The sequence below is a fragment of the Erinaceus europaeus genome, chromosome 3 (genome assembly GCF_950295315.1).
Source record: "Erinaceus europaeus chromosome 3, mEriEur2.1, whole genome shotgun sequence".
Classification (NCBI taxonomy): domain Eukaryota; kingdom Metazoa; phylum Chordata; class Mammalia; order Eulipotyphla; family Erinaceidae; genus Erinaceus; species Erinaceus europaeus.
In genome coordinates, this window is record NC_080164.1 from 155371571 (window position 1) to 155656328 (window position 284758).

A 284758-nucleotide genomic window follows, 5' to 3' on the forward strand; every position below is an offset into this window, starting at 1 on the left:
GTAGATGCTAGTAGAGCGGTGGTACCAGTGCTACAGGCAAGACAATCTCCTTTATATAAAAATAAAAACTGGGGGTCTGGCGGTAGCGCAGTAGGTTAAGCGCACGTGGCAAAGTGCAAGGACCAGCGTAAGGATCCCGGCTCAAGCCCCTGGCTTCCCACCTGAGGGGGGGTCACTTCACAAGCAGTGAAACAGGTCTGCAGGTGTGTATCTTTCTTTTCCCCTATCAATCTTCCCCTCCTCTCTCAATTTCTCTCTGTCCTATCCAACAACAACAATGACAACAACAACAACAATGATAACAAGGGCAACAAAAGGGAAAAAATAGCCTCCAGGAGCAGTGGATTCATAGGGCAGACACTGAGCCCCAGCGATAACCCTGGAGAAAAAAAAAACTAACCCCAAAATATTGGGATAGCTCCCCAATAGTCTTGATTAGTTTTGCGTTGAAAGAACAAATGACCTCACAAGGTTTTCAGAAAATCAGATCACCAAAAAATAGCCTTGTCCTGTTGGAACACTCTCAAGAATTTCTTGCAAACTTATTGTGGAGATCTGGTATATGGCTTGGCAGGTAGAGTACATGCCTTCCAGGCTCTGGGTTTAATCACCAGCAGCACAGGAGGGTATCAAGGACAATACAAGGGGAGCACCAGAGGTAGTAAATCAGAGCTTTGGTATTTCTCCTTCCTTTCTTTCACATAAAACCTTAAAAAAAAATGGGTTGACTCAATGACAGAGTGTGTGCACAAAGTCCTGTATTTGACTTCCAGCACTACATAAACAGGGTTAAAATGGGGAGTCAGGTGATAGCGGAGTGGGTTAAGCTCATGTGGTGCAAAGCGCAAGGACCGGCACAACCATCCTGGTTTGAGCCCCAGGCTCCCCACCTGCAGGGGAGTCGCTTCACAAGCAGTGAAGCAGGTCTGCAGGTGTCTATCTTTCTCTCCCCCTTTCTGTCTTCCTCTCCCCTCTCCATTTCTTTCTGTCCTATCCAACAACAATGACATCAATAATAACTACAACAATAAAACAAGGGCAACAAAAGGAAATAAATAAACATTTTAAAAAAAGAAAAATATTTTTTAAAAAAGGGTTGAAATGTCCATCTTGTGATGGACCCCACTGCTGAACTGGAATGTCAGTGATGTAACAGTTCTCTATGTTCATTTTGCTAAGCACAGCAGTTTTGCTAGTACTATCCTGTATATACTCATTGGATTAAAAAAAAATCCTAATATTCAGCATCCAGCAATTTCATCAAAACAAGTTATTCAAAAGAAGTTCGAGCCATTCAAAACATAAATTTGAAATCATACATCAATACACAAGGTGTTGATGTATTTTATCACTCTTAAGAGTGATAAAAATTTTATCACTCTTAAGAGTGATAAAATACTCCAGGTTGTATCTTCAAATTTGATGTATCACTTCCTGATTCACTGTCTAGCAGACAGGAACCACTTACCATTTAGTCTGGCTTCCATGTAAATGTTCTCAGAGAGCAAGTTCATATCTACTCGTCAAGGTTAAGCATTTGGATTTATCACTGTGCTGCTGATTTGTTTATAGAACATTCACTTAACAACAAGTACCAAATATTAGGAGGCGGTTTCTAGCATAGCAGGCCAGGAGCTGCTTGTTATGGGGGAGAGAAAAAGATTTATCAGATATGTGCAAATTGACAAGCTCTTATCAATCATTGTGTTTCCATTCCCTCTTCCATTTTGTTCTTCTTTTTGAAAGCACGCACACATCCCTCTGTATTCACACTTGCATTCTATATTCAGTGGCTATACTTAGCACAGAATTCTTGGGGAAAAATCCTAGCTGAATAGAGAGCAGCTGACGTGAGACAGAAAACCGTGAGTGAATAGAAGGTGGCACACACTGCACACACTGCAAGGCATTCAGTGTCAATGGTCTAAGCAAAACACAGAGGAGGAAAACAAGCATCCCACTGTCCTCTCTTCCATCCCCAAGAAAGATGATTACATGACTAGTGTGAAGAGGTAGAAACACACATTTGTGAGACTCTTTCTGATGTGAGAATATAACAAATGTTGACTCTCTAGGACATGAAGTAAAATCAATTGCTTGAGTCTGAAAGTATTAGGTCCTGTAAATCCAGTCTCAGATAAAAAATAACTAGTCACAACACAAGGACTCTTCTGGATCCATGGAATGCTATTTTTTATTTTATTAGGGGCTGAGGGGAGGAGAGAGAAAAGCATTCAAAATGTGACATTGAAATGCCCTCCCTCTTGTTGCAGCCTTTTAATTTTTAAAAAATATTTTATGTATTTATTAATGAAAGGGAGAGGAGAGAGAAAGAGAGAAAGAACCAGACATCACTCTGGTACATGTGCTGTGGGAGACTGAACTCAAGACCTCCTGCTTGAGAATCCAATGTTTTATCTTCTGCACCAACTCCCTGGCCACAAAAATCCTCCTCTTCCTCCTCCCCCTCCTCCCTCCCCATCCTCCCCTTCCCCACCTCCCCTTCACCTTCCTCTCCCCTTCCCTCTCCCCTCCCCCTCCCTTCCCTCCACTTTCCCCTCCCCCTCCCTTCCCTCTTTCTTCCCCTCTCCCACCTTCCCCTCCCTCCCCTCCCTGTCCCCCTCCTCCTTCTCCTCCTCTTCCCGGGCTATCTCTGGGGCTCAGTGCCAGCACTACAAATCCACTGCTCCTGGGGGCCATTTTTTTCTTTTTTCTTTTCTTTTTTTTTTTTTTTTTTTAACATTTGATTGGATAAAACAGAGAGAAATTGAGAGGGGAGGAGAAAATAAAGAAGGGGAGAGAAATAAGACACCTGGAGACCTGCTTCACTGCTTGCGAAGTGACCCCTCTGCAGGTGGGGAGCCAGGGAGCTCAAACTGGGATCCTTGCTGGGTCCTTGCACTTTGTATTATGAACGCTTAACCTGGTGCATTACTGCCCCAGACCCTCTCCTCCTTTTTTTTTTTTTTTTTTTTTTTTTTTACCAGAGCACTGCTCAGCTCTGGCTTATGTGGTGCCAACCTCGGACTTCAAAGCCTCAGGCATGAGTCTCTTTGCATAACCAGTATTCTATCTCTCTCACCCCCACAGCCTTTTTAAATGAGGCTAGTCCTAATAACTTTTTTTAAATTTATTTTTTATTTAAGAAAGGATAAATTAACAAAACCTTAGGGTAGGAGGGGTACAACTCCACACAATTCCCACCACCCAATCTCCATATCCCACCCCCTCCCCTGATAGCTTTCCCATTCTCTATCCCTCTGGGGGCATGGACCCAGGGTCATTGTGGGTTGCAGAAGGTGGAAGGTCTGGCTTCTGTAATTGCTTCCCGGCTGAACATGGGTGTTGACTGGTCAGTCCATACTCCCAGTCTGCCTCTCTCTTTCCCCAGTAGGGTGGGTCTCTGGGGAAGCAGAGCTCCAAGACACATCGGTGGGGTCCTCAGTCCAGGGAAGCCTGGCCGGCATCCTGATGGCATCTGGAACCTGGTGGCTGAAAAGAGAGTTAACATACAAAGCCAAACAAGTTGTTGAGCAATCATGGACCCAAAGGTTGGAATAGTGGAGAGGAAGTGTTGGGGGGTTACTCACTGCAAACTCTAGTGTACTTCTGCTTTCAGGTATATATTTTGCCCTAGTTTATGGATACGTGTGAACATATGCTCTCTCTCACAGAACCTGGACTATATGTAGGTTTTGGGACTTTGTTAGAAAGTGATCCACCTGGGATGGAATTAGAGAATACTATGAAAGAAAAGGTCTCACCCGAGTAATGAAGCTGAAGGGTTGTCATTCCACACCTGAAGTCTCTGGACACAGTCTGAGCTGAAGCATGTTGAGGTGGCAATCACTGCGTTGATTAGGTTGCGATCAGCAGATGCAATATTATTTGATATGGATTGGGAGAGGCATGCGGGAAAGTGGACCCTATCCTAAGGTTCCAGGACTGGGGGAAATATAGGCTCTATAGTGGAGATGTGAGGTTCCTGCTGTCTTAAGGTTCAAAAAGACAATGGATAGTTAATGTTATCATCACATTATTTGGTAAATGGGTTAACTTTCAAAAGTCCTTTTGTTAGGGTTTGCTGTACAGTACCCAGTATCTTGTATATAGCTGTGCTATTGGTTGCTTCTGATCTACTTGGTCTAGGCTTTTGAGAGAGTCCACATATCAAATACACAGCCTATATATTAAAAAGACTCAGTCTGTGTTTTAAAAACTTGGAGACATACAATTAATTTTCCCCCTCATATTAATTAACTAGTGATTTATATGACTACACTTTACTAGGAGTGTACATAAACACCATTTCTACCACCAAACGACTGTGTCCCAACCCAACCACCCACCCCCACCCCCACCGGCCTGGGAAGCTGCATGTCCACCCTCCCCCTCACCACAGGGTTTTTACTTTTGTGCCCTACTTTCAACTAATAACTTTTAAACTCTGAACAACATATTTAAATATATATATTTGGATAAAGACAGAGAGAAATTAGGGGGAAACAGAGAGAGGGAAAGAGACACCTGCAGCCCTGTTTCACCACTAGTGAAGCTTTACCCCTGCAAGTGGGGAACAGGGACTTGAACTCAGGTGCTTGCACATCGTAATGTGAGGTGTTTTTTGTTTGTTTATTTGTTTGTTTTTGGTTTCTTTGCCTCCAGAGTTAGTGCTGGGGCTCTGGGGCTGCACTATAAATCCACTGCTCCTGAGGCCACTTTTTTTTTTAATTTGTTGCCTTTGTTATTGTTACTGTTTTTTTTGTTATTGCTGTTGTTGTTATTGGACAGGACAGGGAGAAATTGAGAGAGGAGGGGAAGACAGAGAGGGGGAGAAAAAGATAGACACCTGAAGACTTGCTTCACCACTTGTGAAGCGACCCTCCCTTGCAGGTGGGGGTGGGTTGGAACCAGGATCCTTAATGTGAGCTCTTAGCCAGGTGTGCCACTGCCTGGCCCCTGAACATCCGATGTTACTCTAGTTTTTTTTTCCTTTCCCTAGCGTTATCACTGAGGCATGCTGCCAACATGCCAACTCTACTGCTTCTTTTTTCTTTTCTTTCATTTCTTATAGAGACAGAGAGAACTAGAAGGACAAAGAGGAAGAGAGGAGACACTTGCAGTACTGCTCCGTCTACTGAGAAGCTTCCATCAACTCTCACAGTTGGGGACTGAGAGCTTGAAACTTGGCCCTTGAGCATGCTAGTGTTTGCCCTCTGCCAAGATCACCACCACCACTACACCCTTCTACACTTTCTTTCCTCTATCCATCCATCCTTCCTTCCTTCCTCCCTTCCTCCCTTCCTTCCTTTCACAGAGAGGCAGAGAGAAAGAGAGAGTATAAAAGAGACCACATTATTAAAGCTTCCTTCAGTGTGGTTGGGGCTGGACTGGAACCTACAACATGTTCATGGCAAAGCAACATACCATCCAGTTGGTCTATTTTGCCATCCTCCCTTCATTTCTTTTTCTTTTAAGTTTTTATTATCTTTATTTATTTATTTATTGAATAGAGATCAAGAGGGGAAGGGGAGGGAGAGAGACAGAGAGAAACCTGCAACACTGCTTCATCACTGGTAAAGCTTTACCCCTGCAGGTAGGGATCAGGGTCTTGAACCCATGTCCCTGTGCATTGTAATATGTGCCCTCAACCAGTTGCACCACCACTTGCTCCCCTCCCTCCCTTTATTTCTTACTCAAAGACTGTTGGATAGTATGCCAGCTCCCCCTGGCTTCTGCTTAACAATATGCCTATATAGGGATAGATTTAATCCCATTCAAAGCTTTGGTCTATTTACATAAATCACTTTTACATTTACATAAAGCACTCCCTCCAGGGCATTGGTGGTTCAGTGACAGGATTCTCGCCTGCTCAGCCCCCTCCTTGTCACACTCTGATTTTCACCAGTCATTTTTCTCTCCACCCTCTCTATGTCACATCCTGTTTCCACCCTACTTGGCAAGTATATATAAAGACAGCATTGTGAGTTTTAGAGTACTTGAGTTTAGCTTAGCTCGTCTTAGATTGTGCTGCGTCCTGCATGAATAAAGAGATACTGCCTACAGCTCAACCATGAGTCCCTGGTTGTCTGTTACCCGCCCGTGAAGTCAGCTCGGCGAAAACAGCATAGCCCGCGCAAAACAACAAAAGACTGTTGTTTTTTTATAGCATCACACAGAACATTTCAGATATCTCTCTTTTTGATGTCTCTTTTACATACATATTTATCACAGCAGTGTATTTCAAAGTCCAGATAGTTGCCGAAAACATCATTTCCAGTGGCTAAAAATCTAACGGTGACTCCAGAAAACCATTCCAGGATGCCTTTTATCTTATTCTACTCTCTGTGATACTATTTGTGAGGCCAAGCCTACTCCCCACCCCAGTCCTGGCAAGGACCTGCAGAGGCTGGTCTTACAGCCTTTATCTGTAAAAACAAACTCCCCCCACTCCGTGATTGTATGAGCAGCCTCTCTGGAGATCTATATCACATAGTGGTGGCTGGTCAAATCAGGTCTTCCCCCAGGAGAAGTGGGTTGAGCAATGGTCCTCAGAAACTGGCTGTACTTTCCCAGGTAACTGCGCCCCCGCAGCAGCTAAAGGGGTGACCTGCTTTGTGTTCCCTCACTTTGGGCACTGCAACCATGTCACCATAGCAGCTCCGGGAGCAGACTCTCAGAGGAGTGTGGTTTGAAACTTTCTCTTCAAATGATTTCAAACTCTGACTCAGGTGCCCAGCTTCACAAACAACACCTCAGCTCCCTTCTCAGTACTGTACTTTCCATTTTCCATTTCCAAAATAGCAAAAAGCATGTGTGTGTAGAAATTTGCTTATTGGCATATGATTTCCCCCCACCAGGGCTTCCTGCCTGCGTGATTCTTCCAGTGGACTTTCCCCCACCCCCTCCCCCACTTTTCCATTCCAGGTAGAGGATGAGAGATAGAGATGAGAATTGCCACAGCACTGTTCTACCCCCTTGAGATTCCCCTTTGCATGATGCCTCTGTGTGGTGGCAGAAGGTTTGAACCTGGGTCCTTGAGCATGGTAAAGCGTGCATTCAACCAGGTCAGCTATTTCCCAGGCCTGTGACCTATATCTATAGATCTATAACTATATCTATCTGTTCTTTTCTGCCTAGGCCTCACACACTGCTCTTGGCAGATACATTTTACCCCCTCATTTTCAACTTCACTTCATTGAGGTGATTTTTTTTTAATGTTATTATTTTTTGTTTTTCATCAGAGCTCTGTTCAACTCTGGCTTACAGTGGTGTAAGAGATTGAATCTGGGACCTCTCAGGCATAAGAGTCTTTTTTTTTTTTTTTTAAAGGTTTTTGTGCAAAATCATTATGCCATTTCTTTTACCTACCCAACATTACTTCATTGAGAAAATGCTTTTACAAGATTTTGTTGTTGCAAAGATCCATTCCTACATTTTCCCAAGATAGATATCAGTACAGTTCACTCTCAACCAAATTATCATTTTAACATTTTTTTATATTTTATTTATTTTCCCTTTTTGTTGCCCTTGTTTTGTTGTAGTTACCGTTGTTGTTATTGATGTTGTTGTTATATAGAACAGAGAGGAATGGAGAGAGGAGGGGAAGACAGAGAGGGGGAGAGAAAGATAGACACCTGCAGACCTGCTTCACTGCTTGTGAAGCGACTCCCCTGTAGGTGGGAAGCCAGGGGCTCAAACTGGGATCCTTAAGCCAGTCCTTGCGCTTCGTGCCACGTGCGCGCTTAACCTGCTGTGCCACCACCCGACTCCCCCAAAGTATCATTTTAATCCACCATAGAGTCTTAGGTCCTCTACCTTTCCTGAGTAACCCTCTCCTGGCTCTACTGTGATAGACCTCAGATTCAATGTGTATGGCAACATTCTTCACCTCCTTTAACTTCTGGTGGAGGGAGAGAGACAGAGACATCGAAGCATTACTTCATTGCTCATGGAACGTCCCCTGATGCCATGTGTTGTGCTTTTAGATGGTGGTGTGACCTCAAACCCCAACCCCCATCATTATTAAGGACTCACTCTACTGGGGGAGCTATCTCCCAGCTTGAGATACAATTTACAGTAGTAATTTTTTTTTTTTTTTTGCCTCCAGGGTTACTGCTGGGGATCAGTGCCTGCACCACAAATCTACTGTTCCTGGAGACTATTTTTCCCCCTTTTGTTGCTCTAGTTGTTTTTTTATCATTGTTGTGGCTATTATTATTCTTGTCATTGTTGTTGGATAGGACAGAGAGAGAAATGGAGAGAGATGGGGAAGACAGAGAGGAGGAGAGAAAGATAGACACTTGCAGACCTGCTTCACAGCCTGTGAAGTGACCCCCCCCGTAGGTGGGGAGCTGGGGGCTCCAATCAGGATCCTTATGCTGGTCCTTGCACTTTGCGCCATGTGTGCTTAACCCGCTGCACTACCACCCAACCCCCCAGTAGTAAATTTGTATTAATAGAATCAAATAATAGAGCACTCACACTACCCTAATAATTCTCTCATGCTTCTTTAGAGTCACACCCCTCCCTCTCCCTCTAGGCCCTGTCAGTCACTGATCTGTTTTCTCTCTTGGCAGTTTCTTTCTCCTCCCCTCCCTTGCCCTCCCTTGCCCTCCCTTGCCCTCCCTTCCTTTCCTTTCTTTTCCTTTTATTGTCACTAGAATTATTGCTGGGCCCCTGTGCCTGTATGTCAAATCCACTGCTTCTGGTGGCCATTCTCCCCCTCCTCCTTCATTAGATAGGACAGAGAGAAATTGAGAGAGGAGGGAGAGACAGAAATTGAGAGAAAGAGAGACATTTGCAGCACCAATTACAGCTTGTAAAGCTTCCTTCCCGGGGTTCAGACCTGGGTCCTTTCACATGGTAATATGTATGCTCAACTGGGTACAGCATTCTGGGTCCCATAGTCCCTGAAGTTTTGCCTTACATCAGATATATATTCTCACACAAGGCCTTACTTGACATCCTTATCAAACTAACATGCACCCTGCCCAACTCTCTGTTAGCACACCCTACTTTGCCTTCTTGTTCTTGTTGTTTTCAGAGCGTTTAGTATTTTGTGAAAATAAACTAATGTTACTATTTGTCTCATCAGAATGCGCTGTCACACTAGAGAGTGAGTATGAGGACTACTTTGCCGCTTTCAAAACACTGCTTGCCACTATGAAGGTATACAGTAGATATTCAGCTAGAACCATAAAATAAATGAGGACATTGGAATATCCCCCAATATTCTCCATATTTAGACAGACTTAATTAATAGAATATTATCCCCTCTAGACTCTACACACACACACACACGCACACATACACACACACACACACACACACACACTTAAAATGTGTGTTAAGCCAAGCATGGCTATGCAGGCAAAGTGGATAAGTTATCTGCATGTAACACAATTAGAAGTAATCAAGCTGATCCATATTATGAATTATCTTTTAAATTCACCTTCAGTATGATCAGATTACCTAGAATAGAACTGATCTGGAGTGAGTAAAGTGGAAAAAAAAAAGACATTTAACCCTTTGATAGGATTGTTATGAGAATTAAATGATGTGATATAAATAAAGTATTTAGAGCATTGGTACTCAACTGGGAGTTATTTTCCAACTCTTCTCCCCTACTCCCCAGAGACATCCCATAATGTCTAGAGGAATTGTTGTTATTGTCAGAACTGGGATGGGGAGGGTTGCTACTAACATCTGCTTCTAAACGTCCTCCAGTGCTCAGACTGTAGTGCCATCAGTGAGGAGCCCTGGGTTCAATCTGTATTTGTGTTTATTATTTCGTTTTTATTAGTGATTTAAAAAATTACAAGACAGTAGGAGTACAGTTCCCCACCTTTTCCACCACCAGAGTTCCACATCCCTACACCCCCCCCCCCCATTGTAAACTGCAGTAGTTCTCCCAAGGTCATAGATATGGGTTGACTATTACTTTGATAAATATATATATTTACCCATTTTTCCTATGGTCCTGTCTTCTCTTCTTTTCTAAGTTACCTCTACACCTCTTACTACTTCTGAGTGTCCTTTTAAAAAATGTTCTTCTTTTTAAAAATATTTTTTAAATTATCTTTATTTATTTATTGGATACAGACAGCCAGAAATTGAGAGGGGTGGGAGAGATAGAGAAGGAGAGAAACAGAGACACCTGTAGCCCTGCTTCACCACTTGCAAAGCTTTCCTCCTGTAGGTGGGGACCAGGGACTCGAACCTGGGTCCTTATGCACTGTAACATGTGTGCTCAACTAGGTGCACCACCACTTGGTCCCAATTTTCTTCTGTTTTCAAAAATATTTTTATTTATTTAATATTGGATAGAGACAGAAATGAAGAAGAGAGGAGGTAATGAGGGAAAGAGACAGAGAGACACCTGCAGCCCTGCTTCACTACTCATGAAGCTTTCCCGCTGCAGGTGGGGACTAGGGGCTTGAACCTAGGTCCTTGTGCACTGTAATGTGTGTGCTTAATCAGATGCATCACCATCTGGCACTTGTCTTTCCTTTTTTTTTTTTTTCGCTTTCTATCTCTGGTGGAATTGGGGTTCAAAGACCTTTATTCATCTTTCCCTAACATTTCTTCCCCTCTGGGAATATGGACCAAAGATCTTAATAGGGTGCAGAAAGTAGGAGTACTAGCTTCTGTAATTACCCCATCCACTGGACCTGGGCATTGGCAGGTTGATCCATACCCCCAGCCTATTTCTATCTTTCCATAGTTAGGTAGGACTCTGGAGAGGTGAAGTTCAGGACACACTGGTGAGGCTGTCAGCCCAGGGAAGTCAGGATAGAATCATAGTATCATCTGCAATTTAGTGACTGTGGCTTAGGGAGTTTCTGAAGAAATCCTGGTCGTATTTTGTTGAGTATTGAGGTGATTTGTTGTTGTTGTTATTGTTTTTCTTTCTAGTTTATCAGGAGAGTGATCTGAAAAGGCTCTTACTCCATAGCCATGCCTCCAGATATCCCTTATTTCTTTTAATTACTTTATATGACCCTTCTTGAAAACCATTCTCGCCGAGTCTGAAGGTGGATGTACTGAACACTGAGGGAGAACATTAAATCAGCAAACTCTCTAAGTATAGCTTTAGGCTTTATTAGTAATGTGACCTTGAACATATTACCTGACTTTTCAATACTAATTGTGCTTTGCTTGTAAAATCAGATTAGCTTCCTTGAGAGTTGCTGGGGGACTGAATAAAAAGATCCATATAAAATGTTCAATCAAGTGCACTAGCACACAGTAAATCTTCAATAAATCTTCAATAAATAGTGTTATTTTTTCATTGACACCTCTCCACCCCCCTAAAAAAAAGCTCTTTACAGAATATTGTGAAGGAATTGGGAGTAGTTTCAATAAGGTTTAAAAAAAACGAAGAAAGAAAAAAAAAAAAGAGAAATCTGCTGTTTAGGTAAGTTATATAAAATAAGGGTTAATTTTACATAGTTATAGATGACTACATGGAAGTTGAATCCAAACCATCCAATTAAGGCTGTCTCTTACTGTTTTATCAAAAGGAAGGGTCGGGGAGATATCGCAATCAGTAGAACACAGGATGTGCACCCATTCCATTACTGGCATAAGATATGCCAGAGTTGAGTGCTTCTCATTAAAACACACACACACACACACACACACACACACACACACACCTGAGTCAGGCGGTGGTGCAGCAGGTTAAGTGCACGTGGTGCAAAGAGCAAGGACCAGCGTAAGTATCCCTGTTTGAGCCCCGGCTCGCCATCTACTGGGGAGTCGCTTCACAAGCGGTGAAGCTGATCTGCAGGTATCTATCTGTCTTTCTCTCCTCCTCTCTCCATTCCTCATTTGTCCTATCCAACAACAACGACATCAATAACCACAACAATGTTAAGCAACAAGGGCAACAAAATAAATATATACACACACACACACACACATACTGAATAAGTATATTGATTTTGCCTTCCTGGTAGAACAGATGATCGGTAGAGGGAATTCTCTAAATTTTTTCAAAGTTGTGTCTTGGCAGGACAGGTGGCTCAGCAGGTGAAGCACAGTTCTTCCATACATAGGGCCAGCACATATGACAGAGTGGTGATGTGTTCTCTTGCTCTCTGTCTATCACACACCACACACATACACACAAACACAGTAAATCAATAAATCTTTTAAAAAGTGTATTTAGAATACAGTGTACAATTATTTAAGATTTTCAACCCGAGTCTCAAGTATGAACTACAGCTTAGGAAAGTTTACACCAATTCAATAGCAACACTGTCTTGTGTGTTTGATTTACTGATTCTTATTCCTTCATTAAAGTAGGAGGGAAAGGCCTTCCATACCCACCACTCAAGTTCTGTGTCCCCACTTCCTCAATGACAATCCCCGTAGTTCTCATAAAGCCTTAGTCACAGTTTGCTACTTCTGAGTTGTTTTTTTCTTTTGCGAGTTCCTGTGCTTCAGTTCTCTAGATTCCACATGAGTGAAACCATTCATGAGTTGTCTTTCATCTTTCTACTTACTTTGCTAAACATAATAGACTCCAGTTGCATCCATTTCATGCCAAGGAATACAACATTGTCTTTTTTGATTGAAGAGTGGTATTGTATGGAGTATATGTCCCATAAATTCTTTTTCCAATCATCTTTTGGATAAATGCTTAAGAGTGGTATTGCTGGGTCATAAGGTAATTCCATTTTTATTTGTTTAAGAACTCCCTATACAGTTTTCCAATGAGGCTGCACTGTTTTCGCATTCCCACCAACAGTGTAGCAGAGTCCCCTTTTCTCCACATCCCTAACACTTGTCATTTCCTGTTTTGTTGATGTAGACCATTTTCAAAGCTGTTAGGTGGATTCTCAGGGTAGTTTTAATTTGTATTTCTCGAAGGGTAAATGAAGTGTGTGTCTATGGGCCACGTCTATCTTTTCCTCAGAAAACTGCCCATTTATTTCTTTTGTCCATGAGAGTGATATGTTTTCACTGTTAGTACTATGGCCAATGTTTATATGCTTGTTTCTCTGGTTGCTAAGTCAGCTATGATATACTGGTGTCCAGCAAGCAGATTATGAGCAGGTCAGAGTTACTGATTGCTCATAATCTCAGAGCAACTGGGCTATGGCCTGGATTTAGGGATTCTGGACTGGTGCAGACAAGGACTCTCACACATTCCTCTCTTCTTTAGAATGATCATAGATATTGTTCACAAAGCAAACCTTATGGTTGAAGTCTTACTGTCTCTTAACTCATTATTCCCACCTATTCATTAAATTAATGCACACAGTCTGAACAAAGACGCTTATCTGTACTCATAGTGACTATACATATATCACTTGTTCCCAGTCTCCTACTGCATACTAACAGTGCTCCAAAAAGTCCGAGGTTAGGTGAGTAAGAAGAGAGACTAGGAGGCTTGGAAATGGATAAGTGAGTGTGTATACAAAAGGAAGTGAGCACAGAGAAAAATATTTGGAGCTAATGTGTACTATTTTTTTTTCAAGAACAGAAAACAAGAACAACAAAATATTCATCATGCGTCTTCCTTACCCATCATTTATATTCTAAGACAATGTATTTTATTTCACCGGCATTATAATTATGAAAGATCTTTGTTTTGAAACAGAACTGAAAATGTGGCTCCTGTAGTAATAATTTCAGTGTGTGTAGGTGTTTAGGCATAACAATAATGAGCCCTATTTTACTTCTTTCTTCCTTCCTTTCCCTTTCTTCCTTCATTCTTTCCTTCCTTCCTTCCTTCCTTCCTTCTTTTCTTTCTTTCTTTCTCTCTTTCTTTTTTTATTTCTCTCTCTTTTTTTGCCTCCAGGGTTATCGCTGGGGTTCTGTGCCTGTACTGTAAATCCACTGCTCCTGCTCCTTGTGGCTATTTTTTTTCCTTTTTTTTTTTTTTAATGGATAGGACAGAGAGAAATTGAGAGAGGAGGAGGAGGTAGAGGAGAGAGAAAGATAGACACCTGCAGACTTGCTTCACCACTTGTGAAGTAACCCTCTTTCCCTTCCAGCAGGTGGGGAGCTGGGGGCTCGAACTGGGATCCTTGAGTGGGTACTTGTGCTTCTCACTATGTGCACTTAGCCCAGTGTGCCACCGCCCACCCCCTGTTTCTTTATAATGTAGTAAAACAGAACTCCAGATTTTCATGTGTATTTAGTTTATCCTTCTTTTTAAAATTTTATTTCAAATGTATAATTAATTTATTTTAATGAGAGAGATACAAAGAGAGCCAGAGAGTGAGAGACCAGAATACTGATCATCTCTAGCTTATGGTGATGCTAGGGACTGAACTTCAGACATGAAAGTCTTTTGTATAACCACTATGTTGTCTTCCCATCCCCAACCTTCATTATTATTATGAATACTATTATTATTACTATTATTTAAATGTAGTGTCAAGAATGAAACCAAAGTCTCATATTGCCTCCTCAGTTTGATTTTTTCTTCTTTATTTGAAAAAGAGTGAATTACCTCACAATGCATGTAGTTCCCTGGTTGCTGTCCATGTGGCTGGTGGGCTCTATCACACCCCAGGTCTCACACAGCAAGGTAAGTGATTTACCTGCTGAGTTATCTCCCAGGCCCCTGCCAGAAGCCATTTCTCTGCTTGATAGAAGCTAAGCCTTGAAACAACAGAAGCCCTCGAGATAAGTTTCTAATTCTCGTAGGAAAGATGTTTGCCAGAAACAAAGTGACATACCATATAGTTATAGTGACAAACGATATAGTTATAGTTTAACAGAAATAGTTGCAAGGGACCCTCCACCGCGATCTCTGCCTCCCCCTTCCCCCTATGCTCCCCCTTCCCCGAAGCCTTAAAATGCCTGTGAACACAATAAAATTTTGCAGCTTGATCAGAAACCTGTCTTGCTGTCATTCTTTCATTTCTCTTGTCCCTGTCATTCCAGGTCTTTAGGTTCCTAGCCCCTGTTCACCGCCCCGCTGGCCAGGGCAGGCCCCTATCCTTCCATTTTGTACACATGTCTTCTGAGCCTATTCTTGACTGAATACTTGAGTCCAATACAGGGCGTGACACTTAAAGGGGAGAAGCAAGAACAGAAATACTAAACACAAACAACTTGAGACTGGATTTGGTATAATTTGGTATATTGCACCAAGGCAAAGGACTCTGAGGAGGGGAGGGGAGGGAGAAGGCTGCTTGGGGGGTTGGGGTTCCTGGTGCATGGTGATGGAAGATGACCCAGGTTAGGGATGAAAGTGTTTTGCAGACATCTATCTTCAGATTAGATGAGAAATTTTACCCATGTGTCAGCAAATATACTATAGACCATTAAACCTCCAAGTAAAAAAAGTAAAAAAAGAGAAAGGAAAATGAGCATTTAGGAAAAAGGGGGGAGGGACAATAATCACTTGGTAAGTAAATAATGTCCTTACAACACGGACATCTTAAACTCCTTTGTTTTAGTTTTGCTGAGTATATTGTGAAAGAGTATTTATTCACACAGATTGGTAGACAGAAGGAAATAGTTTCAAACTTAGATAAGGATAGGAGCCCTTTTCTTGAGATAATTTCTTTATCTTTATTGTTTAGAAGATAGTTTAAGTCTGTTTATTAGGAGGTAGTTTTATTAATGGAAACTGATTTGAAATGAAGAGGCATCAGTTCATGGCCTTTTTTTTTTTTTTTTCAGTCTTACCCCAAAGGAAGTGAGTATGAGGTAGCTTGTATAAACTCACAGTGCCGTGCAGAGATGAAACTTGAACCAGGAAGAAGCATGCCACCAGTGTGCTGGCTGGGCACACATGGTGTCATGTGAAGAGACATGGCAAAAACTATCCTCCTGAAATTTCTTTTGGCAGTTGTGATCACATTCATTTTAATTTTGCCAGAATATTTCAAAGCACCAAATGGTGAGTATGCGATTTATTTTTCTAATAAAAAAATATCACTGTTTGGGCTACAGGGGAGGTCTACTTCTTGAAGACATGTTGCATGCACTGAAGTTGTAGGTCTGAAAAACTAGTAAAATGAGATTGCATTTTGTGCTGGTCATCACAGCACAGCACTTATTCATAATGCTTAGTTATTATAGCAAACAATGATGAAATGGAGAGCTAAAAAGAAATATTTACATTCTATAGTATAGGTTTCAAACATTGAGTTTGCAGCAACTTAAAAAATGATCTTGCTTTTTGAAACAGTTCTGTTCAAAGCAGTTTTAAGTATACTTTTATTTTCTAATTTATAAAGAAGGCATTTTCTCTACCCTATTTCTACACAAAAAAAAACTTACTATCACTTGCTTAGAAAAAACAAAATGTGTAGATTTGTTATTCAAAAATAAAATAAGTGCAAAGTTCAGTAGCTATTTATATGTGTTTATTTGTAATTAGAGAGAATAATGGAGCAACACTAACTGATTTTTTTCTGAGACTTGTGATATGATTGATGAATCTAGAATGTTAGTAAAAGATTCAGATATTTACTAATGTGACTGGATGATACTGTGTTCTTTAGCACTTAGTAAGGACAAGTTAGAGGAAAATGCTGTGTTCCATGATCAAAATTCTACCATATAAATTTGATTAAAGTCAGAGAAAAACTTCAATTTGATAACTTGCTGCTATGATTATTGTTACCTAAACATAATAAGTGGCCAAAAATTTTTGCTAGTTATATTTGATGACTTATTGCAATGATTATTTTTATTGCATGTATGATTATTTCTTACTGCATATAAGTAGATAAAATATATTATTTTTGCTAAATAAACCTTTTGTACTTTTCTGATCCATTGGGAATTTCAAGTTTCTTTTAGTTTTCATGCATTTTGCTGTTTAAATTAGACAATAATAGCAAGCATTTTTAATTCTTTATTTCTCTGAGTGAAAACATAGAGAAAATAGAACTGGGACAGAGATAAGCTATTGGGGCTGAAAGCAAAGTCATTTGGGAGTTACCTAAGGCAGGCAGGCTGTATACCTGGTAACCCCCCAAAATCAGGGCATCTAATGAAACTGGGTAACCAGTCTAAAAATGAAGATTTACTAAGCAATTTGTTAATTATTACTTAGTGTTTATGAGAACTGGACTGGCTACAGAAGAAGGGCAAACGCTAGAAGAAGAAGAATTAAAAAAATTGGGGGGCGCAGATGACTTGACAATAATCAATAACTGACAGTGAGTTTTTGCTGTTACTTTCATAGTCAACTACATCAGTTCCCCAAATTATCATCTTGCCTTCCCAAATTTGTGAAATGAAGTTGACCAGTGCTTTCCATAAAATCAAATATCTAGTAAAACTAGGTGAAACTATCTGAAAAGTTCTAAAGTGAACTTTGATGTTTTTTGTGCAGTCTTATCCTCCTCATTTGCTTGTAACTTTTTCATTTTTCTGATGTTCTATTCACTTTAAATTCTAAGAAAAATATTATAAAATTATTTTTACATAAAATAACTCACTGATACCTTATCTTTAACATGTCAAATGAAATTCAAAAAAATCTTAATGAGCAATAATGTATTCACAAAATTTAATAGATTTGATTTCAAAATAATAAGCCCTCTGATGACCTATGTTAAAAATAGAGCACTGTTTGATCATTTTTCATCAAGAATGTATTTGTGTCTCTGTATAATCATAACTCAGAATATTTAATTATCATAATTACACAGTATAAGCTATTTAGTCTTAACTTTTTCCCAAGAAGAACTTCAATGATGTTTGTGATTTTAATGAGTTCATATTAGACTTGCATTGTCAAGTTAGTTTATTCCAACTTTCAGTTTATTTAAAAGGAGCTTATGCTAAGATATAGTGATTAATATAATGATTTTGAACATTATTGTCTCTAATACAATTATTATTGTATGTAGCTATGTTAGTTGGAGGTAGAGGAGCTATGAAAAGAAATCGATATATTCTGATTCAGAGCTTCCTGCAAGTAAGGGAACTGGGTTGTTCTCAAACAAGAGACTTCCATCAGTTTTCTCTTGAGCTTGCAGTGTTTAAGGCAGAGACATCTGGGCCTAGGCTGTGGCACCCTTGGTAGAGTGAACATGCACAAGGACCTGTGTTTAAGCCCCCAGGCCCTACCTGCAGCGGAAAGCTTCATAAGCTGCAGGTACCTCTCTTTTTCTCTTCCTCTTCCTCTCTCTCTTCTCTATTGAGTTCTCTCTGTCTCTGTCCCATAAATAAAATTATATATTTCAGACTCACTGGCAAATTATCAAACATAATACTGTAATTACTAAAGACAGCAATGTAGAAAAGGTAGGGTGAGAATGTAAAAGTCTTTTCTAGGCCTGTCTGGGTTAGATGTTCCTTTCATTTTCATTTACAAAGAAAAATAGTGCATGTCAGTGTTCAAATGATTGTGCTGATATCTATTTGCAGAGGCACTTTCTAGAGAAGCAGTTATTATGGTTATCAAATCAAATGTCTTCACATTAATAGCTCAAAATTCTAGAAATTGTAGTGAGTTACACAAATGTACTCATGATGTTTCATGACACAAATGTACTCATGATGTTTCATGACCTTGCGGGACAAGAATAGCACAGATGAAAACACCTCAAACTTAATTTTATATAGCTGGTTTTTTTTTTCCATCTAGCTGTTCTGACTTCCTCACTTGCTTTTAAGAGCCAACTGACATAAACTATGTTTACTAGCTTTGATTCCATACTTTTTGATAGAGATGGTATACTATAAGCAGTGAAATTAAAGAAAGCAAAGAATAAAGGAATTTTAAACACACGCTATAAGATAAACTCTGAAGTAAAGAGCATATGCACACATTGGTTATGACTATTATAAAAAACATAATTATCAAAGGTAACTGCAGCTAATTTACCTGAAAGTATTGTCTTAGTTCTTAAAAGTGGCTACTTAATTTCCTCCTTTTATTCAAACATTTAGTACCTATACAATTTACATATTTATTGTATATATTTTTGTTGTCTGATTTTTAAAAAATATTTATTTTCCCTTTTTGTTGCCCTTGTTTTTTTTTTAATTGTTGTTGTAGTTATTGTTGTTATTGATGTCTTCATTGTTAGATAGGACAGAGAGAAATGGAGAGAGGAGGGGAAGAAAGAGAGGGGGAAAGATAGACACCCGCAGACCTGCTTATAGCCTGTGAAGCGACACCCCTGCAGGTGGGGAGCCAGGGGCTCGAACCAGGATCCTTACACCAGTCCTTGTGCTTTGTGCCACGTGTGCTTAACTCACTGCACCACCGCCCGACTCCCTGATTTTTAAAAAATATTTTATTGATTGTATAGAGACAGAGAGAAATTGAGAAAGGAGAGATAGAGAGGACCAGAGAGAGAGACACCTGCAGTACTACTCACTGCTTATGAAACTTTCCCTCTACACTTAGGAACCGTGGGGCTTGAATCTGAGTCCTTGCACATGGTTGATAACATGTACACTCAACCAGGTATGCCACTGCCAGGCCTTGTATGATTTCTCCAAATAGAATGTAAGTTCTAAGAAAATGAAGTTTTTGTGTTTTGTTCTAATTTCCAGCACTCAGGACATACCTGTCATCTTAGGAAGCATTCAATGAGTTATCTGTTGACTGCTTCTTCTGAGTCATTTTAATGACTATGTAGAGGAAATACTATTGAAGGAAGCATTTTTCATTGACTCCTGACTATAGTCTTTTGATTTAGATAAGTCAGAGGCTATTATTGTCTTCATTTTACATCTTTGAAACTTGAAATTTTATCATACATCTAGAACTTTTAGCTTTTGGAATGGTATGGTAGCAGCATGTGAATGGCAGGTGAGGTCCTAAGAGAGATCTGATGGCTTTACACAACAAGGGCTACAAATGCATACTCTAATTCTCACAATTGAACCAAAAAAAGAAAATATCTTGGAGCAAATCTAACAAAAGAGGTAAAAGACTTTTGCAATGAAAACTCCAGGACACTGTTAAAAGAAATATAGCAATACACAAAGAAATGGAAGGATATCCCATTGCTATATTTTCATAGCTAAAAATCAAACATGAATTATTACATAAGCAAAATTTGAATGTAGAGAAATGGTAATACATCAGCACCCACAGAGAGAGAAGGAAAAGGAGAGTGGGACATATTGAGGTAGTTATGATGTCAGGAGTGGCTTGGAGGGGAAGAGAGGAGTGAATCAGAAAAAAGGGGGCAATTATGTATAGATGTGGACAGATAGTTGTAGAGAAGATGGTTGGCCCATGTCTACAACCTTAGGGAGCTGTGGTGGATTGCAGTGGGGAGAGTGAAGATTCAGAACTCTGGTGGTGGGAATGGTGTGGATTCAAACTCCTGTCAACATGTAATTCTGTAATTAAAAAAACACACAAAGAAGTGGTAAATATGTTTTTAATTTATTAAAAATAAATTAAAAATAATAAAAATGCAGTAGCTATTGGTAATGTTACAGGAGTACTATTAAACAATCTACAGAATTAATGTTTTTTTTTTTTTTTTTTTTTTGCCTCCAGGGTTATTGTTGAGGCTTGGTGGCTGCACTACGAATCCACTGCTCCTGGTAGCTATTTTTCCCATTTTTTTTAGTGGATAGGACAGAGAAATTGAGAGAGGAGGGGGAGGCCATTTCCCCCGTTTTGTTGCCGTATTGTTGCCATTGCTGTTGTTGTTGAATAGGGCAGAGAGAAATCTAGAGAGGGCAGGAAGACAGAGAGAAAGATAGATACCTGCAGACCTGCTTCACTGTCTGTGAAGCGACCCTTGAAGGTGGGGAGCCGGGACCGCAAGCGGGGACCCTTATGCCGGTCCTTGTGCTTTGCTCCTTGTACGCTTAACTCACTGCGCTACTGCCCCACCCCAAATTAATGCTTTTATATCAATTGATAGCTTGATTTTTCTTTTAAGTTTAAACTAAAAAGTGATTAGGAATAATAATTTCTAAATAGTAAGATTTTTTTTTCATTGAGTTACAAATTAATTAGAAATTTAGGGGGGCGGACCGTGGTGCACCCCAGTGAAACGCACATAGTACTATACACAAGGACTCCATCAAGGACCCAGGTTGGAGTCCCATTCCCTACCTGCAGTGGGGACTCTTCATAAACAGCTAAGCAGGTCTGTAGGGATCTGTTTTTCTCTCTCCCTCTCTGTCTTCCCCTCCTCTCTTAATTTCTCTTTGTCCTATTGAATAACATAAAAAAAAATAAGAAAGAAAGAAAAGAGGCTGCCAGGAGCAATGGATTTGTAGTGCCAGCACCGAGCTCCAATGATAACTCTGGAGACTATATATATAGAGAGAGAGAGTCGGGTGTAGTGCAGCGGGTTAAGCACATGTGGCCCGAAGCACAAGGACAGGCATTAGGATCCTAGTTGGAGCTCCCGGCTCACTTCACAGGCGGTGAAGCAGGTCTACAGGTGTCTATCTTTCTCTCCCCTTCTCTGTTTGCCCCTCCTCTCTCCATTTCTCTCTGCCCTATCCGACAACAATAATAACTACAACAGTAAAACAAGGGCAACAAAAGGGGAAATAAATATAAAAATGAAAAAAGAAATCTAAATACTATATTTCCTTTTTTTTTTTTAGTAACATAGGAGACAGTAAAGAAGATCATACAGAATTGAGCATGTCAGCTGTTTTTCTTACTAACCAGTAACTGTCAAACTACCAGAAAAGGAGGTTACTTATTTCCATAGTTAATTATTATTATAAATAGTGCTTTCCAGATTTTATAGGGTGAAATTTAATTACTTGTAGAATAAAATAGTAATTGATCCTGTCTAAAATGAAAGATGAATTTTAACTTTCACTTTGGAATATGGATTTTCACTTTAAATAATATGTATTTGTACATATTTCAGTATTTTCACACATGTACTATTCCATGTGATATGACTATAAACTCATGGAATCTGAACTTATTATCTCTCTTTTGTTCACAAAGAAATAAGGCTCTGGAGACTAAATAAATTCTCTCTCCCTTCCTTCCTTCTTTCCTTTCTTTTTTCTTTCTTTCTTTCTTTCTTTCTTTTTTTTTTTTTTTTTTTTGCCTCCAGGGTTATTGCTGTACTTGCAGTACAAATCCACTGCTGCTGGAGACCATTTTTTTCCCATTGTTGTTGCCTTTGTTGTTATTATTGCCATTGATATTGTTGTTGGATAGGACAGAGAGAAATGGAGAGAGGAGAGGAAGACAGAGAGGGGGAGAGAAAGACAGTCACCTGCAGACCTGCTTCACCGCTTGTGAGGGGGACATCCCTGCAGGTGGGGAGCCGAGGGCTCTAACCCTGATCCTTGTATGGGTCCTTGTGCTTTGTGCCACGTGCACTTAACCTGCTGCGCTACCGTCCGACCCCTTCTCTCTCCCTTTTAATCTCTCTTTCCCCTCTCAATTTCTCTCTGTCCCATCAAATAGATAAATAAATAAAATAAAATAAAACTTATAATGGGGCTGGGTAGTGGTGCACCTGGTTGAGTGCACGCATTACAATGCACAAGGACCTGAGTTCAAGCCCCTAGTCCCTACCTGCTAAGGAGAAGCTTTGCAAGTTGTGAAAGAGGGTGGCAGGTGTCACTCTTTCACTCTCCCTTTCTATCTCCCCTTCCCCTCTCAATTTCTCTTTGCCCTATCAAATAAAAAGATTAAAAGAAAATTAATGACATACATAGCACTGGAGTTTCTGCTGTTTTGGATTATTTTATTATACCATCATTATCACAACTAGTATTTGCCTACAAATAAAAAGTAAAAATTTGGGAGTTGGGCGGTAGCGCAGCAGGTTAAGTGCAGGTGGCACTAAGCGTAAGGACTGGCATAAGGATCTTGGTTCAATCCCCCAGCTCCCCACCTGCAGGGGAGTTGCTTTGCAAGCAGTGAAGCAGGTCTGCAGGTGTCTATCTTTCTCTCCTCTCTCTGTCTTCCCCTCCTCTCTCCATTTCTCTCTGTCCTATCCAACAACAACGACATCAATAGCAACAATAGTAACTATAATAAAACAAGGGAAAAAAGGGAATAAATAAATATTAAAATTAAAAAATTATGATGTCACCAGTTATATTTCATCTTTGAAGACTCAGGAAGACTGAATAATGTCCACCCAAAGATATCAAGTGCTTAACCTTGAAATCTGTAAATGCTACCTTATAAGACAGAAGGGTCTTTACACATGTGATTATTTTAAGGATCTTGAGATGGGGAAATTATCTGGTATTATTCAGATAGACTCTCAGTATAATCACACGTCTTTATGAAAGAGGCAGAATGAAATATGACATAGCAAGAAGATACAAGGACCTGTGCGACCGGCGCAAGGATCCCGGTTCGAGCCCCCAGCTCCCCACCTGCAGGGGAGTCGATTCAAAAGTGGTGAACCAGGTCTGCAGGTGTCTTTCTCTCCCCTTCTCTGTCTTTACCTCTTCTCTCTATTTCTTTCTGTTTTATCCAATAACAGCGACATCAATAACTACAACAATATAACAACAAGGGCAACAAAAGAGAATAAGTAAATAAATAAATATTTTTTAAAAAAAGAAGAGTAGAAGACAGAGACAGAGGAGAAGGCAGTGTGACTGTGAGGGAAGACTGAAGCCATGTGGTTTGAAAGTCAAGGATTGCCAGCAGTCACAGAAACTGGAAGGAGAAAGAAACTTAGTTTGCTCTGGGGTCTTCAGAGGGAGTGTTTCAGATCAGTAAAACTGAAGCTGAACTTCTGACCTCTAGAAGTACGAAAGAGAATTTCTCCTGTTTTAAGCCATCCATAGGGTGTGATGATTTGTTACAACAGCTCAAGAGAGCTCTTCAGTGTCTATTCCTTGTTCAACTCCATGCAATTGACAAGCTTCTATTTTGTATGCAAATATTATGTTGATGGTTCAAAGTAACTTTTTTTTTTCTGAAAAGAGCATTATTATTATTATTATTATTTTGCCTCCAGGGTTATCGCTGGGGCTCAGTGCCTGCACTACAAATTCATTGCCCCTGGAGGCCATTTTTTTCCCCATTTTTATTGGGTAGGACAGAGAGGAGGGGTAGAGAGGGAGAGAGAAAATTAGACACATGTAGACCAGTTTCATTGCTTGTGAAGTGACCCCACTGCAGGTGGGGAGTTGGCGTTCCAAGTGGGTGGGAGCTTTGTGCGGGTCCTTACTCTCGGTGCTATATGGGCTTTAACCCAGCAAACTACTGCCCAGACCCCAAGAGCACGTTTTATCAAAGTGACTTTTAAGGTTTGTCTATTTAAGCTTTCACAGAAGAGAGGAGCTAAAATGTCCAGGTTTTCAAGCACCTCTCTATATGGACTTCTGTTTTCTGAGTGTTATAGAGAATGCTAATAAATTTTAGAAGATAAATATTTAAGTGGAGCATATATTAATTTATGTAAAAAGCAAAGTTTTGTCACTAACAAATTAAATTATACTGAATTCATCTAAGAATAACTAGGTCAAACTAGGAAGATGCTAATTGTATATTTACTTGAATGCCCCAAACTCAAAATTTAACAGTAAAGGAAGTTTTTCTTTACCTTTACAGGAAACACATTGGAGTTATCGTGTCTGGAAGTGTGTTTACAGTCTAATTTCACCTCTTCACTCCCCTTAAATATTTCTTTTGTGGCTTTTCTGCCATCAGCAAGGGAAACTCAGACGGTTCTGAGACTCTTTCTAAATCACTCCAACTTTCAGAACTTCACCAGGATTTGCCAAGACATCAGCAGAGAATTTAAAATGTGCTCCTCTTGCTTAGTTTGTGAATCCCAAGGAAACACAGATTTTATTTCTAAGGAGAAAACATCAAAAGGTAAATGCAAAGGGGAAGTGAGAATACAATCAAAGAACATTGTAGGATGTTGAACTCATTCTTGATATATTGAAAACTAAATGTCTGTTCTGAAAATACATTAGAATGCTACCAAAGTTCGTGCACATTTTAAAAAGACTATTTAGCATGCTCTTTTCAAAAGTGGTGGATTTAAAAAAATTCCAAGTACATCTGTATTTTCTCATAGCAAAATCATACTTTGATCCCCAAAGGAGTTGTTGGATCCTTAATGCATTTGTACTCCTGCCTAACATTTACTTAGTACATGTGTGTGCTCAACTAGGTACGCCACCACCCAGCCCCTACTTAGTATATATGTGAGTTGTGCTTTTATTTGTCTAAATAGCCAATAGCCATGTATTTCATCTATAGCAACTTTGTCTTTCTTCTTTACTATATTTCTAAATCTTAGCATAATTTCTGACATTAGGTCTGTGATAAATATATGTACAATGAATGAATGAACATTAAAAAACCCTAGATTATCTGTCATGCCAAATGGAATCTTTTATATTACTAGATTAATTTGTTGAACTAAATTAGATCAGGGGGAGGGGGTTGGTAGATAGCATAATGGTTATGCAAAGAGATACTCATGCCTGAGGCTTCAAAGTCTCAGGTTCAATCTCCGGCACCACTACAAGCTAGAGCTGAGTATTGCTCTGGAAAATAATAATAATAATTTAACTTGATTGACTTATTTAGGACCAGTGAAATAGCTTACCTGAGTAGTGCACTGCTTTGCCGTGTGCAAGACGTAGGCTCAAACCTGGCCCTTACTACATTGAAGGTAGCTTTAGTGCTGTGGTTTCCTGTACTTTCTCTCTCTCTGTCTCTTTGCCTTTATCTTTATCTTAAAATATATATATATACTTCAGTGACTGGGTGGTAGCATATTTAATTGAGCTTGCATGTTACTGTGCCCAAAGACCCAGGTTCAGAGCCCCTCCTCTCTTCCTTCAAGGGGGGCATCACACAAACAGCGAAGTGATAACCCTGGTGGCAATATATATTTTTTTGAGAAAATAAAGAATTGTGTTCCAGTAGGTGAGCACAGATTCCAGAAAGTGGACATTAGATTCTCAAGCATAAGGCCCTGAGTTCAATCTCCAGTATTTCATGTACCAGAGTGATACCTGGTTCTTTCTCCCTCTCCTTCTATCTTTCTCATTCATAAATAAATAAAATATTTAAAAAAGAGATAAAATAAAGAGTTGATTTACTGCCATAAATTACACTGGTGACCTCAAGTCCAAACATCACATTTGTTTGTATCTATTCGGTAAGACAACTTTCCATATGGGCATTTCCCCCCCTATTCTTTCAGAATGACTGCAAGATTCCTTGGTATTGATTTTGGTCAAAATACAGTAGCTAGGCCTTTTTCTTGGTTCTTAGTCAAGTAGTGCAGTAACTAGTGCAGGAATCTGGGTCAGATTCACCAGAAAGCAAATTGGGAAAATAGCTTTATGAAAATAGAACTGGAGAGTGTTTTAAGGGTTGGCAGCTCACATGCACTACTTCTCTGTGTGCTCGAGAAGCTGAAACTGTGGAATGATAAGTTACTCCAGCTGATATGGTAGTGTAACTAATCACAGCAAAACCTAATGAATAAAATAGCAATCACCTTCCTTCTTTCCTCCTGCCTTTATCGTTTCTCTTTCTCCTCTCTCTCCCTTTGTCTTCTCTTCCTTCTCTGAAATTTAGAATGGGCATTTTCCATGTGGAGTTTTTTTATACAGTTGGTGTTTGATGGTGACTTTAATTAAAACAGAGCAATACTAGAACAGCTAAAGACAGGTGGACATTATTTTCTCGTTATGTAGCAGGAGTTTTTCAATGTGTTTTTGCCATTGAGGCTACTTTGGATTTCCACAAAGCATGTCGGCCTTTAGTTGTTGAACTATTATTGGGTTATTGGAAAAGTTATGACACAAAGTTGATTCCACTTCAACAGTTTCCAAAAGGAAATACCCTGGCCAACATCTTCATTTCAAAATTCTAGCCTCTAGAACAGTTTCCTCTGTTTAAGACATCCGGTTTGTTATGACAGCCCTAGTAAGCTAATACAACTGTTTTGGAAAATACAAGCTGTGCCACAAATCATCAAGAAAACACATTATTTTTTTCTTTTTCTTTTTGTCTCTGGGGTTATTTCTTGGTGCTTGCACTATGAATCCACTGCTCCTTGTGGCTATTATTATTGTTATTTTGGATAGGACAGAGAGAAATTGAGAGGAGAGGGGACAATAGAGAGGGAGAGAGAAAGACACCTACAGACTTGCTTCATTGTTTGTGGGGATCTGCAGGTGGGGATCTGGGGGATTAAACAAGGATTCTTGAGCTGGTCCTTGTGCTTTGTTGCCGGGCTAACTTCGCAGGCCAGAAGACAGATGACCAGGGACTCCTGGCTGAGCTGGGAAGCAGTGCAATGTTTATTGAGAAAAGAATCTGCATTTATAGTTTCCAGGAGGGAAGTGGTAGGCTGGAAAACAGGATGTGACTAGGAGAGGGGGTGGAGCTAAAAGAGAGTGTGAACCAGTGGGGATTAAATCAGTGCCCTACAGACAGGGCGGGTCTCAAACAAAACAATGATTATGTAAATAGACCAACACTTCATAGTATGTGTACTTAACCCCGTGTGCCACCATGGAGCCCCAGGAAAGCATATTTTCTTTGGAATGTTCCAATGCTATTTCCACCTTACTGTTACTTGATTTCCACTCTTCAATTATTATTTCAAGTTCAGATGAGTTCTTGTTTGTACTTTTTTTTTTTTTTTTTTTTTGTCAATAACATTTCCTTAATCTCTTTGCAGTTCTGGTCATGAAAGGATTAATGGAAGAGAAGGCAAATGATTTTTATTCACCTTGTCAACATTTTAATTTCACAGTACCTCCTCTAGTTGACAGCTTAGAGGAATATAACTTTAGCTGTAATGCAAAAAATCACACTAGGCCAGAAATTATGGAGGAAGATTCAAGCAAAGAAAAGTCAACAAACACCTGTAGAATTACTGAACACCTGAATAATTGTGTACACATCTCTTTGTACCTAGAAATGAGTGTAAGAAGTAAGTCTTATTACTTTTAATAAGCTCTTGTTGATGTGACATTGCATTATACTAGAGTATTTTTCATGTGTATGCTATGAGAAGTCAACATCTGTATATACTACATAAATTCAAACTAATACTTCAGTTTCTCCTTCACCATAAAATTGGATCCCTTTTTATCCAGTTTACCCACTTCCCTCCCAACTTTGCTTCTGCTGTGCACTAATTTGGGCTTATTGTCTAAAAGTTCATTTCATTTAAGTTCATTTATTTGTCTGGTTTCTCTGTCTTCCATATGTGAGTATTTATCTTCCTCTGACTTAATTCACTAAGTATTATACTCCTTACTTCCATCCATATTGTTGAAAATGGCAGGCAGGATTTCATTATAAAAAAAAAAAAAAGCAAGTTTTAACAGAAATTGGTAGGGAAAGAGAATTGGATATAAACACAAACTTAAACAAGGCTATCCCATTGAATTTCTGAAAGTCAAATAGATGAGGGATTTTACTGAAGAGAAAATCTGACTGGAAAGAATGTTAGTTCTTGTGACTGGGGAGATAGCTAGATTGATAGAGCTAGACTTTAATGCAGGAGGTTCTGGGTTCAATTCCCTGCACCACATCTACTGGAGTATAATCTTTCTGTCTCTTTTTCTCTCTCTCCTTCCTGCTTCATCTAAAACTCTCTCATATGTAATACATAAAACAAATCTTAAAAGCAAGAATTATTTTTATTTATTTATTTTAAAAATTATTTATTTATTTATTTTCCCTTTGTTTTTGCCCTTGTTGTTTTATTGTTGTAGTCATTATTGTTGTTGTTGTTGATGCTTTGTTGTTGGGTAGGACAGAGAGAAATGGAGAGAGGAGGGGGAGACAGGGAGAGAGAAAGACAGACACCTGTAGACCTGCTTCACCACTTGTGAAACGACTCCCCTGCAGGTGGGGAGCCGGGGGCTTGAACCGGTATCCTTACACCGGTCCTTGTGCTTTGCGCCACCTGCGCTTAACCGCTGCGCTACCGCCCGACTCCCGCAAGAATTATTTTTTTAAGAAGTAAGAAAAAATGTCAGTCCTTTCATCTGTCTAAATATTTTTCCAAATGTGCTTTCTGTGGGTCCTTGTTGTGCTCAGAGGCAGAGGAAGAGTCTGGATTGTGATTTGAAGTCAGTAGAAAGATCCTGCCCCAGAGTGACTTCTAGACATGTCTTCTAGCTGTGCTTGAAACAGTACCACCTTATGTATGTACTAAAGGCTGAGATTTACTTTTTAAAAATAATTTTATTTGTTAATATTATCATTATCTGTATTTATTTATTTTATGAGAACACCACTCAGCTCTGGCTTATGGTGGTTCTAGGGACTGAACCTGGGACCTTGAAGCCTCTGGCAAGGAAGTCTTTTTGTATAACCATTATGCTATCTCCCTAGCCCTGAGATTTGCTTTTTGTTCCTCCCCATTTTTTATTTGTGATTTTTAATAGTGGGTTACAAGATTGTAAGATTACAGTGTAAAGTTCCTCACCACTCCCACCACCTTTAAATGTAAAAATCCATCTTCATTTTGATGTGCTGTTAATCATTCATTGAATTAATTCACGATGTCTTCTGTTAGAGCTGAGAACCTGGCCTGGATTAAATGAAATGCTTGGTGTAGTTCCATTAAAATAGATGAGGGTGAAGTTTGGGTTTTGTAGGTTACTGTCTGACGTTAAGGGAAAGACGAAAACTACACGTTTCTTAGCTCTGTTTGATCAGTTACCTTCCTAGTCACTCTATCCTACATGACCATGACTAATCTTTCCTGCTAAGCAGTGTGCACCCACTTCTAAAAATCTACCCTTGAAGGGACTTGTATGAGATACCATTTTTTTTTAAAATATTTATTATTTATTTATTTATTCCCTTTTGTTGCCCTTGTTGTTTTATTGTTGTAGTTATTAATGTTGTTGTCGTTGTTGGATAGGACAGAGAGAAATGGAGAGAGGAGGGGAAGACAGAGAGGAGGAGAGAAAGATAGACACCTGCAGACCTGCTTCACCGCCTGTGAAGCGACTCCCCTGCAGGTGAGGAGCCGGGGTTCGAACCGGGATCCTTATGCCGGTCCTTGTGCTTTGCGCCACCTGCGCTTAACCCGCTGCGCTACAGCCCGACTCCCTGAGATACCATTTAATGAGTGTTTGTTGCATGATACATGTGCCATGTACTGGGGACATAGATGATTGGAAACAATCAAGCAAATGCATTCAGAGGGGCTGGTGCTCTATAGCAGAATACTATACTGTAGTTTTTGGCTTTCCAGACAAGAGATTGCCTAGAATATTTTCCTGAGTCTTGATGATTTTAGTGGTATTTTCAGTATACTGGGTTGTCTGAAAAACCATGATTTATTTTTGCTTGGAAAAATATGTCACAACTTTTCCAACAACCCAATATTTATTTTATAGCAAATACAAATTTATAATATGCATACTTTAAAAGTTTTTGGGTGTGGAACCAGGCAGTGGTGCACCTGCTTAAGTGTATGTGTTATCATGTGCCGGGCTAGCCTGAGGGTGTTTCTTCCCGGGCACGTGCTCTCTGGGTTGGAGAGAACTCTGCGGGAGCCAGCCTAGGCTGCTGCTTACTCAGCGATGTGGGAGAGGAACCAGTTACTCTCCTGGATGAGCAGAACACAATGGAATGCTTTATTGATCAGAAGAGAATCTGCCTTTATACCTTCTGAGACAGAAGTGGCAGGTGGGGGGGGGGATAACTAGGAGAGGGGGTGGGGCAGAAAAAGAGCAGGAAGGTAGCAACCAGTGGGGATTAAATCAATGCCCTGCAGGCAGGGTGGGTCTCAGACAAAACAATGATTATGTAAATAGACCACAACTAAGCAATGCAGGGGTCCTGGCGTAATAACCAACAATCATGCTTAAGGACCCAGGTTCGAGCCCCCACTTCCCATCTGCAGGGAGGATGTTTCACAAGCAATGAAACAGTGCTGTAAGTCTTTCTCTCTCTCTCTGTCTCTATCTCCCTTCCCCTCTCAATTTCTCTTTGTTCTATCAAATAAAACAGAAAAAAAAAGGAATTAATGGCCTCTGGGAATAGTGCATTAGTTGTGCAGGCACTGAGCCCCAGTGATAACCCTGGAGGAAATAAAAAATAATCTTTTGGGGGTGGAAGGATGCAATTGGAGCCTCACATATACATGATTTCACTGCTCCAGCCTGCTTTTCTTTTTTCCATATAGAGAGACAGAGATAAAGAGATGGAGACACCATAGCACTGGAACTTCCCCTAGAGCCATAGCACCTTCAATGTGGTGCTTGAGCCTGGGTCATCTATGGTAACAGATGCATCCTACCCAATGAACTACTTCTCTGATCCCCAATATGTATACATTTTAAAAGTAAAACATAATGCTTCAAAGGGATTTCTCTGGTGAGTTAGTTTGCCCAGGACCCTACATTCTCTGCAATGCAGGTGCTTTATTTCAGGGTGTGTATGTGTATGGGGTTGGGGAAAGGGTCTGAGAAGATCTGAACAGAGGATTTTTCCCTTTGGCTCAGAAATTAGGCTGACAGGCATGTTCTGGGAAGTTTGCATAGAGATGAGGACAATTAGGTAGTCTGAAAACTGAAGACATTCAGATTATAGACATTTAAGCACACTTATTTCAGTGTACATTTAGGTATCCATTTAATTGATTTTTACATTTTCTGAGATCTCAAGGAAAGTAAGCTTTTCCATAATTACAATTTAAGAGGATTTATTTTTGTGTTAATGGAAAAACCCATCAATTCTAGCCCAATTGAAATGACAGTTAATTGGACCTATAATTCAGAATGATAACAGTGATGTACAAACATGTAGTCGTTTATTCTAGAGAAAAAAAGCATATCCATTTTGCTTTATGTAAAACATTAGACATGAATTCATATTCTACTCGGCAAAGAATTCATATTCTACTCGGCAATCTCCCTCCAAACCCCTATCCACCAAGGGCTGAAACTAAATTTAGTTCAGTTTGGAAATTTACTCTGAAATAGCAATTTAAGCTGTCAGATTCCCCTTGCTCCTCCCCACAATGGATACAGGGGTGGGTGGGGTGGGGGTAGGTGGGCAGCATGGGCTATGGCAGATACCCTCTTGAGTATTCCTGCTGGTGCACTGGTGGGTGCATGGACTGACTTCAACTGTGCACATGTTGATCTCTTACTATAGAGTTGGCGAATCAGCACCGAATAACATTTTGGCCACTGAGTGCACCTTATCTCTTGTTGACCCTGCAGAGCTTGGATACTAGTTAACTACATGCTTTTGGACTAATATAAGCTAGACTGACTGCTGCCCTCCTAGTCAACCTATACTTTTCTTCCTTCAGCCTCTTTTTGTAAATCAATGTTGAACACCTATGTAATAGACTCGTGCTGGTGGAGGGGTACCCGTGAAAGGTACACACACACATTACAAACCCTGCATGGGCAGTATCTAAGGGCATAAGCAAGTTGTGTATCCTGCTAAGTTGCATAAGCACTAACTGTATTTTGTGCCCTAAGAGAGTTCAGCACTTGTGTGTTGGACATGATGAGGTACTTCAACTAACCCAATTAACCTCAATTAACTGGTTTCTGGGTCTGCTGACCAGTGTGTCTTTATGGTATCACAGGAGATCAAGCTAAGCTGTTGTTGGTGACACTCCAGCTCATGTTGCCTCACTGTCATTTGGATACAGGTTTTACCTTTTTGCTTATTAAATCTAGAATGGGGCAACTGTGTGTTGAATTGACACGTGATGTGCTCACTGGCAGAGAAGAAAAGGAGGTTTGAGGAATCATTTGCTGTGTCCTCTTAATGCAGCTCAGTCCTGCCCACTCTTTTATCTGTCTTTCCTTTTCTTTGCCGTTACTGAATCCTTGTCAATCTGAGGATTTTTTTTTTTCTTGATTGTGTGGTCCATGCCAAATTATGACTCATGAATGGTTTCCAGAAAAGGCTTTTATGTGGTAGCAGGGTCATATCCGGTGCCTCAAGAAAGAAGGCATGCATTCTACACACTGGACCACTTTCCCAGTCCTTATGATCTTTTTTCTTTTCTTTTTCTTTCTTTCTTTTTTTTTTTTTTTAATAAATAGTGATTTATGAGACTACAAGTTTATGGGAGTGTACACCAACACCCTTCCCACCACCAAAGGACTGTCTTATGGTCTTTTTTCTTTCTTCTTAAATTTTTTATATTTATTTATTTTCCCTTTTGTTGCCCTTGTTTTTTTTATTGTTGTTGCAGTTATTATTGTTGTTATTTATGTTGTTGTTAGATAGGACAGAGAGAAATGGAGAGAGGAGGGGAAGACAGAGAGGGGGAGAGAAAGACAGACACCTGCAGACCTGCTTCACTGCCTGTGAAGCGACTCCCCTGCAGGTGGGGAGCCGGGGGCTCAAACCGGGATCCTTGAACCAGTCCTTGCACTTTGCACCATGTGCCCTTAACCCGCTGCGCTACCGCCCGACTCCCAATGGCCTTTTTTCTAATGTGATCCTAGAGAATGAACCCAGGTTTCAGTGTATACAACACCACTACTGAACTATTTTATGGGCCAAGTTTTCTCTCTATTTTTTTTTCTCTATTTAAAGAAAAGGTGAAAATCAAGGGAAACACACACACACACACACACACACACACACATCATTGTATTTTCCCACCATTCATGGAGCTATCTGGTGGTGTCCACAGTACTGGGGCTTGAACCCAGGGTCTCATGCATGAAAGGCAGGTATTTTACTAGGTAAACTATCCATTGGTGTCCTTATTCTACTATTATATTCAATAGTACATATTTTTTAATCTTTACAGCTATCACTTGTTCTATGAAGATCACTTGGTATGTTTTAGTTCTATTAGTTTTTGTAGCTTTGCTCATCCTCATTGTCCACAAAGTACTTGAAGACCTCAGAAGAACACAGAAGTGGCAGAGTAAGTATGGAGACATAAATTTACTTTCTTCTTAAGGTGCAATTTACCATTCACTGAGTACATACTGTGTGTAAATGGTGACTCTACATAATCCAATGAACAGAAGCATAAATAAGACACAGTGCCTGCATCTGGTAGTTTCACACATCTTTCTCCTACTCAGACAAATGAATAGGTTGAGGAGAGAGACTGAAGGAATTGAAAGACTGAATTGGAAGATTGGGGCCAGGGAGGTGCTGTGGTGCAAAGACTTGCATACTCTGGGTTACCTCCCAGAGTCAGGACTGTCCCAGAAGAGTCAAAATGTATCATTCTGAGGATCAGAGGTCCCAAGTTCAATCTCCAGTACCTCCATAAGCTAGAGGTGAGCTGTGCTCTGGTTAAAAAAAGAAAAAGAAAGAAAGAAAAAGGAAACTATCATTATGAGGATAAATTTTGGGGACAGATGAATTTAGAATCTAAGTATTACCCCTTATAAGTTACATGATTTTGAACGAGTCATTATGTCTGAATGTCCCATTTCTCTTTGTTGATACAACACTAACCACCACTCCTACCCTGAGTAGCCAGCACATAGGAGTTCGCAATGAAGGATGACAGCATTGTGGTGATTATACTATCAGTATTTCCAAAGGCTCGCTGTTCTTTACAAAGCAAATCTACATTGAGGTCGTTTCAGTAGGTAAATAACTGCTTCTGAGTTTGAGTGAAGTTGCCATATTTTTCAAGTATTTGTTGCAGTTTGTTTGTTTATTAATCTAGCTATTGTGTTGGTGGTCTCACACATATGAGACTTTACCGCTCCTAGGCTGGCCTACCTTTTCATTCTTTTAATTTCAGAGAGAGTGAGAGATAGAGAAAGGGAGAGACAGCACAGAACTAGAGCTTTCTTCAGTGTCATGGTGCCTCCTTGTGGTGGTGGGGCTGGAACCCATGCACACCTTGCCACACACATGGCAAGGTGTGCATGCTTCTAGACAAGCTATCTCCCAGTCTCTTCTTCTCCTTCTCCTTCTCCTTCTCCTTCTCCTTCTTCATTTTATTTTATTTTATTTTTTACCAGAGCACTGCTCAGCTCTAGCTTATGGTGGTGCAGGGGATTGATCCTGGGACTTTGGAGCCTCAGGCATGAGAGTCTGTTTGCATAACCATTATGCTATCTATCCCTGCCCTTCCAATCCCTTCTTGTAGCTCTTTCTGACAACAGTTTTATTTTAAGTCCTGTCACTGATACCTTTGTATATCACAACCTTAAGATATTGGCTAATAGCATATCACCATTGCATATTTGCAGAGCAATCTTTAGAGAACTTTCAGAAAGATTTTTACTACATTTTTAGACTATGTGAACAGGGTATGTGTTGTAATTTTCCTTTTATAAATGAAAAGAGCCTCTGAGCCCCAGAGATGCTAAATGCTTTGAGTATAGTTATGCAGCAATGAGATGTCAGAATCAAGACTTAGGGTTTTTCTAGTTTTGAAGATTAAATGATTTAAATTAAGTGTGTGCTATTTTCAAATAGTGCATAATTTTGAGTTTCTAGATTCATTATTTTAAATGTGATACCCAGAAATGAACTGAGTTCTCACAGATGCACAGTCATGGAGTGTCAACCTGGGCCCAGCTTTTAAATTTGACATCCTTAGAGAGGTAGAGCAGAAGAGAGAAAGGCAGAGGTAGAGACACCAAGTCACCACACCCACCCACGGAGTTTTGTTGGTAATGTCTAGGGTGCTCCCATGTGCTGCTAGGGATCAAACTCAGGGCCTCATGCATGGTAAAACTCTACTAGATGAACTCTCTCTGATCCTCTTAACTTCTTTCTTTCTTTCTTTCTTTCTTTCTTTCTTTCTTTCTTTCTTTCTTTCTTTCTTTTGCCTCCAGGGTTATTGCTGGGGCTCGGTGCCTGCACCACAAATCCACTGCTCCTGGAAACCATTTTTCCCTGTTTTGTTGCCCTTGTTGTTTTATCATTGTTGTGTTATTATTATTGTTGTTGTTGCTGTCATTGGATAGGACAGAGAGAAATGGAGAGAGGAGGGGCAGACAGAGAGGGGGAGAGAAAGATAGACAACTGCAGACCTGTTTCACCTCTTGTGAAGTGACTCCCCTACAGATGGGGAGCTGGGTGCTTGAACCGGGATTCGTAAGCCAGTCCTTGCGCTTTGAACCACGTGCACTTAACTTGTTGCCCTACCACCTGACTCCCCTCTTGATTTATTTCTATGTCTTGGGAAAAAGAGATTAAAGTCAATTGAAATCATTTTTAAAAATTTATCTTTAAAAAGATCAATTTGGGAAACAACTTTAAGCTCTTGTGAACATTACCCAAATGATGGGTTTATGGCTTTTAATGGTTTGTGCCACAAATCTAACCATGTACCATAAAGTAAATTATCCAGCCATTTAGGACATCGAATACTTAATAAGCATTAAATATGCTGATATTATGTATATCTAATAACATATAGAGTATACTATTGTATATGTAGGAGTTGGTGCTGTTTATGGAAGGAAGTGACATAATAGCATTAACGGTAGTAGAGAAGTCACTGGTTTTTAGAAAGAACATGAGTTTCTTAATGGAAAATAACTTAATATGCAAAAACTCTTAATGCCAGGCCCTGGAATTGTGACTGTCCCATTTTCCTTAATAATCCTTTGAACCAACCTGGGGAATGTACATTAAAAATGTGTTTGTTCATCATATAAATATTTGATTTCTTTTTCTTGGAATAGGTCATAAATACAAGTCTACATCTGTCTTCTTAAGAGAAAGTGATTCTGAGAAACTTAGAACATTGAATGTGCGGGTTATTTCAGGTGAGTTGTGTATTGCGCAAACAGAACACCACATAGGAAATTCCAACGTTTAACTTTTTTTTTTTTGCCTCCAGGGTTATGGCTGGGGCTTGGTGTAGGAACTATGAATCTGCTCCTCCGGGCGGGCACTTTTTCCTTTTTTTTTTTTTTTTTTTAGTGAGAGGACAGAGAAATTGAAAGAGGAGGTAGAGAGGGAGAGAGAAAGCTAGACACCTGCAGACCTGCTTCACCACTTGTGAAGCCACAGCCCCCCTACATGTGGGGAACCGGGGCTTGAACTTACCCTTGTGCTAGTCTGTGCTTTGTACTATGTACACTTAACATGGTGTATCACTGCCTGGCCCCCATGCTTACCTTCTCTATAGTGTAAACTTAAGAATAAGAGATCCGAGTCATTTAAATTAACCTTGTATCTGCAAGAAAGGCGCTGTTGGCAAATGAAATCTAGTTAAATATCTCTTATTATCAGGGGATAGTTATGATCAAAACTACCTCCTTAAATAGTGGAAAGTTTGCTTAGTTGGCAAGAAGAAATTGATGTGAGTAGGCAGAGGAGAGGAGGCAATAAGGAATAAGCCTCAGACTTATTTTTAAATAAGACAAGATACCATTATTTCTCAGAATTGCAAGAAGTAATTGCAGAGTGGGCATGACTTTTGCTGGAGCCTTCACTTAGCAGAAGGTGTCATTGTGTAAAAAGAACTTCTAATAGCCCCAATTAAAAACTCCCCTGTCCTCTCCCGAGAAATAGAAATGGAATCAGGGAATCCTAATTAGAGCAGCGAAGGGGGCTGTTAGTATAGATGCTGTACTTCGATCGATCAGCTTCTTCTAATTAGTTGTGAAGCCTCCTGAATTCACGCTGTCAAGTCAAATTAAAAAGAAAGAGGGACAGTGTGACATTGGCTAAGTTTTATTTTTCTTAAAAAAGAAATGATATCTTTGACTCTTTGAAATCCACAGAATTAGCGTCCAGGTGGTGGTGTACATACTACAGTGCACAAGGAAAAAAGTTCAAGCCCCCAGTCGCCACCTGCAGGAGTAGGGGGGGCTTCATGAGCGATGGCGATTAAACAGTACTCTCTCTCTCTCTCTCTCTCTCTCTCGCTCTCTCTCTTCTATCTTCCCCTTCCCTTTCAATTTATCTTTCTCTAACCAATAAGTAAAATTAAAGAAAAAAAAACCCCACAGAATTGTGAGCAATATTACAGCTCTTTGTACAGAACTGTGTGTGACCAGGCTACTTGGTGTTTTGTGAGAAGCTAGAAAAGCAAGATCCATATCTGCTTGTAAACAGTCTTTAAAATTGAAAGGAGGGGCCTGGAGATGGCTCACTTGGTAGAGTGCATACTTTGCTGGGTTCATGGCGCCTCATGGGAGTATCATGAATGATGGAGTGGTGCTGTGGTGACTTTTTCTCTAAAATTAAAAGGGGAGAAGAGTAAAAGGAAACTGAGGAGCCTGCATTTGGAGTTACTTAGAACATTATCCAAAATTTCACTGGGAACTATGCTTCTGTGCCTTTTCCTTGCTATTGAATCAGCAGTACATCTAGCTTACTGGAAATATGGACTGCTTGTACTTCTTCTTCTAGCGTTTGCCACTGCTTGTACTGAAAGAGCTCAATTAAAAAATGTAAGCTGGGAGTCGGGCGGTAGTGCAGCGGGTTAAGCACACGTGGTGCAAAGCTCAAGGACTGGTGTAAGGATCTAGGTTCTGAGCCCCTGGCTCCCCACCTGTAGGGGAGTCGCCTCACAGGCGGTGAAGCAGGTCTGCAGGTGTCTATCTTTCTCTCTCCCTCTCTGTCTTCCCCTCCTCTCTCCATTTCTGTCTGTCCTATCTAACAATGAGGACATCAATAACAACAACAATAATAACTACAACAACAATGAAAAACAACAAGGGCAACAAAAGGGAAAATAAATAAATATAAAAAATAAAAACAAGTAAGCTTTCTTCTTTTTGAGTTCACATGATTAATATTATCATTTACCTTGGACTAATAATAAACATGGACTAAATAACCACTGGATATCAGCTAAAGGTCGAGAAAGTTGAAGAAAAGTCTGAGCAGCCAATGACAACTTGGGCTGATGACATGCAAATAGTAGGGTTGTTTCAAATGGCATAATAATGATAGCTATTATTATTATTACTGTTACTATTATTTACCAGAGAACAGCTTAGCTCTGGCTTATAGTGGTGGTGGTGGTGGGGTTGAACCTGAGGCCTTTTGTACTTCAGGCATGAAAGGTTTTTTGCATAGCCATTATACTATCCCCCACCCTTGGAATTAATTCTTTAAGGGAGAAAATGGTACTACCCCTATTTTGTTGGAAGCTGAAACTCATAGACTAAGAATGTTTTCACCTAGTCTGTTGGGTAGTATGCCAGCTCCCCCTGGCTTCTGCTTAACCATATGCCTATATAGGGATAGATTTAATCCCATTCAAAGCTTTGGTCTATTTACATAAATCACTTTTACATTTACATGAAGCACCACACTCCCTCCAGGGCATTGGTGGTTTAGTGGTAGAATTCTCACCTGCTCCATTCCCTCTCCTTGTCACACCCTGATCCTCTCCTTGTCACACCCTGATCTTCCACCAGTCACTTTTCGCTCCACCCTCTCTATGTCACATCCTGTTTCCACCCTACTTGGAGAGTATAAAAACAGCTGCTCTTCTGATTAAAGACACTTGGAAATTGCTTTCCGGCTCTGAGAGTTCCAGAGTGTATCTCCTGCGAAGTTAGTGCGGCACGAGTTCCTGATCCCTCTCCCACACAGCAGCCTAGATCAGCTCCAGTTGAGTTCTCTCCAACCCAGAGAGCACTAGCTCGGGAAGAAGCACCCTCAGGCTATCCCGGCACTAGTCCTTTCTCATCTTGTCATAATTTTGAGCACTGCAGCCTTGTCTGAGAAAATTCAACCATTCCCTTGTCAACTCATCCAGTCAGGGGATTAAAGATTGACAGCTCTGGTCAGCCACAGAACTAACCTCACAGGTTGTATCTATGAGCCTGTGTTTCCCACTCACCAGTGAAGCCTGTTTCAGCTACCCTTGCTTGTAATAGCTCTCACTGAAAACCTCTGGCTTTATTACCAGGTCTATAAATATTAATGTTCAAGGAAGTGATAACCTTTTTTTTAAAACAAACAAACAAACAAACAGAAAACCAAGAGATGTAGAAGTCTTAAGAGGAGAAGGAAGCAGATCCTTTTTTGTACTTATATTCCAGTAACCTAAATGCAACTCTCATTCACCACCCCCAGTATAAGTTGCTCTTTTGGGAAGAGAAATGGAAAGGAAATAATATCTCCTTTGAGCACTGTTTTTAAGGCCTCTCTTTGTAATGATGGATTACAAGCAGCAGTGAGGCTGCAAGGGGGCGGGGGAGATGCAGCAGCATGGTTCTCTGTCAGAGCAGAAACACAAGTGAAAAAATGTAGCTCAAAGTCAGTAGTGACTGCAGTCACATTTAGCAGAGCAGCTTGCTGTTAACTCTGGCTGTACAGCCTGCAACGTCTCTCTGGTTGGTCATGTCTTACAAAGTAAGCATTGCCACATATGCAGGAACACAGAGAAGTTCACACTTTCAAAAAGACAAGAGAGAAATAAAAGCTATCACCAAGTTCTGGCACTGCATGGGGCCTCACATGTACCAGGGACATCCTGGATGCTTATTTGTCCCCACTGTTTTCTTTTTTTAATATTTATTTTATTTTCCCTTTTGTTGCTCTTGTTTTTTTATTGTTGCTGTAGTTATTATTGTTGTTGTTATTGATGTCATTGTTAGACAAGACAGGGAGAAACAGAGAGGTGGGGAAGGCAGAGAGGGGAGAGAGAAAGATAGACACCTGCAGACTTGCTTCACCGCCTGTGAAGCGACTCCCCTGCAGATTGGGAGCCGGGGGCTTAAACCGGGATCCTTATGCAGTTCCTTGCGCTTTGCGCCACGTGCACTTAACCTGCTGCTCTACTGCTTGACTACCCCCACTGTTTTCTTCCTTGCTTTGAGCAGTGTAAAGGCTTATGTTGCCTTTCATTTTATTTATTTGACTATTATCTGCATGCAAGTAATCACTTTTTTTTTTTTTTGGTCTATCATTGGATACTTGTCCCTAGTACAATACCTGCTATGTTGCTCGTGTACCATAAAAACTTATGGGATTGCACACACCCTAAGGGAAATGGTATAGTGTGTAAAAAATAAAGTTGATAAGAAAGAAATGGCTTCTGGTGGTTGAGAAAGGTATAAGCAAATGAAGAGACAGAGAGTGTTAAGAGAACATCATTCCACTTCACAGAGCTGATGTCACAGTGAAGGAGAGCTGCTGGTTGCCACAACAAAAGGGAGATACAGGTGTAATATCTTGCTAGGCATCTTCCATACGCACAGTTCTTTCAGACACACCTTGCCATTTAATTTCCTCAGAACCTCACCCCTCTTCTTCCCCCCAGAAGAGAAAACTGAACCTAAGAGTCTTTCACTGATCCATAGCCAGTTCCCAACAGAGTCAGAGTTCAAACTCAGTTCTGTCCCACAGATACACTTTCTAATATGTCACTCATGCATGGTGTTGTCACAGTGCCCCAAATTATGACTGGAGAGGAGGAAGGACCCATAGATCCAGGTTAGAACATTCTTGATAGATGAGTATCAGGCAACAGTGAGCTGGAGAGCTCATTTCTGCCAGCTGAAGTTACAGATCAAAACTCTTTTTCCTTCTTTTACTAACACTGGAAACTGAGATGAAACATTTTCACTGTCTGAGGCTATGTGTGAGTCATCCTCAAAGCACCATTTCAGCCAGTGCTGCTATTAATGTGGGTGGTTTCTTAGGGAGTATGAAATGGATAAAAAAGAATTTTATTATAAAAGAATATTACTGAATGTCAAAATTAAGTGGACAACTCAATAATTTATATTGCTCCCAAATAAAGCTAATGACAATGTAATTATAATTTACCATATGCTGTGGCCATATAATAAAGAGTAAGCAGGTCTCCCTCTCTCCCTCTCTCTCTCCCTTTCTACTTCTCTCCCTCTCTCTCTCCCTCTCTCTCTCTCTGGAAGTAAGGATAAATTACTGGTGCCAGATGCCCAGCAACCAAGAAAGATAACATGAAATTTAATTTCTACTTGCTTAACTATAACATTTATGACTCTTAAAGTACAGATAGGAGTTCATAAAATAATAAAGGTTATAGCTATCTCCTTGGTTACAGACAGATCAACAAGCAGAGGGGGTCTCCAAGCAGGAAGAAATTCCTAAGCACGAAAAATCTATAGGCAGAACAGGATGATTCATTTTATTCATTTACTGATGCCTTTATGTGACAGCTGCTAATGCCAGGTCTGGATGGATTGATGACCAGACTTATACAGAGAAACCTCTTCTCCATCTTTACACAGGGTCTCCCTGCCAGAACCATCTTGCCTCCTCTGCCTCTCCCTGCAAACCTCTCTTTTTCCTACTGTGCCTTTGTCTTGCTAACTTCAAAGCAACTTCTGAACTTGTATCAGCTAACTAGTTAGTAGTCAAGCTAGTTAACTTCTGTTTACTAGTGATTTAATAGTGATTACAAGATTATAGACTAAAATGGGTATAATTTCACACCACGCCCACTACCAAAGTTCTGTCCCCCTCCTTTCCACAGTGGTAACCACCATAGTTCTCTCATGATCATAGCTGTGGGTTGACTATACTTTTTTCCTTTTTGTCAAGTTCGTGGGTTTCAATTTTCTATATTCCACTTGTAAGTGAAATTATCCTATTGTCCTTTTTTTTGTCTTCCCTTTCAGATAAGTGAAACAATGCCTGACTTGCTCAGGTATTCTCCAGATTTTTTTTTTTTCCTTTTCAGTGATAGTACAAAAACAAAGTTCCCTTGAAACAAAAGTTCTGAGTCCCAGTGGAATTGGGCCTTAGAGCCCTCTGGTTATCTCCCCCTAAGTCCCCCCCCCCCCCGTGAATATGGACCAAAATCTTTTTGGGGCACTAAAGAAAGGATTTCTGGATTCTGTAATTGCTTCTCTGCTGAACACAAATGTTGGCAGATGGATCCATACCCCCAGCCTATCTCTATCTTTCCCTAGTTGGGTAGGGCTCTGGAGAAGTGAGGTTCTGTGACTCATTAGTGAGGTCATCTGCCTAGGGAGGTCAGGATGGGATCATAATAACATCTGGAATTTGGTGGCTGAAAGTAAGATATAAAGCAGGACCAAATGTTTAATAAACAGGGACCAAAAAGTAGGAATAGAGTAGATAAGAATAGTGACCCTGGGGGCCGGGTGGTGATGGGTTAAGCGCACATAGTATGAAACTTAAGGAACTAAGCTAGGATCCCAGTTTGAGCCCCCCAGCTCCCCACTTGTAGCGGGGTTGCTTCACAAGCAGTGAAGCAGGTCTGCAGATCTCTATCTTTCTCTCCCTCTCTATATCCCCCCCCTCAGCTTCTCTCTGTTCTATCCAACAGCAACAACAAAGTGGAAAAATGGCCACCAGGAGCAGTGGATTCATAGTGCAGGTACTGAGCCCAGTGAGAACCCTGGAGGCAAAAAACAAAACAAACAAACAACAACAACAACAAAACCCCAACAATTTGAAAGAATTGGGATCCTAGGGTGGAAAGATAGTAGGCTATCTAATTTGGGGTATGTTTCTAGGAGCCTGGGGCTTCAGTAATTTTTGCTTGAGCTTGATAGCTAACATGAAGGTTGGCTAGAAACATTGTCTGGAAGCATGGTGCCAAAGTGTAGACTAGACCTTGAAATCTGTGTTAGGGCAGAGAGTAGCTTTCCAATTTGAAAAGATGTGTAAGTACAATTAACTACTGACCACGTCTATCTATCCCCGGGCCCTTGTATAGCCATATTTAGCACAGGAACTTGTATGATCGATCGCTGGGTCCCTGTCAGTCTGATGCTAGCTAACTTCTTCAAGCTAGTTGTCTGTCTCACACCTCCTAGGTGAGATCAACTTCCCTCATTATACATCCTCTGACCATTCCAGATCTCACTCTGGCAATGACCACTGCTGCTATTTTATATTTTTCATGTTAACATTTGATTGATGGTTGTCTCTTGAACTAGTTAACTCCAAAGGTCAGGGACTTCATCTGACAATACTCATTTCTGCATCCACTGCTCATAGCACAGTGCATATAAGGGCATACAGAGGGGATGACACAAATATTTGACTAATAATAACTGCATTTACTATGTTGAGAAAAAAGGCTTTGTCATTGTCTCAAAAAGACTTCTTTTTAAAAATTTTTATGGGAGTCAGGCGGTAGCACAGCCGGTTAAGCGCATGTGGCAGAAAGCGCAAGGACTGGCTTAAGGATCCCAGTTCAAGCCCCTGGCTCCTCACCTGCAGGGGAGTCGCTTCACAGGTGGTGAAGCAGGTCTGTAGGTGTCTATCTTTCTCTCCCCCTCTCTGTCTGCCCCTCCTCTCTCCATTTCTCTCTGTCCTATCTAACGATGACGATATCAATTACTACAACAATAATAACTACAACAACAATAAAAAACAACAAGGGCAACAAAAGGGAAAAATAAATAAAAAGAAATTTATTTATTTTAATGAGAGAGATACAGAAAAGAAAGGGAGAGAAAGAGATGGAGAGAGAGAGAAAGAGAGACAGACCAGAGCATTGCTCAGCTCTAGCTTATGATGGTGCTGGAGACTGATCCTGGGACCTTAGAGCCTCAGGCATGTAAGTTTTTGTATAATCATTATGCTGTCTCCCCAGCCACAAAAGACCTTTCAGAAAACTCCCCTTCTCACTGCCAGGGATATTATTGGGGCTTCTGTTCCTGTATAATTCCACTTCTTCTAGCGTTTGCCCTTCTTCCGTAGCCAGTCAACAGCGTCAGGTTGCTGCTTGTTGCTGGCTTTGAAAGTGACTGGGATCCATGTCGATTCAGTCGGCTTGGAAGGATCGTCAGTTTCCCCAATGAATGGGTACTCACGGGATGCACTCACGGGAAGGTTGATCCAATGCATCCCAACTTCTACTGGTTAACTTTTTTTTTTTTTTTTTAAGATAGAGGATGAGAGACTGAGAGATAAAGAGAGAGAGGGACAAAGAGTTCGGGTCCTGAAACAGGATGACAGAGGACCTAGTGAGGATTGTATTGTTATGTGGAAAACTGATTAATGTTATGCATGTACAAACTACTGTATTTACTGTCGACTATAAAACATTAATCCCCCAATAAAAATAATAAAGTAAATAAATAAAAGAGAGAAAGGGAGAAATACTACAGGACTGCTGTACCACTGATGAAAGACCCTCCCATACATATATTTCTTTCTTTCTTTTTTTTAACCAGAATACTACTCAGCTCTGGTTTATGGTGGTGTGGGGGATTGAACCTGGGACCTTGGAACCTCAGGCAAGACAGTCTCTTTGCATAACCACTATGTTATCAGCTCCTGCCCTCATGCATATATTTCCACTGGTATTCAGGTCCTTGAACCTGGCTCCTTGTGTATGGCAAAGTGTGTGCTGTACTAGGTGAGCTGAATTGTCTCCCAGTCCTCTATAAGTTTTCGTAAATGTCTATCCAAAATAATGAAAGGGGAATGGACAAACACTTCATCAGCTTCATTTCGTAGGCTGCTAACGATAGCTGCCATGTGAATAAATGGGGAGCTGAACAATGGCTCAGAATATTGGCAGCTGGCTGTTTAAGGAGTACTTCCCTACCCCACAACTCTGCTTCAGCCCCCTTGACTGTCAATCCTACATAGTTTTGAAGTCATTTATTGTCTCATGCTCGTTTCACTTTTTATATTTATTTATTTTCCCTTTTGTTGCTCTTGTTGTTTTTTATTGTTGTTGTTATTGATGTCGTCGTTAGATAGGATAGAGAGAAATGGAGAGAGGAGAGGAAGGCAGAATGAGGAGAGAAAGATAGATACTTGCAGACCTACTTCACTGCCTGTGAAGCAACTCTCCTGCAGGTGGGGAGCCGGGGGCTCGAACCGGGATCCTTATACCCGTTCTTGCGCTTTGCGCCACGTGCGCTTAGCCCACTGCACTACCGCCCGGCTCCCCTCATTTGATTTTTACATTGCCCAGATTTGGAGCAGATGAATAGTTATAGGATCACTTAATAATAGCAGATGAGGTTTTGAACATAGTGGGGAGTTGGCACCTTGAATAATGGAAATCTATTTTAAGCTGCTGTAATTGGGTCTATTAGCCCTAAAAGACTAGTAGCTGTCTTGGACTTGCACAAAAGTGCGAGTGCTTTTGTGTTTTACGAAGAAGGTCGGAATAGAACCTAGCAATATTGAATTTCTGCATTCCTCTGACAATAAGAACAAAACACTGAAACATTTTTTTAAAGTCTGATTAGAGCAGTGGGTAAAAATCACTGAAACATCTGAAAATGTCCACACTTGTTTTGACTGAAGTCATCTGTGAAGATTACACTTACGTTCTTTCATTTTTGCAGTGACTCTTGTGAGGAAATCAGTTATTTTGTGGGTGTGAGTAAGTTTAGCCATTTTTACACACACACATGCACATGCACACACACACCATGATGCCTGACTTTAAGTCCTGAGAATACAAATGAGGGTCATCATTCCCGAGATTATCTGCTCATACCCCTGCCCCACCCCTCACCCCCAGCAGAAGACATGCAGATCCTACTAAATTCTGAGCAGATCCCTCAAGTAAGTTTAAAAAGATGTTGGTATGGGTTAGGGACATAGCATAATGGTTATGCAGAAAGACCTTCATTCTTGAGGAATCAAAAGTCCCAGTACCACCATAAGCCAGAGCTGAGAAGTGGTCTGGTGGAAAAAAAAAAAAAAACAACTGGTAAAAAATAGATTTCTTTTTGTGCTTGGTGGTTCTATTTTTCTTTCTTTTTTAAATTTGTTTTTCTGATAGAGACAGAGAGAAATAGAGAGGGAGGGAGGGAGAAAGAGATACCTGCAGCACTGTCCCATTGCTCCTGAAACCCCCCACCCCTGAAGGTGGGGACTGGTCCTTGCGTATGGGAATGTGTGTACTCACCAGGTGTGCCGTTGCCCTCCTCTCTACTTTTCAAGAGTGCGGCAACACAAGTTTATCGGTCCATTGCCAATTCTTTTCCCTTTTTTAGTCACATTAACTTTTTTTTTAAATATATTTTTTAAATTTTTTTTAAAGAATTTTTTTTGTAATTTTATCTATTTATCTTCCCTTTTGTTGCCCTTGTTGTCTTTTTTTTTTTTTTTTTATTGTTGTTGCAGTTGATGTCGTTGTTGTTGGATAGGACAGAGAGAAATGGAGAGAGGAGGGGAAGACAGAGAGGAGGAGAGAAAGACACCTGCAGATCTACTTCACCGCCTGTGAAGCGACTCCCCTGCAGGTGGGGAGCTGGGGTTCGAACCGGGATCCTCATGCCAGTCCTTGCGCTTAGCGCCACCTGCGCTTAACCCGCTGCGCTACCGCCCGGCTCCCCAGTCGCATTAACTTTATCAAAGTTACAGGAAATAGTCTTTGCAGTTCATGCGTCTGTACTCAATGTCCAGACTTTGAACCAAGTGCTGTCTCCTCCCACAAGGCCACACGGAGGCCTCATGCAGGTGACCTCACCTGGTCAACTGCCTTCCTCCAGGCCTGCAGTCTGCTGCATGGCAATGCACGTAGAAAAGCCCATTGTGTGATCCAGCTAATGGCAACAGCTTATAAAACCTGACAGTGCTTTTATTAAGAAAAATGAAGCATCATATTTTTGACTCAAATTCAGGACTGGGTTATAAAACAGTAAAGGTTTCAGCCATCTGCTTGGTCACAGGAACAGATCAAAATGCAGAAAAGTGACTCTGTTACAGGAGGAAATCCAGAGCTGTGAAGAAGCTGTAGGCAGAATAAGAGTCTACTATTCACGCATTGAGTACTTTTCTGTCATGGCTGCTAATGGCAGATGTGGAGGAACTTCTGACCTTCTTTCAGTCATTCAACACATACTTATTGAGTATCTATTATGTGTCATGCTTCAAGGTGGGCTCTAGGGATTATAACAGTGCTTGAAATGTACTCTTTGTACAAAAGGAGACAGACAAACATGCAACAAAATTGGACAGATTCACTACTGGGAGGAGAGGTCACAGAGGGTCAGACTACTCCTACATCCTTTTTACGCTTTGTTTTGAGTTGGTTTGGGCTTTCCAATTTAATAGTTGAGAAAAGACCGAACAGAGAAGAATATCAAAAACGGATGGGGCAAATTCCCTTAGCCTTAGTGGTGGAGAGAATCTGACTAGGCTAGAGGTTTTAGATGTGCTTTCACTGCGGGAGCTGTACCTTATCTTTGACACAGAATTCACCAGGAACAAAGTGAAGAGAACACCTTGTGAGTTTCTGTTACCTCGGTAGGAATAAAAAACTACTTTGGAAGGATGAATTGAGGTGAGAAATCAGATGTCAAGATATAAAGCATGTTTGAAAAGTGGTAGAAATCTGGAACAAAGAAAAAGGGAAGTTAGAGGAAAGCCTGGATTTTTGTCTTGGATAGTGTGGCAGGGGCTTTATTTGAAAACACAGGGCACAGAGCTTTGTTTTTAATCAGAGTTTTCATTGCTGGAAATCATTTTGCTCACTGGATTCAGCCAGGGCAAAGCTCATTCCAGGGTTCTTCTGAGTCTTTTAGGTGCTTTTGAGGCTCTTGAAAAAAAAAGTCAAAGAAATGTTTGCTTCAGGAATTGGAGAAATTCATGAAAAGACTTCAGTAAAGTCTTAAAAATATTTCTGACTGCTTCTGCTGCTTCAGCTAGTACCAGTGAATTAATATTAGTTGAGAGAAATTCAATTTCCCAGTGTAGAACTGGAAAATTTTTTACCCATTTTTAGCTATTCTGAAGGTGTTAAAATGATAGATAACTTATTATTTTATCAACTTTTCAGAAGTTTTGTTACAAGCATAAGTTATAGGACTTTGGATACTAAGAAAAACAGGAGATAATGCACTATCACACCAAAGAGTTACTTTGGGTACTTGTCCTTTAAAAAAAAAATGTGTGAAGCCCTGGTTTTTTTTTTCCCCCGGCACCACTTTAAAAATATTAAAAAGGGAGTCGGGTGGTAGTGCAGCAGGTTAAGTGCAGGTGGCGCACAGTGCAAGGACTCGGCGTAAGGATCCTGGTTTGAGCCCCTGGCTCTCCATCTGCAGGGGAGTCATTTCATAGGCAGTGAAGCAGGTCTGCAGGTGTCTATCTTTCTCTTCCCCTCTCTAATTTCCCCTCCTCTCTCCATCTCTCTCTGTCCTATCCAACAACGTCAATAACATAATAATTACAATGATAAAACAACAAAGGCAACAAAAGGGAATAAATAAATAAATATTTTTTAAAATTTAAAAAATAAAATAAAAATATTTTAAAAATGGATCAGGCAGTGGCGCATCTGCTAGAATTCACACATTGCAGTGTTGAAGGATTCAAGTTCAAGCCCTTGATCCCTACTCACAGTAGAGAAACTTCATGAACATATTTCTCTCTCCCTCTCCCTTTCTCTATCCCCTCCCCTCTTTTTTAAAAAAATTTCCTTTTGTTGCCCTTGATTTTTTTTTTATTGTTGTAGCTATTATTGTTGCTGTTATTGATCTTGTTGTTGCTGGATAGGACAGAGAGAAATGGAGAGAGGAGGGGAAGACAGAGAGAGAGAAAGATAGACACCTGCAGACCTGCTTCACCACCTGTGAAGCGACTCCCCTACAGGTAGGGAGCCATCCCTCTCTTCATATTTTTAAAGTTTTAAAAAATTTTTTGTTTATTTGCTAGAGACAGGCAGAAATGGAGAGGAAGGGGGATATAGAGAGGGAGAGGGACACCTGCAGCATTGCTTCACCACTCAGGAAGCTTCCCCCTGCAGGTGGGGACCAGAGGCTTGAACCCCAGTCCTTGCACATTGTATCATGTGCTCTCAACCAGGTGCAGTACCACCCGGCTTCCTTCCCTCTCTTTTTAAAAAGCATTTGTTGGATAGAGACAGAGAGGGGAGGAAGGGACGGAGAGGGTAATTGAATGAGAGACAACTGCGGCACTACTTCCCTGCAGGTGAGGTCTTGAACCTGGGTCCTTGAGCATTGTAACATGTGCTCTTAAATAGGTACAAGACTGCTCAGCTCTTCCCTTCCCTCTGAATTTATCTCTGTCTCTATGCCAGATAAATAAGTACATAAAATATTTAAAATTATTAAATGGAAAATGGGACACTACTCTAGTAATATGGAAGGAGGAGTTAAAAAGATCGTGTTCTGGGGGCCAGGTGGTAACACAGTGGGTTAAGTACACATGGCGCAAAGCGCAAGGACCAGTGGAAGGATTCCGGTTCGAGCCCTGGCTCCTCACCTGCAGGGGTGTCGCTTCACAAGTGGTGAAGCAGGTCTGCAGGTGTTTATCTTTCTTTTCCCCTCTCTGTCTTCCTTTCCTCTCTTGATTTCTCCCTGTCCTATCCAACAACAATGACAGCAATAACAACAATATTAACAACAACAATAAGAATGATAAACAACAAGGGCAACAAAATGGAAAAAATGGCCTCCAGGAGCCATGAATTTGTAGTGTAGGCACTGAGCCCCAATGATAACCCTGGAGGCAAAAGAAAATTGTTTGATTTCATTTGGAATAAACACTTTGAGTGTGTGTGGTTGGTGTCTACCAAGGAAAGGACAGGGGTGGAGAGCATCATAATTATACAGAGACTCAAGTCTGAGGCTCCAAAGTCCTAGGTTCAGTCCCCTGCACCACCATCAACCAGAGCTGGCTAAAAAAGAAAAGAAGAAAAGAAAAAAAATAGAAAGAAAAGAAAATTGTGTTGAGAGAAATGAATTAAAGGTACCCAGAACTTTTGTGGTGGAAACTGCCAAAATCTAAACAGACTGTGGCTCTCTTACTACATTAGAAAATACTGTGCTTTTGCATTGCTATTGACTCGATATACATTGGAACACTTCTCCTTTTTACGTTACAGACACTGCCCGGAGACTGCCCTTAATCCAAGTTAAGGGAGTACTCCCTCAGATCCCAGAACTGGAAGTTACTTCTGTGGAGCTTTAGCAAGGTCAGCATACCTGGTGAGTGATGACTCAGCTTCCTTGACCACTTATCCTTATTTATCATAAATGTGAATGGATCCAAACAAGTCAACATTTCTCTGAACTGCTTTTCTACCTGACAGGTAGAACGATGAACTTGCAAACTCAGCTCATATCTGTTGAATGGCATGAAATGAAATCAATATTTTTCCCAAGGGCTAAAAAGTGCTGGTAAATGAATGTCTCAGGCTGTCGAGGCGCATTAATCCTGAGACATGTGCTCTACTTTTGACACCGTTCCTATAGTTGAGCCATAATTTTTTTTTTTTTGCCTCCAGGGTTATTGCTGGGGCTCAGTGCCTGCACCATGAATCCACTGCTCCTGGAGGCTATTTTTTCCTCCTTTTTTTTTTTTTGCCCTTGTTGTGGTTATTATTATTGTTGTTATTGATGTCATTGTTGTTGAGCTATAATTCTAGCAGGCCAACTGTTGTTTTAGTCACCATATGAAAAAAGAGAGGACAGAAATTTATTTTATATTGTTATTTTTTATTAGTGATTTAATAATGATTCCAAGATAATAGGAGTATAGGTCTACACTACTCCCAGCCCCTAAGATCTGTGGCCTCACCAGCGATAATTACCATAGTTCTTCCAAGGTCTTAGATTTGGGTTGACTGACTGTCTCTCTCTCTCGTCCTCTCTCTCTCTCTCTCACTCTCTCTCTCTCTCTCTCTCTCCCTCTCTCTTCCTCTCTCTTTTTACCTTTTTTAGGGTTATCAATGGGCTTTGTGCCTGCACTACAAATCCACTGCTCCTGGAGTCCATCTTCCCCATGTTTGTTGCCCTTGTTGTTGTTGTTATTGTTGCTGCTGGATAGGACAGAGAGAAATCGAGTGAGGATGGGAAGACAGAGAGGGCGAGAGAAAGATGCCTGCAGAACTGCTTCACCACTTGTGAAGCGACCCCCCCTGCAGGTGGGAAGCTGGGGACTTGAACTGGGATCCTTACACAGGCCCTTGTACTTGGCACTACATGCGTTTAACCCACTGCACTACTGTCTGGCCCTCCTCAATTCTCTTTTTTAAAGTATTTATTTTATTTATTTATTAGATAGAGACAAAGAGAAAATTTTAGAGGGGAGGGAGAGATGGAGAGGGAAAAGACAAGAGAAAGACACCTGTAGCCCTGCTTCACCACTTGTAAAGTTTTCCTCTTGCAGGTGGGGACCAGGAACTTGAACCTGGGTCCTTATGCATTGTAATGTGTGCACTTAATCAAGTGTGCCAAGCCTGGCCCCTGTTTTGATTCTCTATATTCCACATATGAATGAATATGGTAGCTGTCCTTCAATTCCTTCCTTACTTCATTAAGCCTAATCACCTCTAGTTCCATCCATTTTGTCCCGAAGTACACACTACAGTCTTTTTAAATTGCTGAGTAGTACTCCATTAAGTATACGTCCCATGATTACATGATTATTTCTCCTCCTCTTCCTTCTGTATTCATATGACTCACATGAGTAATTTTTATTTCACTGTCAAAGGCTCCTCCCCCTTACTCTTCCAAAGTATTTCTCATAGGCTTTTTTTCCCCCAGATATTTTAAATTTTAATCAGAACTATGAAAAAGCATATGCTAAAGAAGCATGTGGGCCATTCTGGAAAAGATGGCTAATGCACATTTTTATTCATTTTTAACTCTCTGCCTTCACTTTCTTTCTAAGCCACTCATACACCTAGTACAACTTCGGAATGTCCTTCCTTTTTCCTTCTCTGGTAAAAGAAACAGGGCCTGACTTGAGAGGATGTAAATTTGTTTGTTTGTTTATTTTTGTCTCAGGGTTATCGCTGGGGCTTGGTGGCTGCACTACAAATCCACTACTCCTGGTGGCCATTTTTTCCATTTTATTGACTAGGACAGAAAGAAATTGAGAGAGGAGGGAGAGATAGAGAGGGAGAGAGAGAGATTGTGTCCTTTGGGATAAAATGGACGGGATTAGAGAAGATTATGCTCAGTGAAGGAAGTAAGGAGGTGAAGAACAACTACAGAATGATTTCACTCATGTGGAATATAGACAATTGAGCATACAAATGTGATACAACAACAACAAACCGGGAGTGTGAGAGAGCCATAGTGGGTATCTGTGGGGATGGGGAGAGGGACAGAGAACTTTGGTGATGGGAGCAGTGAAAAAAATGTAAAGAGAGAGAGAGAGAGAGAGAGGGAGACAGACTCCTGCAGACTTGCTTCTCTGCTTGTGAAGCATTTTCCTTACAGGTGGGGAGTGGGTCCTTGCATTATGTGCGCTTAACCTGCTGTGCCAACTCCCCTCAGAGGATGTACTTTTTTGCCTCTAGGGTTATTGCTGGGGCTCAGTGCCTCCACTACGAATCCACTGCTCCTGCAGCTTTTTTTTTTTTTTTTTTTTCTGATTTTTGGATAGGACAGAGAGAAATTGAGAGGGGTGGTGGTGGTGCAGCTGGTTAAGCACACATGTTACAATGCACAAGAACCCAGATTTGAGCCCCTACTCCCCACCTGTGGGGGGAAAGCTTTGTGGGTAAAGCAGCACTGTAGGTGTCTCTCTGTTTCTCTACCTCTCTATCACCCATATCCCTCTCAATTTCCGGCTGCCTCTATCCAATAAATAAAGATAAATTAAAAAAATAAAGAGAGAGAGAGAAAGAGAGAGGAAAGGGAAAAGAAAATTAGACACCTGTAGACTTGCTTCATTGCTTGTGAAGCTACGCCCCTGGAGGTGGAGAGCCAGCGACTCCAATCAGATCCTTACACTTTGTACTATGTGCACTTAATCCAATGCATCACCACCTGGCCCAACAGAGGATGCACATTTATAAAATAGAACTATCCTCTGACCCTCAGTTGCTGAAAAAAGAATTCTCTAAATTTATTGCCTGGTAATTTGGATTAACACACATTGATTTCCATTTATTTGAATCCAACAAAGGTTGGATTCTAAAAATTCTAAAATAAGCATTTTAGAATTTTTTTCATCACTCATCAGATATTTATTAAGTACCTGTTATGTTAAAGACACTAGGGATAGCTGTTGTAGGGGAGTATAACAGGGAAGAGAAGAGAAACTTGTATTTATTAGTATCTTTTATTGCGCTTGGTGATGATAGGCTAAGTCATTTACTTTTCATAATACTTGGTAGCCGTTAATCCAGATGTTCACAGAAAACTAGTGGCATACACAAATTGAATAACATGATACTGTACAATCAATGTCTGTATATTCAACATTAAGTTCCTGTAACAGTTCATTAAATACCTCCATCTTACAATTGACCCCTTTACCTGATTCACCTACTCCATTTCTCCTTTCTCTTAAGTATTAATTTGGAAGACAAAATTTTATTATTTTTAAATTTTTTTATATTTATTTATTTTCCCTTTTGTTGCCCTTGTTGTTTTGGAAGACACAATTTTAACATGTGACTTTAAACTTGTTGCACACCAGTTTTATTTGGGTGATATATTTTTTTGAGTGAATAGTATTTGTTTTATGCTTAGTCTTTAAGTCATCCTTTTAACTATCTCTGGAAAATTAGGCCCTTTTCAAGAGTATTTCTAATTTTATTTGGGGCTAAATTGGCCACTTTTTTTCCCCCACTAAGGATCCCCCCCACACACACACACACTGGTGCTTTGTACCTGCATGGTTCCACCAATTTCAGTGAATTTTTTTTTCTTTTTTAAATAGAGAGTGAGGGAGAAACAGAGAAAATGAGAGACACCATTCCACTGCTATTTCTTTTGCATTATGCTCCTTTGTGGTGGCTGGGGGCTTAACCACAAGCCCTTGCTCAAGATTAAGTGTGTGATCTGCTTGAGGAGCTGTCTCCTGACCCCTACATTGCTAAAAGTTTGAGTTGAGCTGAGTATACACAATAACAAACCGTAGGAATGATGATTGGTTGATGAAAACTCATTCAACAGCACTCATTTGTCCCAATGAGAGTACAGGAATGAGTTGGTTATTTCTGTTGTTGTTTCCACAGGAAGCCATTATGAGTCATGGAATACAAACTGATGAAATCTATGGAAACAGCAAAAGACTATCTATTTTCGGCATGTGCCAATCACAGCACAGCTTGCAGTGGTCCCAAGATAGAGGAACCAAACAGTAGAGCCCGGGAAGAAAATACTTTCTTTCATTGACTCACATACAGCTTCAGACATGATGTGCTTTCCAATACAGATAGATTGTTTCTATTTGACAAATTACCTGAGAGAGTGTAGGTTGTTTGTTTATACATTTGTTTACATTTACAAATTTTGCCTTCTTTTGGAACTGGGGTGATTCAAATCAATCTGCAAAGAAAATAAAATGGATTTACATGAAACACTTGAATATTCAAATCTAACAGAAAAAGTTTGCTTTAGTTCTTTTAACCTTCCTATTTTTTTATAGCTATCATTGATCAAGAATAATTCTAGTTATTACTTAGAATAAAAACATGTTAGACAAGAGGGCAGCTTTTAACATTAAACTTATAGGAATTCTTTCCCAGATTTAAAGTAGAACTTAACCTCTTAGCATTATAGTTATATGGTTTAAAAGTGCTTATGTCTAAGTAGACTTTCAGAGTTTAATTGCAGAGTCAGAGTTAATATTAAGCAATCTACCAAGAATAAATATCTCAATACACAAAGGTTTTTTCCATGTAGATTGGGGCAGGGAGGGGGTGCTAGATCTGAAACTGAGTTTCTAATTGCAAAATTTAGAGATTGAAGACTTGACAAATGAAATTTTACCAGTCTCACTTGTTTTGATCTATGTTTCTTGGAGTCATGTTCAGGTCTGGAATTGTTTAGCAGGGGTCTAGGGGTCTAGGGGTGTCATACTCTTAAAGGTCTGGATAATATACAGTTTCGGAGGAGCTAAACCACTGTTCCATTGTACATCACAAATTATGTTCAGATACATGACTTGGAAATCAATGGGAACGTGGCCTAACAAACAGCATAAATTAAACTTCAAGACCTGTCAAGTTGTGGCAACTTTCTGGAAACTAATTGCACTTATTAAAGAATAGAAATTAACAGATAATGTGAAGCATTCAGAGATGTAGGTCTGCTGCCAGCCCGCAGCAAGTTTCCAGACTGATAGAGGAGACAGGACTTGCTTACCATGAAATATAACACTAGACATAATAGAACAAAATAAATATTAGTTATGCCTTCATACTTCTGCTGAGAATTCACAGGCCCATAAGATCATTTCTCTTTGAGGGTAATAGCGTATGTTTTTATTTTTTATTTTTTTATTTATTCCCTTTTGTTGCCCTTGTTTTATTGTTGTAGTTATTATTGATGTCGTTGTTGTTGGATAGGACAGAGAGAAATGGAGAGAGGAGGGGAAGACAGAGAGGGGGAGAGAAAGACAGACACCTACAGATCTGCTTTGCCGCCTGTGAAGGGACCTGCCTGCAGGTGGGGAGCTGGGGGGCTCGAACCGGTATCCTGATGCCGGTCCTTGAGCTTAGCGCCACCTGCCCTTAACCCGCTGCGCTACAGCCCGACTCCCTAGCATATGTTTTTTAAGAAGCTATCTTTGAGCAGGAGCTGGAGGGTGTCTTTTCCTGGTCTCTTTAGATAGATCATATTTCTCAAGTATCCACTTTCTCAATCTTCATAACTATTTTTATATGTTATTTACCATAATTTATGTGACTATTAATATCTGTTTCTTATAGAGGCATTCTGCTTTAGTAGCTAGGATGATGTTAACACACACACAGTCAACTCTTAATAAATCTTTGTTGGAGAGAGAACTACTTATTGAGCCTTTACTATACACCAGGCATGTGCAATGTAAAGTTTTACTTACTCTTCACAACAGGAAGACAGATTCACCTAGGGGCCAGAAGGTAGTGTACCCAGTTGGGTGCACACATTACAATGTCTAAGGACCCAGGTTCAAATCCCTGGTCCCCATCTGCAAGTAGAAAAGCTTTTTTAGCAGTAAAGCAATGTTGCAGTTCTCTCTCCCCTTCTCTATCTCCTTCACAATTTCTCTCTGTTCTATCAAGTAAACAAAAATAAATAAATAAAAAAAAAGACTCACCAAGAGACATGACCACTGAAAGATATATCTTAAAGATATATCACCCTTTGTAGGGAGATGGGCGGTAGCTCAGCGGGTTAAGCACACATGGCACAAAGCGCAAGGACCAGCATAAGGATCCTGGTTCGAGCCCCTGGCTCCTCACTTGCAAGGGAGTTGCTTCACAGGCGGTGAAGCAGGTCTGCAGGTGTCTGTCTTTCTCTCTCCCTCTGTCTTCCCCTCCTCTCTCAATTTTTCTCTGTCCTATCCAACAACAATGACATCATCAACAACAACAACAATAACTACAACAATAAAACAATAAGGGCAACAAAAGGGAATAAATAAATAAATAAAAATCCTCTTTCTCCTTTAGTACAAAGTGGTTTAGAACTTTCTGCAATCTGAAGGACAAGAAGATGACAACTAAAAAAAGAAGACACAAAAAGAGAAGAAGGAAAGAAAATACCTCTTGCTTATTGAATGATGTAATTTTTCACTAAATGAAAATGTTTTTCATGTTGATTTGTCTGGAATGTATCTTGTTTCATGTGGACAGAGAGCATCACATGAGAGAGAGAACAAAATGGATGTCAGAGCACCAAGGGTTGATCTGGGAGCCTCAGGCATGCATACCTTGGCTCTACCAGCAGCCTCACTTCCCTGGGCCTGTAGATGACATTTCAGTGGGACTAGAAATCAAGGTTCTTAGTCACAAGGGGTGATATATGATCTGAGCTAGACCAATTTGACTTATCTCAGGATTTTGATATATAGGCACAATGACTTGAGGTGGGAGAAATGAGTAGTGCTTATTTATCCCAGCAACTGAATTAAAAAAAAAATATTTATTTTCCCTTTTGTTGCCCTTCTTTTTTTAATTGTTGTAGTTATTATTGTTGTTACTGATGTTGTCATTGTTAGATAGGACAGAGAGAAATAGAGAGAGGAGGGGAAGACAGAGAGGGGGAGAAAAAGATAGACATTTGTAGACCTGCTTTACCACCTGTGAAGCAACTCCCCTGCAGGTGGGGAGCTGGTGGCTCGAACAGAGATTCTTAAGCGTCTTTGCACTTCACGCCACCTGCGCTTAACCTCCTGCGCTACTGCCCAACTCCACCAGCAACTGAATTTAGTTATTCTTGCTTCTAGACTCCCTAGTACTCTCCCTTCTGCCTACCACATTGCCCAAGTGCCGAGCCTGCTTCTCCAGACTTTTGTTTGCTTCTGTGAGCTGTGAGTATATATACGTAGTCTGCTTAAGCTTTCAGCTTTGGCTACTGCTGCCTGCTGGGTATAATGCCTGATATCTATTTTCTCTCATAAGGTCATAGTATGTCTAAACTGTGAGAAATTTTAGAGATCATTTGGCTGAGCTTCCTCATTTTACAGTTGAGGAAACTGAAGCCCCTAGAGTTTGAAGATTTCACTCAAGGTCTTATCACAGAGCTCATCAGTGGCAGAATGGGGATAAGAAAAGGTCAACTTTGCCCAGGGGAGTGAGCTGGCTTTTTTGTTTCTTCTCATTTTAATCCCCATTTGGTGTAAATCACTGCTCTTCCTTCTCTGCAATGCTTATTAGAAGATAGTGACCTAGATTTTTTTTTTCCCCCAAACTGACAATTTGCTTTGTGTATTTAAAAAACTTGTCTCATAAACAGTCTTTTCAGGGATTTGGCATCTGGTAAAGGCAAGCATCAGTTTATAACCTTTTATGGAGCCTTGATTCTTCCCAGTTATCTTAAAATGTTTATTTCTCCCTTTACATGAAACTCATGTTTGGAAAGGAAGTGGTTTGCTCTAGGGAAACATATGGGTTGGGGTGGTTATTTACCATTCCTAAGCCTAGTTTTTAGCTGTGTGCATTTAAGGAGAAACTTCTTTTGTCTTAGACAAGATATATCTGATAATATTTCAGGTGCTTTAGGGCAGTTATGGCTCCTATAACCACCACCAAAATAGCTCAAGTTTGGGGTAGGAGTTGGGAAGGAGTTAATAAGAATAGTGTTGCAACAGCCACTGTTTCAAGCATTTAGCAATTACTAGCTAATTCATTCATCTCACAAGCTTAGGAGGTAAGTATTGTCATAATCACATATATTTATAGATGATTAAGGCAAAGACAGGTTAAGCAAATTGTTCAAGGTCACATGGCATTCCTTTTATGCAATAAAAAAATACATGTTTATTTTATGAAAGAGAGAAAGAGAGGGGGGATATCAGAGTACTGCTCTACTCAAGCATATGAAATCCTAGGGATCAAACCTGGGGCCTCAAGTAGGCAAGTCCTGTGCTCTGTCTCTGGGATGCCTTCCCCAGAGCTCTCACAATGTTTTTTTTTCTGCCTCCAGGGTTATCCCTGGGGGCTGGTGCCTACACTATAAATCCACTGCTCCTGGAGGCCACTTTTCCCATAGTTGTTGCTGTTATTGTTGCTGGATAGGATAGAGAGAAGTTGAGGGGGAGGGGAAGGCAGACACCTGCAGACCTGCTTCACCATTTGCGAAGCGACCCACCTGCAGGTGGGGCGCCAGGGCTCAAACTGGGATCCTTGCTCCAGTCCCAGCGTTTCACAGCATGTACTCTTAACCCTGGTTACCTAAATAGTCGATTAATACTAGAAGTTCTCCACTATTCAGAAATTGTTGCTCCCCCCCCCCCCAGAATAACTAGATTAATGTGAGCAAAAAGGACCTCTTTTAAAGGCCATGTTTTAGTGCCAGAAATTTCAATAGAGGATGGGGGAGACAGTGTAATGGTCATATAAAGGACTTTCATGCCTGAGACTCTGAAGTCCCAGGTTTATCCCCCAAATCATCATGAGCCAGAATTGTGCAATGCTCTGGTAAAATAAATAAATAAATAAATAAATAAATAAATGTAAAAACAAAAATAAAACCAATAGATAAAACAAAATGAAACAAATAGAAACCATGCAAGCTATATGCTGTAGAACCTACTGATTGGATAGGTTCACATGGTGGGGCAGGGTGGGGGGTGTGACTCAGGTGCATGAAGACAGTAAGGGAAGGAGACAAGAGATTCTCTTGTCTTTTGGGGATCTAGTTGTCTGAGCTGTGAGCTCTCCATTCCTTGATGAGCCAGGCTGGCTCACCTGTGCCCGAACCATGAGCAATACAAACAGTATTTTGAGCACCACAGTAGTTGAGCAATAGAAACATCCCCCAGTACCTCAGAACCCTTGAATTAGTTTAATAGCTGCTTTAAAAAAATTTATTTATAAAAAGGAAATACTGATAAAACCATAAGAGGGGTACATCTCCACACAATTTCCACCATCAGAACTCTGTATCCTATTTCCTCCCCTGATAGCTTTCCTATTCTTTCTTTAACCCTCTGGGAGTATGGACCCAGGGTCATTATGGGGTGCAGAAAGTGGAAGGTCTGGCTTCTGTAATTGCTTCCCCGCTGAACACAGGCATTGGCAGGTCAATCCATACTCCCAGCCTGCCTCTCTCTCTCCCTTGTGGAGCAGGGCTCTGGAGAAGCAGGGCTCCAGGACACATTGGTGGGGTCGTTTGCCCAGGGAAATCTGGTTGGCATCTTGCTAGCATCTGGAATCTGGTGGCTGAAAAAAGAATTAACATCCAGCGCCAAAGTAATTGTTGACTAATCATAAACCTAAAGGGTGGAAGATTGTAGATGAAGATTTGGGGTCTCTGTTTTGAAGATAGCTAGTAGGTCTATTCTAGTTATATTCCAAAGGGCCCATGACTATACTAGTTTTTTTCTGAGCCTGACCTCTGATATGCAGGTGGACCCAAGTTATTGTCTGGGGAGATGATGTCATGGTTGGAAAAATGGCTAGAAAGCTGATTAGGGAAGAAAGTAGCTTTCAAATATGGGAAAGGTATGTAAATATTGTTGACTGTAAACCCCATCGATTTGATCTGATCTGGGGCCCATATTCAGCTTAGGAGCCTATGTAACCTCTGCATACCTGTAGGTCTGAGCTCACATTCTGTGGTCATGAGTAGGAACATTCCAAGCTGCCCCAACTTCAGGACCCATCTTCCTTAGGTAGTAGATAGAGTGAGTATGTTATCCAGCCTCCCTTTGGAGGATGGAACATTCTCTACCATTATTGATCCACATTGAGGGAAAGGTCCTATGGGGGCCCACAAAGGGGTCTATTGTGTTGTTCCTGATGGAGATGACCAGTGACAATGGAGAGAGGGATCTACTCGAGGTCTAGGCCCATCATGTCTCTGTAGGAATCTCAGGACTCCCTGACTAGGGCCCTGGCTGATGGGGTGGCCTGATAGTGACTAAAGAGTCATCATTAAAGTATGCCAGTCTCTTGCCCTTATTCTATTAGCTGCTTTTTTCAGTGAACCTTAACTGGAATTCACTATATAGTAAAACTTAGATAGGACTCCCTTTAGATTATTAGCATACTGTTGGAGGTCTTTTATTTGTTCATGTTTGTTAATATGGCTTTTCTACCCATGCCAGGCATTCTGTCAATGATACTAATGACTCAAACAGCTGGAAAAGGACTGGTTTTATCTATCTCTGAATTCCTAGTATCAAGCCAGCTGCCTGATACAGAAGTGACTTAGTAAGTGTTCTGGACATACTGAATTAAGTTCTTAATCAGTGAAAGCACAGATGGGCTTCAGATATGTAAGAAGCAGCAGAAGTATGCTTTCTTTGCAAATAGTAATAACTATGCTATTCTTTATTTCAAAGGCACTACTGTGATTAATATGAATGCGAATGTGTGTGAGTGTGTGTGTAGGTTTTGTTAGGCTTGAAAATGTCAAAGTTCTGCAGGGGGAAAATTGATAATATTATGAGCTATTGTGGTACTTTTCACACTATACAATTTGAGCTTACAACTGCTTAACTAATTAAAGATTAAGCAGGAGGGCTTCAAATGCTAGTGCACAACTGAAAGAATGATTTATTATACCAAAGGTTATTGGGACAGAGGGAAACCAGATTGTATTCAGAGGAAAGCTATTGTAGAAAATCTGTGCTACAGAGCCAGGTTTCTCTGTTCAACCTGGAGAAAACCAGCACTTTTTTTTTAATTTATTTTTTATTTAAGAAAGGATAAATTAACAAAACCATAGGATAGGAGGGGTACAACTCCACACAATTCCCACCACCCAATCTCCATATCCCACCCCCTCCCCTGATAGCTTTCCCATTCTCTAGCCCTCTGGGAGCATGGACCCAGGGTCCTTGTGGGTTGCAGAAGGTAGAAGGTCTGGCTTCTGTAATTGCTTCCCCGCTGAACATGGGCGTTGACTGGTCAGTCCATACTCTCAGTCTGCCTCTCTCTTTCCCTAGTAGGGTGGGTCTCTGGGGAAGCTGAGCTCCAGGACACATTGGTGGGGTCTTCAGTCCAGGGAAGCCTGGCCGGCATCCTGATGACATCTGGAACCTGGTGGCTGAAAAGAGAGTTAACATACAAAGCCAAACAAATTGTTGAGCAATCATGGACCCAAAGCCTGGAATAGTGGAGAGGAAGTGTTGGGGGCTACTCACTGCAAACTCTAGTGTACTTCTGCTTTCAGGCATATATTTTGCACTAGTTTATGGATACGTGTGAACATATGTTCTCTCTCACAGAACCTGGTCTATATGTAGGTTTTGGGACTTTGTTAGAAAGTGAACCACCTGGGATTGAATTAGAGAATACTATGAAAGGAAAGGTCTCACCCGAGTGATGAAGCTGAAGGGTTGTCATTCCACACGTGAAGTCTCTGGTCACAGTCTGAGCTGAAGCATGCTGAGGTGCTTTCATTTCCTTTTTTGGGGAGGTCCAATAGGCAGTAACAACTTGAAGAGTTTGGGAAGTTCCTATAGTTGTTTTTTTTTTAAGTTTTATTAGTGGTAAAGGAATACACTTTGCAGGAATTTTTTTTCTTTTCTTTTTTCTTTCTTTCTTTTTAAATTTATTTTAATTAATTTATTTTTTGCCTCCAGGGTTATCACTGGTACTCAGTGCCTGCACTATGAAGCCACTGCTCCTGTGGCCATTTTGTTGATTTTTTGGATAGGACAGAGAGAAATTGAGAGGGAAAGGGAAGATGGAGAGGGGAAAGATAGACACCTGCATATTCACCGTTTCTGTGGTCTTTTTGTCGATTATTTGGACAGGACAGAGAGAAATTGAGAGGGGAGGGCAAGATAGAGAGGGAGACAGAAAGACACCTGCAAATCTGCTTCACAGCATGTGAGGTGACAACCCTGGAGATGGGGAGCCCAGGGCTCAAACTGGGATCCGTGTGTGGGTCCTTGCACTTTGTACTATGTGCACCCAGTGCACCACCGCCTGCCCCCCTTTCTAATTATTCCTAAATAGTTCTTCTTTTGTATTCTCTCTCTCTTTCTCTCTCTCCTTCTCTCTCTCTACAGCACCAGAGCTTCCTTCTATGTAGTGGGGGCTGTGCTCGATCAAGCCTGGATAGATGAATTAATAAAGAATATGGGTTATAGGGCAGAGGTAAATACCATAATGGTTATGCAAAAAGACTCTCATTCTTGAGGCTCTAAAGTCCCAGGTTCAATACCCCTCACTACCATTAGCCAGAGCTGAGCAATGCTCTGGTAAATATATATATATATATACCTATTTTTTTCATTACTTATTTCAGTTTTAGCTGTGGACGGAAAAACAAGCAAACAAACACATGGCTGTCTCAGAGAAGCAAAGACAGCACTTGGATGCCATACATGGAGGACTTTATGCCTGCTTTTAAAAATCAATGAGCCTTGCATTTTCTAAGCCAACTCATTTCAGGCCATTTGATGTTTATTATTCCCATTCCCTGTTGATGCCTTTGCAGTGACTCACCAACTGCTGCTCTGACAGCAAATCCAGGTGGAGATGACCAGCCGAGTGACAGGCTGAGCTCTGTTCAGCAGGCAAACACATTATTTCACACATGACTTCCCTAGAGCAAATGTGAGTCCTTACTGCATATACCTTGCCAGAAACCAAGAGGTTTTAAAAGAAAGAGTGATGTGGACTACCAGGCATTGACTAGGAACATGCATATCTCATATAAAGGGTCATACTAGGCCCTGGAGCTGTAGAACAGACCACAACTCCTTAATTATCAATCACACCATCACCACGGCAATGCCCAGTCCAGGTTGGAAACAAGTCTTCCATTACTGTGGTTGGATCAGTTTTACCGTGCAGGCAGTTAGTTCATGTCCTTCACGAATCAATGATGAAATACTTAAAATGCTCTGTTGTGGCCCAAAATAACCCAAATATTTTCACACCCCATTACGAACACCAAACGGTTTGGACAATGCCAAGTAAATTGCAAATCCAGCTTGTAGTTTGGGGAGGTCATTAATTTCATTATATGCTGAGACTTTTCTTTCTTCCCAGTTATTACTCTCCTCTGAGTGAAATGGAGCTGTAAGAACAGAGTAAAGACCTCAGCTCATTCAACACTGACATACCATTCACATCTACAATTTTGCTATAAATTTGGAGAGGGAGAGACAGAAATTGAAAATGCAAGGATTTAAATCCCTTTGTACTACATTTGTCAAGATAAGCAGATTGTAAACTGTCTTTTGTAAATATGATCTGCATTTGGGCATGAAACTAATAACCCGGAACTACAGACTTGTTCATTTTGTGTGGTGTTTCTCAACAGAAGTCTCTGAAATTGCCTCAGTAGCCATTATGTTTGCCGGAGCTGTGCTGGTTTACTCAGAAGATTAAAGACTATTTGGCTGAGAAAGTTGGAGTCCTTTTTCAATGAGATGAAAATGCCAAATTTTGCTGCTTACATCATCGAAGTTTGTATAAACTATACATTTGCAATGGATTGGGGTTTTCTGAGGAAAGCATGGAGAGATTTATTTAGTTACCAAAATTATCTCAGAACTTTATAGGAAACATGATCACAAAGAAATCCAAATCATGCAGATGGTCTCAGAATTCAATTTTCTTGAAAACCGAACTATGTGTTTTATTTATTTGTTTGCTTATGTATTTATTTTGCTTTATTGTGCATGATCCAACTGTTTCTAGGCTGATTTTTAAATTGTATATATATATAGAGAGTGGGGGAAAGGAGAAAAATGAAGGGAGAGGCATTACAGCACTGCTCCTGGCCCATCATCTGTGGCATTTCCCCTGGATGGCATGATGCTCCCATCTGGTTGGGGCTTGAACCCAGGGCTTTGACCAGGTGATTCTCCTCTGGGCTTCAATCTATATATTTTGCACTTTAAATATCTGGTAAGGCTTATTCTCTTACCTTCATGATCTAAGCAATTTCTATTATTATTATTATTTTTATCTTTATATATTTTTGGGGATAGAAACAGCCAGAAATCGAGAAGGAAGGGGGAGGGAGAGGGGGAGAGACAGAGAGACACCTGCAGCACTGCTCCACCACTTATGAAGCTTTCCTCCTGCAGGTGGGGACAGAGGGCTTGAACCTGGGTTCTTTTTTTTTTCTTCAAAACATTTATTTATTTCCTTTTTTTTGCCTTTGTCGTTTTCATTGTTGTAGGTTATTATTGTTATTGATGTCATTGTTGCTGGATAGAACAGAGAGAAATGAAGAGAGGAGAGGAAGACAGAGAGGGGGAGAGAAAGATAGACACCTGCAGACCTGCTTCACCGCCTGTGAAGCGACTCCCCTGCAGGTGGGGAGCCGGGGGCTCAAACCAGGATCCTTCCACTGGTCCTTGCACTTTGCGCCATATATGCTGAACTCGCTGCGTTACTGCCCGACTCCCTGAACCCGGGTTCTTGCACACTGTAACATGTGCACTCAACCAAGTGCGCCATCACCCGGCTGTGATCTAAGCAATATCTTTTGCTTCTTCTTTTGCTTTTTAAAAATTATGGTACCTGGGTCATGCAAAGATAGATTTTCATTATAAAACATTGAGATATTACAAATTAACACTGGAGTCCCCTTTGACTAATGCTACATTCTGACATTCTTCCTCATTCTTTCACATACCCTTCTACCCCTCACCACAAGCACTGATATTAATAGTTTGTGATTATTCTTCCAGGTCTTCTTGTAGGGAGTGTGGCTATGTGAATGTAAAGGATGTGTGCTCATGTGTGGTATTTCTTGGGTCTATGTGTTACTTTAGGGAAACTTACTACAAGTATACTATTGTAACATTTTCTTTTTACTTGGAGACTTAATAGTACAGAGATCTACCCCATTCTGCTATGAACTGAATATTTTATCCCTTTCTCCCTCCACACATACCCTCCAATTCATATGGTGAAGCCTAATTCCTACTGTCAGGATATTTGGTTTTTTAATTAAAAAATTTTTTTATTTATAAAAAGGAAATATTGACTAAACCATAGGATAAGAGGGGAACAACTCCATACAATTCCCACCACCAGAACTCTATCCCCTCCCCTCCCCTGATAACTTTCTTATTCTTTAACGCTCTGGGAGTATGGACCCAAGGTCATTGTGGGATGCAGAAGGTGGAAAGTCTGGCTTCTGTAATTGCTTCCCTGCTGAACACGGGCATTGGCAGGTCGATCCATACTCCCAGCCTCTCTCTCTCTCTCTTGTTTAATATTTATTTATTTCCTTTTTGTTGCCCTTTTTTATTGTTGTTGTAGTTATTATTGTTGTTGATGTCATTGTTGTTGGCTAGGACAGAGAGAAATGGAGAGAGGAGAGGAAGACAGAGATGGGGAGAGAAAGATAGTCACTTATGTTGGGCAGTATGCCAGCTCCCCCCTGCTTAACGCTGTGGTCTATTTGCAGGATCACTGTTTTTCCTGAGATCTGCCCTGCCTGCAGGGCACTGGTTTAATCCCACTGGTTTGAACTCTCTTTTCGCTCCGCCCCCTCTCCTAGTCACACCCTGTTTTAACACCCTACCACTTCCTTCCTGGAGAGTATAAATGCAGATGAATAAAGCCAGCATGGCATTGCATTCCGGCTCAGCCATGAGAGTTCCTGGTTCCTCTCCTGCGTCGCTGAGTAGGCAGCATTCTAGGCTGGCTCCGGCAGAGTTCTCTCCAACCCAGAGAGCATGTTCCCGGGAAGAAACACTCCCAGGCTAGCTTGGCACACCTGCAGACCTGCTTCACCGCCTGTGCAGGTGGGGAGCCAGGGGCTTGAACCAGGATCCTTATGCGGATCCTTGTGTTTTGCGCCACGTGTGCTTAACCCGCTGTGCTACCATCCGACTCCCACCTGTCTCTCTCTTTCCCTAGTGGGGAAGGGCTCTGGGGAAGCGGAGCTACAGGACACATTGGTGGGGTTATCTGTCCAGGGAAGTCTGGTCGGCATCATGCTAACATCTGGAACCTGGTGGTTGAAAAGAGAGTTAACATACAAAGCCAAACAAATTGTTGACTAGTCATGAACCTAAAGGCTGGAATAGTGCAGATGAAGAGTTGGGGGGGGTCCTCCATTTTGTAGATAGCTAGTAGGCATATTTTAGTTATATTTCAAAGGGCCTGTGGCTATACTAGTTTTTTTTCTTTTTCTTTTTCTTTTTTCCCCTGAACCTGAAGTCTGATATGCAGGTGGATCCAAGTTATTGTCTGGGGAGATGATGTCATGACTGGAAAAAGGACCAGAAAGCTGGATCAGGGAAGAGAGTAGCTTCCAAATATGGGAGAGGTGTATAAATATTGTTGACTGTAAACCTCATTGATTTGATGTGATCTGGGGCCCATATTCTGCTTAGGAGCCTATGTGACCTCTGCATCCCTGTAGATCTGAGCTCACATTCTGTGGTCATGAGTAGGAACATTCCAAGCTGCCCCAATATCGACCCATCTTCCTCAGGTGTAGCATAGGGTATGTTGTCCGTCCTCCCTTCGGAGGATAGAACATTCTCTTCCATTGTTGATCCAGGTCGAGGGCAAGGTCCTATAGGGGCCCACAAAGGGGTCTATTGTGTTGTTCCTGATAGAGATGACCAGTAACAATGAAGAGAGGGATTTATTTGAGGTCTAGGCCCATCATGTCTGTTTGGGAATCTCAGGACTCCCCGAATAGGGCCCCAGATGCTGGGGTTAACTGATAGTGACTAAAAAGTCATCATTAAAGTATGCCAGTCTCTTGCCCTTATTCAGCTTTTTCAGTCCTTGCTTTGCTAAGGTTAGCTTTGGAGTGAGTGAGAGAACTGTAATAGGAAGTAGTAGTAGACAAGTCTAAGTAGACACTATTTCATTATGAACTTGATACTGACTCACTACAGACTATTGTGTATTTTTGCTTTCAGGTATATATTTTGCCCTAATTTATGGATACATGTGAACATATGCTCTATCTCATGGTGATTTCATATTAATTTACAAAATCACATGTCAGTAGGGGTACAATCCCACACTGTTACCACCACCAGAGTTCGGAATCCCTGATCCCATTGCAAGCCACCACGGTTCTCCTAAGGTTGCAGACTGTGGGGAGCCACATGTGCCCTCAAGGTTGCTGTTGGCATGGCCATAGAGTCTTTGTTCACAGAAGACCTTGCTGAAAAGATAAGTTTCTGTTAGAGTCCCTGTTCACAGTCAGCCTTGCTCAAAAGAGAAGTTTCTGTCTCCCAACTCCACTTCCCCATGAATCACCCAGGACCTTCCAGATAAAGGCTGATCACCATGGCAACACACCACTTCAATCAACAGTCCCCAACTGCTAACTCCCCCCTTGCCCTGGCCTTAAAAACAGCACCTTTGGTGCTAATAAACAGACTTGATCAGAATCTTGACTTGTCTCATTTCTCTCGTGTGTCTTGTCCTTTGTCCTCTCCCTCTTGTCCTTGTCCTCACTCCCTCTTCTAGGTTAACCCATGTTGAAGATCCCGCGGGATGGGACAGCAGACCTGGGTTAACTGTCATTTCTACAACTAACTGTCTACATTAGTACATAATTGCCCTCTTTTCCTTCCAGGTCCAGTCCTCTCTATCCCTCCAAGCCACGCATAACCCCATTACTTCATCCAAATATCTCTCCTCCTTTTGTCCTCTCTCTCTGGGAACTGATGGAACTCAAGTTCAGAGGCCTCTTATCTTCTTCCTCCTATCACTTCTCCCCCACTGGAAGTATGAATCAGAGTTAATTTTGGGGTGCAGAAGGTAGGAGTTATGGCTTATGTAATTGCTTCTCTGCTAGACTTGGGCATTGGCAGATTGATCCATACCCCCAGCCTGTCTGTCTTTCCCTACTGGGGTAGAGCTCTGGAGAGGTGAGGTTCCAGGACATATAGGTTGAAAATGTCTGCCCAGAGAAGTTAGGATGGAATCATGGTAGCTAAAGTGAGACAAAATTAATGAATAGGAACCAAAAAGTAGGAATAGAGTAGATGAGATCAGGAATCCCAGGTAGAAGAAAGCTAGGAAGTCCACTCTAGGCATGTTTTCAGGGACCCACATCTTTTATTCCCTGTCCGAGTTTGATAGCTGGCATGAAATTGGATAAAAACATTGTCTGAGAAAATGGTGTCAGAGTAGAGAAAAGCACTACAAAGTTGGATTAGGGCAGAGAGTATCTCCCATTCTTGAAAATATTCTGTGGACAGAATTAACTATTTACCTCCATCCACCTGACCCAGGGCCCATATACGTATTTATAGTTAGCACCAGAGCCTGTGTAGCCTCTGAGTCCCTTTTGGTCTGAGCTTGGAGCTCATGGTCACAGCTGGGAACAGTGCAGGCTGCACTCATTTTAGGACTAATCGTCCTTGAGTGGCAGGGCAGGATACCCCAGCCTCCCTTCAGAGACTGGCAGTCCCTACAATAGCTGCACTATGGTGAAGGCAAAGTCCTGGGAGGGCCCACACAGGGATTGTGATGACATTCCTGATGGAAGTGACCAGTGATGGTGCAGAGAGGGATCCATTAGACCTGTCATATTTGTGTGGGAATCCAAGGATTCCCTAACTAGGGTCCCATACTGTCATGACATTTGGAAATGAGATCTTTGGGGGTGTGAGGGTGAATGGGATAAGTACTCATCATCATCATCATTATTACCAGCATGGTTATCACAGGGGCTCCATGCCAGTACTATGAATCCATTTCTCCTAGAAGCCATTTCCCTTCTCTTCTATTTTATTTGATAAAATAAAGGGAAATTGAGAGGGGAGGAGGAGAGAGAAAGATAGCTATCTGTAGACCTGCTTCAGTGCTTGTGAAGCTTCTCTCCTGAAGGTGGGGATCAAGAGATCAAACCCCAGTCCTTATGCATGATAACGTGTCCACTCAACCACGTGCACCACCGCCTGGCTAGGATAAGTACTCTTATAAGAAGAGACAAAGGGGGCTGGGCAGTAGCACAGCCGGTTAAACACACATGGTGCAAATCACAAGGACCAGCGTAAGGATCCTGGTTCTAGCTCCTGGCTCCCCACCTGCAGGGGGAGTCGCTTCACAAGCGGTGAAGCAGGTCTGCAGGTGTCTAACTTTCTCTCCTCCTCTCTGTCTTCCCCTCCTCTTTCAATTTCTCTCTGTCCTATCCAACAACACCACCACCAACAGCAATAACAACAATAACAATAACAACAAGGGCAACAAAAATGGGAAAAATAGCCTCCAGGAGCAGTGGATTCGTAGTACTGGCACTGAGCCCAGTGATAACCTTGGAGGCAACAACAAAAAAAAGAAGAAGAGGAAGAGGAAGAGGAAGAGGAAGAGGAAGAAGAAGAAGAAGAAGAAGAAGAAGAAGAAGAAGAAGAAGAAGAAGAAGAAGAAGAAGAAGAAGAAGAGGCAGACTGGGAGTATGGATCGACCAATCAACACCCATGTTCAGCGGGGAAGCAATTACAGAAGCCAGACCTTCCACCTTCTGCAACCCACAACGACCCTGGGTCCATACTCCCAGAGGGATAGAGAATGGGAAAGCTATCAGGGGAGGGGATGGGATATGGAGACTGGGTGGTGGGAATTGTGTGGAGTTGTACCCCTCCTATCCTACGGTTTTGTTAATGTCTCCTTTCTTAAATAAATCAATGATAAAAAAAAGAGACACAAGGAATGGAATGGTGGTGCACCATTCACACCATTCTCCCCCTCACACAGTGGACACACACATTATCATACACAAGGACCCAAGTTTAAGCCCCCACCCCAGTCCCTACTTGCAAGGAGGAAGCTTCAGAAGCAGTGAAAAAACTCTCTCAGTGAATCTCTCTCTCTCTCTCTCTCCTCTTTTCCTCTCAATTTCTTTCTGTTCTATCAAATAAATAGGTATAAAGATAGACAGAACTAAAAATAGAAGAGACACAAGAAAGAAAACATCCTATTTCCTACTCTGCTTTCTACAATGTGAGGACGCAATGAGAAACAGTCATCTACAAACCACGAAGTGGCTTCTCCCAGACAGTGGATCTGCCGGCAGCTTGGCCTTAAACTTGCTGGTCTTCAGAAATGAAGAAATAAAAGTTTATTGTTAAATTTTTTTTTAACCAGAGCACTGCTCAGCTCTAGTTTATGATGGTGTGAGGGACTGAACCTGGGATTTTGGAGCCTTAGGCACGAGAGTCTCTTTGCATAACCATTATGCTATCTACCCCTGCCCATACTGTTAAATATTTTTATAGCAATCCGAATACCCCAGTCATATGCCTTTTAACTGTTATTTAATGGCTCATAGTTTTGTATGCTACTTTTACATATATAGGTGATATGTATTATGTATGTATCTATCTACTCTAGTTTATCTCTGCCTAATGAAAAGTTTTCAGAAAGAAAGAAAACCTGGGAGGAAAGAGGGGGTTGAGAGGTTATTGGGGACCCAGTACATGAAGGTGGACGAGGATTTAAGTTGGTGGTGGGGGTGGTGTGTGGACACCAATCACAGGGAGATAAAAAACTGAACTCATGTGACAACTGTCTTGCCAATCATTATTTCCCTAATAAAACAGTAAAACCCCTCTTGAGGTGAATTTGTCCAAGTAAAATTCTGCTTATTTTAATGGAATATTCTAATGTTTGTGAATTCTAATGTTTAAGCATTTCTACCCCCAGTCATAACCATCTATTCTGCACCACCAAAGTAACACAAAAAAGACATAACTACTTCAATAGTTACCATTTTATAATATGACTCCAACTTGACATTTTCTAGCACTAATTATCTGATAACTCTACTCATATCTTTTCAGTGTCTATAAATGGTATACTTAAGGCTTTGATGGACTTTTCATTCAACAAATAAGTATTCATTTATGTCAAACACTGCTTTGGGTGTTGAGAGTTTGATAACTGGTGGGCAGACCACCTCCCAGCCCCCAGGTGTTTAGGCCTGCTCTCCTCAAGAAGTTACTTTGGCATCAGATCATTTGCAGCTGAGGTCAGCTGTGACCCTGAAGGCTCATGAGAAAATTTAATCACGTCAATAACTCCCCAGAAGAGTGAAAATTAGGGGGTTTATCCCCCAAATTAGGGTTCTTCCCAGAAAGAATCTTTTATTATAGAAATCTTTACGGCAGGGAAAACATACAATTACAGAACATCTGGTCTTTGTCACATGTATCACTCTCTCCTTGTCATGTGAATCCCTCTTTTCCTTGAAGGGTGAATTCAGCTAGAAGAGACCCTGTTTTTCCTCACTGACTTTGGAATCTACTTGTCTGTATGGATTTCCCATTCACGCATAATTAAAATCGATGTTTTTCTTTGACTAATCTGTCTGATGTTGGTTTGATAGATAGAACAGGCTGAGAAGAATCTAGAGGGTTAGGGGGAATCTTCCTCCTTTCTGACACAATCAACCATAGATTCAAATGTCCCTGGCTCATGGACTCTCCATCCTAATGCAACAAATAGGCAATAGATGGGTAAGGAAGCCACAAAGCATGTTAAATAGGGACACATCCTTAGGAATGAAAAAAAGCAGAAAAGGGAAACATAAAATGGTGGAAAGTTTCTGTTTGACTGGATAGACCTCACTGAGAGGATGACTTTGAATCATAGCTTAAAGAAAGTGAAGGGTGATGCCAAGAGGCATTCAAGAGGAAAACTACCCCATGCTTCCCTTTCTAGTAGACTCATTTTTTTCCTTCTAATTTCAGGTAGACCAACTATTCTGAGAGACAAAGAAAGGAGAGATATCACGGCACCACTCCACCTTTCATGACATTTCCACGTCATGTATATGTGTCTGGTATTCCCATGTGATGATTGTGGGGTTCACCCCTAGGCCCTTGTGTGTGGTGAAGTGTGAGCTCTACCAAGTGATCTTTTTCTCAGACCTGGACCATCTGATTCTGACAGAACTGGTCAGAATCTTTCTGTCCAGAATCTTTCTGCTCATCATTTGCTTTGTCCTCTGTCACACCTCTCACAGTGGGAATTTTCCCAAGGTTAACAAGACTAGATCTTTCTTTTGTCAAAAGGCAATCATAGTTTCCTGTGAGAAACAGGTCATTCAACATACTTGCAACAGGAAAGAGAACAGGACATCTAAACTATCCAGTTTCTCTTGGAATTACAGGCATTGGCAGGAAAAGTATGGCTAACCCACTGACAGGAAGATTTGTGCCTGACGTCATAGAAAAGAGGTGGGGGGGGGTAGCGCAGGTGTTAGCTGGAAGAGCTCTTAACCCAAAGGAAAACCAGCAACTTTCCCTTTTTTATTACCATATTATCTTCTTGTTTGTTACTTCTGTTTAGCATCTCCTACCCAGATAGAAGTCTTTGCTTTTCCAGTTACTAGTTGGCTAACTTCCGACAGACTATTTCATTGGGCTTTGTTTTTATGTGTAAAATGGTATGATAATAATGTCCGCTTTCTCGTAAGGTTGATGTTGGGGATTAAAGGCAATAATTCAGGCATAGTGTCTGGAGTAAAGTAAATAATTGTGTCACTATGTCATCATCTTTATCATTACCTCCACCACCATTTCTTTTTATTTACTTATTTATTTATTTTACCAGAGCACTGCTTAGCTCTGGTTTATAGTGGTGCAGGGGATTGAACCTGGAACTTTGGAGTCAAAGGCATGAGAGTCTCTTTGCATAACCATTATACTATCTAACCCTGGCCCCACCATCATTTCTTGGGCTTGACTGAGAACAGCATCAAGCTCAGGGACAAGAACAAATTATTAGTACAGCTTTAAAACTCTTATCAGTGCCTCATAGCACTCGGCACTAAAGATTCAGCTGAAATGCTGCCTAGACAATTCATTAATCTCACAGGCAAAGAAAGGGTTAAAAAAGCCCAAACTCTGGGCAGGCAGCAGAGGGTTAAGGATCTTTTGGAAGGATGGTGATTTACAAATGGACTGCCTGGCAGGAGAAGATGGGGTGGGAGGAACTGGAGGCATTTTAGAAATAGCAAAGATACCTGTGAGACAGGCTGTTGTGTAGAGGATGATCAGGAAGCTGTTTGCTGCAGAAGTCTGTGAAGTGGTGAAGTGAGGAGCTGGCAGAGGTGACAATCCAGGGGCTCAATAACCTCACATGGCTTCGTTTTGGCTCTTTAGGCCCATTTTGCTGTCAGCAGCATGGAAACAACCAGAGCCAATGACTAAATATTTCAGGTACAAATACACCTCACAGGTTAAAGACAACAGGAAACATATGTCCAGAGCCTCTAAAAAAACACATTATGCCTTGAAAAATTCATGTTAAGTGAAAGAAGCCAGAAACAGAAGGATGAATATGGGATGATCTCACTCTCAGGCAGAAGTTGAAAATAAAGATCAGAAAAGAAAACACAAGTAGAACCTGAACTGGTCTTTTACTGCACCAAAGTAAAAGACTCTGGGGTGGGTGAGTGGGAGAATACAGGTCCAAAAAGGATGACAGAGGACCTAGTGGGGGTTGTATAGTCATATGAGAAACTGGGAAATGTTCTGCATGTTCAAATTATTGTATTTACTGTCGAATGTAAAACATTAATTCACCAATAAAGAAATTAAAAAATTAAAAATTAATAAAAAACATTGTTTCTCTTTTATTGGAATGCTCCACAGAATACTTCCAATACTCCACAGAATACTTTCCATTGCCAGCCAGTCAGTTCAAACATACCTGGGCTTGAATTTCAATTCAGTTTGACTAGCTAGGTAGCATTGCTTGAGTTGTATAGCTCCTCTGAGCCTCAGTCTTCTCATCTATGTAATTTAGGGCAGATGTAATGTAGGGCAAATACTGAGATTAAATTCCATAATGCAGATACTGAGGAGAGTGCCCTGAAAATGGTATGTACACATCTCAGTTGTACACATACCGGTTGTTGATATTTTTTATTTTTTTACAGACACAAAGAGCAACTGAGAAGCAAAGAGGAGAGAGAGAGGGAGAATGAGAAATATCTGCAGCACTGCTTCACCATTTGTGAAACTCTTCCCTTGCAGGTGGAGACTGGGGGGTTTGAATCCAGGTCCTTGCACAAGGTAACGTGTATTCAACTAGATGCACTACTGCAAGCTGAGATCTTGTTGATATCTTTTGGATGGAGTAGTTTTTGGTGAGATAAATAAGGGAAATGATAAATGGAGGCTGGGAGTAAGAGGAGGAAGAAAGAGGAGGGGTATGGGGAGGGGAAAGAGGAGGAGACAACAACAGAAGAGGAAAGACAAGAAAAAGAAAGACAGGATGTTAGAAACTGATTCTGGAAGAGAAGCACTGAATGATTGTCCAAAAAGTCAAGAGAGAAAAAGAATAAATATGTCAGGGATTCAAAGGTAGAAGAGGTCTGACTGATTTTGCCGGCATTTCACCCACCTGGCTTTGGTTCCTATGCTGGGCTTTCCCTCCAACTGGCAGCTCTAGGAAACATAGTGGTGACAAGCAGGGCAAGAAGGCAGTCTATATCGAGCTTGCCTTAAACTTCTGTACTCAGTGCAGGCCTGTGGAAAAAGTACACATTCTTCTTCTTCTGTTGTATAGAACTCCTCTGAGACTAACAGAAGAGATGGGCTTGACAAGTGAGTCAGCAGTGACCACAGGCAGATATAATCCTATTGCTTTCTGCCTGACAGCTCATGCAGAGAAAAGTACTCTCTGATCCAGACAAAGGTAAATGTAGCTTAAATCCCAACATGAAATTTCAGCCCTTCATAATAAGCTGCTATTCCCAGTCTCTGATGATGCTAGACTTTAGAAATGCCAGAAACACCACCAGTACTTGTCATACTGTCGAGTTGGAGTGATTTAGCTGTTGCTATAGATAGGATGATGAGAGGAGAGTAACTCATTATGTTGGAGGTGTAGAGGAGACAAAACAAAATGTAACAGAATGATGTCTTTCCTCAGAATTGTTTAGAGTAGACTTTGTCATGGAGCATCTATTATAGGTGAACAGGCAGAAAATGAAATTAAATTTAAGTAAAATAAGATTACCTAGCAAAATAAACTCATTAACCACAGGTTGTATTTTTCGCTTTTGCGAAGAACTGGTTTAAATCTACTCCTAGGGCATTTTGATGTTGGGTCAACTGTAAAACAAGGCCAGAGATGCAGTTCCAAGACGGGAGTTTCAGTATGGTCTCCTTTATGATGTGCCTTTCTAACACAATAATTTCAGATACCAACTTGAAGCTTAAGACCTGAAAATTAGAATGTAGGGCAATGTTTAAGAAGAAAATAAAAGGGAAATTTTTTACATTACAAAAAATTATTTTCATACTGAACAAGTGGCATATTCATCAAGTTAAATATGGTTTGAAGTCATGCATTACGATCTGGCCCCTTGTAGAGTGTACTGCATTGTATGTATAGAGCAGTGAATGCTCATAGTACTTAGAATTACATATATTGCCTATATTGTTCCCATGTGGTGTTGGGCTTGAACCTGGGGACTTGTACTTTGTAAGGTTTACACTCCACCTGGTGAGCAGTCTCCTGGTGTCACCAGGTCCTTGGTGACTGAACGACTCAATTGCTCCTAGTGAATTCTGCACCTAGTGAATTCTGTACCCTCCCTCCACCCCCTTCACTTTCAGTTAGAAAAAGGCAGGGAAGTAGAGACACCGTAGTCCTGTTCCACTTTTCATGGATTGTCTGTAGTGTGTTGCATGGTTCTCCCATGTGTCTTTGGGGGGATTTAAATTTTGCTCATGTCAAAATATGCACTCTGCCAGGTGAGCTACCTCTTGTCCTCGTCCCTTTGCCCTCCCTCCAGCATATACTTTTAAAGAAGAGAAATGTACTTCTTACACATTATTGCTAAACTACTCCTCTGAGATTTAAAAAAAAAATACATATTTTTATTGGCACCAGGGTTCTTTTTTTTTAAATTTATTTTATTTATTTATTCCCTTTTGTTGCCCTTGTTGTTTTATTGTTGTAGTTATTATTGTTGTTGTCGTTGTTGGATAGGACAGAGAGAAATGGAGAGAGGAGGGGAAGACAGAGAAGAGGAGAGAAAGATAGACACCTGCAGACCTGCTTCACCGCCTGTGAAGCGACTCCCCTGCAGGTGGGGAGCCGGGGCTCGAACCGGGATCCTTATGCCGGTCCTTGTGCTTTGCGCCACCTGCGCTTAACCCACTGCGCTACAGCCCGACTCCCTGCACCAGGGTTCTTATTGGGGCTCAGTGATGGGACTATGAATCCAATGCTCTCAGCGGCCTTTTTTTATTTTATTTTATTGCAAAGAACATAGAGAAATTGAGAGGGGTGTGGGAGATAGGGAGAAAGACACCTACAGATCTGCTTCATTGCTCATGAAGTGCCTCCTCTGTAGGCAGAGAGCAGGGGCTTGACCTGAGTTGCTGTATATGGTAACATGTGTGTTCAACCAAGTGCACCACCACCCAGCTTCCTCCGCTGAGATTTTTTATAAAAAGATTTATTTATTAATGAGATAGGTAGATAGATAGAAAGAAAGGAAAAAAGGAAGGAAGGAAAAAAAAGAAAGAGAAAGAAAATGAACCAGAGCTTCAATCACCCTGACATATGTGATGCTGGAGATCAAACGAGGGACCTCGTGCTTCGGGGTCCAGTGCTTTTCTTTAGCCACTGTGCCACCTCCAGGGCCACATCCCCTGAGAGACTATGTCCTGGACCTCTGAGGTAAAAGGTGGTTTTATGGAAAGTCAGGAGCATCTTGATCTCCTGAGGGCAGCTGGCTTCCACAAAATGGAGGAAGCTGACTTCTGGGATCAAACTTCTACCCTAGAGTCAGTCCCTTAATTAGCCCCCAGGCTGTGCGTCTTTCATGCCCTTGGCACTGCGCAGCCAAGGGCCACAGTTCCTGAGCTGTTGCCAGGGCTCCTGTACACTGCTGTGGATGTCTCAGCAAGTCACACAGCTCATTTAACCATAAGCTCCATGTGCAGCACAGTGTGAGACCCAAAGAAAAGAGATATTTGTTCTCTGCAAAACAGAATATTGAAGCTTAGCCTCTGCTCTAAGCTTTGGGACTCAATTTTGCCCTTATGAGCGGTATATTATCAATACTTGGAAGCAGTTTTTCTTGGTCACCTTTTGCTTTGAATTAGAAATAGGCTTTTGTTGCTTTTTACTTAATAAGGCACAGGACTACATTCATTATTTAGACTAGAACTTATTTTGCACTTGATGCAAGAAAAAAAAAAACAACCTGGCACACTTGTTCAGGATAATTTTATAGAGTGAAATGAACCCAATTTATGTTAAAGGATTACTGAAAGAATATAAGGCTTCCAAAGCAATCCTACTAAATCATTCATTTGGGGACTGACTGACATTTGCTCAGATCTCAGTCCTGTGTTTTGCCTGGTTTTAAAGCAAAGCAAAGAAGCAATTATTCAAACATAATGGTGGAAAATAGTATTGAAAGACAGTAATCCTGGAGGGTGGGTATATTTCAAATGGTCATTCTCTCTTAAATAATGTAATTCACAGACCTTGAAGCGAGGTCCAGGAAATCTCTCAGCCTAACTTTGCACCTGGTAACCTTTGATTAAATTATACATCCATGCAACGTAAATGACATCAACTGCTTTTGGAAAAATATTTAGCTCTTATTTTAGTAAACAGATTTCTACTTTCTTATAGGATTGAAACATTCTGCAATGTACTAAATAGATGTGGTTAGGGCTAATGTTTAAATCTGGAACGAGTGCCTCTGGAAATATTTGTTTCTCTTTTACGGTAACTTAACCTCTATAAATCCATTTGACATTAACTATCTGATGTGAAGAAACTGTAAGTCTGAATTCTTTCCTCTGCTCTCTCTATAGTCTAGTCTAAAATTTATGAAGAATGAATGCATCATTTCCATCAGTTAATTGTTCTCTCGACTTAATAACAAACATTCCAGGCAATCAAAAGCAAGTAGGAAAGAGCATCTTTAATTGACTCCTCAGAGAAAATCCTTTTTTCCAGACTGTAAATAAATTGGGCTTATGCTTTCCATTTAGCTGTTTTAGGAGGCACACCAATGAAATGTAGGACACAGGTGAGTGAAATGCTAATAAGTGGAATGACATTAAAAATCTCTCTCAGTCACCTGCACGAACAAAGGCAGTCTACTCTATCAGGGGAGGAAAAGCAAATTGGAAAGAGATTTCCACCCTTGAAAAACTACAGGCTTCATTTGCGAGAGAGAGAGAGAGGGAGAGAGAGAGAGAGACAAGACATTGGGCAAGTCTGTGACAGTGCCTGCAGGGATGCTGATGTGGCACAGAAAGAGGAGCATTGGGGAGTCGGGTGGTAGCGCAGTGGGTTAAGCGCATGTGGCGCAAAGCGCAAGGACCTGCATAGGGATCACAGTTCGAGCCCCTGACTCCCCACCTGCAGGGGAGTCGCTTCACAGGCAGTGAAGCAGTTCTGCAGGTGTCTATCTTTCTCTCCCCATCTCTGTCATCCCCTCCTCTCTCCATTTCTCTCTGTCCTATCCCAACAACAAATGACAGCAACAACAACAACACTAACCACAACAAGGCTACTACAACAACAAGGGCAACAAAAGGGGCAAAAGTGGCTTCCAGGAGCAGTGGATTCAATGGTGCAGGCACTGAGCCCCAGCAATAATCCTGGAGGCAAAAAAAAAAAAAAAAAGAAAGAAAGAAAAGAGGAGCATTAAACAGAATCCTCATCTGGAATGAATATATGGAGCTCTGAAATGCCCCGACTATACCTCTCATGGCTGCATGGTCCTCTGCACAGTCTTGCAAGGATCAGTGTCCCAGCTAGTCAACCCATCACCAGTGTTTTCTCTCCTCTAGAAGAAATGACAGCACTTAACACCAGCAAATGTGATCTGTGTATTTATGGCACAGCTTAACTCAGTTGTAGTAGTTTCTTTCTTTTCTTTTCTTTTCTTTTCTTTTCTTTTCTTTTTTTCCCTCCCAGAACAATGTTCAGTTCTGGCCTATGGTGGTGCCGGGACTGAAGCTGGGACTTTATTATAGAGTCTCAGGTATGAACCTATTTGCAAAACCATTATGCTACCTCCCCAGCTGTAGATTTTAAAAGCAGTCCTAGGGACCTGCTGTGGTAAAATCCCTTTATATTTCTATTTAAATACTTTTACGCTTTGTCATTATGCTACCATGAAACTAGGGCCATAGGAAGTTAATTTTAAACTAACTACATATTAAGGCCTCTTTTCATATACATTTTTGCTGCATATATAAAGTTTGGGATGTAAAGTTTAAGAAGTGTGGAAAAAGACAACAAATTGAAAGGTAGAACACTTTTAAAAGTCACCAGTCTACCTTACTGTTCACATTTTGCTTAAGATATAAGAAATTTACTAATATTCTTAAAGATATTAAGAAATAGAATAAACTCTTTCTAAATATCAGTCTCTCTTGGGGGGGGGGGACCATGTTTCTCTATTGTGAGCACATAATAGGTGCCCAGTAAGGGCTTATTTTGAGAATGGATGACCACAAAGAGAAGCTTATGTTCCTCTTTAACCATAAAAGTACAATCTATAGGTAGGGTTATCTTTGTCTTTGACATCTATGGAACAATACAAGGCCCACTATAAGAACTGATTTAAAGTAACACTTTAAGATTTAGAAAATTAAAGGGTGAAAATTGGGAAAAAACAAACAAAAAAACTCTAGTGTCTGCACAAGAATTTTCCCAATATAGTATGTCTGAACAAGAACACTGAACATGAACATGGAAATTGCTATTTGTGAATCACTATTGGATTATAGGAGATGCTTAATGCAAAGTAGTGTGAATTTTAATTAGCAGAAAGAAAACATGATGATGTTCAAAAGCAGCATCACACTGAGAAGTGCTACTCTTTTCACAGAGCTTCTCCAATACTGTCTGTGCAAAATTGCTTCTAGTGTCTTCAGACGGCATCTAGTGTCTTCAGATTGTAGAAGGAGCCCCTTAGACGATACATGGCAAACTAGCACGGCCCACGGTTCTTTCAACCAGATGGAGTCTCGCTAGGTTATGGCTGTGCTTTGGCACTACTGATCCGAATGTGGGAAACCTGCAGGATGGGCAGCAGCAGCTGGAGGGCATCCTGGATGTAGGTTGTGCTATTGCAGCCCTGGGAAAGGAAGGAAATGTGGTTGACAGGTTATCTTCAGAGCTCAATCTGGACAATTCTTCTAGCTTGTTAATATTCCCCTATTCCTCTGCCCTACACAATGTTTTATTATATTTTCTTGTAATGTTGGTGCTTAAGACAAGATTAACTATGCCTCTGGGTAGAATATATCCTGTGTTTAATTATCTATACTCACTGGGAGATGAATTCACTCAGAATGGGAAAGTCACTTCTATAGACTTTTAGGATGTATGACTGTGTATTTCTTCATAACCCAATATGTTCAGTTTTTATCTATTCTCTCTTTCTCTGTCACTCTCTTTCATTGCCACCAGGGTTATTGCTTGGGCTCCTGGTGGCCATTTTCTTTTTCTATTTCGAGAGTACAGGGAGAAATTGAGGGGGCGGGTGATAGAGTGGGAGAGAGAAAGACAGACACCTACAAACCTGTTTCATTACCTGTGAAGCGTCCCCCCCTGCAGGTGGGAAGCAGGGGCTTGAACCCGGTCCTTTCACATGGTAATGTGTATACTAAGCCAGGTGTGCCACTGCTGGGCCCCCATCAACTCTTTCCAGATCAACTCCAGTGTTACTGAAATAACACCTAAGCATAGTATGAAGATGCCCTAGATTGTCCTACTCTATAGATGAGTAAGAAGTATTTGCATCAAGATAACTAGGGATAGAATTTTGCAATAGTTCATAGCAAATCTTCAACACTGTCATCTTCACATGTTCGTAGGTACTTTCTACTCACTATTAACATTGTCATTCAGGTTCTATGGTGTGCTAACATATAGAATTAGAGAAACCATTTAAATTTTAGGGTAACTAATATGAGAACGCTTCCACTGGGTAAGCAAACATTTGACCTCATTTCAACATAACTGACAGAGTGAATTAATATGCTAATGCCTTCTGGGTAGCCAGAGGTGAGAAGTACTAACCCCATATTCTCTTTCTTTTTTTTTTCATTTTTTTTTAATTGGGGAAGTAATGTTTTACATTCAACAGTAAGTACGATAGTTTGTACATGCATAACATTCCCCAGTTTTCCATATAACTATACAACCCCCACTAGGTCCTCTGAATCCTTCTTGGACCTGTATTCTCCCCACCCAGCCACCCACCCACTCACCTACCCCAGAGTCTTTTACTTTGGTGCGATACCATATTCTCTTTCTGACTACCTGGTTTTCCTCTTAGCTGTATCTACCCCTTTTGAAGCCTGGTTCTATAGTCTCCTGTCTCTTCTGGTCAACCCCACCCCACCGTGTGGCTGTGTCTTAAACTGGATGCTTCTATTCTGTCACTTGTGTACCTTGGTACTAACAGTAAGGCACAATTCCTAGACCTTGACTGGACTTAAAGTTTTGTACTGGGGCCGGACGGTGGCACACCTGGTTAAGTGCATGTATTGCCATGCACAAGGACTCAGGTTCAAGCCCTCGATCCCCCCCTGTAGGAGGGAAACTTCACGAGTGGTGAAGCAGGTCTCCAGGTATTTCTATCTCCTTCCCTCTCTATCTCCTCCTTTCATCTTCTCTCTGTTCTATCAAATAAAATAAATGAAGTTTGAAATAAAATTCATTAAAAAAGGTTTTGTACTACCCAGACTTTGCAACTGATAGCTACTTTTATAGCAACAAAACAAAACAAAAACCTAGCCTCTTGGGCTTCTTTTTCTTACATCACTGTTTCTGGCAAAGCCACAGTGGAATCAGAGCAGCTGTGTATCATGCTGAAAAGTCTTGGTGAGTGGGAAGGTCTCAAGTGAGCAGTGAAAGAGAACAGTTTCCCTGGCCATGGGAAACACTGAGGTGAAACAGTCTACCTGTCATTTTTTTATGCTAGGGTTGAGTTTAGACAAAGGCTACTGTAAATAGAGGGATATGTCCACTTTTACAAAAATCTCCAGTGAACAAGAATCCCTCATATCCAATAATCACAGCGTTAAATTAAGCAGCAGAAATCTGCTTCTTCCAGAGAAAATAGTGACAGAAATAATGTGCAAACATAGCATTTCTCTTTATAATCAGGAATTCTAAAAAATTAGTTATTGTTGCTTTACCCAAGGGTTTGTAGCTGGCTGAGCTACACAAATGTACTAAGAAAAAAAAAAAAAAAAAAAGGCCATTAAGGTAAGATTTAGAACTGCAGTAACACTTGTCACTTCAGAGAAAAACAAAAAATACATAGCTCTAACATTTGCTTTGCTTCGTTCAGAAACATGTTCTCTCTGGAGACCACTTACCTCTAACAATACACTGTTGATCATAGGGTTAAGGACCTCAGCTTTCTTGTTGCTCTGTGGAATCAAAAGAATGAACCAGATTAGGTGCACATATTAAGAGGCCTGCCACGTAACATGTAATGCGCTGACTTTGTTTCAGGATGGGGTGGGGGTGGGGAGTGTAACCGGTGTGTTCAGTTAAATTATGCAGTTGTGACCTGCTGGATGAGGAGGTAATGAGGCAAACAAAGGTGAACTTCTTAAGAGAAAAGCAAGGGTTAAATTCTGAGCTGAAGAAAACTGCAGTTGGCCACTCTCTTCTCTCTCAGAACAAATAGGGGTTTCTACAGCTGTAATCAAAGTGGCCTTAGGATCCACTATTTCTGGGGCTGGGTGGAGGCATACCTGGTTAATCTCCCATATTACAATACACAAGGATCAGGGTTCAATCCCACAATCCCCACCTGCAGGGAGAAAGCTTCATGAGTGGTGAAGCGGGTGTCCGTCTCTCTTCCTCTCTAAATTTCTCTGGTCTATCAAATAAAGAAAGTTAAAAAGGAAAATAATCTGCTATTTCTGCTGAAGTCTGCTAATAACCCAAAGAAGTTGTACTCTCTGTATGCCAAAAAGAGAAAAAGAACCTGTTAAGCTTGTTACAATGAGTAACTATGGGAAAGTTGATAATTGTACAAAAAAAAGGGCAAGCACCATGGTGCTCGGGGCTCAGTCTTTTGTGGATGAGAGGCCAGCTGGGTCTCCTGGCATAATAAATACTGCTTCCTACAGTAAAGCCTTGGTGTGTCCCATCTCTCTGCCTAAGGATCCGCTAACAGTAAAAGCCACGAGCATGGGGTCAGTGGTTAGCAGCACCCTCGGCATCTGAGCACCCACTCTGTGAAAGTGCTACCCCCAGGGCTATTTTGGTTGAGTGCACAGTCTCAATATACTCCAACAAAGGGAGTATACTCACACAACATTTACTAGTTACAGACCCCAGAACTGGGAGGAGGTGAGATGAGTCCGAGAAAAAGCCTCTTTCTCAGGTCACCAGTGAGCCGGAGAGTGAGAGCACAGCAGTGAGTACCTAGTATTACTTATTAAGGAGGGTGGGATAGAAGTTATCAGCTTTTTATGGACTCAACTCTCAGGGGTTATTTTGTTTATTTACTATTATTTTTTTTATATTTTTATTTATAAAAAGGAAACACTGACAAAACCATAGGATAAGAGGGGTACAACTCCACATAATTCCCACCACCAGAACTATGTATCCCATCCCTTTAAAAGGTGCCCTGGGAAAAGCAAAGCAGGCACTTGTGAAGGAAATCCTAGACTCAAGTCCTTTCTGTGGAAACAGGACTGAATAGGACTGCCATACTCTAAAATGCCTAAGTCAGCAACTCAATATAGCTTTTTTCTCATCACAGGGAAAGTGGAATGTTTACTAGATGTTGTATTTGGTGTTTCTCCTATATGTCCCACCCAACTGCACAGAAATCCTTGCAGATGGGGCCGGATGGTAGCACAGTGGGTTAAGCACACATGGTGTGAAGCACAAGGACCTGCGTTAAGGATCCCGGCTCCCCAACTGCAGAGGGGTCGCTTCATAAGTGGTCTTCAGGTGTCTGTCTTTCTCTCCCCCTCTCTGTCTTCCCCATCTCTCTCCATTTCTCTCTGTCCTATCCAACAACAATAGCAATAACAACAACAGCAATAACAAACAAGGGCAACAAAAGGGAAAAAAATAGTCTCTAGAAGCAGTGGATTTATAGTGCAGGCCCTGAGCCTCAGCAATAACCCTGGAGGCAAAAAAAAAAAAAAAGAAAGAAAAAGAAAGGAAAGAAAGAAAGGAAGAAAGAAAGGAAGAAAGAAAGATCCAGAAATCCTTGCAGATAGGAAGGTGCTGTGATAACCCTAGTTTAAAGATGAGGAAGTCGAGTTTTCACCCTGGGGGTACTAAGACGTCGATAGCGTTCAACCTGTACAGCACACATCTTCCAAGCATGACACACTGGGGTCCAGCACTGGCAACGGGAGCACTGTGGATGGCTGTATACAGAGGAGCTGTACAGATGGCACAGAGCTGCTGTGATGCCTTTCTCCTCTGTCTCCCTGTCTCTCAGCAGTATGGCTCAAATAAAAAAAGGAAGAAAATTCTGACTGATAACACAGATGAAAAATTTGAGGACATGATGCTAAGTGAAATAAGCCTGTCACAAAATAACAAATAGTGTATTGTTTCAGTAATATGAAGTAGCCTCTGGTCAAAATTAATGTGGCAAAAAAATAAAAGGATGGTTGCTAAAGGGCTGGGAGAGGGAGAATAAAGAATTGTAGTTAAGGGATAATTTCTGTTTTAGAAGATGGGAACTGCTGCTCAATGTTGTGAATTTAACAACACTAACTTACATGCTTTCAAATATTAAAATGGTCAATTTTATGTGATGTAAACTTTACCATAATAGAATTGAAGTTAAAATTGCATAGCTAGCTATATACTATATATGCAGGATATAGAACATGAAAGAGGAAAACAATCTAGCTAGATGACTTAAGTTGTTTGTCTTTTATTTTTCTTGGTGGGGGAGGTACTTAAATTTTGCACGTGGGTTAAGAATGTACCCTACCCTGGGTTTTTTTGTTTTGTTGTTGTTGTTCTTTTAAAAGCAAACATGGGTACTTACTTGGTTGTACGTTTCCAGATTAGCAGAAAAAAACATGTCTACATAAACATTGCAAATAGATCTGTGGAATCTAGTTTGCAAATCAAGAGTTAGTATAAAGCACAGGTGTTTTATGTGAAGTAGTCTGATATAAAATAGGTATTCGCTCAGCAAACTTAGCACCAAAAAAGCAAATGACCCCATCCAAAAATGGGCAGAGGATATGAACAAAACATTCACCTCAGAGGAGATCCAAAAGGCTAACAAACATATGAAAAACTGCTCTAGGTCACTGATTGTCAGAGAAATGCAAATTAAGACAACACTAAGATACCACCTCACTCCTGTAAGAATGGCATACATCAAAAAGGAGAGCAGCAACAAATGCTGGAGAGGATGTGGGGACAGAGGAACCCTTTTACATTGCTGGTGGGAATGTAAATTGGTCCAGCCTCTGTGGAGAGCAGCCTGGAAAACTCTCAGAAGGCTAGACATGGACCTTCCATATGATCCAGTAATTCCTCTCCTGGGGTTATACCCCAAGGACTCCATAACACCCAACCAAAAAGAGGTGTGTACTCCTATGTTCATAGCAGCACAATTCATAATAGCTAAAACCTGGAAGCAACCCAGGTGCCCAACAACAGATGAGTGGTTGAGAAAGCTGTGGTATATATACACAATGGAATACTATGCAGCTATCAAGAACAATGAACCCACCTTCTCTGACCCATCTTGGACAGAGCTAGAAGGAATTATGTTAAGTGAACTAAGTCAGAAAGATAAAGATGAGTATGGGATGATCCCACTCATCAACAGAAGTTGATTAAGAAGATCTGAAAGGGAAACTAAAAGCAGGACCTGATCAAATTGTAAGTAGGGCACCAAAGTAAAAACCCAGTGGTGAGGGGTAGACATGCAGCTTCCTGGGCCAGTGGGGGGTGGGAGTGGGCGGGAGGGATGGGTCACAGTCCTTTGGTGGTGGGAATGGTGTTTATGTACACTCCTAGCAAAATGTAGACATATAAATCAGTAGTTAATTAATATGAGAGGGGGAAAATCAATTGTATGTCTCAAAGTTTCTCAAAACACAAACTGAATCCTTTTAATATACAGGCTGTGTATTTGATATGCGGACTCTCTCAAAAGCCTAGACCAAGTAGATTAGAAGCATCCAATAGCACAGCTATATACAAGATACTGGATACTGTACAGCAAACCATAACAAAAGGACTTTTCAAAGTTAACCCAATTAACAAATAATGTGATGATAACATTAACTATCGATTATCTTTTTGAACCCTAACACAGCAGGAACCTCACATCTCCACTATAGAGCCCCTACTTCCCCCAGTCCTGGAACCCTTGGATAGGGCCCACTTTCCCGTATGCATCTCCCAATCCAAACCAAATAATATTGCATCCGCCGATCACAACCTAACCAATGCAGTGATTGCCACCTCAACATGCTTCACCTCAGACTGTGTCCAGAGACTTCACGTGTGGAAATGACAACCCTTCAGCTTCATTACTCGGGTGAGACCTTTCCTTTTATAGTACACTCTAATTTCATCTCAGGTGGTTCACTTTCTAACAAAGTCCCATAACCTAGATATACACCAGTTTCTGTGAGAGAGAGCTTATGGGCACACGTATCCATAAACTGCTGCAAAATATATACCTGAAAGCAGTAGTACACTAGAGTTTGCAGTGAGTACCTCCTTAACACTTCCTCTCCAGTATTCCAAGCAATCCATGATTGCTCAACAAATTGTTTGGCTTCGTATGTTAACTCTCTTTTCAATCACCAGGTTCCAGATGCCACCAGGATGCTGGCTAGGCTTCCCATGATTGAAGACCCCACCAATGTGTCCTGGAGCTCTGCTTCCCCAGAGACACACCTTACTGGGGAAGGAGAGAGGCAGACTGGGAGTATGGACCGACCAGTCAACGCCCATGTTCAGCGGGGAAGCAATTACAGAAGCCAGACCTTCTACCTTCTGCAACCCTCAATGACCCTGGGTCCATGTTCCCAGAGGGATAGAGAATGGGAAAGCTATCATGGGAGGGGGTGGGATATGGAGATTGGGTGGTGGGAATTGTGTGGAGTTGTACCCCTCCTACCTTATGTTTTTGTTCATTAGTCCTTTCTTAAATAAAAAATTTAAAATAAATAAATAAAAAAATAAAAATAAAATAAAATAGGTATTCAATGAAGTGAAAGTTAGTTTCATCATTATGATTATTTCCACAATTTATTTATCAATCAACAATCTTTTCTACCTAAAATACTCAATTTCCTCACAGACAATCAATAGTTAAGGTACCTGAAAAGACAGAGGGCAATCTGATGTCCCTCATTATCTCCAGATGAGTTACGGTAAACGAAAGCAGATAAAGGAAATATATCTTCCCAGAGCAGCATACTTTCCTTGACGGTGCTCTGATGAGACCAAATAAATGTCTTACTGGGGAAACCATAATGGAGTCTTTAAAAAAGAAAACCACTTTAAAGACCCGGTCATTTTACTAAGTAACCAGAAAAATCCATTGTGGTATTTGCTTTCATGTTTGATTATCAATAAACCCTTAAAATATAATTAAAATGAGTGCAATAAAGTAACAATGGTTTTCAGAATCAATAAGATGTGCAAGCAATTGAAATAGAGTCTGGAGAGCAATATGCAGTCATTAACTTCAAGTTATGAATGATGACTGTTTCAGAGATCAGAAACAGTGACTTGAGGTAAATGATTCATCACAGCACAAAATCAATATTTAGACTTACCTTTTTTTTCTAAAATGTTAACTTACATCTTGATTTTGTCCATGCAAACATTTGTATGTGTATATGCACAACATATATGCAAGTACATAAATGTATAAACACATTTAAGTTCAAGTAAACACCTATCTGCCAGAACTGCGCTACTCAAACTGTGGACTATAGACCAGGGACACTGTTTTGTTGAGATTCTGCAACAGATACACTGAATCTTAGTCCTCTGTGCACACTGAATCTTAGTCCTCAGCACAGAACAAATGAATGAGAATCTGCATCTCTGGGAAATTTCATTTATTCAATTTTTAAATTATCTCTATTTATTGGATAGAGAAAGCCAGAAATCAAGAGGGAAGAGGTGATAGAGAGGGGGAGAGACAGACACCTGCAGCCCTACTTCACCACTCGTGAAGCTTTTCTCCCTGAAGGTGGGGACTGGGACCTTGAGCCTGGGTCTGCACATTATATATAGCATGTGTGCTCAAGGGGCCAGGCGGTGGTGCACCTGGTTAAGAGCACACATTGCATGTGTGCTCAACCACATGCACCACCACCCAAATTTCACTTATTTTATTTTATTACTTGCCTCTAGGGTTATCACTGGGGCTTGGTGCCTGCACTATAAATCCACTGCTCCTGGTGGCCTTTTTTTTTTTTTTTTTCCTCTCTCTTTTTCTATTTTATTGGATAGGACAGAGAGAAATTGAGAGGGGAGGGGAAGATAGAGAAGAGGAGAGAAACATTTGCAGACCTGCTTCACCTCTTGTATAATGACCCTTCTGCAGGTGGGGAGCTGGGGTCTCAAACCGGAATCTTTGCGCTGGTCCTTGAGCTTTGGTATTATGTGTGTTTAACCCAGTGTGCCACCACCTGATCCCCAAATTTCATTTATTTTTTTTTTACTGCCATTAGGGGTTATAGTTGGGACTTAGTGCTGGTACTATGAATCCACTGCTGTAGGTGGCCATTTTCCCCCCTTCTTTCCTTCCTTTCTCCTTTCCTTTCTTTCTTTATCTCATTCTTATTAAATAGGACAGATAGAAATTGAGAGGGGAGGGGGAGGTAGAGAGAAAAAATGAGAGACACCTGCAGGCCTGCTTCGCCACTTGTGAGCTGTCCCCTGCAAGTGGGGATCCGGCTCCTTGTGCATGGCAACATGTAAGCTTAATCGGCTATGCCTGTACCTGGCCCCGAGAATCTGCATTTTAACAAGTCTTCCAAGTGATTTACTTATACATAATGGTTTGAGAAGCACCGCACTAGGGTACATGTTAAAAAAAATGAGAAACACACAAGCATTGATAAAGTTCCAGCAGTGAGAAAAACTAATTAAAAATAAATAAATAAAATTAAACTATTACAATAAAGAAACTTTTTACCTTGTGTGATTTATAAAATAGGCCACAAAGGCAACAGTAAATTTCCAATATTAATTATTTTAACAGACATTCTTGAATTACATGCCACAGTTATATAAGTAGTAATGGAGTCTTCATTTTTTATTATATTTATTGGATAGAGACAATGAGAAATCAAGAGGGAAGGGTGTGACAGAGAGGGAGAGAGACACCTGCAACACTGCTTCACCACTCACAAAACTTTCCCCTTACAGGTGGGGACCAGAGGCTCGAACCCATTTCCTTGCACATTGTAACATGTGTGCTCAGCCAGGTGTACCACCACCCAGCCCCCAGGAATCTTACTTTTGTTCTGAAGATATATTTTACTTATCTCTTAACACAGTGTGAGAGAGAGAGCCCAGAACACAACAAGGTACTACATCCTCCAACTTTACTACAAAAGTGCTTCACAGACCTGCCTTCTTAGAAAAGTGATAAAAGAAATCAATATTATAATCTTACCCCAACAGAGGTTAACAGATTTGTAAACTTCTTGGATAAGGAGGCTACTTCATTGCACATTGCAGTAGTTAATCTGAAACAAAAAAGAAAACAGTTTGGAAATTTTTCAATGAAGTGAAATAATATAACTGTCAATATAATTCCTTTTTCATTTATTTTTTAATTTGTTTATTTAAAAAAATTATTATCTTTATTAATTGGATAGAGGCAGCCGGAAATCAAGGGGATAGGAGGAGGTAGAAAAGGAGAGAGACAGAGAGACACCTGCAGCCCTGCTTCACCCCTTCAAAGCTTTTCCCCTGCAGGCAGGGACCAGGGACTGAAACCTGGGTCTTTTCACGCTGTAACGTGTGCTTAACCAGGTGTGCCATCACGTGGCCCCAATACAATTCCTGATATCCCATGTAAAAGAAGACACGTTTGAAGATGGTCTATAGAAATGCTTTCCTCAGTAACTTTCCATGGTTCATAATCACAGTTGAACCTAATCTTGATTTTCTCTAAATATATAATAAAGAATATTCATTGAACTCAATCTCCCTCTTTTTGCCATCAAAAGACTGTACAGGGACCTGCTAGACTTGAGTTTCACTTGTTCATGGAAACATGACTTATCAAGTGGGTTTTCTCCACTTACTAACCTCCAGCCTATATTAACAGAATACTTCAACATTCTGTTTAGTATTGGTAACAGATGTACTGATTACATCCACAACAGCCAATCTCCCAGTCTGTCTGTATGCATAGTCATATTTAATCATCATAGCAACTTTATAAAAATATTATTCCCATTTTTAGATAAAATAACCCCAATATTTAGGCATTTTTATTATTTTTATTGGATGCCTCAACACAAAAATTCTGTAGAATATGTGTTTAAGGTGGTTGGGCAGTAGCACAGCGGGTTAAGCTCACATGGCACAAAACGCAAGGATCGGCATAAGGATCCCAGCTGGAGCTACTGGCTTCCCACCTGCAGGGGGGGTCGCTTCAGAAGCGGCGACGCAGGTCTGCAGGTGTCTATCTTTCTCTCCTCTTCTCTGTCTCTCCTTCCTCTTTCCATTTCTCTCTGTCCTATCCAAAAACAACAACATCAATAACAACAATAACCACAACAATGATAAAACAGTAAGGGCAACAAAAGGTAAAAAAATAGCCTCCAGGAGCAGTGGATTCGTGGTGTGGGCACTGAGCCCCAGCAATAACCCTGGAGGCAATATATATGTGTCTGTGTGTGTGTGTGTGTGTGTGTGTGTGTGTGTGTTTAAGAATATTCAACTCCTAAGTTCATTCCACCTGTCATCTCACTTCTAGGACTCTACCCAAAGAAAAGTTAATTTTTTTTTTTTTTTGCCTCCAGGGTTGTCGCTGGGGCTCGGTGCCTGCACTGCTCCTGGTGGCCATCTTTTTTTCATTCTTGTTGTTGGACAGGGCAGAGAGAAATTGAGAGAGGAGGGGAAGACAGAGAGGGAAAGAGAAAGATACCTTGAGCTTCATACTGCGTGTGCTCAACCCCGGTGTGCCACCACCTGGCCTCCAGTTAAATGATTTTTATGAAGAGATTAAAATGCCACTTGAAACACAGTTAAGAATCTTGCATATTACAAGATTAAGGGAAGTCACTAGAGATGCTTTGCTTTGACAAATAAGGGTTCTATCTAAGCTATGTGGTCAGGCTTGTTAAACTGTATCTACTTACCCCTATCTTCATCCATCCATTCACTCACCTATCTGTTTACCCATATGGTTATCCACCCATGCAAAAGTCCTTTGGAGAAAAACTAGGACTAAGGCTAGGAGGGTCATTCTATATTCTTGGACAGGGGGTTGAAAGGCAGACAAATGTAAGGTATTATTATTGTCCTCTGTTTGGTGCAGTTGAATGAGCCTTGGTAAACTAGAGCTAGGAATCAGTAATATACTGTAAGGTCTTAATATCTTTGTCTGAAGACTTCTGAATTTAATTTATCCCCTTTCAAATTAGTGCCACAATATAAAATAGAAACCAGGAAAGGTAGGGTTATATGTTTCCTGTATTATCTTAGATTTTTATAGGTCTAGCTATAAAAACATAGGCAGACTAATACTGAAAATGTAATTGGTCAGTTCAATTGAAAAAGGTCTTTCCACTCAAAACTGCTTTGCTCCCACCCGCATAACCTACAATGCCAAACGTAGTGATAAGCAAGGAATAAGCTGCTTAACAAAATGAGTTATATATGCTCAGATATATGCTAGGAGGTTCTTATTTGGACTTTCATAATCACTAGAGGGTATTTGAATCTGTGCTATTTTCCTAAAGCATAACACAGAGTGAGATGCATGAAAACTGGTGGCTTGGGAGGGTAGGGTATAGAACTTTGGTGGTGTGGTCTAGGAGGTGGCACAGTGAATAAAGCATCGAACTCTCAAGCAAGAGGTCCTAAGTTCAATCCCCAGCAGCACATATGCCACAGTGATGTCTGGTTCATTCTCTTTCTTCTCCTATCTTTCTCATGAATAAATAAAATCTTAAAAAAAAAAAAAAGAACTTTGGTGGTGGGTGTGCACTGTAATTTTATAGTCTTATAAATCACTATTAAATCACTAATAAGCTTAAAAAAAAGAAAGTGGCTTACTGTTTTCAACTTCATATAAACTATTTTCAATAACCATCCCACACCAGTAGTAGCTAGTTATTAAAGAACAAATAACAGTACATGTGCAATCCCAGTGAAATGGCTTATACCAGCCAACTCAACATTTAGAGTATGCAGAGCTGGTATAAGTTCCCAGGAATGGTGGGGGTATATTTGCATATTTCCATGAAGCTAGCTGAGACATATTAAGATGGTCTTTCTTTAGTCGTGTGATGTACTGGAAATATAATTATTCTCAACAGTCCTACTTCTTTTCTTTTAAATATTTTTTAAATATTTTTATTTATTTATTCCCTTTTGTTGCCCTTGTTGTTTCATTGTTGTAGTTATTATTGTTGTTGTCGTTGTTGGATAGGACAGAGAGAAATGGAGAGAGGAGGGGAAGACAGAGAGGAGGAGAGAAAGATAGACACCTGCAGACCTGCTTCACCGCCTGTGAAGCGACTCCCCTGCAGGTGGGGAGCCAGGGTTCGAACCGGGATCCTTATGCCGGTCCTTGTGCTTTGCGCCACCTGCACTTAACCCGCTGCGCTACAGCCCGACTCCCAACAGTCTTACTTCTAAGACTTGATCTATTAAAATAAATATTCAGTTAGCTTTAAATGATTTAGTGTTTCTTCCCTTAAATCTCTTCATACATAATTTTTGGAGTGTCTCACTAATTAATAATACTCTCACTAACATGGTTGACTTCTATTTTTATAAGAAATCATATTTATTCATTTATTTATTATTTTATTTGATAGGACAGAGAAAAATTGGGAGGGAAGGGAGAGAAAGAGAGAGACAGACAGACCTGTAGCACTGCTTCACTTCTCATGAAGCTTTCCCCCTGTAAATGAGGAGCAGGGGCTTGAACGTGGGTTCTTGTGCATTGTAACATGTGCACTTAATCAGATGCACCACCTATCCCCAAGAGTATTTCTTAAGAATATCACAAATATTACTATGGGCATACATAAACAATGGAATTAGTTGATCTGAAGCCTAAATTTCTAGTAACCTAGGATGTGTGTTATTTATGTAGTGCATACACACACATACACACATGTATATATGCAATTCAAAAAAATAAGAATAAAGTAACTTTACTTCATGAGGACTTTTGCTTGGTCCTGAGCTGGTTTTTCTTCTTCTTGTCCATGAAGAATTAATTCTGCTACTTTATGAAGTTGCTCAATACATCGAGCTGTTACTTCTGCTAGACTTTCAATGGACAGCTTACAGACTTCCTGAAATAAGTAAATATAAGACATTTATTCACAAAAACGTATGACTGACACACATAAAGCTGTACATCCTTACTGTATACAACTTGTAATACTATTGCCATATTAAGATCATAAAGTTACCTATCATCTCCCCAAGTTTTAGCAGATGCTGTTTATTCTTACATGTACATATATTTATATATTTAGATGATGGGGGGGAGAGACTGGAGCACTGTACTGTCATTTATGATTCTATTGTCTTTATTGTTGCTATGCTCTGCTGGGGACAGAACTCAGGGCCTCACATGTGCCAGGCATGAGCTCTGCTATTATTACACCATCTGTCTGGTCCCAATTGATGCTTAAAAACAAAACAAACAAAACAAAACAAAACACCGAGACAAACACACACACACACACACACAAAGATGCAAAATTTATCTGGGGCAAACATGACCCAAATAAGCTTACCTACAGGTTAGTGGGCATATATAAAAATTCTATTTATTTCCACCATGGCTCTTGCTGGGGCTTATACCTGAACTCGGGTCCATTTGTACAGGTAGTGTGTGTGCTCTCCTGGGGGGTGCCACTGCCATGCCCCCTAAAAGTCTCTAAGTGGAAGTGTTATCGTCTAATGGAAGCACCACCAGTGAGCCTTACTCATAGCTGTGCCCCACGTCTTGGAACAATGCCAGGCATAAAATGCTCAAGATTGTACACAGGAGAAGGGCTGCATGGCTAGACTTCAATGGGTATTTTTCTTTAGAGTTATCTAATTGTGAATGTTACTTTAAAATTAAAATTACATGTAAGATGAAATTGTTGCAAACTCACTTCTGAACATAGGCATGATATAAATCATAAATATATAGATGTATTAAACTAGAGTGAGAACTGTGGCAATTAATTTTTTCCACATAAAGCTTCAATTACCTCATTAGTTATAAGGCATAATGACTTTTTACGGTTACAGATCTGCATAAAAGACATAATTTTACCCTAAAGTTAAATAAATTATGGTCTTAATTAATTGTCTTCTTCAAAATTATAACTGTAAAGCTATGACAAAAAGCTACATCAGTGTTGAGTTGTGAAATGTCTTGGTATAGGGACATTTTATTTTTAGTAATTACGTTACTACCCATATTTGTGCAATATGGAACAGGATACCATGAAAACAAAATGCTACCAGATGAGCACACAAGGTACAATGCTCAAGGACGTGGGTTCAAGCCACGAGTCTCCATCTGCTGGAAGAAAGGTTTGCAAGTGGTGAAGCAGTGCTGGAGGTGTTTCTCTTCCTCCCTATCACCTCCTTCCTCTTTCAGTCTATCTAATAAATAAGTAAATAAATAATAGTGTCTTTTTAAAAAACAAATGACCTCTCCTCCCTAAAAAGTAGGTTGCTAGCAAAAGTTGCACAATATTACTGCTCTCCAAGTAGACAACCTATGATAAAGTTACCTCAACTGTTCTTTCCTCCTTTTTGTCTTCTTTGGCGAGTTCAGGGTTCTCTTCCTTTACTTCCTTCTTGGTTTTCTCCTCTGACTCTTCTGCCGCATCTACTGACACAATGGACTGGTCTTTTTCCACCCAGTCATGAGCTTTTTTCATGGCCTGCAGAGGTGCCCAGTCGAAGCCATAGTTAATATACAACCATGAAGACAATCCCAGCCCCAAACTAGGGTCGAGTTGCCCTATCCCTCAAGAGTCCTCTGTATGTTGCAAAAGTGGTGGGTGGGTTCCTCAACATCCTAAAAAGCATTTTTTGCTCCTGCTTTCTGATAAATACAAAGTCAGAAAAAGGGGGGTGGACTAGAAAGCCAACTGTGAGGAGAACAGGGCATGGCTGGAGGGATTTTAAAAGCATTATCACGTGCCATTCAGATATGAATAAAAATAAGTCACCTTGAAAGACTGATGGCATATTTTTGACTTTTATGACCGACTATAATGAATAATGGTTATATACATATACACAGACAGACAAATATGATAGCAATAATGTATATAGGTTAGAAACTTAGCAGGGGTCATCGCTAAAGCAAATCTCATCTGATATACCTCGTGAAGCTCTTAATGTTTCATGAACCTAGTAATGTGTTAATTGGGAGATGAAGAAAGGCCATGCTCTCCTGTTAGGCCAAGTCTCCCCACCTGGAAGAGAGGAGAGAGGCACTGCTGGGAAGACTCCATGACTAGTTTAATTCACATGTGAGCAGCCTGAGCAATCTCTCACCTAAAAAATATATGGCTGCATCAAAGAAGCAGAAGTCACTGTCCCTATTTGCTATTCCCTGAATGTGGATGAGGAGCAGGGGCTGGGGTCCAAAATCTCATGCTTACAAGGCCAATTTCCTGAGTTTTGAGAAGGCAGACTCACTAACTTTTGTTGTTCTAGTTTATGCTGTTCGCCTAAGTGGCAGTTGTTTCTGAATGTAGCTCTTGTTGTAAACCTTACATATCAAGTAGTGGGAATTGTATCCCTCTTATCCTATGGTCTTATCAGTGTTTCCATTTTATAAATAAATAAACAAAATAAAATTAAAAAATGGACACATCAGGGTGTTGGTGACAAGTTAATGGCAAGAAGGTTTGGGGAGACAAAACTATCATTGGTACATTCTCTTTCAGGGACAAAAGTTTATTATTATTATTTTTACATTTATTTTATTTATTCCCTTTTGTTGCTCTTGTTGTTTTTTTATTACTGTTGTAGTAATTATTGTTGTTAATGATGTTGTTGTTGTTGGATAGGACAGAGAGAAATGGAGAGAGGAGGGGAAGACAGAGAGGGGGAGAGAAAGATAGACAACCTGCAGACCTGCTTCACTGCCTGTGAAGCGACTCCCCTGCAGGTGGGAAAACAACGTGGGCTCCAACTGGGATCCTTACGCTGGTCATTGTGCTTTGTACATGGACAAAAGTTTACCTGAATACATTAAGTAAGCCAGAGGGGCCTCCGAAACCTCCCCGCATTGTTGGCAGGTGCTGCTTGGAGATGAATGAGGCAATTTCCCACCTTGTTCAAGTCACTGACCTGCCAGAATCAGTGACCTCTATCAGAAATAAAGAAATTACTCATCTCTCCACCTCACTGCCTATGCTGCCCTTTCCTCACCGAGGTGAGGAACTGAGTCAACTACTGCTTACTAAAAAGCAGACAGGTAAAACAACGAGAATAGGGACAATAATTTGGTTTTAATTAATGATCAGTGTTGTCATTAAGAAACTTCTCAGCAAGACCTTGAAGACCTATGCCTTCCCTTGCAAGGTGTACTGTACTGTGTTTGCTAAAACTGGAATGTTCTTACAAGGGAGCACTAATATTCCAGGTATATATGTGTGTGAATGTGTGTGGGGGGGTAGTTGCTGATGTGCTTTTCTTGTCTAATTCTCACATTTCATTATAATGGGGAGGGGGGACTAGAATATGAAAAAAAAATCTCTTGGTAATTCTGTACCCCAAATCCTTCTCGTACACTGAAGAAAACCACTGCTCGAACATAAAATCACTCAAGGTCACAAAGTAATTACAAGTGAGGCTACAACTAAAATGCTGGTCACCTGGCGCAATCTTGAATGTTTTCTCCTATCACAATTCATTATGTTGCCTTCCTAAATCTTAATTTAATTACTGGCCTGAGACTTTACCCCTTCTTCATGTTCTATGTAGAGCTTGGGGTCTTTCCACTGGTAATGAACTTTTGGGTGTTTTTTGCCTCCAGGGTTATTGCTGGTGCTCAGTGCCTGCCCCATGAATCCACTGCTCCTGGAGGCCTTTTTTTTTTTTTTCCCCTTTTTCTGCCCTTGTTGTTGTAGTCTTGTTGTGGTTATTATTGTTGTTGTTGGATAGGACAGAGAGAAATGGAGAGAGGAGGGGAAGACAGAGGGGGAGAGAAAGATAGACACCTGTAGACCTGCCTCACCACCTGTGAAGAGACTCCCCTGCAGGTGGGGAGCCGGGGGCTCGAACCGGGATCCTTACGCTGGTCCTTGCGCTTTGCGCCATGTGCACTTAACCCGATGCGCTACCGCCCGACCCCCCATTTTTTTAAACTGACACTTTTATGATGATTATTGTTTACTTAAATGAAAACTCAGAAAGTGCTGACCTTATTGAGTTTGTCAGGTGTGGCCGCAACATGTAATTCAAAGAGAAGCTCTGTGAGCATGCTAGCAAATTCTTCTCCCTTTTCTTCTAAGCCTAGAAATAGAAAATGACAGAAGTAAGAAGCATGATTTAGTTTTTGCCCTTCAAAATATGGCAGGCAGCTCCCTCGACCTTACAGCCCACAGTCAGTAGGGACTCTTGCAGGTTATCCTCCAGCTGCTGGGGGGAGGAGAAAATGGGGTTCCCCCATGTCTGAGCACAGAAGGCAGCTGGCTGCCTCTGCATGAGGGGTTGGTGGGTCCCTGCTGCTTGCAGCATTGTTTGGGGGTGTCCCCAGGTGGCCTGAAAGCCACATGAGGGTAGGGAGGAATTTACTCATTTTGCTCACAGCTAGGAGTGATCAGTGGCTATATGTTGAAAGAATGACTCAATGAACAAATGCTTGATCTTTCCCAAACCTGGGGCAATAGTGTATTTATGACTAAAGAGTGCTGACAGCACAGCCCTAATGATACCTGAGGCACCTTTTTATGTCCAACCAAGCCTCAGTGCTGAACAAGCAGAATTAGTCTCAATGGACTGTGGAACACTGATGCAACAACATTCGCTCCCTGGAGAAATTTCCCAGGATTTCTGAGGACACCAGTTTGGTCCTAACAATATTGCATAATGATATGGCTTCCCTCGAGATTGGAAGCTGGCCAGGGACAGAGATGCTACTTGTTTTGCTTGTTCCTGAATGCAGGAACGTGATAGGTGCTCACATTTCATTAATACAGTTTCCATTTAGTAATGCAGTCCTTAACAAGGCTTTTAAAAAACTGTGTATCAATTAGATATCATATTCTTGTCTACATACTATGTCACAAAAATAAAAATAAATTAACATCACTAGTGGTTAATAAGAGAAGATATCTTTAAAGGTTACACTTATTTTTTCTGCCACCAGAGCTGTTGCTGGGGTTCAGCGCCTGCATGAGTCTATCGTGCAGCTGAAGGGCACTGTGCATGGGTGAGGCCTTGGGTTCATTTTCTGGCACCACATCAAAAAAAGAAGAGGGTTCCCTGGAGGAGAGGATGCCTAAACAGAGCGTTTATGAATGAGAAAGATACTGTCTCACAAAGGGAAAGATAGGCCACAGGAAGAGAGAGAGTTTCTCCATCAAAAGCTGAGATTCCAGATATAAGATGTTCTCATTTATGAGTGGGGTACATAAATGGAAACAAAGCAAGAAAAGGAAGTCAAATGCAAACAAACCCTTAGACCCTAACCTTGGATCTGAGGCCCTCAGTGAGGTGAGTGTGTGTGGTGGTGGTCGGTGGGGGGGGGGGGGGGGGGGTTTGAGTCTACGAAGGTTTACCAAAGCTTCACAAATGGTAAAGTGCTACAGATGTTTCTCTCTCTACCCCTCCCTCTCTTCCTCTAGTCTATTTCTCTCTGTCTCTACCAAAGCAAAGCAAAGCAAACCACAGGGGCCAGACAATGATGCACCTGGTTAAGTGCACACATTACAAGGTACAAGGACCCAGGTTCAAGCCCCTGGTCCCCACCTGTGGGGGGTGGGGGTGGGGAGCTTCACAAATGGTGAAGCAGGGCTGCTGGTGTCTCTCTCTCTCCCACTCTCTTTGTGTCCCTCTTCCCTCTCAATTTCTGTCTCTGTCCAATAATATGATAAAAAACGAAAACAAATGAAAAACAGCCTGGTGACCTTTCAAGCATGAGGTTCTGTTTTCTCACAACTAAGTACAGAAAATGTGCAACCCTGTAAACCAATAATAACTCAATAAAAATGACTCCCAATACACACACACACACACACACACACACACACACACACACACCCCAAAAGGGAGCCATCTGGGCAACACTGTCAAGGTCTCCTTCTCAAACTGCCTGGCCTTCCTTGCTGTGCATGGTAAGGAAGAGGTGGAAAGAGCCCTACTCTGAGACTGGGAAGATGTAGGTTCCAACCTAGTTCCGGCATTAAGTGACTAGGACTTGGTGCCAGTCACAAGGCACCAAGTTTTTAGTTTCCATTCCTTCTCTGTAAGTTCAGGGTAAGAACATCTAGTCATTTTCTCTTTAGCACTGTTGTAAGGACCAGGTAATACAGCCATTGTGAAAGTATTCTGAAAATACCAAAGCTTTATGGAACAATATTGTTATAGGCTGCAAAGATATAAATACAGGGAGATTAAAATATTTTGGAATAATCAGCACTAAATTAGATATAAGCCCTTTGGGCAGCTGTAGCTTTTAAATGTGTATTCATATTGTAGAACAGGAAAACACACTATTAATTTCTGGCAAGTATTTTAGGGACAAAAAGTCACAGAGAACAATGGAATCAGACAGAAGCAGATGACAAAGAATGTTCCAACCCATATTCCCAGAGGGGCAAATGTTGGGGGAAGATGACCAGAGGGCTCTGAACTCCAATTCCATCAAGAACCAGAGAGAAGAGGAAAAAAAAAAATATTTATATATATATATAAAATATATATATTTATATATATATTATATATATTATATATATTATATATATAGGACACTCAGAAGTATTACACATGACTTAGAAAGAAAGAGAAGAAGGCAGGACCAAGGGGGAAAAGAGAGTGTATATATACATATATATATATATATATATATATATATATATATTTTTTTTTTTTTTTTTTTTACAGAAATAATAGTCAATCTATATCTGTGACCTTGGGAGAACTACTGAAGTTTCCAATGGAGGAAACTTTCCAATGAGGACACAGAACTCTGGTGGTGGGAAAAGTGTGAAATTATACCCCTTGTTATTTTATAATTTTGTAAAGCAGTATTAAATCACTAAAAAAAAATAAGATAAAGAACATTGCAATAAAGAATATCTATCACTACAACTTCTGATCTGTTCAGACGCCTGTTCAAGATCCTTACCAAGGCAATAAAAGTAGAGAGCTGCCTCTTAAAACCTCTTCACAATAGTGGGAAACCAAATTAGAGCCCTACAGGAGTGTGATAAAATTACATTCTGCTGGAAAGTTGAGCACACGGAGCACTGGCTAACACTATTAAATGCAGAAATGCCTGATATTAAGTGCATCTGAAAATAACCGTTTATCACATTTTCTAAGATAATCGAATTATTTAGGTCTTAGGGGGCTTTTCGGAATGTAAGTGCTTGTAAGGAAAGAAAGACAGTTGATGAAAAGGCTCTGGTTCCACCCAGAGTTTTATGCCTGGACTATCTGCTCCTCCCCACTGATGAAATTCCTCTCTACAGCTTTTTTTTTTTTTTTTTTGCCTCCAGGGTTATCACTGGGGCTTGGTGCCTGCACTACGATTCCATTGCTCCTGGAGGCCATCTTTTCCCTTTTGTTGCCTTTGTTGTTTATCCTTGTTGTTATTACTATTATTATTGTTGTTAATGCTGTCGTTGTTGGATAGGATAGAGAGAAGTTGAGAGAGGAAGGGAAAACAGAGAAGGGGAGAGAAAGACAGACACCTGCAGACCTGCTTCACCGCTCGTTAGGTGACTCCCCCCCCCTGCAGGTGGGGAGCCGGGGGCTCATACTGGGATTCTTGCATCAGTCCCTGTGCCATGTGCACTTAAACCCACTTAACCACCTGCCCTCCCCCACCCCAGCTTTGAGGTAACCTCCCTACCCTTGTGGAGTTGTAACAGTCCATCATGATGGGATTGATTTAGCAAAAACCTGCTACTCTTTTCTCCCAGCTCTTCTTGAAGTGTTTGGATGACATTTCTTTATTAAAACAAGTAAAGAAACAACAACAAAACAGTGTTTTGCTGCCCTTTGGGGAAAATGGATATATCAGGGGAGAGAAGAGGATCCTATCACGGAAAGACAGGATGCTTATTAAACATATCAATTTTAAAGCATACAATCCAGGGCTCCAGGTTTTCTTTAATCATATTCAAATATCTCAACTTGCTGAGATTATGCAGTTGAGACTGGAACATGTCACGTGTAGTCACATTTTCTATTTAAGAGTACCGAGTCAGGTTTCCTATCTGAGAAGGAGCACCAGCTGGGGATATGATACATGGTAACTTGCCTAGCAGTGGCATCCTGTAGGGGAGATTTAGGATGCTTTTTAGTCCTTTATGACTGACAACCCTCACTGGACAAGGCCTACTTCAGGTATCATGAAATCAACAAGAAATAGCCTGAATGTTTTTGATGATCATTAGTCTGAAAAGAGGCATCTCTGTTACTTCATCTTGAATCATAGTACTAGCTCTATGACCTTTGACAGCTACTGTTTTAATTTCTTCATTATTGGAGAAATGACAAAACTGTTATTCCCTGTGATTTGTAGAAAGATATACATGCTCAAAAACATTTTTCCCCAACTGCCTCTTGGCTAGTGGCTTCTTTATATGCCTTAGTATAATTGAATCTTCTACTTTGATGCAGAGAGCATAAATCTCATTAAACCACAGGCAGAAAAGGTCAGGGTGTGTGTGTGTGTGTGGGGTAAATAGGACAATGGTATTTAAATGACAGTTTGCAAAGGCTTAGAGTGATTTTTCACTGAGCATCAAAGCTGAAGGATTTGAGCTCTTTCATTTCCGCTTTGATTAAAGGTGTGCAGGATACCTGGGCTCAAAACGCTTCTAGCAACTCGATGGTCTGACTGCATATTATCACTAGTCTGTGCTGGGTAACAAGTGCTATCATACACAAAAACTACAATTTATTGCACTTTCACTATTTTCCTGGCATTCTGTTAGTACTTCAAATAATAATAGCAGCTAACATTCTCTAGCAATTCTGTGCGCCAGGCAGCAATATATACGTATATGAAAAATAATCCATTAAAGGATCTGTTTATGATCAATACCAACCACATGCAACAGCTTCCACAAGCAGATCAACAACAACAACAAACAGATGTTGAAGCGTAAGGTCTCCTCATTCCGGCCTCCCAACAGTGCATTGCAATTTGTGCTTCTTCAGTTGTAGGCATTCATTGTGTGCCAGGATTATGCTGGACACCAGAGACATAAAGATGCCTCAGCCAGGAGTTCCCACCAAGCAAAAGAGAGGATTATAAATCAATGTGACCAGCTTTTCCTACAAAAGCAGCTGCAAGAGTGTTATGGAGGAAGGGAAGCACTTGACGTAAATAATCTCACCTGCTTGAAGGGCTATGCTTAATAGCAGTAGTTGCATAAAAATTAGGCCAACGGTTTATCTAGTTATTTAAGATACTATTTTTCTTTACCTTGTTCTTCTTGATTTTCTTCATTCTCTAACTCTTTGGCTGCAAAGATGTCTTTGATAGAAATGAGGTCATTTTTTAAGAGTTCCAGCTTCTCTCCATCGAGCGATGCTAAAAATGACTGTACCTGGAAAAACAAAAAAAGGAGAAGAAAAGAAAGGAAAAGAAAATAGGTCAGCATAACTGTCATCTTTCCTTCTCATTAGTAACTTCACCCACTCAAGTAGGAAGGCCTGGAAGCTTCTTCATAGTCTGAGTGCCGGTAGCCAACCCTCTCCGTCTCCCATCCTCCCGTATCTCCAAACTCAGTGGCCAGTCACCTAACTCAAGTTGGACGTGCTAAGATCGACCCAGCCCGGAAAAGAGAAATTTCCCATGAGTGGTCATCCCACTTCCGTTTATCTTGTCCATCTCCAAAAATCTCTCCCTTTACACTGTCTGAACTGGAAGACGCTTTGAAGAGGGTTAAACCGGGAACGGCTGCTGGCTATGATAACATCACCCCAGAACTCATTCTTAACTTGGGCCCCGCGGCAAAGAAGTGGCTCACTACATTCCTGTCTCACACCTTGGAATCCAAATCTATGCCCAAAATTTGGTGTCCTGCGAAGATAATAGCAGTTTTGAAACCAAAGGAAGACCCAACACTGGCCGCCAGCTATAGACCAATTTCTCTCCTCTCCGTGTGTTACAAACTCCTTGAGAGGCTGCTTCTGTCACGTATTTCTCCTCTTACAGAGAAATTCCTACCACCCGCCCAAGCTGGTTTCCGCCCAGGAAGATCTATCTGCGAACAAGCCCTGGCCCTCTCAACTTACATTGAAAATGGATTCCAGAAGAATTTAAAGACGGGTGCTGTCTTTGTTGATCTCACAGCAGCCTATGACACGGTCTGGCACCGTGGTCTCCTGGTCAAGATCTCAAGATGCCTGCCTCCATGGGTGGCCAACACTATATCGTTTCTTCTCCAAAACAGAAGATTCCGGGTGCATCTGGGTGACAAGTCTAGCAGATGGAGACTTGTCTCAAGTGGCCTCCCCCAGGGCTCTGTTCTGGCTCCTACACTATTTAATATTTACATCAATGACCTTCCAGAAACTTCTTCAAGGAAGTTCATCTATGCCGATGACATCTGCTGTGCAACTCAGGCATCCAAGTTCGACATCCTCGAGGAAACACTCACGAAAGACATGTCTCTGATATCTGATTACTGTAAAAAATGGCGACTAATCCCTAGCACTGCAAAAACAGTATCATCTGTTTTCCATCTACACCATGCCTCGGCCTCTGTGTGAGCTTAATGTGCAGCTTGGCGATACGAGAATCCGGCATGAAGCCCAGCCAGTCTATCTTGGTATTACTCTCGATCGCACCCTGTCATTTCATGAACATCTCATAAAAACTGCAGCAAAGGTGGGCGCGAGGAATAACATCATTGCAAGACTGGCCAGCTCCTCATGGGGCGCGAGCGCTTCCACACTACGATCATCCTCTCTGGCATTATGCTATTCCACTGCAGAATACTGTGCCCCAGTATGGTTCCGTAGCCCCCATGTCCACTTGGGTGATTCCAAATTATATTCCTCCATGAGGATAATTTCTGGAACTATCCGTTCCACCCCGGTTCCATGGCTGCCAGTTCTTAGCAACATCGCCCCGCCAGATATTCGTCGGGATGCGGCATCATCTAAGTTCATTTCCCACGTCTACGCTCGACCGGACCTGCCAATATACTCGGATATCTTCGCCCACCCTGTCCAACGCTTGACGTCTCGTCACCCAATCTGGTCCCCTACGCCTACACTGAACTTCTCTGTTCCAGTCTCTTGGAAACAGAGTTGGCAGTCAGCTGAGGTCAAGAACAAACACCTCATCACAGAACCCTGCAGGCGTCAACCCGGCTTTGACCTAGCACGTTATGATTGGGCCCTCCTCAATCGCTATCTAACAGGCCATGGCCGGTGCGCCGCTATGTTCCATCGCTGGGGAGCCAGAGACGACCCGAACTGCCCCTGCGGCTACAGACAGACTATGACCCACATAGTCAACGACTGCCACCTCTCCAGATTCAAAGGAGGTCTCGAAACTTTACATCAGGCTCAACCTGATGCTGTTGACTGGCTACGGAAGAAGGGCAAACGCTAGAAGAAGTAACGCTTACATTCAGCTAACTCCAGTTTTCCCAGGGCTGAGTGATTTGTGATATAGGCAATTAACACTGGATGGAATGTTGGATTTACTGTTAATAACGCTGGATGGAATGTTGGATTTACTGTCTATTTGCTGTCTATTATCTATTATGCAGCTTTGTGTAAATACAGACGCTCCATGGGACTCAGATTTAAAGATCCACACTTCGTTGTGATTCTCTGTGGGCAAATGAAATGCTGAAAATGAAGCACACTTCACACTGCCCCACAGTAGGTAGCAAAAACAGTGGCAGTAGTTCTTGTATTGTAGTGGTGAAAAGATACTTCAGTGTTAGCCCTGAAGTAATTAATTATTATTTTTTTTGCTCAGTTCTGGCTTACGGTGGTGTGAGGGACTGAACCTGAGATCTCGCAGAGCCTCAGGCATGAGTGTCTTTTGCATAACTATTATGCTATCTACCCCACCCTCAACCCTGAATTTCAATATCCCTTCCTCACCTACTACGTATGTGACCTTGGTTAATTTATTTAACTTTTCAATGCTTTAGCTTCCTTATCTGCATCATGGAGACTAGTAGCAGCTATCTTATCAGGTTATGTTGATAGTATTATGAAATAATGTACTTGAAAGTACTTAAGAGGGGTTTATATTGATAGTTATAATATTCATGTATGCATGCACATAGAAACGTACACAGATAAATGTATGTTTTACCTGCAGTTCCCCCTAATCTGTGATATGTTCTAAGATGCATTGGATCGACCTTCCCGTGGTGCATCTCGTGAGTACCCAATCATTGGGGAAACTGACGATCCTTCCTAGCCGATCCTTCCTAGCCGACTGAATCCTCATGGATCCCAGTCACTTTCAAAGCCAGCAACAAGCAGCTCCTGACAGCTTTCAAGCTGTTGGTCCTGCTCTTCGAGTCCTCCAACTTAATATTGAGGGGCTGTCCTTTGCGTTCTTATTGGTCAATTGGCGATACAGCATCAGGCAGATGTTATCTGCCTACAAGAAACACATATAGCAGTCGATGAAGCTGCTCGATTCACCATCAGTGGATTCGATTTAATATGCTATAATCTCCATCCTAAACACGGCCGAGCCATCTACGCCAAATCGTGTCTTGCGGACATTTACCATATGGCCTCTTCGACCTTCTACGACTCCATTACTATTGGAACTATTCAGCTCGTCAACGTATATAAGCCTCCCAGTGCCTCATGGAATAATGAGGTCCTGCCTAGCCTGAATCACCCAGCTGTTTACGTTGGAGACTTTAATAGTTATCACCAAGACTGGGGATATTCCTCCACTCGTGCTGACGGCTCTATCTTAGCCGACTGGGCTTCAGCGAATGACCTCTCCCTATTATACGATCCCAAACAGCCAGGCTCTTTTCACAGTGCTAGATGGAATAAAGACTCGTCGCCCGACCTGTGCTGGATTAGCACAGTCAACAGCCAAGCCTTTCCCGCTATGAGACAAGTTCTCAAGATCTTCCCGCACAGTCATCACCGCCCAGCTATCATCCACATTGGTCTCCAGCCCCCACTGATTCTGTGCTTGGAGAAACTAAGATGGAACTTTCGGAAAGCAAACTGGCGTCTGTTCAGTGATCTTACCAACAAATCTATTCCTGCAATTCCAATTAACTCTATCCCCTCTGAAGATTCCTACAGGCTCTTCTGCCAAGCCATCTTCAAAGCAGCTTCCCAAGCCATTCCTCGTGGGAGACGTGCTAACTATATGCCTTGTCTTGATGCTGAATGCGAGCAACTACTAAAGCAGTATGATGAGTCGGGCGACCCAGATGTGGCTGACCATCTCATTGCCTCCCTGGATGCAGCACGCCAAACCCGCTGGCAACAACTCACGGAAAGTCTGAACTTCACCCACTCAAGTAGGAAGGCCTGGAAGCTTCTTCACAGACTGGGTGCCGGTAGCCAACCCCCTCCCGTCTCCCATCCTCCCGTATCTCCAAACTCAGTGGCCAGTCACCTAACTCAAGTTGGACGTGCTAAGACCGACCCAGCCTGGAAAAGAGAAATTTCCCATGAGTGGTCATCCCACTTCCGTTTATCTTGTCCATCTCCAAAAATCTCTCCCTTTACACTGTCTGAACTGGAAGACGCTTTGAAGAGGGTTAAACTGGGAATGGCTGCTGCCTATGATAACATCACCCCAGAACTCATTCTTAACCTGGGTCCCGCGGCAAAGACGTGGCTCGCTTCATTCCTGTCCCACATCTTGGAATCTGAGTCTATGCCCAAAGTTTGACGTCGTGCGAAGATTACAGCGGTTTTGAAACCAAAGAAAGACCCAACACTGGCCGCCAGCTATAGACCAATTTCTCTCCTCTCCGTGTGTTACAAACTCCTTGAGAGGCTGCTTCTGTCACGTATTTCTCCTCTTACAGAGAAATTCCTACCACCCGCCCAAGCTGGTTTCCGCCCAGGAAGATCTACCTGCGAACAAGCCCTGGCCCTCTCAACTTACATTGAAAATGGATTCCAGAAGAATTTAAAGACGGGTGCTGTCTTTGTTGATCTCACAGCAGCCTATGACACGGTCTGGCACCGTGGTCTCCTAGTCAAGATCTCAAGATGCCTGCCTCCATGGGTGGCCAACACTATATCGTTTCTTCTCCAAAACAGAAGATTCCGGGTGCATCTGGGTGACAAGTCTAGCAGATGGAGACTTGTCTCAAGTGGCCTCCCCCAGGGCTCTGTTCTGGCTCCTACACTATTTAATATTTACATCAATGACCTTCCAGAAACTTCTTCAAGGAAGTTCATCTACGCCGATGACATCTGCTGTGCAACTCAGGCATCCAAGTTCGACATCCTCGAGGAAACACTCACGAAAGACATGTCTCTGATATCTGATTACTGTAAAAAATGGCGACTAATCCCTAGCACTGCAAAAACAGTATCATCTGTTTTCCATCTACACCATGCCTCGGCCTCTGTGTGAGCTTAATGTGCAGCTTGGCGATACGAGAATCCGGCATGAAGCCCAGTCAGTCTATCTTGGCGTTACTCTCGATTGCACTCTGTCATTTCACGAACATCTCATAAAAACCGCAGCAAAGGTGGGCGCGAGGAATAACATCATTGCAAGACTGGCCAGCTCCTCATGGGGCACGAGTACTTCCACACTGCGATCATCATCTCTGGCATTATGCTATTCCACTGCAGAATACTGTGCCCCAGTATGGTTCCGTAGCCCCCATGTCCACTTGGGTGATTCCAAATTATATTCCTCCATGAGGATCATTTCTGGAACCATCTGTTCCACCCCGGTTCCATGGCTGCCAGTTCTTAGCAACATCGCCCCGCCAGATATTCGTCGGGATGCGGCATCATCTAAGTTCATTTCCCACGTCTACGCTCGACCGGACCTGCCAATATACTCGGATATCTTCGCCCACCCTGTCCAACGCTTGACGTCTCGTCATCCAATCTGGTCCCCTATGCCTACACTGAACTTCTCTGTTCCAGTCTCTTGGAAACAGAGCTGGCAGTCAGCTGAGGTAAAGAACAAACACCTCATCACAGACCCCTGCAAGCGTCAACCCGGTTTTGACCTAGCACGTTATGATTGGGCCCTCCTCAATCGCTATTGAACAGGCCATGGCTGGTGCGCCGCTATGTTCCATCGCTGGGGAGCCAGAGACGACCCGAACTGCCCCTGCGGCTACAGACAGACTATGACCCACATAGTCAACGACTGCCACCTCTCCAGATTTAAAGGAGGTCTCGAAACTTTATATCAGGCTCAACCTGATGCTGTTGACTGGCTATGGAAGACGGGCAAACGCTAGAAGAAGAAGAAGATGACCTCATCCATTGATGACTGTTTCAAAGTTTTCATACACTTTATTTTTCTATACAAACCTGTGATAGCTTAATTTATAATTTCTCAAGAGAAACAGTAAAAAATTAATAGGTGCTCGGTGGTGGTGCACCTGGTAGAGTTCACACATTATGTCATAATAACATAGGACCTGGGGCCAAGACCCTGATTCCCACGTGTAGCAGGGAATAGTGAAGTAATGCTGCAGGTATCTCTCTAATTCCCTATTTTCCCCTTCTCTATCAATTTCTCTCTTTCTCTGTCCAAAATAAATAAACTGAAAAAATGTTAAGCAAAGAAATAACAACAGTAGCTACTAATAAAATATCCACAATAGCTATGACAGGTGTGAGTGGAGTGACATGGGGGGTACCCAGGATGTGGCTGTCAAGCTCTTTGGGGGAATTTGAGGGGAGTAGGGTGCACAGGGTGACTATGCAGATGATGCTTGAACTAAAGACCTCTCTGCTCACTGTCTCAGAACCCTTCTTCAGAAACCATCCTTTGTAAACACTTGGAAATTATCTGCACAGATGGCCAGTATCCTCTGTGAATATCAAGACTGATCTGAATTTCTAAAATAGTCAAAGTGTATGGAGAACCATATAAAAAGCGAGGGATGATGATAAAGCAGTAAGCTTTATATTTATTCATTTTGCAGGTCAAATGCTTCTGCTGGAGGGAGAGCCTTAGAGGAGCCACTATTTTCTGAAGTATTTTAATATTCATTATGGTAGTGGTGTCCCACATCTGGATAAGTGGGAGACTTAGGGCATCTGGGTGGCCCGGACACCATTTTTATTTTTTAATACAAAGAAAAAAATATTTTAAAATATTTATTTATTTCCTGTGTTGCCCTTGTTGTTTTATTGTTGTAGTTATTATTGTAGTTGTTGTTACTGATGTCCTTATTGTTGGATAAGACAGAGAGAAATGGAGATAGGAGGGGAAGACACAGAGGGAGAGAGAAAGATAGACACCTGCAGACCTGCTTAACCACTTGTGAAGCGACTCCCCTGCAGATGGGGATTCGGGGGCTCGAACCGGGATTTTTACACCGGTCCTTGTGCTTTGCACCACCTGCGCTTAACCGCTGTGCTACAGCCCGACTCCCACAAAGAAAATATTTTTACTTGTATAACAAAGAGTAAGAAATTACATAATGAAGCTAATAGTTAATAAGACACCATTTTTTCTTTTTTAGGACACCATTTTCTCTAAAAGTTGATCACACACCTCATGATAACGCATATGGTGACAAAGCTCATCTACACAAAACCTATTAGCCACTGAGTTCAGCAGGAAGAAGTAAACATGCTTTGCATAATGGTTGCCACCACTCCTTTAGGATCTGACTTTTTTTTTTTTTGCCTCCATGGTTATTGCTGGGGCTCAGTGCCTGCACTATGAATCCACTGCTCCTGGAGGCCATTTCCCCCCATTTTATTGAATAGGACAGAGAGAAATTGAGAAGGGAGGGGAATATAAAGAGGGAAAGAGAAAGAGACACCTGCAGGCCTGCTTCCCACCTTGTGAAGCGACCCCCCCCCCTGCAGGTAGGAAGCCAGGGGCTCCAAGTGGGATCCTTGCACAGGTGCCTGCACTTTGTACTGTGTGTGTTTACCCCAGTGTGCCACTGCCTGACTCCGGCTCTGACCTTTTCAGTCTTCATTTCAGCTCATTCAATAGGTCAGTTCAGTTCCCCCTCTGACAAATGATTAAAACTCAGGCTGGGGATGTGGCTCAGTGGTGGCACACATATTTTGCATGTACAAAGTCACATCCTTTCAAAATGTGAATATATTCCTACTCTTTGGGTATATTTTCTCTTTTCTTCCACCCAAATCATTTAATTTATTTATTATGTAGAGACAGAGAGAAATTCGGAGGGAAGGGAAGATAGAGAAGGAGAGAGACAGAGACACACCTGTAGCACTTCTTCACCTCTTGTGAAGCGTTCCCCCTGCAGGTGGAGGCCAGGGGTTTGAACCCTGATCCTTGTGTATTGTGATATGTGTGCTCAACCAGGGGAGTTTTCTGAGCAGCTGTTTTCTAAGAGTCAAAAGAGAAAGGTAGTGAATAACAGAGTGAGAATGGATGGATAGAACATTTTGGTTTCTCCATGTCTTCTGGACAGTGGCTAACCTCTGAGAATGAGAGTGGCAGGGTTATATGCTTTCAGTAAAGGACTCCTGTCTCAGCAACTTTGCACTACTGGATCTCTTTTGTTTCCTTCTAGAAACTCAAACGATGACTGGTAGTGTGCTAAGTGGTGTTCATGAAACAAGGGTAGACAGCTGACCTCATAAAATTTCTCTCTGAAATGGGGTGTGGGGTGCCATTTTGAAGATTCTTATTTACTATTATTTGTTAACTACTGAGTATAATGGCAATACAAATGATTTGTGTTCTCTTAAGATTCAAAGAACATGATGTTGTCATGCCTGATACCAGATTAGAATCAGCCTAGGGGGTAGGGGTATAGCATAATGGTTATGCAAAGAGACTTTCATGCCTGAGGCTCTCAAGTCCCAGGTTCAATCCCCCACACCACCATAAGCCAGAGCTAAGCAGTGCTCTGGTAAAAAAAAAAAAAGAAAAGAAACAAACAAAAAAGAATCAGTCTAGTAAAACCATAATGATAACTCCTTATATAACATATGGAGGTATAAGTAACTACATTTTAGTCAGAGGTGACATGTCATTTCTGGGTGGAGACTTAAAAAAAAGAGAGAGAGAATTTCTCTATCCTCTTTTTCTTTAGGCTGGTGGACTTGGAGAATGGTGAAATCCAGTACTTTAGATCTGAGCACAGGGGAATCCAGAGGACTAAATGGACATACATGCCAACCCAGGGTTCACGTTCCTCACTCTAGACCATTCTCCACAACCTGCTGGACCTCTCTTTCCAGCTGTGCTCTTTCTGGTGGAATCATTCCTTAGAGTCTGTACCCTAGGCCCCAAGGAATGTCCAAGGGTGACTGTAGGGAATTTGGATAAAGTTGGAACAACGGCATCCTCACAAAACCCCGTGAGGGTCTGGAGATGAGAGGCAGTTGGAGGTAAAAGGAAGAGAGCTGGGAGGACGGTCATATGGAAATCTGAGGAGTCTGAGAATTCTAAATGGGAACCTGACCTTCAAAAATATATTTTCAGGGTATGAAGATGAGAATATATATTTTTGAACATTTTCCCCCAAAAGTTCTTTTGTCTCTTAAATATTACTATATGTAGGGGATGTCAGAAAAAATATGACTAGTTAAATTGGAATTCCAGATAAACAAAATTGTTTCCTGTTTGGACTGCTTACAACACATTAGTAACTGTCATTACTAAGCCAAGAAAAATATTCTGCATGTGGTACTTACTATCAATACTACAGAAATATCCAAGTTGGGGAAAAAATCTCCTGGGAATAGTGTGGAAAGAGAAGGAAATGTATTCCCCCAGGGATCAAACCTCTGTCCCAGCTACTTTGGTCCTTAGGGCCCTTTTTCTAGAGGCCTGAGCCCAGTTCAGAACTGAGACCAGTGATGAAAATGGTTGGAGGGAAATTTCTATCACTATAATAGTTTCTAACAGTCATGTTCTCCTATAATGTTTATGATAATAGCAATGATTATGTAGATAGTAACAATGCACATAAAATGTCAGCTGCACTGTAAGCACATATACATATACGTGAATACAGTGTGAGTATTAACACTGAGTGCTTCTTATGTATTAGGCATGTTGCAGCTAGCTCTATATTTGTGATCCCATTTATTTCTTTTAATAATCCAATAAAGTAAGCTTTGTTATTTCCAGTTCACAAACAAGGAAACTGCGGCAACATAAGTTCAAAGTCACACAGTTATTGATTGAGTGGAACTTGACTACTTGCTGTCTCATTCCAAACCCATCTTTTATAGAGAGATTTTTATACCTTATAGAGAAAGCGTACCAGATGAAGCATTGGGAGCATTATATAAACCGTAGCTAGCTGAAAACAGTGCAGAGTTAAGTTTTTTTCTAGATATGTGGAAGGATTCTGACCACTGAAGAGACAACGTCCCCTTCCCCTCCTGTGGAAAAACCATGCTTGTGGGGGCCAGGTGGTGGTGCACTTGGTTAAGCGCACACATTGCAGTGTGCAAGGTTGCAGGTTCAAGCCCCTGGTCCCCACCTGCAGGGGGGGAGAGCTTCATGAGCGGTGGAACAGGGCTGCAGGTGTCTCTCTTCCTCTCTGTTTCCCCCTCCCCTCTCAATTCCTGTCTTCTATCCAATAATGAAAGATGATAATAAAGAACATGCTTGCATTAAAAAAGACTTTAAAAAAAGAAAAAGAACCAAAAGTGTGTTAAAAAAAAAAAAAGAAAGAAAAGCCATAGTTACGTCCATCTGCACGTTCATTCCACAAATGCTTTACTCCCAACATGCAAATCTATGCTTCTTTGATTTTCCCTTGAGTAGGTAGACTTTGTATCTTTCTGGTTTATTTAATTACTGAACTTGCAAATAAATTCTTTAATTTGTATTCATCTCCTATCTCCTATGAGTCATGATTTTAAATTTTTAAAAATATAATCTAGAAACCAAAACCAAAGATCATCAACTCACCCAGTTGAGTGCACACAATACCATGCGGAAGGACCTGGGTTCAAGCTCCCGCTCCCCACTCGCAGGGCAGACATTCTACAAGTAGCGAAGCAGGTCTGAAGATATCTATCTTTATATCTCCCTACTTCCCCTTCCTCTCTCAATTTTTCTCTGTCCTATCAAATAAATGAATGAAATTTAAAAAAGAAAAAGGAAAAAGTGTCTGGTGGTGGATTTGTAGTGCTGGCACTAAACCCCAATAATAAACCTGGTGGCAAAAAAAAAAAAGATTATCTAACAGTTTGACTACATGAATGTTATTGGTTAACTACCAATGGGCATGGTTAACCAAAAGAAGGAAATAAACAAACGGTAACACATTTGGGGTATTTCCATCTTGCTAGAGTCTCCATTGCCTATTACAGGGCAGAGATTATCTCTGTATGTTTAAGGGAGCAGCAACATTTCAACCTCTACAAAGTTCAGTTAATATCATACAAAACCTAGAAAGAGTAGAAAAAAATCACTTCTCCACTCTAAGGTTCACTTCCTGTTTGAAGAGTTGTCTGTCCCCAGCGGATGTCACACACATGGCCCACAGCCCCTCCCAGGAAATCCAAAGGTTATGTAGCTTCTACTGGAAAAACACCGCAGAGTTCAGTCAGTCGGATATTCACCCCCAAAAGCTGAATACACAATGAAATGGACTTAATACTTTTATTTTTTTTTGCCACCAGAGTTTTCTGCTGAGGCTTTGTGCCTGTATGATTCCACCACTCCCAGCAGACTCTTTTTTCCGAAAGTGAGTGAGAGAGGCAGGCAGGCAGACAGACAGAGAAATACCACAGCACTAATACACTGCTCATGAAGCTTTTCCTTTTTCATGGTGCTTCCATGTGGTTGTTAGAGATTCAAACTGAGGTCTTTGTACGTGGTGAAGAGTGTCCTCTACCAATGAACTATTTCCTGGTCCTCATGACTTAGTAAGTTTAAACCTTGATAACTAAACCTTGATAAGTGCCATGTAAAGTGTGTGCGAAATAAAGGGATATGCACATATAAATGCAGCCCATCTAGATTCCTTTAAAATATCACCAAGGCTGGAGAGATAACATAATAGTTATGCAAAAACTTTTATGCCTGAGTCATTATGCCCCAGGTTCAATCCTCAGCACCAGCACCATAAGCCAGAGCTGAGTAGTGCTCTGGTCTCTGTCTCTGTACATTGCCCTCTGTACTCCTCCCACCATTAAATTAAAATAAATATTTTTCTCCAGCTCTGGTTTATGGTGGTGTGGGGGATTAAACCTGAGGCTTTGGAGCCAGCCTCAGGTATGAGAGTTGCTTTGCATAACCATTATGCTATCTACCTCCCCCAATAAAATATTTAAAAAATCAGGACTTGATCAGGACTTACTACACAACTATTGAGAATAAAGAACCTACCTTCTCTGACCCATCTTGGATGGAGCTAGAAGGAATTATGTTAAGTGAGGTAAGTCAGAAAGAGAAAGGTGAGTATGGGATGACCCCACTCACAAACAGAAGTTGAGAAAGAAGAACAGAAAGGGAAACACAAAGTAGAATTTGACTGAGTTTGGAGTATGGCACCAACGTAAAAAACTCTGGGTGGAAGGTGAGGGTAGATTTTCAGCTTTACTATAGGGGGGTGCGGGGTGGGGACACAGACCTTTGGTGGTAGGAATGGTGTTAATTTATACTCTTATTAATTTAAATTAAAAAAAAGGACTTGAAGGCATCATGTTGGGTGAGACAAGAAAGGAAAAGAAAGACCAATTTCAGATGATCTCACTTATAGGTGGAACTTAAGAAAACAGAACAGAAAAGGGAAACTTAAGGTGAAACTTGGACTTGGTGTGACACACATTGCACCAAAGCAAAGGACACTGGGGAAGGTGGGAGAGGGACAGGATGACACCACTCAAAAGGAGATGAGTTTTGTTTGTTTTGTTTTGTTTTCCCAGAGTACTGCTCAGTTTTGGCTTATGGTGGTGCTGGTGAATGAACCTAAGACCTTGAAACCTCAGGCATGAAGGTCATTTGCATAACCATTATGCTATCTCCCCAGCTTTATCTATGCCTATGTGTTAAAGACTGTAGGGTAAGCCATTAACCATTAAAAGATTGTAATCATAATCATATAGGAGAAGCAAACAAACTAAATAAAACTGTAAACAACAACAACAACATCAACAAATCACCAAAACATGGTGACATGTACTGTTCAAGTTTGAACATTCTTGGGAACACAGTGAGATAATGTGGAAGTGCAGGGCTTCTCAGTCATTGCCCAGGTTCCTATCCAGGACCATTCCTTCCCAAATAGAACTTTATCTTCCAGTAACCTAATCCTGTCTTTGCCAGGCAGGCATTCTAATAAGTGGGTGAATAAATGACTTTCTAGCTCATAAACTAGACATATTAAAACCCTGCAGTTTGGAGGAAACACGAGTTGCTTTGCTTTCATTTGGCAGGAATTAAGACAGGGTCTGACAGGGTGCTCTGATCTGGGTACTAAATCACCAGGAGGAGGCATGGAGGAGTCTGGCAGCCCAGATTTAGAGATGCCTTTTGCACTGGGAATTGGGGGCAGGAATGATTCTGGTTGTTCTGACCCTCTTCAGACTGGGATGAGTTAATAGTTGGGCACAGGACAGGATGGAAATAATATGAAGCAAGAGGGGACACTATTTAATATTTGTGACTTTTGCATAATAATATATTATATAATAATGGAAGTCTAAAAATTAGGTATTTTCATGGCAGATTTCCCAGTTTCTTTCATGCTTAAGAAAACACAATTCTGAGCATGTTATTTCAAATGACTGGTGCAGGCATACCTTGCTTTCACTTTCATTGGACAGAATTTCCAGGGCTTCTAGGTGTGACAGGCCTTGATACTCATCAAACAGCAGGCCATAATGTACAGTCCTCTCATCTGGGAGCTGCTGAGCCAGTCTCTGCTTCTCTTTTTCCTTAGCTTCCCGTAACATCTACAGAAATACACAAATTTGCATACTTTAAATGACCCATTTCCTGGACACAGCATGATGGTGGTGGGGATGAAGACTGACTTTGAATTTGAGAAAGGTATGGGTTAGGCACTATGGAAATTCTAAAGGATGACTTTTTTTTAAATTGATTCAACTGGTGATTTTTATACAGTATTTCACTTTAAATTTTATATATTTAATTTGTATATGACATTCTGTGCGAGCAAAAATTCTATACCTAGGAATAGGTTTGGGAAGAATACAAAAAGCTTAACAGTGGTTTCCATTGATATGTTTTCCATGATTATTCTTACTTCCTAAAATAAGTAGATAAAAAAAAAATTAGCAGATTTTTTTTTTAAGTGCACAATTTTTCTGTATACTGGGCAAGTTTAATCTTGGGTCAGGATTAATTAAAAGTTTCTGTATGTGGGCAAATGTCAAAGCAGAATTAAGTTGTTCTGATTTTTATCCAAGTCACACTATTACATTATTTTAAAAAATCTGTGATGAAAAAAACGAACAAAATATGAGTTCACAATATATTTCCCACCAGATACTTAACATAAATATGTTAACATCTCAGTTCTCAGACTGATTTCCAGAAATACAATGGTGAACTGAGTTTCTCTCCATACTGCATGCTGATCATTTTATCCAGTTTTGCTGTTGTTACTGTTTTTGTCACTGCCAGGGCTTCACTATTCTTGGTCAACTTTGTCTGATACAAAGAGAGAGACAGAGGCAGAGAGGTAGAGGCAGGGAAGGAGAGACACCAAAACACTGAAGTTTCCTCTGTGGTGGGGGCCAGGCTTGAACCTGGGTTGTCTATGACAATGCAGGCACACTATCTATGTGACCTATCTTGCTAGCCTTCCAGTTATTACTTATTGTTGTTGATTAAATGAAAAGACAACAGAATGAACACAATTTTCTCAGTCATTCCTTATTGCTATATTGCTTTCTTTGATTCTAAAAGCACCTTTTATTTGACACCGCATCAAGTTTACTGAGGCATTCAGTTCATAGGGTTCTGTAATGTCTGTGAAGAACTGGTCACCAGGGGAAGATCACAAGAACAGATTTTGATTATGTGTCATTGAAACAGTCATTCTCCTTTTGGGTCCTTGAGGAGGCTGTTACCCAGAAATTCACTGGACTACAGATAGAAATCTCCCACCTAGTATGGATCGACCAGTCAATGCCCATGTTCAGCGGGGAAACAATTACAGAAGCCAGACCTTCCACCTTCTGCATCCCACAATGACCCTGAGTCCATACTCCCTGAGGGATAAAGAATAGGAAAGCTATCAGGGGAGGGGAGGGGATACGGAGATCTGGTGGTGGGAACTATGTAGAGTTGTACCTCTCTTGTCCTATGGTTTTGTTAATGTCTCCTTTTTAAAATAAATGAATAAATAAATAAATAGGAATCTCCGACCTGTCTGGTGGTTTTTTTTTTTTTGTTGTTGTTCGTTTGTTTTTTTAACCAGAACATTACTCTACTCTGGCTCATGTTGATGCTGGAGATTGAATCTGAGACCTTGGAGCCTCAGGCATGAAAGTCTTTTGCATAACCATAGTGCTGTCTTCCTGGCCTCTTAGTTTAAGTCTATAAGCTCTGAATTTTAGAGTAATAAATGCAGCTCATGTTTCACTTGTATGAGCCCTTGGGTTTTATCCCTGCTGTAAACACACACACACACACACACACACACACTATCAAAACAGTACTATCAAAATCATCACTGGGGATTTTTGATATAATAAAGCCCAAGTATTGTTGTTGAGATTGCTGACTTACTTGGTGGTGGCAAAATAACAAAATGATAGGGAAATGGCTTATTTCCATTTCTAAATTTCTACTATGGAAATTTATACTATGACCTATTTAGTCTGAATTGCTACAATATTTAGTTTAACCTCCTTCCATTTCTCATTCTTTCTACAGGCGGTTCTTCCCACCACATAGGTGAGTAAACTGAGGCACAGAAGAGTTAAACTTGCACAAACTTATGCAGCTAGCAAATGAATTCGAGCAGGATGGGATAAATACAATGAGCTATGGAATGAATGCTTGCGTGATTCACCCACCTTTTCAAAATTCTTAGGCTGAAGCCTAACCCAGCTGTGATGGTATTTGATGGTACAACCCTTGGGGGTGATTAAATCGTTAAGGGGGCAGGAGCCTCAGGAATGCCATTAGTGCCTTTGTACAAGAGACCCAGAGAATCTCGTCTCCTCTCTGCCATGAGGAGTCACAGCAAGACTGCAGTCTATGACAGGAAGTAGGTCCTTGTCAGATGCAGATCTCGTACCTTCCAGTTTCCACACTGCAGATAAGTATGTGCTGCTTTAGTTACCAGGCCTATAGTACTCTGTTATCACAGCCTGAGCAGATAGACAAATGGCACATGTGGAATACTCTTTGAGAAATTACTCAGCAAGTGATACAAGAGACAATCATGTAGTTAGTATGATAGCACTAGGCTGGCTAAGTATACAGTATGTACATACATACATGTATCTCTACACCTCTCTCTGTGTTTCCATGATATTACTGGCAGTGTTCATAGAAAGCTATTGACAAATATACATATACATATACACACACACACACACACACACACACATATATATACCTCTATCTTCCTCTACATTTGTGTGGTATCTCTGACAGTATCCATATGAAGGTTACAAACTGTTGACAAACAGTGCTTGTCTTCTTTTTTAAAATTAACTATTATTATTATTTGTCTCCAGGGTTATTGCTGGGGCTCGGTGCCTACACTACAAATCCACTACTCCTGGAGGCTATTTTTTCCTTTTTGTTGCCATTGTTGTTTATCGTTGTTGTAGTTATTATTATTGCTATTATTGAGGTCATTGTTGTTGGATAAGACAGAGAGAAATCAAGAGAGAAGGGGAAGACAGATCGGGGAGAGAAAGACACCTGCAGACCTGCTTTACCAGCTGTGAAGCAGCCCCCCCCTGCAGGTGGGGATCTGGGGGCTGGAACTGGGATTCTTACACTGGTCCTTGCACTTCGGGCCATGTGTGCTTAACCCACTGTGCTACCACCTGGCCCACAACAGTCATTGTCTTCTATAAAGAACTAAGTAGTCAGTGAAAGGATTGTATTAGAATCTTTTTTAATCTAGTAAATTTTATTTATTTTTTTCTTTTTATTGGAGGCACTAATAAGTACAATTGTTGATACATGGGTAACACTTCTCAATTTTCCGCAAAACACTTTTACCCTCAGCATAGGTTCTCTTCCATCATCATGCACCACGAGCTGAAGGCTGCCCCTCAACTTCCCCAGAGTCTTTTCCTTTGGTGCAACATAATTTTATTTATTTATTTATTTTTATTGCCACTAGAGTTCTCACTGGGGCTTGATGTCTGCATAAGGAATCCACCATTTCTGGCAGACATCTTGCACAGGCTCTGGTGTGCTTTCTTCTCCCCCTTTTTAAAAATACAGACAGATATTGAGAGGGGAGGCAAGGTTAATAGGGAGAGAAAGGAAGAGAGTCACCTGCTTTACCATTACATGAAGCTCTCCTCCCCCGCCTCCAAGTGGGAACCAAGGGCTTGAACCTGGATCCATACACATGATAACATTTGTGCTCTACTGCCTGGCTCCCTGCATTAGAATCTCAATTTTAACTGTACTGTTTTGCATCTTTTAGATTTGAATGGTGAGTTTCAGAAAAGTCACTGAGAAATAAATAAAATTGCACTGATTTGTTCACTGAAAGAAAACATTGTAAAAGTCTATAGAATCCAACCTGAGATAAAGAAACGGTTCTTTCCATGAGCGTCTTAGTGCGCTTAAAGCCTGGGTCACTTTCTGCAAGGACGTTCATGGTTTTCTTGCCGATGAATTCCAAAGCATCGAGACCACCTGTTAGGACGCTTTTCCCCTGCAGGTGAGATAATTGCATGAAATTACATGTTTACATTTGGCTGTTTCTCAGCAGTCAGCAGTCCTATGTGACACCACCTTCAAATATAAAACTCAATATAAAGTCTTTTTTTTTTTTTTTAGTCACTACTTTTGTTTTTCTCTCATCAGGAGATTTGTCATCCATTTAATCTGATTTTCTTTGTCATAGAAGAGAATACACCATATAATTTGTAGATCACAGAACCTTATAAAAATTATACTTAGGCAGAGACCCACCGTAATAGGGAAAGAGAGAGGCAGACTGGGAGTATGGACCGACCAGTCAACGCCCATGTTCAGCGAGGAAGCAATTACAGAAGCCAGACCTTCTACCTTCTGCATCCCACAATGACCCTGGGTCCATGCTCCCAGAGGGATAGAGAATGGGAAAGATATCAGGGGAGGGGGTGGGATATGGAGATTGGGTGGTGGGAATTGTGTGGAGTTGTACCCCTCCTACCCTATGGTTTTGTTAATTTATCCTTTCTTAAATAAAAAAAAATTATACTTAGGGAAAAAACACAAAGCATATTTTAGGTTAATTTTACTGACTATAAACTAATATATACCTCAGAGAAAATTAATAGGGGAATCAGTTTCTGCTTTTGTTTGAAAAAAAACTTTTTTAAAAAATATTTATTTATTCATTTATTCCCTCTTGTTGCCCTTGTTGTTTTATTGTTGTAGGTATTATTATTATTGTCACTGTTCGAGTCCCCAGTGCCCAGTTGCAGGGGGGAAGCTTCACAAGTGGTGAAGCACTGCTGCAGGTGTCTCTCTTTTTCCTTCTCTCTCTCCCTTCTGTTTTGATTTCTGTTTCTATCCAGTAAATAAGTAACTTATTTGTTTGATTAAAAGCGCACGAGAGAGAAGGAGAGGCATTAACACACTGCTCTACCATTTATGATGATCTATCTTGTTTTTGTCCTTACTATTATTTGGTGCCAGAGACAGAACTCAGGGCATCAGGCATACAAGTTATGTGCCCTACTGCTCAACACCTCCCTGATTCCTGACCATCTAAAAAAAAAAAAAGTGCATGCGGGGAGTCAGGCATAGCACAGAGGGTAAAGCGCAGGTGGCACAAATACTGGCGAAAGGATCCCAGTTTGAGCCCCCAGCTCCCCACCCCATAAGCTGTGAAGCAGGTCTGCAGATGTCTATCTTTCTCTCCCCTCTCTGTCTTCCCCTCTTCTCTCCATTTCTCTCTGCCCTATCCAACAACAACAACAATAGTAACTACAACAATAAAACAACAAGGGCAACAATAGGGGATAAATAAATAAATATTTTTAAAAATCTTTTTAAAAAGTGCATGCATCCCTAGTAACATACCTAAAATAGACGTCCTAGCTTCTATCCACCAGAAATCCCTATTATCATCTGCTCTATTCTTACTTTTTTGGTTCCTGTTTATTTATTTTTTAAAATATTTATTTTCCCTTTTGTTGCCCTTGTTATTTTATTGTTGTTGTTATTGATGTCATCGTTTTTGCATGGGACAGAGAGACATGGAGAGAGGAGGGGAAGGCAGAGAGGGGAGAGAAAGATAGACACCTGCAGACCTACTTCACTGCTTGTGAAGTGACTTCTCTGCAGGTGGGGAGCCTCAAAATTTTAACAACAAATGGCGCCCACATGGACCTGACCTGCGCATCTCTCAGATAAGTAAAGACAATTTCTCTTCTGCTTGTGAAGAGATCTCCAAAGGCCTCTGCTCTTTCTTCACGAGACTGTTTTGCTGTTTCTGGAACATTTATCTCTGGACCACTCTGTGGTTTCCACTCACTCGGGGGGAACTCAGAACAGCCAGCGGGAAGAGCCAGCGGGCAGGAGGCGAGGCACGGAGCTGCTGTTTCCACCTGGTTAAACAGCCAGCCAGCCAGCTGGGCCCAGACAACCCCGCGCACGGTGCCCGCAGGCCCACAGCCCCGCAGCCCACAGGAGGCCGACGCCAGCACACAAGAGCCCCTGGAGCCCGAGGCCAACACGCAAGAGCCTGAGGCCAGCCCACAGGAGCCGGCTCTCCACCGCGTGGCGCATGGCACTGGATGCGTGATCCCTCCACGCTGCTCGGCTTTGCGAACAGGGCAGCAGACATGGCAGGGCCATGGGGCAGGGCCACGGCGGCCTATCATGGCCGCCACCCCTGGGCACCTAGGCCCATGCCATCTACAAAACTGGCCTGCCTGCCCTCTTGCTATAAATTCTGGAACCATCCCGGGCCTCCCGGACGCCCGGGCTCCCTGCCAAAACTGGGCACACGAGATCTCCAGCTGCTGGTCCGGTCTGAAGGCAGACAAGCTGGAGTATGCAGAGATTTGTGCAGAGATCGCAACCTGCAATTCCTAAAAGTGAAGCTGTGCGGGAAGCCACCTCCGGATGGTGAACCCCCCCCCCCCCCAACAACTAAGACAGTACAGATTTAAATTCGTGTTTAAAATGACATGTCTTCGTAACAAAGGTTTCTCTCCTTGTGTATTAATGACCATGTTTATGTGTGTGTTTAAAGTTTGGTAAACAGTAACTTTAAGGATAAATTCTTACTAGACAAAGTTAAATGAAAAAGGTTTTCAATATAATTCTCATAAAGATAAAATTAACTTACATTTAAAGTCTGAGGTAAAATTTAGTTAACAATCAATATATTTTAACTAAGTTGGTCTAAACAAAAGGTTAAATAGACTTGTTGATATGTAAAACTCTCCACTACCTTCTCTATTAGAAATGGTAGATCGCACAATGGCTATGCTAATTATTCTCATGCCTGAGGTTTCCTCTCCGGCCCACACCTAGGGTGTGTCTCCATCTTGAATGGGTGTAACAAAAGGTTAAAAGACGTTGTTAATATGTAAAAGTCTCAAATTCCTTCTCTACTAAAAACGTTGGATCGTGCAGTAGATATGCTAATAACAAGTTTTGTTTCATAGTAAGTAAGTTGCAGCCAGCTGCCTTTGGGACTCTAGGCCGTTCCCCGCCCCCATGCAAATGCCCGTCAAGGCAAGTAGCCCCCCAGAGGCAAGAAATGTTTTTTTTTAAGCTGATAAAGTTTAGCCCACAGAGGCAGATATGGCCCCCTCAGGCCTTCCCTTAGCAGTACACTGGTTCTTGTTACTTACATGTTTCTCCATGTTTGTGCCAGTTTCTTTTTTTAAAAAAAAAATGCCTGTATGATATATGTTTCTGTTCACCCCACACCCTTGATACTATAGTCATTTAGTTAAAGAGAAAAGGGGGAATTGTCGTATGCTTTACATTGGTTTGTTCTAGCCCTCCCCCGCCAAGAGAATTAGATCAATTCAGTTAATTTCGAGGGCCCGCTTGGCCCCGCCCCAAGGAACCCCGAGAGAGGGTTCCTGAGTTCGAGAGTTTCAGAGTTACAGAGTAAGAGAGAGTTCCACAGTGGAAGAGTTTCAGAGTTCGAGAGTTCCAAAGTAAGAGAGAGTGCTTGTGCCGCCACAAAGAGACAGCAGAGTTCTGTTTGGTGATTAGTTTGTCTTAGTTTATGAATCGTTGTTCCTGAATAAAGAAATACAGCTTCCCTGCCCAGCCGTGTGTCTGGTCGTCTCTGTTACCTGCCCGTGAAGCTACTCGGCCAGCAAGAGCTTACGAATTTTAACAACAGGAGATATCACAACAGACACCACAGAAATTCAACATATCATTCGAGGATTCTATGAACAACTATATGCCTCCAAGCTAGAGAACCTGGAAGAAATGGACAAGTTCCTAGATATGCATAAACTTCCAAAACTAAGTAAAGAGGAAGTAGATAACATGAACAGGCCCATCACAGCTAATGAAATTGAAACAGTTATCAAAAACCTTCCCAAAAATTAAAGTACTGGATCAGATGGGTTTACAAATGAATTATACAAAACCTTAAAGAGAGAGTTAAGACCTCTACTTTTAAAAGTCTTCCAGAAGATTGAAGACACAGGAATACTACCTTCCTGCTTCTATGAAGTCAACATCACTCTGATATCAAAAGCAGACAGGGACACAACCAAAAAAGAAAACTACAGACCAATATCTCTGATGAACATAGATGCTAAAATACTGAACAAAATTCTAGCCAACCAGATACAGCAGTATATTAAAAAGATTGTTCATCATGACCAAGTGGGGTCATCCCAGGCATGCAAGGTTGGTTTAATATACGTAAATCAATCAACGTGATCCACCACATCAATAAAAGCAAGACCAAAAACCACATGGTCATATCAATAGATTCAGAGAAAGCCTTTGACAAAATACAACATCCCTTTATAATCAAAACACTACAAAAAATGGGAATAGATGGAAAATTCCTGAAGATAGTGGAGTCTATATATAGCAAACCTACAGCCAACATCATACTCAATGGTGAAAAACTGGAAGCATTTCCCCTCAGATCAGGTACTAGACAGGGCTACCCCCCACTATCACCATTACTATTCAACATAGTGTTGGAAGTTATTGCCATAGCAATCAGGCAGGAGCAAAGAATTAAAGGGATACAGATTGGAAGAGAAGAAGTCAAACTCTCCCTATTTGCAGATGACATGATAGTATACATGGAAAAACATAAGGAATCCAGCAAGAAGCTTTTGGAAATCATCAGGCAATACAGTAAGGTGTCAGGCTACAAAATTAACATTCAAAAGTCAGTGGCATTCCTCTATGCAAACACTAAATAAGAAGAAATTGAAATCCAGAAATCAGTTCCTTTTACTATAGCAACAAAAACAATAAAATATCTAGGAGTAAATCTAACCAAAGAAGTGAACGACGTATATACTGAAAATTATGAGTCACTACTCAAGGAAATTGAAAATGACACAAAGAAGTGAAAATATATTCCATGTTCATGAGCTGGAAGAATTAACATCATCAAAATGATTATACTACCCAGAGCCATATATAAATTTAATGCTATCCCCATCAAGATCCCAACCACATTTTTAGGAGAATAGAACAAACGCTACAAATGTTTATCTGGAACCAGAAAAGACCTATAATTGCCAAAACAATCTTGAGAAGAAAGAACAGAACTGGAGGCATCATACTCCCAGATCTCAAATTGTATTATAGGGCCATTGTCATCAAAACTGCTTTGTACTGGAACATGAATAGACATACTGACCGGTGGAATAGAATTGAGAGCCTGGAAGTAAGCCCCGACACCTATGGACATCTAATCTTTGACAAATTAAATGACTATTAAATGGGGAAAGCAGAGTCTCTTCAACAAATGGTGTTGGAAAAAATGGGTTGAAACATGCAGAAGAATGAAACTGAACCACTGTATTTCACCAAATACAAAAGTAAATTCCAAGTGGATCAAGGACTTGGATGCTAGACTAGAAACTATCAGATACTTAGAGGAAAATATTGACAGAACTCTTTTCTGCATAAATTTTAAAAACATCTTCAATGAAACAAATCCAATTACAAAGAAGACTAAGGCAAGCATAAACCTATGGGACTACATCAAATTAAAAAGCTTCTGCACAGCAAAAGAAACCACTACCCAAACCAAGAGATCCCTCACAGAATGGGAGAAGATCGGGAGTCGGGCAGTAGCACAGCGGGTTAAGCACACATGGCGCAAAGCACAAGGACTGGTGTAAGGATTCCAGTTCAAGCCCCCAGCTCCACACCTGCAGGGGAGTCACTTCACAAGTGGCGAAGCAGTTCTGCAGGTGTCTATTTTTCTCTCCCCTTCTCTGTCTTCCCCTCCTCTCTCCATTTCTCTCTGTCCTAACAATGATGACGTTAATAACAATAAGTACAACAGTAAAACAACAAGGGCAACAAAAGAGAATAAATAAATAAATTAAAAAAAAAAAAAAGAATGGGAGAAGATCTTTACATGCCATACATCAGACAAGAGGCTAATAACCAGAATATATAAAGAGCTTGCCAAACTCAACAACAAGAAAACAAATCACCCCATCCAAAAATGGGGGGAGGACATGGACAGAATATTCACCACAGAGGAGATCCAAAAGGCTGAGAAACACATGAAAAAATGCTCCAAGTCTTTGACTGTCAGAGAAATGCAAATAAAGACAACAATGAGATACCACTTCACTCCTGTGAGAATGTCATACATCAGAAAAGGTAACCGTAGCAAATGCTGGAGAGGTTATGGGGTCAAAGAAACCCTCCTGCACTGCTGGTGGGAATGTAAATTGGTCCAATCTCTGTGGAGAATAGTCTGGAGAACTCTCAGAAGGCTAGAAATAGACCTACCCTTGATCCTGCAATTCCTCTCCTGGGAATATATTCTAAGGAACTCAACACATCCATCCAAAAAGACCTGTGTACACATATGTTCTTAGCAGCACAATCTGTAATAGCCAAAACCTGGATGCAACCCAGATGTCCAACAACAGATGAGTGGCTGAACAAGCTGTGGTATATATACACAATGGAATACTACTCAGCTGTAAAAAATGGTGACTTCACCATTTTCAGCCATCTTGGATGGACCTTGAAAAATTCATGTTAAGTGAAATAAGTCAGAAACAGAAGGATGAATATGGGATGATCTCACTCTCTGGCAGAAGTTGAAAAACAAGATCAGAAGAGAAAACACAAGTAGAACCTAAATGGGAATTGGTGTATTCCATCAAAGTAAAAGGCTCTGGGGTAGGTTTGTGTGGGGGTGGGGTGGGAGGGTGGGGGGAGAGTACAGGTCCAAGAAGGATGACAAGAGGACCTAGTGGGGGTTATACTGTTATATGGAAAACTGAGAAATGTTATGCATGTACAAACTATTTTATTTACTGTCAAATGTAAAACATTAATTCCCCAATAAAGAAATTGAAAAAAATAGGCAAATACATATCAATATATGTAGTTGTAGAAATAATAGCCCATATTTGTGACCTTGGGACAACTACAGCAGTTTCCAGTGGAGGGAATGAGGACACAGAGCTCTGGTGGTGGGAAAGGTGGGGAATTATTGCCCTATTAATTTTGTAAAGCAATATTAAATCACTAGTAAAATTTTTTTAAATGCATACAGTACATGACTAAGCCTAAGATGAACCATAGTTCTAGGCAACCTTGCTAGTTGGTTTTGCATAGCAGAAAATAAACAGATGCATTGCCTCATCTTTGTTGGGGTACTGCTCCCCTTTTTCTGGGTTTACTCTTCACTGACATTTTACTGCCACTAAGAAGCTTCTTTAAAAGGAAGGTAAAAACCGGCTGGGGATGGTATAGGGTGGCTAGTGATAAACTCAGTTATTGGTGGAAGGGGGAAGAGTAAGAACTGGGAGCTAGGGTCAGGGAAGGAATGTTGTTCTCAGGTGAAACATCTCTAGGATGTTGATCTTGACTTCTTACTGGCCTACATATCTTTTAATTGAATGGATTTATAATTCTTCAAAATGAAGGCGAAGAGGCACAAAGCCTCCAGGGAAAACCAGCTGCTGCAGTTCTAAAAGCCTACTCTCCCTCCCGCCAAGGGCTGTCCTGGTAGCAGTCAGGAAGAACGCTGCTACATCAAACCGAAGGGGGAAAAAAAAAAAGCTCCTTCTAAAGCAGCTCCTTTCTTTTAAACATCAAACAGATTTAATTTTGCCCTTATTATTTTGGCTCCAAGGTTACTCCTGCTCTGTAAGAGGATGCATAACAAAACCACAATCTAAAGTTATGAACAGTAAGACCGTCTTTTCTCTGATGTATCTAGGTCACTGGTAAACAGAAATATCAAAAGAAGGTGCTGGGAGACACTAGGGCAAACCGAGGGAGCAGCTAATAATGACTTACTGTGTTCTGAACCGCATTGGTGATGGCTGACAGCATGCCCCGGGACCCCGAGGAGGGAGAAATGGGTGGGCTTTCTGTGGGGCTCTGATCTGTGGCTGCATCTGCCACTAAAGAGAGAAACGTCCTTTTAGAGTTCCTTTCACTCATCTGAACTTGAAAATTTATCCAAGTACATAGTATAGTAAAACCTAAGCCCAAGACCCCCATCTTCCCCTCCAAATACACCACTCACGTGGAGGGACGCTGTTTTCGGCATCAGATTGGGTCCCTTCAGAAGAGCCAGGGTTGGCACTATGAATCCGCAGAGTGGCTCCTGCTTTTTCCTTGACTGCGGTCAACCCATGACCTGTCAGGAAATATGAATGTAATTCGTGAATACAATAGAAACTCAGGTCTGCTGATTCTACAGCTCATCTTCCAGAGAGCTATTGTCAGCTGTAGGTGTAGATCCTCGGTGGAACAAAGCATAGAGGTCAATAGCACAGGCTTTGCAATCCCTCAGATGTGGATTCCAATCCAAGCTCAATCTCACTGCCATCTGGCTAGGTGACTTTGAAGAAGTTTCCTAACCTCCGAGGAACTCAGTTTCTCCACTCTGTGGCTGAGATGAGAAAACAAGGTAAGAGGAGATAAAGTTCTCTGAGATGCTCGATTACTCCCTTTCACTTCTCACTGTCTTAATACCTAGGATTCCCAACCCCAGGGATTTTCTGTGAATAGTAGCCCTGTCATATTCTCTTTACTCTTTTTAAAAAATTATTTTTGTTTATTTACTGGGTAGAGACAGCCAGAAATTGAGTGGGTAGGGGGTGATAAGATAGAGAAGGAGAGAGACAGAGATACCTGCAGTACTGCTTCACCACTTGCAAAGCTTGAACCTGGGTCCTTGCACAGTATAACATGTGTGCTCAACTATGTGCACTACTATTGGATAGGACAGAGAGAAGTTAAGAGGGGAGGGGAAGACAGAGAGGGAGAGAGGAAGAGAGACGTCTGGAGGCCTGCTTCACTGCTTGGGGAGCTGGGGGGCTTGAACTGGGATTCTTGGGCGGGTCGGTCCTTGCACTACATATGCTTAACCCAGGCACCATGGCCTGACCCCCTCTTTACTCTTTTTTAACTCCTCAAAGCAGCTATAGTCATGTGTTTTTTGATTCCTTGAAGGTCTAGTCCTTGCAGGGACTTAATTCATATTGCGTTGACACCAACTGAACCATAACATGGTCTTTCAAAGTTATCACTCCTTTAGTAAGGGTACTGCAGGGTCCAGACCTGATATTTCAAAATCCAAAGGCAAGTCAGTGGAAACCAAGGAAGGGCACCAACAGGTCTGAGATCTGTCCGAGGAGTAAACAGTAGAAGTGTAAGCCCAACAGCAGTCAGCAGGGGTGAGACACTGGTTGGGATCCTCCTGAGCAGGGAGCTACACTGGGTACTGTATTTGACAAATACAGTGCTGACCTGAACTCCTCTGCTCTTCATTCCTAACAGCCTTCACTTGACAGAGAAATAGTCTTACCTATACTTTATTCTGGAATAATTTTTCTTTCTCCTTAGAGAATAGTACCCTGAATAGTATCTGTTGGACAATTCCTAATAGGTGTGTGGGCAGGCTTCCCCACATTGACAGGAATTTCTTGAACAGCAGCAGGGCACCTGAGAACTCATCTCAAACTGACACTACCATCCTGGAGATAGTGTCAGGTTCCACAAGTCATGGGCTCATCTTCACTTCAAACACTGGCCCCATGCCCAGGCCACCTGGACTTCCAACCAACTGGCTACAGGCAGGAGGTTTCTTCTATTTAAAAATTTTTTTTATTATCTTTATGTATTGGATTGAAACATCCAGAAATTGAGGGGGAAGGAGGAGACAGAGACACACCTGCAGCTCTGCTTCACCACTCACAAAGCTTTCCCCCTGCAGGTGGGGGTCAGGGGCTTGAACATGGGTCCTTGCGCACTGTAACATGTCGCTCAACCAGGTGCGCCACCACCCGGCCCCTTGGCAGGAGGTTTCCACAACCCCCTCCTTAGACTTCAGGTGCTTGTCTCAAGCACTAATTGTTACTATTAGCAGTAATATTTGCTGTCGTTTTATTTTAGCTGCTAGGGCTTCACATCCTCATGATTACACTGCTTTTGGTGGCTTTCATTCTCTTCCTTTCTCCCTCCCTCCCTCCCTCCTTCCCTCCCTCCCTTCCTTCCTTCCTTCATTTCTTTCTTTCTTAGAGGATGAGTGAGCAACAGAGAAGAAGAGAGAGACCAAGAGGGAGAGACACCACAGCACCACTCCACCACTCCTGATGTCAAGCCCCGATTACTAACCTTGCTTCTCACCGTCTATAAATAGAGGTTCTTAGAACACCCTCTTCAGATTTGATTAATTTGCTAAAGAGGCACACAGAACTCAGGAAACCTATTTACTCAGTAGATGACCAGTGTATTACAAAGGATACTAAGGGAAATGAATCAATGGAAAATCAATCCACATGGACGAGATGAGCAGGGCGAGGTGTGGGGTTTCCCTGTCCTCTCGAGGAACAACTTTCTTAAGTCTTCAAATGCCCACCAATATAGAAACAACCCTCCCCACTAACCACGAATATTTTTAAGATATCAGTATCTGGTCAAGACTGGTGAACTCTTTGGCCTTGGACCATTAAACTCAACCTCCAGTTCCTTCTCCTTCCCTGGAGGATCTCTGTATCGGTGGAACTGGAAGTTTCAATACTCCAATAACAAGCAGGTTAGTTCTGGCAACTCACCTCCATGCTTAGGTATTTCTCCAAATGCTACCTTTATTGACAAGAGAGCTCTTTTTTTGTATTATCTTTATTTATTTATTGGACAGAGACAGCCAGAAATCAAGAGGGAAAAGGGAGACAGGGAAGGAGAGAGACAGAGATACCTACAGCCCTGCTTCACCACTCACAAAGTTTTCCCCATGTAGATGGGGACTCGAACTTGGGTCCTTGTGCATTTGGAACATGTGCGCTCAACCAGGTGCACCACCACCTGGCCTCCAAAAGAGCTCTTTATTGATCTCAACATTAGGGGGACTATAAGGTTTTTATAAGTCAAGAGCCAGAAATCCTGGATGAAAACTAAGTATGTTTGAGAAATATATTTTAAGCATCTGAATGACCTCTTAAAGAAAAAAAGGCTTATTTACTAGTGAGAGAGAAAGAGAGAGAGAGAATGAATCAGAGAGAAAACCAGAATACCACCCCAACATATACACTGCTAGGAAAGGGCTTGGGCCTTCTCATATGCAAATCCTGGACTCTACCCACTGAGGCACTTCCCAGGCTACATTTATAAGTTGCAACATCTCAGTCCCCGTCCCTGTAAGTTATTGCTTTCCTTGCAATTCCCAAGCTAAACTAGAAAGTTAATAGTTTACTGATGATTTTAAGTGACTGAGTTTTTGAAGGAGAAACATGGCTGCCATCGTCAAAGTGCTTGGTCGTCTCTTGGCACTCTGGGAGAAAATGAAAGATTTCGCTTGGGACCTGAGTTACTTCAGGCTAATAAGACCCAAGCAACAGAATATTAATACCTGGAGAAAAAAGTTCCCAGTCATAGCTGGATTTGAGAGTCAAAGAGAACTACCTCGCCATAGAAGACACTGTTAAAATTAGCAGCTGGGCTGGCGATATAGCACACCAGGTAGGGGCATGGATTGCTATGTATGTGGCTCATGTTTGAGTCCTGTAGCGTTGGAGAAAGCCCAGGTGCTATGGTGTCTCTCTCTCTCTCCCTATGTCTCTGTAAATCTGAAAGAAAGTGTGCATCTGCAAGGCCCCGGCCCTGCATAAATAAATAAAATTGCTAATTGTCCTGAAAAATAGGACAATAGATAAATTGCAAACCCACACAGAAGTATTTTATTTATTAACTTAACTTTATCTATTAGAGTGATCTTAACATAATCAGGTCACTGATGTTTACCAGATAGATACTGGACTCGTTATGTCCAGGGAAATCAGCTTCATTATGTACTATTTAGAAAGCCCTGAAGCTTTGAAACATTATTTACAATGTTTACAATATTTCTATATAAAACATATGTCTATATGCACCTGCAGATCATTGGACACCATTCAAATTCACTAGTGAGTTATTTTGTAGAAAAAAAGATGTACTACAACCTATTAAAATCTGGGACTTGAATAAATTTTGTTTCTAATGAATTCCAAACATTCAGTGAAAACTTACTGGAATTTCTGCAACAAAGTTAAGTCATTGGCTATAATTAATTTATTTATATATGGAGTCTATGTTCCTTATCATTCTTTAAAAATACACATTTTGTCAAAAAGATTGTACATTCCAGTACCAACCAATGGTTCTCATATAGATTTCTGATAACTAAAAATCAAGAAACAGATTAGGTGGAGCAGGCTGGGAGGCACCATCTGCTCCAGTTTCTTTGATTTAAATCACACAAGATGATCCCACATCCTTCCGGAGACCATTCAGGGTTTAATGAATCTCATCTCCTCTTTCACCTTCTCTGTTCTTGGCAGATGACGGCCATGCTTGGTTCTGTTCCCAGGGAAGAACAGCTTTTCACTATCACTGAACACAAATGATCACAGGTACATATGCATAAGCTGTCTCTAGACAGAGCACTTTGTTTCAGAAAGGAAACCTCTTTTCTGTGGCTATAAATAGCATGTGTTTACTTAACAGAAATAATAGGCTGCTATTTCAAATACACACACACCCCGCATCTTTACTTATACTTAATTGATATTAAAATTATCCATATTTAAAGTTCCTTTATTTATATTTTCAAATTAATAATTCTTTTTTTTCTGAATTACTTTTCAGTGAGAACCCACCTCTACTGCATTCTCCTAGAACTAAGTAGCTATGGTTTAGATACCATGCCACACCCTACTTTGAAGAAAGCATTACAAAACTTTTATTAGTGTGACATCTAGTGCCCAGAACAAGAAAGTAATAAAGCGGGATAACTGTCACCTTCTTACCGGGACTGACTCACTCCTAGAGATATTGCTGATTGGGTTCTGCCAACAGAGAGAAACAGCAAATACCAAATAAGAGTACAGAGTAAAGCTCATGGGTTAGCTTCTTCATAGGTTATCACAAAACTGAGGGCTCCTTAAAGAAATTAAAGTTCTCTAAATTTTACGGTTCTAAAATGGAATAGCTTCCATTCTTTGACTTAATGCTGCAAAGTGAAGGTGAGAATTGCAAAGATAGTAAGGATAGTAAATAGTGTCACACGGTGTCATTTCAAAGCAAATAAATGTTAAATGATTAACTGGCCTTTTATCATATCCTCTAGTGAAAAACATCCTCAACTAAGATGTCAGAAAGGATTTTAGTTCCATCATTAACTGATAAATTTTTCCTTTTTCTCCCACAGGAAATTCATAACATCCATCTCCCATAAGTGTCCAAGGTCACTGAGGAGAAATATGTCAAATCTTTGATGTGTTCAACATTTGTTGAACATTTACTGTGTCCCAGATACTGGACTATATATCTTAGTATAATGAATTATCTTAGTATATTGCACAGGAACAAAAAAGTCTGAGCTTAATTTTTCTTCTGAAGCTTTGTGCTTCACTTACCTGTCATGTGTTTGACAAAGATCCAAACCTTCTGGAAAGAGGCTACCTTTCTTTCTGGAGCATTGTGGGAAAGGACCCACTGTCCGGGAAGTCCAAGCCAGTATTTCCATGAGAGTCTGAGTGGGTTGACGCTGAGCCCCCTCCCTGAGGAGTGATAGGCCAGTCCCTCCTGACTTCGTGAACTTATGATGGATGCAGACTGGGAACTTTCCTGTACATGCTTCCTTATTCTCTTTGAACAAAGGCCATGAATTACTGTGTATGGCCAACCTGAGACCCACCACAAATATCCTGGCTTTGCTCAACCACTTCGCTCCCTCCCCCCCAACCCGCACCCTGAGGTGCTTGTAATTTACTACCTGTGCATTGTGAGCTTATGACCAGACCTTATATAGTAAGACTGTGAACAAATACTTGATAGGTCAAGATGTAACTATTTATCGTGTGTGGATTAATGATTACCTCAACCTTCTTTCTGAACCTTGGGTATATCTACTTGCTTGTGTCCCTTAATAAACGAGTTGTCCATGAGGCTTCTCCCGGAGCAGGCCATGTGTTACCTTCCTTTCCGCGCACTCTTCCTCATAGCCAGAGCCCCCGGGGGCCGCCTCGGTCTCCGCTGCCAGTGGCTAGGGAGGTAGAAAGTCCTAGGATGACCCGCAACTGGCATCCAAACAGGGACATAATTTAGTGAGAGGCCCTCTCTGACTAAATGACACAACTCATGAGAGGAACAGCAAGCACCTCACCTGACTGAATGATTCCAGAAGCACCTTCCATGGGTTCCACACAAGAAAGACTCCTAAGTAGGACACCAGTTAACTCATTAAGAGGCAGGCCCCCTTTTTTGACTGTTTTATTATTATTTTTCCTGTGGTTCCAGAGCCTCTCATTGTTGCTAGGCCAGTTTTTCTACATAGAGAGAAAAAGACAAAGGGAATATCTCCCCACCCCACCCCACATCAAACTGCACAACAATGACTGGTCTCTAGGGGCTTGAGAGGTGACAAAGAGGCCTGACCCTATGCATTAAGGGAGGCATTTTTTTTTCATTTCAAAGCACAAGCCATTATTAGAGATGTATTAACAATTTGAGCCCACTGCTAAAATTCAATCTGATTACCCATTTGAAGTCTAACGTGCTTAGACTGACGGCATATATACTCAGAGCTATCTATGGTCTATGCATCAAAAAGTTTGAGACATTCAAATCATTTTTCTCCTCTCATATTAATTAAATAGTGATTTGTGAGACTAAGAATAGGAGTGTACATTAACACCATTCCCACCACCAAAGGTCTGTGTTCCTCCCCACACAGTGAAGCTGAACATCTACCCTCACCCACCCCCCAGAGATTTTTACTTTGATGCCATACTCCAAACTCAGTAAGATTTTGCTTTGAGTTTCCCTTTCTGTTCTTCTTTCTCAACTGCTATTTTTGAGTGGGATCATCCCATACTCCTCTTTGTCTTTCTGACTAATCTCACTTAACATAATTCCTTCTAGCTCCATCCAAGATGGGTCAGAGAAGGTGGGTTCATTATTCTTAATAGCTGCGTAGTATTTCATTGTGTAAATATACCTCAGCTTTCTCAGCCACTCATCTTGTTGTTGGGCACCTGGGTTGCTTCCAGGTTTTAGCTATTATTAATTGTGCTGCTATGAACATAGGTGTACACACTATCTTTTTGGCTGGGTGTTATGGAGCCCCTAGGATATATCCCTAGAAGAGAAATTATTGGGTAATATGGGAGGTCTATTTCTAGCCTTGTGAGGGTTCTCCAGACTGCTCTCCACAGAGGCTGGACCAACTTACATTCCCAGCAGCAGTACAGAAGGGTTCTTTGTCCAATGGGGGCATATCTGAAGAGTCATCCCAACCCCCAAGTTACCAGAGGACAGGTTGAGGTTGCCAGATGATGCAACCTCTCCTTCAGCTCAGCCCTACTCCTCAATCCTCCACTCTTTTGCAATGCCTGCTCCTGAGAGCACTTCATGAGAAAACCCCAGCACATGGATCTCTGTCTCAGTCTCTCTCCTAGGCATTCAACCTAGAATACCGATTTAGCTCATTCTTTCTAAGGGTTGCATAGAATCATTCCAGTCAATGGAAAGATAGTATTTTAACATTTTCTGTTGATGGATACTTTGGTTGTTTCAAATTGTTTGTACGTGCCTGGTAAATTCCTTCATCTTCTTTGCATCTTTGCTTACATCTCTCCCCACCACCTCCCTTTCTCCTGTTTTGTTTTGCAACTAGAACTTAACTGGGGCTTCACACTTGTGTGATTCCATTGCTCCTGGTGGATTTTATTATTATTTTTAATGATAGAGGACAAGAAATACATAGAGGATGGTAGAGTAATTCTAGAGCTAACCATTTATAGCCATCATGATGTTTTCCATTTTCATGTTGCTGCCATGTCTTGGTCATGGGCTAAAACCCAGGTCGCTGTGTTTGGAAAAGTGTGCACTCTACTAGCTGAGCTATCTTTTCCCCCACCCTAAAACATTAACTTAATTTCATTATGATGGCAAGATAAAATCTGGAGCAGAGATATAAACCATAAGTAAAGAATAAATAAAGAAAAACATCATTGAAACTTATACAAATGACAGAAACACACACACACACACACACACACACCCACCACACACACACACACACACACAGCAAGGGAGATAAAAATAAAACTACCAGGAAATTAAAGATAAAATGGTAGTATTGAGTTCTCATATATCATAAATATGAGTGAAATGAACTACCAACCAAAAGTTACAGCATGGCTAGATAGAAAAAAATCCATTTATACACGGCCTAGAACAGACTCACTTATGCTGTCAAGATAACAAACAGTCTCACAGTGAAGAGGTAGAAAACAGTGCTGCATACTTTAACGATGACTCTTTAGTCACTATCAGGCCACCCCATCAGCTGGGGTCCTATTTGGGGAGTCCTGAGGCTCCCAAACAGACATGATGGGCTTAGACCTTGAATAAATCCCTCTCTCCATTGTTACAGGTCATCTCTATCAGGGACAACAAAATAGACCCCGTTGTGGGTCCCCATAGGACCCTCAACTTGGATCAACAGTGGTAGAGAAGGTTCCATCCTCTGAAGGGAGGCTGGACAACATACTCTATGCTACACCTGAGGAAGATGGGTCCTGATATTGGGGCAGCTTGGAATGTTCCTACTCATGACCACAGAATGTGAGCTCAGATCTACAGGGATGCAGAGGTCACATAGGCTCCTAAGCTGAATTTGGGCCCCAGATCACATCAAATCGATGGGGTTTACAGTCAACAATATTTATACCCCTTTCCCATATTAGGGAGCTACTCTCTTCCCTAATCCAGCTTTCTGGTCCTTTTTCCAGTCATGCCATCATCTCCCCAGACAATAACTTGTATCCACCTGCATATCAGATTTCAGGCTCAGGGGAAAAAAGAAAAAGAAAAAAAAACTAGTATAGCCACAGGCCCTTTGGAATATAACTAAGATATGCCTACTAGCTATCTACAAAACAGACACCCCCCCCCCTCCCCCGCTCTTTATCTGCACTATTCCAGCCTTTCGGTTCATGATTAGTCAACAACTTGTTTGGCTTTGTATGTTAACTCTCTTTTCAGCCACCAGGTTCTAGATGCTAGCATGATGCCAACCAGACTTCCCTGGAGAAACAACCCCACCAATGTGTCCTGTAGCTCTGCTTCCCAGAGCCCTTCCCCACTAGGGAAAGAGAGAGACAGGCTGGGAGTATGGATCAACCTGTCAATGCCCATGTTCAGTGGGGAAGCAATTATAGAAGCCAGACCTTCCACCTTCTGCATCACACAATGACCTTGGGTCCATACTCCCAGAGGGTTAATGAATAGGAAAGTTATCACGGGATGGAATACGGAGTTCTGGTGGTGGGAAATGTGTGGAGTTGTACCCCTCTTATCATATGGTTTTGTCAGTGTTTCCTTTTTATAAATAAAATTAAAAAAAGAAAAGAAAATAGTGCTGCAAAGCTATGGGAAATGAAACACCTTAACCTGCACTCTTGAACCCTCTTACCCTGCCCTACTTTCTTTTTTTTTTTTTTTTAATTTTTTTTTTTTATTAAAGAAAGGATTAATTAAGAAAACCATAGGGTAGGAGGGGTAAAACTCCACACAATTCCCACCGCCCAATCTCCATATCCCACCCCCTCCCCCGATAGCTTTCCCATTCTCTATCCCTCTGGGAGCATGGACCCAGGGTCATTGAGGGTTGCAGAAGGTAGAAGGTCTGGCTTCTGTAATTGCTTCCTCGCTGAACATGGGCGTTGACTGGTCGGTCCATACTCCCAGTCTGCCTCTCTCTTTCCTTAGTAGGATGGGTCTCTGGGGAAGCTGAGCTCCAGGACACATTGGTGGTGTCTTCAATCCAGGGAAGTCTGGCCGGCATCCTGATGACACCTGGAACCTGGTGACTGAAAAGAGAGTTAACATACAAAGCCAAACAAATTGTTGAGCAATCATGGACCCAAAGCTTGGAAAAGTCCTGCCCTACTTTCTACTTTTCCATCTACTTGCCACTTCCTAGCTCTTGCTATAATTTCTTGTCCATTCTGTGGACTGCTGACTGTCTATCTCCTTCCATGAGCACACAGTCTCAAGCAGGGTAGGTCTTTGTCCCCGTTGTTCACTGCTACATCACAAGTGTCTTGAATCATCACTATCACAGTACAGTAAACATTTACTGAGTGAATTCTACATCTATGCACATGTGTATTAATGAATGTCCATTAAGACCAGCAGAATTGGTAGGTGAGATGGTATGTGAATTTATATTTTTACATCAAAACTCATTGTTTGTCTGAAAGTTCTACCAGTTCTTAGGGAACTGTCAAAAGGTAGAATGATTTAAAATTATTGACTATATTTCAGACTCTTCTAATAGGTAAATTTAAGATATGAAATGCTGTGAAGAACTGTTGTTTAGAAAACATATAGATCATGTTGCTGCTCTCCATTGCAGCAAAAAGAGGAGAAAATCCACCTTCCTTTCGTAAAAAAAAAAAACTTCTCTCAAACACAAGTAGAACCTGACCTGGAATGGCAGTTGCACCAAAGTAAAAGATGTGGGGTAGGTGGGTGGGTGGGGGGAGAATACAGATCCAAAAAGGATGACAGAGGACCTAGTGGGGGTTGTATTGTTATATGGAAAACTGGGAAATGTTATGCATGTACAAACTACTGTCTAGTGTAAAACATTAATTCCACAATAAAGAAATTAGAAAAAAAACAAACTTCTCTCTCCATAATAATGGATGATGTCCACGTTATAATTCAGTATTCTGGGGAGTAGGGTGGTAGCACAGTGGGTTAAGCACACGTAGTGTGAAGCGCAAGGACTGGCATAAGGATCCTGGTTCAAGCCCCCGGCTCCCCACCTCCAGGGGATTTGCTTCATAGGTGGTGTAGCAGGTCTGTAGGTGTCTATCTCTCTCCCTCTCTGTCTTCCCTTCTTTTTTCCATTTCTCTCTGTTCTGACAACGACATCAATAATAACAATAACTACAATAACAATAAAAACAAGGGCAATAAAAGGGAAAATATAGAAAAAAAATAATAATTCAGTATTCTGTACTCTCTAATTTTATTTATCTATTGGGTAGAGACTGAGAGAAGCTGAAATGGAAGGGTGGCACAGAAAGGGAGGGAGAAAGAAAGACACCTGCAGCATTGCTTCACTGCTCCTGAAGCTTCTTCCCCCCTGCTGGTGGGGACTGAAAGACCATGGACAAACTCCCAGCATTAACCCTGTTATTTCTGCATCATTTTCTGAGAATTTTTACACTGTCAGCAGTGTCACCCTCAGAAATGAATTCTTATGATAGTGATAGTAATTTACACAGCTAAGAATTTTCATTTCAGTGTCAGGGGTGGGACGGCACAAACTTTGGTGGGAGGTGTGGTATGCAACTTTATCCCTAAAATCTTAATCCATTACGAAATCACTCGTAAAATAATTTTAAATTAAAAATAATTCTTATTGTGGTGTCATTTTGACAAGCTTACTAATCTCCACGGTAAACCCTGTCATTATTTCTGACAGTACTGGGAGAAGGGTTTCACTAAAATGTGTAGGAGAAAAAAACCTTGTGTGACCTGAGAAGGGACAGGAAAGGGGAAACAAAGTTAATTGTAAATGGCAAATGAAAGTAAACACACAAATCAGATACCCCCTACCCTACCTCCTCAGGAACTCTTGTGTAAGATTTTGGGCTTATAAACTTGCCAGAACTTGGGTTTTAATGAAACATTGAGGACTTCTGTAGTATCTAAGAATTATCTGCTTTACCTTGCAATGGTAAACTTTCACTCTGTGCTTCAGCATTTTCAGTTTTCATTTTGACTACTGTCTATCACTTTTGGCTTGGCAATATATTCTAGGACTAAGTCAGTACTTTAAAAATGTTGTGAGAAATTATATCTGGTCTTCACATTACTCTGAAATTGTCATCAAAATCATTTTTTATACCTCTTCCTTCCTATTCTGTTCTTCAAAACACCTTAAAGAATAACCATTTAAAGAAAAAAAGAATAACCATTTTTATTGCATTTTATGAATTTGTCCAAAGGCTGAGGTGGCAGGAGACCAAACCATCTTTGTGATAGTGCAGCAGTGGATGAAACCGATGTGACAGCTGTGGTCTGTCTGGCCCCAAATAATCACTTACTGAGCAATGTATGAGTTCATATAAGCATTGACAAAGCCACTTACTTATTCCCTCCTCAGCCTTACTTTCTGATAAATGTAGTGAGGTAAAACCCAAACAAAACAAACCAGAACCCCAAGACGTTAAAAAGTACAGAGTAGGAAAATGTCAAAAAGGCTTCGGTGCTTTCCCACTTAACATAATGGTTACAAATATTTTTCTCCTCCTATATGTAGCCACAGATTATGGAAACTTCCTACTCTAAGAAGTTGGAAAGAACTTTAGAATTTCTCAAGTTCCACCACCCACACTTTTTCAACAAAGAAACTAAGTCTTTTGAGGTACAGAGTATTGCCAAATAGTGACAGTCCTTTGTGACCACAAGTGAGTAGGAGCTATGATCAGGTCTCTTGCTGACTCCTAGTGCAGTGCTCTTTCCAAGAGGGAATCACTTTCTACAGCTTTCCATTCTCCAATCTCTCCTGTCAACTGGGAGCAGCTTTAACTACTGTGACTATAGTTTCAACAACTGTAAGAGGTTCTATTTCCAGTGCTCAGCTGACAGCTCTCTGTTATGCCATAAATGGTGTCTTTTGCACTCCTGTCTGTAACTGCAGCTACCCCCAGGGTCACACGAGGCTTTGGAGTGGCTATGGATTGCCAAGGGAAATGTGGTTGTTTTCAATCTTCACTTTTTTTTGTCTACAGCTAAGAGATATATATTTTCTTGCTTTGCTTTATATTAATACACTGTTAGTAAATAGGTAGATATTATGCCTGTGTATAACACAAAGTGTGTCTAGCTAAGACCTTGGGCTTCTCCAGTCCAACGACTTAGCTCAACAGAGACTACTATCTAGGTTCTATGGAGCTCCTTCCCTCCTTCTTCTGTCTGGCCATCCGTCATTCCTTTTGTTTTCATCAAGACTTCATTGCTCTAGGTTGACTTTTTTTTTCCAGACAGAAGGACAGAAACAGAGAAAGAGAGACAAAGATAAAAAGGTAAAGACACTTCCCCTTATGGGGTTGGGCTTGAAATTGACTCATATGGTGTGCGCGCGCACACACACACACACACACACACACACACACACACACACACACCCAGGGGAGCATGTTCTGGGGCCAGGTGGTGGCGTACCTGGTTTAGCACACACATTACCATGCACAAGGACTTGGGTGCAAGCCTCTGCTCCCCACCTTCATCACGAGTGGTAAAGCAAATCTGTAGCTGTCTCTTTCTCTCTGCCTCTCTATCTCTTCCCTCTCAATTTCTCTCTGTCCTTGCAAATAAAATAGAAAAAAGAAAAAAAAATGGGTTGCTGGGAGTGGTAGTTTTGTAGTGCTGGCACTGAGCCCTAGCAATAATCTTGGTAGGGAAAAAAAAAAAAAAAAGGAAAGGAAAGAAAAGAAAAGGTGGCTGAGAGCCTTAAGGTCTGAAGGTCACAATTCACCATTTGTGGGCTGGCAGTGACTCCTCTGATCATTTGGGAGTCAAACTGCAACCACCACTGCCTGTTTCCGGTTTTGGATCTCATGACTAGAGCCTCTCCTTCGCTACAAATTTTAGTCCCAACAAGGTTAACAGAGACACTTCATCTAGTTTCAAAGCATATATTGCTATTATTTTATTTGGTATCACTAGGGAAAGTCACAGCATGTGTTTTGACTTGAAATCTCCAAAATATAACATAGGAGCCACTTGGAGTTGTTATTCAGTTATTGCTATTGCCTTTACTGGGGTTAACAAGTGGTGACGGATAACAAGTGGTGAAGAATAAATTTAGTCTCTTCTTTTTGATTATTTATTCATTCATTTATTTATACAAGAGAGAACCAGATGCCTAGGATCAAACAGGGAATATCACACTTTTACATCCAAAGCTCTAGCCACTGCACTACCTCCTGGTCCACTTCTACATTTTCAAAGACAGTTTGGTCTAAAAGGGTTCTTAGGATGAGCACCAACATTTTGAAATTTCTTTGATCTCCCTTGTGTGCCCTCTGGCCATTGTGGGTGTAGACAAGAGAAAAATGCCAAGATTCAAACACTTTTAGAAATCCTATCATGTAGCCAGAGAAATCTGCTATGTCTCTGGAATTGGCAGTGGGACACTTAAGGATTTATTATTATTATTATTGCCTCCAAGATTATTTCTGGGGCTTAGCGCTTATACTATGAATCCACTGCTCCTGGTGGCCATTTTTTATTTTAAAATTTATATTTATTTTCATTATTAGGATAGAGAGAAATTGAGAAGGGTGGGAGAGATAGATGACACCTGCAGACCTGCTTTATCGCTTATGAAGCTTCCCCCCTGCAGGTGGGAACAGTGGCTTGAACCTGGGTCCTTGCACATGGTAATGTATGTGCCCAACCATATGCGACACTGCACGTCTATCTGAATGAAAAAGCAGCCTGAAGCAGTGATGTCACATATGCATGAAGCCCCCAGTTCTGCAAAAAACCAAAACCATACAAGCCCAAGAAACTTGATGCCAGGCAGGGTAGAAAGAATAATGTTTATGCAAAGAGACTCTCATGCCTGAGGCCCTAAAGTCACAGATTCAATCCCCTGTACCACCAAAAGCCAAAGCTGAGCAGTGCTCTGGTTAAAAAAAAAAAAAAAAATTAATGCCAAGAAAATAAAAATTTATCAAGATACACTAAGTTGTGATTTATTTTTCAGTGAAAATAGATAATCTACTAGAAGTTAAGAGGCTCAGAGTAAAGTTAATGCTTCATTGCAAAATGACATTATCCTTGGGACATATATAGTATATATTATTTACCTGAATTTTTTTTTATATTTCTACCTCAGTGCCTTCCTGCTAAAATGGCTCTGACAGATAATGCAAATATTTTTTATATTCTATACATCACATTCCCAATATAAATTGTATTTTTAGGAGCAACATAGTATGATCAAATGCCAATCCAGCTACTTCTCACATTGTTAACAAGATCTTAAGCCCTCTGTGATTTAACTTCCCTACCTCTAACTGGAAACAAAAAACAAGAGTCTTTCTTTGATGGGTGATTTTGAGGAATAAATGCATTACTATATAAAATGAAACACCAAACAGTAAGCAGTAAAGATGATGTGCTCTTATTTATCTCATGGATTGACAGTCTACTCTTAACAGTGCACGGCATGGTCAAATGCCATATACTATTAGGCTTCTGAAGTTTAGTCATTATTCAGATGCAACATGCAATGCTTACCTACTGTGGCAGATGCTGACGAGAGCAGAGATTTGCCCCAGGAGCCCCAGCCTGTCCATCCCCCACCACTTGGAGGGGAATCTATGGTCTGTAGAAAAATAAATTAGTCAAAGGTCAACAACTCTGTTTATTCCTAAACTGACAACCAACTTTAACTAGGTGATTTTTGCAATGTGCTCCCTAAACCCAATGAGGTGGCCATTTTCCCCCACTGTTGTTGTTGTTGAATAGGACAGAGAGAAACTGAGAGATGAGGGGAAGATAGAGAGAGGGAGAGAAAGATAGACACCTGCAGACCTGCTTCACCATTTGCGAAGCGACTCCCCCCAGGTAGGGGGAGGGGCTCGAACAGGAATCCTTGAACTTTGTACTGTGTGTTTATTAACCCAGTGGCTATTGCCTGACCCCTCCACTAAAACCCTTTCTAAAGTCTATCAGGTAGAGAGTAAAAATGAAAGACTATTTTACTTGAAACATTCAGAGACAAGTATGAAAATAAATTTCAAAGTACTTGAGTGTGTTGTTTAAGTTATGAAAACATACTGCACAACCTTTAGAATCACTGATGTCATCAAGGGACACCGGATGTGATGACCGTAGGAGGGACTAGCCTCTTGGTCTTGCCGAGTTTAGAACTAGCTTTCTCTGGGTCTTTCATCCCATAGCGTTCTCTCATTTGGGAGAGAAGGGGACGGACGAGAAGAAGCCTTCATCATCAGAGTTAGGGCAGCAGCTCAGTGGCAGGTTGTTGGGTTGGGAATCATGAGGTCTCAGGTTTGGATCCCATTCTCCCCATGTGTCTGAAGTGCTCCTGAAGCAGACTGCTGAAGAAATGTTTGTTTATCCTGAGCTCCTGTAGGTTTATTTGTACTTTTTGATACTTCGGCTCTCCTATCTGCTTTTTAAATTTGCCTCATTTGACTTCAGTAATGCTTTTTGGGCTGTCTTAAGGTCTCCTCATACTAGAAAGATTTGTGACTTCTTTAATGATTTGAGGGTAGAGGGTAGAGCATTATTTGGGAACATCTGAAAAGCTGGTGTTAGAAATCATGGATAAAGAATAGGGAAGCTTCCAGTGGAGGGAATGGGATGTGGAACTCTGGTGGTAGGAACTGTACACTCTTATCCCACAATCGTATTGATCATTACTAAATCACTAATAGAAAAAAAAAATTATGGATGTAAGCATACTACGAAACACCTTTTAGGGGGTTCCAGGTAGTGACTGAGCAAACACATTACCACGTTCAAGTACAGGAGTTCAAGGCCCCAGTTCCCATCTGTATGGCAGAAGCTTCACAAGCAATGAAGCTGTGCTGCAAATGTCTGTCCTCTCTCTCCTCATCCCCTCTCAATTTCTCTCTGTCTCTAGAAAAAAAAATAGCCTAATTAAAAAAACAACTTCTAAGTCAACCTCTTTCTATGTAAAATGAGTCATTTTATTTTAATGATTTTTGCAATGTGCCCCACTCTTCACTCTGCCCGCTGGACTTTGTTTTTAAAACAATTATTTTTCTTTCCATTTTATTTTTTGACAGGACAGAGAGAAATTGAGAGAGGAGGGGAGATAGAGAAGGACAGAAAAAGAGACAACTGTAGACCTGCTTCACCACTCGTGAAGCCTCCTCCCCTGCAGTCTTGAACCTGAGCCCTTGCTCATAGTGATATGTGTGCCACCACCTGGACCCTTACACGTTCTTAAAAGGTGTAGATGTGAGTCTCTCTCTCCCCCTCTCTCTTTTCACAAAGCTGCAACCTGTGAGCAACAATGACCAAAGGCAGATAGATTCTCCATATTTGGTGCTGAAACAATCAAGCACTTTCTAACATCCACTGGGTTGAGAGAAGATGTGAAGGACTACTTTCCTAGTAAAACTCCAAATACACTTATACTTAATTGGAAATATCCTCCAGAAGTCTTTGACTTTGCTTTGCAATGCATCAAAGAAGACTGGTCAGAGTTTAGCATCAGTGTGTAACCACTGTGTTATCGATTTGAGAGTTTCGGGCACATTGCCTCGACAAGAACTTAGATCTGGCTAACACAGAGGGGGTGGGGAGAAGGAGAGGAAGGGTAGAAGAGAGAGAGAGAGAGAGATGGGGGGGGAAGGTGCTGATTTTACCTATGAACATCCAAATACATTCCTAACAAATTCACCTAGTAAATGTCAAGTGCTATGCATCAGTGTACACAGCTGGTGAAATGAAATGATTATCGAGTTAAATTACTTAGGTTTGACTCTAGGCTCTAGCAACAAGTTATTCAAGTCTTTTAAGCCATCATTCATTCATTATAAAATGACAGTGATGGTGGTATAAGACTGAGTAAATAAATTTACTGTTCAAACAATTCTTATGAAACTGAGCACAGTGACTGTTTCATAATCATTATACCATAAATGTTAGTTAGTAATAATGTCAATAATACAGAACCATATTTTTAGTGCCAAGAAGCAAAAAGCTGATATATTTTTTTCCTTTTTGGAAATAGTGAGAAGCTTATTACCATGAATGAAAATACTGATGATTCATGACTGTCTACTCTCATTTTGGGTGTCAATATTGATTTCCTTCATTTCAGCTATGGAAGTCAGTGACAATTTTAAACCATCATGACGACAGATGTAAGCTTATGATTAACATTTTTTTTCTCGTGGAACATATCACTACCTATATGATTAGCGAGATTTAGCATACTTAGCGGTGACAGCTTCTGGCTCAAATTTACAATAATAATATGCTCTGACAGCTGGTAATTGACTAGCAAATGGAAATAAATGTTAAATGAGTCTAGAACCTTTTGCAATATAACAAGTGACAACTTTAATTGCTTTACTAATAAAATTCCTTTGACATTGAGCTGTGACCTCTCGCTATGCTACAAATAGTACTTGCTATCAGTGACAAATACTCAAATGGCTAAAAGTGCACATTTAATAGGAAAATCCCCTTCTAATTAAATGCTCAAAATTAATTGTGAATGTATCTTCTCACGAGTCTCCACTTTAAATGGCTTTAATGTCACACACTATAAGACTATGAAGTAGGCATGCTGGATCTACTCAGATCTCCCATCAGCAAATATTTTAAAGCTTATTTCTTCTCACCCCCTCTCCATGTAAGCCCCACCTGCTTCAATAGGCAGCTTCACATTCAACTTTCAGATGAGAGCTCTCTCAACTTTCTGGTGTCCGCATCCCCCAAACTCTCAAAAGCATGACCTCATCTTGTAAACTGCAAGTTAGACTTGACTTGATCAAGAGGGACATCTTGGGGTTGGACCTAGCTCAACCAGTAGAGTGTACACTTTACCATGTATAAAGAGCTGGGTTCAAGCCCCTGGCACTGCATGAGAGGACCAGCAGCAAAGGAAGTTTCGTGCATGGTGGAGTGGTGCTGTGGTGTCTCCTCTCTCTCTCTCTCACTCTCTCAGGCTCTCCCTCTTTGCCTCTTTCTCTCCCTCTCCATCCTTATCTAAAAAGAGGGGAAGAGGAAGCAGTGGAATCATATGAGTGTGAAAGTCTGCTACAGACAGAGAGAGACATCTAAAACTTAACTGGAGGTCACTGAAGCATCTATTATATAACTGTCATGTGTCCTAAGAACATGAAAGTGCACGTTTGCATCGTGTTCAAAATTCTCTAAATAGAATATATACATGCGCATATATAGTATTCCATTTAAAATATGAACTATAAAATGCATTTCTGATTTTATGCTACCAAGTTCAAAGATATTATTAGAAGAAAGTACACATTTTAGAATTCCACCAAACTCAAAGGTCTTTAACATTTAGATAGAAAATATAGGCACCAGTGTTAAAGGTAAATCTGGTTGTTCTATCTCCTTGAGTAGATTAGGAATCAGGTCGCGTGTATGGCTTGCACCAAGGGATGCTGTGAGACCAAACCCTTTTGAAGTTTTGTAACTCATTACATAGTTACTCTTAAAAGGGCCTCAGTGTGACATTCAAGAGGCTGCAAATTGCTCTGCATGCCTGCAGCTCTGTTAAAATATCTGTGTGGAAAAAGACATCCATTATTTCTAGGTAATTTTCTTGCTTAGTGAATGTGTATCACACAACTCAGGGAAGATTTACTAAATATGGGAAAGTTGAGAGCATTCAAAATATCTTACTAAAGTTTTTGTGCATAGTTGGTATTTTCTGTACTAATATTTAAGGGTTTGACTCACCAGAGAGACAATTTTTGAAAACCAATTTAAAATGAGCAACTTGAGTTATTACTTTTGATTTTAAATTCAAATTGTCCTAGAATTATGCATAGTACTATACTATCTAAGATGCCTTTAGGTCCACTCTATAAATGTAATTGATTTATAAAAATTCTTAAGGACTCAGCAAGGTTTAAATAGATAAATGAGGTACTTCAAAAAGAAATAGAATGTTAAATTTATAGATGCTGCTTAAACATTTTTTTAAAATTTTTTTTTATATTTTATTTTATTTATTTATTCCCTTTTGTTGCCCTTGTTGTTTTATTGTTGTAGTTATTATTGTTGTTGTCGTCGTTGTTGGATAGGACAGAGAGAAACGGAGAGAGGAGGGGAAGACAGAGAGGGGGAGAGAAAGATAGACACCTGCAGACCTGCTTCACCGCCTGTGAAGCGACTCCCCTGCAGGTGGGGAGCCGGGGTTCGAGCCGGGATCCTTATGTCGGTCCTTGTGCTTTGCGCCACCTGCGCTTAACCCGCTGCGCTACAGCCCGACTCCCTGCTTAACCATTTTTAAAGCATGTTTAAGTTGGTGAAAAGGGCCAAGCATTAACTGAAATCCCCCTGAAAGTGACTGTTCTGGGGCCAGGCGGTAGCATAGCGGGTTAAGAGCACATGGCATGAAGTGCAAGGATCAGCAAAAGGAGTTCCTGGCTCCCCACCTGCAGGGGGAGTTGCTTCAAGGTGAAGCAGGTCTGCAGGTGTCTATCCTTCTATCCCCCTCTTTATCTTCTCCTCCTCTCTCGACTTCTCTCTGTCCTACCCAACAACAACAGTGGCAATGGCAATAAGATAACAACAAGGGCAACAAAATGGGGAAAATGGCCTCCAGGAGCAGTGGATTCATAGTGCAGGCAGAGCCCCAGGGATAAACCTGGAGGCAAAAAATAAATAAGTAGACTGTTTAACTTTGCTAGACTTTTATTTTTTTTAATTTTTTATACTTATTTATTTATTCCCTTTTGTTGCCCTGGCTGTTTTACTGTTGTAGTTATTATTGTTATTGTTATTGATGTTGTTGTTGGATAGGACAGAGAGAAGTCGAGAGAGGAGGGGAATACAGAGATGGGGAGGGAAAGGCAGACACCTGCAGACCTGCTTCACCGCTTGTGAAGCGACTCCCCTGCAGTTGGGGAGCTGGGGCTCGAACTTGGATCCTTATGCCGGTCCTTGTGCATTGTGCCACATGTGCTTAACCCGCTGTGCTACCACCCAACTCCCCTTTGCTTGGTTTTTAAAGAGTGACATCTGTGAAATGACTGTAAAGCTTGAGAATCTGTAACCTTAATAAACTGACCACTAATTGTTTAAGGAAACAAGGTCTGAGTAGTTCCTTCTTCTGCATACAACATATTCCAACTCGTAGCAAAACCCATTGACCATAAATCTAACTATACTATACCCCACTCACAATTACTCCCTTCCATTCTCTTATATCGGTATGTCTTCTTCTTGCTGCAATAATTATAAAATATCACCTCTACCTGAACGTCTCTGGGCATGGGTAGGTTGGGTTTGCCTTCTCTCCTGGTCTTCCAATCTGTCTTTATTGGCTACTTATACATTTAAACACTCACACAATTCCTGTCTTAAAATCAACTAACAGGGGGCCGGGCAGTGGTGCACCGGGTTAAGTGCACATAGTACAAAGCTTAAGGACCCCAGCAAGGATCCCAGTTTGAGACCCTGGCTTCCCACATGCAGGCGGGTCACTTCACAAGTGGTGAAGCAGGTCTGCAGGTGTCTTCCTTGCTCCCTCTTTATCTTCCCCTCCCCTCTCAATTTCTGTCCTATCAAAAAGAATAATAACAAAATAAATCAACAAATAAAACCACCAAGACACAAATGCTTCTCTCAAATATTCTGGTTTCTGCTCTACTTCTTTTTCCTTACATCTCTGAAAACAGGCATCTTCTGTGTCCAGCCTCTATCACAACTGGGATATCCCCTCTAACTCTTTCACACTGCCACATTCACTCTCATGGCCAATGGTTTCCTTGTAAGCTATATGTGGACACACAGGGATGATTTTACTTCTTTATCTCTCAGTAGTATCTGAAGTTTAATCACTTATGCATTCTTGAAATAAAAAAAAAAGCTTTATTTCACGAGCGAGCAAGACTGCTGTACCTCAGAAGCCTAATTTGGGGGGCCTCACACATACAAGTCCTACATCCACCACTCAGTCATCTCCCTGACTCAACCACTTTTACATTCTTGTAATACTTTAGTTTCCTTCCAGCTTGTCTCACTTAGCAGGATTCCTTCAAGTTTCACCTAAGACATGACAAAAGAGAGGAAAGAAAGGGAAAATACAGAGTGAACCTTAAGACTAGTTATGGTCTCCTACAACAGTTCAGGGACTCTGTTCAGGGGGAGGGGGTTGAGAGCAAATTGGGAACCTAGCGCAAAATAATGGATGGAAACTCCCGTTGGTGGGGAGTGTGCTTGAAGACACCCACCCCTAAGGAGATAAGAAACTTGTATTTGGGAGTCGCTGGTAGCACAGCGGATTAAGCGCATGTGGTGCAAAGCGCAAGGTACCGCATCAGGATCCCGTTTGGAGCCTCTGGTTCCCCACCTGCAGGAGAGCCGCTTCACAGGCGGTGAAGCAGGTCTGCAGGTGTCTTTTACTCCCCCTCTCTGTCTTCCCCTCCTCTTTCCATTTCTCTCTGTCCTACCTAACAATGATGACATCAACTACAATAATAAATACAACAATAGAAAACAAGGGCAACAAAAAGGGAAAAATAAATATACATAAATATTTTTTAAAAAGAAAGAAACTTGTATTCATGTGACAACAACTGTTCTGTAAGCCACAGTTTCACCCAATAAAGTGATTTGTGGTGGTGGGGGGGAATCCACCAGTCTCATGGTTCCCATGTCCTAGCTTTTGACTCTCATTTTCCCCTACTCTTCCTTTTTTTAATTTTCATTAGAAGTAACTTTTCTTTCTTAAATTTTATTTATTTAACCAGAACACTGTGCAGCTCTGGCTTATGGTGGTGTAAGGAAAAGAACCTGGGGCTTCAGAGCCTCAGGCACGAACGTCTCTTTGCATAACCGTTATGCTCTCTACCTCTGGCCCCCATCCTTTAGTGTTATGATTTTCATTTATGTTAGCATATTTTTACATACACATGGCGATACAATGAGGGATCCTAGATTAAGTTAAGATGCAAAATGCTACCAGCATCCCAATAAAATATGTAGTCTAGGGTGATCAGCTGGTACCTTAATTGGAAAAGCCTGCTCCAGAGGCAGCTATAATGAACACTTCTATTATCTGTACCTCTATTAACACCTATTGCTTTGCTCATTATGGCTCACAATTGCAGAAATGGGTTCTAACAGGTAAACATAGTGAACTTGCTATTATTTGTAATATTTGAACAGGGTTCTAGATGGGATCAAATAAGTTTTGGAATTCTGCTGTTTTATTAAAGAATTTGTCATTCTTTGGGGGAACCTATGTTTAAGATCCAGAATGCCTGGGAGTCGGGCGGTAGCGCAGTGGGTTAAGTGTAGATGGTGCAAAGTGCAAGGACCAGCATAAGGAGCCTGGTTCGAGCCTCTGGCTCCCCACCTGCAGTGGAGTCACTTCACAAGTGGTGAAGCAGGTCTGCAGGTGTCTATCTTTCTCTCGCCCCTCTGTCTTCCCCTCCTCTCTCCATTTCTCTCTGTCCTATCCAACAACAACATCATCAGTAACAAGAGCAGTAATAACTACAACAATAAAAAAACAACAAAGGCAACAAAAGGGAATAAATATTTTTAAAAAAGATCCAGAATGCCAACTTATAAATTAACATTGTAATCAAGATATTTTGCAGAATTCTCATCTAGATCAACAGAAAAATAGTTGTTTCCATCATTGCAAAAGAACTTTTACTAGGGGAGTCAGGTGGTAGTAGCACAGCGGGTTAAGCTCATATAGCGCAAGGACCGGAGTAAGGATCCTGGTTCAAGCCTCAGGCTCCCCAGCTGCAGGGGCATGGAGGGGGTTGCTTCACAAGCGGTGAAGCAGGTCTGCAAGTATCTATCTTTCTCTTCCCCTCCTCTCTCCATTTCTCTCTGTCCTGTCTAACAACAACGACATCAATAACAGCAACAATAAAAACCACAACAACGATAAAACCACCAGGGCAACAAAAGGGAAGAAAATAGCCTCCAGGAGCAGTGTATTTGTAGTGTAGGCACCAGGCCCCCAGCAGTAACCCTGGAGGCAAAAATAAAATAAAATAAAATAAAAATAACTTTTACTGGGCCCAACAAAGAGTAAGTAAAGTGACCTGGGAGATGGCACAGTGGATAAAGTGTTGGACTCTCAAGTATGAGGCCCTAAATTCAATCCCCAGCATTGCATATGCCAGAGTGATGCTCTAGTTCTAATTCTTCTCTCCCTCCTTCACTCTCCAAATCTTTAAAAATGGTAATTAAAGTAAATAAACAATGCTTGAGGACAAGGCAGAAAACTGACTTTTAACATTAACTTAAGTAAAAAGGGTAGGTTACCAAGGTAGTAGAATCCTATTTCTGGTCATCTTTAAAAAAACACTAGACTACCACACTGTTTTAGAAGGGCTTAAACATGATACAGATATTCTCTCTTCTCAAGACCCTTCCAGCCAGGGATATCAGTTTTTGGTCCTTGGAACAAACATACTCATGGGCTCCTTTCACACCTTAGCTCTGTCTGAATTGCTGGTATAATGCCAGGCACACACATGCAGAGATGGGATCCCCACTTTGTGCCCAGTACCTGTCCCTCCATCCAGTCACTCGAGTAATGCAACAGTTTAAGGGAATGCTCCTGTATTCAAAGACCTTGAGATGCTTCCATTGCTATGCTATGCTAACCAGCTTTATTCCTGCAGTACGATGGAGGTTTGCAAAGTGTTTTCCAAGGGTAGAGAGATAACTCTCTAGGTAGGATGTGGATCTGGACATGCAAAATGTTTTCCAAAGTGGGGTCGTTTGCTTTGCTCGGGAAAATTAAGAAGTCAGATGGGATAGGAGCATACTGGCTGTGTTAATAGTCTGGCTGTCATGAAAAGTCTGAAATTAGAATGTATAATCTATCCATCAGAAGCAATACACACTTTAAAGTAGTGGCATTAGTATAGTTTTTAGAAGTTATTTCAGGTCCGAATGTATCGTGAAGCTATATATATATATATTTCTTTTCCTTTTACCACAAGGGTTTTGCTAGGGTTTGGTGCCTGTATGATGAATCTACTGCTCTTGATGGCCATTTCTCTTTCTTTTTTTGACAGAGACATAGAGAAACAGTGGTGGGTGCCAAGGGAGAGAGAAACAGAGACACCTGCAGCACAGCTTGAGAGCTCATGAAGCTTCCTCCCTGCAGGTAAGGACTGAGGATTGCCAGGTTCTCATGTAAGGTATCCTGTATGCTCTACCAGGTGTGCCACCACCTGGCCCCACTACATTTTTCTTAATGTTCAAATATATTTATTAGCAGTAGCATTTATTTTTTAATATTTATTTATTTATTCCTTTTTGTTGCCCTTATTGTAATTATTATTGTTATTGTTGATGTCACTGTTGTTGGATAGGACAGAGAGAAAATCGAGAGAGGAGGGGAAGACAGAGAGGGGGAAAGACAGACACCTGCAGACCTGCTTCACCGCTTGTGTAGCGACTCCCCTGCAGGTGGGGAGCCAGGGGCTCGAACCAGGATCTTTACGACAGTCCTTGTGCTTTGTGCCATGTGCGCTTAACCCGCTGCGCTACTGCCCAATTCCCAGCAGTAGCATTTATAATAAACACTGGAGAATCAGTGCTACCACAACAGAAAGACAATATGGAAGGGTAACAAGTTCGAGTGAGAAGATTAGATTCAAATTCTTGTTGTGCCACTTTCCTCTTACAGAAGGACCATTAGGACATAATCTCTTGGTCCCTCTCTCTGCTAAGAGCATAGAAATCTTCAATTCTGAAGCTTGATAATGGCCCATTTTTTCCCCTTCTGGGTGTTTTGTGACTATTGCTGCCACTTTTTGTTTGTTAAATATTTATTTATTTTGGATAGAGACAGAGAAATTGAGAGGGGAGGGGGAGGTAGAGAGGGAGGGAGGGAAGAAGGGAAGGGGAGAGAGAAAGTAGTTTTGCAGCACTACTTTATCGTTGGTGAAGCTTCACCCCTGCAGGTGGGGACTGAGGGCTTGAAGCGGGATCCTTGCACAGTGCAACATGAGCACTCTATTGGGTGCACCACTGCCCAGCCACTCACTCCCTTCCATCCCTCTTTTTAAAGATTTATGTATGTGAAACTATCCTACTGGTCAAAAGAATGAGAAGACATTTCTGAAATGGTTCTCAAATATTACTTTAGCATTATCTAATTTTAGAGCCAGAAAGCTACTAAAAGATCACTTAGTCCAAGAATCTTAGAAGGACCTGAGCAATTCTTCTCAACCATGACTAGATATTGGAACCACCTGGGAAGCTCTTAAAAAATACTCACACCTGTGGCCCAGGAGGGTGTATAATGTGTGTGTGTGTGGGGGGGGGGGGGCACTGAACTTGCATGTGTTAGATTCCAAGTTCAGTCACCAGCACCGTATAAGTCAAACAGATGCTGTAGTTCACTCTCTCTTTGATATTAATAAATAATATTTTGAAATGTTGATTCCAAAGCTGAGTGCCTAAAATACATGATCCTTCTGACTAAGATCTTAGTAGGGCTAGTTTTTTTAAAAACTGATTTGAAATATCTTACTACATTTCAAAATTTTAAGGGTATCGTTTCACACTTATGTTTTTTAATGCTTAAGACTCACCACACTGTGATAGTCAATTTTTTTAGGTCAACTTGGCAGGTTCCAACATTATGGAGGGGTAGGCTATCAAATTGGCTGTCCATTGACACCTATGAGTGTTTGAGAAGTTACAGATCTCTGCAGGCCACACAAAATAATTGGGCCATGGGTAAGTCTGTGGCATGTGCTGCCTGGCATACTTAGATATTTTCCTGGCCTATTTCCTGTTTTTGTCTATAGCTTTTTTTCCCCCTTTACAATATCCTTCTGTGTCCTTAAATCTCTGAGCCTGACTGCCTTATCTAGAAATTGGGGATTATAATATCTATCTTAGACCCTCAAAGAACCATTGTATGGGATGAATTCCACGGCACATGAAGCACTAGCAGAGTGAGTGCCTGGCACTTTGAATGTGTTCAGTAATGGCTGGCTGTTGCTTCTAACAAGGCAGTTATCAAAATTCATATAGTTTCATGACCAGTTATTCTCATCACACATTTTTTGATGACGGAGTTTATGGTATAGTAGATTCTGAAGCCCCCCCACCCATGCAGTTAGCACAAAGTTGTGTGCATGTCGGGTATCCATAAAAGCATAGGGTGAACAGAATCAAATGAATGACTCTTACCAGATTATTCTGTTCTTTCAGGGGTATTTCGGATCCAGATTCTGCCTCAAGGCTGATGGAGTCAATGCATTCAACAAGAACATCCTCAGTCATTTCTCCATTGTGAGGGGATTCTGTGGCACTGGAGTCTCTGAGTTGCTCTGTGTTCCCTGTTCCAGCAGCTTTATCATCCAGAACAACTTCATTTTCATGCACATCTTCGGGGTCAGGTGGCACTGGTTCACTTGAGATAACAGCTGAACTGCAGTGCACTTCTGCATCTTCAGGTGAAGAAGCACTACTGGGCACCTCAGTAGTTTCTTGTGGATCTCCAGTGGCTACGGTGTCACTGGCATCATCAGACATTTTAGTATCTGCATTAATTCCCAAATAAAGAAATTAAAAAAAATTTACATGATCTTAGGACACGTTGAATAATGGCCCCCAATGATATCCACATTTTAATCCCTGGAGTCTATGAATGTCACCTTCTATAGCAAAAGGGACTTGGCAAATGTGGTTAGGCTAAAGATCTTGAGATTAAAAGATTATCTTGGATTGTCTTATTGGGCCCTTAATAAACTGCCAATTGTCTTCATTAGACAGCAACTCAGGGAGATGAATTGACTACAAAGAGAAAAAAGTGATATGATACAGAAGGCATGCCTGAAGTGATGCACTTTGAATATGAAAGAAGGCACCACAAGCCAAGGAATGAAAGTAACCATTGGGTGCTGAAAAGGTCAAGGAAATCATGCTCTCCTCAGAGACTCTAAAAGAGCCAACCCTGCCAACACCTTGACTTTAACCCAATGAAAACCAATTTAAAACCTCTGACCTCCCCCCCCCAAACTACAAGAGAACAAATTTGAAAATCACTAAGCTTGTACTTTGTTACAGAAGCAATAAAAAACTAATACAAACCTACTGTGCTATCTTAAACCTTCATGAATCAAATTATTTATATAGCATGGAATAGCTATATTTGTGGAAATACTGAAAGTATGCATAGAATAATATATATATATATCTCCCTGACATTTAGCTTTGCAATGTTGTCAGAGATTTCCATTAAGAGGCATACATACACATAACTATGCTTTGCTGTGAAGGCCATGGTTCTGGTTAGTCATTTAGACAAGGAAAAACAAAGGTGAAGCAGAAAGGGAAAGGAAGCATTAATAACTGAAATGAAGTTGTTCCTCCAAAAAGGAGGATAGTCTTTGTGAAACTGTGAGTCAGTATCATTAACATCATTTTCTGTGCCAATAAAAATATTCTTTCTCTACACTGTCCAAAGTGGTAACACTTTGAAATGTGTTTAATGCAATTAAGAATCTGAATTTTAAATTGTATTTAGTTTTCAATAATTTCAAGTTTTGTAAGCATGTGTGGCTGACAACCAGATCTAGAAGGTTAGTTCAAGAGTGTTCCCAGCACACAAAAAGTCAAGTCAGTGGTAAATGAGTGGGTATATTTGTTGACCTCAACATATACAAACTGGTCAAATTTCAGGGTGTTGTTAAAACCACAGCAAGTGAGAAGGTACTTAGCATATTGTCCGCATGGTGATAAAGGGTTAGACCTCACATGCATATGCCAGCACTTTTGTCCCCTCAAACAGCCAATCCTCAAGGTTGTATTTCTTTGGTTTTTCCCATGGTGAATCACATTCCTTTTCCACAGTCTTGACACTACTTCTACACTGTGATGCTCAGGTATCTGTTTCCAGTCCATAGAAACAACAGTGTAAAAATCAGTGGCTTCTCGAGGGTGAAGGGGGAGTATGTGACTGCTAACGAAGATAAAATTCATTTGCAGGTGATTGAAATGTTCTAAAAGTGGCAGTATCTGTACAATTCTGTGGCCATACTAAAAACCACTGTGCTGCAGAATTTAAAAGAGTAAGTTTTGTCAAATGTGACCTTTGTGGTACTTGATTATCATTATCATCATCATTATTATTATTATTATTATTTACCTCCAGGGTTGTGTGCTTACACAAAAAATCCACTGCTTCTGGAGGCCATTTTCCCATTTTTGTTGCCCTTGTTATTATTGTTATTGCTATTATTGTTGTTGGATAGGACAGAGAGAAATCAAGGAGAGGAAGACAGAGAGGGGGAGAGAAAGATACCTGCAGACCTGCTTCATTGCTTGTGAAGTGACCCCCCCCCCACAGGTTGGGGAGCCAGGGGCTCAAACCAGTATCTTTATGCCAATCCTTCTGCTTCGCACCACATATGCTTAAACCACTGAGCTACCACCCAGCCCCCTGAATTATGTTTTAATATACTTAGGATACATATAATCATATGTATATAATCATGTCATTTTAATGCTTATACTGAAAGACTCTACCTGTGTATAAGTAGCTCTTTTTAAAAAACTGGGATTAATGGTTTACAGTAAATAACAGTTCTTGATACATGTGTAATATTTCTGTTTTCTGCAAAACACTCTCAACCCTAGCATAGCTCCTCCTCCACCATCATGCACCAGGACCTGAAAGCCCCCCCCCCCCCAGTCTTTTACTTTGGTGCAATATACTAAATCCAGTCCAAGTTCTGCTTTGTGTGTCTCCTTTCTGTTCTTATTTCTCAGCTTCTGTCCATGAGTGAGATCATTCATATTCATTCTATTCTTTCTGGCTTATCTCAACATGATTCCTTCAAACTATTCAAGATGAGGTGAGAAAGTGAATTCATCATTAATAGCTGAGTCTGTCTAAGTAGTTTTAATGGATGTCTGGACATCTCTTCCTGCCTGTTGTCTTCATTTTTGACTTTTGTGTTTCTTTTAGTGCTACCCAGATTTTCCCAACTCAAGCTTAAAATCTCACTGCTGTCATTGACTAAATAGTCACTTAAAAAAATTTTTTTTTATTTATAAAAAGGAAACACTGACAAAACCATCGGATAAGAGGGGTACAACTCCATACAATTTCCACCACCAGAACTCCATATCCCATCCCATCCCCTCCCCTGACAGCTTTCCTATTCTTTAACCCTGTCCTGGAGCTCCACTTTCCCAGTGCCCTACCGCACTAGGGAAGAGAGAGGCAGACTGGGAGTATGGATCGACCTGTCAATATTCACTATTTTATGGAATATGTAGTATCAATAGTTATCAATTGCTGAGTAGGCTAATAAATGTAGACTCTTTAAAACTATCACCTGTGGACCGGAGATTATGAGCTCCATTTTTTTTAACATTTACTTATTTATTCCCTTTTGTTGCTCTTGTTATTTTATTATTGTAGTTATTATTGATGTCATTGTTGGATAGGACAGAGAGAAATGGAGAGAGGAGGGGAAGACAGAGAGGGGGAGAGAAAGAAAGACACCTGCAGATGTGCTTCACCGCTTGTGAAGCGACTCCCCTGCAGGTGGGGAGCTGGGGACTCGAACCAGGATCCTGATCCCGGTCCTTGTGCTTTGTGCCACGTGCGCTTAACCCGCTGTGCTACCGCCCGACTCCCTATGAGCTCCTTTTTACAGGTGAGGCAATAGAGGCTCAGAGGTCACACTATTGGTGGCAGTTTTGAGATTTGAACTCACGTCTGACTTTGAGATTAAACCTCACCTATCCGCACTATCTCTTCCTCTTCTCTTACATTCAACCAGTGTCTAGACCTCAGAATCCACACCCAGTCGTTAACTTCCATTCACACTGCCACCACTGTCGATCAGTGTGTTATACCTACTGGTGGTGACTTCAGTACCAAGACCACCAATCTCCTGGGGCCCTCCTTTACACTTCACCATCCCACCTTCCTCTTTTCTCTACCACAGTTACATTCTCAAATTCCTTCATGACTTCCCATTTATTGTGAGGTGAAGCCATATCCTTCAGATGACATCCAAACATCTCACTGTTTAGATGTCATGAGTTTATCTCCCACTGTCCCCTTCCAAAATCTTAAATGAGATGTGTCTCCACAAGGCCTGACATTTAAGAAAAGGCCCTCAGGTGGCTGCTGGTTCAACACGATGCTTTTTACACCTTCAAGGCCCAGTTAAAATAATCTCCTCCATTGTTCTCTCCAAGTAGATATGATTCTTTTCTTAATTTTTTTTATGCCCAAAGTGCTTTGTGTCTGTCTCACCCAGGCAGTTATAATCTTCATTGCTCAGTGTTGAGTGTTTCCCCATTATATTGCCATTTATTTATTTATGCCAACTGGGTGATCGCTGGGACTCATTGTCAGCACTACAAATCCACTGCACCCTGCTGCCATTCTTTTTCTCCTCTTCCTATTTTATTTGCTAGGACAAAGAGAAATTGAGAGGGGAATATATATATATATATATATATATATATATATATATATAGAGAGAGAGAGAGAGAGAGAGAGATGGAGAGAGATGGAGAGATAGAAGGATAGATACGATACCTGCAGACCTGCTTCACCCTGTAGGTGCAGAGCTGGGGCTCAAACCCTAGTATGGTGATATGTGTACTCAGCTGGGTGTGCCACCTTCTTGACCTCTCAGCAAATACATTCTAGTACTTCCAAATGACTCATACTGTCAATCTTTGGTCCTTTCATTTCTCAGGTAACTGAGTTAGAATATCTCTTTTTAAAACAAAAATACTTAAATTCAGAGTCACATTCCTGAAGGAAAACAAAAGAAGGAATGGCACAACACTTCATAGTTCCCTTTAGCTGGTGCGTCATGTCAGGATATCCAGGGGTGGAGATGGTCTGTTGCTAATGTCTAGCTGGAAAAGTAGAGACCTATACAAAGCACTGTATAGAAAACGCGCAGACTCATGGGAGAAGGCCAGAATGTGGAAGGGTCCTTGAAAAACTATTATCAGTTGGTGGCTTAGAAACTCTGTGAAAACTTCCTTCTGAGTCAGGAGACTGGCATAGGACATGGAGCTAATGAACTTCAGCCTGCAGGCCAGATGTCCTGTTTTGACAAAGAATTTTATTGGAACACAGACATGCTCATCTGTTTATGTTGTCTATGGTCCTCCTATCATGACAACAGCAGAGCAGAGTAGTTGAGACAGAGACCATATGGCCTGCAATGCTGCGATGTCTAAAATATTTACTATCTGATTCTTTACAAGAAAAAAAAAATGCTGACCAGGACATTGCTTGTCATGGCTTAAAGAGTTCTCTATCCTGACTTATTCCACCATTATTGTATCCATGGGACATAAACATCCATGAATAAATGATATTTTGACATAATTCTTATTCCTGTTTTTTGTTCAATAACAAAAAATTAAGGCAATGTCTGGAATTTTCATTTCTTTGTATGGCAACTTAGAATATCATGATTTAATCTGGTTTGTTTAAAAAAAGCTCCAAAAAACAATGTCACTTTTATATAAGTAGGAACATGAGAATAAACATAGCAATGATAAACAACTTGTGGATTATCTTGAGAAGTGGCACAGCAAGAAAAGTGTTGGACTTCCAAATATAAGGCTCTGAGTTCGATCCCTAGGAGTACATGTACTACAGTGAGTGATGTCGGGCTGTCTTTCTCTCCTCCTCTCTCTCATTAATAAATGAATAAATAATTTAAAAGAATAAAACTTGTAGGCAAGTAGAAAGCACCATAGACACATACTTTGCACTAATGTGCTATAGTACATGCCACAATGTTAAAAACTTCAGCACACACCACATGTCATAGATGCAATCAGTTGTCATTTATGTTCTGGGGTGGTTGGTTAGCATCTGAAGTGCTCTATTTCAAGAATATTCTCTCAAGAAGTCTTTAGTTAGCATATTTTGAACTCTGTAATTAGGACTCCATCTCTTGAGAGACTCTACTATCATTCTAACTGGCACTCTGGGATGTGCAATTAGCATAAAAAGACAATAGAATTCTTTTTTAATGGTGGAAATGGAAGGTGCTAAGAATGTGTAAGTTGATAAGTTAGGTAGAGATGTCACCTGTGCTTCTGATACCAGGCATATGAATGTGTATACATACATACATATTATCACTTATTGCCCATTGGCATACTATTTTCCTAGTTCTTCTTAGTGATTGCAGAACTCTAAAACCTCATTTGGCAGTTTGGTTCCTAACTCCAGAGCAGTTCTCAACAAAGGCCAAAAACAGTCAGAGAGCCGAAGCCAGACCTTCCACCTTCTGCAACCCACAATGACCTTGGGTTAATACTCCCAAAGGGATAGAGAATAAGAAAGCTGTCAGGGGTGAGGATGGAATATAGAGATCTGGTGGTGGGAACTGTGTGGAGCTGTGCCCCTCCTATCCTACGGTTTTGTTAATGTCTCCTTTTTTAAATAAATAAATAAATAAATAAATAAATAAATAAATAGACAGAGAGCCAGGGCTTCCTTGAGCTTCCAAGAACAATCTGTATATGTGATCCCGGGTGCTAATATACATGAAAGTGTGGCAGAACTCCATCTGACAGTTTGGGTTAATGACCAAAATGCTTTAGCTCAGTTCACCTTGTAAAAAAACTGCTATAACAAAAACTTCTCTTCTGCTGTGGCTGCTGTATATTCACCAGAAGTTATGGTCATTCCTTTGAAATACTATTGAACTGATAAAATTAAAAAACACTGAAGCCAGAGATAGTACAGTGGCAGCACACCATACGTTCATGTCTGAGGCACCATAGGCTCCAGGTTCAATCCCCAGCAACACCATATGTTAGAGCTGAGTAGTGCTCTGATCTCACTCTCTCTCATGAAAATAAACTATTTTTTTAAAAGTTCTTTAAAAACATTATTAAAAATTTTGTATGGGGCCGGGGTGGATAACATAATGGTTATGCAAAGAGACTCTCATGCCTGAGGCTTCAAAATACCAGGTTCAATCCCCCACACGACCATAAGCCTAACTGAGCAGTACTCTGGTTTAAAAAAAAAAAAAAAGATGGGGCTGGAGGTAGATAGCATAATGGTTATGCAGAGACTCTCATGCCTGAGGTTGCAATGTCCCAGGTTCAGTCCCCTGAATTACCATATGCCAGAGCTGAGCAGTGCTCTGGTAAAAAAACAACAACAAACCCCCCCCCAAACTGTATGTGTAACATGTACATTTTAGAAGACTATATTCTTCTATTGAAATAATGAAAAATGATTACAATATTCTCTTATTTTTACTCCCCAGTTGTATCTATGATTAATTTATATTTACTTCTAACTGCTTCAAGTTTACATGTCCCCTAAATGAAAACAAAAGGTTTGCTTTAACAGACCTTTACTTACTCTGGTTGTTATCATGAGTAGGGAAATATGATAGTTTTTTTTTTTTTTTTTAGACTGAAACCTTTTGTCTGGGATCATCAGAAATTGTGTGTTCTAAATACACAACTGATTTTGAGCAGCAGCAACTGTTGGCTTCCACTAGGGCTGCAGCTGGGTTTCTTTCTTTCTTTTTTTAATTTTTATTTATAAAATGGAAATGTTGACAAGACTATAGGATCACAGGGGAACATTTTTACACAATGCCCACCCCCAGAGCTCCATATCCAATCCCCTTCCTTGATAGCTTCCTTATTCTTTATCCCTCTGGGAATATGGACCCAGGATCACTATGGGGTGCAGAAAGTGGAAGGTCTGGCTGGCAGGGATCTGGGGATGGGGGGGGGCTCCAAGATACATGTTGGGGTCATCTGCCCAGGGAAGTCTGGTTGGCATCATGGTAGCATCTGGAACCTGGAAGCTAGGTTTCCACCTGGCTCTCAAACTCCAAAGTCAATCAGAATCACATCACTACAGCTAAGTCCTGTGACTTTGATGCTAGGGAGCCTCAACCCAGAGAAACAGGGAGCTTCTTCAGTGAACTCCAAGGAGAGGAAGAATGGCATATAAAGAAGCCTTTGTGGGCTGGAAATAAGGTAGTTTTTCACGAGTTCATTCATTCATCATCTAAACTGCTCCTAGAACTGTGCTAGGTATTGGGGCAACCATATCAGGCCTCCAAAAATAAGTCTAAAAGGAAAGACCTGGTTATCATCCTTCACAAAATGAATAATCTGTTTTCTTTGTATTCCTGGCCAGTGGGGGTCCAGGAAACAATGTCAGCTAACAAAAAATGATTTGAAATGAATGCAAAAGAGCATTTCAAACACAGGAAAGATAGGTCTGTGCTAGGCTGACCTCCACACAAGGGAGAACCTCGAAGGTAGCTTTGATACGGTTATTAAGTCACACAGAAGCACCTGCCAGAGTCCCAGATCAGGAATGAACTCTGGGCACTCAGAATGGCTGTCTGTGTGCCAGGCTAAGAGGTCAAGCAGAGAACTAGGACGAGGTGAAGCTGGGTGGAAAGGGCTAGGCTCTGGTCCCACTGTCCTTCCATGAGCTACATCTCAGTCATATTGTACTCCTCATCTCCACCACTGCAAATAAAAGCTACACAGAATCACCTAGATACTTTGTTCCCAAGTCCAATTGCAGGACGGAAATCATCAGTCCATGACAGAGAAAAAAGAAGGCACAATAGCAAGGATTTCATCAGTCTAAATGTACATACAATATGTAAAGGGCTGCCTTCACTTTACAAGTTTAGACTTAATGATTTTCTTGGTTTTAAAAAGGTTCATTTTGGGGCTTGGTGGTGGGACACCTGGTTGAGTGCACATGTTACAATGCTCAAGGACCTGGGTCCGAGCCCCTAGTCCCTACCTGCAGGGGGAAAGCTGCAAGGCGCCTCTCTCCCTATTTTCCCCCTTCCCTCTCGTTTTCTGGCTGTTTCTATGCAATAAACAAAGGTAATAAAAAAATTTTCAATGGTTCATTTTATGAATTAATAGTGTAGTGGGGGATTTCTCTTTGTCTCTTTCTCTCAGAGGTACAGAGAGTGACAGAGACTACAGCACCAAACCTGCCTTCAGTTGAGTGGGGGACAAGCTCAAACCTGGACTGTGCACATGGGTGGGTAGGTTTTTGTGTTTTTTTTGTCCCCACTTGGCAGGGCTCGCAAAATAATTCACTTGTTTAGTGTACTGCTTTGTCATGTGTGAACCCAGGTTTAAGCCTGGCCTCGACCACTGAGGGGAGTGTTGGTGCTGTGGTTTGTCACTCTCTGCATTTCTGCCTTTCTGGCTCTATCTGAAAAAAAAATTTTTTTTAATCAAAATAATAAAATAAATCCCATGTGGTCTGGGAGGTTGTGCAGTGGATAAAGCATCGGACTCTCAAGCATGAGGTCCTGAGTTCAATCCCCAGCAGCACATGTACCAGAGTGATGTCTGGTTCTTTCTCTTTCTCCTCCTATCTTTCTCATTAATAAATAAATAGAATATTTAAAAATATAAATAAAATAAAGTAAATCCCTACTTTGCAAAATAAAAATGTAGTAACACAATAAAACAATTAACTTCCCCTAGTTAAAAAAAAAAAGTTGGTCAACAAAGAACCAGGAACTAAAACTCTGGAGAGGTTCTAATCAGGTGGTAAAAGTCTGACAAGTTCAGCCTGTCCAATCCACCGGCACAGGCCCGTTTTGTCTCTACATGTCTGTTAAATATTTTTTGCTACTATGGATGGGACCTATTTGTTCCTTTGTTTAAAAACCACTAGATTTAACATCTTCCCAAAAGTCAGTGGCCCCTCAATACAAGTTCAACCCTCACTGGTTCCTGCAACTCTCAACATAGCAGCAGTGCTGCCCACACTTTGTACACCTTCTCCCTCCTGTCTCTGTGGAGGCTGCTTCTCAGTGGGTCTGCCCTCTCTCCACTTACCTGCAAACTCCTATTTGTTTCTCACTGTCTAGCATCACTTTTCAGTCTGAAGTTTTGTCTAATATTCCCCACTCTCTCTTCTTTACTAAAGGGGAGGCTGGGGACCCGAGTCTTTATGGTGGAAGAAGATGATGGTTTGGTTGAGGATGAAATGTACTGATACCTTCCTTAGGGAATTGTGCAGATGTATCCTTGAGACAATAAAACCCCTGTAAGTCAGCATTTCCTCATATTGGAATTGAAAACTTAAAAAAAAAAAAAGGAATCATTCCCTTTTCTATATTTCTGTGATACTTTATACAAACTTTTAGTGTATTTATTTATTTACATAAAGAGGGAGAGAGAAGCAGAGCACCACTCTGGCTCATGTGGTGTTGGAGATGGAACTCAGGACCTAATGCCTGAGGGTACTGACACTTGAGCCACCACCACCTCCTTGGCCACCTTCTACTGTATTTATAAGAAGCATTTGTTTCTGCCATTCTTTCTTCCAGGATTATAACCCTCCAACACCTACTCTGGTAGCTGAAAAACCAAGAAAACTGAAATATATGCTTTTTATATTGCTATAAGAGAAGAAATGTTTGAGGTAAGCGAGGTCTTACAAAGAAATGGCTACTTTATATGCTCTGAACTCCCGAGATTCAGGATGGCTCCCTCCCAACCTCAAATTCTTCTTGTACCCCTCTCCCTCTTGTGCTTCGAATCCCACCCTCAATGCCTCTTTCCTGTGTGTCAAGTTTACATGAGATAAGTTTATCAGATTCTTTCTTGAGCTCAGGTTTTGATGGAGGAAGGAGAGATCAGGGAATGATTATAAGGAAGGCAGGGAAGAGGCCGCAAGGTGGGCAGAGAGGAAACTCCGAGGAGAAAGCCTGTCTCCCTGCCTTCATGAAGTCTCCCAGAGTGCAAAAGGCACTGATTTCAGAACTGCCTACTTGTACCATCTGGGATGCTTAGATGGGAATCAATGAAGGAGCCAGTAAGGCACAGAAATCACTCTCCTAGCCAGAGATGATGATGATGATGATGATGATGATGATATACACACACACACACACACACACACACACACACATTTAATCAGAGTACTGCTTAGCTCTGGTTTATGGTGGTGCTAGGGGTTGAACCTGGGACCTTTGATACCTTAGGCATGAGAGTCTTCTTGCATAACCATTATGCTCTCTCTTCCCAGTCCCAGAGATGTCTCTCTAGGAAAATGCAAAGACGTCATCTGCCAAGAATGGGTAGAAATACTCACCAGATTGCGGGGGAGGAGAGCACTGGAAGGCAGGGACCAGGTGGAAGGCTGGGGGAGGGGCTGGGGGAGCTGGGGAGGGAGTAGGGCTCAAGGCGGACAGCGAACCAAGGTGTTGCCACTTTAGGGTGTGACAGAGTGGATGGGGACAGGGGTCCGCAGGGGAAGAGAGGGTGAGCAAGGCCTGACCACGGTACCCCAAGGACGCCAGGTAGGAGGCCTTGGCCTTCCGGGAAGCCTGCAGCCGGCCTCCGACTGGGACCCCGGGCACCGGGGAAACTTGTACAGACTTTCTCAGTGCCCGCACGGATACCTCGGGGCGACCAGACAGGCAGGGCGGAGGCCGCGGCCGGCCGAGGGTGCAGACCGGGGGCGCGGGCGTGCGGGTGTGTGCACGAGCGTGGACCCGAGCGACACACACTCACACACACACACTCACACGCCCGCGCCCACGCAGGGCCCCCGGCCGCGCCGCCCAAGCCTTCGCCCCCAGCCCGCTGCGCTCGGGTCCCCGCGCCCGGTGCCAAGTCCCAGCCGACGGCTTCCCGCCACCGCCGCGGGCAGGAGTTGGGGGCTGCGGGGGCGGTGAGGAGAAGACGACGGCAGGGCCTCCCCCACCCTCCACGGCTGTCCGCCAGCCCGTCCTCCCGGGAAGGGGACAGGGAGAAGGTGTCCCGGCTCTTACCGCTCGGGCGGCCAAGTGCGCGGAGCGCCGGCGGGACCTACCCCGCCACGTCGGCAGTGCGGGCCGGGACGCGGCCAGAGGGCGGGCCGCGGGGCAGCAGGGGCGGGCGGGCTGGACTGCCCCGCCCCGCAGCCTCCAGAGGGACTCCGCCTCCGCCTCCCCTCGGCGCCCGGCGCCCGGCGCCCCGCCCCAGTCCGGAGAGCAGCCGGGGACTCCTCGCACCCTTCGCCCCAGATGGGGGCGCTCCGGGAGGCGCTGGATTCCCTCCCCGGGAAGCTTTGCTACTTCAGGTCTGTGTCTGCGGAAAGACCGAGGTGGGGGTGCCGCCCCAGGCTGGGGCGGGTCTTGGGGTTCACCTGGATCCCTTTGCTTCCTTGAAAAAAATCTAGGAAAACCCCACTGGGGAAGGGCCTGTCAAGTTCACCAAGAGTTTGCCATCTCCCGGTTCTGTGGAAAACTTGAGTTTACTTTCCTGTGCTTGTGGAAGTATCTCTCTCTTTTAATAGAAAGCCAGCAGAATAAAAACACTTTCTAGAAGGCCTGTTTGGATTTACAATCCAAAAGCATTGGCTTTAGCCCAAGGTCGCCACGTCTGTGAAGTTGTCCGATGTACAAACATGTTTATGCAGAGGGACAAACGGAATCTGCCTGTCCCACAATGAAGGACTAGAGAAGTCAGCTGTAATACACTCCAAACAATCCTATATACTGTAGTCATTACAAAACTAAAACTACTCATCCGATTCGTTGACAGGGAAGGAGGGCAGGGCTTACCTAAATATATATATATATATATAGAGAGAGAGAGAGAGAGAGAAAGAGAAAGAGAGAGAGAGAAAAAACCTTGTCTGTGTATAGTATAAACTTGCTCTTGAAAAATAATCTGCTAATAAATTAGGAGGAAAATACAACTATCAAAACAGGGATTCCTTGAGCTTTCTAGTTGTGACTGCTAGTACTTTATATTCAGGTGTGACAGGTGTGTTTTGGTGAAACACTTGACTTCTGTACCTGCTGCCTAGGATCACAAACCCCACTGCCATTGGCACAGTCCAATGAGATTCCCTTTTAAAGAGCTGGTTCCCTTTTCTCCTTTAACCCTAACCATCCCTTTCCTATAAGAGTATAGAAAACAATCCTAGCAGTCAGCTTTATTGCTAACTTAAAAATTGTGGTTCTTTATACTTAGCAGAGTTTGTTTCAAAACTAGATATATTTTAGCCATTTAAAAGAATATTTGGGTGGGGAGATAGCCTAATGGTTATGCAAACTGGCTCTCATGCCTGAGGCTCTCAGGTCCCAGGTTCAACCCCCCTACACCACCATAAACCAGAGCTGAACAGCGCTGTGGCAAAAAAAAAAAAAAAAAAAAAAGAATATTCATTAAAACACACAGAAAAGAAAAAGAATAGAATGGCAAACATGTATTTGGGTAAAACAAGTTGAGAATACTATGACTATTATTTTATTTAAAGCATTGTATATTTTGTCATATATATTTTAGAATCTCTTTAAAAATGGTGTCATATATATATGTATATATATATGAATGGCAGAGTCATGGAGAGTGAAAGAGAAGACAGAAAGGGATAGAGATGAGAGAAACACATGCAGCACTGCTTCACCACTTGTGAAGCTTTCCCCATTGTAGGTGAGGCTCAGGGCTTGAAGCTGGGTCCTTGAAGCTGGGTCCTTGCACACTGTAATGTATACACTCTACCTGGTGTGCCACCACCTAACCCCTTTAGATCTGTTTTGAAGCCCTGTCTCTTTCCTCCTCTGTCTTCTCTAGAGGTAGCAGCTGTGTCAAGCTTGTTATACACCCTATCCACAGTGGGGCAGTCCCTACCATTGCTACTTTGTAGGGAGAACAAGTTCCTGGAGTGGCCCACAAGAGAGCTTATAATGACATTCCTGACAGAAGTGACCAGTGATGATGGAGTTTTCAATTCTTTCACTATGATTTGAGTTATTTCTAGTAAAAACTTTCTCTGAAAAATTAAAATTTTGCCTAGGAACAAGCTAGCTTAACGTATTCCACTCAGTATAATTCTTAGTATAATTCTAGAATATTAGTACTCAGTATAATTCTAGAATATTAGGGTCAAAGGAGAGCTTAGCTTACTTACCCAGATGTTAGACTCTTACAGGTTAACCAAGGAACTCTACCATACATAAATAAAGTAAGACTGTCCATGTAGTGACCTGAGAGGTGGGGTAGTAGTAGACTAAGTGTTGGGCCCTCAGGCATGAGGTCCCTAGTTCAATCCCTGGCATCACATGTGCCAGAGTGATGCTCTGGTTCTTTCTCACGCTTTGTGCCACGTGCGCTTAACCCACTGTGCTACCACACGACTCCCTTGGTTCTTTCTCTTATTAGTAAATAAATACACATTTTAAAATAAACTAATAATTTAAAAAGACTGTCCATGTAGACACTGACTTTAAGAACTGTGAGAAATAACTTTCTTTTGTTTATAAGCCTCCCAGTCTATGGCATTTTGTTATAACAGCACAGATTAAGACAGTCCTTAGAACATAGAATTTGATCAAATGGCATACGATATTAGATGTATATAGTATATATATGCAAACAGGACAACTAAACAGAAAATGATAAATAAATAGAACTATCCTTTATTTCTTCTATTCAAAGATAATAGAAAAATGACTTTCTCTATGTCTCAGTATATGAATATAAAGCTTCATGTTAGTTTCCTATGGTGACCATGATAAAATCTGCCATGTGAGGTGAATTAAAATAGTAGAAATGTGTTTCCTCAGAGGTCTGGAGGACACAAGTCCAAAAATAAGATTTTGGCAGGACTACCAGCTTCTGATGTTTCCAGTTATTCCTTGGCTTGTGGCTGCCAAATTCTGATTTCTTCCTGTTTCCTTATGGCCTGCTCTTCTCTCTTAGTGTCTCTCCTCTGTGCGCTAATATACCCTGGACTATGCTGTTTGCGAAGGCAGCATGGGGGTGGGTGGGTGGTGGTGCACCTAGTTGTGCACACATAGTACAAAGTGTAAGGACCACATAAGAATCCCAGTTCGAGCCACTTCCTCCCCAACGACAGGGGGGTCGCTTCTTCAGGTGTCTTTCTCTCCCTCTCTATCCTCCTCTCCCCTCTCAATTTCTCTCTGTCCATCTGAAAAATTAAAAAAGAAAAATGGCCACAGGAGCAGTGGATTCATAGTGCAGGCACCAAACCCCAGTGATAACCCGAGAGAGAGAGAGAGAGAGAGAGAGAGAGAAGGTAGCATGGGCTGAGTTGAAGCAACAACTGCATTGCCTGGGTTCAAACCATGGTACCATCACTGGCCAGCAGCAACCTCTAATCAGTCTACCTCTAATCAGCAACCTCTAATCGGTCTACTCCCTCTACCTTTCCATCAAGTATATAATGCCAGTACTTATCACCTAGTGCCTTTATAAGAGCTAAGTGAGTCAATATTTCTAAAACACACAGAACAATGCCTGACAAGAAGGTAACCATATGTAAATATCACACAGGTCAGATTTTATGCAAATGATATCACATCCTTGGATTTCTTAATAGTATATCCTGCAGTCTTTCCACCTTGACATTTAAAAATGGAAGGCTTGGGAGTCGGGCTGTAGCGCAGCGGGTTAAGCGCAGGTGGCGCAAAGCACAAGGACCTGCATAAGGATCCCGGTTCGAACCCCAGCTCCCCACCTGCAGGGGAGTCGCTTCACAGGCGGTGAAGCAGGTCTGCAGGTGTCTATCTTTCTCTCCCCCTCTCTGTCTTCCCCTCCTCTCTCCGTTTCTCTCTGTCCTATCCAACAACGACAACAACAATAATAACTACAACAATAAAACAACAAGGGCAACAAAAGGGAATAAATAAATAAATAAAATAAAATAAAATGGAAGGCTTGCACAGAATTCCAAAGCCTCTGACTTTCAGGACTTCTTTGTCAATCACCATTCCGGCTACTTTATCTGCGTTATCTTCTGTTAACATCACAATACTCCCAGCTAAAGGGCAGGTTAAGCAACTTTCTGGAGGCCGCTCAGCTGAGTGGCAGAGTTCAGCTACCACTGTCTCTTCCACTGCCCTGCTGTCTTCTAAATTACCAGATGTTTCTATTTCTCTTTCTCATTCTCATTCTCTTTCTCTCTCTCTCCCTCCCTCCCTCCAGGATTGTTGCTAGGGCTTGATGCTGACACTAAATATCCACTGCTCCTAGCAGTCACTATTTATTTACTTATTTATTCCCTTTTTGTTGCCCTTGTTGTTTTATTGTTGTAGTTATTATTGTTGTCTATCTTTGTTGTTGGATAGGACAGAGAGAAATGGAGAGAGGAGGGGAAGACAGAGAGGAAAGATAGACACCTGCAGACCTGCTTCACTGCCTGTGAAGCGACTCCCCTGCAAGTGAGGAGCAGAAGGGAGCTCAAACCCGGATCCTTACATTAGTCCTTGCTCTTTGAGCCATGTGCGTTTAACCCGCCCGACTCCCCCTAGCAGTCATTTTTACCATGTTATTGGAGAGGACAGAGAGAAACTGAGAGAGAAGGGGGATGTAGAAAGAGAGAGAGAGATACCCGCAGACCTGCTTCGCTGCTTGTGAAGCATCCCTTCTGCAGGTAGGGAGCTTGGAGTTCAAACCCAGATCCTTGCGTATGTCTTGTGCTTCATACTATGTGCGATTTTTAAACAAAAATTTTATTTATAAAAAGGAAACATTGAAAAAACCATAGGAAAAGAGGGGTACAACTTTGCACAATTCCCACCACCAGACCTCTGTATCCCATCCCCTCCCCTGATAATTTCCCTATTCTTTCTTTTTAATATTTATTTATTTATTCCCTTTTGTTGCCCTTGTTGTTTTATTGTTGTAGTTATTATTGATGTCGTCGTTGTTGGATAGGACAGAGAGAAATGGAGAGAGGAGGGGAAGACAGAGAGGGGGAAGAGAAAGATAGACACCTGCAGACCTGCTTCACCGCCTGTGAAGTGACTTCCCTACAGGTGGGGAGCCAGGGGCTTGACCCGGGATCCTTACGCTAGTTCTTGCACTTTGCGCCACCTGCGCTTAACCCGCTGTGCTAACGCCTGACTCCCAGCTTTCCTATTCTTTATCCCTCTGGGAGTATGGACCCAAGGTCATTGTGGGATGCAGAAGGTTGAAGGTCTGGCTTCTGTAATTGCTTCCCTGCTGAACATGGGCACTATGTGCGCTTAACTAGGTATGCCACTGCCTGGCTCCCTCTCTTTCTCGCTGTAGTGGTGGTGGTGTTATTTCCACAAAAACACTTCTCAGACTACTTAACTGTTCTTTTATACCTTCTCAACTTTGAGTTATTTTTGGGAGGCCTTGCCCATGCCAAACCTATGAAGAAATTCTCCCATGCACCTTAAAGACTGACTTTAGGAGAGACAGACAAAGGCAAAATGCCACTCTGTCATGTGCAGTGCCAGGATCCAGTCCTGGGTTTCATCTCTGTAAGTCTTGTACTCTGCCCTCTGAATCACTTCCTCCACCACCTTCCCCCATATTTTCTTTCAAAATGCAACTTCTCCATTTGAATGTAGCACATAGATTTGAAAGTTAACTACATTTGATGTGATAAGATATGCTTAAAAAAAAAAAACTTCTCAGAGTTCTAGTAATCTTGACAAGAGTATTCTCCTTATTCCAAACACGAGTTCCTGACATAATGCTCCAATAAGCATTTTATTTTATTTTATTTTATTTTTGCCTCCAGAGTTATTGCTGGAGCTCAGTGCCTGCACCACGAATCCACTGCTTCTGGAGGCCATCTTTTTCCCTTTTTTTGCCCTTGTTTTATTGTTGTTGTGGTTACTATTATTGTTGTTGTTGGATAGGACAGAGAGAAATGGAGAGAGGTGGGGTAGGCAGAGAGGGAGAGAGAAAGATAGACACCTACAGACCTGCTTCACTTCTTGTAAAGCAACCCCCTGCAGGTGGGGAGCCGCGGGGTTCGAACTGGGATCCTTACGCTGGTCCTTGCACTTTGCACCATGTGCACTTAACCCGCTGCACTAATTTCTGACCTCCCAGTAAGCATTTTATTTTAAACAGCATGACAATTCTTTTTTTTTTCTTTCCAAAACAGCATTTTAAGGTATTAAGAAAATAGAGTAGGAATTTACATTTCTCATGCTTCTTCTTCTTCTTCTAGCGTTTGCCCTTCTTCCGTAGCCAGTCAACAGCGTCAGGTTGAAAGCTGTCAGGAGCTGCTTGTTGCTGGCTTTGAAAGTGACTGGGATCCATGTGGATTCAGTCAGCTAGGAAGGATCGTCAGTTTCCCCAATGAATGGGTACTCACGGGATGCACCACGAGAAGGTCGATCCAATGCATCCCATGTCTCATGCTAATGAATTTGGTCAGGTGGTTAACTTAGAGAAATTTAAATGCCTACTAGGGAAAGATATAACCAGGTAGGGGTGGGGGGTGGATCAACTGGAGAAGCAATTACATAAGCCAGATCTTCCACCTTCTGGACCCCAGAACGAATTTAGGTCCATACTCTGAGAGAAGGAGAAATGTTAGAGTAAAATGACCAGAGGGCTCTGAACTCCAATTCCAACAGGGGCCAGAGAGAGGAGAGGGGGGAAAAAAGACACTCAAAAGTGACTTAGAAAGGAACAGAAGTCAGAACCATAGAAAAAGTATGTGTGTGTGTTAATAGAAATAATATTCAATACATATGTGTGATCTTGGGAGAACTATTGCAGTTTCCAGTGGATGGAATGGGGATACAGAACTCTGGTGATGGGGAAGGTGTGGAATTATACCCTTGTTATCTTATTTTTTTGTAAATCAATATTAAATCACAAATAAAAATTTAAAAGAAAGAAAGAGACTTAAATGTCCCCCCCCCCACCAGAGCACCTTTCAGCTCCTCTCAGCTCTGATTTATGGTAGTGCTGAGGATTAAATCCGGGACTTTTGGTGCTTCAGCCATGAAAGCCTTTTTATATAACCATCCTGCTATCTCCCCTACTGTTAAATGCTCTTTTCAATATATATATATATATATTTTTTTTTTTAATTCTTACTATGATTTTTTAGCACTTTATTGAAGAAATGCTGATTCACAGGGTACATGTCCACATTTCTCCAACATGAGTGTGAACACATCTCTTCTACCAAACCATCATCTTCTTCTGCTGGAGAGCACTGGATCCCCAGCACTTCCCAAATAGTCCCCAGTTGCCCTTCCACCCCACTGGGTCTTTTGATGGTGTATGAGAGACCATAGTCCATTCAGGTTACCTCCTGTGTCATTCCTTCTTCTGTTACTTATGTTCTACCTGTGAGATCAGCTGGCATTCATTTTCCTTCTTCTGGCTTATTTCAATTAATTAATTCTTTCCAGTTCCACCCATGTTGTTGCAAAAGAGACAATATCATTATTTCTCACTGCTGAATAATATTCCATAGCATGCGTACATCACAAGTTCCTTAACCATTCATCTGTTGTTGAACAATTGGGTTTCTTCCAAATTCTGGCTATTGTATGGTGAGACAGAAATCTGCTGTGATGTGTGTGTGTGTGTGTTTTCTTAAAATTTTTTTTAAAAGTGTTGTTTAGCATTGCTTAACACCCCCTCAAACAAGTCCTGCCTCTGCTTTGCCTGGTTCACAGATCTGGTTTCCCAGTGTCACGGATATCTGCTCATCTTTAGTTGTCTCCTTTTGCTGGTTCAACAGAGATCCATCCACTCCTTGCTGACCCTCCTCAGGTCTGAGGAGACCAAATTTCCTGTTTTGATTCATGAGTCAGAATGAGTTGTAAGAAGCTGGTCTTTCCTTTCCTCCTAAAAGCAGAAGTGATCCTATTGAGACACCTCACTTAACCACCAGTCAGACTGTTGGGTGTGAGCCTGTTTGTGTTAATAAAGATAAGACAGTATCAGACATAGATACTGATTATAGAGATAGCTTTTAAATTCATATATTCAGTTCTTTACAGAACCTCAAATCAGGAGTTTAGTCTTAGGCAGAGGGTATTTTTGCTTCCCAAAGCATCTGCTTCACCAAACATCGTTTCATATCAACTCCTGTTTATATCCTTATAAATGTATTCAAAGTGACTCTTAGAGAATTAACTGTTAATTAGTACTGCAGGATCTTATTGCTATTTATTATTCTTGAATTAAAAAAGAAGACAAATATTGTAATAATATCACATGTTGGTCAAGTGTGGGGAAATAGGAAGTTCTAGGTGTGGCTAAATATACATCAGCTACTAAACTCAGATTGAAAGTGGATTTTTTTTTAATAACAAATCTTGGGCCTAAACTGATTTTAAAATATTTTGTCTAGTTAAAATAATGTTCCAAAATTACTTGATAATGGTAGTTGCTATCATTTTTTAAATGTTAAATATGAATGATCCTAATAAGAAAACAAGCGAGATTCAATAACTTTCTACTCTGGTGACAATTTACCACTCAGGCTGTAAAGTCTTACAGATAAATACTACCTTAGGAGAGTGTCTTTCTACACACTGAAATTGTCATAAACTGCTTGACCATAAGAATTTATTAAGAAAATATTGATAACTATTTTTGTCTGGAGCCCAGAAAAGCCTGCTAAGCCATGTGCTCATTCACGTGACCTTTGAAAGGAAATTCATACGCAGAAGTAATTCCAGTAAGGTCCAACACAGATGGCATGAAACATTTTCATGGTATTGCTCTACTTACAAACTAAAGACTTGCATTTTCTCAAATGCTTACTTTTTCATGCATTCAGAAGCTATTCTCTCCTGAGAAAGAAATCTTGGTGAGTAAGAAGGCTTTTGTGTTTTCTTTTCAAGTTAAGGCAGACAGAAGATGCAAATGATTAGACTGAAAAATAGGTAATGTTTCTTTGAAAATGTTGTAAGATGCTTTGGTATCTTTTTTTAAATGTTGAAATTGTCCTTTGAAGTATGTAAAAAAGCTAACATTTGGTGTCTTTGTGACTTCCTTGAAAAGATATTAAAGTAACTAACACTCATGACCATTCTTAAGAGGAAAAAAAAAAGTTATTTCTTTTGCTTTTATTACATTATTTGTTTTCAGTAACCTTTATAATCACTCATGCTACTGATGATTCACCTGTCCTGCTATGGATTATTATAGTAGACCGAGTGCTTTGTTTCCCTTTTGTTTACTTGTATTTTGAAAATACATTTTGAAAGTAAGGATTGTGCCACTCCTAGTCACATTTATATCCCCAGTGTCTTAATACCTAGCCCAGTTCTGCCACATATTCCGAATAAGCATTTACCAAACGGAGGAGGAAGTGGCAGGGACCAGCCCGATACATGACTTTCCCTTCAATCTTTCACCTAAACTCTAGCAAATAAAGCATGTTTCTCTTGCATTTGTCTGTTGACTTCATTATGGAATTACACTTACCTCATTTAGTGTTTCTCTGGCTTCTCTTCCTGGTTGTTTTAATTTTCGTAGATTCTAGTCACCATTGTTCCCTTCCCCCCTTAGAAATAGAGCTTCTACCGCTTCTTTTCTCCCTCTTTGCATTTTTGCTATAAAGGATAAGATCTTTCATCTTTTATTTACTTTTGGAGGAAAAATGTGGTGAACTCTCTAATCTGCTGTTTTCGTTTTTCTTTTTTCTTCTTCCCCACCCAACATAAAAGTTCCCAACTTCCTTCTTCAGTGTATATGCTAGGAACAGCTGAAGGAATAAACACCCCTAGAGGAATATTTTGTGTTTGGAGAGGAGAAAAGACAGGATGACGGTGCACATGGTGGGACACACACATTACAGTGTGCAAGGACCTGGGTTCCAGCCCCTGGTCCCCACCTGCAGGGGGAAGCTTCACAAGTGGTGAAAGGAGTGTTGCAGGTGTCCCCCGACTCCCCGACATCGCTCTCTGCCTCTATAAACAATAAATAAATACAAAAATAATTTTTTAAAAAAGAAAGAACTAACCTTAACTGATATGCCTACATGATAACAAACTTTCAGGTTTCTGATTGCAGACACTACAGGAAACCTCTGAGTGGATTCTCACCCATGGTCTTCATATTCACCTTTATGTGGAAGCTCTCTCTAACATGTATATTAATACTCCAAATCATACAAGGACATTTCTCAAATATTTAGTACTAAATATATAGACTGAGCTAGATTGAGGAACTTTTCTGTCAATTCCCACTTAAAACATTTTTTCCCCGTAATCGTTAAAGGAGGTTGAATCTTGTCAAATGCTTTCTCTACATCTATGAAAACAATCATCTGAGTTTTGGTTTTCTGTTTGTTGCTGTAATGGATTACATTAGCGTGTGCATATTGAATCATTTCACTGGGGCAGTCATGGTCTACAGGGCAGTGACTGACATGTGGGTGCGACCTCTCACCTCCCGGTGGTAGTTATCTTTCATATAGTAGTTCATCAACAATACATTTTTAGGTGCTTCATTCTGTGTCTTTTTAAAAAGTCCATTTCCACAACCCAAGAAGTTGTGTAGCAGGTTGAACTCACTAGTTGCATGCATGAAGTCTCAAGCTCATTCCTGGCACTGCAAAGTGATGGTCTAATTCTCTCTCTCTTGTTAATAAGTAAAGCTTTAGAAATAAGTAAATATTCCTCAATTTAAAAAAATCCACTTGAGTTGGGAAAACAGCATAATGGTTATTCAAAGAACCTTTCATGCCCAAGGCACCAAAGGTTCCAAATTCAGTCCCAGCACCACCATAAACCAGAGCTGAGCAGTGTGCTGGTTAAAAGAATAAAAATAAAAGCAAATAAAAAGTTATTTTTACCACATATATAACTTAAAATCCACTCTCCTCTTGATACTTAAGTAACTTTAAATAACTTGGTCTGTTGGGACAGGATAGTGGTTATACAAAAAGACTTGCCTGAAGCTCTGAGGCCCCCCGGTTTAATCCCTAGCATCACGGTAAACCAGAGCTGATCAGTACTGTGGTCTTGGTCTCTCTCTCTCTCTCTTTCTCTCTGTTTCTCTCACATTAAAATAAATACATAAATGAAAAAATATAAAACTTTAAATAATGTTTTATTTATTTTTATTATTTAATTATTTATTGAAGAAAGGAGACATTAACAAAACCGTAGGATAGAAGGTGTATAACTCCACACAATTCCCACCACCCGATCTCCATATCCCATCCCCTCCCCGATAGCTTTCCCATTCTCTGTCCCTCTGGGAGCATGGACCCAGGGTCGTTGTGGGTTGCAGAAGGTGGAAGGTCTGGCTTCTGTAATTGCTTCCCGGCTGAACATGGGCGTTGACTGGTTGATCCATACTCCCAGTCTGCCTCTCTCTTTCCCTAGTAGGGTGTGTCTCTGGGGAAGTAGAGCTCCAGGACACATTGGTGTGGTCATCAGTCCAGGGAAGTCTGGTCAGTATCCTGCTGGCCTTTGGAACCTGGTGGCTGAAAAGAGAGTTAACATACGAAGCCAAACAAACTGTTGAGCAATCATGGACCTAAAGGCTGGAATAGTGCAGATGAAGTGTTGGGGGGGGGGGTACTCACTGCAGACTCTTGTGTACTTCTGCTTTCAGGTACATATTTTGCCCTAGTTTATGGATACCTGTGAACATATGCTCTATCTCCTGGAACCTGGTGTATAGCTAGGTTTTGGGACTTTGTTAGGAAGTGAACCACCTGGAATGGAATTAGAGAATACTATGAAAGGAAAGGTCTCACCCGAGTGATGAAGCTGAAGGGTTGTCATTCCACACCTGAAGTCTCTAGACACAGTCTGAAGTGAAGCATGCTGAGGTGGCACTCATTGTGTTGATTGGGTTGCGATCCTTGGATGCAATATTATTTGATTTGGATTGAGAGAAGCATGCAGAAAAGTGGGCCCCACCCCAAGGTTCCAGGACTGGGGGAAATATAGGCTCTATAGTGGAAATGTGAGGTTCCTGCTGTCTTAGGGTTCAAGAAGGCAATGGATAGTTATTGTTATCATCACATTATTTGGTAATTGGGTTAACTTTGCAAAGTCCCTTTGTTAGGGTTTGTTGTATAATACCCAGCATCTTGTATATAGCTGTGCCACCGGTTGGTTCTGTTCTACCTGGTCTAGGCTTTTGAGAGAGTCCACATATCAAAGACTCAGGCTGTGTATTAAAAAGACTCAGTCTGCGTTTTAAAAAGTCTGAGACATACAATTTTCCCCTCTCATATTAATTAAATAGTGGTTTATATGACTACACTTTAATAGGAGTGTACATAAACACCATTCCTACCACCAAACGAATTGTGTCCCATTCCACCCCCACACCCCAACACCCCACTGCCCACCACAGGGGTTTTTTTGTTGGTGCCCTACTCAACTTTAAATAACTTTTACAGTGGCGCTATCTGAGCTGAGTTTTATAGCTCCATGGCTTTAAGTTCTTTTTGAGCAAATTTTTGTGAGTGGCATAACACAGGAGTCAAATTTCATTCATTTGCATGTACATAATGGGCTTTCCGGGATGCATTGGATCGACCTTCTCTTGGTGCATCCCGTGAGTACCCATTCATTGGGGAAACTGACGATCCTTCCTAGTTGACTGAATCCACATGGATCCCAGTCACTTTCAAAGCCAGCAACAAGCAGCTCCTGACAGCTTTCAACCTGACGCTGTTGACTGGCTACGGAAGAAGGGCAAACGCTAGAAGAAGAAGAATGGGCTTTCCCAATACAGTTTATTGACTGTCCTTTCTCCATTGAATATTTTGGTTCTGTTGTACAGTATTACTTGATTGGTATACTTTGGTTTATTTCTAAGCTCTTGATTCTGTTCCATTTATCTTTGTATAGGTCTTGATTCTGTTCCATTTGTCTTTGTATAGGTCCTTATGACAGTAACATACTGCTTTGACTACTTTGTTGTTTTTTTTTTCCACTACCAGAGTTCCATATTCCATCCCTTCCATATGGAAACTTTCCTGTTCTTTATCCTTCTGGGAGTATGGACCCAGGATCAATATGGGGTGCAGAAGGTGGAAGGCCTGGCTTCCATAATTGCTTCTCCGCTGGACATTTCTTTTTACTCATATTTTTTATGATAGTCTTAGAGGGTAGACTATGGCAGACACTATCTTTTTTTTTTTTTTTTTGCCTCCAGGGTTCTTGCCAGGGCTTGGTGCCTGCACCATGAATCCACTGCTCTTGGAGGCCATTTTTTCCCCCTTTAGTTACCCTGGTTGTTTTACCATTGTTGTGGTCATTATTATCGTTATTACTGATGTCATTGTTGTTGGATAGGACAAAGAGGAGGGGGAGAGAAAGATAGACACCTGCAGACCTGCTTCACCACCTGTGAAGTGACTCCCCTGCAGGTGGGGAGCCTGGGTGGGGCTGGAACTGGGATCTTTCTGCTGGTTCTTGCTCTTTGCGCCACGTGCGCTTAACCCACTGAGCTACCGCCTGACCCCCAGACACTATCTTTTAAGCCATGAATATGCTGGTCCACTCTCTACTAATCTTCAGGGTTCCTGCTAAAAATTCTTCTGAGAGTCTACATTTGCTGTCTTTTTTTTTTTTAATAATTTATTTCTTTATTGGGGAATTAATGTTTTACATTCAACAGTAAATAACAATAGTTTGTACATGCATAACATTCCCCAGATTCCCATTTAACAATACAACCCCCACTATGTCATTCATCATCTTTCATGGACCTGCATTCTCCCCACCCACCCACCCACCCCAGAGTCTTTTACTTTGGTGCAATACTCCAATTCCATTTCAGGTTCGACTTGTGTTTTCTTTTCTAATCTTGTTTTTCAACTTCGGCCTGAAAGTGAGATCATCCCGTATTCATCCTTCTATTTCTGACTTATTTCACTCAACATGATTTTTTCAAGGTCCATCCAAGATCAGCTGAAAACGGTGAAGTCACCATTTTTTACAGCTGAGTAGTATTCCATTGTGTATATATACCACAACTTGCTCAGCCATTCATCTGTTGTTGGACACCTGGGTTGCTTCCAGGTTTTGGCTATTACAAATTGTGCTGCCAAGAACATATGTGTACACAGATCTTTTTGGATGGATGTGTTGGGTACCTTAGGATATATCCTCAGGAGGGGAATTGCAGGGTCATAGGGTAGGTCCATTTCTAGCCTTCTGAGAGTTCTCCAGACTGTTCTCCACAGAGGTTGGACCAATTGACATTCCCACCAGCAGTGCAGGAGGGTTCCTTTGACCCCACACCCTTTGCAGCATTTGCTGCTATTACCTTTTCTGATGTATGACATTCTCACAGGAGTGAAGTGATATCTCATTGTTGTCTTGATTTGTATTTCTCTGACAATCAGAGACTTGGAGCATTTTTTCATGTGTTTCTCGGCCTTTTGGATCTCTTCTGTGGTGAATATTCTGTCCATGTCCTCCCCCCATTTTTGGATGGGGTTATTTGTTGTCTTGTTGTTGAGTCTGGCAAGCTCTTTATATATGTTGGTTATTAAACTCTTATCTGATGTATGGCATGTAAAGATCTTCTCCCATTCTGTGAGGGGTCTCTTGGTTTGGGTAGTGGTTTCTTTTGCTGTGAAGAAGCTTTTTAATTTGATGTAGTCCCATAGGTTTATACTTGCCTTAGTCTTCCTTGTAATTGGATTCGTTTCATTGAAAATGTCTTTAAAATTTATGCGGAAAAAAGTTCTGCCAATATTTTCCTCTAAGTATCTTGATAGTTTCTGGTCTAACATCCAAGTCCTTGATCCACTTGGAATTTACTTTTGTATTTGGTGAAATACAGTGATTCAGTTTCATTCTTCTGCATGTTTCAACCCATTGTTTCCAACACCATTTGTTGAAGAGACTCTGCTTTCCCCATGTAATAGTCTGGGCCCCTTTGTCAAAGATTAGATGTCCATACGTGTGGGGCCTCATTTCTGGGCTCTCAGTTCTATTCCACTGGTCAGTGTGTCTGTTCATGTTCCAGTACCAAGCAGTTTTGATGACAATGGCCCTGTAATACAGTTTGAGATCTGGGAGTGTGATGCCTCCGGTTCTGTTCTTTTTTCTCAAGATTGTTTTGGCAATTCTAGGTCTCTTCTGGTTCCAGATAAACATTTGTAGCATTTTTTCTATTCTCCTAAAAAATGTGCTTGGGATCTTGATGGGGATAGCATTAAATTTGTAGATGGCTCTGGGTAATATATTCATTTTGATGATGTTAATTCTTCCAACCCATGAACATGGAATATCTTTCCACTTCTTTGTGTCTTTTTCAATTTCTTTGAGTAGTGACTCATAATTTTCAGTATACAGGTCTTTCACTTCCTTGGTTAGATTTACTCCTAGATATTTTATTGTTTTTGTTGCTATAGAAGAAGGAACTGATTTCTGGATTTCAATTTCTTCTAACTTAGTGTTTGCATAGAGGAATGCCACTGACTTTTGAATGTTAATTTTATAGCCTGACACCTTACTGTATTGCCTGATGATTTCCAAAAGCTTCTTGCTGGATTCCTTAGGTTTTTCCATGTATACTATCATGTCATCTGCAAATAAGGAGAGTTTGACTTCTTCTCTTCTAATCTGTATGCCTTTAATTCCTTGCTCCTGCCTGATTGCTATGGCAAGAACTTCCAACACTATGTTGAATAGTAATGGTGATAGTGGGCAGCCCTGTCTAGTACCTGATCTGAGGGGAAATGCTTCCAGTTTTTCACCATTGAGTATAATGTTGGCTGTAGGTTTGCTATATATAGACTCCACTATCTTCAGGAATTTTCCATCTATTCCCATTTTTTGTAGTGTTTTGATCATAAAGGGATGTTGTATTTTGTCAAAGGCTTTCTCTGCATCTATTGATATGACCATGTGGTTTTTGGTCTTGCTTTTGTTGATGTGGTGGATCACATTGATTGATTTACGTATATTAAACCAACCTTGCATGCCTGGGATAAACCCCACTTGGTCATGATGAACAATCTTTTTGATATACTGCTGTATCCGGTTGGCTAGAATTTTGTTCAATATTTTTGCATCTATGTTCATCAGAGATATTGGTCTGTAGTTTTCTTTTTTGGTTGTGTCCCTGTCTGCTTTTGGTATCAGGGTGATGTTGGCTTCATAGAAGCTGGCAGGGAGTATTCCAGTGTCTTCAATCTTCTGGAAGACTTAAAAGTAGAGGTATTAGTTCTTCTTTGAAAGTTTTGTAGAATTCATTTGTAAAACCATCTGGTCCAGGACTTTTATTTTTGGGGATATTTTTGATAACTGTTTCAATTTCATTAGCTGTGATGGGCCTGTTCATGTTATCCACTTCCTCTTGACTTAGTTTTGGAAGTTGGTAGGTATCTAGGAAATCATTCATTTCTTCCAGGTTCTCTAGCTTTGTGGCGTATAGTTGTTCATAGAAGCCTCGCGTGATATGTTGAATTTCTGCAGTGTCTGTTGTGATATCTCCTCTTTCATTTACTATCCGATTTATTTGGGTCTTCTCCCTTTTTTGTTTTGTGAGTCTGGCTAAAGGTTTGTCGATTTTGTTTACTCTTTTGAAGAACCAACATTTACTTTCATTGATCTTTTGTATGGTTTTCCTATTCTCAATGTTATTTATTTCTGCCCTAACTTTAGTGATTTCTGTCCTTCTGGTTGCTTTAGGATTCCTTTGTTGTTCTTCTTCTTCTAGGTCTTTAAGATGTCCAAGCAGGCTGTTTATTTGTGCTTTTTCTTGTTTCCTAATGTGTGCTTGTATAGCTATGAACTTCCCTCTTAGGACTGCTTTAGCTGTGTCCCAAATATTTTGATAGCTTGTGTCTTCATTTTCATTGAACTCTTGAAACATTTTGATTTCTTCCTTGATTTCCTCTTTGACCCAGAAGTTGTTAAGAAGTGTACTGTTGAGCTTCCACATTTTGGCACTGTTACTAATCTTTTGTTGATTGTTAAGTGTTACTTTAATTCCACTGTGGTCTGAGAAGATGCTTGAGATGATTTCAGTGCTCTTGAATTGGCTGATGCTGTCTTTGTGGCCTAACATATGGTCTATCTTTGAGAATGATCCATGTGGATTTGAGTAAAATGTGTATTCCAGTTTCTTGGGATGAATGACTCTGAAAATGTCCAATAGTTCTAGTTTATCTATCTCTTCATTTAGCTCCCTTACGTCTTTATTGATTTTCTGCCTGGATGATCTGTCAAGTTGAGAGAGTGGGGTGTTGAAGTCCCCTACTATGATTGTGTTACTGTTAATATATTGCTGTAGCTCTTTCAGTAGAAGTTTGATATATTTAGATGGCTTCTCATTGGGTGCATAGATATTAATAATTGTTAAGTCCTCTTGATTGACTGATCCTCTGAGCATTAAGTAGTGTCCATTCCTATCTTTTTTAATCTTATCTATTTTAAAGTCTATCATGTCAGATATGAGAATAGCTGTTCCTGCCCTTTTTTGTGGGCCATTGGCTTGTATGATAGTTTTCCATCCTTTCACTTTAAGTCTGTGTTTGTCTTGTTGAGTTAGGTGAGTTTCCTGTAGACAGCATATTGTTGGGTTGTGTTTTCTGATCCATCTTCCTACTCTGTGTCTTTTAATAGGTGAATTCAGGTCATTGACATTTATTGATATCAAAGATTGAAGATATTTTAACGCCATTCTTGTAGAGTTTTAGAGTGTTTTGATATATGTCCTATTTGTGGTGGTCTGATTGTTTATAGGAGACCTTTCAGAACTTCTTTCTGGGCAGGCTTGGTGATAGTTGATTCCTTCAACTGTTGCTTATCTGAGAAGGTTTTGATGCCTCCATCTAGTCTGAATGACAGTCTAGCAGGATATAGTATTCTTGGCTGAAAGCCTTTCTCATTGAGCACTCGATAGATATCTTGCCATTCTCTTCTGGCCTGTAGTGTTTGTATGGAGAAGTCTGCTGCTAATCTTATGGGTTTTCCTTTGTAGGTGACTCTTTGTTTTTCTCTTGCAGCCTTGAGGATCCTTTCTTTATCCTTATTCCTTTCCATTCTAAGTATGACATGTCTTGGTGTCTTTAGGTCTGGGTTAATTCTGTTTGGGACCCTCTGGGCTTCTTGAATCTTTATGTCTTTGGTGTTGTCTAGACTAGAGAAATTTTCAGCTATTATGGCCTGGAGAATGCTTTCTTCCTCTCCTTCTCTTTCTTCCTCTGGTAAGCCAATAATGCGTATTTTGTTTCTTTTGAAGTCATCCCATAGGACTCTGTTATTGTTTTCAGCATCTCTTAATCTCTTTTTGAGATCTCTTACTTCTTTTTTAGTTGTCTCTAATTCATCCTCAATCTTGCTAATTCTGTCTTCAGCCTCATAGATTCTATTCTCTCTGCCCTCTACTGCTTTCTGGCGTTCATCTATTTTGTTGCCCTGCTCTGATACTGTTTTAACTTGTTCAGCTAGTTGCCTTCTTAGCTCAGCGATTTCAGCTTTCAGCTCTCTAATAACCATGAGATAATTAGTATTTTCTTCCATATTCTCATTTGTTGTTCCTGCATTTCTGATTACAATTTTTTCAAATTCTTTACTCACTCCTGTTATTATTTCCTTAGCTAATGTTTGGATGTTGAACTCATTATTTTGTGCTTCACCCTCTGGAGGACTTTTAGCTGGACTCTTGTCCTGGTTCGATTCTCCAATATTTTTTCTTGTTCTTTTAACCATTTTATACATTATGTTATGAGTTCCCTTTATCAGTACTTTTCAAATTATTGATCAATATTGCCTGGATTGACTTGTGTCTAAGTAATTTAATTAAAGGGTTTACCATGGTGGAAGTTAACAGTTTTTTCAATCCCTGAGTTGGAGCTCAGTGGTGTAAAAGCCTCTTTTTTTTTTCTTCCCTGTAGGCTATGGGAGCCTGAGGGCTTTTAAACTATCAATAGGCTTCTTAGCTTAATCACTGACTCCTGACCAAGAGATAAAGCAGGGAGGGTGTGGCAGAGATAATCCAGTGGTTATGCAAAGAGACTTTCACAGCCTCTCAGCTATGCCACCGAGGTATAGGTCTTCTCCTGAGTTTCCCAGTTAGATCTCTGTCCCCTGGTGTCCCTCCCTGTTGCTGCTCCAGATTCTGAGGGTAATAGCAATGGAGACTCAGAGTTTCACTTGGTGAGTCTCTGGGGAGTCCTTTCCTCCCTTCATCTGTCCCCTTGTTGTGGAGCAGACTGGAGGTGGTGTCTCAACTGATAAACTGTTGAACTGTTAGCAGTCACTTAATCTCTCCTTAGGCCCCTCTCTCCTCTCTGTCACCAGCCATGTGTGTTTGTACTCACGGGTGATTTACTGGGTTCCTGTGGTCATTCTAGTCCTGTCTTGTTTCGGTCCGGGTGGTCTCCTTTGGTATTCCTAGTTGATCCGGGAGAGGAGAAGAGATGAGAGGAGAGGAGAGAAAGCGATCTGCTGCTCGTAGCTCCGCCTCTGGAAGTCGAATCCGCTTTGACTACTTTGTAATAATTTTGAGTATAGAAGTGTGGTGTCTTCATTTTTGTTCTGTCTCAGGATAGTGTTGACTCTTTGGGGTCTATTATGGTTCATACAAATTAAATTTTTTTTTATTTCTGTGAAAAAATATCATTAGAAATTTGGTAAAGATTGCATTGAATCTCTTGATAACTTTGGGTAAGATGAGCATTACAACAATATGAAGTCTTGATTCCCGAACATGGAATGCCCACGCATTTGTATCTTCTTCAGTTTCTCACTAATGGCTTATATTGATAGCTTTCACATGCGGATCTTTTACCTCCTTAGTTAAATGTATCCTTAAGCATTTCATTTTTTTTTTGTAAAGCAATTGCAAGTGGATTTTTACTCATCTTTCAGACAATGTACTATTAGTGTATAGAAGCATAACTGACTTTTGTATGTTGATTTTGTATTCTGTAACTTAAATATATATATTTTTAATTCTGATTTTTAGATATCTTAAAGATTTCTGACATTTAAGATTATATCTGCAAACAGAAATATTTTACTTCTTCCTTTTTCTAAACAGTGGTTTTCAAAAAACAGACTTTTTTTTTTTTAGTGCAATCCAATTTACTAATTTTTTCCATTGTGGATCATACTCTTGATGTTGTATTTAAACAGTCAGTGTCAAAACAAAGTCACTTTCATTACCTATTTGCATAGAACCTAAAGACTAGCTAGAGGTGAAAGTATAGACTTTTTCTCAGATTCTTTTTAAGCATGCACACAGTCCTGGGCATGTGTGTGGGCTACTAGAATCCCTGGAACACATAGAATTTTGTTCTCCTTGTTGTTGGGTGGTGGCTCACCGGGTTAAGCACTTACAGTATGAAGTGCAAGGGCCTGAGCAAGAATCCCGGTTCAAGCCCCCGGCTTCCCACCTCAAGGGTGAAGCAGGTCTGTGTATGTCTATCTTTCTCCTTCTCTATCTGCCCCTCCTCTCTCAATTTCTCTTTATCCTATTCAACAAAATGGAAAAAAAATAATTTTGTTCTACTGTGTATTTCCTTTCCCAACCTCTTTCTTCCCTGATTTTTCAGTATCTGCCATTTGGCCCATTTTGGCAGACTTTCTTCTTTCCTTCCTTTCTTCCTTTATTATCATTTGCATTTTATTGGATAGGACAGAAAGAAATTGAGAGAGGAGGGAGAGACAGAGAGGGAGAAAAAGAGATACCTTCACACTTGCTTCACTATTTTACCTTCACTTCTCAAACTGAAGTCCTTGTGTATGATAATAAGTGCACCTAGCTAGCTGTGCTTCTGCCTGGCTCCTGTCCCTCCACCCCTTAATCCCCCTAATCCTTTGGTGTGTCTCTAGCTTGTGTTTAAAGCTTTTCAACAAACACTACCAAGAAAAGTTCTGATACATTTCTGAAAGGGATGAAACAGAAGCAAGACTCTGAATGGTCCCATTAGAGAGCCACCAGACTACTTAAACCATACAACCATAGTTCTTTGATAATGAGGTCTGTATTATGTCCCTTGCATCTACAGGCTGTATAACTGGAAAGCACATCACCTTAAATTATGGGGACAAATAATTTTGATAATGAATGAAGAAATCATTGAAATTTTGTGGAGATTTGAGAATGACCATTCAATCTTTAAGTGCCTTAATGTTTTCTTATTTCCAGAACTGGATTCATATCAAGATGCTTTGAAAAATAGCAACACCAAATAGCAGTCAGTCTTTGGAACCACTTGAACATCATGACCAGAGACAAAGAATCTACTATGAGAAGTTTTGCTTATACTGTGATCGTAACAGTTGGGATCGTAATCCAGTCCTCTGATGAAAATGAATTTACAGTAGATTTGTCCAAAAGAGGCCTCACTCATATTCCAAGAGATTTGCCATCCCAAACCGAAGTCTTAGATATGTCTCAAAACAACGTATCTGAACTTCACCTTTCTGATATGAGCCTTATCTCAAGACTCAAAGTTTTAAGACTTTCCCATAACAGGATCCAGTGCCTTGATTTTAGTGTTTTCAGATTCAACCAGGATTTGGAATATTTGGATTTATCCCACAATCAGTTGAAAAAATTGTCCTGCCATGCCATCCAGAGTCTCCAGCATTTAGACCTCTCCTTCAATGACTTTGATAGTTTGCCCATTTGTAAGGAATTTGGCAACTTGACACAACTGAATTTCTTGGGATTAAGTACCTCAAAGTTGCAACAGTTAGACCTGCTACCAGTTTCTCACTTGCATGTAGACAGCATCCTTCTGGATTTACAAGGCTATTCTATGAAAGGAAACGAGACTGGGAGTCTTCAAATTTTCAATACAAAAAAACTTCACTTTGTTTTTCATCCAAATGATTTGTTCTCTGTGCTAGTGAACATATCTGTTAACATGATAGAGTGCTTACAGCTGACTAATATCAAACTGAATGATGACAACTGTCAAGTTTTAATAAATTTCTTATCAGAACCACTTATCAGAGGCCCAAACTTACTGAATTTGACCCTAGATCATGTGGAAACAACTTGGAAATGTTTAGTTAGAGTTTTTCAGTCCCTTTGGTCCAAGCCTATAGAATACCTGAATATTTACAATTTGACAGTAGTTGAAAGAATTGATGAAGAAGAGTTCACTTACTCCAAAACATCATTGAAGGCACTGAAAATAGAGCATATTACAAATAGAGTTTTTCTTTTTTCACAGACTGCATTGTACACAGTGTTTTCTGAGATGAACATTATGATGTTAACCATATCAGAGGCACCTTTAATACACATGCTTTGTCCTCAGGCACCAAGCATGTTCAAGTTTTTGAACTTTACCCACAATGTTTTTACAGATAGTATTTTTCAAAACTGTTCCACACTAGGTAGATTAGAAACACTTATCTTACAAAAGAATGAATTGAAAGAACTTTTTAAAGTAGGTCTAATGACTAAGGATATGCAGTCTTTGGAAATACTGGATGTAAGCTGGAATTCTCTGAACTATGATAGATATGATGGAATTTGTACGTGGGCTCAGAGTATAGTGATGTTAAATTTATCTTCAAATATACTTACTGAGTCTGTTTTCAGATGTCTACCTCCCAGGGTTAAGGTCCTTGATCTTCACAGTAACAGAATAAGGAGCATCCCAAGAGATGTCAACAATCTGGAAGCTTTGCAAGTACTCAATGTTGCTTCCAATTTTTTAACCAACCTTCCTGGATGTGGTGCCTTTAGCAGCCTTTCTGCACTGATCATTGACTATAACTCAATTTCCAGTCCATCAGTTGATTTCTTCCAGAGCTGCCAGAACATTAGGTCAGTAAAAGCAGGGAACAACCCATTCCAGTGTACATGTGAGCTCAGAGAGTTTGTCCAGAGAATGGGCCAAGTGTCAAGGGAAGTGGTAGAGGACTGGCCTGGTTCTTACCAGTGTGACTATCCAGAAAGCTTTAAGGGAACTGCACTAAAGGACTTCCACATGTCTCAGCTGTCCTGCAACACCACTCTGTTGATTGTCACCATTGTGGTCATTGTGCTGGTGTTGGGTAGTACCACGGTCATGCTCTGTATCTACTTTGATGTGCTCTGGTATCTGAGGATGATGTGCCATTGGACCCAGACCCGGCAAAGGGCTAGGAACACTCCCTTAGCTGAACTCCAGAGAAACCTCCAGTTCCATGCTTTCATTTCATATAGTGAACATGATTCCGCCTGGGTGAAGAATGAGCTGGTACCCTGCCTAGAAAAAGAAAATATACGAATTTGTCTTCATGAGAGAAACTTTGTCCCTGGGAAGAGCATCATAGAAAACATTATCAACTGCATTGAGAAAAGTTACAAGTCCATCTTTGTTCTGTCTCCCAACTTTGTACAGAGTGAGTGGTGCCATTATGAGCTCTACTTTGCCCACCACAATCTCTTTCATGAAGGGTCTGATAACTTAATCTTGATCTTGCTGGAACCCATTCCACAGAACAACATTCCTAGTAAGTATCACAAGCTGAAGGCTCTCATGACACAACGAACTTATTTGGAATGGCCTAAGGAGAAGAGCAAACATGGACTTTTCTGGGCTAACATCACAGCTGCTTTTCATATGAAATTAACACTAGTGAATGAAAATGATGCAGAAACTTAGAAAGTCTGGAAAAATGTCCAACTTAGAAACATTAATATGGAGTGGGGTAGATAGCATAAGGGTTAAGCAAAGAGACTCTCGTGCCTGAGGCTCTAATGTTCCAGGTTCAGTTCCCTGCACCATCATAATGTAGAGCTAAACAGAACTCTGATAGGAAGAAAGAAAGAAAGAAAAAAAGAAAGAAAGAAGAAAGAAAAAGAAAGAAAGGAAAGAAGGAAGGAAGGGAGAAGGAAAGAAAGAGAAGGAATGGAAGGAAGGAAGAGTGAGCAAGACTGATTAACTTGGATTCTAGTGAACACTGTGATTTATTTTTGGTCACTGTGGTTTTTGAATGCCAGCATGTTCGGAAAATATGTAGTGAAAACTTCTTCCACGGACCCTGGAGTCACATTGAGGTTTGAGGTGATGCTCACATTTCTGCCTGAAGGTAGTTCATTCTTATCTGTTTCAATTGGAATGGTATCTTTTGAGTAAGTGATCATCATTTCAGGACTTTATCCCTCTTTTCCTGAAGAGCAAGAGTTTACAAGTCTTTGTGGCAGCACAAGAAAGGGCTACCCTGAGAACTGTGAGCAGTGGGCCTTAGAGTATCTCAGTGACCTCTGGGTAAGCAGTGACATCCTGTCCCACTTTGGGTCTCCAGAAAACAGTAAACCAATTATGGAAAATAAAGGAGTTTTTTCCCCCCTTCACAGCTGAGTAATTTTATTTTTAAATTGTCATCAGGGTTATTGTGGGGGCTTGGTGCCTGTACTATGAATCCACTGCTCCTGGTCACCATTTTTCCCCCCTTTATTTGATAGGACAGAAAGAAGCTGGGGCTGGGTGGTGGCGCACCTGGTTGAATGCATGTATTACAATGTGCAAGGACTGTAGTCCCCACCTGCAGGAGGAAAGCTTTATGAGTGGTGAAGCAGGGATGCAGGTGTCTCTCTGTCTCTCTCCCTCTCTGTCACCCCCCCCACATCCCTCTTGATTTCTGGCTATCTCTATCCAATAAATAAAGATAATAAAAACTTTTAAAAAGGGGGGTAGGGAGGGAGACAAAGATAGACACCTACAGCCCTATTTCACTGCTTATGAGACTTCCCTCCTGCTGGTGGGGAGCCGGGGTTTGAACCCAGGCCCTTGCCATGGTAATGTGTACACTCATGCAGGTGAGCCACCACTTGGTCCCCTTGTTTACTAAATTTTGACCCTGCTACACAAATATACAATTAACCAGTGGGAACTCTTGGCATAGTGACTTGTGTATATAAAGAGAAACATAGGTAAAGGCATACTACTTGGAGAATTGCAAATATGAGAAGTTGACTTGGCAGCTTCAAATGGCCAAAAGAAGAGATGTCGTGGTTGGAACTTGCACTTGTTACCTGCCGTGGTGACCAAAGTGCCTGCATGCACATTGTCCCACTCAACCATCTGGGCCACCAGAATGATTGACTCTCAATTATAAATCATAGTAAGTTCCTTAAAGCCTCCTCAGGACAGCTGTTACAATTAGAAAAAAAAAAGTCAAGTGCCTCTTCAAGGTCTGCATCTCTGTCTACCTTCCCCATCACACTCTGGTCACCACTGTCCTCTGGCTATTTGCTAAATGCACTACAGTAATTCCAAACTCTGTACTTGCACACGTACTCCCTCTGCTGGGGTCAGCCTTTCCTTGGGCACGCTATTATATGAACTGATGTTGCAATGATCCTCACAGACAGAAATGTTATGTGCATTGACAGTGTAAGAACTTGGCTGATTGAAGAGTGGTCATCACTGAGAATGAGTAGCACCCCACTGATGCAAAGGTGGGGACAATGGAGAAACTTGTTACTAGTTAAAGCAGACACAAAAAGGGCAAGAATGGCTGTGTGAGAGTCCCTGTCTAGATCAAAACTAATAGGTGCTCCTGATAACACAGCTCTAAAATATGGTATATATTGGAGTATTGACTTGGGTCAGATTTGAGATGCCTTCTGGTCTCTATAGCCACTTCCTGAAGCCTTCTGCAGTTAGAACCACTGAGAGATCCTCACTCAGGAAACATGGTCCCCTTCCTCTCTGTGTCTGAGCAATAATGAAGGAACTCTGGATCTCTACTGCTGTTTGTCAGCTAGCCTGTTCCTCAGGCCTCTGTCTTTAGTAGTTCTTATCTCTTCTTCATTCCTTACTGCTAACTGAATCATATGCTTCCCATGTTGTAAAATGGACTTCCTCCTCCTCCCTCTAATAAAATTATAATGCAGTTATATGAATTATATGCAATGAGTCCAAGTTGTAAAGTGAAACCTTCCACTTAAAGGTGAAAGTTTGGGACCAGAAGGAAGACAGTTCAGTGTAAGAATATAGGATTTGATTGTGTAAAGTCCTAGAGATACCAGGTTCAATCTGCAGCACCACCATATGCCAGAGTTGAGTTAAAAAAACAAACAAAAGAGCAGGGATAGATAGCATAATGGTTATGCAAAGAGATTCTCACACCAGAGGCTCCAAAGTCCCAGATTCAATCCCCTGCACCACCATAAACCAGAGCTTTGGTTAAAACAAACAAACACAGAAGCAAGCAAACTGTTTTTAAGACTTGTGAGAACCATGGTGGTTATCTTTGGGAGATGGGAGAGTGGATACACAAAACTTTGGTGATGGGCCTGGTGTGGAACTGCAATTATAATCTTAAAATCTTGTAACCAACTATTAATCACAAATAAAAAGGGGAAAATAAATACTTGATTATAAAAATAACTGTTTACAACAAGTACATACTTGTATATATGTATTGTTTTTGCTTCTCCCCAAGAGGAGGGAAAAAATGTGTCAATTATCTACTTCTCATTTAAAAAATGATTTGCCTAAATGCTTTAAACAACAGATGATTGGAGAGAGACCTTATGATACACTTCCTTGTAATACTACACTACAATTTAAAAAGATGAGATTATATTACTTTTTAGAATAAAATGATGGAATTGGAGGTGATTATGCTAAGTAAGAAAAGAGGTAAAGAAAGTGGATAGTTTCTCTCAGATGTGGAGAACAGATGACTAAAACAAATGAACTTACAAAAATAAAAATAACCAAACTGTCACCTGGACTTTGTGAGAACTGTGGTGATTATGGGGAAGGAAACAGAGAACTTTGGTAAAGGGTGTGGTGACTTACACATACTATGAGTGGAATTATACTACTGTGGAATTATGCCCCTGAAATATTAAAATTGTGTAAAACATGGCTAAATCACTAATAAAAATAAAAAGTAGACACTGATTTTTGACTGTGTGGGGTTGGCTTTTGTTCAAGGGTCAACTCTACAAATTTTTCCAGAGAGACCTCCTGCCAGAATTAATGCATAGAACTGACAGCCTTAGTTTCTTCCTCATTGATTAAGAAACCATACTCTTAGAAGTCAAGTGGTGGTGCACCTGGTTCAGCACACACACTACAGTGTGCAAGGACCTGGGTTCAAGGCCCTGGTCCCCACCTGGAGGGGGAAAGCTTTATAAGTGGTGAAGTTGAGCTTCAGGTGTCTCACTGTCTCTCTCACACCCCCTCCCCTCTCAATTTCTTTCTGTCTCTATCCAACAATAAATAAATAAAATAAATGGAGAAACTATATACAAATTTTATTTCAAAAAGATAGAAAGTAACCATATTCTTCCTTCTGATAAAGACACTCTAGCAAACTGAATAGTTTGATAGGAACTTCCCCAACCTGATAGAAAACACTGATAAAAAAAAAAAAAAAAGACTACTACAGCTAACATCACCTTTAATGATGAGCTACTTAAACTTTTTGCCTGGGTCCCTTGACTGTGCAAACAACTAACACACAGGAAGTGGCTTAGACCTTAGATGAAGGAGCTTCTGAGCATATTTTTCACATGGAATTCTGATAAATCATTTTTTGAATAAAGTTTGCAATTCAATGGAAAAGTTGGAGTACTAGAATGTCTTTGAAAACCAATATGTTAAAAAGATATGAATGGGGGGGTGGGCCATGGTGAACCCGGTTGAGAGCACACATTACTGTGTGCAAGAACCGGGCTTTGTCTATCTTTCTCTCTCCTTCTCTATCTCCCTCTGCCCTCTCAATTATTCTCTGTCCTATCTAATAAAAACAGAAAAGAAAAGAAAAGAAAAGAAAAGAAAAGATAAAAAGGACTTTAAAGAGGAAAAAAATAGCTCTGGGAGCAGTGGGTTTGTAGTGTAGGCACCGAGCCCCAGTGACAACCTTGGCTGCAAAACAAACAAAAAAATGATTAGCTTCTAGTGTATGTTAGCATATAGATAATCTTTCTGTAAAAAAAAAAGAAAAAAGTTTTAAAAGGAAGACAGAGGACCTAGTGGGGGTTGTAATGTTATATGGAAAACTGGGAAATGTTATGCATGTACAAACTATTGTATTTACTGTCAGATGTATAACATTAATTACCCAATAAAGAAATTAAAAAAAGTTTTGGGGACTAGGCAGTAGTGCAGCTGGTTAAGTGCACGTGTTGCAAAGCCCAAGTGCTGGCTCAAGGATCCTGGTTCAAGCCCGACTCCCCACCTGCAGGGGGGGTCGCTTCACAAGCAGATGAAGCAGGTCTGCAGGTGTCTCTCTTTCTCTTCTCCTCTCTGTCTTACCCCCCTCTCAATTTCTCTCTGTCCCATCCAGCAATAATAACAATAACAACAACAACAAGGGTATCAAAATGAAAAAAAAAAAAAGGCCTCCAGGAGCAAGGGGTTTGTAGTGCAGGCACCAAACCCCAGAGATAACCCTGGAGGCCAAAAAAAAAAAAAGTTTTATCAAAACTTTGATCTTGACCCTTCTCTCTTTTCACTATTTTTTAAATGGATCAAAAGACAAGAAGACAAACCAAGCACTTGAAATACCCTGGGCCTTACCCCCATCTCCACCATCAAGGCTACAGTAATAAGCATTTTAGATTCATCCAACAACACTCTGGATTATTAACACTACTTTTCTTACCTCATTAGTTTAGACAACACTGTCCTATGATAGAGGACCCAAAGACATGATTCAATTCTAGTGTGTGTCTAGCAAATTAACCCACAGACCTTATTTTACATATATGTGGGAGTAAATCAGGTTATACTTAGGATCTGATGTAATTTCAGTAGAATTCAATAGATGGCATAAAAGAGCTTTTCTCCTCAACATCAGCATGGTCACTGGTGAAATAAATGTTCAAGGAAGTGCTTGAATTTCTTACAGATAGCCAGCCAGTCAGATGAGAAGGTTGTCTTGGTAAGTGACATTTATTCTCTATGTTAAATAATAATAATAGTAATAGTAATAATAATATGGTGTTGATAGCTATTGGACAAAAACAAATCCCCAGAGTCTCTATGATTAAGTCCTGGGTGTTTCTCTAAGTGATTATTTCTCATATGCGCTTACTGTGTCTGTTCACTGGCATTTGTTTATCAGCTTCTCTGCTATTATTCTTTGCTTAGACAAAGGATTTTCTTCCATGTTTGATTTTTCTTTTATGGCACCTCATATCTTACATGACTTTCTTTTCAGAGATATTTTTGAGTTAAGAAGTGATGATTTGGGTCACAAACATCTCATGATTTTCTTACAGGGACATTGCGTTTCATCCATGTCTGTAAAGAGTGTGAGGTAGGTAAATCTTCCTGCACAATGACTCTGTATTCATGGTGGGTTTATTTTGGTTTCCTCCACCCACCTGCCCCAAATGCATTCAGGAGCTGTTTTCTGTTTCCTCAGATAACTGAAAATTTTTCTGGAGAACTGAAATTTTTTTTCTGGAGCACTACTGGTCAGGTACCATTGCAAGTTTTGCCAAAGTTTCCTAGGCTATACCCAGTATAATCAAGAGTTGAAAGTGAGTGCAGTGCATCTTTACAACAAAAAGCAAAAGATTCCTTTAGCATATGGGGAACAATGCAGAAAAGCTTTTGAGCTGGTTTCAACTCTTCTGACCAGTGGTTAATAATTAAAATGGGCAGAAAAACTGATCAGAGGGTTTTGAACTCCAGTTCCATCAGGACCTGGAGAGAGAAAAGAAAAAAAAAGGGAAGGGACATTTGGGTGTAGTAATAGGTTTATGTGTAACTTGGAAAGGAAGAGAAGATGGGACTATGGGGGGGGAAAGCAAATATATACAGATATAGAAATATAGTTGTAGAAATAATAGTTAACCCATATCTGCAACTTTAAGCAAACTGCTATAGCTTACAGTGGATGAACTGGGGATTCAGAACTCTGGTGATGGGAGTGGTACAGAGTTGTAGCCCTGTTATCTTATACTTTTGTGAATAGATATTGTCACTAATAAAAAAATGGGCAGAGAAGATTTATAATACATATATATGTGATGGAACTTAATGGGCCTAATTAACCGTGCAAGTATTGCCCAATAAAACACATCAAAGTCCTGACTTGATGCTCCCGAAGTCTCCAAACAAAGATAATTCAAATGTCCTCTATCCTATATGGCGAAGCTAAATGTAGTTAATCATGAAAATTGACATAAACATATCTAGACATGTTTTTATATAATGTATACCAAATAAAAGTAAAAGTGTTAATAGCATTTAAAAAATAAAATATATTTAAAGTATAAAGTAGCACTACTAGTCAACAAATGTTTTTTTTTCAGTAGCACAATAATTTTGACATTATAATATAGATAAGAACTCTTCAGGTGAGCTATCTTGCCAGCCCAGGATTTTGTCTTGTTCCCAGCTTTATCTCCAGTGCCTAATGCATGATCAGTAGATATCAGTAGGTATTGGTTGAATAAATCAGTGGATAAATGTATTTTCTGAGAAACCTTTTATCGTGGTGCATTTACCTTTTGAATACGACCAAATTATGTGTAGATAACACATGATAATGCAAGAAGAGTCCCAATTCAGCCACATGGATGGGAACTCACAAGAAAATCATGAGATGGTGCTGTCGTACACCAGCTATGACTCCTAGCTTGAGTTCTGAGCCATCTTGGAAGGGCTGGGATCAAAGGACTTTCCCTGAGTATATATATATTTAAAAATCTGCATTAGTTCCTGTTGCTAGTATAACAAATTATTACACACTTGCTGTCTTAATTTAACAGAAATTATTTCCTCCTTAGTTCTACAGATGACTAGAAGTCCAGAGATCCAGACATCATAAGGGCTGTACTCTCTACAGCCTCCTCCAGCTTCAGGTGGCTATTGGCATTCCCTGCCTTGTGGTTACATCACACCAATCTTCCTCTATCTTCATATGGCTTGCTGCATCCACTCCACTGTGTTTCTATTATGTCTTCCTCTGTCCTTGTCAAATAGCTCTCTACTTTTCTTTTAGAGGGACATTTGTTATTGAATCTAGAGGCTATTGTATAATCCAGAATGATCTCATCTCAAAAGCCTTTTTTTTTTCCCTCCAGGGTTAAAAAAACAAAAAAAGCACTGGGGCTTGGTGCCTGTGCTACAAATCCACTGCTCCTGGTGTCCATTTTATTTTTTTTCTTTTGATTGGATAGGACAGAGAGAAATTGAGAGAGGAGGGAGAGCTAGAGAGGGAGAGAGAAAGATAGACACCTACAGCCTTGCTTCACCAAGTGGGGCTTGAACCTGGATCCTTATGCAGGTCCTTGTGCTTTGTACTATGTGTGCTTAACTGGATGCACCACTGCCCAGCCCCTCAAAATCCTTAATTACTTTTACAAAGACCATTTGTAAAAAATGAATAATGTGTAAAATTTGCAGTTCTGAAGATGTTGACATTATTAGGGAGGCATGTCTATTTGAGGGGGCATCATTTAAACCGTTACACCATCCATGCTAAAACTTGATTATAGGGAACATATTTTTAAAAAGTCATTATGTATGTTTCTCAGGTTTCAGGGTGTGTGGTTTCAAAGAGTTTCACTTTGATTGTTAGTGTAGTTTAATGTAATTATTTCATGTGACATATATATTTTTCCCTAGGTTTTGCATCCACATCAAGATGCTCTGAAGAATTTCACTACCCTAAACATTAACACTGTTAGGAGTAACTGCTGTTACAAAATGACTAAAACTTACTCTATTGTCTTCCATTTAATCATCATCTTCATGCTAATAGTTAAGATCAGAACTCTACTATCTGATGGAAGTGATGTTTTAGCTGACAGATCAAACAGGACTCTCATTCATATTCCCAAGGATCTACCCCCCAGTACGACAATCCTAAATGTTTCACACAACTATATATCTGAGCTTTGGGCTTCTGACATCCTGTCACTCTCAAAGCTGAAGATCTTGATAATGTCTCATAACAGAATCCAGAATCTTGATATTAGTGTTTTCAGATTCAACCAGGAATTGGAATACTTGGATTTATCTCACAACAAATTGGAGACAATTTCTTGCCACTCCACTGCGAACCTTAAACATTTGGATCTCTCCTTCAATGCATTTGTTTTCCTACCCATATGCAAAGAGTTTGGTAACATGTCCCAGCTAGAATTTCTAGGGTTGAGTGCAAGCCAGTTACAAAAGTCTAGGTTGCTGTCAATTTCCCATCTGCACATCAGTAAGGTTTTACTGGTCTTAGGAGACTCCTATGGGGAAAAAGAAATCCCTGACAGCCTTCAAGACCTGAACACAGAAAGTCTTCACATTGTTTTTCCCCTGGGGAAGGAGTTCCATTTTAATTTGGATGTGTCAATCAGTCAGGCAGTAAGTCTGGAACTGTCTAATATCCAGTATGTGCTGGAAGATGGTGGTGCATGTTCTTTCCAAAATGCTCTGAGGAAACTTCAGAAGAATCCAAGGCTATCAAATCTTACTTTAAATAACATTGACACCACTTGGAATTCCTTCATGATGATTCTCCAGTTGGTTTGGCACACAGGCGTAGAATATTTCTCAATTAAAAATGTGAAACTACAAGGTTGGTTTCATCCCAGAGAGTTTAATTATTCTGACACTTCACTGAAATCCTTGACTATACATCAGGTTGTCAATAATGCATACAGTTTAGAACAAAATTCTATCTACAAAATCTTTGCAAATATGAACATCCAACATTTCACAGTGTCTGGTACACCTATGGTCCACATGCTTTGCCCATTACAAACTAGCCCATTTCTGTATTTGGATTTTTCTAATAATCTCTTGACAGACATGATTTTCAAAGATTGTGGAAATTTGACCAAATTAGAGACTCTTATTTTACAAATGAATCAACTACAAGAATTTACAAAGATAGTTTACATGACCAAGAAGATGAAGTCTCTACAACTACTGGATATTAGCCAGAATTCTCTAAGGATTGATGAAAATGAAGGAAATTGTTCTTGGACAGAAAGTTTATCAAGTTTAAATTTATCTTCAAATATACTTACTGAGTCTGTTTTCAGATGTCTACCTCCCAGGGTCAAGGTCCTTGATCTTCACAGTAACAGAATAAGGAGCATCCCAAGAGATGTCAACAATCTGGAAGCTTTGCAAGTACTCAATGTTGCTTCCAATTTTTTAACCAACCTTCCTGGATGTGGTGCCTTTAGCAGCCTTTCTGCACTGATCATTGACTATAACTCAATTTCCAGTCCATCAGTTGATTTCTTCCAGAGCTGCCAGAACATTAGGTCAGTAAAAGCAGGGAACAACCCATTCCAGTGTACATGTGAGCTCAGAGAGTTTGTCCAGAGAATGGGCCAAGTGTCAAGGGAAGTGGTAGAGGACTGGCCTGGTTCTTACCAGTGTGACTATCCAGAAAGCTTTAAGGGAACTGCACTAAAGGACTTCCACATGTCTCAGCTGTCCTGCAACACCACTCTGTTGATTGTCACCATTGTGGTCATTGTGCTGGTGTTGGGTAGTACCACGGTCATGCTCTGTATCTACTTTGATGTGCTCTGGTATCTGAGGATGATGTGCCATTGGACCCAGACCCGGCAAAGGGCTAGGAACACTCCCTTAGCTGAACTCCAGAGAAACCTCCAGTTCCATGCTTTCATTTCATATAGTGAACATGATTCCGCCTGGGTGAAGAGTGAATTACTACCAAACTTAGAAAAAGAAAATATACGAATTTGTCTTCATGAGAGAAACTTTGTCCCTGGGAAGAGCATCATAGAAAACATTATCAACTGCATTGAGAAAAGTTACAAGTCCATCTTTATTCTGTCTCCCAACTTTGTACAGAGTGAGTGGTGCCATTATGAGCTCTACTTTGCCCACCACAATCTCTTTCATAAAGGGTCTGATAACTTAATCTTGATCTTGCTAGAACCCATTCCACAGTATTCCATTCCTAACAGTTATCACAAGCTTAAAGCTCTCATGGCAAGAAGGACTTATTTGGAATGGCCCAAGGAGAAGAGAAAACATGGACTTTTTTGGGCTAGCTTAAGAGTATCCATTAATATTAAATTGACAGAGCAAGCAAAAGAAGTATGTCATACACAAATCCAAAATATTCTTACTACTTCTGCTTTTTGAGATTTCAACAATAACTTTATTTTCATTTATCAAAATCCAAACATTAATTTGAATTTATGATGTAGATGAAAATGTGGAATTTTTAAGTTAGCTATTTACATATGGCAATAAGTATTAATAAAGTGACCATTTTCCTCTTTTTTTACACTTTCTTTTTGCAACCATGATTACTGAGTCTCCATTTCTGCATGAAGTACTGGCCCTCTTAACTGTTTTCTTTTTAATGTAGATAGTGAGAGACAGAAGCAGGAGAGGAGAGACACCACAATACTTTTCAACCACTTGTGAAACTTCATTTGCAGGTGCTCCCCTGTAGTGACTGGAGGCTTGAGCCCAGATCCTTGTAGAGGATAAAGTGTGCATTTTGATTTGAACAGTTAATTGAGCCTGCAAGATAGATACATGCACTCTCACTTGGAGAGTGCATTTATTTTGTCGTAGGCACAATGCAAATTTAAGCCTGTTCCCACCACTCACCAACTTGCACTAAAGAAAGCTTTGGTGCTATGGTGTCTTTCTCTCAATCTCTATCTGTTGCTGTTTTTATATATGAAAAGATTGTCCTGAAGTAGTGAAGCCCCAGTGATGTCAAAGATAATAAATAAGTAAGTAAATAAATAGTTAATTTCTAGTACATGAGAGACTCATCTTTTTCTTTTCTAGAATAGAATTCATTGAATGCATAATGCAATTAAGAGAAGACCTGCTCAGAAAATGTCAGTGGTATATGTCCCTACGTGCCTGCGTCAACATTAGAAAATAACACTTTTTTTTGTTTTTGTTTTTATTTTATTTATTTATTTAAGCAAGGAGACATTAACAAAATCATAGGTTGGGGGGGTATAACTCTACACAATTCCTGCCACCCAGTCTCCATATCCCATCTCCCTCCCCAATAGCTTTCCCATTCTCTATCCCTCTGGGAGCATGGACCCAGGGTTGTTGTGGGTTGCCGAAGGTGGAAAGTCTGGCTTCTGTAATTGTTTCCCCGCTGAACATGGGCATTGACTGGTTGATCCATACTCCCAGTCTGCCTCTCTCTTTCCCTAGTAGGGTGAGTCTCTGGGGAAGTGGAGCTCCAGGACGCATTGGTGGGGTCTTCAGTCCAGGGAAGCCCGGCTGGCATCCTGATGGCATCTGGAACCTGGTGGCTGAAAAGAGAGTTAACATACAAAGCCAAACAAATTGTTGAAGAATCATGGACCCAAAGGTTGGAATAGTGGAGATGAAGTGTTGGGGGGATACTCACTGCAAACTCTAGTGTACTACTGCTTTCAGGTATATATTTGCCCTAGTTTATGCATATGTGTGAACATATGCTCTATCTCCTGGAACCTGGTCTATATCTAGGTTTTAGGACTTTGTCAGTAAGTGAACCACCTGGGATGGAATTAGAGTATACTATGAAAGGAAAGGTCTCACCCAAGTGATGAAGCTGAAGGGTTGTCATTCCACACCTGAAGTCTCTGGATACCATCTGAAGTGAAGCATTTGGGGTGGCACTCGTTGTGTTGATTAGGTTGCAATCAGTGGATGCAATATTATTTGATAAGAATTGGGAGAAGCATATGGGAAAGTGGGCCCTACCCTAGAGTCCCAGGACTGGGGGAAGTTTAGGCTGTATAGTGGAAATGTGAGGTTCCTGCTGTCTTAGGGTTCAAGAAGACAATGGATAGTTACTGTTAGCATCACATTATTTGGTAATTGGGTTAACTTTGAAAAGTCCCTTTGTTAGACATACAATCAATTTTCCCCCTCTCATATTAATTAAATAGTGATTTATATGACTACAATTTAATAGGTGTGTACATAAACACCATTCCCATCACCAAAAGATTGTGTCCCATCCCACCCACCCACCCCCCCCACCAGCACAGGAAGCCACATGTCCACAGTCCCGCTCACCACAGGGTTTTTACTTTGGTGCCCTACTTTCAATTTAGTCAGATCCTGCTTTTAGCTTCCCTTTCTGATCTTCTTCCTCAACTTCTGTTGATGAGTGGGATCATCCCATACTCATCTTTATCTTTCTGACTTAGCTCACTTCCTTCTAGCTCTGACCAAGATGGGTCAGAGAAGTTGAGTTCATTGTTCTTAATAGCTGCATAGTATTCCATTGTGTATATATACCACAGCTTTCTCAGCCACTCATCTGTTGTTGGGCACCTGGATTGCTTCCAGGTTTTAGCTATTATGGATTGTGCTGCTATGAACATAGGAGTACACACATCTTTTTGGGTGGGTGTTATGGAGACCTTGGGGTAGATCCCCAGGAGAGGAATTACTGGGTCATATGGAAGGTCCATGTCTAGCCTTGTGAGAGTTTTCCAGACTGCTCTCCACAGAGGCTGGACCAATTTACATTCCCACCAGCAGTGCAAAAGGCTTCCTCTGTCCCCACAGCCTCTCCAGCATTTGTTGCTGCTGTCCTTTTTGATGTATGCCATTCTCACAGGGGTGAGGTGGTATCTCAATGTTGTCTTTATTTGCATTTCTCTGACAATCAGCGACCTGGAGCAGTTTTTCATATGTTTGTTAGCCTTTTGGATCTCCTCTGGAGTGAATGTTCTGTTCATATCCTCTGCCCATTTATGGATGGGGTCATTTGCTTTTTTGGTCCTAAGTTTGCTGAGCTCTTTGTATATTTTGGTGATTAGTCAGTCTCTTGTCTGATGTATGGCATGTAAAAATCTTCTCCCATTCTGTGAGGGGTCTCTTTGTTTGTGTGATAGTTTCTTTGACTGTGCAGAAGCTTTTCAATTTGATATAGTCCCATTTGTTTGTTTCTGCTTTAGTCTTCCTTGCAATTGGGTTTGTTTCATCAAAGATGTCCTTGAGGTTTAGGTGGGAAAGTGTTTTACCAATGTTTTCCTCTAAGTATTTGCTTGTTTCTGGTCTAACATCCAGGTCTCTAATCCATTTGGAGGTGATTTTTGCTTCTGGTGAGATAATGTGGTTCAGTTTCATTCTTCTGCATGTTTCAATCCAGTTTTCCCAGCACCATTTATTGAAGAGAGCCTCCTTCCATTTATTACTTTGGTCCCCCTTATCAAAGATTAGATGTCTATAGGTGTCAGGGTTTAGTTCTGGGCTTTCAATTCTGTTCCCCTGGTCTGTGTGCCTATTTTTGTTCCAGTACCATGCTGTTTTGATTATGATGGCTTTATAATAAAGTTTGAGGTCTGGGAGTGTGATGCCTCCATTTCTGTTTCTTTTCCTCAAGATTGTTTTGGCAATTCTAGGTGTCTTTGTTTTTGTTTTAATCTCTGTTGCTAAGTTGATTATTATAAATGCTGGACTCTGCTAGAAGGGTTTCATCTTGGTCATAAGAACCCACCTAGCCCTCAGAAAAGGCAATTTAGAAGTGTGGAGGTTCTTCAACTAATGTTGGGAATATAATTGGCAGCCGAACAACCCAGCTTTCTCACCCTATTTTTAAAAATATAAATAGTGTGTCATGTACTTTGCACTCTGAGTATATTGGTTTCCTTTCTATTCATATTGCATATTTTCTTTCATTTCAGGGTGTTTACTGGGATCAACTCTGTAATACATTCCTTGTAACTGAATATTTGTATCAGAGTCTGCATTTGTGTGAACAGAAATTGTGAGTTGAATTTTCTGAGAATGGAAGTCTTGTTGGGATTCGAGTTATCTGAAATGGTGTGCATGAAAGCTTTTGTTGTTGTTTCGTCAGGAGAATATAACTGATGTCTTCTGTTTCTATACATTGCCTCCCTGATTTCTCCCACTTATAGCAGATATTTTTCATACTCATCAAACTCCTTCTAAAATCTCCTAACTTTAACTTCTAAATCTTTAACTTCTGTCAGGCTCTCCAAATCCTTTCTTATAGTTGTTTCTGGGGACTCACTGCCCCAGACACTTTTTTTTCCAGAGAGAAAGAAGAGACACCATAGCACAGAAGGTCACTCAGTATGGTAGTAGCTGGCATTCCAGCTGGAGTCACCAGCCTCAAAAAGCAGACATGCTCCCAGGTGGTTATCTTGCTGGGCCTCCAAGGTCTTTATTGGCAAGAGGCCAGCAAAAGCTTGCAAAAGCAGTTGTGTAGTCTCACTTCACAGGAGAGACCATAATCAAAAATAGTTCCATTTTTATCAATATATCAATGGAATAAGCATGTCATATAGTAATACTAGGAGGGCTAAGTAATCTGGCAATGTGTATTAAGAAAATCAAAGCATTCATGGCCCTTTCACCTGGCAATTTCACTTCTAGAACTCTAACCTAAGAACATAAATTGAAATATTAAGTAATGTTGACAAACACTTATTCACTGTATGTTGAATTCAGGAATGTTGTTTGCACAAAAATTGAAACTTTTTAGGTTGCCAACAATAGAAGGAAGTGCTATGTACACATTCTCAGTGACACTGCCATATTTACGACCACTACCAATAGTGTTACTTTTGACCAGCAAAGTAACTCATTCACGAGGGGTGTCTGCTTTGTCATGCATGCAACCCAGCCTCCAGCCAGCTCACTGCACAGAAGGAAGTATTTTTTTTCTTTTTTTTTAAAAAATATTTTTTATTATATACATTTGATAGAGACAGCCAGAAATAGAGAGGGAAGGGGGTAGTAGATAGGGAGAGAGACAGAGAAACACCTGCAGCACTGCTTCATCACTCACAAAGCTTTCCCCTGCCCGGGTCCTTGCACACTGTAGTATATGACTCAACCAGGTGTGATACCACCCGGCCCCCCAAAAGGAAGTTATAGTGCTGTGGTATTTTTTCTTCTCTCCCACTCACTCTCCCTCTAAAGTCAGCCTGAAGCAGTGAAGCCCTGGCAATGACCAAGAAAAAAGTATACCTAATTAAGATGGCAAATTTTATGCTATGTGTTTTCTGTATGATAATCTGGAAAATAATGTATAAGAAATATTTTTAACATAGGAAATTACTTATGTTACAATATAAATGAAGCATAGGTACAAAATTGTATGTGCATCATGGTTTCAATATGTTAAAAATATGCAGAGAGAAAAATACAAAATTATCACCACTCTTTGCTTGTGGTTGATGCTTGCTGTTGCTTTTTTAGATTTTTGTATTTGAAAATTTACAACCAGCATGCAAAAGTAACAAGGGGATCGAAGCTAGGTCTCCATCAGAGTTGGGAATATCAGGGGAGAGATGTTGAAAGTGGGGATCTGAACACAAATATTCTGGAATTGAATTCCAATTCAGTTCCTCCCTCTCCCTTTCTTTCCTTCTTTCCTCCTCCCCTCCCTCTTTCTTTTAGATAGAGACAGAGAGAGAGAGTGAAAGAGATCACAGCACCAAAATGTCCTTCAGTAGGGCAAACGTGGGCTGCACATGTGGCAAAGCAGAACACTATTCAAGTGAGCCATTTTGCTGGCTCCCAACTCAGTTCCTCTATAGCACTGCATATACAAGAGCTAAGAGTATATGTAAGAATTGAGCAGTGCTCTAGTCTTTCTCATATAAAAATGAAAAAAAACTCACATAAAATGAAAATAAATCAACAAATAAAATATTAATTTAAAAAGAACAAAATTTGGGGCCAGGTGGTGGTGCACCTGGCTGAGCGCACATGTTACAATGTGCAAGAACCCAGGTTCGGGCCCCTGATCCCTATCTGCAAGGGGAAAGCTTTACAAGTGGTGAAACAGGGTTGCAGGTGTCTCTCTGTCTCTGTCCCTTTCTGTGTTCCCTTTCCCTCTTTGCTGGTGCTCACATGGGTGGCCTTGCAACCGAGATAAGCCATTGTTGGCCTTCCCGTCACCAGTTCTAATGACTGCGTGATGCAGAAAAGAAGCACCAGGAGACATTCAGGTATGAACTTCCAACTTTATTCTGAGAAGAACAAGGTTATACAGCAAGTAGAACAAAGAACATTTTTCACATATGTCAGTAATCACAGGTTTCCAAAGGTCAGGTACCCCTACGGTGGAAGGGGGCCTAGGAATGACAGGAATTGATGAGATACCAAAAGCTCAAAGCAGTTAGTTTCCCTGATGCAAGACATGTTAATTATCTAAAGGTATTAAGAAAAACATAGTGGTTAAACCAGCAGAGTGAGATGAAGCAGAGAAGGGCAGAGCTTGATGTAAATCATAGATATCAAGGAACAAGGAAATAAGGTGTGGGGGGTCTCACTGTCAGGTTACTGGCAAGGCTGTGATGAAGTGTATTTTCTATGTGGTCAAAAGGTGGTGAACTTATAGTGAACATAGTAAACTCTAAGTAAACTTCAAGCAGGCAGTCATTTGGTCTGCAGCAAGGGAATGAGTTAACTGTGAGAGGTTGCAGGTCTTTGGGAAGCTTGGGAGACCCACAAGAGGAAACTGAGTCAGGAAAGCATTTCCCTCCTAGTTCTATCCCTGAAAGGGAGAGACTGACAAGCAGGGTGTCTTTCCAGACCTCCATCTCAAGGATAGGAGAGCTCCTCTAAGCTCTACCATGCTTTCACATAACCCCACACCTCTTGATTTCTAACTGTTTTTATCCAGCAAAGAGGTAAAGATAATAATAAAAGAAGAACAAAATTTGACTATGTAAAAACTGAGAACATCTCCATATCAAAATAAACAAATAAAGGAACAATCAGGCTAGCTAAATCAACTAAACTGGCAAATATGAAACTGGGAAATAAACTGGCAGCAAATATCATAGATAGAATTATCTTTTTCTTTTTATAAAATAAACATCTAACCTGACCTGAAAATATAGTTTTGATATACACTTCTAGTGTTCTCTTCAGTATATACAGAGGGATAGATTTTATTAAATTGGACTATGTGAACTTCCTTGAATGGGTGATCTAAGACATCTACCTTACCACAAGAACAATGCTAGCTTTTTGTACATCTAAAAAATCCCTTCAATTATGAAAGTTCCAATGTGAAATAAATTCATTATCAACGTTCATCAACAAGTTCCCAGATTATGGCTTTGAGATTCAGAGGGTAAGGGTGGTGCAGGTCCAAAGACATAGGTACCGGAAGGCCTACAAGGATATTTACCTCCCTTCCAAGACAATTTGATTAAACAGGTATTTTTAGAACTTAGATCTGATATTGCTGAGAAGATAGCGCCAAGGTTTGTGCTGTAGACTTTCATTCCTGAGGCTTAGAGTTCTCACATTTAATCCCCATACCATAAACTAGAGCTGAATAGTGCTCTGGTGGTAAACAAATTTGATGGTTTCCTTCTCAAAGAAGTTAAAGGACTGAAAACATGCTGAGGGAATTTCTAATGAATTAGAGCCAAAAAAGAAAAAGGAAAAGTAGAACAAGAAAGATTCTTTACCAGTGCAAAAGAAAACAAGACAAAGCAGGTGGGGGTGGATAGCAAAGAGATTTTCATGCTTGAGGCTCCAAATCCCAGGTTCAACCCCCTTCCCCCACTGTCATAAGCTAGAGCTGAGCAGTGCTCTGATAAAAACAAACAAAATCAACCTGTCAACACCCATGTTCAGTGGGGAAGCCAGACCTTCCACCTTCTGCATCCCACAATGACCTTGCGTCCATACTCCCAGAGGGTTAAAGAATAGGAAAGCTGAACAGTCATGGACCTAAAGACTGGAATAGTGCAGATGAAGTGTTGGGGGTATTCCCTGCATGCTTTTGTGTACTTCTGCTTTCAGGTATATATTTTTTCCCTAGTTTGTGGGCATGGGTGAACCTATGCTCTATCTCAGGGGACCTGGACTATATCTAGGTTTGGGGACTTTATTGGGGAGTGGAACACCTGGAATGGAATTAGAGAATACTATGAAAGGAAAGGTCTCACCTGAGTGATGAAGCTGAAGGGTTGTCATTCCACACCTGAAGTGTCTGGTCACAGTCTGAAGTGAAGCATGCTGGGGTGGCACTCGTAGTGTTGATTAGGTTGCGATTCGCGGATGCAATATTATTTGATTTGAATTGAGAGCAGCATGCAGAAAAGTGGGCCCCACCCTAAGGTTCCGGGACTGGGAGAAATATAGGCTCTATAGTGGAAATGTGAGGTTTCTGCTGTCTTAGGGTTCAAGAAGACAATGGATAGTTATTGTTATCATTACATTATTTGGTGATAGGGTTAACTTTGGAAAGTCCCTTTGATAGGGTTTGGGGTATAGTACCCAGCATCTTGTATATAGCTGTGCTGTCGGTTGCTTCTGTTCTCCCTGGTCTAGGCTTTTGGGAGAGAACATATCAAAGACAGCCTATGTATTAAAAAGACTCAGTCTGTATTTTAAGAAGTTCTAGACATATCATCAGTTTTCGCCTCTCATATTAATTAAGTAGTGGTTTATATAATGTTTATACTTTAATAGGATTGTACATAAACACCACTCCCACCACCAAAAGAGGTCCATGATTGTTCAACAATTTGTTTGGCTTTGTATGTTAACTCTCTTTTCAGCCACCAGGTTCCGGATGCTGACCAGACTTCCCTGGACAGACAACCCCATCAATGTGTACTGGTTGCCACTTCCTCAGAGCCCCACCCTGCTAGGGAAAGAGAGAGACAGACTGGGAGTATGGATTGACCAGTTAACACCCATGTTCAGTGGGGAAGCAATTACAGAAGCCAGACCTTCCACCCTCTGCAACCCACAACGACCCTGGCTCCATACTCCCAGAGAGATAGAGAATGGGAAGGATATCAGGGGAGGGGGTGGGATGTGGAGATCGGGTTATGGGAATTGTGCGGAATTGTACCCCTCTTATTCTATGGTTTTGTTAATGTCTCCTTTCTTAAATAATAAAAAAAAAATAATAGGAAAGTTATCAGGGGAGGGGTTGGTATATGGAGGTCTGGTGGTGGGAATTGTGTGAAGCTGTACCCCCTCTTATCCTATGGTTTTGTCATTGTTTCCTTTTTATAAATAAAAAATTAAACAAACAAACAAATTAAAACCAAAAACAAAACAAATCAAAACAAAAAAGAAATAGATTTAGCAGAATCACATTCATCCAATAGGTATTTGAAAAAGAGAAAATACAGAAGAAGACATTAACCAAGAAACAAAGCAGAGATATTCCATTGAAGGGCAAGAATCTCTTCATCATACCCAGCAATTTGACCTAAGGTATAATCCCTTGAAATTTTGGTAGACCAAAGATAAATCATAAAAGCTTTGAGCAAGGGAAAGAGAAAAGCACAGAGAATTAGAGATAAAAATGGCACTGCTTTTCTCAATATAATGCTAGGATCTAGAAAATAAAAGGTTATTTTCTATTTGCAACTTAAATATTTAGATCCAAACAATCAAATATTGGATCCAAATATTGGATCAAATTAAGTTTGATCCAAACGAACAATGAAAGCACACTTTCTTAGAAAACCACTGGAGGAAAAAAAACCTTATAATCTTGTAAGCCATTATTAAATCACTAGTAATAAATAAATAAATAAATAGGAAATTATTGGAGGATGCAGCCCACTATGACAAAAGAGAACTGCAAAAATATACATTCTAGGTAGCAGGTGATCTAATAAAGTTAACAGAGAAATGCAAGTTTACAGGATGAAAGCCACAAAAATTAGACTTAGAATCATGGAGTGTAAACATAAAACATAATATAGATTTGAGCTGTGCCCAAATATTTACATAGACAATAATAATGTGAACATTGAATAATTCATTTAAGAAAGTGAACAATTAATTGAGCTAGGAAAATGATCTTGGGGGTAGGGTGGTTGAACATACACTTTATCATGTACAACGACCCAGGTTCAAGCCCCTAGTCCCCACTTACAACAAAGTAGCTTTAGGAGCAGTGGAGCATTTCTCTGTGCCTTTCTTTCTTTGCAGAAAAAAAAAGTTATCAGGAATGGTGGAATTGTGTAGGCACTGAGCCCCAGTGATAACCCTGATGACAAAATACATATACAACACACACACACACACACACACACACACACAGGATATGACACCAGATGCAGTGGTATGCTGTATTCAACATTACTTTTGTTAATTATAGAACACTGACAAAACAATACAGACATGTTTGTAGTATTTGGCAATTTCATGGTGTAAATAATCCTACCATAGTTGGTTTCAAGAAACCAATGTGATGTTCACTAAAAGTGGAGTTAGCAGATGAAACAATAATTGTAGCATTGTATATATTTCTACTACACAAATAATACTGACATAAGTCACCTCAAGAGCATAATAATTAGAAAAAATATATTCTTGTCCCTCAAATCTTTGGAATAATTTCTGAGGACATAGGTCCTGACAGTTCTGTATATCAGGGTCATTCACTGAATGAGCAGCAGTTGATTGGGGAATAGGAGCTGGAGTCAGGGGCTGAGGAAATGAGAAGCAGCAACATTTGGGATAATTTCTGAGGACATAGGTCCTGACAGTTCTGTATATCAGTGTTATTCACTGAATGAGCAGCAGTTGAGAAGAGAATAGGAGCTGGAGTCAGGGGCTGAGGAAATGAGAAGCAGCAACATTTGGCAACACGGGACAATCTGTGGGGAACTGAGTTTCCGTTTTGTTAGCAGATTGTTAGATTGCCATTTATTAAGGTTCTAGTCCTATTTGTTCAGTAAGGTAACTACTAGCCTTGATATATAGCAAGTCTAAACTGAAATGTGCTAGAAGTGTGAAATATAGTTTGTAAGCAGAGATTCTAAATACATCAAATAAGAAATGTAAAATATTTTGTTAGTAATTTTTATACTGAACATGTGAATATTTCAATGTGTAAAATTCTCACACATTTCTTTTTGTCTTTTTTATTGTCACATTAAATTAAATAATTAAAGTTTACTTATGTGGTTTACATTATTTTTGTATTCTAGTGGGCACTGCTACTCTAGTCCTTGATAAAAAAATATTCCCCAAATCTCTGCAAAAATTCAGTTCCCATTACTTATCTAGGCTCAAATAAAATACTTTTTGAACTAGAGGTATTTCTTCTTCTTATACACATCAGATGTAATGAGTAAATTATAAAATATTGGAATTTCCTAACCATATTAGCTTTTATTTTGTTCTTCCAAGATATATAATTCAGAAAAAAATAACCTCTGTCACTAATTTCTCTTATTGGTACTTAAAATCAAACTAGCAGAGCTTTAAACCAGTTAAGACAAACTTCATACTAGACGATATGCTAGTTTACAGTGGCAGGAAATAGCACCAGGCACTTCCCTCTAGCTGGTGGACTTGGGGTCATGTGATTTTTCTCCCTGCCTGAATGGGGAATGTAGACTCTAGCAAAGGCACTACACAGAACAGGCCAGCAGACTTCCTGTAGATCCATGGGTTCTCTGCCCAATAGAGGCACTCCATTTTGGGAGGTAAGATAAAAAGCCGGTCAGACTTTTCTTTTGTGGGAAATACCCTCATGTAGAATGTAACAGAAGTTACAGTCCTACCCAAAAGCCACGTGACACAGAAAAGCTTATAGGAAGAAACACAAGAAAAGGTAGCAATAAACAGAAACTGAGCATAGAAGGAGAAGCAGTCGGAGAAAGAGGAAGAGTCAAGGAGAAGTTGAATCAGAGCCAGAGTGAAAAATAGCCCTTTCTCACTTTGGAGTCCCCACTCCTTGGCAGGCCTACCAGGGCCATTTCTGGGAGTCCTGAGGAGCCGCTGTTCCAGGTCTCAGTAATGCCTGGCCATGTGCTGTTATTATGTTTCGAGATTTCCTACATTATCAGTTGTTTACTTTTCTGTGTGATCTTTAAAATAAACCCCCATCTCCTTGAGGTATCCCAAGCTGAAACTCTGTGTGCATTAAACAATAACTCCTCTCTTGCCCCTTTCTTTCAGTCCTTGGTAAGCATGGTTTCACTTTTAAAAAGTCTAGAAATGGATGGTGGTAGTAGTTACACAACTGTATAACTGTGTTTATGCTACTGAACTGTACTTACCAAAGGTTATAATGGGAGATTATATGTCTGTGTTACTACAGTTTTGTAAAAAGTTTCTTAAGGTTATTATGAAGGTGTGCACCATGTAATGCCACCAGCTTGCAGTACAGGGAAAAGGGGGCTTAACTGACACAGAAAAGCTCAGTTCAGCCAGCTCGTGGGGCAACTCTGGTCCCATCAGCAACTCATCTACACCTGCAATCCTGGCTGAGGCCCTCAAAGCCTGGTGGGTAAGAACTGTTAGTTGTGTTTGTTCTAACACCAAGGAGAAAGAAATATGGGTTGTATAAGTCTTTTCTGAAGAGTTGATTGTTTTAAGTCAAGCAGAAGAAACTTAGACTTACTGAGTTTTTTTTTTTTAAGGTTTATTAGTTTGTCTGCGTTAATCTGAAGATGAATGATTGATTAGTAGCGTCGAGTTATTGTCTTGCAGGTGTTTGAGGGTGTGGGTTTCCTTTCACAGGTTGTTGACTAAATCCCATCAGTCTTATCCAGAGCTTATGGCCCAGTCATTCTGGTGAGTTTTCCCCAGTTTCTGCTTTCTGTAATGCATTTCAACATTTTCTGGGTGAAATTGTTGGCAACATTATTATTATTAAAAATATTTTTTATTACATTTCCACAATTCTGAGTCTTATTTTTATTATATTTATTTATTTTGGGTAGAAACAAAGAAATTGAGAGGGAAGTGGAAGACAGAAAGGGAGAGAGAGAACTTCCTGGAAGCATTGACATAGAGTAGTAGGGAACACCTATGACCTTAACCAAATCCACCAACTACAACTGAGAAATCTGCAGCCTCAGCCACCAAGTTGCAGACACTATCATGATTCCATCCTGTCTTCCCTGGGTAGACGACCTCACCAATGTGTCCTGAAACTTCACCTCCCCAGAGTCCTATCCCACTAGGGAAATATAAAGATAGGCCAGGGCTATGGATCGACCCTCCAATGCCCATGTCCAGCAGAGATGCAATTACTGAAGCCAGAACTCCCACCTTCTGCACCCCCCAAATAATTTTGATCCATATTCCCAGTGGCGGGGGTTGGGGGGAATGATAGAGGGATAGTAGCCAGAGGGCTCTGAACTCCAACTCCATCAGGACCTGGAGAGAAAAGAGGAAAAAGGAGGGACATTTGGGTGTAGTAATAGGTGTATTTGTGACTTGGAAAGGAAGAGAAGATGGGATCAAAAGGGGGAGGCAAGTATATACAGATATAGACAGTTGTAAAAAATATAGTTAACCCACATTTGCAACCTTAGGAGAACTTCTGTAGCTTACAATGGAGAGACTGGGGATTCAGAATTCTGGTGGTGGGAATGGTGTGGAGCTGTACCCTATTATTTTGTAAATCAATATTAAATCACTAACAATATATGTTTTTTCTGCTTTATATCTTTTTTTTTTTATTTAAGAAAGGATTAATTAACAAAACCATGGGGCAGGAGGGGTACAACTCCACACAATTCCCACCACCCAATCTCCATAACCCACCCCCTCCCCTGATAGCTTTCCCATTCTCTATCCCTCTGGGAGCATGGACCCAGGGTCATTGTGGGTTGCAGAAGGTAGAAGGTCTGGCTTCTATAATTGCTTCCCCGCTGAACATGGGCGTTGACTGGTCGGTCCATACTCCCAGTCTGCCTCTCTCTTTCCCTAGTAGGGTGTCTCCGAGGAAGCTGAACTCCAGGACACATTGGTGGAGTCTTCAATCCAGGGAAGCCTGGCCAGCATCCTGATGGCATCTGGAACCTGGTGACTGAAAAGAGAGTTAACGTATGAAGCCAAACAAATTGTTGAGCAATCATGGACCCAAAGCTTGGAATAGTGGAGAGGAAGTGTTAGGGAGGTACTCACTGCAAACTCTAATGTACTTGTGCTTTCAGGTATATATTTTGCAGTAGTTTATGGATACGTGTGAACATATGCTCTCTCTCACAGAAACTGGTGTATATCTAGGTTTTGGGACTTTGTTAGAAAGTGAACCACCTGTGATGAAATTAGAGTATACTATGAAAGGAAAGGTCTCACCCGAGTAATGAAGCTGAAGGGTTGTCATTCCACACATGAAGTCTCTGGACACAGTCTGAAGTGAAGCATGTTGAGGTGGCAATCGTTGCGTTGGTTAGGTTGTGATCGGCGGATGCAATATTATTTGATATGGATTGGGAGAGGCATATGGGAAAGTGGGCCCTATCCAAGGGTTCCAGGACTGGGGGAAGTAGGGGCTCTATAGTGGAGATGTGAGGTTCCTGCTGTCTTAGGGTTCAAAAAGACAATCGATAGTTAATGTTATCATCACATTATTTGGTAATTGGGTTAACTTTGAAAAGTCCTTTTGTTAGGGCTTGCTGTACAGTACCCAGTATCATGTATATAGCTGTGCTATTGGATGCTTCTGATCTACTTGGTCTAGGCTTTTGAGAGAGTCCGCATATCAAATACACAGCCTATATATTAAAAAGATTCAGTTTGTGTTTTGAAAAACTTTGAGACATACAATTGATTTTCACCCTCTCATATTAATTAACTAGTGATTTATATGTCTACATTTTCTAGGAGTGTACATAAACACCATTCCCACCACCAAAAGACTGACCCATCCCTCCCACCCACTCTCACCCCCACACTATTTTTAAAGGAGGGAGAGAGAGAGAGAGAGAGAGAGAGAGAGACTGTAGCACTGCTTCATCACTTGTGAAGTTCTCCCCTTGCAGGTGGGGGACTAGTTGTTGGCATTATAAAAGCATATTTTGTTGCTCCTTGTCCTCTGTAAGAGTTCTGCTTTTGTGTTGTAGGTCTAAAAGGAAGGGCACACCTACAGTGTACTTCTTGCTCAGTTTCCTTCAGAAGTGCAAAGATGGCCAAGAGGCAGCTGTGCAAATAGTATGATTAGCAGCATCCAAGATGTGATTCTTAGAAGATCTACAGATAGCCTACACCAAGCTATTAGAGCTGTGTATACCCTCTGAATCTTACTTCAGTTCTTGTTAATTTATGACTCTTCTAAGGATACTGTTAAGGAGCCAGGCTGTGTTGTACATGATTAAGTGCACATATTACCATGCACCTGGGTTTGAGCCCCCTCTCTCCACCTGTAGGGGGGAAGCTTCACAAGTGGCGAAGTAGATCTGCAGGTGTCTCTATTTCTCTCTACCTCTGTATCTCCCCTTCCCCTCTCAAATTCTCTCTGTCCAATCAAATCAAATAAAAAGGGGGGGATGGCCACTGAAAGTGGTGGATTCGTAGTAGCAGCAATGAGCACCAGTCATAACCCTGGCAATTAAAAAAAAAAAAAAAGCAAAACAAAGCAAAAAGGATATAGGTTGATGAAGTTCCCATGACTTTGAGACATCTAACTATTTAGAAAGGCTGGGGCGGGGGTGGGGGGTGGGAAGGGAAGATACAGTCACCATGGTGGCTAGCTCTGCCAATGGAATCAACCTCAGTAGTCACATCCTAAGTATTCTGTTTCAGGGTTGGAAAATGCCTTCTACTTGAACTCCAAAAGGGACCAGATAGGTCTGGGTTCAAACTCATGTTCTACCACTTATTAACTGAATCACTTTGAGGAAATCATTTAATCTGTCAACTTTAACTCTTCCACTTGTGAAATAGGAATAAAAATAGGCACCATTTTTGTTGGATTGTTTCAAGGACTGAGCAAGATAACATGTGGAAAGCATCTAGGTACATGCTAGACATGTAGGAAACACTCTTTTAAAAAGTCCATCATTCTTACTCATATTACAAAGAACATTCAATAAGTTTTTAGCCTCCCTCCCCATTTTTCTTGCATCTTTGGGAAATGAGGAATTAGGTGATTAAATGTTTCTTGGCAAACCACCAGTCATTTCATGGTGCCTTTTGACTTGAACTTTTAAATCATCATCTATTAAGGAATGTCATGCTCTGCTTTTTACCTGTTCTCAGCTTTGTAGTAATAGGAATAAGATAATAACATATAAATCTGAATGTATCTTTCAGCAAAAGTTTATTTTCTACTTTTAAAAAAGTCCTGTCATGGCTGGGAATATGGCTCGACCTGTCAACGCCCATGTTCAGCAGGGAAGCAATTATAGAAGCCAGACCTTCCACCTTCTGCATCTCACAATGACCTTGGGTCCATACTCCCAGAGGGTTAAAGAATAGGAAAGCTATCAGGGGAGGGGATAGGTTACAGAGTTCTGGTGGTGGGAATTGGGAGAAGTTATACCCCTCTTTTCCTATGGTTTTGTCAATGTTTCCTTTTTATAAATAAAAAAAATTTTTAAAGTCCTGTCACTATGTATGTATATTCAATGCCTGAAAGGACATTTTTACTTCATTATATTTTGAGAAGTTCAAAAGAAAGTTTCTTTTCCCTTTTTTATAATAAATTCCAGATGAGGCTGTGGGATTGGGTATGGAGAAGCCAAGAGAGAAAGATGGAAATTATAACATCTCAACTCATGGGGAGAAAATAATACAAATTTAAAAACCCTTTTAAAGCAGTATTCTGCATGTTCCAAGAGTCATAGCTCCCCAACCTAGAAATCTGAAGTAAGTTGCTCAGCTTGAAGTACTCTGAGAAATAATGATAAGACACCTTTGTCAAGGTAATGACTATAATTGCCAGCACACTGCCTCAGCAAAATGAATCCTGAGGCAAAAGGAAGTCAGGATTACTGATGCTGTCTTGTCACCAGAAGCCCAAGGCATTGTCCATTGCACTACAGAGCCACCTACTGATGCTGTCTTTAAGACAAATATTTGAGCTGGGGATATAGCGTGATGGTATGTAAAAGACTCTCATGTCTGAGACTTGGGGAAGGGGCACATACAATCCCCAGTAGTACCATAAGCCAGAGCTGAGAGTATGCTGGCCTGTTTGTCTCTTTCTCACATTAAAAAAAAAAAAAAGACAAATAAAATCTTAAAAAATATTTATCCTTTGTTCACCAACTACAATTGACTTTTTCTATCAGTTTTAATTAAAATCATCTCACTGTGGTGGTTATTACTGCTTCTCGCCTTTTGGCTAAGGACTATGTTGGTTATCATTGGGACACTGAGGACACAGAACTTTGGTTGTAGGTATAGTGTAGAACTACCCTGTAATCTTACAATCTTATAACACACTATTAGTCACAAATAAAAAATGGCTAAAAGGGGGCAGAGCCAAGATGGTAGCTTGGAGACAACACCTGTTGTGAGCTCTACAAGGAAGCTGCTTTCAACCTGGGAATCTCGGTTAGGCCACCAGGTTCCAGATGCTATCATGATGTCAACTCAACTTCCTTGGGCAGAGGACCCCACCATGTGTCTTGGAGCCCCGCCTCCCCAGATTCCTGCCCTGCCAGGGAAAGAGAGAGACAGGCTGGGAGTATGGATTGACCTGTCAATGCCCATGTTCAGCAGAGAAGTAATTACAGAGGCCAGACCTTCCACCTTCTGCACCCTACAATGATCCTGGGTCCATACTTCCAGAGGGATAAAGAATAGGGAAGCTATCAGGGGAGGGGATTGGATATAGAGCTCTAGAGGTGGGCACTGTGCAGAAATCTACCCCTCTGATCCTATAGTCTTGTCAATATTTCCATTTTGTGAATAAAAAAAATAGCAAAAGAAATTACTAAAACATGACTTTGACCACTGAGTTTCTTTTTTAAAAAAATTCTTTTAATATTTATTTATTCCCTTGTGTTGCCCTTGTTGTTTTATTGTTGTAGTCGTTGTTGGATAGGACAGAGAGAAATGGAGAGAGGAGGGGAAGACAGAGAGGGGGAGAGAAAGATAGACACCTGCAGACCTGCTTCACCACCTGTGAAGTGACTCCCCTGCAGGTGGGGAGCCAGGGGCTCGAACTGGGATCCTTGTGGCCATCCTTGTGCTATTACTGAGTTTCTCTTTTTTTAAAATTTTTTTTCCCTTTTGCTGCCCTTGTTTTATTATAGTTATTATTGTTGTTGTTATTGATGTTGTCGTTGTTGGATAGGACAGAAAGAAATTTGTGAAGCCACTCCCCTGCAGGTGGGAAGCTGGGGTTCTAACCGGGATCCTCACTCCGATCCGATCCTTGTACTTCGCGCCACGTGTGCTTAACACGCTACGCTACTACCCGACTCTCCCCCTGAGTTTCTTGACACTAGTCTTGGTCCCGACAACTGTTACCATTTATTTATTTATTTTTGCTATTGTGGTGCCAAGGATTGAAACCAGCTAGTACTCCACCACTGAACTATATCCCTGACAACAATTCCTCTATTAAAGGTAATATTCTGGGTGTGACTGCAAGTGATTGAGATAGATATATATATGGCCTGCAGTAGTACACTGTGTTATGTTACCATGTGCAAGGGCCAGGATTCAACCCCCAGATCCCTACATGCAGGGGGGAAGCTTCAAAAGTAGTGAAGCCATGGTATCGGTTTCTTTCTGTTGCTTTCCTTCTCTATCTTCCTCTTCCCTCTCAATTTCTCCCTGTCCTATCAAAAGAGAGAGAAAGAGAGAGAATATATATATATATTCTTGTACCTCAGCATAAACCCCATTTACAAAAGAAAAATGGAACTTTTATTCTCTTCAGTAAATAGCCTATGAAGCTAAATAACCATTTTACATTATTATGCTTTTTAGAATTTTGAACTCATCTTCATCAGTCACATGAGAAAACCAGTGATAAGATCCTTGCAAAAACAGTGAGACATATCAGAAGTATTTATACATTGTATAGTATTGTTATGTCAGTGCCTGGCTGATATCAAAGCTGATAGAAGAGAGAGAACTGACTACCAACTGGCCCAATGTGTCCCTAAGAATGGTTCCTACAAACTTGACCTCAAGCACAACCACACAGGACTTATACTACAGTCTCAGAGTTCTGATTTTCATTCTGTGTCTAAACTGAAAGTTTTGATTCTATGGATAACAGAGTTAAGATAATTGAATTTATTTTCTAACAGACTACAACTTGGTATTTACTGGCAGGTTTCAGACATTTAGATCTTTCTTTCAATGACATTGACACCATACCTATCTGTGAGGAGATTGGTAACTGGTCACATTTGGAATCCCTAAGTGTGAGTGGGGCAAAATTTAAAAATCAAATTTTGGGGCCAGGCATCGGCTCACCTGGTTAAGTGCACCACTATAGTGTATAAGGTCCTAGGTTCAAGCTCCTGGTCCTCACCTGCAGCGGGAAAACTTCACAAGTGGTGAAGCCGGTTTGCGGGTGTCTCTCTGTCTCTCTCCCTCTCTGCCTTGCTCTTCCCCTCTCAATTTCTGTCTCTATGCAACAATACATAAAATTAAAATATTTTTTAAAAATCAGATTTCCAGAAAGTTGCTCATTTGCATCTAAAAACTGTTTTCTTGAGATTGAGAGCTTTTGTTTTTTTGCCTCCAGTTGTTGGAGCTTGGTGCTGGCACTATGAATCCACTGCTTCTGGAGGTCTGTTTTTGTTTTTTTCATTCAACAGGACAGAGAGAAATCAACAGGGGAGGTGGGGATGTTAGAGAGAGGGAAAGAAAGACACCTGCAGGGATTCAACTTCCGGAGGCGGAGCTACGAGCAGCAGATCGCTTTCTCTCCTCTCCTCTCCTGGATCAACTAGGAATACCAAAGGAGACCACCCGGGACCAAAACAACACAGGACTAGAATGACCACAGGAACCCAGTAAATAACATTGAGAATAGGAAAACCATACAAAAGATCAATGAAAGTAAATGTTGGTTCTTCGAAAGAGTAAACAAAATCGACAAATCTTTAGCCAGACTCACAAAACAAAAAAGGGAGAATACCCAAATAAATCGGATAGTAAATGAAAGAAGTGATATCACAACAGACACTGCAGAAATTCAACATATCATGCAAGGCTTCTATGAACAACTATATGCCACCAAGCTAGAGAACCTGGAAGAAATGGATGATTTCCTAGATACCTACCAACTTCCAAAACTAATTAAAGAGAAAGTGGATAACATGAACAGGCCCATCACAGCTAATGAAATTGAAACAGTTATCAAAAATCTCCCCAAAAATAAAAGTCCTGGACCAGATAGTTTTACAAATGAATTCTACAAAACTTTCAAAGAAGAACTAATACCTCTACTTTTAAAAATCTTCCAGAAGATTGAAGACACTGGAATACTCCCTGCCAGCTTCTATGAAGCCAACATCACCCTGATACCAAAAGCAGACAGGGACACAACCAAAAAAGAAAACTACAGACCAATATCTCTGATGAACATAGATGCGAAAATATTAAACAAAATTCTAGCCAACCGGATACAGCAGTATATCAAAAAGATTGTTCATCATGACCAAGTGGGGTTTATCCCAGGCATGCAAGGTTGGTTTAATATATGTAAATCAATCAATGTGATCCACCACATCAACAAAAGCAAGACCAAAAACCACATGGTCATATCAATAGATGCAGAGAAAGCCTTTGACAAAATACAACATCCCTTTATGATCAAAACACTACAAAAAATGGGAATAGATGGAAAATTCCTGAAGATAGTGGAGTCTATATATAGCAAACCTATAGCCAACATCATACTCAATGGTGAAAAACTGGAAGCATTTCCCCTCAGATCAGGTACTAGACAGGGCTACCCCCACTATCACCATTACTATTCAACATAGTGTTGGAAGTTCTTGCCATAGCAATCAGGCAGGAGCAAGGAATTAAAGGCATACAGATTGGAAGAGAAGAAGTCAAACTCTCCTTATTTGCAGATGACATGATAGTATACATGGAAAAACCTAAGGAATCCAGCAAGAAGCTTTTGGAAATCATCAGGCAATACAGTAAGGTGTCAGGCTATAAAATTAACATTCAAAAGTCAGTGGCATTCCTCTATGCAAACACTAAATAAGAAGAAATTGAAATCCATAAATCAATTCCTTTTATTATAGCAACAAAAACAATAAAATATCTAGGAGTAAATCTAACCAAGGAAGTGAAAGACTTGTATACTGAAAATTATGAGTCACTACTCAAAGAAATTGAAAAAGACACAAAGAAGTGGAAAGATATTCCATGTTCATGGGTTGGAAGAATTAACATCATCAAAATGAATATATTACCCAGAGCCATCTACAAATTTAATGCTATCCCCATCAAGATCCCAAGCACATTTTTTAGGAGAATAGAAAAAAATGCTACAAATGTTTATCTGGAACCAGAAGAGACCTAGAATTGCCAAAACAATCTTGAAAAAAAAGAACAGAACCGGAGGCATCACACTCCCAGATCTCAAACTATATTATAGGGCCGCTGTCATCAAAACTGCTTGGTACTGGAACATGAATAGACACACTGACCAGTGGAATAGAATTGAGAGCCCAGAAATGAGGCCCCACACCTATGGACATCTGATCGTTGACAAAGGGGCTCAGACTATTCAATGGGGAAAGCAGAGTCTCTTCTTCTTCTAGCGTTTGCCCTTCTTCCGTAGCCAGTCAACAGCGTCAGGTTGAAAGCTGTCAGGAGCTGCTTGTTGCTGGCTTTGAAAGTGACTGGGATTCATGTGGATTCAGTCGGCTAGGAAGGATCGTCAGTTTCCCCAATGAATGGGTACTCACGGGATGCACCACGAGAAGGTCGATCCAATGCATCCCAGAGTCTCTTCAACAAATGGTGTTGGAATCAATGGGTTGAAACATGCAGAAGAATGAAACTGAATCACTGTATTTCACCAAATACAAAAGTAAATTCCAAGTGGATCAAGGACTTGGATGTTAGACCACAAACTATCAGATACTTAGAGGAAAATATTGGCAGAACTCTTTTCCACATAAATTTTAAAGACATTTTCAATGAAATGAATCCAATTACAAAGAAGACTAAGGCAAGTATAAACATATGGGACTACATCAAATTAAAAAGCTTCTTCACAGCAAAAGAAACTACTACCCAAACCAAGAGACCCCTCACAGAATGGGAGAAGATCTGTACATGCCATACATCAGATAAGAGTTTAATAACCAACATATATAAAGAGCTTGCCAGACTCAACAACAAGACAACAAATAACCCCATCCAAAAATGGGGGGAGGACTTGGACAGAATATTCACCACAGAAGAGATCCAAAAGGCCGAGAAACACATGAAAAAATGCTCCAAGTCTCTGATTGTCAGAGAAATGCAAATAAAGACAACAATGAGATATCACTTCACTCCTGTGAGAATGTCATACATCAGAAAAGGTAACAGCAGCAAATGCTGGAAAGGGTGTGGGGTCAAAGGAACCCTCCTGCACTGCTGGTGGGAATGCAAATTGGTCTAACCTCTGTGGAGAACAGTCTGGAGAACTCTCAGAAGGCTAGAAATGGACCTACCCTATGATTCCTCTCCTGGGGATATATCCTAAGGAACCCAACACATCCATCCAAAAAGATCTGTGTACACATATGTTTTTGGCAGCACAATTTGTAATAGCTGAAACCTGGAAGCAACCCAGGTGTCCAACAACAGATGAGTGGCTGAGCAAGTTGTCGTATATATACACAATGGAATACTACTCAGCTGTAAAAAATGGTGACTTCACCGTTTTCAGCTGATCTTGGATGGACCTTGAAAAAATCATGTTGAGTGAAGTAAGTCAGAAACAGAAGGATGAATATGGGATGATCTCACTCTCAGGCAGAAGTTGAAAAACAAGATCTGAAAAGAAAACACAAGTAGAACCTGGAATGGAATTGGCGTATTGCACCCAAGTAAAAGACTCTGGGGTGGGTGGGTGGGGAGAATACTGGTCCATGAAGGATGATAAATGACATAGTGGGGGTTGTATTGTTAAATGGGAAACTGGGGAATGTTATGCATGTACAAACTATTGTATTTACTGTTGAATGTAAAACATTAATTCCCCAATAAAGAAATAAATTAAAAAAAAAAAAAGAAAGACACCTGCAGACCTGCTTCGCTGCTTGTGAAGCATCCCCCCTGTAGGTTGGGAGCAGGGGCTCAAACTCTGGTCCTTGTGTGTAGTACTGTGTGCACTTAACTGGATACGCCACTGCCCAGGCCCCTTGAGAGCTCTTTCTTACTATGAATAAGGAAACCTGTCTGTTTAAACACAACAAAACTCCACATTGTTGGGCCTCTGAACACAAATTTCTGGGTTCTTTTGTGTGGTAGAATCAAGAATACCAGAGATAACAAATATAGGTAGCAAAATTCAATTCATTAATGATAACACTCAACAAATCTTATTTCAGAGAGTGCCAAGACATCTATGTTGTTACTTAGTAACATTGATTTAATCTGGGATGACCTTTTCCTCATCTTTCAGTTTGTTTGGCATACATCAGTGGAATACTTCCAGATTTGAAATGTGACATTTGGAAATAAGGTTAATTAATCTTTCCCACAATTCATTTATCTATTCACATTCTGTAATGAGCACTGTAAAGCTAGAGCATGTACATTTCATAATTTTATATATGCCGCAAGATAGAACCTATTTGCTTTTTACCAAAATGAATATAGGAAACCTGACGACATCAGGTGCACAAGTGCCACACATGCTGTTCCCTAGTTGTGTCCTCTAAGATTCTGATATTTAAACTTTGCTAATAATGTGTTAACAGATGGCCTGTTTAAAAGAAAACCCACCCAACGGCCTCATTTGAACACTTTTATTTTGAAGGTCAATAAATTGGAGACATTCTCCTCACTGAGTTGTTTTGCTAACAACACAACTTTGATGCACTTAGACCTGAGCCAAAATCTGCTTCAACATGAAAATGATGACAATTACTTGTGGCCAAAAACCTTAATCACAGTGAGCCCAGTAAATTTACTAATTCTGTATTCAAGTGCTTGCCTGGAAGTATTCAAACACTTGACTTGAGTAATATCATACTGCCCCTAAAGAATTTACTCATTTAAAGTATCCACGAGAGCTAAATCTTGCATTTAATTTTCTTTTTTTTTTAATCGTGATTTCATCCTTTTAAATATTTATTTATTCCCTTTTGTTGCCCTTGTTGTTTTATTGTTGTAGTTATTACTGATGTCATTGTCGTTGGATAGGATAGAGAGAAATGGAGAGAGGAGAGGAAGACAGAGAGGGGAGAGAAAGATAGACACCTGCAGACCTGCTTAACCACCGTGAAGCGACTCCCTTGCAGGTGGGAGCTGAGAGCTCGAACCGGGATCCTTATACCAGTCCTTGCGCTTAGTGCCACCTGAGCTTAACCCGCTGTGCTACCACCCAACTCCCGAATTTAATTTTTTTTCTTTTTTCTTTTTTAAAAGACTTTTAAAATATGTATTTATTTTCCCTTTTTGTTGCCCTTGGTTTTTTGTTGTTGTTGTTATTGTAATTATTATTGTTGTTGTTATTGATGTCTTCGTTGTTGGATAGGACAGAGAGAAATGGAGAGAGGAGGGGAAGACAGAGAGGAGGAGAGAAAGATAGACACCTACAGACCTGCTTCACCGCTTGTGCAGGTGGGGAGCTGGGGGCTTGAACCGGGATCCTTACTCCGGTCCTTGCACTTTGCGTGCATTTAATTTTCTAAGTGATCTTCCTGGATGCAATCATTTTGGAAGCCCCTCAGTTCTGAACACTGAAATGAACTTAACTCTGTCCATCTCAGGGCTTCCCTTCAGACTTGTCAGGCAGTGAAGTCTCTAAATTCAGAAAGATATCTTTTCTGGTATACTTGTGATTAAGAAATTCATTCATTTATTTAATTTACTTACTATTGGATAGAGACAGAGAGAAATTGAGAGGGGAGGGGGAGAGAGAGAGGGAAAAGAAACAGAGAGACACCTGCAACCCTACTTCACCACTTGTGAAGCTTTCCCCTTACAGTTGAGGACCAGGGGCTTGAATCCAGGTCCTTGCACACTGTAGTGTGTACGCTTAACTAGATGCACTACCACCTGGCCCCAAATTAAGAGAGTTCATTCAGCTTGAAAAGTACTCATAGGGCATAATGGTTGGATGGTCAGACTCATACATACCCCTTTGACTCTAAAGGGGTCCTGGCTAAAGATGTTCATTTTCCTGAATTATCCTGTAACACAGCTCTACTGATTGTCACCATTATGATGATCATGCTTATTCTAGTGATAGCTGTGACTTCTGCTACTTCCATTTTTATTTGCCCTGGTATCTCAAAATGTCACATCAATGGATGCAGACATGGCATAGTATTAGGAACCCAAGAACAACTCAAGAGAAACATCTAATTCCATGTGTTTATTTAATATAATGAATATGATTTTGCCTGGGTGAAGTGTGAACTGATCCCTAACCTAGAGAAAAAAAGATGGTTCTATCTTGATTTGCCTTCCTGAGAGAAACTTTGACCCTAGACAGAGTATTACTAAAAATATCATAAACTGCATTGAGAAAAACTGTAAGACCTTTTTTATTTTTCTACCAAGTTTATCCAAAGTGAGTGGTGTCATTATGAACTCTATTTTGCCCATGTCAATCACACCCATGGGAGTTCTGATTATATAAATCTTATCTTATTAGAAACCATTTTTTATTTAATTTTTTATTTATAAAAAGGAAACATTGACTAAACCATAGCATAAGAGGGGTACAACTTCACACAATTCCCACCACCAGAACTCTGTATCCCATCCCCTCCCCTGATAGCTTTCCTATTCTTTAACCCTCTGGGAGTTTGGATCCAAGGTCATTGTGGGATGCAGAAGGTGGAAGGTCTGGCTTCTGTAATTGCTTCCCTGCTGAACATGGGCATTGACAGGTCGATCCATACTCCCAGCCTGTCTTTCTCTTTCCCTAGTGGGGCAGGGCTTTGGGGAAGCAGAGCAATGTTTGGGGAAACATTGGTGGGGTTGTCTGTCCAGGGAAGTCTGGTTGGCATCATGCTAGCATCTGGAAAATAGAGTTAACATACAAAGCCAAACAAACTGTTGACCAATCATGGACCTAAAGGCTGGAACAGTGCAGATGAAGAGTTAGGGGGCCTTCCATTTGTAGATAGCTAGTAGTTAAATTTTAGTTATATTCCAAAGGACCTGCGGCTATACAAGTGTTTTTGTTTTTGTCTGAGCCTGAAATCTGGTATTCAGATGGATCCTAATTATTGTCTGGGGAGGTGATGTCATGGCTGGCAAAAGGACCAGAAAGCTGGATCAGGGAAGAGAGTAGCTTCCAAATATGGGAGAGGTGTATAAATATTGTTGACTGCAAACCCCATTGATTTGATGTGATCTGGGGCCCATATTCAGCTTAGGAGCCTATGTGATGTCTGCATCCCTGTAGATCTGAGCTCACATTCTGTGGTCATGAGTAGGAACATTCCAAGCTGCCCCAATTATCAGGACCCATCTTCCTCAGGTGTAGTTCCAGCCTCCCTTCGGAGGATGGAACATTCTCTACTGTTGTTGATCCAAGTTGAGGGCAAGGTCCTATGGGGGCCCACAAAGGGGTCTATTGTGTTGTTCCTGATAGGAATGACCGATAACAATAGAGAGAGGGGTTTATTCAAAGTCTAGGCCCATCACGTCTGTTTGGAATATCAGGACTCCCTGAATAGGGCCCCAGCTGATGCGGTGGCCTGATAGTGACTAAAGAGTCATCCTTAAAGTATGCCAGTCTCTTGCCCTTATTCAGCTTTTGCAGTCCTTGCTTTCCTAAGGTTAGCTTTGGAGTGAGTGAGAGAACTGTAATAGGAAGTAGGTGAGGAGAGTATCTAAGTCTAATTAGACACTATTTCATTATGAACTTTATGCTGACTTAGTACAGACTATTGTGTATTTTCACTTTCAAGTATATATTTTGCCCTAATTTATGGTTACATGTGAGCATATGCTCTGTCTTATGGGACCTGGTCTATATCTAGGTTTTGGGATTTTGTGTCATCAACAGATGAGTGGCTGAGAAAGTTGTGGTCTATATACTCAACGGAATACTACTCAGTTATTAAAAATGGTGAATTCACTTTCTTCACCTCATCTTGGATGGAGTTTGAAGGAATCATGTTAAATGAGATAAGTCAGAAAAAGAAGGATGAGTATGGGATGATCCCACTTATAGACAGAAATTGAAAAATAAGAACAGAAGGGAAAACAGAAAGCAGAACTGGGACTGGATTTGGTGTATTGCACCAAAGTAAAAAATTCTAGGAGTGGTGGGGAGGGTTCAGGTCCGGGAACATAATGGCAGAAGAGGACTTAGGTGTGTGCGGGGGGAGAGGGGATAGTTAGACTGTTATGTGGGAAACTGAGAAATTTTACACATGTAAAAACTACTGTATTTTATTGTCGACTGTAAATCATTAATTCCCCCCAATAAAGGAAAAAATAAATGAGTTGATACAATCTTTGATGTAATGTGGCAATATCTACTAAAATAGAAAATGGTTATTCATGTTTGTTCTTGAAAAGATGTCTAAGAAAAGCATCCTACAGAAACAAAGTCTGCAAAGGTATAAAAAGCATTCATCCTTATGGGATGCTCTCACTCTCAGGCAGAAGTTGAAAAACAAGATCAGAAAAGAAAACACAAGATGAACCTGAAATGGAATTGGCGTATTGCACCCAAGTAAAAGACTCTGGGGTGGGTGGGGAGAATACAGGTCCATGAAGGATGATAAATGACATAGTGGGGGTTGTATTGTTAAATGGGAAACTGGGGAATGTTATGCATGTACAAACTATTGTATTTACTGTTGAATGTAAAACATTAATTCCCCAATAAAGAAATAAATTTTTTTAAAAAAGCATTCATCCTAATACTTTCACTATGGAAAAGTGTGAACAACTCAAATGACTACAAGATAAGGATGTTCAGTAAGTTTTCTTACATTAATGCAACTGAATACTACGCAGCTGTCTAAAAGGATGAGGCAGCACTGTACTGCTATAGAAAAAAAGCAGATTAATATTTTATTTTATACACTGAGATAAAATGTGAAAGCAATCTCTAAGAGATCATTGGTATATTAACAGTAAGTTGGGTCTGGGGGTTTGGATTACAAGGAGCACTTAGATTCTATGTTATATATTTGTTTAATATTGTTGCTTAGAATGAACTGGTATTTCTTTTTAAAGTAAAGAATTCAATAAAAATAACTTTTGAAACCTACATATCCAATTCATTCTGCTTGATTCTTTCCCACTAGTTAGTTTTTCATGAGTCATAGAATAAAGGGCTTCTAAATTTTCTAAGACTATATTTAAGAAACAAATATGTCACTTTCTCTGATTAGAAATATCTCTCTCCTCTCTCTCTCTCTCTCTGTGTGTGTGTGTGTGTGTGTGTGTGTGTGTGTGTGTGTGTGTGTGTGTGTGTGTGTGTGTGTGTGAACTGGCAGGTATGAAAGTGGATAAAGCTTTGGACTTGAAAGTATGAGGTCCTGAGTTTGATCCTCAGCATCACATGTGCCAGAGTGATGTACTGGTTCCCTGACTCTCTATTATGAATAAATAAATACATATTTTTGGGGGGTGGGGAACTATGCACATGGTAAAGGAAGAAAAAGTTATGTTCCTGTAAGATCTGACACCAACCTCCTGGCACCTCTTTACTTCCTGTCATTGATCCTGATAGAACTTTTGGACTCCTCTCCTGTCCCCAGTACGCTAGCATTCGGCATTGTGCTTGCATGTTATGCCTTTCCCACCTCAACGTTTTCTGGAAATCTTTCATCTCTTTAAGACCCAATCCAAATATCAGCTCTTCTTTGAAACTTCCCTCATTCTTCTCCCAATCATGATGTTCCCTGGTTCTCTGTAACACTATAGACATCTTTCTGTCACCAATGTGATTATTTGTCTGTCTCCCTTCCCTTCCTTTCCCTTCCCTTCCCTTCCCTTCCCTTCCCTTCCCTTCCCTTCCCTTCCCTTCCTTCCTTCTCCCTTCCCTCCTTTTTTTGTTTCTTCCTCTCATTGTAATTTATTTATTTGTTATTTATTGGACAGAGACCAAGAGAAATCAAAGGAGAGAGAGATATGCCTGTAGTACTGCTTTACCACTTGTGAAGCTTTCCTCCTGCAGGTGGGGATGATGGGCTTGAACACAGGGCCTTATGCATTGTAACATGTGTGCTCAATTGGGTGTGCTACAACCCAGACCCTCTTTCTTATTTAATGTCACCAGGTCTATCACTGGAGCTAAGCTCATGCATAATGAATCCTCAGCTCCTGGCAGACATTTTTCCTATTTATGTATTTGTTTATTTATTTATTTAGTAAGACAGAGAATTTGAGAGAGGAGGAGGATATACAGAGAGAGAGGGAAAGGGAGACACCCACAGACCTATTTCATTGCTTGTGATGTTTCCTCCCTGCAGATGGGGAGGAGGGTTAAGCCCAGGTCCTTGTGCATGTGTGCTTAGCTGGGGGTGCTACCACCCAGCCCCTGATTATGTATATCTTAATAGTTTTCCTTTCTCACTGAACTAAGAGGCTAGGACAGACTTCTTTTCCATTTGCATCAGAGGCATTTTGCTTGGTCCCTGGTTCAGAGAATGAAAGTTAGTGGAGTAGATGTTGGGTTAACAAGAAGAATGTAGAAGGACTCAACTGGCCTCAAGACAGGGGAGAGGACTTGAAGGCACATTATTAGAAACTGAGGAGGAAGAGCAGAACTCGATTAAAACTGGGTAATATGACAGAATCCAGAATCAAAGGATTCCTGAGTATAACTTGAGTCACATGAAATTACTAAGACATGACTGCCCTTGACCTACAAAAACATCCATTTCATTCTATCTAATTACACCAGGCTCTCAAGCAGGGCAGAACTGGCTTGTTTGTTGACTCTAATCTCTTTAGAGTTATGCAATCTTTATGGCTTCTTTGCATCCACAGTCATTTTGGAATCTGAGTGATCAGGGAGATGGCTTGTTAGGTGGAGCATGTGCTTTGCAAACAGCCTTCCTCCCTGGCATGTATGACTGGTCTCATAGAAGAATTACTTATCCCCTGCACAACCATAAGCCAGAGCTGACCAGTGCTCAGGTAGAAAATTAATTAAGTAATCAAAATAAAATAATTACTTAAATAAATCTATGGGGGGGAGTTAAGACCGAGTGTCTCTCTTCCTCCCCCCCCCCCCCCGTGAGGCACGGTCTTTTTGGTAGAAGGGGAAACTTAAGAAAACCACAGTGAGGGAGGGCAGAGAACAGGGAGGTCACCTTTCCTGTCAGGTTCTCAGCTGCTGGGTTGCTGGTGCCAGCCATGATTCATGATTTCTGGAGGAGTTGGCCAGCCACTTGTGCAAGGCTTTTATAGCTACTGAGAAATGTATGCAAACTTATCTGTACAAGTTAATTGAGAACATACAAAAAAGCTACCATGGGCCCTAAATTCACTGGGATTGAGTTATTCCATGATAGAATCCACAATTAAGTATCACTGGGAGCCAGCGATATTTTACCTGGTAGAGTACATAACTTAAACCATGCTCAAGGATCTGGGTTTGAGGGCCTGGCACCATGTAGGGGGGCCACAGACAGTAGCAGGGGAAGTTTTGTGGATGATGGAGTGGTGCTGTGGTGTCTCTCTGTGTTTGTGTGATGCATTCAGATGGCAGGTTGGTGCCCACTTTGAAGAGGGTGACCAGGCAAGCAGATCCCTCCTATAGACTGCAGTAGTGTGGGGATCATCCAGGACTGGGCGACAGGATACCGCTGATGTGCTCACTTGGAAGTGACTCTCAGAGTGACTGAAAGATGACTTCAGAGGGTCTAAGACACCAATAGTTCACCATCAACCTTAGGCTTGAGCCACCAGTATGGGTCTATTTCCACCTGTGATTTGTCTGTGGTTCCACCTCCTGTCTACAACACCTGAAGACAGCAGGAGTTGTTGGGATGTGAACATAATTAGCATATGGCTGACATCAGCCTGATGACAACAGGCTTACACAAACCCACAAGGGATTGTGGGTGTATCGGAAGTTATTTAAGCAAGTGTCTGGCAGAAATCGCTCTCTGTTCCCACTGCCCTTGCCTGCTCTCCATCTTCCTGAACCTGCCATGCCACTTCCCCTGACCCGAACACATGTAGCTGAGTGTTGGTCTCATGGCTCCCTGCCATCATGACTAGCCCATCCTTGTCCCTTTGCCTATTTTTGTCCCTATTGCAATGATTTTAATGTACCTAAATATCCCACAATGTAATAAACTTCTCATTTGTTTAAACCCCAAAGCCCACAAAATGTTTTTTCTTAATTACTATAAGGAGTGGTAACAGATGTCCTTTGCCCTCTGCCCCCTACCCCTAGCCACTGGCATCCAGGTTGATGATAGTGGTCATTGCTGCAGGCTATGAGGACAAGTTTCAGGACTGAAGACCTACAAACCTTCTGATAAATTGCCTTCCACTAACATGGTAATATCATGGTCTCTTGGTTAGTATTAACCCATATTAATGAAGAGAAAAATATGCTTTTCAGGAATGAGAGTTTGTCTCTCTTTCTCTCTCCATGCTTCTCTCACCACCTGCCACTGGTCTGTGGAAGGCAAAGAATCAATCAACATTAGAAGAGCTTCAGTTTTGAGGATGTGGTAATGATCACCTCAAAAGAAGTCACAAGGGGGGGGGTCAGATAGTTGGTTTATCTTATAGAACACTCACATTATCACATACAAGGACCTGAGTTCAAGTTCTGAGGCCACCATGTAGGAGCACTCACAGAGGGAGCTGTGGAGCAGTGCTGTAATCTCTCTTGTTCTATCTTTCTCTACCTCTCCCTTTGTCTACCTAAAAAAGAAAGGAAGGAAAGAAGGAAGGAAGGAAGGAAGGAAGGAAGGAAGGAAGGAAGGAAGAAAGAAAGGTTGCTGGAAGTAGTAGTGGACCTCAGTAATAACCCGGGGGGGGGGTCACAACTGAAAGAGGCTTTGTTCTACATTTATACAATAAAACTCTGAATGCCAAATTTAATGAGGCTAAAAATGAATATTGATTTTGTATTCTCTTAACTGCTTTGGAGAAGAATGCAAACCAATGAAGCACAAGAACACACTCTGAGAGAATCACTGGAAGGCAGTGTGGATGGGAGAGACAGTGTTGGGAATAATAAAGAAACCAGAATTACAGACACATTATTAAGGAAGCTCGGAGGCAAGAAGATCTACTGTGTTGAGTACACACAGGTTCGCAAGAGCCATGTCCTTGTGGCAGATTGCAGCACTGTTACTGTTTTCTCCTAGTGGCAGATACAAAATTGACCAGAAACAGTGTATCAGACAATAAGTGTATCCGTGGCAAAGAGGTGGTTGCTGGAATAGAACTGGAAGAGAGTATGCTTGGACACAACAAAGAGTCTTTGAGTATATCAACTGGCCAATGAACAGTATGTAGTAAGAACTCTTCTCTACTCATCTTTATTAACATGCCACTATGTCTCAAGAAATTTTTTTGAAACATGTTAAAATCAAATCATTTACAGAGAGAAGATCTCTGTGCTGCAAAGACTCCTTTCTCTGAGCCCTGCCCTAGAGGCAGCTCTGAGGGGGAAGATTCTGGTTTCTATAGCCAGAACATACATTACTTCTTATTTCTTGGCTGTATAACCACTTTTTTCACTTTCAGAACAAGCCATTGGCAGCAGGACAGTATTTTTTTTTTCCAAGTGCTGATATATGAAGTGGTGAAATTCAGTGGTAAGATTGATAGGTCTGACAGGTTGGAAAAGGCAAATTCTAGCACCATAACATTAATATGATTAGAAGTTTCTTCTATGGTTTTTATTTAAAAGTTGAAAGAAGAGACATTTTTTAAAGCTTTATGTCATGATGGGCTCACACACCACATTATTAAATTCTGTTTTCTGTCTGGAGGAAGTTAGATCCTTGGTTGTGCCTGGGAACTTTCTAAAGCCAATGACCTGTAGTATTTAACTCCCTGGCAGAAGTACCTTTGGCTCTGGGGGAAAAAATAGAGAAAAATGATGAACAAGTGATTCTAGCTCTTATAATCCACTAAGAACATGTCTTCATTTGATTCCCAGACTCACTGGCACTAAGGAGATCCAGAGATTCATCAGCCCCCAACTTCTTCCTGATGGCGTTATTTCTGGGAAAGAGTTTAAATCAGTCTCCATGATGCTGTATTTAGTATCTTGGCCTTGTAATGACAATACAAATTGCTAACCCGTCTAGAGGTTTGTATCTGCCAGCCACTGTTTCATGGTTATCATGAGTTATACTAGTCAGTTTTCATACATCTTTGATTTAATTTTTACCATAATGTTTTTTTCTTACCAGAGCACCAATCAACTCTGGCTTATGGTGGTGCAGGGGATTGAATCTGGGACTTTGGAGCCTCAAGCATGAAAGTCTCCTTGCAGAACGATTATGCTATCTACCCTGACCCCATAATTTCATTGCCACCATGGTTATCACTGGGGCTCAGTGCTTGCAGAATTCATTGCTCCTGGCAGCCATTTTTTTCTTTTTCTGTTTTCTTTCTATTTTATTTGATAGGACAGAGAAAAAATGAGAGGGGGAGGGAGAGATAAGGAGAGAGAAAGATAGACACCTGCAGACTTATTCACCATGAAGTATCCCCCCTGCAGGTGGAGAGCTGGGGCTTACACATGGCATTGATAAAGTACCAACGGGATCAAAAAATTAAGATTTTGTGGCAAGTTCAAGGTGGCTTGATTAAAGAAATTGTTTGAATGAAAAGTCTAAGGTGGCTTGATTAAAGAAATTGTTTTTATATCTGCGCTGCTCTGTTGCCTCCCAAGAGCTTGGTAACTACTGGTGATCATCGCCTGCAAAGATTTATTCCTGTGAAACCCTATTCTTGGAAAGGTTTACATAAGGGTAATTTTCCAGATCTCCTCCCCTACCCTTTTTTATCTGATAGGGCAGAGAGAAATTGTGAGGGAGGAAACAGAGAGAGAGAGAGAAAGAAAGAGAGAGAGAGGGAGAGACAGCACTGCTTCCTACTCATGAAGCTTCCCCCCTGCAGGTGGGAATCAGGGGCTTTAGACCTGGTCCCTCTACACTATAATGTGTGTGCTCTAGTGGGTGTGCCACCACCTGGTGCCCAAGAAAAAATCCTCATTTAGTGTGCAACCTAAATGCTCCCAGTCCTCAAGGGCCTGTGACTACAAAGAAAGCACAGTGACATCAGTGATGCCAACTTTGTCTTGTATCCCAGGACCATCTGCCAAGGTACCTATGAATATTTTCATGGGATCTCTGAAAGCCTCACTGTGCTCACACAGCACCACCATTTGGAGCCAGCATTACCTATTCCACTCTGGTGACCTTAGGTGGCCAGACCTGGGATTTTGCAAGGCCTTCGAACAAGATTTGTACTCTTAACATTGTAGTGCCTTCTAGATGATACTAATGTCCATGCTGAGGGTACTTCAATAACCCCCAATTAATTTATTTGTGAAGTGAGGAGCCAACCCAAGTTTCATGTATGGTAGGTTTAATCTCCAAAACTAGGTGTCAACAATTCATCACTCCAAAGCTGCAGTGCAAATCTTACTAAGTCAATCACCACTAGTTGTCACAAAATGCACATCAAAACCATGAGCTATCACCTCACACCCACCAAATTGGCCATCATGGAAAAGTTAAGAGATAACAAATCTTGGTGAAGACATAGAGAAAGGGGAATCCTGGCATAATTTTGACAGCAATTTAAATTGGGACCACTATGGAAAACAATATGGAGGTTCCTTAAAAACTTCAGAGTAGAGGAGGTCGGGTGGTAGTGCAATGCATTAAGCGCACGTGGCACAAAGTGCAAGGATTGGCATAGGGACCCCGGTTCGAGCCCCTGGCTCCCCACCTGCAGGGGAGTCACTTCACAGGCCGAGAGGCAGGTCTGCAAGTGTCTATCTTTCTCTTCCCCTCTCTGTCTTCCCCTCCTCTCTCCATTTCTTTCTGTCCTATCTAACAATGAACGACAGCAACAACAACAATAATAACCACAACAAGGCTACAACAACAAGGGCAACAAAAGGGGGAAAATGGCCTCTAGGAGCAATGGATTCATGGTGCAGGCACTGAGCCCCAGCAATAACTCTGAAGGCAATAAAATAAAATAAAATAAAATAATTTAAAAAAAACTTCAGAGTAGAATACCATGTGTTCCAGTAATTCTACTTTTCAGCAACTGAAGAAAATAAAAACACTAATTCCAAAAGGTTGTGCATTCCTATGTTTGTTGCAGTACTATTTGTACTAGATTAAAAAAAAGAAAGAAAGACTCAAACCCTGAAAGATGACTGCAAAAGGAAAATGTGACATATACATATATTCATAGTGGAACATTATTCTTCCACAGAAAGGAGAGTTAGCCATAAAAAAAAGAGAGAGAAATTATTGCCATTTGCAGCAGCAGGAAAGATTGTTGTGAAATAAGTCAGTGTTTTATGATCTCATATGTGGCGTCTAAAAAAAAAAATCAAGATAAAAAAATTCAAATAATAGAAGATTAGTGACTTCCGGAGGCGGAGCTACGAGCAGCAGATCGCTTTCTCTCCTCTCCTCTCCTCTCCTCTCCTCTCCCGGATCAACTAGGAATACCAAAGGAGACCACCCGGACCGAAACAAGACAGGACTAGAATGACCACAGAAACCCAGTAAATCACCCGTGAGTACAAACACGCGTGGCTGGTGACAGAGAGGAGAGAGGGGCCTAAGGAGAGATTAAGTGACTGCTAACAGTTCGACAGTTTGTCAGTGGAGACACCACCTCCAGTCTGCTCCACCAACAAGGGGACAGCTGAAGGGAGGAAAGGACTCCCCAGAGACTCACCAAGTACAACTCTGAGTCTCCATTGCTACTACCCTCAGAATCTGGAGCAGCAACAGGGAGGGACACCAGGGCACAGAGATCTAACCGGGAAACTCAGGAGAAGACCTATACCTCGGTGGCATAGCTGAAGGGCTGTGAAAGTCTCTTTGCATAACCACTGGATTATCTCTGCCACACCCTGCTTTATCTCTTGGTCAGGAGTCATTGATTAAGCCAAGAAGCCTATTGATAGTTTAAAAGCCCTCAGGCTACCATAGCCTACAGGGGGAAAAAAAAAAAGGCTTTTACACCACTGAACTCCAACTCAGGGATTGAAAAACCTCTTAACTTATATAAAATGGTTAAAACAACAAGAAAAAATAATGGAGACTCGAACCAGGACAAGAGTCCAGCTAAAAGTCCTCCAGAGGGCAAAGCACAAAACAACGAGTTCAACATCCAAACATTAGCTAAGGAAATAATAACAGGAGTGAGTAAAGAATTTGAAAAAATTGTAATCAGAACTGCAGGAACAACAAATGAGAATATGGAAGAAAATTCTAATTATCTCATGGTTATTAGAGAGCTGAAAGCTGAAATTGCTGAGCTAAGAAGGCAACTAGCTGAACAAGCTAAAACAGTATCAGAGCAGGGCAACAAAATAGATGAACTCCAGAAAGCAGTAGAGGGCAGAGAGAATAGAATCAATGAGGCTGAAGACAGAATTAGCAAGATTGAGGATGAATTAGAGACAACTAAAGAAGAAGTAAGAGATCTCAAAAAGAGATTAAGAGATGCTGAAAACAACAACAGAGTCCTATGGGATGACTTCAAAAGAAACAATATACGCATTATTGGCTTACCAGAGGAAGAAAGAGAAGGGGAGGAAGAAAGCGTTCTCCAGGCCATAATAGCTGAAAATTTCTCTAGTCTAGACAACACCAAAGACATAAAGATTCAAGAAGCCCAGAGGGTCCCAAACAGAATTAACCCAGACCTAAAGACACCAAGACATGTCATACTTAGATTGGAAAGGAATAAGGATAAAGAAAGGATCCTCAAGGCTGCAAGAGAAAAACAAAGAGTCACCTACAAAGGAAAACCCATAAGATTAGCAGCAGACTTCTCCATACAAACACTACAGGCCAGAAGAGAATGGCAAGATATCTATCGAGTGCTCAATGAGAAAGGCTTTCAGCCAAGAATACTATATCCTGCTAGACTGTCATTCAGACTAGATGGAAGCATCAAAGCCTTCTCAGACAAGCAACAGTTGAAGGAAGCAACCATCACCAAGCCTGCCTTGAAAGAAGTTCTGAAAGGTTTCCTATAAACAACCAGACCACCACAAATAGGACATATATCAAAACACTCTAAAACTCTACAAGAATGGCGTTAAAATATCTTCAATCTTTGATATCAATAAATGTCAATGGCCTGAATTCACCTATTAAAAGACACAGAGTAGGAAGATGGATCAGAAAACACAACCCAACAATATGTTGTCTACAGGAAACTCACCTAACGCAACAAGACAAACACAGACTTAAAGTGAAAGGATGGAAAACTATCATTCAAGCCAATGGCCCACAAAAAAGGGCAGGAACAGCTATTCTCATATCTGACATGATAGACTTTAAAATACATAAGATTAAAAAAGATAGGAATGGACACTACTTAATGCTCAGAGGATCAGTCAATCAAGAGGACTTAACAATTATTAATATCTATGCATCCAATGAGAAGCCATCTAAATACATCAAACTTCTACTGAAAGAGCTACAGCAATATATTAACAGTAACACAATCATAGTAGGGGACTTCAACACCCCACTCTCTCAACTTGACAGATCATCCAGGCAGAAAATCAATAAAGACGTAAGGGAGCTAAATGAAGAGATAGATAACCTAGAACTATTGGACATTTTCAGAGTCATTCAGAGCAAGTTGTGGTATATATACACAATGGAATACTACTCAGCTGTAAAAAATGGTGACTTCACCGTTTTCAGCCGATCTTGGATGGACCTTGAAAAAATCATGTTGAGTGAAATAAGTCAGAAACAGAAGGATGAATATGGGATGATCTCACTCTCAGGCCGAAGTTGAAAAACAAGATTAGAAAAGAAAACACAAGTCGAACCTGAAATGGAATTGGAGTATTACACCAAAGTAAAAGACTCTGGGGTGGGTGGGTGGGTGGGGAGAATACAGGTCCATGAAAAATGATGAATGAAATAGTGGGGGTTTTATTGCTAAATGGGAATCTGGGGAATGTTATGCATGTAAAAAAAAAAAAAAGAAGTAGAAACGCAAAGCAGAAATTGACTGAGTCTGGAGTATGGCACCAAAGTAAGAAAGCAGAAGTATACTAGAGTTTGCAGTGAGTACCTCCCTAATACTTCCTCTCCACTTTTCCAAGCTTTGGGTCCATGATTGCTCAACAATTTGTTTGGCTTTGTATGTTAACTCTCTTTTCAGTCACCAGGTTCCAGGTATCATCAGGATGCCGGCCAGACTTCCCTGGATTGAAGACACCACCAATGTGTCCTGGAGCTCAGCTTCCCCAGAGACCCATCCTACTAGGGAAGAGAGAGGCAGACTGGGAGTATGGACCGACCAGTCAACGCCCATGTTCAGCGAGGAAGCAATTACAGAAGCCAGACCTTCTACCTTCTGCAACCCTCAATGACACTGGGTCCATGCTCCCAGAGGGATAGAAAATGGGAAAGCTATTGGGGGAGGGGGTGGGATATGGAGATTGGGCGGTGGGAATTGTGTGGAGTTGTACCCCTCCTACCCTATGGTTTTGTTAATTAATCCTTTCTTAAATAAAAATAAATTAAAAAAAAAAATTCAAATAATAAATTGATGGTTTCCAGACACAGTGAATGGGAGGGAGAAATGGGTAAAAAGAGTCAAAAGGAACAAATTTCCAATTATAAGATAAGTAGCTCACTGAAATATAATGTACATTACAGTAACTACAATAACACTGTATTGCATATGTGGAAGTTCTAAGTCTTAAACACTGTTAGTAAAAGAAAAAAACTATTTTATACCTATCAATGGCACTATGCTAACTAGACTAATTGTGGTGATCACTTTGAAACATTTACAAATAAGGAATCATTACACCGCACACCTGAACCTAATGAGTTGTCTATCATTTATACAGCAATAAAAAAAATGGGGGGCACATGGTCACTTCCATAAGGAACAGCGCCTCATGGGCTCTCCCAGGACCTTGGCTCTACCATAAAGCAATGACGGTAGTGGTAGCCCCAGTCTCCGAAAGGAGGCTGTGGGTATCCTGCCCTGCCACTTGAGAAAGACTGGTCCTGAAATGAGTACAGCCTGCAATGTTCCTCAGATGTGACCATAAGTTATAAGCTTATAAACTATAAGACAATAAGGACTTAAAGGTTACATGGGCTCTATTACTAAATATAAATATGTATTTATATATGAACCCTGGAGCAGGTGGATGGAGGTAAGTAGTTAATTTTAGCCACAGAATTTTGTTTTATATAAGAATGGGAGCTACTCCCTGCCTTAATCCAACTTTCTAGCCCTTTTCTCTACTCTGACGCCATTCTCTCAGACAATATTCTCATCCACCCTCAGGCTTGCTACCAAACTCAAGCAAAACTACTATAGTTGTATGCCCCTAGGAACATGCCTAAAATGGTTCTCCTAGCTTTCTTCTACCCTAAAGCCCCTAATCTCATCTGCTCTGATCCTACTTTTTGCTTCCTGTTCATTAACCATCTTGTCTCAACTTAGATCATGCCATCTTCCAGACACCAAGTTACAGATGCTACCATAACTCCATCCTAACTTCTCTGGGCAGACAACTTCACCAATGTGTCCTGGACCCTTGCATCTCCAGACCCCTGGTCCACTGAGGAAAGATAGAAACAGGCCTGGAGTATGGATCGACCTGCCAACACCCATGCTCTGCAGAAAAGCAGCTACAGAAGCCAGAACTCCTACCTTCTGCTCCCCATAAACAACCTTAATCCATACTCCCAGTGGGGGAGAAGTGATAGGATGAAGATAAGAGGACTCTGCCCTCCAGCTCCATCAGCACCCAGAGAGAGAGAAGGAAAAGGAGAGGGACATATGGAGGTAGCTACAATGTTATGAGTGGCTTGGAAGGGAAGAGAGGATTGGAATAGAAAAAGAAGGGGCAACTATGTATAGATGTGGACAGATAGTTGTAGAGAAGATGGTTGGTCCATGTCTACAACCTTAGAGGAGCTGTGGTGGATTGCAGTGGGGAGAGTGAAGATTCAGAACTCTGGTGGTAGGGATGATGTGGATTCAAACCCCTGTCAACATGTAATTCTGTAATATAAAAATAAATAAAGATAAAAAATGGGGTTGCTTTGAATTTACTTTAAAAAAACTAATCATTTGAAATAGAATGTAATATTAAATGAATGTAAGAAAATAAGTATTTAAAGCTTCACATACAAAGCTAGAAATTTTTTTATTTTTTATACAAAGCTAGAAATTATTATTTAATCACACTCACATATATCTACTATATGATTAATTGCCAACCTTATATAACTATGTTAACTTGTTTATAAGAAGTGACTTGGGGAGCTGGGTGGTGGCATTACCCTGTTAAGTGTATACATTACCACGTACAAGGACCCGGGTTCAAGCTCCCACTCCCCACCTGTGGAGAGCAGGGGTGCCTCACAAGTAGTGAAGCAGGTCTGCAGGTGTTTATCTTTTCCCTCTCGATCCTCCTCCCTTCAATTTCTTTCTGTCCTATCAAATGAAAGAGAGAAGAAAAAAAAAGAATAGAAAAGAAAAAATGGCCAGCAGGAGCACTGAGCCCCAGCAATATCCATGTGTGCAAATGTGTGTGTGTGTGTGTGTGTGTGTGTGTGTGTGTGTGTGTTGGGGGATTCTCAGATTCTCAGCTAGCAGAGCACAAGACTTGCATGTCTGCTGCTCCAAGTTGGGTCCCAGAACTTCCTGAGCCGGAGTGGGGCTCTTGCTCTTGCTCTCACATGAAACTCTGTGAGATGTGACACAAATACATCTTTATAAAAATATGACTGTGGCTATTAGCAGAATCTCAGAAGCCATTATCGAAGAAAACTAAGGCAGCTGGAAAATAATGTATTATCATTCCAATGAAAGTCATATCATGGGTATATAGTTTTTTCATTTTGATGAGCCAGTGAAATGTTTCTATACTATTATAACATGAGAATTAAAAATATTAATATATTTAATAATGATTGACAAGACCATAGGATAAGAGGGGTACAATTCCACACAATTCCCACTACCAAAGTTCCATATCCCACCCCCTACATTGGAAGCTTCCCTATTCTTTATCCCTCTGGGAGCATGGATCCAGGATCATTATGGTATGCAGTAGGTGGAAGGTTTGGCTTCTTTAACTGCTTCTCTGCTGGACATGGGTGTTGGCAGGTCAATCTATAACCCTAGTCTGTGTCTCTCTTTCCTTAGTGGGGGAGGGGTCTGGAGAGGTGGAGTTCCAGGGTACACTGGTGAGATCGTCTGCCCAGGGAAGTCAGGTTGGTGTCATTAAAATTGATGTTAATTAAAAAAAAATGGGAGTCGGGTGGTAGTGCAGCAGGTTTAGCGCATGTGGTGCTAAGGCACAAGGACCTGCATAAGGATCCCGGTTCAAGCTCCTGGCTCCCCACTTGCAGGGAAGTCGCTTTACAGGCGGTGAAGCAAGTCTGCAGGTATCTATCTTTCTCTCCCCCTCTCTGTCTTCCCCTCCTCTCCCCATTTCTCTCTGTCCTATCCAACAATGATGACATCAACAACAATAAAAACAAGGGCAACAAAAGGAAATAAATAAAATATTTTTTAAATTATTTAAAAAATTGTCAAATATATAGTTGGGTTGCCTTTTACATTTTTCTGGAAAGTAAAAAAGAATGAAGCTACTAAATTTACTGTTAATAAATAATAAATTGATGAAGGCAAAGTTGTGAATAATTTGCCAACTGGGCAAAAGTAAATTTTGAAATTTTGCACTACTTGAATGATGTCCATCATCGTTTCAAGATTCATACTGTAAAGTTGTGTCAGATTTCTTGGCCTTTACAATTTCTATGGCAAATTTGAATTAAAGTTTCAAAACATGTTATCCTTTAAAACATTCAGAATATCAGTTCTGCCAAACCAAGCATGTGGTTCATATAATCAAATAGTTGAACTATATTTTATGCAAGATTGAAAAGAAATCTCTTTCTTGCCTTAAAACTGGTTGTCAATATCTCAGCATCCCAGAGCTGTGGTGCTGGGGCCCAGAGTCTCACTACTCTCCAGAAATTTCTCTCCAGAAATTCATTTGCTCAACACTTACTCCTTCCTCTCAAGGGGGTGGGGGGAGGAGAGAACGAGAGAGAGAGAGAGAGAGAGAGAGAGAGAGAGAGAAAGGAGGATGTAATAGCACCCCACCCCATCATCCTCCTTATCCCCTCACACCTCTTCCTTTACTGCCCCAAAGATGGCTCCCTCCCTCTCCTCACTATGCATATCAGTTTAGTCACTGGGAGGGAGAGGAGTGAAATGCACTGAAAGAGCTCAATTTTCCTTCCCTGTTGGGCTCTGCTTGCACACCTTGCAACATATTTTATGCAAATTGGGCAGAAAGGTTTGTCCAAAGTCGTAGACCCTGGAGAAAGTGATGGAGGAGAGCGCCTAACACCCTAACCCTAGAAAACACTGGGGGCCCAGGTTGTCGTTGGTCTTTTCAAACAGGAGGCTGGAATCGTTTTAAACAGAACTGATAAATAAAACAATGATAACAAAAGACTAGCTATAACTCAATATTTTAATTTTTAACAGCTTAGGAGGTGTCTCAAGCATCAGGGTGATAGGCCTTAATGCACGAGGCCCTTGAATTCGATGCGTCTCATACACCAGAATGATGTTCTGGCTCTCTCGCATGGTTTTAAAATAGTGATGATTTGAATTGTTAAACACTTTGTTCTGCTTTATATCTTAATGCTCTTCAGCCACCAAGTTGCAGATGCTATCATGACACCAACCTAATGTCCCTGGGCAGCCAACCTCACCGATGTGACCTGGAATCCCACCTCTCCAGAGCCCCACTAGAGAAAGAGAGAGGCAGGCTGGGCGTATGGATCTGACCTGCCAATGGCCATGTCCAGTGGGGAAGCAATTACAGAAGCCAGACCTCCCACCTTCTGCAGGCCATAAAGATCTCTGGTCCATACTCCCAGAGAGATAAAGAATAGGGAAGCTATCAAGGGATAGCTTGATGGGATACAGAACTCTGGTGGTGGGAACTGTGTGGAATTGTACCTCTCTTATCCTACAATTTTGTCAATCATTATTAGATCAATAAAAAAAATAATTTAAAAATCTCTCTTTAGACTCAGCTCCAGGGTCAAAAATAAAAAGGACAAAAGTGATGTTCCACGATCATTAAAAAGAGAAAACTAAACAGCAACAAAAGAAGCTAGCTCTGATGTTCTACTGTTTACAGTAAGGGGGGGGGGCGCATAGTCGCCAGACCCACAAGTTGGGGTTCAGAGCAGTTTCACTTGGTGAGTTGCTCCCCAAAGGGCCTTTCCAGCTGTGGAAAGCAGAAGTTCTTGCTATTAAAATAGATCTTGTTGTGCATGCAAGAGTAATGCCTCTTCCTGATGGCCCACTTCTTCAATTCTACAACTCTAAGGTGCTTACAAAGAGCTCTGCAAGAAATCCTGACTTGGCGGGTGGGCGGAGTTATGGAGTCTGCTGAAGCTTTGGGCCACTTTGCATCCTATAATTTTCTTTTTCTTTTTTTTTTAATTCTCCATCTATTTTTATTTATTTATTTTCCCTTTTGTTGCCCTTGTTTTTTTAATTGTTGTTGTAGTTATTATTATTGTTGATGATGATGTCGTTGTTGTTAGATAGGACAGAGAGAAGTGGAGAGAGGAGGGGAAGACAGAGGGGGAGAAAGAAAGACAGACACTTGCAGGCCTGCTTCACTGCCTCTGAAGCGATGCCCCTACAGGTGGGGAGCTGGGGCTCGAACCAGGATCCTTACTGCCGGTCCTTGCGCTTCACGCCATGGGCGCTTAACCTGCTGTGCTACCGCTCGATGCCCACATCCTATAATTAAAAAAAATAATAATAAATATTTTATTTATTTATTTATGAGAAAGATAGGAGAGAGAGGGAAAGGACCAGACAGCACTCTGGTACATGTGCTACCGGGGATTGAACTTGGGACCTCATGCTTGAGAGTCTAGTGCCTTAGCCATTTCACCACCTCCCGGACCACATCCTATAAATTTCTAAGGACGTTCCTGGGTCTGAGAAACAACCCGTGCAGGGGTCCTTCCCTTTCTGCCCACCTTGACCTGCCCCATGGTCTCATTAGGAATGCATGAGACTCCCTGGCTCAGAATGTCAAAAGAAAACTGCCCCACCTTTTATTTTTATTAATTAATTAATCAGTTCATTGTATGTGTCTTATTTCTTTCTTCTTCCTCTTTATCCTCAGACGTGTGTCTGGGTCTAAGATGAAGCCGAACAGCAGAGAGTAGACCCTGGCTGCAGCAGTCAGATTCACCTGGAGCTTGTTAAGAATGCAGATTCCAGCTCAGACTTCAAACCAGCATTAACAAGAGCCCCAGCTGATTCGTGTGAATAAAATTTGAGAAGCACTGGGGAGAAGAAAAACTAAAAAAGAAAAAAAAAGAACTTAAGTTTTGCTCCTCCCCTTCCCCGCCTCCCCCGCCGCGGTGCCTCTTTTGTGAAATATTGGGTTACAGCGCCATCATGTGGTTATATTAGTAATTGCTGCCAAGCTCTCCCCTGGACAGACTTCATTACCAGAGGGAATAGATGAGCCTTTATATTAGTGTCCAGAGACCCAAGTTCTGCCTCTCTTCACCACACTGTCAATTAAAGAGATATGGATCTTCTCGCAACGATGCCTTCTTCTTCTTTTTTAATGTTGTTGTAGTTGTTGTTATTAGATAGGACAGAGTGAAATCGAGAGAGGAGGGAAAGACCGAGAGGGGGAGAGAAAGATGGACACCTACAGACCTGCTTCACCACCTGTGAAGAGACTCTACTACAGGTGGGGAGCCGGAGCTCGAACCAAGTTCCTTACGCTGGACCTTGAGCTTTAGCGCCACGTGTGTTTAACCCGCTGCGCTACACTCTCTACAAGGATGCCTTTTTTTTTTTTTTTTTTTTCCTCCTCCAGGGTTATTGCTGGGCTCGGTGCCTGCACCATGAATCCACCGCTCCTGGAGGCCATTTTTTTCCGCCTTTTGTTGCCCTTGTTGCAAGGATGCCTTCTAACCAAGCTAAGAACCGTTTATAGGCTTGGCCATTTACTTCATTAAAAACAGGGCTGGGTCCATTTACTACATTAGAAACAGGGCTGGGTGGGGGCGCATCTGGTTAAGTACTCACATTACAGTGTGAAAAGACCTGGGTTCGAGCCCCTGGTCCCCACCTGGAGGGGGAAAGGTTTGCGAGAGGTGAAGCAGTGCTGCAGATGTCTTTCCCTACCTATCTCCCCCTTCCCTCTCAAATTCTCTATGTATGCAATAATCAAATAATATATATTTATTTAAAACAGCATAATTTCAAGAAATTTATTTCCCCTTCTGTTAGCTTTTCACAAAATCCACAATGCCACTAAAATTCAGAGGCACAAAGTATGATTTCAGAGATCACTTCTATGAATGACTCCCCACTTTTCAGGGATAAGAATAGCTTCACAGTAATAGCTGATATTTACTCAACACTTTGCATTTTCCAAATACTGTTCTAAGTGCCTACACACATTTAGTGACTTAAATCCCACAGTCATTCACTGAGGGAAGTGCAATATCATCTGTATTTTGTAGACCCCTATCTGACAGTAACTATATGAACAGGAACCTGTTATTGCATTCAGTAACTCTTGAAAATGAATTTGCATTGAATTAATCCAATAGTGTCTACATTATTTAGGGGACGGTGGTGCAGGCATGTAGGATACATTTTCTAACCTGCTTTAGGCCGTGGGTGGGGGCCATATATGGATTTGAAGTCTCTTATTCATAGCACACAGGCTGGAAACTGCCAAGATGGAAGTGCAAATGTTTTATTGATGCCTTGTCATACGGTCCTGAACACACCTAATCTCTCAGGTCTGTGATGAGTTACAGGGCCCAGCTTGCCCTGACCTTCGATGGGAGGCTTTGAGGGGAGTAGCAAACTGGCTTCAGAGATGTTCCCCATGGTTACATCCAGCATGGAAAGCTACACTATAGACATAAACAGACTCCACAGACCACAGCAGATCTCTCCCCTCTGTTGTCCAGCTGAGATACCCTAGGAAGAATGCTTTTCCTAGTACACAGGGCTGTTTGAATTGTTCGCCAACTCAAAATCACCTCCAGCTGTGCCTAGCTGGTTACATGAGCCAAAACTCATTCAGATTACCCTGGTTTTCACAGCACACATTGAATCCCAGCCCACTTGCTGCTATTCCTTTCACAGGCCCAGTGCTATCTAGGCCATTATGTTTGTCCTCTATGTTGCCAGTGACAAATGATGGCCTCAGAGGAGACTTCTAGGGGACCAGCAAGTGGCTAAAGTGACCCTGCCTGGAGCTATTGCCTTAGTCAAATCACCTTAAGTGCAGGGTTAAGTCTTATACAGATATAGGAAAAATAAATGTTTCTGACATGACAAAGAGCTAGACATCCTTTTTTCAAGATCAAGCACAACTTTACCTTGAAAGATAGCTACTTAGTTTACTTAGTTGATCAGTTGTATTCTGGGTTTTTGTTTGTTTGTTTGTTTGTTTGTTTTTTGCTTGTTTTTTATGGGACCTTACTGAAGCAAGAACATAAGCAGAAGGTTTCTGGGCTACCCTGAGTCTTGACTGTTACTTGTTTCTGTCTGCCTAGTGTCAGCCTTTCTTTTCCCCCTTTTTTTTCCCTCCAGGGTTATTGTTGGGGCTCGGTGCCTGCATGACCAATCCACTGCTCCTGGAGGCTATTTTTCCCCCTTTTATTGCCCTTGTTTTGTTGTTGTGGTGGTGGTTATTATTGTTGTTATTGATGTCATTGTTGTTGGATAGGACAGAGAGAAATGGAGAGAGGAGGGGAAGACAGAGAGGGGGAGAGAAAGATAGACACCTACAGACCTGCTTCACCGCCTGTGAGGCAATTCCCCTGCAGGTGGGGAGCTGGGGGCTGGAACCGGAATCTTTACACTTTGTGCCACATGCACTTAACCCACTGCGCTACCGCCCTACCCCCCTTCTTTTCCTTTTGAGGTGTTCTCTCTTCCCAATGGATATTGTCTGGAATACTGTGACCAAGATTCTGGCACATCTTAGTTTGTGGGTAAAGGGGCTCCAGGCTAGGATAGTGACATATTCTTTTGACCAGAGGACTGAAGAATTAGAGAAGAATCCTGTTTCACCCAGTAGTGGAGCCTGAGCCATTCAGAGCCTGCCTTTCTTTTGGCTTCTTGGTAATCCCACTCTTCAGAAATGCCCCATTTCCAAGTCTCTACCTTGTATTGTTTCTGTGAGTCTCACATACCCTTAAAATTTTTTTTCTCTTGGTTAACTTTATTTGCTAGTCAGTTATTTCTAGAATAATATAGAGAAAGTAACTCTTCAACACCAATGCTTTGGAGTGTCATAAAATGAATTTTTCTAACTTACAGATCTGTTGGTTGCCCTGCTCCAAGTGCTTCTAGTTGGGAGACAGCTTCTCTGGACACATTCTCCTCAGAACAGCTGACAGAAAACAAGACAAACCATAACAGCATGTTTCCAGTCTCTGGCTAAATTTGCAACAACCTAGATGCAACTTGAAGTTATTAGCCTAACTGAAATAAGTTACAAAGGGAAAGACAGTACTGCATAACTTCATTTCCATGTGGGCTACAAAGGAAACCAAACTTTATAAAACAACTCTTCAACAATGTCAACAAAATGGCAGTTACCAAAGGGAAAGGGGGGTTGGGTGGGAGAAAAAGTTAGAGAGAGTCCGTTTGATGATGATGAGTGGTACTAGAACGTTGGTGGTTGGTGTAATCTGTTAAACTATACTCCTGAACCTTACAGAGTGTTGCAAAGCCATTTATACCAATATAAAAAATAAAAACAAAATTCTGGCTAGGCACCATATCTGCTAGGATATGTTTTGTTGTTGTTGTTTTATTTATTTATTACCAGAACACTGCTCAGCTCTAGTTTATGGTGAAGCAGGGGATTGAACCTGGGACTTTGAAACCTCGGGCACGAGAGTCTTTGTGTAACCATTATACTATTTACCTCCACCTGAGTCTACGTTCTTTTTCCTAAGCAAGTCACATGTTCACGTTCAAGCTTAGCTGTGTGGAGATACATAGTTCATCTACTCTACAGCACGTACTGCAAAGCCACTATAGAACAAGTATGGGGATGGGCAGTGGTGCACCTAGTTAAGCACACATTACAATGTACTCCTGTTCCCCACCTGCAGGGGGATGCTTCATGAGTGATGAAGTAGGTCTGTGGGTGTCTTTCTCTCTCCCTATCTCTATCTTTTCTTTCTCTCTCAGTTTCTTTCTGTCCTATCAAATAAAAACAGGACAAAAAGGAGGGGAAAAAAAGCCACAGAGCCCCAGCGACAACCCTAGCAGCAATAAAAATAAATCATTAAAAAAAAAAAAATCATGGGTGGGAGGCTGGGTGGTGTTGCACCTTGTTGGGTACACATGTTACAATGTACAAGGACCCAGGTTCAAGTCCCTGCTCCCCACCTGCAGGGAGAAAGCTTCAAGAGTGGTGAAGCAGGGCTGCAGGTGTCTTTCTATCTCTCCACTCCTCTCGATTTCTGGCGGTCTCTATTCAATAAGTACGTAAAGTTGTTTTTTAAAGCATGAATGTGCTTATGTTGTTCTATTATGAGGAGAGAGTGTAAAGTTGAAGCCATTAACTTCCCTTCGTTAACCAATAAATAAAGAAGTGTTGGGGAAAGGGGTACTAGGTGGTGGTGCACCTGGTTAAGTGCACATATTACCTGGTCCCTACCTGCAGGGAGAAAACTTCAGTAAAGCAATGCTACAAGTATCTCTCCCTCTCCCTCCCCTTCTACCTTTCAATTTCTCTCTGTTCTATCAAGTGAAATAAATAAAGTTTTAATATATTTTTTAAAAAGTTAGCAGGAATTAATTTTAAGTCAGATTTATAAGTCTTTGCTTTTATGGTTTGTGTTTTCCAGCTTTTGTTTAAGGAATAATTCTTCTTGGACCCAAGATCATCGTAAAGGCATTCTTTTAAAATGTGGACATTTACTATCATGACAATAATAATTCTGTAAATCCACATTTTCACAGTACAGTGATATTGAAGCTGAAGGAAAAAAAAAAGATAGTTCTTTTCTTCTTTATTTTTCTTTCACGCTTTAGTCCAGACAACACAGTAGGCAATGATCCAATTTTGAATCTCTATTTACAGTTGGCCAGTTGGGTCTGCATTGTTTTTAAAATACTTCATCCTATTCCCACTGATCTGCAATATTAACTCTTGGACGTGAAAAGCTTCCATAAACTGCACAACTTTCTGGGCTGTGTTGTTCCTTTGCTTCTTCTTCCGTCTCTGAGCCAGCGCTGTGCTTCTCGAGTATTTGCTCCGTAAGTTTCTTAGAATCAGTCTGGCACATTCCATACACACAGAGTAAACACACTGATCAAGAGTTTGTTGGAAATTTCTTTAACTTAAAAGGTAGTTAGATGGGGGAAATAGCATAGTAATTATGTAAAGAAAAAAAAAACATTCAAGTCTGAGGATCCAAAAGTCCCAGGTTCAACCTCTACCACTACCATAAATCAGAACTGAACAGTATTCTGTCTAAAAAAAGAAGAAGAAAGAAAAGAAAAAAAGTTAGGATAACAAGGCACCTTACTTATGAACACGGAATACTCTCCACTTATTTGGCTCATCTTCAATACATTCAAAAAAATCTCATAATTTTTTCTTAAAGTATGCAAAGCTTTTGCTAGATGTATTCTTAAATACCTTATTTTTATACTATTATAAATAAGTGGGACTTTTGAAAAAGTGCTTCTTTTGACTATTTTCGGCAATACATAGAACACAATCAAGTTTTTTCATATTGTGACTCAAAGACAGCAATGATCAACCTGCCAATGCCCATGTCCAGTGGAGAAGCAATTACAGTAGCCAGATCTCCCACATTCTGCATCCTATAAAGATCTTTGGCCCCTGTTCCCAGAGGGATAAAGAATAGGGAAACTCCCAATGCAGAGGATGGAATATGGAACTCCAGTCATAGGACTTGTAGGGAATTGTCCCCTTTATCCCACAATCTTATCGATCATTATTAAATCACTAAAAGAAGAAGAAGAAGAAGAAGAAGAAGAAGAAGGAGAAGGAGAAGGAGAAGGAGAAGAAGGAGGAGAAGGAGAAGAAAACAAAGACAGCAACCTTTAACATAGTACCTAGTATTTATAGAATGTTAACTCTGCACCAGGCACTGTTTTGGACATTTCATATCTATGAATGAATGCTTTTTTTTTTTTTTTGCCAATAGGGTTATCACTGGTGCTCAGTGCCTGCATGACGAATCTACAGCTCCTAGTGGCTTTTTTTTTTTTTAATTATGATAGATACAGAGAGAAATGGGGGCCAGATAAGGAGAAAGGAAGAGAGAGAGAGAGAGACCTGCAGCCTGCTGGTGGGAACCAGGGACTCAAACCCAGTTCTCCTGTACGTGTATACTTTACCGGTTGTCCCAGGCCCAAAATGCATTCAATCTTACAATGACTCTATGCAGGAAATATCATCATCATTATATATTTATGACTGATGGGGGAAAAAAAAAGCTCAGGGAAGTTTGGTAACTTATCCAAGATCATAAATGGTAGAGCTCACTGACCACCAACCCAAGGCTTTAGCTACAACACTCTTATTTGCCTCTTAACTTTGTTAAGCATTTTCATTCATTCTAACAATTTTCCTGTCCTCTTAGGTTTCCCATCCAAACAAATATGTTAAAATCAGCTAGCAAACACATGGTTAACACCCCATTAAGGCAGAGCATGAGAGAGAAAGTTGAACTTCGTGAAGCAAAAGCAATCCAGCAGGCTCTTGGGATTGCTGGTGGGCTTCCCAGGGAGCCAGGAATGTCAGGCATGGCAGCACTCGCCAAGTTAGGGCGTCCTCAGAGAGGCCCACAGGCTCCAGGAGGCCTGAATGGGAAAAGAGGCCCAGGGCCAAGCCCAACAGTGTCAACTGACAACCCACTCCTCCCTGTCCCCACCCCCAGATCAGGGCTCAATCAAAGGGCCATTCAGGCCCCTCCCTTTCACAGACAGGCCACTGGGGCTGTCCCCTGAGGCTGAAATGCAACACTCCCACGGGCTTCGGCTCCAAACAGGCTTGTGTTTGTAACCACAATATACTTGGCTTCAGGGTTTTACACACATTACTTTCCTACTGCAGTTAGAAAAAAAAAAAGATTGAGAGAGAGAGACAAGGAATTAAGAAGAAAGTAAGAGGTCTTGAGGGATGAAGAATTCTTTTTCCTGTCTCATGAATGAGGTTAATAAGTGGAAAAACAAAACTGCTCTCCATGAACGGTCTTTGGAAGGGTTAGCAGGCCATAATAATTAAAAGCAAATTAAACGACTATATCATTCATTCAGCCTCAATCAGCTCTCTCAGCCTTGGGGGAAATGAGTGGACTTGGGTGAAGAGGGGAAAAAGCCAGGGTGACAAGGGTAGGGAGGAACCTGCTCTGCCCTGTGCAACAGTACCCAGTGAGAAGCAGGGATAATGGCTCCCACTTTCTTTCTACAGCACCTCAAATGACTTATTTTCTTCCACAGTCTTACTGCAAATAAGTCATTTGTTCACGTTTCAAAGGAATGCTTTGATATATACAGTGCAGCACTGGTACCTAGTGTTTTGGGTCATCTTGGCTGAGTCACCTGGCTGTCAGTTTCTTCTTGGTGAAAGAAAGATGCAGAATCGATGGTAGGTGTCCTCTCTGGTACCTGGGATGCGAAAGTGAAGGGAAATGGAAAAATTAATGGAGCTTTCTAGTCCCTATCTGTTTCTGTCATTCTTGACCTCAGGCCATTTTCAGCACATACTGGCTGAGCAGTTAACTCTTTCATGTTTGTTTTTAACACACACTAATGCTCACAAATTCCACGTGACCCAGAGGTCATGGGCTCTACACTGGCTCAGCTCATATCTCTCTACCTGGCGGGAGGTGAAGAAGGGTCCAGCTACATTCAGTCAAGGAGGCTGAGAAAAACTTGTGACAAGGGGGGGAGCGGTGGTGACAACACAAGCTTCTGTAAAGTGGCTTCAGGAGGTGGTAGAAACAAGAAACCCAAGCCTGGGTCGAGGCAGCTCGCTTGGGAGGACTTGCTTTTACCGTGTGTGTACTGTACAGTCATGGGTTGAAACCCTCTGGCAGCATACAGACATAACCACAGTACCAGGAGGAGCTCCCATGGGTGGTGAAGTAGTGCTGTGATGTCTCTTTTTCATTCTCCTCCTTGGTCTTTACCTGAAGTTAAATAATAAAAGCAAACAACAAACAGAGGCTGGGAGATAGCATAATGGTTATGCAAAAAGGCTTTCATGCCTAAGGCTCCAAGGTTCCAGGTTCACCACACAAATCAGAACTGAGCAGTGCTTTGATATATATATATATGTAAAATAAATAAATAAATAATTTAAATGTCTAAAAAAATTGATGGGGCATGGTGATAGACTTGTGAGGCAGGGCAAGAGACTATTTTTCAAAAGGGGTGAGGGAGGGCAGGAGTATATCAATACCTCAGTCTGTTAGAGCACAATTTTTAAAAATCTTTTGTTATGTTTTTTTAAGATTTTTATTTTATTTATTTGTTATTGTGTTGGGTAGTATGCCAGTTCCCCCCCCCCCAAAGCCTCTGTCTCTAATCCTGCTTAACTAAGCACCACCATGCCTGCAGGGCATTAGTTTAATCACTTAAAGCTGCAGTCTATTTACATAACCACTGTTAACTGAGCACTACCCTACCTCCAGGGCATTGGTTTAATCCCCAACGGTTCACGATGTCTTTTTGCTCCGCCCCTCTTGTAGTCACCCTGATTTCCACCAGTCTCTTTTTGCTCCACCCTCTCTATGTCACATCCTGTTTCCACCCTACTTGGCAAGTATATATACAGCTGCTCTTCTGTTTTAACACTCTCTCATAGTAAATAAATACATAAAACTTGAAAGAAAGTAAAAAGTAGAGAAAAGAAACCCAAGTTAGTTGGAGACAAGCAAATATAGACCCAGAACACCAGTGTTTTGTCTGAGCAGCTCCAAATGGAAGTATACACACACACACACACACACACACACACACACACACACATTCATGAGCAAAAATGATGGCATAGTCTTTGGGGCTTCTCAGTGGCAGGCAGTAAGTAACTGGGGAATGATGAGTTATAGGTGTTCTCAGATACTTGGACTCATCCAGAAAATGGAAAAAAGAAGAACTATTCTCAGAAATGGGTGGAAGTGTATTGTGCTTCTCTAAAGTTTTAAGGCATAAATATCTGTAATATCTACCATGTTACAGTAGAAAGTATAGATATGTTTAAAATCAAGATTCTTATCAAGGCCTGAAAAGACATAGAGGAAATGTAAAGACACATTACTGAGTGAAATAAGTTAATCTCTAAAGATTGCAACGATATGCCCTTCTGGAAAAGATTAAAACAGATTGTCAAAAAGATCAGTGGTTGTTGCCAGGAGTTGGAGGAGGGGGTGGACAGAAAGAGCATAGTAGAATTTTAAAAGGTCTGCATGAGGTTACAATAATGGATACATGATTCACAGACTGTCCAACACTAAGAAGGAAGGTTAATGTGAACTCCTGGGTGTGAACAGTGAGGTTGGTTTTGGTCCATTGACTATAGCTGTGGTACCACACTGTTGCCACATGTGGACAGTGGTGAAAGCAATGCCTGTGGGGAGAGGCAGGGGAGATGGCAATCTCTGTCCTTGCCCTTCATTTTTCTTTTATTTCTGTTCTTGCCCTTCAGTTCTCTTTTCTTTTCGCTCACTTTTGCTGTGAGTCTGAAAGAGCTCTGAAGTAGAAATGCTGTTAACAGAAAGAATTATTTAAATATGGTTTGAGCACTTAGGGCTTCCTCTTCCTCTCCCCTCAGCCTTCTCACGAATAAATTGTGCAGTCATTGGTGGGGTCTATTCAGTGTTTACGTTACTGCATTGTAGTTGGAGGGTACATCAGGGGTTAATACAACTCAGTACTTTTTCTTTCCTTCCTTTATTTCCTTGGTGGGTTATGCCATTATCTGAGAGCTGACCTCTGTTGGAAATGATATTTCCAACATGATTTAAGAACTCTTCTATTTTTCTTTATTTTCTTCTTTAGTTTCTCTCTCTGTGTGTGTCTGTCTATCTTGAGTGATAGTGAAAGAGGTTCAGCCTTAAAAACTTAAAACAAAACGAATGGCTGTAAATGAGATTAAAACAAGGACTCCAGGGCAATTTGAATAATGAAGCAAGCATTCATTGCCCTTAGTTTCTCTCTCACTAGCACTTATTAATTAGCAACTGTTTTCCATAAAAATATCAGTGGGCTCATCCTAAAAATAGAACAAAATAGATGTGCTGTTTAATTTTCTGTTTTAATTAAAACTGGCCATTTTAATTGGGTTTTATTGTTCCATCTATTTGTTTAATAGACTTCTCCTTGGGAAATACAGCAGGTGACCAGACAGTCCTCAGAATGATTATTTGCATGGGAGGTGATTACACAGGGCTTTCAAGGCTTGAAAAACAATTGCAATGATGAGTATTGATATTTTGGGTTTAAGCTGAGTCTATAATCTGACTTGTATGCATGTGTGTATGTGCACACATTTGCTAGCCATTTTGGGAGAAAAGAGGTTGTCCTTTTATGATCCAGAACACCCAGCCTCCAGGATGGGTGGGGAGGATTGATGGTGGTTTTCTAGAGCTGAGAATCTGCAGGACAGAAAAATGATCACCAGTCGCCCAGGGTGACAAGAAGAGTTTGAGAGCTACTTTCTGTGGCATTTTTCACATAAAAACAATTAAAACGAGGGTTGGGCAGTAGCACAGTGGGTTAAGCACACATGGTGCAAAGCGCAAGGTCCAGCAGAAGGACCTGGGTTTGAGCCCCGGCTCCCCACCTTCAGTGGAGTTGCTTCACAGGCGTGAAACAGGTCTGCAGGTGTCTATCTTTCTCTCCCGCTCTCTGTCTTCCCCTCCTCTCTCCATTTCTCTCTGTCGTATGCAACAACGATGATATCAATAACAATGATAATAATGACCACAACAATGGTAAAACAACCAGGGTAACAAAAGGGAAAAAATGGCCTCCAGGAGCAGTGGATTCATGGTGCAGGCACTGAGCCCGGCAATAACCCTGGAGGCAAAATAAAATAAAACAAAATAAAATAAAATAAAACAGGGAGATTCTTTCTTAAATTATTTACTTATTTAATTTATTATTTTTAGTTTTACTAGATCACTGTTATACTCTAATTTATGTTGGTGTGGGGGATTGAACCTGGGACTTTGGAATTTTGGGCATGAGAGTCTCTTTGGATAACCATTGTGATATCTCCCCCATCCACAGCAGGTAGATTATTTTTGTTCATTAACAATAATTTATTATGAGTGTGTATTTTCCCACTTTTATCAAAGGTTGGTGAGTACACCAGTTTAATAAGTTAAGTGACTCCTATTAAAAAACCGGTAGTTCCCTAAGAGGCAATTAATCTCTTTCATAACATTGTTTTTGTGGTACTTTACATTCATATTTCTAAAAATTATGTGTTAAACATTTATGTTCTTATAACTTAATATATCTTGTAAGTTTATTGTAAGAGAACATTAAAAGGAATTAATTCATAAAAGCGCTTTTAATGTGTCTGGCAGCATTGTTACTATATCACCTTTTCAGTTTTATTTATCATAGATTGTCTGCCTACAATAAAATATTAGGTCTCCTGTTCAACACTCCCCTTTTTAAAAAGTTTTTTCCTTAGAAGGTATTAAAATAGCAGAGCAAGTCAACAATTTCTTTCTTTTTTTAAATTTCTTTACTGGGGAGTTATTGGGGAGTTAATGTTTTACATTCGACAGTAAATACAACAGTTTGTACATGCATAACATTCCCCAGTTTTCCACATAACAATACACCCCCACTAGGTCCTCTGCCATTCTTTTTGGACCTGTATTCTCCCCCTCCACCTACCCCAGAATCTTCTACTTTGGTGCAATATGCCAATTCCAATTCAGGTTCTACTTGTGTTTTCTTTTCTGATCTTGTTTTTCAACTTCTGCCTGAGAGTGAGATCATCCCATATTCATCCTTCTGTTTCTGACTTATTTCACTTTACATGAATTTTTCAAGGTCCATCCAAGATCGGCTGAAAGTGATGAAGTCACTGTTTTTTAATAGCTGAGTAGTATTCCATTGTGTAGATAGATATTCCACAACTTGCTCAGCCACTCATCTGTTGTTGGACACCTGGGTTGCTTCCAGGTTTGGGCTATTACAAATTGTGCTGCCAAGAACATATGTGTACACAGATCTTTTTGGATGGGTGTGTTGGGTTCCTTAGGATATATCCCCAGGAGAGGATTTGCAGGATCATAGGGCAGGTCCATTTCTAGCCTTCTGAGAGTTCTCCAGACTGTTCTCCACAGAGGCTGGACCAATTTACATTCCCACCAGCAGTGCAGGAGGGTTCCTTTGACCCCACACCCTAATTATATCAAGAAAATAACACCTCTTTTATGGGTGATACAATGGCTCACTGGATAATGTGCTGCTTTGCTGTATGTGCAACCCAGCTTTGAGCCCAGCCCCCACTGCTGGGCTCAAAGAAGGAAGCCTCAGTCTCTTTCATTCTCTGGTTCTCAGCCTCTCTCTTTCTATCTAAAAAGAAAAAAAAAAGGCACTATCCTTTTACACATACACACACAAATGCACAGATAAGAGAGTCTCTCCTTTCATCAAGCTAGTAGTTTTCCATATTAAGTCTTTTGGATTGATATTAATGTTTTAGTTATCATAGCTTTGCAAATATTGGTAATTGAGTGATGAGATATGCAGGGGGCTCAATGAGGCCTCTCAGGAAAAAAAAAATGCATGTCCTTCACTTCTGAGAAATTTTCCTGATTTTTTTCTTAATTTTTAAAAATTATCTTTATTTATTTATTGGATAGAGACAGCCAGAAATTAAGAGGGAGGAGCATAATAGGGAGGGAGAGAAAGACAGAGAGATACCTGCAGCCTTGCTTCACCACTTGTGAAGCTTTCTCCCTGCTGGTGGGGACCAGGGACTCCCCTGCAGGTGGGGAGCCGGGGTTCGAACCCGGATCCTTATGCCGGTCCTTGTGCTTTGCGCCACCTGCGCTTAACCCGTTGCGCTACAGCCCGACTCCCTTATTATTATTTCTTATAGGACAGAGAAATTGAGAGAGGATGCGATGATTTGGGAGGGAGAGAAAGATAGACACCTGCAGACCTGCAGACCCGCAGACCTGCTTCACTGCTTGTGAAGTAGCACCCCCTCCCCCCGCCCGGAGCAGGTGGGGAGCCGGGTGCCCCAAGCCCGGTCTCAAACCAGGATCCACATTTCCTACTCTGTGCATTTAACCTGGTGCACCACCGCCTGCCCCCACTTTTTTTTTTTAAATAACTTTAATGCCTCTATTTTCTCTGTTACCTCTGTTTTGTTTTTTGTCTGCTTTACCAGAGCATTGTTCAGTTCTGGCAATGCAGGGATTTGAAGCCTCAGGCATGAACATCTTTTTGCATAACCACTATGCTATCTCCCCTGCTCTCTATTGTATTTGGCATGTTTTTTGTCATAGCTTTAATTTCCAAAAACTCTCCTTTTGATCTTTCATGAACTTTATATACTACTTGTTCTTCTTCTTCTTTTTTTTTTTTTTTGCTTTTCTCTGAACTTATTATAGCTCTTTGTAGTTTTCTTCTTCTCTTTGTATTATTTTAAAAATCTTTACTTAATTAATATATTTGATAGACATGGAGAGAAATTGAGAGGGAAGGGAGAGGAGAGAGAAAGAAAAAGTGAAACACCTACAGCACTGCTTCATCACTTGCAAAGCTTTTATCTTGCACATGGGAACCGTTCGGTGGCTTCAACCTGAGACCTTGAGTAGTGTAACATGTGTTCAAACAGGTGCACTACTACTGGGCCCCCTGCATTATTCCTACTTATGCTGAGCTCAGTAAAAATCCATTATTTGGGAATCGGGCGGTAGCGCAGCGGGTTAAGCGCAGGTGGCACGAAGCCAAGGACCAGTGTAAGGATCCCGGTTCGAGCCCCCGGCTCCCCACCTGCAGGGGAGTCGCTTCACAGGCAGTGAAGCAGGTCTGCAGGTGTCTAGCTTTCTCTCCCCCTCTCTGTCTTCCCTCCTCTCTCCATTTCTCTCTGTCCTATCCAACAACGATGGAAACAATAATAACTACAATAATCAAACAACAAGGGCAACAAAAGGGAATAAATAAATATTTATTTTAAAAATCTATTATTTGTGTTGATTTCAGTTTCCTTACTGGAAGGTTCTCATAGATGTTTGGTCAGCCTTATAACTCATTGCCTAATTTAAGAATGAAGCCCTAAAAAGCTGTAATATATGTGTCTATGTAGGTGCATACACATGTGGTGTTGAGAAATTATAGGGGGTGGAGGAGAATCATAATGGTTATACAAAAAGACTTTCATGACTGAGGCTTGAAAGTCTCAGGTTCAGTCCCCTCACCATCGATAGGCCAGAGCTGAGCAGTGCTCTGGTAGTAACAACAAGTATTTCTAGAGAATTATAGGGAGCTTGACAATATTTGTGTGTACTTTTGGGAATTGTGCTTATGCTTAACTGCTTTGTTGGGAGATTCCAATTTGTTAGTTTCTTCGGGTCTTTTGTTTTAATCTAGTCAGTTCTTCTAGAGAGGAGTTATACATCGCCTGATTTTAGAGATGCAAATCTGACTACTAGCACTCTTAAAATTAGAGTGGAGGAGGGAGTCAGGCGGTAGCGCAGTGGGTTAAGCACACATGGCACAAAGTGCAAGGACTGACTCAAGGATCCTGGTTCGAGCCAGGCTCCCCACCTGCAGGGGAGTCACTTCACAGGTGGTGAGGCAGGTCTATAGGTGTCTATCTTTCTCTTCTCTCTTTGTCTTCCCCTCTTCTCTCCATTTCTCTCTGTCCTATCTAACAACAACAATAATAACTACAACAACAATAAAAAACAAGAGCAACAAAAGGGAAAATAAATAAATATAAAAAAGAAAATTTTAAAAAAACAAGGGCAACAAAGAGGAAATAAATATTTTTTAAAAATTTAAAAGAAAATATTAGAGTGGAGGATAGATGGTGGGAGTCCAGAGTTTAGGATATACACCTTCACTTCATCTCCAAATTTCTGTATGGTCCCTTCTGATGTCACTGAATCAGTTTCTCTGGTCAACCACCACCTTCTCTTCTCCCTTCTCCCCCACTTCTCTTCCCCCTTGTTTTTCTTCTTTAGATTTTATTTATTTATTAACATAACACAGAGAAGGGGAGGGAGAGAGGGAGGGAGGAGGTGGAGGAAGAGAGAGAGAGGATGAGAACCAGAGTATCACTCTGACACATTGGATGCTGGGGATAGAACTCAGGACCTCAAACTTCCAAGTTTAGCACTGTTCTTACTGTTCTACCTCCCTGGATCCTGGTCAACCTTCTTTAGAAAGTCAAACACTGGATTTCTGAGATTAAGAGTAAAGAGTTGACAGATCTTTCAGAGTATGGTGGTTCTGTGTTTTCTTATATATGTTTATTACCAGTTTTCTGTTTTCAGCCTCACTTTTACCCAGGAGTCAGCAACCCCTGAGTTTCTCTAACATCATGTGATTCAAAACAACGTGCTTCTGTGTTAGTATTGGCTAATTTCTGTTGGCCAACCTGTACAGATGCTTTCTGGCTCCTGAAATATTTATTTTCTTTTCTCTTTGTTCATGTGGGTTTATATCTCCTTTTAATCATTCACAGTTATTTTTGTGGAAATATTGGAGGTGGGACCACACTGAAAAATGGACTTTTCAACTTAACGCATTTCAGCTTAGCACAAGATTTTTGAATGATAGAATTCAAATGATACAATAGTGGAAAAAATGGAAATGTATTAGTCTAATTATTTATGGACTTAGTCTTGATTTTTTTTTTTTGCTTTACTTTTTTTTTTCTTTATTGGGGGATTAATGGTTTACAGTCAACAGTAAAATACAATAGCTCATACGTGTGTAACATTTCCACATAACAATACAACACCCACTAGGTCCTCCTCTGCCATCATGTTCCATGACCTGAACTTTTCCCTTACCATAGAGTCTTTGACTTTGGTGCAATACACCAACTCCAGTCCAAGTTCTGCTTAGTAAGTCTTGATTTTTAAGATGTCATTTTTAAGGGTGCAAAATTTGGGTGTCATTATAGGATTTTTCATTTCCATGGATATCTTGTGTGAAATATTTATATCGAGAGAGAGGGAAACTGAAGTGCCCATCAGTAGATGACTAAGAAGAATATATACATATATATGTATATATATATACATGTACATATATACCTACACAATACTCAGTTATAAAAAGGTGAAAGGAAATAGCATAGTTGTTATGGAAAAATATTTTCATCTCTTAGGTTCTGAGGTCCCATTTTCAATCCCAGGCACCATCATAAACCAAAGTAGTTGAGCAGTGTACTGGTGAAAGAAATTAAGAAAGAAATTAAGAAAGAAAGAAAGAAAGAAAGAAAGAAAGAAGAAAGAAGGAAAGAAAATGGCTGAAATTTTGCTACTTGCAGCAAAATGGAAGTAGAATAAGGGGTTATGCAAAGTATAATAATTCTTCTGAAAAAGACAAGTTTTGGATAACATCTCCCATGTGTGCAACAGAAGGAAATAAAACTGATGAATAGACAAAAGAAAATAAAAATAAAACTGACAGCAGAAATAGGGTAGAGAAAGGGTAGGGGGTGAAAGGATAATGGATCTTACTTTTTTAATGTTACAAAGAGAACAGGAAGAAAGTCTGAAGATTAACAAGCCATACCAAACAATTAGAAAAATAATGACACCCCAAGAAGGAGATTGGATAAAGATAAAGTGATTTAGAAAATAATGAACATTACAAGAATTCCGAAGTCAAACTTCAGTCACATTTATTGTGGACAAAATAGAGAAGACTTCAATTGTCAATGTCAGCAATGAAAAGGGAGATCTAACCTTAGATACTAAACTGATCATAAAATGATGTTACAAACAACAATCCAAAACTATTAGATGAGATGGACAAATTCTTAGAAAAATAGTCTGCCTACACGGACATGAAAAATCTTTATAGTCGGGAGTCGGGCGGTAGCACAACCGGCTAAGCGCAAGTGGCACGAAGCACAAGGACCGGCATAAGGATCCGGGTTCCAGCTCCCCGCTCCCCACCTGCAGGGAAGTCGCTTCACAGGCGGTAAAGCAGGTGTCCAGGTGTCTGTCTTTCTTTCCCCCTCTCTGTCTGCCCCTCCTCTCTCCATTTCTCTCTGTCCTACCTAGCAACGACGACATCAAAAACAACAATACTAAGTACAACAACAATAAAAGAAAAATGACAAGGGCAACAAAAGGGAAAATAAATAAATAAATAAATATTAAAAATTTTAAAAATCTGTATAGTCTATAATGTTGGGGGCAAATGAAATGTGCAGTGGAGGAAATAGTGCTCGGGTGGAGTACTGAATTTACCTGAGAGTCTAGTTAGATCCCTGACACTGTTTATCAGAGTAGCGCTCTGCCTTCTCTTCCTCTCTCTCTCTCCTTTTCTCTGTTTCATGTAAAACTCTCTCATATGAAGTAAGTAAAATACAAATGTTTTTAAAATGTTGAATCTGTGATTTAGTCTTTACCACAAATATTTCCCACAAAATTCTTTACCAGGGAATCTGACCAAACCATTCATTAAGCTATAAGGCAATTTTTTACACAATTATACTCAAAGAATAAAAAAGATGGAACAGCTCTGAGTATTTTAAGAGGTCAGCATACCATTGGTTCCAAAATCTCAGCAGATCATTGAAAGGGCATCCCAGGAGGTAGTGCAGTGGATAATGCATGAGGCCTGCAAATGTAAGCCCCTGACTTTGATCCCTGGCACTACATATACCAGAGGGGACAGACATCACCATATATGAGGACCTGGGTTCGAGCCCTGGGCCACCACATGGGAGCAAGTGTAGTGGGGAAACTTTCTAAGTGGTAGAGCAGTGCCTCAGTCTCTCTCCATTTTTCCTCTGTATCTCTCTCTCTCTCTTTTATTTTGCCTTCTATATAAAATAGAGAGAGAGAGAGAGAGAAAGAGGGGTCGGGCAGTAGTCCAGCGGGTTAATCACACATGGTGCAAAGCGCAAGGACCAGCGTAAGGATGCTGGTTAAAGCCCCACCAGGCTCCCACCTGCAGAGGAGTCGCTTCACAGGCTGTGAAGCAGGTCTGCAGGTGTCTATCTTTCTCTCCCCCTCTCTGTCTTCCAATCCTCTCTCCATTTCTCTCTGTCCCACCCAACAACGAATGACATCAACAACAATAATAACCACAATGTTACAGAGCAAAAATCAAATCTCCATCCACTGCAAGGAAGCAAAAGATGTTTATTTACGAATTGCAATCCGGGCCGAGTGGTGACTGATATTAGTCTACCAAGCTCGACCCTGAACAAGGCTCAAACCACACAATTTATAGGATTTCTGAATACACTCAGGGAGGGGGAATATGCAAAACTAGAATTCTATCACACACTCAATAGCATTTTACAGAAAACGCAGGATCCAATCATTTCAGACATTGTAATGCTCTAAGCAGCCTATAAGAATTGTCTAATTTCAAGCCTTTATGCAAAATAGGGTCACCACACTTTCTCGTCAGCTAAGACCACTGGGCTATCAGCTCCCTCGACCTTGAGTAAGTGGTTGAGTTTCAAGGACTTGGTTAGGCTAGCTATTCTCTTTAAGACAAACAACAGGTGGCTTACATCTTGGGGTGTGGGTTTTGTCTAGCCCCCCTTTTACAGGAATTTTCCACTGCAGGCAGAAAAGCAACTATACTTACAACTCATGCTTAAAATTTTACTTAAAGCAATTCTAAAGTTACTGCTTCTAACACACAACAAGGCTACAACAACAAGGGCAACAAAAGGGGGAAAATATGGCCTCCAGGAGCAGTGGATTCATGGTGCAGGCACTGAGCCCCAGCAATAACCCTGGAGGAAAAAAAAAAAAGACTTCTAGGAACAGTGGAGTTATACATATACTATATTATCCAGTGATAATCCTTGCAGCAAAAAGACTTTGATGAGTTAATTAAAATAAAATAATAGAACACTGAAAAGAAAATTGTAAACCTCCTGTTATTATTGGAGGGGGGAGTTGGATAACAGCCAACCCCACACCAAGGTGAAAATATCCACAATAAAATATTAGTAAACTGAATCAGTCATAGAAAAGTAAAATATGGAAACAAAACATTGTGTCTATGTTTATTCATTAGAAGAGTTTATTCTGGAAATTCAAGGTTGATTTCCCTTTCAAAAGTCAGTATGAGTCATGCCCTCAGAAGAAAGGCAGTGTTTGTGTTGAGGTGAGGCCTTTTTCTCTGTAATACACTAATCAAACCAGACACAAGGAAATTCTGTCCAGAATCCAGTCAAAGTCAAATTTCTTGGGGTGGGAGCAGAGAACAATTTGGAAAGTACTGAGACCTGGACAACGAGGAAGTTTAAGGCTGGGACAAGTCACAACATCTGGTAAGGAAGACCCCAGTTGCTAAGAACCCCCAACTCCCAATAAAGATGAAGACTTCCTGAAGCAAAAGTGTGTTCTAGTTTCTAAAATATGTCAGTGCTCTCCAAGAAGTATTCAATGTTTCATAATAAATCCAACTTCCTTTTGATAACATCTCAGCTGAGCTTTTCTGAGTTCCTTTTGTTCCAGGATTAAAGGCAATGGTCATTTCTGACACACTGGCCCCAAAAGAGGTGAGTGTGATGAAAGGGTTTGGAGGTGACCCGAGGGCTGACAGTCCTCTCCCTTCTCTGTCATACCAGGCATTTCCAAGCAAGAATAGTAACTTTGAGTCTGGCCTTACTTTAATTTGGCTGTATGTTGTTTCTCAGAATCTTGAATTATCCTCTTTTGCTTTTCCTCCTAATTATTTTAAAGGTTGAAACCATGATGTTGTGTATGTTCTTTTGATTTGAGTCAGTTTGTTTTAGTACAACTGTTGGTTTTCTTCTCTAGTAACAACAGAGATTTGAAGTGAGGATTAGTGATTTCATTACAGCCTCACTACCAGATTATAATTCTACTACAAAGACAGCTAGTTACTAAGTGAGTGTTTATTAGCAAGGAAGGATGGGACAGTTTCTGGATTGATTTTTCCCCCCTCCTGAGCACTTCCCAGCTCTGACTTATGGTGGTGCTGAGGGTTAAATCTAGGACCTTTAATGCTTTAGGCACGAAAAGTCTTTTCTACATAAGATTATGCTATCTTGGATATGAGGGTGATCTGCCTGCGACATCTGTCACCCCATTGAATCAACCTTGGGTTGATTCAGCTGATCTGGCTGGCTAGGCAGGTATCCCCTTCCTCCCTCACCACTCCGTGTGCGTCCCTCCCGAAGCTGCCTGCTTGGTCAAAGAGGACAGCCTTCTCCGAATAAAGACAGACTGGTCTTCGGTCGGTTGAGGGTAAAGGAGTAGCTGCGCTCCCCTGCTAGAACCTCCAAATAAACTCTCAAGATTATGCTATCTCCCCAGCTATATTAGTCAGCAGTCCATGTATTTCATTTATGCAATGATGTGGAGTAGCTCTGAAATAGTTTGCCCACGTTACACACTTGAAACACCTTGAATTACTCCAGTCTGAGATCATTTCTAAAATCCAGCCTGCCAGCTAACAAGCCACTGTGATCACAAATGATAACTTCTCACATTTGTTACGCTCTTTAGTAACACCTTAGATGTTTTATTATTATAAAAAATAATTATCTATAGACATTGAATGAGCCATATCTGCTGCATTCCCACTAATAACCTGGACAGGTGCTTCAGCGCCTCCATACCTTAGTGTCCAGATTTGGTTTTTGCATATGAATGTTGCATCAATAAAATGCAAGAATCCATTCACCTGACATAGACACAGAAATTAATAGCTGGACATCACTGTTACAAGCTGTATATTGTATGCCACAGGGCATCTTCCACTTACCTTCTAGAAAGTTGTCTGTCCAAGTTGTCAAAATGAAGAGTTGAAGGTGCGGTCCACCTGAGTGTCCTGGTACACTGGGTGTCACTGCACACCAGGCATTGGGATGCCACAGGAAAAGGACAGAGCCCCAACATATAAACTGGGAAAATGACTTCCCTCAGTCCTTCCAGAAGTGGCTTATGGGAACTGGATCATTAGCTATTTGTGTGTAAGTCAGCCTTTCAGTTTATCAATGAATAAGTCAGACTTTCAAATTATAAGTAGATTAATAATGAGAACTGTAGCTGCCGCTGGATATTTGAGTTTCTGGGAGTAAGTGATGGTATCTTTGGTGTGAGTTCATTTTATGTAATGTATGCATTCCTGAAGACTCGGCATTATTCAAAGCATGTGTTATGCAACTCAAAGCAAGCTTTCCCACATTAATAAGCTTAAAATCTGGAAGAGTGTGTCCCAGAGCAAATTAATCTACACCCAATTGTGTAACTTTCCTTTAATGGTGATTTTCGTTTCTCCTGCTTGGTCTCTGATATTGTGCAGAAATCTACTAAATAATAAGCAGATCATATCACACTGGCTGCTAGGTCTTCTTTAAAGCCTCCATGACATTTCAAGTCTGGAGCAAGTGCACTGCTCTTGGTGCTTTGTTTGCACCATCACATTGTGAATGCTCAGACAACATGGTCAGAGGATAGCGAGGAAGTATTTTCAATTACACTAATCACACACTAGTCACCAGAATCACTTGACGAAGTTCTAAACCCTGAATATAGCAGCCTAGTTCATAAAAAGGTGGCAAAAAGAAGCATTTTTTAAATGTATTTATTTCTAAAATAGAAACACTGACAAGACCATAGGATAAGAGGGGTACAATTCCCACTACCAGAGCTCCGTGTCACATTTCCTCCCCTGATACCTTTCCTATTCTTTAACCCCGTAGGAAGAATTTTTTGTTTTAGAACCAAAGAACAGTTCATTTTCCTGAGCAATTCTGAAATTGAACAACTCCCCCCCCCTTTTTTTTTAATTTGGGGCTTGGCTGAGCTCATCATAAGAAAGGAATACATACATAATCATATACTCATAAATACAATTCACTCAAAATATAATTGTACTGCAATTTTGGAATCCTTTGCTTCTTTTTTTTAACCAGAGCACTGCTCAGCTCTGGCTGATGGTGGTACAGGGGATTGAACCTGGGACTTTGGAGCCACAGGCATGAGAGTCTCTTTGCATAACCATTATGCTATCTACCCCTACCCTGGAATCCTTTGCTTCTCAAGGTGGGGACTGCGGAAAGACCTTGATTTGGAAACCACCAGAAAGATGTTTAATTTAGTTTTTGGCCACTTTTTAGTTGTATGGTACTAAGTTTCCTCATCTATAAAATGTGAACAAGGACCTGTCATATAGGGTGATTCCAAGGGTGGATAATAGTATTTGCCAGAGGGTGTCTGAGCCGTGGCTTCCTGAGAGGAGTGGCTGGAACTGGCCATATATTTACACTCCTGTGCTTATCAAGATCTTTAATTCATCATGAATGATTTGTCATCAGAAGAAATTCAACTGAGGGCTACTGACTTTACTAATGAGTCTATGGAAAGTACAAAGAGAATCCTTGGCTTAGACATTGAGTCTCAGGATGCAGGAATCAAGACTATCACTATGCTTAATGAACAAGGAGAACAACTAAACCACATAGAAGAAAGCATGGACTGGGAGTTAGGCGGTAGTGCAGCGGGTTAAGCGCAGATGGCGCAAAGCACAAGGACTGGCATAAGGATGCTGGTTTGAATCCCCAGCTCCCCACCAGCAAGGGAGTTGCTTGACAGGTGGTGAAGCAAGTCTGCAGGTGTCTCTCTTTCTCTCCCCCTCTCTGTCTTCCCTTCCTCTCTCCATTTCTTTCTGTCCTATCCAACAACGACAACATCAATAACTACAACAATAAAAGAACAACAAGGGCAACAAAAAAGGGAAATAAATAAATATTTTTTTAAAATCTTTAAAAAAAGAAAAAGAAGGCATGGACCAAATAAAGACATGAGAGAGGCAGAGAAGACTATCACAGAACTCAACCAGTGCTGTGGCTCTTGTGTCTGCTCATGTAATAGGACAAAGAACTTTGAGTCTGGTAAAGCCTATAAGACTACATAGGGAGATGGTGGATAGAGCCCTCTGGGCAGTGCAGTATCTAATCAGCTAGGCCAAGTGAGATGGCCACGCCACAGTAAGCAAGCACAGGAGCAACTGGTGGGTACATAAAACGTACTACTAATGACGCAAGAACAGATGAAATGGAAGAGAACCTGACTCAAGTGGGCAGTATGCTAGGAAATCTGAAAAACATGGCCCTGGACATGGGCAATGAGATTGATGCTCAAAATCAACAAATCAAACGAATCACAGAAAAGGCCAACACCAACTAAGATAGTATTAACATTACTAATGCCAGAGCAAAGAAATTCATTGACAGCTAAAACCAGTGCTGTACTTTATCATTTATTCAGTTCTCTAGTTCTTCCTTCAAAGTCATAACCTTTTCAGAGTTTGAAAATTTGGTTTTATACACCTCTAATCAGGAGATAATGAAGAAGATAATGAAGGTATAGTAGCCCCAACACCATGTTATTATTATTATTATTTATTTATAAAAAGGAAACACTGACAAAGCACTGACAAGAGGGGTACAACTCCACACAATTCCCACCACCAGAACTCCATATCCCATCCCCTCCCCTGATAGCTTTCCTATTCTTTAACCCTCTGGGAGTTTGGACCCAAGGTGGGATGCAGAAGGTGGAAGATCTGGCTTCTGTAATTGCTTCCCTGCTGAACATGGGTGTTGACTGGTTGATCCATACTCCCAGCCTGCCTCTCTCCCTAGTGGGTGGGGCTCTGGGGAACCAGAGCTCCAGGACACATTGGTGGGGTTGTCTGTCCAGGGAAGTCTGGTTGGCATCATGCTAGTTTCTGGAACCTGGTGGCTGAAAAGAGAGTTAACACATAAAGCTGCCGGGCTAGTGTGGGGGTGGCTCTTCCCAGGCGCATGCTCTCTGGGTTGGAAAGAACTCTACTGGAGCCAGCCTGGGCTGCTACTCACTCAGCGATGCAGGAGAGACAGCCTTGAACTTGTGGCAGAGTGGTAACGCAATCTTTATTGATGAGAGAGACAACACTTTTATAGGATACAACTGGAAGTGGCAAGTTGGAAACGGAAATGGCTAGGAAAGGGGGTGGAGAAAGGCAAAAGCAGGCTGGGAAGGTATAAACGGCCTTAGCAACTGTTGCAATGGTTTTAATTGGTGAGATTAATGTTACCCTGCAGGCAGGGCAGGTTTCAAAGAAGATAGATCAAAGGAATGGAATGAGTGGGGATCTTTCAGGCAAAACAATGATTATGTAAATAGGCCATAGTATCAGCAATGCAGGGTGGAGCAGGGGGAGCTGGCTTAATGCCAGACACAAAGCCAAACAAGTTGTTGACTAATCATGAACCTAAAGGCTGTAGTAGTGCAGATGAAGAGTTGGGGGGGGGGTCTCTGTTTTGTAGATAGCTAATGGCATATTTTAGTTATATTCCAAAGGGCCTGTGGCTATACTAGATTTTTTTTTTTCCCCTGAGTCTGAAATCTGATATGCAGGTGGATACAAGTTATTATCTGGGGAGATGATGTCATGGCTGGCAGAAGGACCAGAAAGCTGGATCAGGGAAGAGAGTAGCTCCCAAATATGGGAAAGGTGTATAAATATTGCTGACTGTAAACCCCATCAATTTGATCTGATCTGGAGCCCATATTCAGCTTAGGAGCCTATGTGACGTTTGCATCCCTGTAGATCTGAGCTCACATACTGTGGTCATGAGTAGGAACATTCCAGGCTGCCCCAATTTCAGGACCCATCTTCCTCAGGCACCACCACCTTTTTATGCCCATTCTTTTTCTTTGAAGGTAGATTGTTGCTTGACCTTCTTCCTAGTATTTTTTCTCAGTTCATACTCTTAGTTTCCATGCATTACATTTTATGTTGTTTTTGATTCTTTGCTGTGGCAGGTTGTCTGCTTTCAGAATCTGGAAGTCATGCCAAAGATGACCATGAAAAAAGGGAATTGGGAGTAGGGGAGGGAGGGAGCATTAGAAGAAGAGGCAAGAGAGAAGAGGTTGTTACTTGTGTAAAATCTCAGGGCCACAAGGCAAAACGCTGCATAGCCACAGTAAAGATCTAGATGGGTTTGTTTAGTTTAAAAGTTGCAGTTATTGCCAATGTAGGATAATTTAATTTTGGAGCATTTGTATATGATGTTTTTCTTATACATTATAACTTTGCATTCTCTGCTCCATAAAAGAGTAGAATGAGTTTTTTAAAGTGAACTTAATTTCTCTGAACTCTGGGTTGTTGATGTATGTACATAAATTCTTTGATTACAGGACTATTAACTTAAAAAATTTGCCATTGGTCTTTGAAGAAAAAAATATGTAAATATGTATTGTAACATGAGAATTTCTAAAGCAGGGTTCAATTTTTTTTTCCTGGAAAAGTTTGATAAAACATATCATGTGAAATCAGATTTACCTCAATACCAAAAATTATGTTTACATAGGAAGTATGAAATTTGTTTTGCTTTCAGGTAGTAAAATAGACTGGTTTTTATGTAGCTTTAGATTTTTTAATCTAGAATTTATTGTTTAGCTAAAGTGATTTGGAAAATTAAGTTAGTTTAATTATTATAATTGCACTATCATTCTTTTAGCCTTCTGTGTTGAATTTTTATCAAATTTGGTTCATTTAGACTCTGAACAGTGTTAAAAAAATTTGCTATTGGTTACCATTATTTAAAACCCAGCATCTGCATACTTCAAAACTACTAATGTGGGTTGGCTTGACCAACCACTTATTAATTACCACTTCTTAATCCTTATAATTAAAATTTGTGACTAATGAAATTGTGCTTTCAAAGAAAAAAAACTGGTATATTTGCAGTATATTGGGAGGCATGGCTAGGTCAACCAATTTATTATATTATGGCTTTAACCTTACAGGAATTCTTTTTTTCATGTATAAAATATTTATAAAGTTCTGTGTCATACATTTTTATTTATCTATTTATTTTGCCTCTAAGGTTATTACTGGGATTCAGTGACTCTGCTGCTCTTGGCAGTTATTGTTGTTTTTCCTTTTGCTTTTTTATTGTGGATGCGTTCTTTAATTTTATTTTTTATTGGGGGTTTAATGGTTTATAGCCAACAATCAAATACAGTGACAAAAATAAGATGCAGTAATTTGTACATGTATAACATTTCTGTTTTCTACATAACAATTCAACGCCCTCTAAATCCTCTGACATCTTGTTCCAGGACCTGAACACCTCCCCCTACTCCAGAGTCTTTTACTTCGGTGTAGTATACCAAACCCAGTCCAAGTTCTGCTTTGTATTTTCTTATTTTTCAACTTCTTTTTAAAAATTTATTATTGTTGATTTAATAATGATCAACAAGATTGTGGGATAAGAGAGGTACAATTTATACAGTTCCCACCACCAGTGTGCCGTGTCCCATCCCCTCCACTGGAAGCTTCCCTATTCTTCATCCCTCTGGGAGTATGGATGAAAGATCTCTAAGGAGTGCAGAAGGTGGGAGGTCTGGCTTCTGTAATTGTTTCTCTGTTGAACATAGGCACTGGCAGGTCGATCCATACTCACAGCCTATCTCTACCTTTCCCTAGTGGGGTAGGGCTCTGGGGAAGTGGGGTTCCAGGACACATTGTTGAGGTCATCTGCCCAGGAAAAGCAGGCCGATGTCATGGTAGCGTTTTTTCAACTTCTGTCTATGAGTGATAGCATCTGATATTCATCCTTCTCTTTCTAACTTATATCACTTAACATGATTCCTTCAAGCTCCATCCAAGATTGGGTGAAGAAAGTGAAATCTATCAAGCAAAAATGTTATGTTATAGAAGTTATTATTATCAGCCAGAGAGTTAGCACAATGGTTATGCAATAGATTTTCATGCAGGAGGCTCCAAGGTTCCAGATTCAATCCCCAGCACCATCATAAGCCAGAGCTGAGCAGTGCTCTGGTTAAGTAAAAGAAAAAAAAAATTCCACTGAGAAGAAAGGAGTGTGGGGGTTGAATAACATGACCAAGACCAAATACCTAATGAGTTGGGATTCAAACTCTAGTTTAAACTGTCTTCCCAACAAGAAACAGTACTCCTCTCTCTAGAACCAAACATGGTCATATTTCTTTTTTATTTTTAAAATTTGTTTATAAAATAAAAAATAGAAAATATAGACAAAACCATAGGATAAGAGGGGTAAAATTCCACACATTTTCCACCACCAGACTTGCATATCCCATCGCCTCCACTGGAAGCTTTCCTATTCTTTATCCCTCTGGGAGTATGGACCAAGGATCATTATGGGGTGCAGAGGCGGAAGGTCTGACTTCTGTAATTGCTTCCCCATTGGACATGGGCATTGGTAGGTTGATCCATACTCCCAACCTGTTTCTATCTTTCCCTAGTGGGACAGGGATCTGGAGAGATGTAGTTCCAGGGTACACTGGTGAGGTCATCTGCTCAGGGGAATCAGGTTGACATCATGGTAGCATCTACAACTTGGTGGTGGCTGAAAAAGCAATAAAATATAAAACAGAACAAATTTTTTAATAATCTGGAACCTAAAAGCAAGAATACAGCAGATGAGATTTGGGGGTCTCCATTTGGAAAAAGTTAGTAGGTCTATTTTAGGTATATTCCAAGGGGCCCGTGACTTTGCTAATTTTTGCCTGAGCCTGACAACTACTGTGCAGGTGGGCCAAAGGTACTCTCTGGGGAGATGGTCTCAAGGTTGGAAATACATAATCATATCTCTTTTTAAAAATATTTTTATATTATTTATTTTCCCTTTTGTTGCCTGTTTTTTGTGTTGTTGTAGTAGTAGTTACTGTTGTTGTTATTGATGTCGTCATTGTTAGGACAGAGAGAAATGGAGAGAGGAGGGGAAGACAGTGAGGAGAGAAAGAGACACCTGCAGACCTACTTCACTGCCTGTGAAGCAACTCCCCTGCAGGTGGGGAGCCAGGGGCTTGAATCGGGATCCTTACTCCAGTCCTTGCCCTTCGTGCCACGTGCACTTAACCCGCTGCAGCTATTGCCCGACTCGTGCATGATCATATTTCTAAAGTGACCAAGAAAAGTGCAAGACCCTGGCTTGTGGAGGGAGCAGGGTGGGGGTTAGGGATGAGAAAGGAAAGAAAGCATTCTAGGAGGTGGCTCAGTAGTAGAGTGCAGGACTTGGAAGCTATAAGATGAGGGGGATTCGCTTCCCACCAAAGTACATGCTAGATAGGAGAGGTGTTCTGGTACTCCATCTCCCCTTCCCCAGACATAAAAATAAATAAGTAAATTTAAAAGTTAATAAACTTCATGACTTTCCTAGATCCTCATGCCTACGAAGCTTCTTCCCTTTCTTTCCTTTCGCTTCCTTTCTTTCCTTTCCTTTCCTTTCCTTTCTTTCTTTCTTTCTTTCCTTTTCTTTTTAAATATGAACAGAGAGAAATTGAGAAGGAAGGGGAAGATAGAGAAGGAAACAGAACAAGAGCCACCCACAGCACTGCTTCACTACTTGTGAAGCTTGCCTCTTGAAGGTGAGGACTGGGGATCTGAACATAAGTCCTTGAGCATTATAATATGTGTGCTCAACCAGTTGTGCCACTGCCTCTTTCACCCTCTCCCCTAAGCTTCTATTCTAACAATAAGAGAAGAGAGATAATTGTTAGGTGGTAGCTAGTCCAGGATGCTGTGAGGGTTAGAGAAGGCACTTGACTTAGGGGCTGAACAAGGCCCCCCACCCACACAGGTAGAAATTCCAAACCCAAGTTTTCCCAGGCCAATGAAGGCAAAGCTCTGTCTCCTAGCACCACCAGCTACCACTGAAACCAAGATAGTGGCAGCTTCTTGTAGATACATAATCACTTCTCCATGGGCATCTCCTTTTTGAAGCCTTGCCTGGCCCAACTTCCAAGCTCCCTAGGAATACAGTGCCCCGTGGAATCCTATAGCTGCCAAAGCTCATTTGCGTCTACTTTCCTCTCTGTAACCACTAAACCTGCACTCAAAGGGATATAAAACATCCTTAAGGCCTTATGAATAAATGTATAGTATTAAATATGTTCAAAGAATATGTGTATATATGCAAATGCCTTAAAATGTAGGCTATAGCTATACGTGTTTTCATACATGCACAATGTATTGTGTGTATGAATACACATGTCATACACAGAATGCCTGTTTGTGCATGCAAATGTACATATGTATAAGAACACAAATTGTCCGGTTCAGGTTACCTGGTGCTACCCTGGATTCCAAACTTTGACTTTTTCCAAAAGGAGAAATAAAATACAACCAACAGCTCCTTTCGCTTGTAAAGAGAAAGCCAATAACCACAGCCACAGTTTGACAAGTCTGTCTGATACAGGCTATTCTGTATTTTTCTTTGGAGAAAGCCTTACCTTTGGAATAATGTTAGTAATTTCCTCCCCTCCTTTCATGTCTAGAAGAATGTGTACTGTGATAGTGCCAAGGCACAAACGGCTAACAGCTGACAGTGACTGGATATTTACAGAGGCTGGGAGGGAAGATTTCCTTCATATTCAGTTTTCTCTACCCTCTCCCACCCCCAGAGTATCTACCTGTTAGGGACTCCTAATTGTTAAAATTCATATACATACATACATACATACATACATACATACATACATACATACATACATAAATACACACACACATATATATATCTGTGAAAGAGCCAGAGCATCATTCTGGTACATGTGATGCCAGAGGTTGAATTCAAGACCTCATGCTTAAGTCCAAAGCTTTATCCTCTGTGGCACCTCCCAGGCTGCCCAATTGCTAAAACTTTTGATAGTCATGAAAGTGATATTTAGGGTTGAGAGGTAGGAAGTTTTCTCTTAGATTATTTATTTATTTATTTATTTATTGCCTCCAGGGTTATTGCTGGGGCTTGTTGCCTGCACCATGAATCCACTGCTCCTGGAGGTTATTCCCCCCCCCTTTTTTGTTGCACTTGTTGTTTTATTGTTGTCGTGGTTATTATTATTGTTGTTATTGATGTCTTTGTTGTTGGATAGGACAGAGAGAAGTGGAAAGAGGAGGGGAAGACAAATAGGGGAGACAAAGGCGGAGAGAAAGATAGGCACCTGCAGACCTGCTTCACTGCTTGTGAGGCAACCCCCCTGCAGGTCTTTGCGCTTCGCAACATGTGCGCTTAACCTGCTGTGCTACCGCCCAACCTCCAGTTAATTATTTATTAATAATGATGATAATAATTATGGTAGTATTAATCACAGCAGGAACCAATAGCTATACTAGTGTTTAATTAACCAACAACCTCAATACTCATTTACACCTGTTACCTTACTTCTCAACGTTGACACATTCATTTGGGCTTCAAAACTAACTGCTCTGTGAGGTAGGTCCTAATATCATTATGATTTTACAGATGAGGAAAGTTAAACACAGAGACGTTTCATGATCTGCCCCAAATCACAAAGCAGTCACTGACACAGGATTTGAACTCTGGACGGTTCTAAATTCATCGTTTACTAATTTGCCAGATTGCATTTCCCTACTCTTTGGTAACCCAGTCTTGGAATAATCATATAATGAGGAGGAGAAGATGTTTTAGGGTCCCCCAGAAGACCCCTGCCTCTAAACAAAGATCCCTGCCGCTGAACACCAAGCGCCACATGTCTGGGTACCTTCTCTTTAGAAGCGAAGGACCATCATCCATATTTTCTGGTTATCTCAGCTAATGAATCCCAGGACTCCTGACCCTTATTGGGAAAAGTTGAGATGTCAAAACTTAATATGTAATTCTTGAAGTATTTGTAGTGGCCTAATCAAAGGAATGGTTAATCCACAGAAATGTCATAAGAATGATCCAGTGGATTTCTTGGGGGTAGGGGGTGGCTAGCAGTGGGCCTTAATAACCTCAGTCTAGTAAACCTACACAAGCCCCAGGCTCACAGCAGCATTTTCTGTCTCCAGACAAAGCCCAAAGACATACAGTTCAGGAAAACCATCTGAAAGCACATAATTACTTGTAGCCCTAGTCTTGGGGGTTGGGAGTTGGGGGACTCCAACACATCACTGCTCCCATTTGGTTTGTAAGATTATGGGGCCTACACTGCACTCCTGCACTGCCTCCTGAGAGCCTGTGCTCGGCTGTTTTCTCTCTAGTCACCTTTGTGCCATTCTTTGCAAGAATTGGTCTTAGAGAAACAATCCCCAAAGTTTACTAGGCAGAAAAGTTAGGAGATGAGGTTTAGCAAAATCTCTCTTGGAGATTCTTGGAAGATCTCTCTCTCTCTCTCTCTCTCTCTCTCTCTCTCTCTCTTTTCTTCCTCTCTGTTTAATAAATTTTTTTATTTATTTAGTATACAGACAGAAAAATGGAAGGGAGAGGTAAAGAGGGAGAGAAAAAGAGAGACATCTGCAACACTGCTTTACCACTTGTGAAGCTTTCCCCTGCAGGTAGGAGATAGGGGCTTAAACCTGGGCCCCTGTGCACTGTAGCATGTGCGATCTACTGTGTGAGCCACCACCCAATCAGTCCCAAATGTGTACCTTTCACAATGATGGGAGAAAAATGGCTCTGTGAAAAAGCACTTCCTCCCCAGGCTTCCTCTACCCTGGGAACACTCTGCAGTGAAGAAGAAAATGGGGTGGACTTATAATGAGGATGTCTCAGACTAGGAACAGACACACAATTAGAGGTCACCCTGGGAATATGAGCTTCTTCAACATCTGCCTTCCCCAGGGAATCCTCACCAACCCTGTTTTCTATAAATGCTTTGGTGTGAGGGATCTAGTTCTGAATTAGGTGAGAGAGAGTAGGAGGTTCTCCAAGAATCCCTAGCCTATCCTCACTCTGAACTTGAGAAGCAATGTTTCTTTTTTAAAATTTATTTATTTATTTATTTAAAAAGGAGACATTAACAAAACCATAGGATGGGGGGTACAACTCCACACAGTTCCCACCACCCGATCTCCATATCCCACCCCCTCCCCTGATAGCTTTCCCATTCTCTATCCCTCTGGGAGCATGGACCCAGGGTCGTTGTGGGTTGTAGAAGGTGGAAGGTCTGGCTTCTGTAATTGCTTCCCCGCTGAACATGGGCGTTGACTGGTCGATCCATACTCCCAGTCTGCCTCTCTCTTTCCCTAGTAGGGTGGGTCTCTGGGGAAGTGGAGCTCCAGGACACACTGGTGGGGTTGTCTGTTCAAGGAAGTCTGGTCGTCATCATGCTGGCCTCTGGAACCTGGTGGCTGAAAAGAGAGTTAACATACAAAGCCAAACAAATTGTTGAACAATCATGGACCTCAAGGCCTAGGTTCTCTCCCCCAGCAGGCGATGCCCATCCTCTGCTTTTCCCACAGGCTCAAGCCCACTGGGGGCCTCCGGGGACGGGCTAGAGAAGATGGTCTGAGGGGTGGGGAAGAAGCTTTAGCAGTGGTGGAACAGTGCTGCAGATGTTTGTTTCTTTTCCCACTCCCATTCTACTTCTCTGTCAAAAAAAAAGAAAGAAAAGAAGAATGCTGAGAGTTGTGGATTAGTCTTGCATGCACCAAGCCCATGCTATAGTCCTGGCAGTAAAAATTAAATTAAATTCAAAAAGAAAAAGAAAAGAAAAACTAGTATAGCCACAGGCCCTTTGGAATTTAACTAAAATATGCCTATTAGCTATCTACAAAATGGAGGACCCCCCCCCAACTCTTCATCTGCACTATTCCAGCCCTTAGGTCCTTTGACAATTTGTTTGGCTTTGTCTGTTAACTCTCTTGTCAACCACCAGGTTCCAGATGCTACCATGATGCCAAACAGACTTCCCTGGACAGACAACCCCACCAATGTGTCCTGGAGCTCTGCTTCCCCAGAGCCCTTCCCCACTAAGGAAAGAGAGAGACAGATATGGATCAAACTGTCAGCACCCATGTTCAGTGGGGAAGCAATTACAGAAGCCAGACCTTCCACCTTCTGCATCCCACAATGACCTTGGGTCCATACTCCCAGAGGGTTAAAGAATAGGAAAGCTATCAGGGGAGGGGGTGGGATACAGAGTTCTGAAGGTGGGAATTGTGCGAAGATGTACCCCTCTTATCCCATGGTTTTGTCAGTGTTTCCTTTTTATAAATAAAAAATTTTAAAACTAAATTAAATTACATTTTTTTAATTAAAAATGATCTGGGTTCTGACTCTCCCTTCCCTGGGATAAGCAGACTCTCAGACAAGTTACTGGCCCTGTCTGTACTGACTTATTCTGTCTGTACTGACTTATTTATTACCTTCCTTATTCTGGTGTATAAGGAAGGTAATAAAACCCATTTTATAGCTAGCTGGATGTGCAAGTGAAGTCTAGTACAGCCTGGCAGGTAGGACACTCTCCATAAAGTTCAGCAGTTATGATTAAACTTTTCCTGCAGGCTGGTGCTCTACAGAGAAGCAATGTGGCACTTTCTCATGATTGACACTTTTAGAGCAGCCTCAGGGGGCCATGGCTTCCTGTCTCACCTCCTTCAAACTGCAAACTTTCTCCTTCAGGGTAGGTTTCACCACCTGGAAGTAGGTCTCTCCTGGAATTGAGTCCTTGGGCATTTGTCCAGGTAACTAACTGGCTTGGATTCTAGTCAGATGGAGTTCAACAAGACTGTCAGTTTGGGCTCTTTACTGTTGATTATTGATCTGTGTCTTTTTTAAATGGAAGAGCTTGCCCTCCAAGGTTAAGACCACAGGTGCAACAATGCAACCCCATTAACCTTCCAGGAGCAAGCTAGGTGTGGCCAGAACTTCTGAGAGTGGCAAGAGCATTAGGGTGTGATTAGAGCAGGGGCGGGGCTGCCAAAGGCCAGCTTGGAAGTCGCCCAGGGCCTGCCTGTGGGACTCTGCTTCTAGGCCCTGTGTGGTTCCTATCATGGAGTGGTGTGGGAACTGCTGAACTGCAGTAGCAATGTGTTAGATCTTTCTTGGGCCAACATGGTGCTAGCAGGCTCAGAGGCTGAGTAGGAAGCCAGTTAAATATGTGTGTATAGCGGCCTCCCCACAACCAGTGAGCAATTTTCAGGTACCGGTTTGGTGTCTGAGAATTGAGTTCAACTTCATCACTACCTACTGGAATACATCTGACTCCACTAAGAGCTCAGTCTCAAAATATCACTTGCTAGCCTCAGCAAGACTAGGCGTTATCAAAGAAATCAGTGTGAAACCACCATCTTTTTGTGAACATCCATGTGAGCCTAAAGTCAGAACTCAGCTGTGTGATTCTGTGAAGAGGCCATGTCCCTCACGTCGTGCCTTTGTGAAGAAATAAATGCTGTGACCTGAGTCATGAATCAATAACCATCAAGGATGCCCCAAGAACAACTGCTGGACCATGGTACCTGACCCTCACTGTCTGGAAGAATGTGTTAACAGCATAGACAGAAGAGATAAAATGAAGAGCTTACTTGGTTGCGTCAATGCAGCGATAACACTGAGTCATGAACAATATTGTCTATCTTTCGCTCTCCCTCTCTGTCTGCCCCATCTCTCTCAATTTCTCTCTGTCCTATCCAGCAGCAACAATAATAACAGCAACAGTAACAACAGCAATGGAAAAAAAATGGCTGCCAGGAGCAGTGGATGTGTAGTGCAGGCACGGAGTCCCAGTCATAACCCTGAAGGCCAAAAAAAAAAAAAAAAAAAAATTTAAGCCTGATTACCAGTCCAGATTATTATCACTTGTGCTTCCAAACAAATAACTCTAAGTCAGAAGGCCTGGTGACTCAGGTTTGATTAGTTAGCTTGAGTAGCTCACAGATGCCTAGATAGCCAATTTGTTATAAGGGATGCAACTGAGGAACAGCCCCTGGAAGTGATGCACAGAGCAGGGCTGGGTGGTGGCACACCTGTTAAGTGCACACATTACAGTGTACAAGGACCCAGGTTCAAGCCTCCCGTCCCTACCTGCAGGGGGAAAGCTTTGCAAGTGATGAAGCAGGGCTGCGGGTATCTCTCTGTCTCTTACCCTCTCTATCATCCCTTTCCCTCTCGATTTTTGGCTGTCTATCTAATAATAAAAATAGAGCTAAAGGGGGCTGGGTGGTAGTGCAGCGGGTTAAGCGCACATGGTGCAAAGTGCAAGGGTCAGCATAAGGATCTGAATTCAAGCCCCCACTTCCCCACCTGCAGGGGGTCGTCGTTTCGCAAGCGGGGAAGCAGGTCTGCAGGTATCTATCTTTCTCTCCTCCTCTGTGTCTTCCCCTCCTCTCTCAATTTCTCTTTGTTTTATCCAACAACAACAACAGCTATGACAACAATAACAAGAGCAACAAAAGGAGGGGGGAAATGGCCTCCAGGGGCAGTGGATTTGTAGTGCAGACACTGAGCCCCAGAAGTAACCTTGGAGGCAAAAAAAAAAAAAAAAAAGAGCTAAAAAAACTTTAGAGAGATGCACAGAGCAAGGTTTGGAAAGAGGGGATTCAGAACTTCCACCTATACCACCGTCTTCCAGGGTGCCATTCTTCCCAGTCTCCACATGATCACCAACACAGAAGCTCACTGAAGCCCATTCTTACTGGGTTGCTGGGGAGGTTTTATTGCTTACACCTGACATAGTCACTAGCCATTGGCACTTGAACTGACTCTCTAGCCCTCTCCCATCCTGGAAGTCTGGGGTTGGGACTGGGAGTTGCAGCCTTCTACACACAAAGTTGGTTTCCCAGACAGTAAGTGCCCCTCCCCCCATTGTTAAGTGCTGTCCGGTAAGTCATTCTTTTAGGGGCAACTTAGGGTCAGGCAGCCCTGGTGATCTGGTTGTCGGTCGCATGAACATTCGCCTATTGCATCACCCACTGGCACAGAGGGGAAAGATGGGAGGGGCCTTTTAAGGAAAAGAAAACATGTGAATGAGGATAGAAAACTGTCAGGCCATGTAAACAGACCTATGAAAGCTTCATTCCGGTGAGACAGGAATTGTGACAGAAAAACAAAGGAAAATTGCCATTTTTCTCCAGTGACCCTTGTGTCTGTGTGTTCTATACCTGTTTTCTCTAAATACGGTTTGCTTTACCTGATTCACGGGAATCCCCTGATTCTTCCTGGAAAACTACTGTGACAAACCAGACACTTGAGAGACACTTTGCACCCCCCACACCCCACCCCACCCCACCCCTACCTCCTGGACCACAATAAATTATTCTTTTTTTTTAAGTTTTTTTTATTGTAGTTATTATTGTTGTTGTTATTGATGTCCTCATTGTTGGATAGGACAGAGAGAAATGGAGAAAGGAGGGGAAGACAGAGGGGGAAAGAAAGATAGACACCTGCAGACCTGTTTCACCTCTTGTGAAGTGACTCCCCTGCAGGTAGGGCGCTGGGGGCTCGAACCGGGATCCTTACGCTGGCCTTTGGACTTTGCACCACCTGCCCTTAACCCACTGCTCTACTGCCTGACTCTCAATAATAAATGATTCTTATGACAATATCACAGAGGCCAATTGGCAAATCAGGAAAAGTCCTGCTAGGCTTGAGTACCTTTCTAAGTCTTATTAGTCTCTCAGCTTGCAATTTCATTTGAACAATATCTTGAACCTTTTGCTTTGTTTAAGGGACCTAACTAAAAATCTCTACTTGGTTTTGCTTGAAATCCCCAGTTGCAGGTTAAGATTTGAAGTGGGTTGCTACATGAAAGAAACTGATTGGGCGAGATAGTGAACATCCTTTTGTCAGTTATCCGTTTATCTCTGAAAAATTAGAGAGGTTTGATAAGGGTTTCTGGAAGGGAAAGACTTCCTAAAGGTAAACATTCCTCTAGGCATCCGCCTGTTAAATACTTCCAGATTCTGGAAAAGAGAAACTGTCCCAGGGGCTGGGTGGTGGTGCACCTGGTTGAGTGCACATGTTACAGTGTACAAGACCCAGGTTCGTGCCCCCAGTCCCCATCTGCATGGGGAAAGCTCAGTGAGTGGTGAAGCTGGGCTGTAGGTCTCTCTCTCACTCTATCTCCCCCTTCCCTCTCAATTTCAGACTAGTTCTATTCAATAAATAAATAAAGATAATACAAAAAAATTAGGAATAAAGTATCAATAGTTGATGAGATGCTCTGCAGGTATAACCCACCCCCCAAGATGTGGTACAGATCCCCAGCCAGGGACATGCCAGTTTACTTAGTTACTTATAAAGAGAGAGGGTGGGGGACTAAAGGCATGAATGTGATCTAACAGGCTGAGCTAATTCACCACCTACCCACCCCCAGGAAGACTCACAACACTAAGATCAAATTCTTTAGCCCTAGGTCCTTCAGAGTATAAAATGGGTCTAAATGTAAACAAAGAATGGAATAACCTTATCAAGAGGTGACAAGAAAAGTGTGAGCATTAGAAGCCTTAAGCTCCTTAAGGGAGTAGGCCAGAGAGGGCTTGCTTAAGGCTCTCCAGGTCTGCCCTCCCACTTTTAAGTCCTGGAGCTATTGGAGCAGGAGGCAAGAGTTCCTAGTTTGAAAGGAGCTGGGTTTGGACCCTGTGGGCTCAATCTTATAGGAACAGGAACTCCAGAAGGAGCATATTCTCAGGGAATCTAGAAGTACTAAGAAGCACCATTTCTTTTTTGCTTTATTTCAATTCAATTTAACTTAATTCACCTCAACTGAATCCCACAAATGCAACTAAGTTGTGTGTGTGTGTGTGTGTGTGTGTGTGTGTTTAACATGGTTTACAAGGTAGTTCCACACTGCATCTACCACCAAATTTCTGTGTCCCTGTCCTCCCAATAGTAACCACCATAGTTCTCACAAAGTCATAGGGACAGACTGTTTCACTGAACCCTAGAGCCTCAGGCATTAAAGCCCTTTGCTAGGTTGACAAAATAGCTTAATTAGATGCTGTGCTGCTTTGCCATGTGCACAATCCAGGTTTGAACCCAGTTAGTTCCTACCACATCGAAGGAAGCTTTGGCGATATGGTCTCTTATTTCTCTCTCTACCTCTCTGTGTCTATCAAAATGTGTGTGTGGGGGGGGGAATAGAAAGAAGACAAGAAAAAAAAAAGTCCTTTGAATAACCGCTATGCTATCTCCCTTGACCCAACTAAGCATTCTTTATGTTCCAAATGCTTAGGTAGAAGCTTGGAATAGGCCAGTTCGCAGTTCTTTGTTCTCCACAATCAGTCCCGCCTGGTCTTTATTCTCTGATCCAGTCCTCTGATGCTTTCAAAGGATTTGTTTTAAACTATCAGCTCTAGATTTTCCAGTTTTTCCTGCCAGAAGCTTGGGTTTGCTGTAGGCTACTCCACCTTACACAGAATTACAAGTCATCTGACTTGCTTTCATGCATAATTTTCCCTTTTAAAAAACAACACAAGTACAGGCCAGGAGGTGGCACACCTGGTAGCGCTCACACATTGCATGTGCAAGCCCCTAGGCCCCATCTGCAGGGGGAGAAGCTTCACAAGTGGTGAAGCAGTGCTACAGGTGCCTCCATTTCTCTCTCCCCCTCTATCAACCCCTTCCCTCTTGATTTCCCTCTATCTCTATCCAAAATAAATAGAATATTTAAAGCTATATAAATACAATATTTTTTATTTTAAAAAACAATTTAAAGCAGCAGGACTAGATGGAGTAAGTTGTGACAGGACACCACAGCACTGCTCCACCATTCATGAAGCTTCCTCTGTGCTGTGCACGGGGTTCTGATATTGTGGCTGGGGCCTGAACTTCTAGGCAGTGTCCTGGGGGGTTCCCTTGACATTTGTTTCTGTGAAATTTGCAGGAGTAGGATATTTTAGCTGCAATTGTTCACTACTGCTGAC

At 41.1% G+C, this 284758-nt stretch overlaps 5 protein-coding genes and 1 pseudogene across 11 annotated transcripts; 5 read left to right on the forward strand and 1 right to left on the reverse strand.

Moving 5' to 3' along the window:
- The first annotated feature begins 15577 nt into the window (after positions 1-15577).
- TMEM156 (transmembrane protein 156) lies at positions 15578-65990 on the forward strand. Of its 3 annotated transcripts, none has more exons than XM_060188212.1 (7): positions 15578-15871; positions 24470-24736; positions 27576-27830; positions 33657-33776; positions 36517-36600; positions 50586-50688; positions 64378-65990. In XM_060188212.1, exons 1-6 carry the CDS (start codon positions 15784-15786, stop codon positions 50669-50671), a joined length of 900 nt encoding a protein of 299 aa, XP_060044195.1. In that variant the 5' UTR covers positions 15578-15783; the 3' UTR covers positions 50672-50688; positions 64378-65990. The 3 variants fall into 3 exon arrangements, with proteins under 3 accessions (XP_060044195.1, XP_007522864.1, XP_060044196.1); XM_007522802.2 differs by lacking the exon at positions 64378-65990 and adding an exon at positions 54678-55259; XM_060188213.1 differs by lacking the exons at positions 33657-33776; positions 64378-65990 and adding an exon at positions 54678-55265.
- A 12951-nt stretch (positions 65991-78941) lies between these two features.
- Positions 78942-168126, reverse strand: FAM114A1 (family with sequence similarity 114 member A1). 3 transcript variants are annotated; one of them, XM_007522790.3, is made up of 14 exons: positions 167988-168126; positions 156370-156722; positions 144724-144811; positions 129428-129541; positions 129196-129302; positions 121274-121408; positions 117327-117479; positions 103882-104005; positions 98641-98732; positions 95990-96142; positions 94404-94543; positions 90673-90745; positions 83387-83440; positions 78942-81132 (listed from the first exon to the last, which is right to left on the reverse strand). In XM_007522790.3, exons 2-14 carry the CDS (start codon positions 156712-156714, stop codon positions 81031-81033), a joined length of 1680 nt encoding a protein of 559 aa, XP_007522852.1. In that variant the 5' UTR covers positions 156715-156722; positions 167988-168126; the 3' UTR covers positions 78942-81030. The 3 variants fall into 3 exon arrangements, with proteins under 3 accessions (XP_007522852.1, XP_060044199.1, XP_060044200.1); XM_060188216.1 differs by lacking the exons at positions 144724-144811; positions 156370-156722; positions 167988-168126 and adding an exon at positions 135554-135695; XM_060188217.1 differs by lacking the exons at positions 129428-129541; positions 144724-144811; positions 156370-156722; positions 167988-168126 and having other exon boundaries at positions 129234-129296.
- A 17-nt stretch (positions 168127-168143) lies between these two features.
- Positions 168144-192207, forward strand: TLR6 (toll like receptor 6). 3 transcript variants are annotated; one of them, XM_016188003.2, is made up of 2 exons: positions 168144-168277; positions 189055-192207. In XM_016188003.2, the coding sequence occupies exon 2, from the start codon at positions 189131-189133 to the stop codon at positions 191513-191515; it is 2385 nt and encodes a 794-aa protein (XP_016043489.2). In that variant the 5' UTR covers positions 168144-168277; positions 189055-189130; the 3' UTR covers positions 191516-192207. The 3 variants fall into 3 exon arrangements, with proteins under 3 accessions (XP_016043489.2, XP_007522853.2, XP_060044197.1); XM_007522791.3 differs by having other exon boundaries at positions 168165-168301; XM_060188214.1 differs by lacking the exon at positions 168144-168277 and adding an exon at positions 176624-176773.
- Positions 192208-197078: 4871 nt separating this feature from the next.
- TLR1 (toll like receptor 1) lies at positions 197079-202589 on the forward strand. The gene is made up of 3 exons (XM_007522803.3): positions 197079-197135; positions 198616-198690; positions 199457-202589. The coding sequence occupies exon 3, from the start codon at positions 199538-199540 to the stop codon at positions 201953-201955; it is 2418 nt and encodes an 805-aa protein (XP_007522865.2). The 5' UTR covers positions 197079-197135; positions 198616-198690; positions 199457-199537; the 3' UTR covers positions 201956-202589.
- A 5157-nt stretch (positions 202590-207746) lies between these two features.
- On the forward strand, positions 207747-224996 carry LOC103113284 (toll-like receptor 10). The gene is given in 8 exon segments (XM_060188465.1): positions 207747-207875; positions 208839-208910; positions 220471-220564; positions 220567-220680; positions 220683-220775; positions 220778-220909; positions 221133-221208; positions 224882-224996. Coding segments are annotated over 8 exon segments (825 nt in total).
- Positions 224997-268423: 43427 nt separating this feature from the next.
- LOC103113271 (synaptosomal-associated protein 23-like) lies at positions 268424-269487 on the forward strand (annotated as a pseudogene).
- The last annotated feature ends 15271 nt before the right edge of the window (positions 269488-284758 follow it).

Bases quoted from the DNA above. Each gene is read 5' to 3' on its own strand.
- FAM114A1 (XM_007522790.3), bottom strand. From the start codon at position 156,714: ATGTCTGATGATGCCAGTGACACCGTAGCCACTGGAGATCCACAAGAA. The intron at 104,006-117,326 runs GTATGCCTGCAC...TTGTTTTTCCAG, and splicing joins CCAATGAAAGTGAAAGCAAG to GTACAGTCATTTTTAGCATC. The intron at 98,733-103,881 runs GTAAAGAAAAAT...TTCTATTTCTAG, and splicing joins AGAAAATCAAGAAGAACAAG to GCTTAGAAGAAAAGGGAGAA.
- TLR6 (XM_016188003.2), top strand. From the start codon at position 189,131: ATGACCAGAGACAAAGAATCTACTATGAGAAGTTTTGCTTATACTGTG.
- TLR1 (XM_007522803.3), top strand. From the start codon at position 199,538: ATGACTAAAACTTACTCTATTGTCTTCCATTTAATCATCATCTTCATG.
- TMEM156 (XM_060188212.1), top strand. From the start codon at position 15,784: ATGGCAAAAACTATCCTCCTGAAATTTCTTTTGGCAGTTGTGATCACA. The intron at 27,831-33,656 runs GTAAGTCTTATT...TAATCTTTACAG, and splicing joins CCTAGAAATGAGTGTAAGAA to CTATCACTTGTTCTATGAAG. The intron at 33,777-36,516 runs GTAAGTATGGAG...TTCTTGGAATAG, and splicing joins AAGAACACAGAAGTGGCAGA to GTCATAAATACAAGTCTACA.